Source organism: Taudactylus pleione, unplaced genomic scaffold (genome assembly GCF_031769625.1).
Source record: "Taudactylus pleione unplaced genomic scaffold, aTauple2 ptg000018l, whole genome shotgun sequence".
NCBI classification, from domain to species: domain Eukaryota; kingdom Metazoa; phylum Chordata; class Amphibia; order Anura; family Myobatrachidae; genus Taudactylus; species Taudactylus pleione.
In genome coordinates, this window is record NW_028284420.1 from 1168565 (window position 1) to 1456922 (window position 288358).

At 44.4% G+C, this 288358-nt stretch overlaps 1 protein-coding gene across 1 annotated transcript; it reads right to left on the reverse strand.

The window, feature by feature from the left end:
• Nucleotides 1-23643: 23643 nt before the first annotated feature.
• On the reverse strand, nucleotides 23644-239106 carry CRHR1 (corticotropin releasing hormone receptor 1). Its single transcript, XM_088482502.1, has 13 exons — nucleotides 238466-239106; nucleotides 115264-115345; nucleotides 110509-110628; nucleotides 45236-45321; nucleotides 40364-40470; nucleotides 37963-38083; nucleotides 36976-37129; nucleotides 35235-35295; nucleotides 33882-33954; nucleotides 32036-32121; nucleotides 30224-30359; nucleotides 27878-27919; nucleotides 23644-24484 (listed from the first exon to the last, which is right to left on the reverse strand). The coding sequence occupies exons 1-13, from the start codon at nucleotides 238505-238507 to the stop codon at nucleotides 24344-24346; spliced, it is 1251 nt and encodes a 416-aa protein (XP_088338628.1). The 5' UTR covers nucleotides 238508-239106; the 3' UTR covers nucleotides 23644-24343.
• Nucleotides 239107-288358: the final 49252 nt, after the last annotated feature.

Sequence of the window (288358 nt, forward strand, 5' to 3'; positions counted from 1 at the left end):
TTATATATAAATGTATGTTTACAATATATATACTGTATTAGAGAGGAATGGGGTACAGTGGGGTGCGTACTGCCTGAGATGGTTCTAGGGCTAGCACGAGGCATGAGTAGCTTGTGCTGCCGGCAGGAATGAGAGACAGCTGAGCAGCAATCAGAAGTAGGTGGGCTGCAGCTATCAGAAGGGGGCCGGAAATCTCTGCTGTAGGGTGGCTGCCTAAGGAGCCTGAGAAAGGGCCGTTTCTAGGGGCAGACGAGACCCCTGTGATTGCACGGCTCACAACCCCGCAGCCGTGTCCTGGGCCAGCCCTCGGAGAGAGAGGAGGGCACATCTGCCGCAAGCCCGGCCACTTCCTTGCCCGCTGCCCACCCATTTCCTCATCAGGTCGCGGACTGCCCACCCTTTATAACATTTTTTCTTTGACTGGGCGTGGTGAGTGATGTATCAGCGTCACACCATCTACCTTCGCTGATACAGGATCTGCCCTGCAGGTAAGTGAGAGGGTTGGGCTGGTTCTGGAGAGACAGAAGGGGGGCTGGGCTGGATACAGAAGGGGGGCAGGCTGGCTGAGGACATAGAAGGGGGGCTGCATGGGCACATGGTTGGTTCTATTTCCCCTTCATTATAAGGACCTTGATGTGATGTGGAGTGAGGATGGAAGTGCGGTTGAATGCCCTCACAGTGCTGTTACCTTGCTTCAGGTGGAGCATTTGACCCCAGATAGTGGAAATATGTACCCTTGTGGGCTCGCTTCGCTGCCACGCTTCTGGCTCGGAGGCTGGCTTTGCTCGCCACAGGTTTATATGCCCCCTCTATGTCCATGTGGATAGTAACTGATGATGTCAGGGTCCGTTCGGTGAAGGGCATCTAGATGCTACCCTGGGGACACAGAAGGGGGTTATCTGGCTGGAGACACAGAAGGGGGCTGGCTGGCTGGAGACATAGAAGGCGCAATGTGTATTTTTCTCTGGGAAACAAAGTTATTTCTTCTATGAGGAGCAATGTGATTTTTTTTTCCTGTGGGAATGGGGGGGGGGGGGGAGGAGGAGGACTCATGGTGTGTCTTGGAAATTTTAACAGGAAAACAGCAGTTGTTTTTGCTGTCCCCAATCCTATGGTTATGTTAACGTCATGTATTCCTAAGGAAGTCTTTTCATTTGAGGCCATGCCCCTTAGTGTGAGGCAATGCCCCTTACTGTGAGACCACGCCCTTTTTCCAGGGCTTGGCCAAACTTACTATGCTATGTTTGTTTATTTGTTTTGACTGTTCGCAGGAGCAGCCTAAGCCCCTAGAAACGGACCGCAACGCTGTCACGGGGTATTCCTGGGTGTGGCAAACCTGGTTTGCCGACTATTCTGTCATTAAGAGACTCACCTAAGGGTAAAAGAACCTCACAATTATTTACTATTACATTATTTAATATTGCTAATGCTGGGCATACACTGCCCAAAAAAATGCCTGTCAGACTGACAGACATTTTATCTGGCAGCCTGACACCCTGCAGATATCATGGGCATACACTGTGCGATATCTCACAGTGTATTGGCCCCGATATCTGTGCTCCGCCCCAGGGGAGAAGACATTTCACCATTCCTTCCATGGGAAGGAACAGGGAAATTGTCTTTGGGCCACAGCTGGGCATACACTGCCCTATGCGGCAGACATTTAAAGTATAAAATATCGCATCGGACGGGCATGCTGGACAATCCGGCATGCCCGACCGATATTTTACCCTTGGTCGCCCGCACACACAGTGTACATATCTGGGGGATCCGCTGATATTGGGCGGATTGCCCCGATAGTTGTATAGTGTATGCCCAGCTTACGCAATTACCTGGTTACTAAAATAGGAAATACTACAAAAAAGGAGATACTGTTGTGTGAGGTAGCACCAAACTGAAACATTAGTATAATTTATTGTATTGGTTACCGTGCATAAGGAACAGAACCAGAACAATTACAAGGTATCTTGTCATAGCGATAGACTGAGAGCAGGATATTTGACAGCAATATACAGAGGCTCTGGCATTTACTTCTGCCAATCAGTCACCTCTAGCACTATAACCAATCTAATTAAAAACAACTTGCTTGCATTTATGGGACACACATCCACTAGCAGACTCTGAAACGACTGTGCGATTACGACATTGTAATCGATCAGTTGTTTCACAGTCTGTGCTGTGCCTACACTGAATGATAAGTCGTAAGTGTAGGCGCATCAATCATCCCCTAACATGCTCAACCTGATGTTATCGTCAGGTTGACCAGCATGTTCGGGCGATGATTGAGGTCGGAAACCACTGTCGAGAACGTGCATCACTGGTCGTTTCCGACATTAATGTGCCCGATTCATACCCGATTCATGAGCAATTGAATGATAGCTATATTGTTATCGTTCAATCGTCAAGTGGATGTGCGCCTTTAGGGGAAAGTTTATTTTCTCTGGCTCTGTGATTGACTATAACCTAGCAAGTACACAGAGATTGACTATAACCTAGCAAGTGCACTATGGGGGCTGCTACTGGGGGCACCATTACTGGGGGGGACCTCTACTGGGGGTGGGCCACTACTGGGGACTACAACTGGGGGGGGGCTACTACTGGGGGCACTGTATCGGAAGGGGGAACCTCTACTGGGGACTACTACTGGGGGGGGGATTACTACTGGGGGCACTATATAAGGAGCTTACTACTAGGGGACCACTACTGGGGGCACTAAATAGGGAGGACCACTACAGGGGGCACTGTATAAGAGCACTGGATGGGGGGGATCACTACTGGGGGCCTGCATAAGGGGGACCACTACTGGGGCACTGCATGGGGGGGGACTACTGCTGGGAGCACTATATAAGGGGCTTACTACTAGGGGACCACTACTGGGGGCACTAAATAGGAAGGACCACTACAGGGGGCACTGTATAAGGGCACTGGATAGGGGGGATCACTACTAGGGGCCTGCATAAGGGGACCACTACTGGGGGCACTGCATGGGGGGACGACTACTGCTGGGGGCACTATATATGGGGCTTACTACTAGGGGCACTGCACTGGGGGAACCACTACTGGGGGCATTAAATAGAGAGGACAACTACAGGGGGCACTGTCTAAGGGGCACTGGATAGGGGGGATCACTGCTGGGGGCACTGCATGGGGGGGACTACTGCTGGGGGCACTATATAAAGGGCACTGCATAAGCGGGACCACTACTGGGGATACTTCATAGGGGTGACCACTACATGGGCACTGCATAAGGGGGACCACTACTGGGGGCACTGAATAAGGGGAACTAATGAGGGGCTGCATAAGGGGGACCACTACTGGGGGCATTGAATACTGGGGGTACTGTATAAGGGAAACTAATGGGGGGCTGCATAAGGAGGACCACTACTGGGGGTACTGTATAAGGGGCACTACTATGGGCCTGCATATGAGGGACCACAACTGGGGACATTGCATACTGGGGATACTGTATAAGGGGCACTACAGGGGTTAAGGTGCATATGGAAAGGAATGTTCAGAGTGACGATAAAGGGGTGTGTGACATGTTGATATGCCCCATTTTTAAGTGACCATTTTTTGCCACGCGCACATAGGGGGACTGGCGGCTCCATTTTTAAATTTGCCCTGGGCTCCAAATATCCTAGTTACGCCACTGCTTAATCCTACTGTACATATATCCATATACTATTAAAGCTTGGGTGGAGGCACTTAGCTATAGTAACCTAGTGTCCCTTCATAGAGTAAAGGGGGGTAACAGATGCACCATTGAATGCACCATCAAAGCTTGTACCAGCGGGTTGGTCATAGCAGAAGAGGGGGTGGGCTAGAAAGAATGGATGGTCGGGACAGGGCAGAGTGGGGGACGGAGACTGAAGTGACCCCAGTCCAATAAACTAGTTTATTATGTAATAAGCTAAGGCCATTTGTCTAAAAGTAAGTCAAAGTGCTGGGAGGCACTGCCCCCTGCTGCCCCTCTCAGCTCTCACCGGCTTGGCGGACACACAGCTCCTTCCTAATGAACTGGCACACACATATTCCACCAGGCAGCCACTGCCCCACCCAAGAAAGTAGCTGAACATACTTAAAATAAACTGACGGGACACCAGGGCCGGATTAAGGTTTGTGGGGTCCCCTGGGCAACAACCTTGTGGGGCCCCTATCAATATAATTGTATCAAAAGTATATATATATATATATATTGTGTATATATATATATATATAATATTTGTGCAGGAGAGCTGCATGGGCGGGCAGGCAGACAGGACAGGGAGTAGGTGTGTCTGGATAGGTGTGCAGACACTGCCCTGACACGCCGGGATGTGGGGGAGCACTGAGTGACCGGAGTCTCCATCTTCACACTGCGGCCATCCCGGAGCACGGATTCAGTCAGCAGGGGCATATATATACGCACAAACCACACATGCATATATTTATATACTTACACACATACATATAGGGGAAGCAATCGGGAAGCCGACTGCCTATATACCGGCAGCCGGCTTCCCGACTGTCTTATCCCGGCATGGGTGAAATGCCAGGCGTCTAGATGTAGACGCCCGCATTTCCCCGACGCCGGGAGACTGGCGCCCGGCATCACGATCGTAGTGATGCCGGGCGCCGCGTGCGGACAGCCGCGGGGGGGAGGGTTAGGTTTAGGGCTCCTGGGGGGGACAGGGTTAGGCACCCCCCCGGGAGGGTTAGGCTAGGGGGAGGGAGGGTTAGGGTTAGGCACCCCCGGGGGGGACTTAGGGTTAGGCACCCCCCCGGGGGACTTAGGTTTAGGTAGCGGGGAAGGGGGTGGTTAGGGTTAGGCACTTAGAGGGGGGATTAGGGTTAGGCACTTGGGGGGGAAGTTAGGGTTAGGCACCCCTAAGGAGGGTTAGGGTTAGGGGGGTTAGGTTCGGTTAGTGGATACTTACCTATCCACGATCGGGATTTCCGACCCATTCCACATATAGATACACACACACACACACACAAAAACACATATATACATCACACATTTATGTGGCACACATACATTATACACACACACATACATACAGGGGTCTATTTATCAAGCAGTGAAAAGTGTGGAGAAGTGAACCATTGGAGAAGTTGCCCATAGCAACCAATCAGCTTTAAAGTAGTATTTATCAAGTACAGTCTATAAAATAATAGGTAGGAGCTGATTGGCTGCTATGGGCAACTTCTCCACTGGTCCACTTTGTCGAAGCTGGATGATTGGCTGAGACCAGATCTCAAGTTAATATCGGGCGACTCCATTTTATGTTGCCCCTGATGACGCCATCTTGCATCGTCAGCATGAAACCATTGTGTGCGATGCTAATATGCTATTATTAGTATCGTGCGACTACATTGCTACCGCATATTGTTAAAAGTCCTACCATACCCCATACACACATTAAATCTTATATATAATATACAAGACGCACAGCGCACAGTTGCGCTTTTTATCAAAACACTCTGCACATAAAATGCACCACGTATATTAGCGACTATACGCCAAGACATAGTGGGCGTGCTTATGCCTTGCCGTGCGAGCGGCTGCCTTGACGTCACTTAGCTGAATTTTCATACGCTGGGAGCAAGCAGCCAATCTAGCGAGCAGGTCTGAATCAGGCCCTAACTGCGGGCCGCACTACACTGTGGCGCCCGGGGGACACTGGCGGTGATTGCAGCGGCGCTGTTGGCTGCAGGTGCTATGGGCCTCTGCACCACAGCGGGCCCCGGTGCAAGCCATTGGCTGCACCGCCGCTAGTTCCGCCACTGGGTACTGTAGCAGGGAAACCCAGTTAGGAGCCAATAAAGACAAACATCACTAGCACACTCAGGGCCTGATTCAGACCCGCTAGCGAGCGCTGAGCGCTCGCAAGCGGGTCGATGTTGGCCAAGTGCGCATGCGCACGACGAAGGCGGCTCCGTCATGCGCATGCGCGAGACCCGAATAACGATGGCCAAGCCATCATTATGGGTCTCGCACCAAAGGGGGCGTGCTGTCGATGGTGATTGACAGCACGCCTCCTTTGGTGGGCGTGCCGGATGCGTGGCTGCCCAGACGGAGGCGTTCCTATGGGAACGCCTCCGTCTGGGGCCGGCCCCACTGACATCACTAGCCAAAAGCACTCCAGGGCTTGCGGCAGACGAGACCCTACCACAAGGGTCTCGTCGCAAGCCCGATGGTCGCGATGATCTTGACCATCGCGACCATCTTCCTGGACGCTCGCTATAGCTGTGGGTGGTTACCCACAGCTATGCGAGCGGCCTGGAGGCCGCTCTTAAATTCAGAAGGCCGGCCCTGATTCAGAGCGAGCACTCTGTCAGAGCATCCGGCTCTGAATCAGGGCCTTTATCCCTTGGAGCTGTGGCTCCAGGTAAACACCTTACTTGTGTACGAGCGGGCAAAATGATGGTCGCGATGGTCAAGACCATCGCGACCATCGGGCTTGCGACGAGACCCTTGCGGTAGACAAGACATTTATAAATACTGTTGGAAGGAGTGCGCTCCTGCACTGCCTCCTCCCAGTAGCCTCACAAGGTAGGCTGACTCGGTGGTCACTAGGACCTGCCGGAGTCAGTTAGACAGGCCTGACCTCTGAGATGTGCTGTTAGACCTGTGATATACCCCTGCCATATGCTACTTTTTGTTCTAACTGATTCAATAAATCTAAAAATATAAGCTGTAAAAAGTGTACAACTGCCACCTGCACCAATAACTACGTTACATATTTAACGCCACATGTTCCTTGGCCAAAGTGCATTACACTTTGGTTTAACCTTCTGTCTGGAGAACTACTGCTCCCAGTATGTCCACTAGCATTTCATATTGATAGCTACATTAACTCTAAAGGTGCCTACACACTAGACAATGTGCTCATGATGCGATATTGTGAGCTATTTCCCTTGAACTCTCTCCAGCAGCTCCCCGGCACTCCAGAACTAGATACGGTGCTAAAAAGTGTCCAATCTGACTTAAAGATCTATTGTGCACAAAATCTATCCATTGCACAAAATCGTGTATGAGATTGGCAGATCTTGCCTGCAGTAGGCAAGGTCTGAAGATGCGATGTACTACCAGCGGGTACGCACATCAGCATCATGATTTGGACATATTTTACACGATTTGTCGTTCTGATGCGTCGAAATCGGGTGAACTGAGTAAAATATCGTCTAGTGTGTAGGCACCTCAACAGGTTGTGTCACCCAGTACGTTATCACTGCTTTGTTAATAAATATCACTACGACCCTTTGAAGCCATTAGCTCTGTGCATTTACCCATTTCATATTCTGGTCATGCATAAGGGCTACTCGTAGAGAATCATAACCTCTGAGAAGGAACTATCTCAAGAACCACGCCAGGCATTGACTCATAATCAGCCAAAACCAAATGTACAGTTCCTTCAAAGCTTTGGGCCTGATTCAGATCCGCACGCAATGTAATTATTTACATTGTTTCACTGATTGTTGGTCACTGCACATGCCTGAAAGCCGCATTGCGTATGTGCAGCGATTGTTTTGCAATTACGCACACAAAGAGGAATCACTTGCAAAGTGAGTGACAGGTAGTCAGTGTATGGGGGAGGTAACTGGGAGTGGTTAGATAAACGCAGAAGGCTGATGGCTGCTGGATCTGCGTTCGATGTTTCCTGCCCAGCGGCTGTTGCACCTTTTGCTGCACTCCTCCTTGCTACTTATAGGAACTACTAGCAAGTATTGCAGCTTCCGACCACAGAGGTCTTTGTACTAGTGTTTATTATACAGGGGTGAGTGTATTGGAAGGATTGTCCATTGAGACTATTACACCCATTGGATATACTGTTTCTCGTTCCCTTTGAACATTACTATTGAGCATTACATCTGTTCTATTGCAATACTATAGGGACTGTTTACATCATAAGATGACACGCTGCTGTTAGATATTATGTTTTGCGGAGCCATTTGGCAATGAGAATCATATATCTATTTAATTTGTTATTACATGCTCTTTATATTGTGCAGATATTGTGTTTATTAGGCTAATGCATAAACTGTGTTTTTAATTGAGTTATCAATTGTGGCTATTTGAGGCCTTCTGAAGTCAGTCTCTCTCTCTCTCTCTCTCTCTCGCCCTCCTACGGGCAGAAGGGAGAATGCAAAACTTTACAATGAAGAAGTACTAGCCCAGATATATTATAAATAATAATGTTGTTAAAGAAAAACAATATGGAAGAAACTGAGAAACTGAACCTAAGAGGGATGGAAAATGAAACAGTGAGAGGGAAAAACAAATTCAGGGCCTGATTCAGAGCCGGACGCTCTGACCAGAGCGCTCGCTCTGAATCAGGGCACTCCAACCTAAACTTGGAGTGGCCTCTTGGATGCTCGCATAGCTGTGGGTTACCACCCACAGCTTATGCGAGCGTCCATGATGATGGTCGCGATGGTTAAGACCATCGCGACCATCGGGTTTGCGACGAGACCCTGCGGTAGGGTCTCGGTGACCGCAAGCCCTGGAGTGATTTTGGCGAGCCAAAATCACTCCCACTGACATCACTAGTGATGTCAGTGGGGCCGGACCCAGACGATAGGTGTTCCCATGGGAACGCCTCCGTCTGGCAGCCACGAGAGCGGGTCTGAATCAGGCCCTCAGCTCCTAATCCTAATACATTCCAGGGCAGCATTAACCTTACTGGTGCACACTGGTACTCTGCACACTCCTACTCTAACTGCCTGTAGCGCAGCCCAGAGCTACTAATCTTAATACTGGGCAGCATTAACCTTTCTGGTGCACATTGGAACTCTACAAGCTGCTATGCTAACTGCCTGTAGTGCAGCCCAGAGCTCCTAATCCTAATACGGGGCAGCATTAACCTCACTGGTACACACTGGTACTCTAACTGCCCACAATGTTGCCCAGAGCTCCTCCTAATGCAGGGCAACATTAACCTTTTATTGGTGCACACTTGTGCTGTAACTGCCCACAAAACTGTTTGGTTTGTGCCAATTTCCAAAGGTGCCAGTGTGCCACTATTACTATAAGTGCAGTGAGTCACAGCAGTGTGTAAAAAAAAAAACTATTATTTTTTTCTAAAACTTGTGTGTGTGTTCAGGGCTAGGCAGGTGCACTGTGCTACAATAACGCTCAGTAGGTGCTGTGCACCATGTTACTAATATAAATGCTGTGAGTCAATATGGATCATGACGAGTCAAGCAGAGCAAGAGCAACAACCAAATACTATTGCTGTGGCTGCTGCCAGTCATTATGATACTAGTACTTCAACATCTACTGTACTAAAGCCGGTGCTCAAGGATATAGAGAATTTAAGAAAGGGCACCTGTAATCAAAATAATATTTCACAATGTTAAGAAGAAAACATCACCTCTAATTGAGGGAAAGTTTACTGCCGAAAAACATAAATTGCCAACATGCCATACACCACACGCAGTGTCAAGGAAAGGCTCAGGTCTTGGCCTTTATTTGCGATTGGTGGTTCTAGAACGGCTATCAGTCTGGCATCTTCTTCTGTAACTTCCCATGATGATGCAATACCTTCTCACTCAGAGTCTGGAAGAGGTGTCAAATGTAAAACAGTGCAGAAAAAAATCACCAGGCTGAAGAACAAACTGTGTGTTCAGAAACATCACAAATCACTGAGGAGAGTCTAAGCGCATCCACGTTAGCTATGTGTGAGTCTGACTTTCTGATACTGTATTCGTAAATAAGCCTCCTTCCACCATTTCTCTACCCTCTGCAAATGTGGGAATGAGCAGCACAAGTATAGATGGTGACATAGAAATTAAGGATGCTACTGCGGAAGTGCAACAGTATGAGGGGGATATTTGTGTAGCTGACGCTGATGAGGACATTGATGATGAGGATGTTGTTTGTGTAAGTGAGGCACCAGTGGCAGCAGTTCTTGCCCATGATAAGAAGGCCATTGTCATGCCTGGGCATAAGACCAAAAAATCTACCTCATATGTGAGGAATTATTTTTACCCAATCCTGACAACAATTGTCAAGCCATCTGTAGTGTTTTAAAGCCAAAGTAAGTAGAGGTTGGGACATTAACAATCTAGGAACCTCCACCCTGTTACGTCATTTGCAGCAAGTTCAGGCAAAGTTTTTGTCAAAATCTGCTAAAATAATACCAAGCAGTCTGGCATCAGCTAGCTCCCATCTCTCAGCTAGATCCCAGCACATGCAATCTCCACCTCCAACACCTTCATCATCAATCTCCTTATTAATGATCGGAGGTAGTCCTCTGCATCCACTTTGCTAAGGCTAACTGACTCCTCCCCTATCCAGGATTCCTCAGAAGAATTCTTGAGTGCTAGGCCTGCTGCTGCTGGGGGTGAATCTTCAACCCAGATGGGGACAAAGAAGACTACTAGTAGTTTCAAACAACAATTGACTGTGAAACAATTCTCTGCAAGAGGATGCAAGTATGAAAGCTGCCATCCAGTTGCACAGCGGATCACTGAAACCATGATGGCTATGGAAGTATTAGATCTGAGTTCAACATCTGTCATTAATGCATCTGGTTTTAAAACATAGGTACATAGAATTTGACAGCAGATAAGATCCACTTGGCCCATCTAGTCTGCCCCATTTTTAAACATATTGTTACCTCAACCCTTATTGATCCTTACTTCTTCTGAAGGATATCCTTATGTCTATCCCATGCATGTTTAAATTGCTTTACTGTCTGAGCCTCTACCACCTCTGATGGGAGGCTATTCCACTTGTCCACTACCCTTTCTGTGAACTAATTTTTCCTCAAATTTCCCCTGGACCTACCACCCTCCAGTTTCAGAACATGTGCTCTTGTTTTAATACTTCTCTTTCTTTGAAGAATGTCTCCTTCCTTTACCTTGTTAAAAACACTTTATATATTTGAACGTTTCTATCATGTCCCCCCTTTCCCTTCTCTGCGCCAAACTATACAAAGATTTTTTAGTCTTTCCTTGTACATTATGTGGTGTAGACCTTGCAGCATTTTACTTGCCCTTTTTTGTACATTTTCTAATGTATTAATATCTTTCTGGAGATATGGCCTCTAGAACTGAACACAGTATTCGAGATGAGGACATACCAATGACCTATGCAGTAGTATTATCACTTCTTTCTTTCTGCTACTGATTCCTCTCCCTATGTAGCCAAGCATCTGACTTGCCTTCCTCATTGCTTTGTTAGAATGTTTACTTGCCTTTAAGTCACCTGAAATAGTGACTCCTAGATCCCTTTCCTCTTCAGTAGTTTCCAGTATAGTGCCATTAATACTATATTTAGCCTTTGGATTTTTGAGACCCAAGTGTATGATCTTGCATTTTTTTGGCATTAAACTGTAGTTGCCACATTCTTGACCATTTCTCTAGTCTACCTAGATCATCAATCATTTGTTTTACCCCTCCTGGTGTGTCTACCCTGTTGCATACCTTTGTGTCATCTGCAAAAAGGCATAGTTTCCCTTCAATACCATTTGCAATGTCACAAATAAAGATATTAAAAAGTACTGGTCCAAGTACAGATCCCTGAGGTGCTCTACTGGTAACATTTCCCTCTTGAGACTGCACTCCATTTACTACAACTCTCTGTTTCCTATCCTGCAGCCATGATTTTATCATTCAACTATCTTTGTATCCAATCCCATGCTTTCCAGTTTATTTAACAGTCACCGATGTGGAACAGTGTCAAAAGCCTTACTAAAGTCTAGATAAGCTATATCTATGGCCCCCTCTTTATCTATTTCCTTAGTCACCCAGTCAAAAAAGTCAATAAGATTTGTTTGACATGATCTCCCCACAGTAAATCCATGCTGTTTGGGGTCCTGCAAACTGCTGGATTTGAGATAATCTATGACTCTTTATTTTAAGAGTGTTTCCATCAATATCCCTACTACTGATGTAAGGCTCACTGGTCGGTAGTTGCTTGCCTCTTCCTTGCTTCCACTTTTGTGCAGTGGGACATTTGCTCTTTTCCAGTCCTCTGGAATTTCTTCCTGTAGCTAGTGCCTGGTTGACTAATTCTGTTAATGGTGTTACCAGCACCCCTTTAAGCTTTTTTAGTATCCTTGGATATTACCCATCTGGCCCCATTGATTTATCCACTTTCAGTTTGGAGAGTTCTGTTAGGATCTTCTCCTCTGTAAATGTGCTTGTTCCTACCTCATTTTTCTGATTACACCTGCAACTTAACTGTGGCCCCTTACCCTCTCTTTCAGTAGTGAATACTGAACAAAAATTATTATTAAGATGATCAGCTATTACATTGTCTCCCTCAACAAGACTCCCTCTTTTTGTCTTTAGTCTTTTTATTCCACGTTTTGTTTTTCTCCTTTCGCTTATATACTTAAAAAATTTTTTTGCATCCTTTACCCACTGACAATGCCATTTTCTCCTCAGCCTTTGCCTTGGCACATCTGATTACTTTCTTAGCCTCCTTCTGTTTTACAAGATACTCCTCTTTGTCTTCATTATTTTGCCTCTGCTGGTATTTCCTAAAGGCCATTTTTTTTGCTTTCACAATACTTGCTACCTCTTTACCAAAACACACTGGCTTCTTTTTCCTTGTAGTTTCCCTAACCCTTTTGATACAAAGGTCTGTTGCCTTTAATATTGCACTTTTTACATTTTCCCACCTCACCTGCACTCCTTTCACGTTCCTCCACTCAAAAATTCGCTTACAAATCTTCCCATCCCTGCAAAATCAGCCTTCCAAAAATCTAACACCTTTGTATTTGTATGGGGTGAGTCAGTATCTGTCTTTATTCTGAACCATACTGTTTGATGATCACTGGATCCCAGGTTTTCACCCACTTTCACATCAAATATTCTGTCTCCATCTGTAAGCATTAAGTCTAATATTGTATCTTTCCGAGTGGGCTCCCTCACCAATTACTGGAGGGAGGCTCCCTGCAATGAATTCATGATGTCCCTACTTCTAGTGGAACTTGCCACAGACACCTCCCAGTTTATATCGGGTAGATTAAAATCTCCCATGATTATAACCTCTCCTTTTAATGCCATTTTAGTGATGTCCTGCAATAGTTTATTGTCCAGTTCCTCTTCCTGACCTGGTGGTCTGTAGATTACCCCAATACGAAGAATCACTTTCTCCCCTGTTTCTATAGTCACCCAAAGGGACTCGTTTTTTTTTTTCAATACTATGTATTAATGTAGTATTTCTGCTTTCCTTGCCATACATTGCTACTCCTCCTATTCTTCCCATTCTGTCCTTCCTAAATAAAGTATGTCCCGGTAAAGCTATGTCCCAGTCATGATTTTCATTGCATGATGACTCCGTAATAGCCACAATTTCCAGATCATCCCTTGTCATTATTGCAATTAGTTCAGGGATTTTATTTCCTAAGCTCCTAGCATTTGCACATTGCTCTTAGAGTTTTATTTGTTTGCTTATTTCTCCTGTTCCTAGGTATGCTCATCTCTCTGCCTATGTTTATATGGTTTTGTTCTAAATTATCTTCTGTTGCTGTGGATATGCTTCCTGTTCCATTTGCCAGCAGAAATAATACCTCTTGGTTGGGGGAGCAGATTTATTTTTCTTGTTTGGTTCATTGTCCCCCTCTTCTAGTTTAAATAGTTCTTGGTGAAACTTTCAAACTGTTCACTCAGTATTCTAGTTCCTTTTGAAGATGGGTGCAGGCCATCATATTTGTATAAGCCTCTATCTTGCCAGATGGCATGGCTATGGACTGTTAATCCAAATCCTCATAACATCACTTCTGTAACCAAACATTGAAGTTTCTGATACAATGATTTCTATCTCCCCCTCTGTGTACTGGCAATACTTCTGAAAAAGTTACAGTGGTTGCCACCTGCTTTAGAGCAGTCCCTAACTTCCTAAATTCATCTTTTACTGCCATGACTTCAGCATTGGCCAGGTCATTTGTCCCTAGGTGGACAATGACATCCACCTCTCCATCTTTTCTTGCTGCCTTCACAATTCTCAGCATGTGCTCTTTGGGGCTAATTCAGACCCGCTCGCGAGCGCTGAGCACTCGCAAGCGGGTCGATGTTGGCCAAGTGCGCATGCGCATGACGGTGGCGGCTCCGTCGTGCATTCACGAGACCCGAATAACGACGGCCAATCCGTCGTTATGGGTCTCGCACCAAAGGGGGCGTGCTGTCGATGGTGAGTGACAGCACGCCCCCTTCGGTGGGTGTACCGGGGGGCGTGGCTGTCCAGAAGGAGGCATTCCCATGGGAACGCCTACCGTCTGGGGCCGGCCCCACTGACATCACAAGTGATGTCAGTGGGTGTGTTTTTTTCGGCTCTGATAGAGCTAAAAGCACTCCAGGGCTTGCGGCAATGAGACCCTACCACAAGGGTCTCATCGCAAGCCCGATAGTTGCGATGGTCTTGACCATCGCGACCATCTTCCTGGCCGCTTGCTATAGCTGTGGGTGGTCACCCACAGCTATGCGGGTGGCCAGAAGGCCACTCTTAAATTCAGAAGGCCGGCCCTGATTCAGAGCGCGCGCTCTGTCACAGCGTCTGGCTCTGGATCAGGGCCTTTATCCCTTGGAGCTGTGGTTCCAGTTAAACACCTTACTTGTCTCTCTACTCCTCTAATAATGGAATCTCCAAAGAGAAGTGTAGTCCTTTTTGAAGATGTCATTTTCCTGTTGCTATTCCTTTTTCTATAGTCAGTGGAAGAGCCCATATCTTCCTGTTCTGTATTGCCTATATTAGCTGTACCTTCCAGCCCTGCAAGAGCAGTATATGAGTTTTGCAGTGTCACAGCTTGTGGGAGGTGTCTGTGTCCCTCTGGAAATCTCTGCCTTTCAGAGCCCACAGTAGTCCAGGCAGTATGTCTTCTGTGGGCTCTCTGAGGCAGTGGTGGCCTCAAGGACACAGACATCCTACATATCTCAGCATGCAGTTCTGCTATCTCCTCCTGCAGCAGAGAAATTTGCTTACAGATTGGGCTGCAGCTGAGTCTCCATTATTCTTCCTGCAAAACAAATGCATTACATCCCCTGCACTGGGATTGTCTCAGATGTAAGTGTTATCGGAAATATGTTACTGATTGTGTATAATAACTCACCTTTTTCTGTATTCTAACTCACAATTCACTTAAGTATTCAAGCTTCACTTTAGTCTGCAAGCTTCTCTCAATGAACAAGCTCTAATGAGTCTGAACACTGTTTATATAGTCTCTCAGGCTGCTATTAGATTCAGCCCCTCCTCCTAGTGTCACTTCACATTAGATTCAGCCCCTCCTCCTAGTTTCACTTCACACCTAGTAAGAATGCACAACACAGATGCAGACACAACCAAATTCACACTCCAATGTCTCCCTCAAATTATATCCTTATATAAATAGGCAAAGAATACTCACCTGCTTCTGATTCAAACTCACCATTCACTTAAGTATTCAAGCTTTACTTTAGTCTGCAAGCTTCTCTCAATGAGACAAGTAATTGGGGTCCTGTGTCCCTGCTAACAAATTCCACCTTGGTTCCACGACAACGTCTCCTCCTACAGTTTCTCCTGCAAATACTGCTGCCAGGAAAAAACTGAGCTTTCCCAAGAGACCTACTGGTGATGAGGATGAGTCAACTCAGCACACCAGAGTGACACAACATTTTGACATCTGGTCAGGTCTAAAAGAATTGCCCAAAATTAGTGACACTTCTACCATAACTGAATCTGATATGGTAACCATCTATAGAACGGTGGAGGATTATTTTAATGACAGTGTACAAATTAGCATGTCAAACAATCCCTTTGACTATTGGAAGAAAAAAAAAGCAATTTGGAGTTCCCTGTACCAACTTACTATGCTTCACTCAAGCTGCGCTCCCTCCAGTATGTACTCTGAAAGTGTTTAGCACCGCCGGGAACCTTCTGAGCGATCAGCTTAGGAGGCTACATCCTCAACATGTGAAAAAGATGATGTTCATAAAACTGAACTACAAATTCGATGAGGAAGACCTTTCATGACAATTATGTCAAAGTACAGAGACTTTTGTAATGGTGGATTCCAGTGGGGATGAGTTAATATTGTATGATGATGATGATGATGATGTTAACACTGATGAGGGTGAGAATGATAATGATGTCATCTTCCCACTCTAATGATCATTAACAAAACTGTTAGCTACCTCAAGGCCTTTGGTAGCTTGTTTTGTGGGGCCCCAAACAAACCAAGCACTTCAGCCACAAAAGTGGCAGTCCCTGTCGCTGAAGTGCTTGGTTTGTTAAACTGTGCATATCCTTTTAAATATACAACATAAGGGAGGGTGAGAGGGCCCAAGGACAATTCCATCCTGCAACACTTTTCTTTTCTGCCAGTGCTGTATGGCAATGTTTCATAGATGTGCTATATTCTTTTAAACTGCTGTGTGTTTGTGCTGCTGCTTTGTCGCTTAGTAGCTAGCCAGCTCCCTGCAGCCTTTGGCAAATATTGGTGAACAATATTGTGAGTTGATCAAAATTGCATGGAATGGAATGTTATTGATGTTAATAATACTGTATGAACAAAAACATGCCCAAGTTACAGTCTTTAGCATTTAAAAAAAAAATACAGGTCCAAAACGGGATGCAGTCAGGAAGCCGAAAGTCGAAATGCCGACCTCCGGCTTCCCAACTGTTAAATCCCAGCATTAGACCTACACCGGAAGCCTAACGCCCGGCATACCAAACGAAGGCAAGCCGGGCGCGGACAGCTGCGGGGGAGGAGGGTTAGATTTTAGGGCTCTCGGGGGGACTTAGGGGTAGGCACCCCTCCAGGAGGGTTAGGTTTAGGCTAGGGAAAGGGGGGTTAGGGTTAGGCAACCCGGGGGGAGGTTAGGGTTAGGCACACCCCCAGGAGACTTAGGTTTAGGCTGTGGGGAAGGGGGGGTTAGGTTTAAGCACTTAGAGGGGGGTTAGGGTTAGGTACTAGCGGGGGAGGTTAGGGTTAGCCACCCCTAAGGGAGGGTTATGGTTAGCGTAGAGGGTAGGATTAGGGGTACTTACCAAAATCAGCTGTCGGGATCTTCACCCCTGCCGAGCTTCCGCTGTCGGGATTTGAACCGGCCGGCGGTATTACATACTGATTCCTCCAAAACACGAGGGTGGTTTTTTTTTTGCAAAACCAAAACACGAAAATGAATACAGATCCAAAACCAGGGGTCAATGCACATCTCTAATGTATGTAATACCTTTTTATGTAAATAAATCTTGCTTTTTTTAGTGTTATAAGCTTTAGTCCATCAAATATTTTCTGACAGATTTTTATGGTAATGTTTTGTTACTTAATACCATGTACTTCAAATGTTAAACCAGCGAGTAGTTTCATATTGTATTTTGTAAAATTAATATTTATTACTGCTGTTTGAATCTGGAGTTGGGATTAGTTAGGATGACGTTTCTTCTCTCTTGAGTCCCCTGTGGGGTGTTCTGTGCTGACCTTGTAATTTTGAACTACACATTAGAGTCAATTCCCTCCCTCCCTGTGCTGACTGTACAGCTATATCTCTACACTGCACCATCTCTGATGATGGGGCGATTATTGCATGTTCTGAAAGAAAGTATACTAATTTTTTTACCTAGCTCAGATGATATTTGCAGCCCAGGTGGGCGGTAATTGGGCCCTGCATGAACCACCATTTTCCTTTTGAAGGTCACTTGTGGACTGGTTGCTTAGATACAATGATGATAGAATTAGGGGTGAGGGATAAGGTTTTTTCCCATTTAGTAATGTGAGAGCTGGGTTCCTTGCCTGCAGTATTAATGAATCATATAAGTGACACTTTTTTCATATCAGGTCTGTCCTGAGTACATGAAAATGACAACATGACAAAGTACAAGGGGAGTTGGGTAGCCCCTAAGCTTCCTATACTGCGAAGAGACATCAGGATACAAGTGTCAAAAGCCAAAACGCTACTGTGCTAAAGGCCAGAATTTTTTTTCAACACTTATTTGTATTTTACTAGTAAACATTCCTGCACCAATAATTCCAGTGGGAATGTTCAGTTAAAAGTGCTGTTGTAATAAAAAGCCAAACAAAGGAAAAACCATTGAACTATAATCATATTTTTGGAGTATTTTTATCGGAATGGGTATGAAATACCGCATGGCCGGCGGTTCGATTCCCGTCAGCGGCAGCCCGACATGAGCAGAGTTCGAAGCAGCGGAAGCCCGACAGCGCTGGAAATCCCGATCGTGGATAGGTGAGTATCTACTAACCTAACCCCCCTAACCCTAACCCTCCTTAGGGGTGCCTAACCCTAACTTCCCCCCAAGTGCCTAACCCTAATCCCCCCTCTAAGTGCCTAACCCTAACCACCCCCTTTCCCACTGCCTAAACCTAAGTCCCCCGGGGGGGTGCCTACCCCTAAGTCCCCCCCGGGGGTGCCTAACCCTAACCCTCCCTCCCCCTAGCCTAACCCTAACCCTCCCGGGGGAATGCCTGACCCTAAGTCCCTCCCGGGAGCCCTAAACCTAACCCTCCCCCCCGCGGCTGTCCGCTCGCGGCGCCCGGCATCACTACGATCCGGATGCCGGTCTCCCGGCGTCGGGGAAATGCGGGCGTCTACATCTAGACGCCCGGCATTTCACCCTTGCCGGGCTATGACAGTCGGGAAGCCGGCTGCAGGTATTTAGGCAGTCGGCTTCCCGATTGCTTCCCTTTTTATCTGGGTATATCACTTCTAACCACAATTTTCATATTCAATGACCATTTGCAACATGTGACGTGACACTGAATGCAAACTTTTGGCGATAGAAGTAGAGATTTTGGGTTTGTGCCCCTGCAATTACACTGCATTTTTCCTTAACACACTGCATCCAGCCAATATGAACTGACATCTGCATATAATCATCATAATCCCTTTCAATAAATATTCAGGTCTCATATATGTTCATGCATACAGACCAAGAACAAATAAATATTCAGAAACATTACCTGTACCTGGAGATCACGGACATCTGGCAATTACACATACAGTAATAATGTATATTTGTATTCTTTGATAACTTCCACCTAATAGCAGCCCCCATGTTTAGTAGAAGTAAAAACCTTTTCTTAACTTCATGTATAACTTGTGGATGAATGATGTACATTACATTATATTAGACTTTATACACCAGTTTATTACAAGGATTCCATACACTATGCCATACCACTATTATGGATTCCAAAGCTTGTTCTGTGTGAACCCCCTAGAACCAAGGCTAGCATGGTCTTCTGCCAATAACAGCCACCCGTTGTTCCCTTAGATCTATAAATGATCACCGGTACTTAGGTCTTAATACTCAGGGTAGTAGCGGTTCACACGAATATACTATGGGATCTGGTGGTGAGAGGAACAGCAGGAACTGATACAGTGTTTCGGCTTGGGAGCCGATGAAGCGACTTGGGAGTTGGTGGTGCAGCTAAGAGCTGGGACTACAAGTTTGGGTTCAAATGGTGCGGCTTTGAGAGCTGATAGCTGGAGTTGGTGTATTAGAGATATGGCTTAGAGAGCCGATGGTGGGGCTAGGGAGCCGGTGCACAAGTTTGTGTAGTTGTGATGCGGCTTTGAGAGCTGATGGTGTGGCCTGAGAGCCGGTACACAAGTTTGCGTACTTGCGATGCAGCTTTGAGAGATTCGACGGTGTGGTTTGAGAGCCGATACACAAGTTTGCGTACTTCAGAGCCGATGGTGTGGTTTTGAGAGCCGGTACACAAGTTTGCGTACTTGAGAGTCGATGTACTTTAGATGCGGCTTTGAGAGCCGCCAATACACAAGTTTGTGTACTTGTGATTCGGCTTTGAGAGCCGATGGTGTGGCCTGAGAGCCGGTACACAAGTTTGCGTACTTGTGATGCAGCTTTGAGAGATTCGATGGTGTGGCTTGAGAGCCGGTACACAAGTTTGTGTACTTGTGAAGCGGCTTTGAGAGCCGGTACACAAGTTTGTGTACTTGTGATGCGGCTTTAAGAGCCTATGGTGTGGCTTTGGAAATAGTGGTAGCACGGAAGCTGCTGGTGTGGCTGGGAAGCCGATGTAGTGGCTGGTGAGCCGGTGGCAGCACGGAGGCTGCTGGTGTGGTTAGGGAGTCGACAGAGAGGCTGATGAGCCAATGGCAGCATGGAAGCTGCTGGTGTGGCTAGGAAGCCAATGGAGTGGCTAGTGAGCTGGTGGCATCACGGAAGCTTCTGGTGCAGCTAGGGAGCCGATGGAGAGGCTGGTGAGCCGGTGGCAGCATGGAAGATGCTGGTGCGGCTAGGGATTCAATGGAAAGGTTGATGAGCCAGAGGCAGCACGGAAGCTGGAGAACCGGAATACACTACCACGAGGAGACACAGAATGCTGACCATGCAGCTGAGCCGAGAGAACCTACAGGAACGCTATAGTCGGCGAGGTAGCAAAAGGCCAGCATGCACAAATAGCAGGAGGAACCAATCATGCCATGCTGTGGATAACATGTGACCTCCTGAGGTGTGCAGATCGCCTAGCAACTGAGGGAACAGGAACAACCGTGTCATGAGAAGGCAAACTGCTAGTTTCCATCACTCAGGACCTTTGTTCTAGCTTCTGAGAATGTTAGGACACTTACCTCTGGTTCACTCAACAATGTAAGAGTCTTTTTAGATGAGGGCAATTGGGTTGCAGTCAGGCTGCCTAGCCTTTTGTAAGTGGGAGATGTAACAAACCCATTTGGCATGATCACATCCTCAACTTTGCAAGATCATGAGCCCTTTTTGGGTGTGTTCGCTGCCGCAAAGTCTTGATTTGCAGAAGGATAATCTTGGAAGTTATGGTACAGTATGCATAGTGTCGTAACTAGGGGGGTCGAGTGGGGCATGTGCCCTGGGCACTGTGATAGGCCCAGCAGAGGGGGGCACTGCCGACAAGGGCATCATGTCTGTGTCCATAAAATACACATGTGGAAACTTGACTAGCCCGCAAAAATTTAAAAATTCCCTAAAAAAAGGGGTGAGAGGTTATAGAGCTAAATTTACTAAGCACTAGTATATACATTTGTCTGTCCAGAGCGGTACCCTGTCCAGGTCAGCCTTGTCACTCCTAGCTATATACAGTAAATATCCCATGTGTAGCTTTTCAGCTCCTTATTCACATGTTATGATGGTGTGCTGAGAGACGACATGGGGGGGAGATGATGGTGTGACTGAGAGACGACGCGGGGGGGAGATGATGGTCTGCTGAGAGACAACGCGGTGGGGAGGTGATGTGAAGTTGAGTGATGCTAGTGGCAGGAAGTTACACGGGCACGAGTCTGGTTGAATCGCTGTTGTATGATGATGACCTTGTTAATACTCCTACACAAACAGGCATCTTACGGACGATGTGACATACATGAATTCTTCAGAGGTTCCGCATTGTGAGAAACCACCACAAAGGTAAGGTGCATATGGAATGGAAAGGAATGTTCCATGAGTAATGAGAAATGGTGGGCGTGTCATGTTGGCATGGCCCACTTTCAGTGACCACACCCCTTCTGGTATGTGACCACGCCCATTTTTGCCGTGCGCCCCCGGAGGTCAAATATATTTTGCTAGGTGTGTGTGTGTGTGGGGGGGGGGGTGTCAGCCGATCTTATACTTGCCCTGGACTCCGAAGACACTTAGTCACGCCTGATAGAATCTTTCCTGAATTTACAATTTTTACATAGATTAATTTTAGTTTAATGCATAGTATGGTATATATTGCGGCAAGAGCAAACTTTTGCTCCTTTTGATGCGCAGAGTGTTGTGGTCACACCAAATATTGATTTGATTCAGATTTCTCTTCTGTTCATTCACTTTGCATTTTGTTAATTGAAAAAAACTATGAACACTTCTATTTTTTAAAGCATTCTTACTTTGCAGCATTTTTTCCACACCTGGCTACAACTTTTGCATTGTACTGCACAATAAAATAATAATAGAACTGAAAATAAAGACATTCCTGATGTAACTGTATTATCTTGCCTTATTTAAAACCTAAATGAGACTCCAAGGAACAGTTACTATTCGGGAAAATCAATGTTTTGAGGTCATAATTTTACTATAAATGTTGCATAAAGCACCTACAGACATGAAAAAGTGGAATTAGGACATATAACTGTGTACATGGTAGACAATAAGTATAATAAAGCTTGGAAAAATAAAACACATCAAATATACGTCACTAAAATATGTTTATATATTATAGTGGATTGACACCATTACTTCTGTATTACACTCTCTGTATTTCAGAAGGAGCTGCGTCAGTGGACAATTTCCCTTACAATTTTAAGAATTTATTTGAGTACTGTGACTTTATATTAAGACAGTCTTGATTGTAGTGCAACACAATAACACTTTTATATATATGCAGTAAAAAAAAACATATAGCATGTGGCTATGTGGGTTGCAGAACCAGTCCACAGTGGCACTTTTTCCTCTGACCCAGTCAGGCATTATATGTCCAACATTAGAACATTCACTTATAGAATCTATTTATACAAAGTTGTGAGTGATGTTTTTTCAAAATTCTGATTTGAAGGTTTTACAAAGACACATTTCTCAGTTGGTACATTAATTAGAAGTGAACTAATACTTCATTGCGTCCATCTGATACAGGGGCCTATTCATCATCGAAGGCCGTATGGGCTTCGATGATGAAGTTTTGAACTCGCAGCGAAGGATACTTAAGTATCTAACTCGCAGAGGGGGAAACATGACACCGGAGCAATTCATCATTGCTTCGGTGTGGGGATAACTGCTCCGAATAGCAGTTGTCCCCGTGGTTAGTATCGCAGCTACTTCTGTAGCTGAGTTACTTACCTCCTCCCCGTCATCCCGGCTAAACATGCGTGACCACGGGTCACGCATGCGCAAAGCATGGAGGAGGCGGTGGGATCCGCACGGATCCCTCTTCGCATCTCCAGAACTCCTTCCCATAGGAAGGAGCGGGGATCCGAGAACAAGCGCCGTCTGAAGATGGCGCATGTTCTCAGAAGTTTGCTGAATAGCCCGGTGAGTTAAATAAGCGGAAACTAGCGTTCATGATGAATGGCCCAGTAAGTTACCGGACCATTTCTTGTTTGATGAATAGGCCCCTGAGTCTCCTTGCAAACTGTAACTACATTAGGCAACAAAACAGGGGAGTAACAGGAAGATGGATACTGTCACTTTAGAATTTCCACACTGTCTTTAAAGGTTAAAATAATAATAACAATTCCTGTCATATGTTTAACTGTATTCTATATACTGTACACATTCTAGTAGATTATATATAGCACTTATCTGTCCTGGAGCTTCTGCATTTTTGTGGATTGCGTCTTCTACAACTGACCCCTCCTCCATGTCACAGTGCCATCATCATCATCATCATCGGGTTTGAACTGAGAAGCACAAATAGATTTTCGTGCTCTAATGACATTGGCAAGATGGTATAATAGAAGGAGTCACCCCTCTCAAGATGCCTGAAGCTCCCAAACAGGTATGTGATATATGCACCCAGTGTATATACAGTAGAGAATGAATAACAGTGGGATAGGGATAATATTTGCAAAGCAGGCCTATAGGCTTACCCCTGGTACCCTTAGACAAAGAAAGTCAGCAAAAGTGGAGTTATCCTTGAACTAAATCCAGCAATGTTTTGGCAATTTGCATTTATATGATAACGTGAATAAATCATTCCTGTACCCTCTGCCCTGTATTTCCATTCTAGTTGCCCCCCCCCCCCTCAACATTGTTCATATATTTGTATTCCAAAGTAGAGTTTCATTGTCCTAGTGATTCACACTGATCTATTTTTGCTTTGAAGGCTGTTCCTCGATTCCATTCATGTATTTGGTCCTCATGATACATAATTACTTGGTACAATGTCTGCTGCTGAGGTGTGTATGGCCTACAAAGGAATACTTCCCCTTCTGCACAGCACTGTAATAGGTTATGCTTTGTGCTCATACATAACAGAGAATTGGTATTTGTCAAAAAGCATCAAAATCATCTTTGCTTTCGTGCAATGGTTAAGCCGGGTGCTGGTATTTTTCCCATTGTGAGGCACAGAGCATGGGCTGTATGGCCTGAACACATTTCTCAGCAATCGTTTGGTTGTGGCTGGTGTAATATCAGTGCAGTTCATGGATTGTGCTATGTGCAATGTTCAGTCAATTAGTTTCTCTGCTAAAGTAGATTACTCTCTGACTCTTTTCTAGTTCTTTCATATCTAACAGTACCAATATTGCCCTAGGGGTGTGGGTATTGTTTGCTCCCTTCCACCTCCTTATGATTGTCAAGGTACGACTTGAAGGACACAAGGAATGTGGCCTCCTGAGTTCTGTTCAGTTTATGACCATGCCGGAGGCTCCACCCACTGCAGCCTGTTGTTCCAGGGTTGGAAAGCTCAAGATGGACAGGTTGTGCAATTCTCCAAAATGTGGGTCAGATGGCTGATGATTGCTTGATGCTGTGAAAGCTGACCCGTGTGGGTGATGTGGGGATGGACATTGCTCGAGCTACACGGGCGCGGATTGAGTGCTTGTCCTGCCAGCGATGCCACCGCTTTCTGACTGCAGAGCGAACCTGTGTGAAGACGATGTTTAATTTGGACAGGATCTTGAGTTCACACAGATATCAGACTATTCTTTTAGCACATTCTAATTGCTGTAATTGTTGTTTATAGTTTTAATTACCAGTGACATAAAACCCCCATCATTTTTAGTATAGAAAATAGTAGTAATAAATGATGACTAACTACCACACATGACATTTGATAATCCCACGCATAGTGACATATTGTACTATGAATATAAATTAAAAGGAGCAGGTACTCTGGTTTTAGTCTAAATCTGTTATAGATTATGTCATTTCACCCCATTAACTTGTTGGGAGAGGACGAAGATTAAAAATAAAATATTGGGGAATATGTTGAAGACTAACGCTGCTCCTCACCTCTATGGGGGGAATTCCACTAGATGGTGCCCAAAGGAGCAATTCAATTGTTGCTCCGTTCTGGCGCACAGCCCACGGCGCTGACATTTCTACTTGAACACCCCCCCCGAGCTGGTGAGCAGAAATTACCGAAAAGTAACCCGTTTGAACGCTTAAATGGGACTTTTCACATTCGCCACAAAATTCAGGCTAATGCTGCTCCTTACCTCCATGAGGGAAATTCAAGTGTGTTGAGCGCTCAAGACGGGTTGCTAACTAGTCTATCTTATAAAGCTGGTGCGCAAGTGCAACTTAGACCTAATGTGTATGGCATGCACCAGTGTACTGTAAACCTGTGCACCTGGCCACACGCTATCGGCCGGTGTGCACGGTGCATGGTAGGTGACACGTGGGGGAAGTGAGAGGCACTTATGACCCGTCCAATGATGGGTCACAAATACAAGTTCAATGATGTAAAAAGTGATGGAAGTACAGTATAAGGGAAATACATGAATAGTATAGGGGATGAGCATACCTAGGACAGGAAACCTAGGCAGGAGAGGTGCAGATCTGGTATGAAAAGAAAGACCTGGTAATGTTAGAAGATGTATAGAAGATCCCCACCAATTCAGGAAACACTATTTCTCCACTGCCTATCCATACAACAGCCATATTGTTTTAATGGAAATGAAGGTGTAATTAACCATGTCACCACGTAGTCTACCTCACCCCTTTTCGCTCTCCAATTCTCTCACTCCTGCTTTTAACTCCCCTAAAGGCACACATCTACTAGACGATTAAATAGAGCAATTGAACGGTAACGATATCGTTATCGTTCATAATCGATTGAAAATTGTTTACAGATCATTTTAAAAAAAGTCGTAAACGACCAGCGATGTGCGCTCTCGCTGGTCATTTAGACATCTATCATTGTACAAATATGTTGTATAACCTGACGATAACGTCAGGTTGAGCATGTTAGCAGATGATTGATGTGCCTACACTGAACGACTGCTCGTCCAGTGTAGGCACATCACAGACTGACAAACAACTGCAAGTATACAATGTCGTAATCGTGCAGTCATGTTGAGGTCTTTAGTGGATGTGTGCCTTTACACTGGCTCACTCCTTGTGTCTTCCATTTGTCTCACCCTTCCATGTAGACTATAAGCTCCATGAGCAGGGCCTTCCTCACTCATGTTTTCATCACCTACTTCTCTTGCTCTCCTGCTACACATCTTCCTTGGGCTCTTTTCCCCTGGACCCCAATAATGTTTTTGTTTTTTCAGACAACTAGATCCGTCATTTGCGCCCATGCTGACAGCAACAGGTTTCAGCTGACGCTGTACTTTTTAACTGCACACATTGCATCAGTGGCTGTGTGGAGATTTGTAGTGCAGTTTGTACTGTACTGTTTTACCCTGTATTGTCTTACTGTTTTGCTTTCTGTACGGTGCTGCGGAACACTTATGGCGCCCTTTAAATAAAATGTAGTAATAATAATAGTTTGTAAAGACCAAGAACTTGATTTGTCACTAACAATTTGTAGACAGCAAAACTTAAATGTCTGTATTGCATTGAACCGCAGTGATACAGTATGAAGTACTGCTGTTATTTATCAACATTCAACCTCCGTGGCAATTTTCCGGGAAAATGGGCACGGTGCTCAGAGTCAGAGTCTAGTGCCCAGAGTCTACCAGTACGACGATGCGCACAGTATGCAGCCGGCCGCCGGAGATAGTGGAGGGGGCCCCGGACAGTGACTGCACACAGGTCCCCATCTCTCTTGAAACGCCCCTGTACTCAACCCTGATGCTATGTGGTAAGAAAGGTTATCGTTCCTGCGATTTGCTCATGAGTATTCACTGGAAGCACAATGCTCCAGCTTGGTCAATGCTTTTCAGTTATCCTCCTATGCATGCATCCCCACAGTCCATAGGACACAATGCGTCACTAGGACTGGTGGCAGCAATATTATTGGAGGCATACATCTGGGCCTAGCAGATATCCACCTTCGTAGGGGCCAATGTGATTTAAGTGTCACCTATAAGTTTAGACCCCATACCCCAAAATGTTTATAAAAATAGGTGTTTTATATATATCTTGAGATGGAGTTATGATTTTAATAAAACTGCAATAAGCTGATGTTACCGCTGGTTAATAAATTGGCAGCAGATCACAATAACTATATCAGAGTGTGGGGAAGCGATATTACATGAAAACTAAGGGACTGCAAGAGAAATCATAGCTTTTTCTACAGAAACTCTAATGATAACGCAGACAAAGCTGTGAAAACAGGAGAAAAAGGGGGTATTATCACAGCATAATGTATAGACCCACAAGTTACTAAACAAGTAAATAAACACTCTAACTCAGAGGTTCTCCAACTTGGTCTTCAGGACCCCACAGAGGTCACGTTTTCCAGGTCACCCAGCAGGTGCACAGGTGTATTCATTACTCACTGACACATTTTAAAAGTTCCACAGTTGGTGCTAATTATATCACTTGTGATTGTATGAGGAGACCTGAAAAATATGCACTGTTTGGGGTCCTGAAGACCGAGTTTGAGAACCTGTGCTCTAACCCACAGGTTCTTAAACTCGGTCCTCAGGACCCCACACAGTGCATGTTTTCCAGGTCTCTTCACAGAATTAAAAGTGAAATAATTAGCTCCACCTGTGGATCTTTTAAAATGTGTCCGTGAGTAATGAGTACACATGTGCACCTGCTGGGTGACCTGGAAAATGTGACCTGTGTGGGGTCCTGAGGACCGAGTTTGAGAACCTCTACACTAACCAATCCTAAAATAGACATGTGCATGAGAGCTTTGAGAGTTGATGCACAGTTTTCCCTGGACAGTTCCTTTCTCTGTCACAAGAGAAGTTTGAACATAGGTGCCTGATACTCCTGGATTCAAAAACATGAATAGCAATATACACCTATAACTATTTTAACTTAATATCATTTGGGTATCTTTAATTTGCTTTAAAAAAAAGGTGAATAAACATTAGTTAAAAATCTTTACAATGTAACAGATAAACTCACCTCACTGTTTAGGAAGCAGTAGAAGACTGAAACAAAAAATCCCTGAGGATATAACGAACACAAACCGTATTAGTGATTCAAGGGTGAAAAGCCAGAAATCCCACACACCTAAGATATGTCTTACATATGTCACAAATAAATGTCATGCAAGGGTGCACTGATAGCTAACTATATTCATAGATAATTGTCTACCAGATAATTATTAACAGTTACTTATATAGATGAATGTCTACCAGAAATGGCTGCACAAATAGCTATCGTCCCCCTGGTGGTGCCTAACCCTAACCCCCCCTGTATGCAGCCCAGCCCAGCCCTAACCTCCCCCTCCTGCAGCCTAACCCTAACTCCCCCTGTGGTGCCTAAATCTAACTCTCCCCAACCCCCGCGACTAACAGCTAACCCGCACCACTATACTTACAATCGGGATGTCGGCGGCAGCGTTTCCACTTGTTTTGAGAATCTGGCGCCGTTCTTCTGCCCATGGTTCGGGATTTCGGCAGCCGACATCCCGGCTGTAGGTTTATTAACTACATCCCACGTTAAACAGCCCTTCTGGTTGCACCATGCCGTGGCATGTATCGGTAGTCATAGTCATGCAGCTTTTTCCCTTACAGTGCGTCTTATTCGCAAAGCAATGTGAATAGGACACACAAGCAGCTATAGTGTAGTACTGGCTGGTAGACATTCGACTATTGGTGTAGTAACAAATGGCAGACATTTAGCTATTTGTGCAGTGACTTTTGATACACGTTCAGCTATTAGTGCAGATCATTTTAGTAAACATTCAACTATTAGTGCAGCCACTTCAGGTAGATATTCAGGAACTAATTCAGAGACACACACTATTCAGCTGCACTGCATGCTTGTAAATAGACATTTGGTGAAATACAGATGGAGATACTTATCTACCAACCAGTACTGCACTAATAGCTGAATGTCTGTCAAAGGTGGCTGCACTAATAGCTGGATGTTTGCTAGAATGGGCTACATTAATAGCTAAATGTCTGCCATTTGTTACTACACCAATAGCTGAATGTCTACCAGCCGGTACTACACTAATAGCTGAATGTCTACCAGCCGGTACTACACTAATAGCTGAATGTCTACCAACCGGTACTGTACTAATAGCTGAATATCTACCAGTCCATACTGCACTAATAGCTGAATGTGTGTCAAAGGTGGCTACACAATTAACTGAATGTCTACAAGAAAGATGGCACTAATAGCTGAATGTCTAATATAAGAGACTGCACTAATAGCTGATATCTATCAGAAATGGCTCAACTAATAGTTTAATAACTACTAGAAGATCTTGTACAGTACTTATACCTGAATGTCTATTAGAGGTGACTGCCTTATAGCTGAATGTCTACTAGAGGTGGCTGCACTTATATCTGAATGTCTAGCAGATGTCACTGCACAAATTAGCTGTAGGTCTAGTAAAAGTCATTGAACTAATAGCTTAATGCCTACAAACAGGGACTGTACTAATAGCTGAATGTCTAGCAGATGTCACTGCACAAATTAGCTGTAGGTCTAGTAAAAGTCATTGAACTAATAGCTTAATGCCTACAAACAGGGACTGTACTAATAGCTGAATGTCTAGCAGATGTCACTGCACAAATTAGCTGAAATTAGAGGTGGTTGCACTAATAGCTAAATGTCTACCAGAGGAAATTCACTAATAGCTGAACATCTACCAGTAGTTTATACACTAATAGCTGTATGTGTATCAGAACTGGCTGCAGTAATAGCTAGATGTGTATCAGAATTAGCTGCACTAATACTGTAGCTGGATGTGTATCAGAATTAGCTACACTAATAGCTGGATGTGTATCGGAATTGGCTGCACTAATAGCTGGATGTGTACCAGAATAATGCACTAATAGCTGGATGTGTATCAGAACTGGCTGCAGTAATAGCTGGATGTGTATCAGAACTGGCTGCACTAATAGCTGGATGTGTATCAGAACTGGCTGCACTAATAGCTGGATGTGTATCAGAATTGGCTGCACTAATAGCTGGATGTGTATCAGAACTGGCTGCACTAATAGCTGGATGTGTATCAGAATTGGTTGCACTAATAGCCGGATGTGTATCGGAATTGGCTGCACTAATAGCTGCATGTGTATCAGAGCTGTCTGCACTAATAGCTGGATATCTACCAATGGTGGGAGCACTAATAGTTGATTTTCTGGTAGAAGTGGATGCACTGATGTGTGAATGTAATTAAGGTTCTAATGTTTGCATCTGGTGTAGGCAACCATGCCTTCCTATTATCGACCTTTTACAATAAGACTATAACAATATCAAGGACAAACGTTTCTTTTCCACATTGTTCCTTACCTGGAAAGACTGCAAGAAAGAATTAAAATAGATAAACACAATTCTTGAGACTTCATCCTCTCCCGGAGTCACAAAGAAAAGCATGTAGGTAATTCCCAAGAGAGGCAGAAGAACGAGAGTTGCCTTAACTGCTTTCCTGGAGGAGAGATAGAAATGATATGGAAACACAAGCTGGCAGCGGATAGTTCTATCACTTATCGACTCTCACTTAATGTCAGGGCAACTCCCTGAAATAAAGGTGAACTCCCTGACTCCTGGAGAGTCTAGCAATCTCCAAAATGCAATATAATGATGACAACACCACTCTATACCCACCATGGAACATACATTGGGGAGAATCATAAGGAGGTATGCTACAGGAAAATAACTGCCACCAGGTGCGTAACTAGACCTAGGGGGGCCCCACAGAAAAGGTTTCACGGGCCCCCTTACGTCCCCAGCCCCCTTTCTTGGTCCACGGCCCTCCCCTCCGCACTCCCCTCTCCTCTACTTACCTGCTCAGTGGTCGCGCTGCGCAGGGCAGACACATCTCCTCTTCCGGTCGGCTCCATCTCTCCTCACTGACTGATGCTGGGAGGAGGCAGCCATGCCTCTTCCCAAGATCAGTCAATGAGGAGAGTCAGAGGCAGAGCCAAGGGGGAGGGCTCGACTACGGCGGGAGGGGGCTGCGACCATGGAGCAGGTAAGTCGAGGAGAGTGGGGCGGGGGGGTATGTGGAAGGAGGGCCGCGGACCAAGGCCCGGGTCGGTCCGGGCCCCATAGCAGCCACACCCCCTGCACCTATGGTTGTTACGCCACTGGCTGCCACTTTCCAGCACATTGAGCAGCTGGGTCCCCGAGGATGTGTGATGAATTACAAGGGATGTATAAGGAATTTCATGAACCCGGTGGACGGGAAAAAGTTAGATGGGGGGGTCATTTAAGATGCTAGAAAATAGTAGTGTGCATAGATATTAATGCATAGTCTCCCCTATGGTAAAACATCAGAAGGAGCAGTACACACCCTCTACAGCACTGCACACATACTGTAGATGTTGCTTTCACAAGCATCCGGAAATACTTTTTCAAAAGTAGGCAACAGGGCCATAACTATGGTGGTGCAACATGCGCCACAGCACAGGGCACTGGTGGGCAGTGGGCCCTATTCAGTGGCGCCTGTCAATTCTCGGTTTATAATCATTCGCACTTTAGCTTCCTCTTCTCTGATCCTCAGTATCTTCTGGCAGCCGCTATCTCCTCTGTGGCTGACTCTCCCTCCATGTGGCCACCTCAACAAGCACCCATCCTTTATTTAACGTACACATTCTAAAATACTGTCCTACCCAGGACTCAAACCCGCCTCTGATATTTGCTGCATATACACTACAAGTAGCATTCTTTCTATACCTTCAGCCGGTGATCTACGCTGCCGGCTCCATGCTTGTGCAAGGCTGTTTTGATGAACAAATCCTGCTGTAGGTGCGGTGCTCTCCTACATCTAGAGCTGGTGAGTTATACTGCATAATTATTGTGTATCATCACTGAAGCCATTGGATTCACACAGTATCTGGCACCAACACCGGGATAAATCAGATTTGTTGTGTGCCTTCCCCATGAACCCAAGCCCATTTTTTGGGTGCACACCATATGCCCTATTTGAAAAATAGGGTGGGAGGGGGACACCAATGCTCTTTCTGGCCCGGGGCACCAAAAAGTCTACTTACGGCTCAGGCAGGCAAGTATGTATGGGATTTGTAAACAATTAAGAGTATGATGAATAAAATGGGACATAAATCATATAAACAAAGAAAGATTAGGATTACAGTAATTTACCTGTACTGAATGGTCTCTGAAGTAGTTGATGCACGTAGCTTTGTCATCAGAATTCGTACAATGTTAAATAAAAATATAAAGTTTATCTGCAAAAAAAAATGTTATACACTGAAATCTGTGATTGTCTCTAAATCAGGAGCACAGTGCCAGAGAACTTTTGGTGTTCTATACATTATTACAGTAACAGCTGTTTATGAAGTGTGGATGAATAGGATACCTTCCCCCATAGAAAATACCTGTCCTTGAAGGCCACTCTCAGGGCCTGATTCAGCGTGCACTGCTGAACGCAGATTCCCGATGTGTGGGGTATAGAAGAGGACCCTGAGGTGATGATTGGCAAGTGATAACATTGACCAGGTGCCATGTTTCTCTAGGACAGTCGCTGTGTTTGTAGCCTTGTTCCTGTGTTTCTGTAGTGTCAGCATATTGAGCACACTAAAGACTTTGCTCAATATTTTTTTTTGGTGAATGATCTAGAAAATTACCTAGAAGTTGTCTCATATAACCTTATTTAAAATATCAAGCTCTTCTGCACTTTTCTGTTATTGAGGCATATAATGTGTTTTTAGGGTACTCTGTGGCATATAATGTGATTTTAGGGCGGCAGTGTGGCATATAATGTTATTTGGGAGCACTTTGTGGCATATAATTTGATTTGGGGCACAGTGCGGAATGGAAGCCCAAAAAATATTGGCTGTACCGGGCTCCAAGATTTCTGTTGCCGGCTCTGCAGATATGGTAATGCAGCAGGAGGCATCACGCCTCCTGTGCATTACTTATCCGTGCTGCGTTGTCCAATGCAGCATCGGATAAACTGCACAACATTGGCCGGCTAAGTCGACCAATGGGGTAACGCAGCCGGGCGCCGCAGTTTAGAGGAAGAGGCCAGGAAATCTCCGTCAGCCGATGGAGATTCTGGACTCTTCTCTCCCACCAACGGCGGTGACACGCCTCCGTTTTGGGTAACAGACTATCATACACTAAATTGGTGTCCAGCTCATCATGGCCATGTCTGAGAAAATCCTGCACCACCTTCCCGCTGACCCGCATGTTCATCAGGCACCCAAACTCCATGGTGCCAACCACGGTGAGCTGGGGACCCGGCGGGGGCGGTACTGTGGGCGTAGAGCGAGATATGAGAGTAGAGGAGAGGCACCGACACTAGACAGAGGACCTTGGGAGCACTGAGTGGGGCGGCGTGACCTGTCATGTCACGGGGCCGCCGCATCCCTGTTTAAAATTCACAGGCCAGCACTGTATGTCCGAGCAGAATCTACTAAACTCACTGTGGAGATCACCAGGTTCCAGCGGTGGGCACGGTGTAGGCGAGGTACTGTAGCTGGCAGTTTCTTTTACTGGGGAGGATTGTGCTGGGCCCCTCAGAAGATTGGGGCCTGGTACATGTTTTCCCCTAGTCCCCCCTGCCGCCAGGCCTCCATATCTGCAAGGATCGCAATTGCAAAGGGGCCTGTGTGCAGCTGTGCAGTTGCGATCCTTGCTGAATCAGGCCCTCAGTTTTAACTTCATATTACCATAGTTAAATGGGATTTGGTAGCGTCTATTGAAAAATGCATATATAGCTAAGGACAGGTAAGGAGGATGTAGACAGTGTGGGTAATGTATCACAGTAGTGGGTATACATTGGGGATGAAGCAGAATCTGGTGGCTTAGTGTAATCTAAGAAATAGATCAGGGAATTATCTTCAAGAGATCCCTTTAAAATGTTTGACCTTCATAATTTCTGTTTAGTTCTCGGATTGCATTAAAGCTATTTGCAGCACCAAAATAATGGACGGCTGTTTGTCTATTCCAATTTAGTAATAATGACTGCAGCTTGTGTCCTTACCAGCAGCACAAGGATGACAGGACCTTGATAGATAAAATCTGTGTACACTCCTGCCTTCTTCCCAAACCAGCATCTGGAGATATACAGTAAGAACACATGAATAAAATGCACTCCACTCTCAGGTACATTCAGACTCTCATCCAGCCTCCCAGTCTTTAAGCGTCTCATCTCATAGAAACCTACAGCTCTTCCTCCTAAATCTCCAACCCCACTCCCCTACCTCTGTGTCCCCCCTATGCCCCTATGTGATCACTTGGGGACTTTACAATAATGCCGTTTATTCCATTCCCTTTGCACAGCACTTTGGAACACTTGTGACACGATAAATACAAAAGATAATAATAATAGTTATACTCTAGGCCTGATGCAGAAGTGGATGCTAATGCCACCGCGGTTTCGTTTTTTTGCGAAGTTGCAGCGGCAGTAATATGCAAATCCTAGTTTCAGCCTTCCACTGTTGTACTACTGTTCATCGGACAGTGCAAGCCCTAAGACGCCCTCTTTCAATGCCCATGGACAGTGCAAATCCGTCGGTAGTTCCAAACACTCCACCATCGGTGCACCAACTTGTCCACCATCGACACTTCCACCAGCCTATGGCCTCTGAGGCTGCAACTCTGCATTTGGAAACGCAGCCATGTTCACTGACACGCCCATGACACTCCCATAAAATGCCCGTTATATTATTTTGCACACACTTTAGACTACCTCCCAGACCACCCGGTAACACTCCTGGTTTTTCCACACCGGTTCTGATGCCTACAACTCAGCAGGGACGTTAGGGGAGTTGTGGCCACACCCTATTAGAAAGAATTAAAAGAAAACCCTATTTGCTTACTGGAGAAGGAGGCACTGTGAGCCCCTCAGCCCAGCGCAAATCCAGGGGGTTACAGTCAATGTAATCGCTCCGTCCACAGGCAGAGAAAAGGAGACTGCTGCTGCTCAACAGCAGCAGTCTCCCTGGTCTCCCACTGCAGTCTAGCACACAGCAGCGTGTGCTGGGCTGCTGACAGGTAAGAGGGAGGGGGGGGTGGTGTCGGTCCCGGGTCCTTGCTGGGCCCCTCCAACAAGCCCTGGTAATTAATTAGTACCTACCCCCTCCCCTCTCGGCACCCCTGCACCTCAGTACACTTAAAGGAACTAGGGGTTTCCAGGACTTTTCGCACAAGCGCATTAGAAAATGTGGTCAGTCAATAAAAATATACTGCACCAATTTCTTGCTATTCTCAAAATTCAATCTCCTTTGCTCTTTGCCTTCATGGCCTCTGTTTACTTCCACATGCTCTTCTGTCTGACATTATGCTTCATTGTTCTCCCCTTCCCCTCCATTTCATCTCTATCACTGCATCTTACTTCTCATTGTCATAGTAAAGCTTGCCAATGGCCCAGGCCACAATGATGGGGAACGGGATACCTGCAAAGACAAAGATAAAGCAATCATTCCCACAGGGCAGGAGTATCTCTTACAATAAGTATAGGTACGTTACTGTAGAACAGGGGTGGGGAACCTTTTTTCTGCTGAGGGCCATTTTGATATACAGTATATAACATTATTTGCGGGCCCGGTGCAGGCCATGCTCCCTCCATGTGATGTCATACCGGGGTGGGGCCACAATTGCCGGTGATTAGAGCAATGTCCTTGAGCATCCTGAGGGCAGCGGTGTGACCATCTGAAGCATCCTAAGAACGCTCTTGGTGGCACTGCTGCATAGATTCTGGCTGCAGGGTGCCATTCTAGGCACCCTGCTAGCCAGATGAGGCTAGCAGAGAAAAGCTCCGAGGGCCAGACCAAATGACTCTGCGGGCCTTATACGGCCCCCGGGCCTGAGGTTCCCCATCCCTGCTGTACAATAACAGGATACTGTACATTCAGGCTTCCTTTGCAATGGCTAGTTCTATTAACTCTCATTTTCCCAACAGGCACATTTCTATAATTGCAGAGCTAATGAACATTATACAGGTTGAGTTTCCCATATCCAAAATGCTTGGGAACATTGGTATTTTGGATATCGGAATATTCCGTATTTTGGAATAATTGCATACCATATTGAAATGTCTTAGGTATAGGGCCCAAATCTAAACACAGAATGCATTTATGTATTATATATATATACTCCTTATACACACAGCCTGAAGGTCATTTTATACAATATTTTCAATAATTTTGTGGCTCAAACAAAGTTTGTGTAGATACATGAAATTTATTTATATGTCATATACAGCATATACACACAGCCTATAGGTCATTTTATACTTTACTATTAATAATATTGTGCCTTAATCAAAGTTTGTGTACATTGAACCATCAAAAATCAAAGGTTTCACTATCTCAGTCATGCTAAAAATATTCCATATTTCGGAATATTCCGTAGTTCGCAATATTTGGATATGGGATACTCAACCTGTAAATGTAGTATCAAAACAAAGCTTAAATCTTGCTCAATTTTTTGTATATTTAAATTTTTATAATTTGTTGAGATGTACTGTAATTAGTTATGATCAAACTATGGTTTCATTATATATATATAACATTTATTATTTCTGTTACTACTCATGTCCCCTACTGAATATTTTAAGTATATAACAAATAAATAAAAAGCTTTTTTGACGGATATACAATCAGAAAAAAATATTTGTATTGTCTTTCAAACATTGAAGGAATATACTATGGAATAAATTTGTATAATGCCATTGGTAACTGATGTCTACAAATAGTGGAGGCATTTATTTTGCATACTGAACCAACATCAAGAGGCATATTTATCAAATAATATTTGCAGGGTATTCCAAAACATCAGAGGTTAATTTGGGGGCTGCTAAAATGGCAAACTTACAAAGCTTGCATGGCCTCGGGCTACATTCGGCCAAAGTTGCCGGGAAGAGGGTGCCCAGCACTCGAGCAGTAGCACAGCCAGTTTCCGATCACTTTACTTTTACATATTGCCGCAAAGAAAGGCCTCCTATCAGAGTCCCTGTCCCAGGATGTGAACTGTGGTAAGTACCTTAGAGCCTTAATTTCTTATTGATGCAGTATGCCTATGTGAGTAGGTAGCACTTTTAATGCCATGAATTCCAGAGTAATATAGTGACTTACACCAGCCAATACAGATGAACATCCACTTGCGTAGTTTGTCTGTGGAATATGTTAGAACAATGGCCGTGTGCAGATAGCAGCCCTCACCGAACATCCAGAAAAAATTGGTGACGTAGAAATAATTATGAGCTATAGTGACCAAACGGCACCAAACCTGAGGGAAGAAGAAGGAGAAATGAAATAGCAGGACATCAGCATGTGACCCTGGATGAATTAAAAACTCCACTTCTTTGTCAACCTTTATATCACCAGTAGACTATGCTCTGGGCATGGCGAATCAATGTACTCTTAATTAGTAGTATATGTACACTACTCCTAGACATCCATCTTATGCCCATGCTTCATTATTATTATTTGGAAAAATAAGCAGAAAGATAAATAGTAAATGAAAACAGCATAAATCCCTTTTCATGCTGTCCCCTGAACAGTGCCATCTTAGGCACATTGCTAGTTTTCGTGTAATTATTACAGCTGTCCTTCTCAATGTTGCTAGTTTCCCCTCTAGTAGATGAAAAGTCCTGTGTTCCATCCTATGTGTATTTCCAGGTAATGACAAATCTTTGTATTATGTGTTATTACAACCCACAACCATAAGATAAGTTATCACAACGTCATCCTGCAGCTGCTGGCGCTCTGTGACTCTGCAGGTTTAGGATGTACAGTATTGGGAAAGGGATCCTGCTCCCGCCACCTTTGTATAAAATTGATATACAGTACACACAGCAAATTGCTGACTCAGATGCAGAGAATGCTGAAAGACTCACAGCAGCATTACAATGATATTGCTGTGCCAGGCTGCACCATGGTGAAGAAAAAAAAGAAACCTAGGTTAGTTTATCATCATAAACCATCCAGACAGTAAGCTGAGAAGTCTGGGTGGAACACAGTCAGGGAAGACAGTGAGGAGAGCACTCCTATCACTGCAGTACAATAAAGATGTAAAATTCATAGGGGTATTATTAGGTCGCTAAGGCCAGGATTACATACCACATTACTGTCATGGGCCTCATGGCTGAGCGTGAGCTGCATCACAAACCAGGTGACATTTCGAAGAATAAACGCTGTAATGAGGTTCCAGTGAATTATGTTGCGCAGGCAACGGATGCTCCTGAATAGAAAGAGTTGACATGTAAGTTCTTGGGCCAAGAGAAGGCTACGGGGGAAATGTAATTGTCTGTGACTTGCAGGTTTGCAAGTTGCATGCTATTACATTTCCACCCATGTCGTAAAATGTATTTTATGTACAATAATTATGTGTGAAAGGATCATTGGTCCTTGATTGTGCTCACCCATTGGAACATGTCAAAGTCATGATTGAATCAGTATGTTTGAAGTACCTAGATATAAACTATCTATTATCCTAGGTGTTCCCCAAGCTTCTACCTCAGATACTTCTGTTACTGTCCACTCTTGATTTAGCCCTGGATTCTCCTTATGTTTTAAATTTTAACACTATCTGCTGGGATCTGTGATTAGTAGATAAACGAGGCTAGATCAGGTCTACTGCAGAGTGAATTAAGCTTTGTATTGCTAGTAGGTAAGTGGGAGGACACTGAGTTTAGGTTAGCTCTTTTAGGGGCCCATTTATCAACAATCATATTTTGCAATGCGATCTGGGCACATTGCTAGCGCCTATGATCACATTGCAAGATGTGATCTTAGCGCTGACATGTATCAAATAGTTCCCCCCCAGGGGCAGGGGCTCCGAAACGAGCCTGTCCCTGCGAGGTGCTCGGAATGAAGAGACCGTCTCTTCACTCCTGTGCCAGGCTCCTGCATTATGTGTGGTCGACAGACCATTCATCTGCGGCGGCCAATGCCGTGGAGGGTTCCTCCAGTACCATCTAATGGTTAGTTTTGCGATGTGTAGCTCATGGGCTACAGCAGCACAACACCATCTTCAGATGGCGTTAGCTCCGGGGGCCAAGCTCCAGAATGCTTAGCAGTCCAGAGCTTGGTAGATCTGACAGCATCACATCCCCATAGTAACATATGGGCGTTTGCGTCTGCTGTCGGAAATGGAGGGACAGCAGCAGAAGCAGATATCAGAGATACTCCATAATATAACGAAATATTTGCGGATATCCCCCGAAAACAAGTTTTTTATGGGGAATATGCCACAAATAGTTAATGACAAATGGGCCCCATACCCATGCAACATTTTTTTTAGTCAACTTGTGTGCACCTGTTTTATTATTATTCTTGACAATAAATAAATATTTATTCCATAAATGCTCATAATTTTTGATATATAGGTGATGCGCTGGAATTCTTTCTATTTTCGTATATGTTCTTTAGGGTAGGAAGACCCTCTTAATTCCATTAGCAGGAAACCTAAATCCGCGACCATTTTCCATCAATTAGCACAGCCACTATACTACTTTTTAGCCTAAACTCTTTGCCAGTAATCTGTACAACTTCTTGGGGTGCGAGCAGTCAGGTGTTTGCCCTGGCGACCACAAGTGATAGGATTTCCTTTAAAGGGCATAATAGGCTACCTAGTGAGGCATAGTGGACCCACATGGCAACATTTAAGAACCATTAAATCAACCTGTATTCCTTCACCAGTGAGCACAGTGGGATAGAGGCTAAGGCAATTCCACACCCTTATAGCAATAAGCCTGGTCCCTATAATTGACAGTAACTGGGCAGTGGAAGGTTAGGTTATGCAAACTCTGGGGAAGTATGACACACACTTGAATAGCCGCAACATCTGTCCAATCACGTGCTCCAAAGACCTCATGTCCTTTAAATTTCTATTGCGGTTTCTTAACCAGGGCGATTAACTAAAGTTTAAGTAATCATAATGTCATAATTTTGATATAAATGACTCTCATACACTGATTAAATACTGTGATCAATTTGAGCTCAGTCTATTTTCTCTCTTTTTCTAATACATACAACATAGAAATAAAATTCTAATGTAACAAAACCATTTATGTTGAGTCAAGTGTGTATTGAAGCAGGGACGCCATCCTGGGGGGGACTGCTGGTACTACATGTTGTGTGGATGCGGGGGCTGGCTAAGGCTGGAGAGTGGAGACGAGAGGCAGAGCAGGGCTGGAGAGACAGAAGGGGACTGACTGGGGTTAAGAAGACACCCCAGGGCTGGAGAGACAGTAGGGGTGCTGGCTAGGGAGACAGAGGGGGTGCTGTAGGTACAGAAGAGCGCTGGCTGAAACTGGAGAGGCACTGTAGGGCTGAAGTTGCAGAAACATAGGAGCGGGGGGTGGGGCTGCCTGTTTTGTCAGTCCTGGGCCAAACATTTTCTGATGGCAGCCTGATTGAAAGTAACACAGGTAACAGAAAAAAAGGAATATTAAAAATACAAGCTACCAGAATGTCAAATAAATTGCTTTAGTTTCCCTTCCCTCAAAAATGTCCTTACCTTAACCTTAAGAAGAGAGTGAATGCCATCAGAAGAGCACACAAAGAAATGGAGTGTCCAAGGTAGTTAATCACGATGGCAATGTGGTAATGAACTTTGCTCTTTTTCTAAAAGGGAGAAAGATCAGTAAAATGTATTCATAGATATTGTGAAAAAGTTACAGAGTCCCGGACTGCTTCAAGGTTACATAACAGCCATATGCTAAATAAATAGTTAATGCAAGTTTTCTTGACATTCCACCCAATTTACAACCCTGAGGCTAAGCTGCTTATAATATACAATATAGTATAAAACTTGGCCTAAAGCTGGGTACACACCTGAACGACTTGTAATTGGAACAATCTTTTACCCGATTTCCCTTGAGGCTACAATAAACGATATTGAGCGCACACTGTACAATCTTGCATACGACCAAATGATCCATCATATAGATCGTATACGCTATATATCGTTGTTTCCGTATACACTACAATGATCACTGGCTAATTTTTATAAAATAAAATGTAATCCTAATCGGAACGACATATCTGGTCGTACAGTTGGCCGTACACACTACACGATAGACACCAAGTCGCATATATTATTTCGTCTGATTGGCCATGCATCACCGCCAACTAGAAGATCTTGTATGCGGCCCGTGGGAGCGTGCAATTGTGCGTACACACTATACGATGTAGGTAATTGGTCGTTCCAATATGGCAAATCGTCCCATATATGGTTCAGGTGTATACCCAAGCTTAACAGGTCGATAACAGTTCTCTAATCAGTAGATCAATAAAATTGTTCTTTCCTGAATGAGAACAATATAGGAGGACCAATTATGTAGGTAACACATTTTAAATAGATTTTTTTTTAGCGAAGAGAGAAGAAGAATTTATGTACCGGATGAATAAATACTTCCGGAATATCAATGTCTGTTCTGTACAGGCTGAAGCAGGATGTAACATTCTGTCTTCTGAGCTGTATTTGTGTTTATTAGGTGATATGATCTGTATATGACAAGTCAGGATTTTCCGTGTTCTTAGTTTGTGATAAAAGAGCATTTATGGATGAAATAAATGCTTAGAGACATCTATAACACACATTGCTGGTCTCCTTTCCTGAGGCAAAGCCATCAGTACAGTAAATCAACCATAAATTGCCATTTTAGCAGAGGACAACAGATAGAAAATATAGCTGCATGCATTAACACTGCAAGTTTTTATGACAATGACAGAGGGATATTGCCTTAGTTTTAAGGACATATCTTGTTAAAGTGTACCTGTCATCTCCACACAATGATACATTATACTGATATATGAACAGACAACATATAGCTAAACATAAAGTTTAGTTATGTTTACAATAAGCGAATTACATACAGCTTCTTCTTAAGTTACTTTTGTACAGGAAACATGAAGCCTATATATGCACATATGTATAGGACAGTGCCGTCACATAGCCAGAAGTCCCTCTGTTGTAAAGGACAGCTCTTACCAGGAGAGCTGTCCTTAGCAATTTTGTAGTTACCTACCAGTGTTATTATCGCTGATACAGTATGGGAACCAATAAAGGGCGGTATGTACGGCATCGCGGATTCGATGCTTAGTACATCCCGCACTTAGAGGTAAATTTACTAAAATGAGAGTTTTAGAAGTGGAGATGTTGCCCATAGCAATCAATCAGATTCTAGCTATTATCTTCTAGAAGGCGCTAGTTAAATGTTAAGTAGAATCTGACTGGCTGCCCTGGGCAACATCTCCACTTCTAAAAACTCTCACTTTAGTAAATTATCCCCTTAGGGGCATATTCAATTAGACGCGAAAAGTCCCGTACTTTTCGCATGCCGGATTTTTCACCGACATCGCTGGTTTTCCATGCGAAAAAGTATTGCGCACGTCCCTGCTTATCCCCGTGTATTCAATTAGAAATCGGCGAAACGCAAACAGGCGAAGAGTGCTGTCAGATTTGGGGAAATCAGCCTGACACCCCCCAAAAGATGCAATAACATTGGGGATCATGGTAGATGCCACCGAATAGCCCTACTGAAGCTATATGGAGTACTAAAATGCTCTCAGTAGCTGCTAAATAGCATCTTTGCACAAGTGGTAAAGAATAGCATTTAGCAGGTTTTTTTTGGTGAAGATAACTAGTCCCAGCAAATTTGGGGTACATGAAAATGGGTGCAAGCATGGTTAAAAATCGCAAATGTGTGGTTTTAAATAACGTGAAAAACGCACCTTCAGCAAACACCTGCAATAAAAACAAAACCTCCTCCATAGTTGCAGACCCCCCAAAGTCTATTTCGCTAGTTTTTAAGTTTGTACCCCAACTTTGTACTTTTTCGCCCCCTTTTTCAAAGTCAGTTTTTGGGGTGTTCTTTTAATTCTTTTAGGATTTTTTTGACACAGTTTACCTTTGGGGACCTGTCCTAAAGGTGCAGGGTGGTTTCCCCATCTTTGTACCCCAAAACTACAATACTGCACTTTTTTTCGACAGCTATTCATAGGCGAAACTTTTCCGCCGAGTACATTGCATTGCGTTTTCGCACCGGCAAAAAGTCGCCACAATTGAATACGGGGATAAGTTTCCGCTGGCGAAATGACATCACCGGCAAAACTTTTTAGCAGAAAGCGGCTTTTCGCCGCTAATTGAATACGGCCCTTATTCTCCAATAGGAGCCCACGTCAGCGAAGGCTAAAAAGTAATAATTTACACAATCACTTTACTTCTGGGTTTTCGCCCAGCGGAGCTACTCTCTGAAACAAATGTGGAAACGTAGCCCAAATGGCAGCGTTAGCTAAAGGGACCTAGCTCTGAAAAGCTTTGCTTGGGCATTTTCGCAGTCACCATAGAGACTGCTTTTGCAAGCGTAAAGAAGAGGACCTCAGTAGATTTCTCCATCACCACTTGTTAAATTGTTTTGATGCTCAAACATGCAGCAAACTTCCAGAAGCAGTACATTTTAGAGGACTGAACTGTATTTTTGGACTTAATAAGTTGGCCCAGAGTAGGACAGAGGCTCATTTCATATGTAGCTTGTCATGTTACATGTGTCAATCACCATACCTGCTCACAAATTTGGGACAAAATACGACACTTCCCAATCAGCCTGAAACCACTATTTATCTGCCCAGAACAATGTATCACAGTGTGTTAATGTGGATCCAGTGTGCCACTAGTGGTTGACACTGGTTAACCTGAGGTGCGTAGTTTAACACAGTGTTTCTCTGCCCCGTTCCTCAGGACCCCAAACAGTTTATATTTTCCAGACCAACTAACAGGTGCACAGGTGTATTATCAACTGTCACATTACCAAAACATAAACTGCTTGGGGTCCTGAAGACCAAGTTTGAGAACCTGTAACTAGGGGTGCACAGGGCTCTGTGGACGGCACTGCCTGGAACAGCACCCTGTAGCCAGTTTTGCTGCGGTAGTGTCACCCATAGCATCCTTTGGACACTACAGGCAGACCCTCTGCTGTGATTACAGCTGCCTGCAGCATCTTCATGACTCTCGGGCAATACTACAATTCTGGGTGTCGGTGGCCCTGCCCCCTATGTGCGACGTTGTGACATCATGCGCAAAGGGGCCAGGGCTATCACAAAGTGATCAGAACCCTTGTTATGGCACTGTTGAGAACCACTGGTAATGGATGACAAGATTTCACCATAGACCCTTACAAGGACGTAATAGGCTTTGGTCATGACCAATAGGGGAACCACACTAGCCATCCCATCAGCTGATAGTGCATGAATAAATTATAAGAAGACAGGACACAAAAGTAGTGATAGACAGACCATGGGCCAGGGCAGGTTTGTACTACATGCCAGAATACAAACTTAAGCTTGGGGTCAAAAAATAAGAATAGTAAAAATATAGAAATGGTCCATACAGGCCACCTCGTCCTCAGCAATAAATAAGCTAACTAGACCTCTCATTGTGTAAATGTTTTCAATTTGTAAATATATAAATAATCAATAGTATGGCCTTGGTATAGATTATTTTTCCACATAGTCCCCACAATTGTCTAAGCATTTGTTCCAATTGTACACCAAAGCATCTATCCCGGCATAGAAGAAATCAGTGTCAAGTGCCTGAAGCCAGGACATGATGGCTTGCTGAACTTCACTGTCGGTTGCGAATCGCCTTCCACCCAGGTGCTTCTCCAATAGTTCAAAGAGTTGGAAATCACTCTGTGCCAGGTCAGGACTGCAGGGAGGATGGTCCACTACCTTCCAATGGTAGCGCCATAGCAGTTCACACGTGTGGTTGGCTGAGTGTGGCCGTTATCAAAGGCAGTGCACAAAACCCATTTCCGTGACATGATATTATCACCGTACACCTCCACAAGTTGCAGATGCATTTCATCTGCTGATGTGCCCGGCCGTTATACGAAGAAATCTGATCACACTACACACCTCAATGTTTGTCTATGTTTCCACCAGCTCTGCCATCTTACAACGGATGTTGAGACAGTCTGGTGACCGTGAGGAGAAGCAGTGGTCTATCTGCTCTGGCCTGACAGGAATTTAGAATGAAACAAAGAACATTACACATGTGATAGGTCTTGTTACCTTACTTATTGGACCACCCTCATATATAGGTTTTTCAAAACTGATGACATTTACTTTTTAATTCTATCTAGAAAAGTGTAAATTGAATTTCTCAGTAGCAATAAATGTTCAGGACTGTTTCTACCACCAAATGTTCCATTCTCCTTTAATTTAAAGACGAAGGTAGAGCACAATAGCGTTTGTGTGAAATCATCTCCTGTTTACACTGCGATTTCAAATTTATGATATCAAATTTTGAAATTTAGATTGTTAGTAGACATGTTGTAGTCATGCTTTGTAGCAACAGCACACTGTGATCTTAGTGGATCTGTCTTACCTCTTGTTTCAGGATTTCCTGACATTGTGTATAATCTCCTCTTCCTGCCCAGCTGCCGTTGAGGTGACATTCTCTGTAGACATTACCTATAGAACCAGACAGCTTCATTATTAGGTACAGTACTGTATGATTAATAACTCAATGTGGCAGTGGTGGGTCAATTATGGAATTGGATGATGTAGAATAGATAATTCTATGTAGTGGCGGGTCTAAAGGGTTCAGTAATGTAGTGTAGACTATAGAAGGGTCAGGGATGTTGTGTACAGATGTGTCCTCACTCATCTTTGCTGCAGTCATGCCAGACTCTTGGCGCGCCTGGTCCCGTGAGACTCTGCTAGCATCAGACCTCTTTTTTTGTGTCTTTTATACAAGTGTCACACACCAGATTAATCAGCACAGTCTCCTAGTGCGATCTAATCACATTGTATTGTGACTTAGGACCTGATTCAGCAAGGAACGCAGTTGCGTATACGCACGTAATCAGTCGATTAATTTGCACTGCACATGCATGATGCTGCGGTCAGAACTGCGTACGCAGAGGCTACACAGACCCATGGCAGAGTGACTGACAGGAAGTGCTGTTAGTGGGTGGTAACAGGGGGTGTCAATAATGTAGTGTAGGGTATAGAGGGGTCAGTGAACTAATCCCAAGTACTTAATACACTATTATTGAAATAAGACGCATGGGGACTGCGGTGTGTTAGCAATTTATCAAACAGTGAAATGCTAATCCTCTTGCAGTTTAGGAGAAAAACACATCAAAATGATTTTCCTTCTCATGCATGTTTAGTACCCATTAAAGGTAAACATTTACCTTATTGACTTGCATAAGCAAATGCTTTTTTATGAGGATGTGCTGCCTCTCAGACCAACACATGCGCAAGGAACAGTAAAACCTACTGCCAGAATCATACCTATGAAAGCTATTTCATGACTGTGCATACATGTCGCTAGCCTACACATCACATGAAGAGTGTATGTTGTAAATTGCAGCAGTACAGTACATCATTCTGTATTGCTAAGTAAGCAGTGATACAAGATGTTACTGTAGGTAATGTTATAAATATGTTTTCTATGATAAATAGATCCCTTAGAGCATTATTTACCATGGTACATTGTTTTGGGGGGGGCGGTGACAGGCAGCATTACAGAAAAAAAGGCTTGTCGGCCCTGTTTTCTGTTCGCGCTGAAGCCATTTGCTGCATCCTTGAATGCAGCTTCACTGGCTTCAGCAGCATGAATTTCCCTGTCATCCTGAGTAACCTGAGAGATACTGAGATAACCGTCCTTGGATGCAGCAAAAGATCACAGAAGTCGGCAGGAGGAGTCTATTTATACAAGACGCCTCCCATGGCATTAGCATATTATCGCACAGCCGCTGCGTACAAAGACACTGCGTCTGTGTGATCTGCGTCAATCTCTGAACTAGGCCCTTATGCTGGGTACACACTGGGCGATATATCGGCCAATATATCGTGCCACCGTCGGCCAGTATGTATAGACGATATGTCTGTGAACGACGTCATTCACAGACATATCGCAGTGGCTGTGCTGCACAGCCAATAAACAGATGTCTGCAGACATATCTGTCCATCGGCAAGTGTGTACGGGCGATCAGCCGATCGCCCGTACACAGGGGTGCAGAGAGGGGGGGGAGCCGCGAGCGGGTACTACTTACCCGGGTCCGGCACCGCTCCCCATCCACAGCAGCCCAGCACACGCTGCTGTGTACTGGGTTGCTCTGGGAGACTGTCAGAGGCTGCTAAAGCAGCAGCCCGAGCAGTCTACTATGCCAAAGGGGGGTAACGATCATGCTGATCGCGCCCCCCTTTGGCTGTGCACCGCGCTGAGGGGCACATAGCGCCCCCCTCCCCAGCGTGCAGCATCGCGTCGGAAATGTTTTGTTTTTTTTCCCCGAAGGGGGAGTGGCCGTGCCTCCCACGATTAGGCCACGCCCCCTACCCGCCCCCAGTCCGGCTCGACCTGCTGCAGCAGCAGATGATGGTCGTTCAGTGTGTATGAACGACCATCATCTGCAGATACATCTGTCACCTTAAGGGTGGATTGCTGATAATTATATATAACTGACTTACACTGCTAATGTGTCACACTTTTCCATAGTGTCCTGGACAACTATCTGTCTTTACATCAAATGTGAGACAGACCCTACAAAATACTGAACACTTTAATCCATTGAGATAAAGGAACTGTGAGATAAAAGGTTTCTCTCACAACAAACAAAATTGTTTTGAGCATCCAATAACAACCTGACGTTCGCTACAAAGGAAGCTGGGATTGCTATAAAAGCATATTTCTTTCAATACAAGTTTAGAAAAAAGTGTACAATACAAAAGCACACCAGTGAATTCATGTTGCTTATCAATAAGGCATTACATTTCATTTTTGAAGGCATTCAAAATCTAGAGCTATGAAGGATCTCATAATGAATCACCCCCACCAGTGTACATGATTGTTCAGCAAACAATGAGATGATAGAATTCCTAGACTGTAAATATTGCCATAGGCAGCCTCAGATATAAAATCCAAACATTGAATATTGTCAGAATGGTTGTTGATACTGAACACTTCTCCTCAAGGCTGTAGACAGAATAGCAGGTTTTATGTAGCAACTAATGATGGTACACTTAAGATTTAAATTCAATTCACCTCTAGCAGAAAATGAACCTGATTAACATTAGAGAGATATAATAGGGGACTTTGTAGAAGTAGCCAGGTCCGCACCTGTTAGGGGACCCAAATCTTACCAGTTTATATTCATGAGCTGAGAAAGTGGAGTGAAAGCGTTATGCAGTCTATTTACTAAGCCTTGGATGGAGATAAAGTTGACGGAGATAAAGTACCAGCCAAACAGCTCCTAACTGTCATTTTCAAACACAACCTGTGACATGGCAGTTAGGAGCTGATTGGCTGATACTTTATCTCCATCCAAGGCTTAGTAAATAGACCCCATCACCAAAGAATGGAACAATAAATAGTGGAGCAAACCACATCACAAGAAAGAGTAACAATGGTAGTATTTATCTTAATATGGGTAAGGTCTGCTAAAAACAAAAACAATATATAAATACGCAGAAATTATATAGCACAATGGTAAATTGTATGCCTAATAATAATAATAAAAAACACTAAAGTAGAACATGCAGGTAAAGGACCCTTGTAGTTATAGGATGCGGAAGAGACAATTCGGTATTTGATTGTTTTATCGCTCGTGGACCTGATACACAGATGTACGCTAATGCTTTCGCAGCTGCGATCGCTTATGCTGTGTGAAAAAATATGCTAATGCTACAGTAGGCTGGAAATGTATTGAGACTCCCACCGAGGCCAATGCAGCTGCCATCGCAGAACATTCGATAATCTGAATAGCCCTATGGTCATGCAGAGTGGCCGACTGAACTGAGATGTCAGAACTACTTTATCTGTGTACAGGATCGCAGTTGTAGGCTGAGCCCCTGAAATCACGACACGCTGTGTTTCTGCCGCCACTCCCTAATGTCAATCACTTTGTAAAGTAATCCTCACTGCGAGCGGCATCACTAAGGTACCTTGGTGTGTGCGCAGTGAGACCGTGACACATGCGCAGTTGGCCGATAATTGTTCAACTGCGTAAAAATCGTCATTGCGTACATATCTGAATCAGACCCTTAAAGCAAATGGCACATAGTAAATGATGGTTTTGCAGACCTGAAGTTTCAATAATTGTGTGTCTCTCACACACAGAAATTGGATGTGGATGTACGCCGGTATTAGATATGTACGTCCCCAACCAATTTCTTAATGTGAGAGACACAAAATTATTAAAACTCCAGGGGGTAGATTTACTAAAACTTCTAAAAATGAAATGTGGAGGTGTTGCCCATAGCAACCAATCAGATTGTATCCATCAGTTTCTAGGATGCAATAGAGAAATGATAGTAAATCTACCCCCAGGTATGTAAAACCATCATTCACCATGTGCCATTTGACCATCATTCACCATGTGCCATTTGCTGTAAGTCCACAAGCGATTGTTGTATTAGTGTTATAGTGCTACCACCCCCCTTTCTTAGTTCTTGTTTCTCTACACAGGCTCTGCCACCTCCGCTCTGGTGAGCAGCTTGCACCAATCCACCCACAACATTCCATCTAATACTGTATCTAGACAGACTCATCCCAGCACCATACAGAGCAGTGGCGTAACTTCATCCCAGGTGCCCGGAGGCAAGATAAAAGTTGGTGTCAACCCCAATTAAAATGTACCCCCCCAGCACCTATGCCAGCCCCCGCTGCCCCCCCTATGCAGTTCCTTTTATACAATGCCCCCAATAGTGGTCCCCCTATGCAGTGCCCGCCTATGTAGTGCCCCCCAGTAATGGTCCCCCTATGTAGTGCCTCCAGTAGTGGTCCCCCTATGCAGCACCTCCAGTAGTGAGCCCCCAGTAGTGAGCCCCCTGTAGTTGCCTCCAGTAGTGAGCCCCCAGTAGTTGCCCCTGTAGTGAGCCCCCTGTAGTTGCACCCAGTAGTGAGCCCCCAGTAGTTGCACCCAGTAGTGAGCCCCCAGTAGTTGCCCCATGTAGTGAGCCCCCAGTAGTTGCACCCAGTAGTGAGCCCCCAGTAGTTGCACCCAGTAGTGAGCCCACTCTAGTTGCCCCCAGTAGTGATCCCCCTGTAGTTGCCTCCCCCCAGCACGCGCACAAACACACACAAACACACACACAAAGAAAAAAAAACACTTACCTTTATCCCCGCTCCAGTGCTGCTGCCGTCCATCCCCGGCGTCCGCTCCTCAGCACTATGGGAGTGACGTCATGACGTCACCTCCATCGTGCACTACGGGACCTGGAAGACGGAGCTCATTCCTGAGCTCCGTCCCCGGCGTCCGCTACTCGGCACTATGGGAGTGACGTCATGATGTCACTCCCATAGTGCACTGCAGGACCCGGACGGAGGGAGCTCCGTCCTCCGGCTGCCGCCGGGGGTTTGAATAGGTGCCGGGCGCCCGCTGGTAACACACTCATGTATGACACTCCCTGCTGCATTTGTGATCCCAGCACTGCGGCCGAGGTCGCAGGCTGGGATAACTGGTGGACGGCGCCGGGCCGCCAGCCAACTAAGTAAGCCTTGGCTTACTCAGGCTGGCCGGCTTGCGAGGCCAGGAAACTGCGCCCGTGAACGCAGCCCCTGGCCTTGCCATTCCCAAAAAACGGGGCGGACACATCCCAATTTCCGGGAACGCCAGCTGCCCCCGCAGTGCCCTTTAAATGCCCCTTAAGGGGCTGCGTGCGATCACACAGGACCTGTTCTGCACATTCGCAGAATGGGTCCTGCGCACGTGCAGATTCCCAATAATCGTGAATCTGCGTTAAGCCCCATAGCTACTACAGTGCATGGTCTGGCCCCCTTTAAATATAGCTTATACAGATGCAGACAGTATAATGTACCAGATTAAAAACAGCAATGCACTGTAGTAAATACACCATAGTTCTAGGACAGCAGTATAATGTAACATATGTATAATATTTAAGCATATAATGGTGATATATATACCACATTAATGCACTGCACATGTGATAAGGAACCCTGCAATCACAAACTCGTGTTTAAACTTTAAACCTCAATGAGAAATGCATTGGGTCTAGTAAAAACCAAATACCTGCCATTGTAAAAACTTATATCATCTAAGGGCATAGTTGCCGACTTTCTGGCTGCTCCTTCCGGGAGGGAGCAGCCAGATCGGCAGGGCAGCGGGGGGCGTGGCCAAAAAAGGGGCGTGTCCGGACGGGTGCCTGGCATTTGTAGGCGTCACGGGGGCGGGGTCACGCGATCGCGTCACTGGCTGCCCTCGCAGCGGGGTTTAGGTTTAAATTGCGGGGGGATGTCGGGGGATCGGCGGCCGCCGGGAGGCTTGCCTGCCTTTCCGGGGGGGCGGGAGCTGCACCCGATTATCGGGAGGCTCCCGCCCAAATCGGGAGGGTAGGCAACCCTGTTTAAGGGGCCTGATGCAGCAGCGATTGCAAATGCAACCACGTACGCAGATCAAGCGATTGTTAGCCATTGTGCATGCATATAAGCCGCACTACGCATTTGTTGTTGGCAAATGGAGTCTTTGCTACAATTTCTCTTTATTCTTAAAAATTTACTCTTGGGACTAACATGTATTTTATAACAGCCAGAGCTACTCACAGCACTTTTATCTATGTCGGGGGTCGTTCTATCTAGTTAATAATGAAGAAAGGAACTTCTATGATTCTTCTTTAGACTTTTTGGACATGCTTTTAGCAACTTTCAGTCCGTGGTCAGCCAAAACGGGAAGTGTCCGTGTGGGCGCTATAAATCGGAGGACCTTACACACTGTTTTAGGCCTTGAAGAAGAGACTTCCTGTCTCTAAATATGTCGGCTAAGCAGTGAAATTTTGGACTTGTTTATGTTTTTAGGGGACAAGGTGACTTATTTCCACCTCAGTCATCATTTTCCTGTCCGGACCTGCAAAGTGTTTGTTTTAGAGTGGGTTAGTTTTTACCTTTCTCCCATGTGGTTTTAGTACCTCTTGTAGTATCTGGTTGTTTATTTTATTCCTAATAAATGGTACATTTTTTTCTTGTACCACAACTCATGGAAACATTTTTTAAAGACAAAAGAGTCATCATTGGAAGAAAGAAACCTTTATAGGAGTCACAATCAACGTCACAACGTGAGTACTGGTACGCCATTTGCGACTGCAATATTAAGAAGTTAAAGATACCATTACATGCTTTTGATTGCGTGTGACATTGTGACTCTTGGTACGCTCTGAACTGTCATACTTGAAAAATACCTGTATTTGTGTCTACGTCCATTGCGACTGGGTTAACAAGCACTGAAAGATACCATTATATGCTTTTGATTACTAGTTATATTGTGAGTTTTGATATGCACTAAGCCGTCGCTACTTGAAAGATACCTTTAATCGTGTCTACTGTCTGTCCTATTGTGAGATTGGGTACGCCCATTTCAGTGCCCTTCCCTATAGTAGATATACATTTACTATAGATTGTAACTACACCATAGTCCTTTAGTGTACCAACATAGGGGGTCATTCAGACCCACTCGCGAGCGGCAGTCCGCTCGCAAGTGGGTCGATGTTCCCCACTGCGCATGCGCACAACGGAGGGAGCTCCGTCGTGCGCATGCGCGAGACCCGACGAGCGAAGGACTTTCCTTCGCTCGGAGTGTCTCATGAAAGGGGGCGTGCTGTCAATGGTGACTGACAGCACGCCCCTTTGGTGGGCGTGCCTGCCAGACGGAGGCGTTCCCAAGGGAACGCCTACCGTCTGAAGCCGGCCCCACTGACATCACTAGTGATGTCAGTGGGAGTGATTTTGGCTCTGATAGAGCCAAAATCACTCCTGGCCTTGCGGTTGAGAAACCCAACCGCAGGCTTTTACTCGCAGTTCCGATGGTCGCGATGGTCAAGACCATCGCGACCATTTACACGCTCGTATATATGCTGTGGGTGGTGACCCACAGCTATACGAGCGTCCAGGAGGATGCTCCATATTAATGGAGGTGGGCCCTGATTCAGAGCGAGCGCTCTGGTCAGAGCGTCCGGCTCTGAATCAGGGCCATAGTGTGATCAGGTCTTCATTGAATTATCTATTTTTTGTTTTATGTGGTTATCGTGTCTATTTACTATTTTGAGACATGTATAATACTTGTATTTGAAATTTCTGGGCTTCTCAGTCTTAGTGTGTAATGCAGTATTCTCAGCATTCAATTCCAAAGGTGTTCCTTGAACAATAGTAGTTTTCCTCTAACATGGGCCCTCATTCAGAGCCGTTTGCTATTTGCGTTCGTTCGTTCAAAAACAAGGGGTGGCTATTCAAATGATTCGTTCGCACATTGCAGTCTGTTCACACCTCTAAGTCTGAACGAGCGAGCAAAACATACGCTCTTTTATTTCTTAAAAACGCCCCCTGGCCGCTCGCACCATACGTCATGTCCGCTATTTATTAGATTAATCGAGTACATCGAACAGGATATGAACTGCTCGCTATTCTTGTGGTTGGTTTTTTCAACCGCTATTTTGCGAGCAGTTCTGAGTTAAAAAAAAACAAATGACGTGGTCATTGACGCTGCTATGTTAATTATGCACACCCATAAAACGCCCGTTTTGACCTTTAAGCACGCCTGCGTTCGGATCTCCACTCCCCGTTTTCAAGCACCTTCCCCTGTTACCACACACATACGCCTCATTCTGTCACTCAAAATAGCAGGCACTCGCTATATTGCGTACAAACGATTTTCGGCCGCACTGACTGGTTCGCGCATGCGTACTAAAAACCGTACGCATGCGCAGATGTGCGAACATCGCTCGGAACGAGCGTACTGCCGCTAGCGAGTGGCTCTGAATGAGGGCCATTGTCTGTTAACTTGGCTGTGTTTGCTTCCAATGCATCTAGTAGAAAGTCAAACTCAGATGTTAAATTTTGCAGCATTGCAATGCGATCTCCTCGCTATCTACCTGTACTCCTACAAATGTTAGCTGCTATGATATGGACACCATTTTGTCATTGTAATCACTCATACTGGTGCATTCATAAAACTTGGTATTATGTAATATATGCTTCAGATCAATTCTTCTCATTAGACCCTCATCTTTATATGCTGCCTGCAGTGCTGCCCACATGCCTTTTGCCAACATTTTCCCATGTATGATAGAATACACATGTTGCTCTACAATTAAGCCAGTTATACCCATGGCTCTCTCTATATAATCTGGGCTTGGACTGTCACCAGGATCAACTGTAGCTTTCCACAATCTTTCACGCTTTAGTTGCATTTACATTGCAAACTTCCATGTAGTGTAATTCTCTGCACCCTTCAGTTTGATGAACCCTGATATGGGTGTAGCTCTTGTGTGTATAATTTGTTTTGACATGATTATGAAGCTTCAGTGATCTGTGACATTCTGTGCTGGAAACACTCTGTGCTATGTTTACTTTTTGTTTGAAAACACTCTGTGCTGTCTTCAGTCTTTGGCCCTCATTCAGAGCCACTCGCTATTTGCGGTCGTTCGTTCTAAAACAAGGGGTGGCTATTCAAATGAACCGTTCGCTGTTTGCGGTCTGTTCACGCCTCTATGTCTGAACGATCGAACAAAACTTGCGTTCGTTTTTTGGAAAAATACGCCCCCTGGCCGCTCACATCCTACGTCATGTCCGCTATTTATTAGATTAATCGAGTACATCGACAAGGGTATGAACTGCTCGCTATTCTTGGGGTTGGTGTTTGCTACCACAATTTTGCGAGCAGTTCTGACTATAAAATAACCCAGTGACGTGGTCAATGACGCTGCTGTTTTAAATATGCACACCCATAAAACGCCCGTTTTGACCTTTAAGCACGCCTGCGTTCTGATTTCCACTCCCCATTTTCAAGCACCTTCCCCTGTTACCACCCACATACGCCTCTTTCTGTCACTCAAAATAGCAGGCATTCGCTATTTTGCGAGCACATGAATTTCGGCCGCACTGACTGGTTAGCGCATGCGTATAACGATCCGTACGCATGCGCAGTTGGGCTAACATCGCTCGGGACGAACGAGCGGCCGCTTACGAGCGGCTCTGAATCAGGCCCTTTATCTGTACATGTCTAATGGCTTCTGTGTGCTATTGAGCATTCTAAGTGGTTGGGGTTTGTGTGACTGGCACTTGTGTTCCTGGGCCAATAACCTGTTGGAATATGTGTGTACTGTTGCAGATGGTATAGCAGAGTAAATGTACACACCAGCAGATACCCTATAGTCACAGAACAGTCCAGTATGTAACAAGTGGAGGGGTTTATTTAGCAGTAACTTGAAAGTACAGCTGTAGTTTTGTTGCTTTTGTTGCATTACTTAAAACACGCACTCATGACTCCTTACATGCAAGTGTCCTAATATTTTTCCAACAGTTCTGGTGCTGGTATTCATTGAACTCAGGGTCTCATTCAGAGCCGCTCATAAGCGACCGCTCGTTCGCTCCGAGCGATGTTCGCACATCTGCGCATGCGTATGGGTTTTACTACGCATGCACGAACCAGTCAGTGCGGTCGAAAATCGTGTGCTCGCAAAATAGCGAATGCCTGCTAATTTGAGTGACAGGATGAGGCGTTTGTGGGTGGTAACAGGGGAAGGTGCTTGAAAACGGGGAGTGGTGATCCGAACGCAGGCGTGCCAAACGGTCAAAACGGGCGTTTAATGGGAGTGCATAATTAACAAAGCAGCGTCTTCGACCACGTCACTTGGTTGTCTTTTAGCCTGAACTGCTCGCATGATTGCGGTAGAAAAATCCAACCACAAGCACTGCGAGCAGTTCAGACGCCTATCGATGTACTCGATTAATCAAATAAATAGTGGAGATGATGTAGGATGCGAGCAGCCAGGGGGCGTTTTTTCCTAAATAGTGAGCGCATGTTTTGTTCGCTCGTTCAGACATAGAGGCGTCAACAGACCGCAAAGAGCGAGCGCTTAATTTAAATAGCCGGCCCCTTTTTATGAACGAGTGTTCGCAAATAGCGTCCGGCTCTGAATCAGGTCCTAATTCCATATGATCTTATATTTCACTCTCGAGTCCTTATATGGCACTCCTGGGAGCCAATGTAGAGTTGAGGATATGTCTGTTTGTGTATCTTGCTTGCTTTTACACTATACACAAAGAGGAAAGGGGGGTGAACAGTGCTATGAAACTAATGACCATTGATAATGAATAATTAGCACAATCAATGAAATAGACTAAATGAAAAACAAAATAAAACCAATCTCCTAGTGCATAATATGGAAACAGGTATAGAACACATATGAATGGCTCTAAGCGGCTTGATTGAATGAGAAATAGCTATTTATTGCTGCAATTTCATACAAATAAAAGGGGGAATGAAAACATACAATATAAAATATATGGACAAATCATCCAAACATTTGATATCCAATGGCAGTAAAAAATAAAAATGAAAATAATCCAAATGAGGGCTTAGCCGATGCCAATGGGGTGCTAGACGCTAATGAGGAAGCTGTGGGACATTCCACAGGGTAACGCGTCTAGCATCCCATTGGCATTGGCTAAGTCCTCATTTGGATCTCATCTGGACACTTGAACATTTCCTGGTCCCATTCATCTTACTCCAGTCTTTGGTATACTTATACAAGCACGCCATTGCAGCGACACCTGCGTGTTCATCGGGTCGTGAACTGCCTAAACAAGTCTGGTAAATATGTACAAGCTGGATAATATTCTGGATTATTCTATTGAGAGACCAATGACTGAGCTTTTACTTCATGTCGATTGCCAACTTGGAACTAAGATTAACAGTTAAAGCTTATTCTAGCTTTTTTTATTCGCATTATTGCATTGTTTCTACACTCATTTATTATTATTATTTTTATTATTATTTTCATTTTTATTTTTTATTGCCATTGGATAGCAAATGTTTGGATGATTTGTCCATATATTTTATATTTTTATATTGTATGTTTTCATTCCCCCTTTTATTTGTATGAAATTGCAGCAATAAATAGCTATTTCTCATTCAACCAAGCCATATAGAGGTAAGGTCAGTGCTGCTGTAATTCTGTGTGAGGGATCGATGGTAGTCAATGTTTCCGATGTTTGAGGAGGTTTTCAAGGTATTACGGATGTGAGAGAGGGAAAGTGGGCATTCATGTTGTCCTTTCGAGCGCTTTGAGATTACAATTATTAGCATACTTTTGCAGCAGACCTGAGTGCGCGATTGCAGCTGTGATCGCATCAGCGATCCTTGCCGAAAGAGGCCCAATAGCTATAGTACTGCCTGCTGCATCATCCTGTCATGTCTGACTGTTCACTCCTTAAGCGGCATATTTATTAATTATCGGGTTTTAGACACAATAATTATGATTTCTTATAGCCACTATTGGCAGAAATAATACATTATTTACAGCCCGAATGTATAAATAATAATAAAATAACCATGCAGGGACAGTGGCCCCAAAGGATAGCCCCCTTCCCCCCCCCCCCTTGGATGTAGTATTAGCGAAGTCCTCATATTAGCAGTCACTTCACTACTATATCAGGACCCTTGGCTACAGGGACATATTAAGAGAGGAGGGGGCCCATGTGCAGTCCATACATGCCTACCTTCCCGGTTTTCGCGGGAGGCACCCGATTTTTCGGGTAACCCCCCCACCCCCGGAAGGGTAGGCATTTCTCCCGCATTCTGCCCACTTCCTAGTGAAGTGGGCAGAATGAGGAGAATACCCGCGGCGATCGCGGGTCTCTGTGAAGGAGGCGGGGCTTAAACTGTGATTCTGCATGAATCACAGCATTTGACCCCGCCCCCTATGTAAATTTTACCCAATCGCGGCAATTTTACCACGAGGGGCGGGGCTTAATGACGCAAATCATCAAGCCGTGCCCCCTGCTGCTTCTCTTACCCGGGCTTCTCCCGGGAAGAGAGTATTAAAGGTAGGCAACTATGGTGCAGTCTCTGTCCAGACCCTCTCCTCTCTACCCGGCGGCCGGCAGTGCACTGAGCTCAGCAGTAGACTCTGGGCATTAGTCTGTGCCATAGTCTACTGCACATGCGCGGGTCCCTGGGGAAATGACCGTGGCAGCCATTTTCCTGGTGATTTTCCATGCGCAAAAACCTCTGGAAAATGGCAGCGGTGGCCAATTTCCATGTGATTTGTACAGCAGTGCTACCACCTACTCATGGGTGCTGGGTGTGCAGTGTGGGCTCCCCTGGACCTAGGGGCCCGTGGGTACCGCACACCCTGCACCCATTATAGATTCGCCCTTGCCTGGTGAGCTTCTTCCAGGAGAAACCCTCTCCTGGCATAACTTTTAAAAAAATAGCTCATAAACTACAGCGCCTAATGCCATATTCAGATAGTGTTAGCTGCTGGGCCAAACTGAACGCGAGCTTGGCAAATCTGACAGCTTTGCAGCCCTCACAGAAATCTATAGGGGCTGCTGTCAGAAATGGAAGGACTGCAGCACATATCAGAGATTTATACATACAGGTGATACTTAATATTTGTGGTTATCCCCCAAAACAGGTGTTTTTGGAGGATATGCTGCAAATATTATTTGATAAATAGGCCCCTACATGATAACTGCTCTTTGTACACAGTAATTTCCTAACCTATCTGTTTTGTCCTTTTAGTTCATACTCTTGGATTACTTTCTCTCTGACGGGCCTATTCTTCAAAATATAACATGAAGTTCTACCTAATTACCGGAGGAAGTCATCATTCCTCCTCTCCATATGTATCTATTCCGAAAAGCTGTTATTTTTGTGATGACAGCTTTTCGGGAAATAGATACTTTTCCTTCTCTACACTACCTTACCACAGCTGTAATCAGTGCTGCGCATGCGCTATTAAGTTCACAAAAGCGACGCATGCACAGCACTGATTACAGCTGCAGTAACTCTGTGTCCGTCCTCCTCCGCTCCCCTCCCCCACCTACCTTACCGCCTGGACCCCGACAGGCTGCAGCCATGGACCACGACCTCCCACTCGGCTTGCTGAAGATTTATTTTTTATTTATTTTTTTAAAACTTTTTTAAAGTTTTTTTTAAACTTTGTATATATATTTTTTTTAACTTTACTGTGTTCTGACGAAAGAACACAGTCAGAGCAGCAGCTGGAGTCGGAGGAGGGACCAGGGAGCTACTGAGCGAGCCGCCCAGCTGAAAGCAGGTAAGTGTACACCACTATACGCTTCCTGAGAGTGGCGTATAGTAACACCATCAAATTACGAAAATACATAATTTTCGGAATTTGATGAACAGCCTAATTTCTACATACCACACTAATGTATGGGGAGTGTGGAAATTAACGCAGGCAGACTTGAACATGAGATATCAGTGATATCTCCTGTGCTAAGGGGCCTATTCATTAAAGGTAAAAATTCAATGGAGATAATTAGCTTTAGAACTCTCATGGAGTTCTAGCTAATTATAGGTGGAATTCATCATTCCACCTCTCCATAAGTATCTATTCCGAAAAGCTGTCATTTTTGCGATGACAGCTTTTCGGGAAATAGATACTTTTCCGTCTCTACACTACCTTATCGCGTCTGGAAACAGTGCTGCGCATGCGCTGTTACATCTGTAAAACCAGCACTGCAGCACTGCCTACAGATGCGGTAAGTTTCGTACATCCTTAAAAACTTTATTTTAGTGTTGATGAATAGGCCCCTAAGTGTGTTAATGAATACTAAAAAAAACGGTAATTAAGTAAAATGTCCTTAAAACCGTTATTTTAGTGTTGATGAATAGGCCCCTGAGTTACTTACCAGTGGTCCCCCTGAGTGTATTATGCTGGGTAGGCCAGCTTATAAGTACCAGTCTGTTTCTGTTGTGTGATATTATAATTAGAGATGTGCGCCGACCCCCATGTTTTGGTTTTGGATCTGGATCTCCCCTGGTTTTGGATCTGGATTTTTTCTTAAAAAAAAAAAAAAAACTGCTAAAATCACATAAAATTGGCCTTTTTTTGTTCCTACGCTATTAATAACCTCATTAACGTTCATTTACACTTATTTCCAGTCTATTCTGAACACCTCACACCTCACAATATTGTTTTTAGGCCAAAAGGTTGCACCGAGGTAGCTGGATAACTATGCTAAGCGACACAAGTGGGCGGCACAAACATGTGGCCCATCTAGGAATGGCACTGCAGTGGCAGACAGGAAGCCAATCAGCGTTATGGTGCCCATTTGCATGTAGCACGGACCTGGGAGATCCGTGCTACATGCATCTGTGTGATTGACACAGACCTGGGACGGGTCAGTGAGACCCATCTGTGCTGCTGTGTGTTTCAATTACACAGATGCACCCACGGACCAGGAGATCCCTGCTACTTGCATCTGTGTCATTGACACAGAGCACTGACGGGTCCGTGAGACCCGTCTGTGCTGCCGCGGTTAAAAAAAACAAAAAACCTGTGTAAAAAAAAATAAAATAATGGCGTGCCCCCCCTCCAATAAAAAGAGCAACCGGCCCCGGGCATTAGTGACCCAGTGCTGGGTGTGCTTAAATACAGGGGACAAACGATGTAGGGGGTCCCCCATACTTAAGCACAACCAGCACCGGGCTAGTCAGAACCAGCCCTGGTTGCCAAAATATGGGGGACAAACGACGTAGGGGTCCCCCGTATTCTGCGCAACCAGCACTGGGCTCTGATCCGGTAATGGTTCTGTAAATACAGGGGAAAAAATGAGTAGGGTTCCCCTGTATCTTCCAGAACCAGCACCAAACTTTTTCTAGCGAGGGCCTGATGCCACAGCCAGGGGAGCCCTTTCACCAGGCCCCCCAGCCGCAGCATCAACCCTGACCGCTAGTCAGCCCAGGCTGGGGATCCCTGGAGACCCCGCCAATAAAAGTGTCCCCCCTCTCCAGGGCACCCCAGGCCCAGGCTGATAGCACGGGGCTATCCCCGCCATCCCTGGTAGCGGTGGACCCGTCAGTGCTCTGTGTCAATGACACAGATGCAAGTAGCATGGATCTCCTGGTCCATGCATGCATCTGTGTCATTGAAATACACAGCAGCACGGATGGGTCTCACTGACACATCCGTGTTCTGTGTCAATCACAGATGCATGTAGCACGGATCTCCCGGGTCTGTGCTACATGCAAATGGCCACCATAACACTGATTGGCTAAGAGCCGTGACAGACAGCTCTGTCAGCCAATCAGCGCTTTGCCCATTGAAAGCAAAGGCATTTTTAAAAATGGCAGCTCAAGGCAAAACCTTGAGATCCGACACAGAGGATCGAGAGGTTGTGCCTTGATTAGGCAGGAGGAGAGATCCGAGGGGCGCCTCGGATCACCCCGGATCCCCGACATTCGGGTGGGTTCGGTTCTCAGGGAACCGAACCAGCTCATCCCTAATTATAATCAGTTATGCTCATAATAATAATAATGGAAAATATATTGGTGGTCAGAGAGTGGGATGGGAGTCAGAGCACATAGATGGGGAATGGCCGAGGTGGTCGACTGAGAAAGGACAACAGAGGAAGAAATAACAGTCAGTAATTAGTAGGTAAAAGCAGTTAGATAAGGCAGTAATTACAGTAGATAATAAGGCAGTAAATACAGTAGGTAAAGTCTAATGGGTGATAGTTTAGGGGTGTAGAGGGACAAGTTCACAGCAATGAGAGGACTCACCCCAGGAGCCCATCTGGCAGACAGAGAACCCGGAGGAGACATGTGGCCAAGATGGGGTGGGCAGGAGGTCCCGGCACTTCAACAGCCCCAGCCCAAGGAGAAGAGCAGGATGGAGGCAGTAGTGACCATTGAAAACAGCAGAGGTAGTGCACGACCCTAAGGTGAGTACCGGCAGGGTAGCTCAGGTGGGAGGTCCCAGTGAGCCACAGAAGAAGGAGGCAGAATCACATTGGAGTGAAGGAGATCAGAAGCGGAGCAGGAAGGGAGAACTGAGCCATGGTCCCTGTTAGCAGCAGCGGGCGGGGATGAGCGGAGCAGCCGCCGCCAGGGTCTGGATAGCAGCGGAGAGACTCACCAGAGTCAAGAAAATGGAGAGTAGAGTCACGGTACCAGTAGCAGCTGCAATGTTGTTAATTGGGCAGAGACAGTGAGTGCAGGTACTTCTGGGTTCCAGTGGTGATCAGAGAAGGTGAGAGGAGTGGAGAAGCAGTACACGGGTGGGTGTAAAATAGGGAGTCCAGGAGAAGGTGTGTTGGACCCCAGGCACATGCTTGCAAATTGTGAAGAAACTTCAAGGACACTGCAAATTAAGAAGTGCCAGTATGTCATACTGTCTCATACTGGTACACTTCAAGGACTGTTTGAAGAACAATATTAACATTTACAAAAAGTAACTGCTAATATTATAAGAGAACTACAAATACGACCATTTGTTATTCTAATGGTGATTAAATATCAAGCAGAATTAGTCTGGTACGGGGAAATGGATAAGCAAGAGAGGCAGATGCCCTAGGCACAACAAGCTTTGTTCCACCAGTTAATACAATTCATGTTTTTCCTGCTTAGAAATACCAACAAGAGAATTGGTTCAGTAATGTTTGAAACTGGTCACCATCAGCAAGGATCATGTTTCTGGTTTTCCATTCCTTTTTGAAAGAATTTAAGTACACATTGAAAGATAAAATGAAAGCCATATAGCATTGCTAAGTAGCAACAGGGGCATATTAGAATTGTTTCACCATCATCAATTATGTATTCTAGCTTATGTACAGTATAAGGATATATATATATTGTGATAGACGCACTGGTAAAGTGGTTAATGGCAGATATGTTTGGGTTTTTGGTCTATGTGTTTTAAACCCCCAGGAAAAGTCTGTTCTGCTAAACAGATTAGAGTGTCGGCTTTTGGTAAAAGACGGATAATACGTCCTGGAGGTGTGGATGTGAGGGTGAATGGAGGGCTGATTACTACCTGAAGCTGTGGGAGGCTCATATAAGCTGTGTGAGGGTTTAGTTCAGGGTCTCATTTAACTGCGGAGATCAAGCAGGCAGGCTTGTTCAAGAGACACTATGATGTACCATTTGTAAGTACTGTGCATATGCCTATGTTGTGGTGAAGGCAGTAGACTCTGCCTTGGTGAGATAGGGAATCTACTGTCTAGTTAGTGCCCAGACGGGCTAGGATTTATTTTTATTATTTATATTTATATTGCACAATAAAACCTAGCTGCGGCTAGTTTGCACGCAAACCTGGACTGGGGTGCTGATTCCTGGCTGCTGTGTATTTGGAGGTGGCCATCTACCCCAGGTGAGGAACCTCCTACCCCAATCCTCTAACAATATACTGTATATATATATCTCTCAAATTACCGTCCCATCTCCCAGCTAACATGCCCCTCCAAGCTACTTCAGAGACTTGCTTACACCCGCCTCACACAATTTCTTCACTCGCACAACTTATTGGACCCACTTCAGATAGGCCTTCGTTCCCTGATCTGGTCAATGCTACGTCTAAAGGACATTACTCACTTCTTATTCTTCTATGACTTAAAACCCAAAAAGCTAAAGTAGAAGTGTTTCAAGTATCACAAGTTAGGACATAAGTCCTCAGAGTGCAGAGCAAGTGAACCAAGTGGTACTTCATCAGACACCCGTGATAGAAGTAATTAATTAGCATTGAATAAATGGATTCAGGAGCCACAAGGCACTTAAACTGTAACATAAGCTGGTTCAAGTCACTAAAGCCATGTGATTCTGTGAACGTCAGGGGAATAGGAAACAAAGAATCAGAGGCAAAACAGTTGTCACAGACTTAGAAAATGTATTATATGTGCCATATCTAGGAACCAATAATTGCCTACACACCAGAATAGAATGGTGTGAGCGTAAGAGCAGAGAACAATTGTTGAAAGAGCACAAACTATTTTAAGTGATGCACACCATATTGCCCAGGATCCCTTATAAATTCAACTGGTTGTTCCTTGCATCATGTACCTGTTACCATTAACCCTGTGTTGACCTGTACCTGCTTCTACCGGTTAATACACCAAATTCTTGCTTAGCTTTATCTGCCGCGTGGTTTGACCTTGATCGCACAATGCTGATACCTAGGATCTGATAATAAAAAGCTCCTACAGAGTTAGTACTACCTGGTTCCTTTTTCAATACTCTAACAACACTACAAGCCCTTCTATGAATACTGAGAAATAGGAGACGTGCAGACTGACCAAACCGCACACAAGTGACATGGAGGCAGGGATGGACTGGGCCGCTTGGGATTCAGGGAGATCCCTGGTGGGCCCCACTGATTTGTAGTCATGCCCTCTATGGAGGGAGATCAGGGCACATGATGCACTGCAGCTGTCATCATGGCTGTTTTGACTGAGCTGGCCGACAGCTACATCCATGCCACCATGCCCGAAGCGTGGTGAGTGAAGCGAGCATGGGAGGGGACACTTTTGGCCACCAGTTCTGAACCTTGCCCCTCCCCCTTTTGTCGTGGGTCACATGTTTGTGACATCAGAGGTCCTGTACAGCACCTCGTTCTAGACCTAACCTTGCACCCCTGCTCCTAGTCGCAGCATCCATTCTCCCTGTCTGCTGTCCCTTCCCCTCTCAGTCCCATCACTGCTGCTCATAGTCTACTGTTGCTCCCCTTTCCAGTCCCAGCTCTCATCTCCCAGTCTGCTGTCACTTTCCCTCCCAGTCACAACACCCCTGATCTCAGTCCCAGCACACATCTATTGTCCCCTCCCTCCCAGTCCCAGCACTCTTGCTCCCATTCCCATCACCCGTCTCCAGTCTGCTGTCACTTCCTCTCCCAGTAGCAGCATCCCTTCCCCACTCTGCTGTCCTTTCCCCTCCCAATCACAGCAACCCTATTCCTAGTCTGCTGTTCTTTCCCTTTCTAGTCCTGCAACCCATCTCCCAGTCTGCTATTCTTTTCCCTCCTAATCACAGTGGGATCATCGGGCTCCCGAGGTAGGTCTAATGACAGGCATTGGGATTTCGATGTCATTAGTACCTTGCCAGGATTTGACAGTCAGGGAAGCCGGTGGTCGGCATTTTGACCGTCGGCTTCCTGACTGCATCCCGTCACAGCACCCCTGCATCCCGTCACAGCACCCCCTGCTCCCAGTCCCAGCACCCGTTTCCAGTCTGCTGTCATTTCCTCTCCCAGCTGCAGCTTCCCTTCCCCCACTCTGCTGTCCTTACCCCTCCCAATCCCAGCAACCCTACTCCCAGTCTGCTGTTCTTTTCCCTCCTAGTCACAGCACCCCTGCTCCTAAATTACTGTAAGTTACCAACAGATGCCCAGAGGAAAGTTTGGTTGATTTATAGGATAAATGTGTGAACATTCAGCGACATTTTTTTCTTTTGGGCCCTGATCTGCAATCAAGTCATAATCCCAGAAAATTATTTACCATGTTCTGTCATGTGCTAGATTAATAACAGTCACACTCTCCGATGAACACCTTGGAATTCATACTGTATATGGTATATACACAATACAAGCCTCATGTTCTTTAGTGAAGAGGACTTCACTGTACGCAACAGCCATATCTAATCTTGATACAATACGACCAGTGTCTGCTCCAGGTGTGGGGTTGCAGCGGAGTCCAAAATTCAAATAGGGGAGTCACACCAACTGCCAGTGAGTCCCAGCCATCTATGTTTGGCAGCATTTGAAATTACAGTTCATGTGGCTCCCCAATTTGAATTTTGGACTGTGCTGCAGCCCACCTCTGGAGCCGCCACTGAATACGAAAGTCCTTTTATAGAGTAACTTGGTGTTTCATGACACTGTGTCCAGTGCAGCTATTTACATAGGGTTGCTGCCTGGCATGAATTTTAGTATCCTGATCAGTAAAATGGGAATCTACATTAGTAAGACAGATGTAAGAAACTATGGGCCTGATTCAGATTTGTACACTAATGTCACTGCATCTGTATATGCAACTGTGATGCAGCTGCCGGGAGATGTATTGAGACGCTCACCTGCAGCTTTGCAAATCCAAGCTTGTGCCTAAACTGTCACAGCATCTAAGTACAATGACGCAGCATCGGTCACAGATCATTCAATTGTTGCAGTCCTGAGTGAGTCTATGGTCCAGCATAATGGATGTGGTAATTGAGATGCCGGAGCCATATTCCTAACTTACGGGATCGTAGTCTTAGGGTGAGACAGGCAAAGATCGCGATGCGTCTGCATTCCTTGCTGCCAATCCCTGTTACCTCCGCCAAATGCTCCCTGCCTGTCAATCACACTGTGAATAAATACTCGCTGCAAGCGACTAAGGTGATGTACCTTGACGCATGCGAAGTGCGAATGAGATACCTGCACAGACGACTGATAATCACTCAACTGCGAAAACTTCTGCGAAAACTTTAGCGTACAACTCTGAATCAGGCTTTATATAAATTAAAACCAGTTCAGCCAGACACTGCAGATTTTGATGCTATAATAGCAGCAGCTTCCAGGACTATAGCAGTGCATTTTAAGCTTCTACAGGCTCACAAAGAGCTACACTTTGTTTAACTCATCAGCAATTTCAGGCGCATCAGTACATCTCTGTTACTGTCTCGCAGCTCCATTGGGTCCGTTCTACTCAGGCAGAGAAGTGGTAACTGCCAGAATGTAATAACACAAAGTGACTCTGCTTTCTATGCAGGTCTTGCTCTTCCCTCAAGTTAGCTGTCAGCCTTGTTCTTGTCACCTTGTGCAGCCAAGGACCTGCAAGTTCATGTAGAAGAGAGAAGATTGATGTTGTGACATTCCCAGTGCCCACGCTGGCTCCAATAGATTGCAGGCTGCATTAGTAAGGAGTTAGGTGCAGGGGTGTGTGTGGAGGGAGCTACTGTCTTAGGCTGTTTGCAAGTGACCTCTGGAGGACTCTCAACTGCATCCCCCACCCAAATGCTTCACAACGCCCTTGTAACAACAACAACATAATCAATTCTATCTTATGCAGGACAGATTAGCCATCAGTATATCACAGTACCGTTTTTGTTTTTCACTTGTATGGTTATCTCTGATATCCAGAAACCATTTTTCAGTATTGCACACTGATATATTTAATACACTGCAGTGGTGTATATATAAATATAAGCAGATAATTGGTTTTCAACCTGCCTTGGTTTCTCATTACATGCAGACAAATACATTCTACTTGTGGTTGGGAAATTGGGATTAGGAATGAGGAGCATAGCATTCCTCTTTATCATGGAGTGAGAGGGTTTCTTGAAACATACATAATTACCTTTAGAAACAATCCAATATTTTAGATATAATGCATACAAACTTGTATATTATGTTCACATTAATTTACTTCTTCAAACAGCTATATGTATTCCTATAGGCAGTAACATGCATCATACTTTGGGGCCAATTCATCATAACGGACCCCGATAATTAACATCCTAACTCGCCACTGCTGCTGTAGCAATTCATCATTGCTCCGGCGCGGTAACAGCTGATGCGAAATCAGTGGCCCCCGCGAGCGACTTCACTGCTCCTTTTCGGAGCAGTGAATCCTTTCACAGCTCCTGTCGGAACAGTGACGGGAGTGCGCATGCATGACTTACAGGCCACGCATGTGCACAAGAGCCCCGACGTCTGGTGGAAGGAGCCGGTCAGGGGCGGAGGGATCCGAAAGGATCCCTCTTCTCAACCCGGACCTTCTTCCCATAGAGAATAATGGGTTGCGATGCCGGGGCAGGAGCATTCGCCACCCGCAAAGAAGCTTTTCTTGGAGCTTGATGAATACTGATCCCATAATAGCGGGACCATTCTGCAAGAGGAAGGTGAGTAGGAGATATCTGTGATATCTCCTGCTTTATCCTAGTGATGAATGACCCGATAACTTAATTTTCACAACTGTAGGTGAAAATTTGCATTTCTCACCTGCTTTTGTGAAATTTAAGTGATGATGAATAGGCCCCTTAGGGATCTAATTATGAAGCGTAGATAAGCCAAGCCTCCAGAAAAAAATGTGCTCTCTGTGCTTTTCTCCTTTTTTTTGCTCCATCCCCATCAGTAGCGGAATTTGTGAGCGGTGGGCCCAGGTGCAAAACTATGCTTTCTTCCGCCTCACTCCAAGTACATAATATGCCACACTGCAGTATGTGACAAGTAGAGGCAGAGGGAGGCAGGGGGAGATGTACTAAGCTCTGGCAAGTGCTAAATTGGAAAGTGATAAACTACCAGCCACCCAGCTCCTAACTGTCATGTGCTAAGCGAGCCACCGTGCCCAAAGAGTGGCGAGCGAACAGCGGCCTCTACTATGTCTCTGAGTGGGAAGCTGTGTGTGAATTAGAGGCAGTACGCTGCAGTGATCATCGGAGCTGATAGGCGGCAGGACTCCCCTATCGGTCCAACTCAGATGTCAGACTGATGTGGCTGCACACACACAGGCTCAGCGCCACCTCCCTAAGGTAAGGTACAGGTCTCAGGCGATGGGGCCCACACTGCTCCCAGTGCTGGGCCAGTGGTCCGGCATTGAACAAAATGGTCAGATGGTGGTCCAGGAGAAAACTCATTGCTTGTCTGGACAGTACACTAGCTGCACCAGTTGAAGTTCCACCCTGGAAGAAATGCAGGTAGGATGTGATTTAAAACTTTAATATGCTGATTATGTGACTTGCTATAGAAATGTCAGTTAGTAACTGCTGGGTCTATTTACCAAGTAGTGTTAGGAGACAGAGTGAAAAGTGATAGGAAAGTGATAAGGCGCCAGCCAATCAGCTCCCAACTGTCATTTTTCAAACACAGGCTGTGAGATGACAGTTGGGAACTGATTGGCTGGCACCTTCTCTTTCTTATCACTTTTCACTCTGTCTCCTAACACTGCATAGTAAATAGACCCCTGTATCAGTTAATATGCCTACTGACCTTGTAAGGTAAGCTTATTTGAACCTACAGTACATGATAGATAGAGTACAAATAATGGGCCTGATTCACTATGGATCGCTATTATGACCGCAGCTGCGATTATGCACATAGGTCTGTTGCGAAAATATGCTAATGAAAAGCCATCGCACAGCCAGCATAGAGCTGCCCACTACTGCCCACTCTCACTTCTGTAAGACCTCGCAGTGCTGTGCAGGGCCGTAACTAGGGTAGTGCGACTTGTGCCCTGGCACAGGGCACTGCAGGACAAGGGGGCACTGTACGGCCCTATCAATTTTCTGTTTATTATCATTCTCACTTGTACCTTCCTCTTATTTTATCCCCAACATCTCCTGGCCTCCCCTATCTCTTCCCTGGCCCTTTCCCATGAGGTCTTGCCCCTTTTTTGGATGCATTATGGCCCTCATTCAGAGCCGTTCGCTATTTGCGTTCGTTCGTTCAAAAACAAGGGGTGGCTATTCAAATGATCCGTTCGCACATTGCAGTCTGTTCACACCTCTAAGTCTGAACGAGCGAGCAAAACATACGCTCGTTTATTTGTTAAAAACGCCCCCTGGCCGCTCGCACCATACGTCATGTCCGCTATTTATTAGATTAATCGAGTACATCGAACAGGATATGAACTGTTCGCTATTCTTGTGGTTGGTTTTTTCAACCGCTATTTTGCGAGCAGTTCTGAATTAAAAAAAACCAAGTGACGTGGTCAATGACGCTGCTATATTAATTATGCACACCCATAAAACGCCCGTTTTGACCTTTAAGCACGCCTGCGTTCTGATCTCCACTCCCCGTTTTCAAGCACCTTCCCCTGTTACCACCCACATACGCCTCATTCTGTCACTCAAAATAGCAGGCACTCGCTATATTGCGTACAAACGATTTTCGGCCGCACTGACTGGTTCGCGCATGCGTACTAAAAACCGTACGCATGCGCAGATGTGCGAACATCGCTCGGAACGAGCGTACTGCCGCTAGCGAGTGGCTCTGAATGAGGGCCTATGTCCCTATTTGAAAAATAGGGGGGGCACCAATGCTCTTTCTGGTAAAAAGTCTAGTTACAGCTCTGGTGCTGCGTATACATTGGAAACATCAAGAAACATTGGCCCCTCATGCACAATTACAACAGGTCTGATCTTACTCAGAAATTGCTAACCTCATCGCACGCAGTGAGTACTCAAGCTGCGTATGCCGTTGCAGTGGCTAATTTATGCACGCTCCTGTGTAGGAAGGGATGAGGTCATGGGTGGGGGATGGAGGGTTGTGAGGGGGTACGGGGGGAAGATGTGGTGATATGTAGGTGGGTGTTAGCAAAGATGAAAGAAATACTGATAAGTGGTGTGGGATCCAAACCTATTTAATTCAATTGGTAGGAATACTTGGTGCTAATCGTGGTGGTCACCAACGCGTTTTGGCTTGATAAAGGCACGCAAGCCGAAACGCGTTGGAGACCACCACGATTAGCACCAAGTATTCCTACCAATTGAACTACTGCAGTCTATTCTCCACCTAACTTCTACCCGTTCCACCCGGGGCCCACACGCTGACCCCACGGGCTCGTGGGATTGACCAAGCACGTGGACCTCCGCATCACCCCATCACCATCCAGTGACTGTCACAGTTGGTCATCACAGGCACCCGTCCGCCAAACACTCCGCGGGACCGCGGAGGCTGCTAACACTGCCTGGCCAACCATTGGGATCACTACAATTACTACTCCCCACCGTGGACCATTCCCCTCCTACCGGTAGGTAAGCATATCCCCAAAATCAGTGCGGGATGCCACCAACTGCAAGATACCCTGGCTACAACAACATTACCACACCCTGGTTGCTATAAGTCTGTTTGACCATAGGTCCAGCAGGGGGACGTGCAGGAGTGAGGACCGCACGCCAAAGGAGCCCCCTAAAATAGTCCACCCACCCCCCCAACCGTGGGCTACACCGAGACTATCACTACCATCCACTATATTTGAATCCACCAACGGAACAACCTAGGGAGCATTGTATCTACCCAATAAATAGGTTTGGATCCCACACCACTTGTCAGTATTTCTTTCATCTTTGCTAACACCCACCTACATATCACCACATCTTCCCCATGCACCCCTCCCCCCCCTCACACCCCTCCATCCACCATCCCCCACCCACGACCTCATCCCTTCCTACAAAGGAGCGCACGTATACCCATTTTATCTACCGCATCAACCTAGCAGGAATTGGTACTCTTGCCCTACGTTGCAGCACCTAGCCACCCTAGACACCTCCCCGCCACCCCTTTCCCTGACACATAGGACCCCATCCTATCACCATAACTAGAAGCGCAGCCCACCCCTATAAAGTTTGCTAATTTATGCACGCCCATGCGGTGGCATTCAAATATACAGATACGCCTGTGTTTCTCCGACCACTCCCCCATCACCACCCCCAAATGCTGACATCCCGTTCCTCAGTCTGCAATGGCTTTGTATCTGCGTAGGTGATCGCTGTGCGATCGCAATGCTAACTCACGCATGCGCACTGCAGTGCATACACATGCACAGTACCACCGATCTGCGTACGCAGTTCTTATCCGTGATAAATCAAGCCCACTGTACAGTATACCTTACATAAATAGTTAGCAATGGCAAAATGCATGCAGGTGATTTCTCAACTTAATAAACTGACCATGGGGTCTATGTACTAAGCTTTGGAGAGCGATAAAGTGGATTCCGTTAAAGTACTAACCAATCAGCTCATAACTGTCAATTTATAGGCTGTGTTTGAAAAAAGACAGTAAGCAGCTGATTGGTTGGTACTTTATGTCCATTCACTTTATCTCTCTCCAAGGAATAGTACATTGACCACCATGTGACTGGTTACATCATAAATAGCCTTTGTGATGTCACACAGCTTTGGTAGAAAGGTCTCCATTTTGTAGAGAACTGTCAGTTATCAACTGTAACTGCTGACATGACATGTCACAATCTAAGGTATGCTTATTTTAACTTAAATGTTTTATATGAAAATAATGATAGATAGATAGATAGTAAAATGCAAGTAGGGTGTGATTTATTACCGTAATAGGCTGACCATGTGACTTCCTACAAAACTGTCAGTTATCAACTGTATCTGTTAATATGTATACTTACCTTGCAACGTAAGCTTATTTTATCCTAAATGATAGATAGATAGATAGATAGATAGATGGATAGATTATTATATCATTAATAGATAGCAATGGCAAAATGCATGCATGAGTTGATTTTTCACCTCAGTATTCTGATTTTGTGACTTGCTACATCATGAACAGCCTTTGTGATGTCACTCAGCTTGGTAGGAAAATCACCATTTTGTAGAGAACTGTCAGTTAACAACTGAATATGCTGATATGACATGTCACAATGTAAGGTATGCTTATTTTAACAAATAATTTATATTTGAAAATGATATATAGATAGAGAGAGAAATATAGTAATGGTGAAATTCAGGTAGAATGTGATTTATAAAAATAAGCTGACCATTTAGGTTTAGAATTGTTAGTTATCAACTGTATCTGTTAATATGTCTACTGATCTTGTAATGTAAGCTTATTTTAACCTAAATGATACATAGATACAAAGATTATAGATTGATAATAATTACATCATTAATAGATAGCAATGGCAAAATGTATGCAGGATGAGATTCTTCACCTCAGTATTCTGCCTAGGGGGCCTATTCATCAACACTAAAATAACGGTTTTAAGGACATTTTTCTTAATTACCGTTATTTTAGTATTCATTAACACACTTAACACAGGAGATATCACTAATATCTCCTGGTTAAGTCAGCCTGCGTTAATTTCCATGGGGATGTAGAATTTGATGGTGTTACTATACGCCACTCTCAGGTGGCGTATAGCGGCTTACACTTCCTGCTTTCAGCGTGAGCAGGTCCTCCTCGGCTCCCTCCGTCGCTCCCAGGGCCATCTCTACCTATAGGCTAAATGGGCAGTTGCCCAAGTGCCCCAGGATTCGAAGGGCCCCAGGATTCCAAGGGCCCATGGCCGTTAGCTCCCTACCCCCCATCGCATAGCTGCCACTGCTAATAGACCTGCATGGGGAGGAGGCAGAGGCAGATACCGACTCAGGGGGAAAGTAGTGGCGGTGCAGCCGATGTATTGCAACGGGGCCCGCTGTGGTGCAGGGGTCCATAGCCACCACTGCACCCCCGCTAGTGTCCCCCAGGCCCCAAGTGTAGGGCAGACTGCAGTGAGAGCGGTCTGTCCCACAAACTTTACAAACACGCAGCCGCCAGCGGCGGCTGTGTGTTTGTTATAGCAGCCAATCAGAGTCACATAGACTCTCATTGGCTGCTGCGTCATCCACGGAGGAGTCGGCTAGAGCTCACTCATGAGCTCTGCCTTCCGGCTCCCCCCACAGCGGGTGATGGAAGAGACGTCATCCCCATATTGCAGAGCAAGCGCGGGCTCGGAGTGGACAGCGGCGGTCGTCGGGAGGAGCGGGGATCAGGTAAATTGCTTTTTTTTGTGTGTGTGTGTAAGGGAGCATGGGGACTCGCAGAGCATAGGGGGGCGCTACTGGGGGCACTGTATGGGGATGGTGGCCACTACTGGGGGCATTGTATAGGGGGAGGCACTACTAGGGGCACTATATAGGGGGGTCGCTACTGGGGGCACTGTATGGGGAGGGTGGCCGCTACTGGGGGCATTGTATGGGGATGGTGGCCACTACTGGGGGTATTGTATGGGGGGGACTACTACTGGGGGCAATGAATAGGGGGGATTACTACTGGAGGCACTGCACAGGGGGGATTACTACTGGAGGCACTGCACATGGAGGATTACTACTGGGGGCACTGTAAAGGGGGATTACTACTGGGGGCAATGCATAGGGGGGATTACTACTGGGGGCACTGCATAGCAAGGATTAATACTGGGGGCACTGCATAGGGGGACTACTACTGGGGGCAATGCATAGGAGGATTAGTACTGGGGCCACTGCATAGAGGGGACTACTACTGGGGGCACTGTATAGGGGGACTACTACTGGGGGCAATGCATAGGGGGACTACTACTGGGGGCACTGAATAAGGAGGACTACTACTGGGGACACTGCACAGGGGACTACTACTGGGGGCACTGCATAGGGGGATTACTACTGGAGGCAATGCATAGGGGGGACTACTACTGGGGGTACTGCATAGCGGGGATTAATACTGGGGGCACTGCATAGTGGGGATTAATACTGGGGGCACTGCATGGGGGGACTACTACTGGGGGCAATGCATAGGAGGATTAGTACTGGGGCCGCTGCATAGGGGGGACTACAACTGGGGGCAATGCATAGGGGGACTACTACTGGGGGCACTGAATAAGGGGAATTACTACTGGGGCCACTGCATAGGGGAAAGTACTCCTGGGGGCACTGCATAGCGGGGATTAATACTGGGGCCACTTCATAGCGGTGATTGATATTGGGGGCACTGCATAGGGGGACTACTACTGGGGGCAATGCATAGGAGGATTAGTACTGGGGCCACTGCATAGAGGGGACTACTACTGGGGGCAATGTATTGGAGGACTACTACTGGGGGCACTGAGTAAGGGGGACTACTACTGGGGACACTGCATAGGGGACTACCACTGGGGGCACTGCATAGGGGGATTACTACTGGGGGCAATGCATAGGGGAGACTACTACTGGGGGCACCGCATAGCGGGGACTACTACTGGGGGCACTACATAGGGGGGACCACTCCTGGGGGCACTGTATAAGGGGCACTACTGGGGGCACTGCATAGGAAACTTGGTGTACTGTACATGTTCAGACTGTGACTTGTGTTTCTTTCCTGTAAATGACTTCTGTTTTTCTGCCGATAGCCAACAACCCCCCCTCCCCCTCAGCACAGCCTCCACCGATAGCATCCCATCCCCGGCAGAAGATTGTATAATAGGGGCCCCAGTGCATTGCTTTGCCCAGGGGCCTGCACTACTGTTAAGACAGCCCTGGTCACTCCCTGGTCCCTCCTCTGGCTCAAACTGCTGCTCTGTGTTCTCCCGGAATCAGTATGATTTACCGCCGGGAGCCCCTAACCTAACCCTACCCCCCGCAGCTGTCCGCTCCCGGCACCCAGCTTACCTTCGATCGGTAAGCCAAGTGTCGGGCTCCCGACGTAGGTCTAATGACAGGCGTCGGGATTTCGACGCCTGTCATTTGTACTTTGCTGGGATTAAGCAGTCGGGAACCGACCGCCGGCTTCCCGACTGCTTCCCGTTCTCCCCGCAGAACACAGTAAAGTTTAAAAAAAAAACCCCAGTAAAGTTTAAAAAAATAAATAAATCTTCAGCCGGAAGGTCGGGGTCCGCAGCTGCAGCTTGTGAGTCAGTGACAGACGGTCAGGTAGGTGGGAGTGGGGGTGGGGGGGGGGAGACGAGTCAGACGGACATAGAATTACCACAGCTGTAATCAGTGCTGCGCATGCACTGCTTTTGTGAACGTAGTGGCAAATGCGCAGCACTGATTACAGCTGCGGTAAGTTAGAGCAGGCAGGGAAAAGTATCTATTTTCTGAAAAGCTGTCATTTTTCGGAATAGATACTTATGGAGAGAAGGAATGATGAATTCCTCCGGTAATTAGATAGAACTCCATGCAAGTTCTAAACCTAATTACGTCCATCGATTTTTAAGTAATGATGAATAAGCCCCTCTGTGACTTGTTACATAATAAACAGTATTTGTGATGTCACTCAGCTTTGGTAGAAAGGTCTAAACAGAACTGTCAGTTATCAACTGTATCTGCTGATATGACATGTCACAATGTATGGTATGCTTATTTATTTTTATTTTTTTTAACACAATTTTATTAGGAAGGATGACACAAATTAATAATTTACATACATACAATATAATATAAAAAGAAATTGAGGGAAAATCAAATAAAAAATTAGTTACAAAAAAGCGATGTGATGGGAATCGGTATGATAGGAGAGAAATGGAGATCAAAAGAACAATTTGAACACATACAAATTTCAGATTATCATTGTCCCAACAAATTCTTCCATATTTTTATTTTATTAATATATAAAAAAGTATAGAAGAACAGAAAAATAAAGTAAAAACAGATATGGTTGAGAAGAAAAAGTCTAAAATACTATTGTGGGTAACTGTAGAGAGAGTGCGTAAGCGAGAGCCCTCACTGGGTATTACCGACAACCAACAGTGCTGATGAAACAGACAAAATTCAAGACAGGTTACGCAACAGAGACCAGGTTGTATTTTCAAATACTTTCATGATCAGTTCTGACTGGGGCGTATGTAAATAAGCAAGATATGCACTCCATCGATCATGGAATCTAACAACTCCTTTCTCCATGTTCAGCAGTGCAGTGCGTCTATCAAAATACAAAATGGTGAGCAGATCTTGTTTGACCATCTCCAACGAATGTGCCCGCGGAGAGATTCATCTCTGTAGTACAGCTTTCCTAGCCACGGTAACCAGAATAGTAAGAAATGGGAGAGTAGTAGGAGGTTGAGGAGAGATAGGCCAGGAAGTAAAATCAGCTAAAATAAACGCTTCCCAAGAGAAGGGTACTGACATGCCCGTTACCTGTCTGATAAAGGAATGTATTTTATACCAAAACCGTCTAATTTTAGTGCAGTGCCAGACATTATGTGAAAAGGTCCCTGAAGGTGTTCTACATTTAGGACAAACCCCCATTTCAGTGCCTACCATATGTTTCCTTTGAGCTTGGGAGAAATAGGCCCTATTTAGAAACTTTAAATGAATTTCTTGCAGCTTTGCTGAACCTAGATATTTCATTACAGAGGGTAGTACTGTCAAAAGGCGATCTGCAGACTTGAAATCAGGGAAGTCCTTTGTCCAAGATGCCTACAATGTGGACCAAAGGCAATCAACCTTACCAGGTAATAAATCAGAATAAAGAAAGCGTAATTTGAATTTAGTTAAACTAGACAAGGTAAAAAGGGACTGTAGAGGACACTGAGGCATAGGTAATCTATATGTGTAGGGAGGAAGTTTACTATATGTGTAATGTCTAGCTTGCAGATACAGGAAGAATTGGGGATGGGGAATATCATAATTATCTCTTAGCTGTTGAAAAGAATAAATGTTGCCACCTGGATCAAAGATATTGCGAATTGCAGTTATACCTTTCTCTTTCCAGGAGACATAGTGGGAGATGGTGAGTGAAGGGGAAAAATCAGGGTTACCCCATAGCGGCAAATATTTTGTGAAGTAGGGGTCTATATGCATGCGTTTATGTAAAGTGAGCCAAGCTTTATATGTACAGTATCTTTAAATAATAGGTTTCACATTAACCCTCTGGGAATTTTGGAGCGCGGAGGGTGGAGAAGAGCTGCTGGGGAAAAGAGGGAGAACAAAGCCTCCTCTAAATCTAAATTGGTAAAATGGTTTGCACGTAAACATCAGTCGGAGATGTAACGGAAGGACGCAGCCTGAGAGAATGTCTTAATGTCAGGTAGACCAAACCCACCTTTGGGCTTTGGTTGTATCAATTTGTTTCTGGCTATTCTGGGCTTCTTGCCCCTCCACACAAATTTCAAGAAAGCCTTAGTACATTTTATTTCCTCTGAACGATATAGGTATAAAGGGAGCTAGTTTAAGGGGTAAGCTAGTTTAGGAAAAATTATATTCTTAATCACAGTTATTATCTCCAGCAATGACAGAGACAAATTAAACCAGTGATTTAATAATTTTCTCAACAATAGCTGGGAAATTAGCAGCATAAATTTTATCTACAGAAGGGGTAATATAGATACCTAAATATTTAAGCTTAGATATGGTGATATGAAAAGTATCACTCAAAATAGGATGGTGCCGTATCAGATTAGGGCATGTCAGGGGTAGAACTTCTGATTTCATCAAGTATGGCAGGTATAGAGGTGGTGGGGTTAGAGACAAATAAGAGCATGTCATCCGCGAATAGAGAGAGTTTCAACTCCATATCATCTATGCGGATACCACGATAAAGAATGTTATTCCGCAATGAAATAGCGAAAGGCTCCAGTACGAAGGTGAATAGCAACGGGGAAAGAGGACAACCCTGGTGAGTGCCTCTTTGGATTATAAAAGGGTCAGAAATAAAGTTATTCGCCATTATCCTGGATGTAGAAGAGTAGTACAATATCTGGATGAGGACGATCATTTTCCGGGGGAAACAGAATTGTTCTAGTGTTTCAAACAGAGGATCCCACACCATCAGGTAAAACGTCTTTTCCGCATCAAGGGATAGAAGAACATGAAGGGTGTCTTCATGAAAATCATCTAAGTGCTGTAGAACAGAGAGTACCTTGTGGATATTACAAACCGAGTTTCTACCCGAAACAAATCCAGTTTGGTCTTGGTGTACCACTGAAGGAACCACCAGCTTAAATCGGTCTGCTAAGATCTTTGTAAAGATCTTATAATCTACGTTGAGTAGTTGAGTAGCTGAGTAGAGAAATTGGGCTGTAAGAGGCTGGTAGCATGGGATCCCTGCCTGGTTTTGGGAGAAATTTTATAATTGCGTCATTGAAATATGGGGGGAGTGGGTTCCCCTCAAAACTATAATTATAAAATGTAGTAAGGGGAGTAACGAGAGAAGATTGAAGAGGTTTGTAGAATTCACCTGAAAGGCCATCAGGGCCTGGGGATTTGCATGAATATGAAAAGTATATTTATTGCTGCGTACCCTACAATCCCCAGCCTGTTGGACCAGAGCATCATAATGCTCAAAAACAGTTCTGATTGTAAGAGTTGGGGATTGACGTAGTTTTTGATATGCCTCTGTCAGAGCAAATTGAGCTACCCATGTTGCCTCCAACTGGTGCTTATTGTGATGAGAGGTGAAGGAGAGTATATTCCCTTGTAGAACAGTCTTAGCAGTCTGCCTATATAAAGGGGGGTTACTCATATGAGAATCATTAGAGAAGATATAATTATTCCATGACGTTTGTATAGCATCCTTAAATGTAGAAGAGGAAGCTAAATGGGTAGGAAAACGCCAACATCTACAATATAATTACCTGTGGAGACTGAGGAGCTAAGAGTAAACCATATCAGAGAGTGGTCAGTGAGCCCAAGGGTTTCTATGGCTGAGGCCTTAGATTTATAAACACATGAGCTGGAAAGTAGGAGGTAATCAATTCTGTAGAAGGAATTGTGGGGTGAGGAGTAAATGTAAAGTCTTGGTTCTTGGGATGGTAGAGGTGCTATACATCAGTGAGGTGTAATTGGCCAAAAATATACTGAATACCCACCTTACGTTGTGTAAAAGGAGTTTTAGATCTAGACTGTATGTCCATAAAGTGGGAGGCAATAATATTGAAATCACCACCTAAAATGAAATTATACAAGTATCCTGGTAGGGATAGAGTAAAGTAGAAATGGTTATAAAGAAAGATCTGTTGTATACCATTGGGGCATATATGTTGCAAAGAGTATAGGAGGTACCATATAAATCATTAATGATTAAAATATAGCGGCCTTCAGGACCTGACACCTGATGGGTGATAGTGACAGGTAAACTTTTTTGGGCCAAAATAGCCATTCCTCTGGATTTTGAGTTAAATGAGGAAAAGGCTAAAATTTTCTGTTGTAGCATAGTTAACTTAGGATGTTCAGTGGCCATGAGGTGCGTTTCCTGCAAGAAGCAAATGTCTGCTTTCTGTAATTTCAGATAAGTGAGAAGTTTACGTCTCTTGGCCGGAGAATTTATTCTTTGGACATTCCAAGAGCAGAATTTGATGTCAGGCATAAGGGAATTTGAAGTGATAAAATCCAACAGGCATCAGACCAATATGCAATTTAGACACCAGCAGTAGCGACAAGCCAGGGGGGGAATCACAGTACCATATTAGAACTAGTAGATATGTAGACTGTTGGTAAAAGGTAAAAAGAAAAAGAGAAGGAGAGGCAGTGAAAGAAGAAAGAGTAAAAAGGAAAGAGAAATAAAAAAAAAATAGAGGACTGGACCTATTAGAAAACATATGCACAGGTATATCAAGGTTTTTCCATAGCATCCATGTAACATAGGAGCAATCAACATTGTATAAATGAAGCAATAAAAGAATAAAGTGATTTAGCTGCTGAGCAGCCACATTAAAGAACCACATAAGGTGGGATAGGGAGAGGTACTTCCCAGTAACCCTATAGAGAAACAGTGCAGGCAATCGAGAACAAAGAAGACAAATGCTTATTTTAACCTAAATGTTATATTTGGAAATAATGTTATATAGCTAGATAGAACAATTAATGATTAATCAATCTATCTATCTATCTATCTATCTATCTATCTATCTATCATCTATCTATCTATCGATAGATAGTAATGGTGAAATGCACTTAGGTATGATTTATAACCTTAATAGGCTGATCATGTGGCTTACTATAAAACTGTTAGTTATCAGTTGTATCTGTTAATATATGCCTACTGACTGTGGAGTATAAGCTTATTTTATCCTAAATCATAGGCAGATAGATAGAATATAAATATATAACAAAACGATAGCAATGACAAAATGCATGCAGGAGGTGATTTTTCACCTCACTATACTGACCATGTCACTTGTTACATCATAAACAACCTTTGTAATGTTACTCATCTTTGGTAGAAAGGCCACCATTTTGTAAAGAATTGTCAGCTATCAACTGTATACAGTGTTGGACTGGTGCAGGAAGGGCCCACCAGAGAATGCAGTGGTAGGGGCCAGCCACCAGAGGGGGTGTGGCCAGCCACAACAGGGGGACTTGGACTTCCATTAGAGAGCACATGCAAATAATATGGCCCATTTATAAAAGAGGGGACAGTGGTGTGCCAGGATCACCCACTTTTACAGGAGGGCTAATCTTGGTGTAGTTTCCCTAGAAACAAACCAATCCCCGAAATGTATCCATGATCTTGCTACATTACTAGAGAAGGGATGGGGCCCACCGAGGATTTCCCCTGTACCCCTGTGGGCCAGTCCAACTTTGACTGTATATGCTACGATTGGATCCCACTCAGGGGGAAATGTGAATAGAAGTCCCTAGGCTTCTATTCGGTAGTGCCATTTAAAGATGGCATTGATCACGACATACAATCTTGGTGCATATGCGGTAATCGGCCAAACCTTCATTTTCATTTTTCATTTTCAAAGGTTTGACCGCAAAATATGCTTTGATGTATCCCGTCCATAATCTCAATCGACTAATCATGTGACTAGCTATAGATCTGTTAGTTGTCAACTGTATCTGTTAATGTGCCTGACTGTGTCATGTAAGCTTATTCTAACTTAAATGATAGATAGATAAATAGATAGATAAATAAAAAGATAGCATTGGTGAAATGCAAGTAAAGGTGGGTACACATTATACAGATATATCTGCAGATGATGGTTGTTCATACACACTGAACAACCAGCATCTGTGCCTGCCCGCAGGTCCCGGCGGCCAGGGGGCGTGTCCCGGCGGGCGGGGGGCATGTCCCACTCCCCTCCCCACGGCTGCAGCTGTGTGTGTACGGGTGGTCTGCAGACCGCTCGTACACACTTGCCGATGGACAGATATGTCTGTAGACATATCTGTCCATCGACTGTGCAGCACAGCCAATGCGATATGTCGGTACCCAGCTTAAGATGTGATTAATAACCTTACTAGGCTGATCATATCTGCAAAACATGCTTGATGTATCCCGCCCATAATTTCAATCGGCTAATCATGTGAATGGCTATAAAACTGTTAGTTATCAACTGTATCTGTTAATATGTCTACCGATCTTACAATGTAAGCTTATTTTAACCTAAATGAAAGCTACAGATGTGTCCTTTTAAATCAAATATCTGTGTGCTCTGATAAACGAATGTCACATATCAAATTAATCAGCACAGTCTGATTGCATGTCCTAGTCGCATTGCAACTTAGATGCATTTTCAGCAAAAAAAGACGCCCGGCGTTAGCACAGTCAGATGGGACCTGGAGGGCAGGGCCGTCCGCCCGTTACGCAAACTACGCAGCTGCGTAGAGCGCCAGCCAGCAGAGGGTGTTGTGGGCGGCGGTCCCCAGTGCCACAGTCCTTCCCGCACCCTAGGGGTACCACTATTGGGGGGACTGTATGGGGGAGACTATACTGGGGGCACTATATAAGGGGCACTGCACAGGGGGGCCACTACAGGGGGCACTGCATAGGGAGGACTACTTCTGTGGGCACTACATAAGGGGCACTACTGGGGGACTGCATAAGGGGGATCACTCCTGGGGCAAAAGGGGTACTGAACTGGGGGCACTGTATAAGGGGCACTGCATAGGGGGGATCACTGCAAAAGGGGGACCACTCCTGGGGCACAAGGGGTACTGCACAGGGGGAACAACTACTTGGGGCACTGTATAAGGGGCACTGCATAGTGGGGATCACTACTGGGAGCCTGCAGAAGGGTGACCACTACTGGGGCAATGTATAAGGGGCACTACTTGGGGCCTGCATAAGAGGGACCACTACTGGGGGACACTGCATACTGGGGGTATTGTATAAGGGGCACTACTGGGGGGACTGCATTAAGGTGCATATGGAATGGAAAGCACTATTCCCAGAGTGACGAGAAAGGGGTGTGTGTTATGGTTATGGATTTTTCCATGAGACCACGGCTCCTTAATTTGTTTGGGCTCGCGCAACAACATGCCCGAAGGCGCCAAAAAATATACTCGCTTACCAAAAAATTGGGGCTAGGGCCGGCCCTGCTGGAGGGTCACACATCCAAGGCAAGTCGCACTGTGTGGTGTATTGAGGTTAGATGTATGAGGACACATCTGTAGATAGATTATAATACATGCAGGAGGTGATTTTTGACTATGTGACTTGTTACATCATAAACAGGCTTTGCGATGTCACTCAGCTTTGGTAGTAAGGTCACCATTTTGTAGAGAATTGTCAGTTGTCAACTGTTTCTGCTTATATGACATAACACAATGTAAGGGATGCTTATTTTAACCTAATTGTTATATAAAAATAATGATAGATAAAATTGGTGAAATGCAGATAGGATGTGATTTAAACCTCGATAGGCTGATCATATAACTTGTTATAGAACTTAGGGCCTAATTCAGACCCGCTCGCGAGCGCTGAGCGCTCGCAAGCGGGTCGATGTTGCCCAAGTGCGCATGCACACGAGGGAGCCGGCTCCGTCGTGCGGATGCGCGAGACCCGAATAACGACGGCCAAGCCGTCGTTATGGGTCTCGCACCAAAGGGGGCGTGCTGTCAATGGTGATTGACAGCACGTCCCCTTTGGTGGGCGTGCCAGGGGGATGTGATTTAAACCTCGATAGGCTGATCATATAACTTGTTATAGAACTTAGGGCCTAATTCAGACCCGCTCGCGAGCGCTGAGCGCTCGCAAGCGGGTCGATGTTGCCCAAGTGCGCATGCACACGAGGGAGCCGGCTCCGTCGTGCGGATGCGCGAGACCATGGGTCTCGCACCAAAGGGGGCGTGCTGTCAATGGTGATTGACAGCACGTCCCCTTTGGTGGGCGTGCCGGGGAGTGGCTGCCAAGACGGAGGCGTTCCCGTGGGAACGCCTACCGTCTGGGGCCTGCCCCACTGACATCACTAGTGTAGATAGAGCCAAAAGCACTCCAGGGCTTGCGGCAGCGAGACCCTACCACAAGGGTCTCATCGCAAGCTTGATGGTCGCGATGGTCTTGACCATCGCGACCATCATTGTGGCCGCTCGCTATAGCTGTGGGTGGTCACCCACAGCTATGCGAGCGGCCAGGAGGCCGCTCCAAAAAGGAAAAGGGATGGCCCTGATTCAGAGCAAGCGCTCTGTCAGAGCGTCCGACTCTGAATCAGGGCCTTAGTTATCAACTGTATCTGTTGATATGCCTGACTATGTAATGTAAGCTTATTTTAATTTAAATGATAAATAGCTAGCTAGCTAGGGGATGCGGTCATAATACCGACTGCAGGGATTCTGGCGCTCAGGATGCCGGTACCAGCATCCCATTACCTGTCAGAATCCTGGCATCCCGAAAGTAATTACCGGGGTAAGGGAGAGGGTTAGCGTTAAGGTTAGGCACTAGAGGGAGGGTTAGGGTTAGGCACTAAGGGGGGAGGGTTAGGTTTAGGGTGCAGGGAGGGGGAGGTTAGGTTTAGGCATTAAGGGGGAGGTTAGGTTTAGGCACCAGGAAGGGAGGGTACAGGGTAGGGTGGGGGAGGGTTAGGATACTGACCGACAAGTGTTGGTATCCTAACCCTAGCTCGGAGCGCCAACATCCTGTACCCAACCCCTAGCTAGATAGATAGCAATGTTGAAATTAGTTGTGGAACTTGTCATTGGTGGGCCCAGGTAGAAAAAATATGCTTTGGGCCCCTCTTTTCTACCCCACCCCAAGTTAACAAAATGCCTCAGGACAATGGGTGACAGGTAGAGGCAGAAGGAGACAGGGTGAGGCAGTGGGTGACAGGGAGATGCAGTGGGTGACAAGGGGTACAAGCACACAGTACTGCACGATGTGGAGAAAGGTGGTTGTACCTTGGTTTGGGCAGGAACACAGCGGCCTCTGGTCTGTGTGTGAGAGGGGAGCTGTCTGTGAATTAGAGGCAGTATGCGGCAGTGATCATCGGAGCTGATAGGTGGCAGGACTCCCCTATCAGTCCAGCACAGATGGCAGACTGATGTGGCTGCACACACACAGGCTCAGCCCCGCCTCCCTAAGGTAAGAGCAGATCGCTCTGGCCGTGGGGCCCACACTGCTCCCAGTGCTAAGCCATCGGTCCGACATTGATCAAAATGATCAGGAGAAAACTCATTGCTGGTCTGGGCATCAGTGGGCCCCTTAGTCCACAGGGGACCGGTGCAGTGCACCTACTGCACCACTGGTAGTTCTGTCCCCTGGTCCCCATAGACATTCACAAATCTATATGGGCTAATGAATGCATAGTGAGTAATTCTTAGTTGATGTAGCTTATCTTTTATGAATTCACAATGCCTAGTACAGTGTGCTCACACATATGCTCCCATGCAGATTTGAACGTGTAACCAGGAAAAGTACTTTTGTGGAGTATCATACATCAATGTTTTGAGGACAACAAAGCAGCCCCTCATAGGGCCTATGCCCCACAGATGCTGAAATCACATGTGAGTTCAAAGCTTGCTTTTGCGCTCTAGAGAACCAGTTCTGCACTATGTATAAAATGCATTCACTGTGTATACATAAACTAACATCACAGAAAGATCAGAGTGGAAAATACTTGACGACTTTTTAAAGCTCCTCTCCGGGAGAAGACCGGAGAGGCGACGTAGCTGGCCACTTTAGGGGGTGGTGCCGGGCTCCTATGTTATTAGGCCCCTCCCGCTTAATGGCAAACTGCAGCGAGGGGGCGGGGCTAAATTATGTGCTTTTGTGTCATTTAGCCCGCCCCCTCCATACGGAGCCACAATTCCCGGCAATTATCTCCCCATCCTGCCTTCTTCACTAGGAAGTGGGTGGAATGTGGGCGATCCGGACACTCTCCTGGGGGTGCGGGGGGCTACCCGAAAATTCGTGAGCCTCTCTCAACTTCCGGGAGAGTAGTTATGTATGGATTGGAATCATGAACTTTATTTTGTCTCCTCTATGATTTTTTAATCAGCTCATATGCAATAGCCTTTCAGATCAGCCAGAGTCTGGTCATTTCCTGCTCTCTATTCTTTAGGCTTCACCTGATCATGTTCATTTACACCTGTATTTCTCTGCTGACCAATCAAGGTCATTCTTCTCAGAGCTTGGGTGGGATGCATCAAGCATTGCATTTTGCATGCATCCCGCCACTTGTCGCAAGCATAGCAGCTAAAATCACAAAGAGCAGCTTTCCAGATAAGAGCTGTCCTTTGTGATATAAGGTCCATCCCAGGCTGCAGGGGAGCCTGGGAAGGATCCGATTAGATGCCTCTTCAGGAACTATGTGGAAAGAAGCCCATAAGCTTCTATTAGGCATCTCCATCTATTGGGTCCAACCTCTAGAAAGTCTTGCTTTCTGGAACTTTGGTTATAAATAAAACAGCGCTTAATGGATCGAAAATCATAATAATATGTGGCTAGGTTGAAAATAGTTATTTAATAGTATACATATAAAAAGCAAATTCAATAAGATGCTCAATCACAATAATTAAACAATTATATATGGCCATATAATAAAGTAAATTCAATGAAATAAAGAGACCTGTCAAGGGATTATGTAGTGTGCACACTATACCCTAGGGATTTCAAAAGTCTCGCCTTTGTGCATATTCACAATGATTCAGTAGTGTAGTAGAGTAGTGTAGTAGACTGAAGTGTCTGGTATATTATCCAGGGGTAGATGAGAGATGTATTTTACCCTTGGTGGATCTTCAATTAGCAAGGCGTTATCGCAGAAATAGTTTCATCCAAATATTAATAGGCAATCAGGGTAGGTGTCACCAATGGGACTGGTCCGGAATAGAGTCTAAATAGTGCAGGTAGGCAAGGAGATCCCAATAGTATTGGAGATCCCTAATTGAATTGGTTTTTTATATGCATACTATTAAATAACTATTTTGTTGATCCATTAAGCGCTGTTTTTTTTATATCTATGTTATTCCTATAGGAGTTCCACAGCTCCTAATTAACAGCTGCTATTTGGCAAACGCCACTCTCCTTTTCTTTTTGTGGTTACATTATGTGTGCTTTCTGGAACTTGCTGCATATGGGGAATGCGGTCAAACCTTGGGAAACGCAATTTTTGGAGGTTTGACTGCATTTTTGGTGATGCATTCTGCCCCTTGTCTGTACAATATTTTTTTTTTACCTTAGTTGTTTGAACCACTACTGAATTACTGTGTACAGACTCCACGCTTCATTCAGAGATGGACGGTATTTCGCGGCCGCAAGGAAGTGGCTGTGCAATACCCTTCAACTCAAATGCAGCAGGAGGTCTGTAGGAAATAGAGACCTCCTTGCTGCATCTGCGATCCGAGAGTAGCGTTCTGTAGACGCTGCCACGGATCACCATCGGAACCATTGCGACCGTTGGTTGTGATGGTTGCTCTTTTGGCCAGGCTGCATAAGCTGAGACTTGCTCAGCCTGGTAAGTTCCTGGCATCCTAGAAGGCCAAGAAATCTACATCCACTGACTCATACCCTGGCCTCGTCCCTCCCAGAAAACGGCGATGACAAACCCTCGTATCCGGGAATGCTGGCCAGCCATACCCCCGCTCCGCCACCCTAACACCGCTGCATGTCAGTCATGCTGCAGCTTGGGGGGAACTGGGAGTGAGATATCAGGACCCGTTCTGCACATGCGCGGAATGGATGCTGCGCATGTGCAGACCACAAAATATCGGAGGTGTATGCAAACCATTGGGTTTGCATACATCTCTGAATCAGGCCCTCTGGTCCTCTGCCTTGTTATTCTGTTGTTATTTTGTGCTACCTGTTCCTGATCTTAGATTGAAATCTGATTTTAAAGTTTAGCTGCCTACCATGAGCCTCTGCACACCTTTCTTCTTCCTAATGAGACTACCATAGGAACCATCCAAAGCAAAATCCATTTCTCTCTTTCTGGGGTCCTTGGTGATGATGTAACTTGTGTGTTCTAGGATGGAATGCAAAGCAGTCGGTAGAGTTAAAACACAGTAGTTTGCTTTGTTTCAAACAGAAATGTGTATTTTATGACATTTTTTTTCCCACAACTTTAAACAAAAAAGTATATCAAAGTCACATGGGAGGTCAAGGATCAATTATAATAAAGCTATTTCTACGTTGCCCTAGGTATGGGATTGATTTTTATTTATGATGAAGTAAATATAGTCCTTTAAAACAAATCATTGCTAGCAATAACAATGGTAATAGGTAAAGAAGTAAAGAAAATGTAACTGTGCAAAAAAAAAAATGTAACCCATAGCAGCCACGGCTATAGAGAGCAAAGGCAGGCAGGCAGGCAGGCAAGGGTGATGAGGTGGCATGACCAAATCCTTGGGGAGAGGAGGGGGATTTTCTTCCTCCTGCAGAGGTCTCCTTAGACCTATTGATATGAACTATTGGTGTAGAACCTGGGTGATTAGAAGAGGTAGAAAAAGAAGGAGGATTTAACCCCCTATTGTACCTCAGCACACTGAATAATACCTGCAACAATATATGAAGACTATATGGTCATAGAAATTCAGAGATATTAGTTGCATGCATTTGCAAATACATGGGAGGCTGCTGGGCCACGTCACAGCTTCTCTGTTACCAGCAGTCCCTAACACTAAGGGGTTCACGTCGGGGCGCAGTGCACCCCAAAAAACGTCCAGCCCTTTTATGTTTGTTTATTATTCAAGTATTTTTTCACATATATTTTAACCTCTCATTCCACACTTAATGATTACTCACACACAGCTATACTTTACACTGCACTGTCACTCTTTTTCCATTTTCGTGTGATGCCCTGGGGGGGTTCTGGGCTGGACGTTTTTTGCCTTGGTTGCTACGATAGCCGTCATGGACACAGCCATTACAGTTCACATCACCTGACTGCCCTTGACCCAATGGTAGCATGGTGCTGGTCAGCTGACGCTGTCCATCAATAACCTGCTACCTTAGGGTATAAAGCCAGTCTCTGGATAGAAGGAAGTTGCCTGTGCAGCGTTGTCGCTACCCTCTGTTTTGCTGATACCCCATTCCAGGTTCCCTATGTGATCTCCTCGAGAATCAAGTGTCAGCTCCCTGTGCAGCAGTGCGTCCTAACATCTTGCCTGTGTGTGATACAAGTGCCTACTCATTGAGCAACAGAGCATCCTAACACCTTGCCTGTGTGTGTTGTTCTACCATCTGCTGACCAAATTGTGTGTCTTTCACCACTCCTCCAGTGTAAGCTGCTAGTGCCATACTGTGTCCAGACAGTGCCTCAAGCACTTACCCCTTACTCATATGAGTACTAGTTCTCTGTACTTCTTGTAGAAGTATACCTTCAGGGCCACCGGTTATTTGTCGTCTCCTTTCCCACAGTATCAGACACCTGTCCAAAGGGCCGCGACCTGCCAGCTGGGTGCAGCATAAGTACCCATATTCCGCTTGGAGGGGTCACTGGTGAACACCTCCCAGTTGGTTAGACTCCGTGCCTTTGGACAGGTCTCGCCAATGTTGGATACTCGTGGAGGAGGTCATATATCCAGGCCTCATGCCTACGGTTCCTATCTTATCCAGGGACCTCAGCTTCCATCCCCTCTGGGATTCCACTCCACTGAACGTGTGACACAAGCATAGTGTGCCAGGAATAGTGACTGGACTCATAATTACTCTGCAATATTGCAGATTTAATTATTATGCACAATGTAGATATCAGGGGCGCCCTTAGGTTCCCAGAATTCACCCTGGGTGCTGAAAATGAATGTACTTGTCAGCCCTACTGAATCTCCCAACACTTCAGTCATACCTGCCTACCCTCCAGATTCGGCCAGGAGCCTCCCGAAAATCGGGTGCTGCTCTCGCCCCCCCGGAAAGAAAGGCAAGCCTCCCACAACACCTCCGGCCCCCTCCTGCGTGTATAAGAGAAACCCCTGCAGCGATTCATGCTGAATCGTGTTATTTTGGTCCCATCCCCTGCTTCACACTATGAGCAGAGGGGAGTAGTGGGGCTTGTTTAGCAAGCAGCAGAACTGATCAATCATGTGTCTTCTCTATATCATAGTAGGCACCCAGCACACAGCTCAGAGAGGAGGAGCATCTGTAGCTGCCTGATCCACAGTGGAAAGTGTGATAACTGTCAGTGTGTCTGTCTTAGGCAGTATGTATGTCTTGTCAGTGTATTTCCTACTGCTATCTGTGGGGCTGATGCAGCATCGGACGGAACTGCAAAGCTACACACAGGCAACTTTGCAATTCCCCCATTGCTAATATGCAAATGTGGCAAGAAGTGTATGACACCACCTGCTGCATTTGCAATCCCAGCACTGCGACCGAGGTCGCAGGCTGGGATCACCATTGCGACCATTGCTTGCAATGCTGAATTAGCTCTTGTGAGCCTATCTTCTCAGTATGTCTCCTAGTCCTGTCAGAGTGTTTGTCTCATATGTCTGTAAGTCTATCCAGTCTGTTTTCAAGTACAGTGTCAGTGTCTGTCTGATCAGTCTATATTTGTCCTCTCAGTCTGTTTCCCAGTCCTATCTGTGAGCCTGTCCTTTCTCTCAGTGTGTCTCCCAGTCATGTCAGTGTTTGTTTACCCAGTCTCTCTGTAATATTGTCTTGTCAGTCTGTTTTCCAGTCCAGTGTGAAAGTCGGATTATCATGTCAGTCTGTGTTTACCGATGTGTCCACTTACATCTATCATCCATGCGCTACAAGTTGTTACACATAGCTCGTTAGTGCCTTGTGACTCGGTAGTGCAGAGCGTCTTTTCATGCGGTTTTTTACCTTCAATTACTGTATGTCTTATTCGCACAGCGGTGCAAATATAATGCACACGTAGCGTCTGCTGATTAAAATGATATGCAGCATCCCTATATTCTATGTGCAATTGCAGGTGTATCTGCATGCAAAATGCTATGGTACGGTGTCACAGCCAAAAGCACTCCAGGACTTGCAGCAGGTGAGACCCTACCACAAGGGTCTCATCGCAAGCCCGATGGTCGCGATGGTCTTGACCTTCGCGACCATCTTTTTGGCCGCTCGCTATAGCTGTGGGTGGTCACCCACAGCTATGCGAGTGGCCAGGAGGCCGCTCTAAAAAAAGAGAGGGAGGGCACTGATTCAGAGCGAGCGCTCTAAAAGAGCGTCCGGCTCTGAATCAGGCCCAGAGTGTGTCCAGTTGCAGGTGCGCAGTTCACGGGGTCTAGAAGGGGAGGATCAATGGAAGCCACATGACTTGTGCAGCATCCAGGCTGCATTGGGTCAAAACAAATAGCATTTTCTCACACAGAAACCAACCAGCTGCTATCATTTTTTAAACACAGTCTGCAAATGTAAATTGGAAGCTGGTTGGTTAGTACTTTATCTCTCACAATTTCATCTCTCTCCCAGCTTTGATACATAGGCGCCACAATCTGGCAGCTTCTCCCCTACCACATTTGTGAGGCTGCAGGTTGCATGAGGAGAGTGAGAGTTCTAGACTCTAATGCCGGCCATACACGGTGCGATTTAGAAACGTAACGATGTGTTGTACGATATCCCTTGAGATTCTTCCCTTGAAATTCTCCATACGATGTGGTCAAATGGTGTACACGAATGTACATACGAGCATATGATCCCGATATGCATATGTATCACATCCTACATGATAGATCGTAATCTTGCGGTTTTCCGGTAAGACCTACGATCCAGCTATACTACGACGGGGACGCGCATCGGCATCGTAAACATACAAAAACAACACACGATGTGCACGACTGATCGTTGCAAAAATTGCACCATGTATGGGCCGCATTAGCACTGTAAAGGTCGGTACACACTAGGCGACCTCGTTAGCGACGGAAACCGTCAGGGGTTCATACACACTTGTCGATGCCAGCAGTGAAGGAGCGACGGCGGGGGCCATGTTGCATTCAGCACCATGGACTCCGCTGATGATATCGCCCATCAGACCTGAACTAGTTGCATACTTACTGCAGCCTGCAGGCGGTAATTCAAAGCTTCCACCACCTCTGTAGGACCACTTTAAACCCTGCATTTTACCCTTTTAAATACAGTAACTATTAACATACCTTCCAACCGTCCCGATGTTAGCGGGAAAGTCCCACTTTTCAGGGACTGTCCAAGCCACGGGCTACAATGTCCAGCGGGTGGGTCGGAAGGTTGGATGACACGATGAAAGTGTCCACTCAGTGCAAGGAGGAGGCTGGGGGCAGCCCAGAAGCTGCAGGAATGCTGAACTCGCCCCCAGTGTGACGTGAAACGGGGGGCGTTACATGCGGTCACACGCCCAAAATGTTGACCTCCAGGGAGCGTGGCCTAGATGAAACAAGGCCATGTAATCTTTTCGGGCACATTCGGTGAAGGTGTGCGCAGTTTTCCAAAACTGAGAGAACAAATTTTGGGTGGTATGTATTAATATAAATTTTCGAAGATAATACTGTTGAACCGTATTTGTTATTATTGTAAAACAATTCAACTACATAAAAATATCTGCTTTAGGCTTACTGGGCGGGATGCATCAAAGGATATTCTGCCGTCAAACCTCCCAAACTGATGTTTTTGGAGGTTTGGCCGCTTACCGCATATGCACCACTTTCTGGGAATGTACATAACAATTTAATGTAGCTATGTACACTACGCAAACTTGTGTACATCCCACTCTGCATGAGGCCGGTGTCTCTGTCTCATGAGGCATAGTAACATTAACATTTATTCTGTGACTTGACAGGACTTTTGTCACCTTTATTACATGATACTAACCTAAATTTCAAAGCATAGAACACAAAATATAATTTGCAGATGGTAAATGTAATTTATGAAAGTAGGAAATCCATTTCTTAATCTTTGGTGTGCTATCATGCTTCCATCTAAGTATATTTTCAGTTCTTTGACTACATTAAAGTCTTAGTACATCAATAGAGCAGTAGTGGTGGAAGAGCACATTTTAGCTTCTTCTGATGGGCTGAGCTGGGCAAATCAGCGAGCTCCTTGTGGAATGCTGGCTAACTGAAGCAATGTGTCTGATTGGCGGCCAAAATGAAATGTATTTATTTTAAACGAGAGAGGACACTGTAATGAGTTTCAAAGGGCAGAACCCTCACAGTGCAGCAGGTGTCTGCAAAGACTTTTTGGAAGCACAAAACAAATTGAGTCTTTTTCACACACTGAAGTTGCCGTGATTGGCAGCCGTCCAATCACTTTCCTCCATCCAGAGCCACTCAATACCGGAAAGCGAACTTGTGAGTTATTTAGAACACAAATGATGCTCCAAATAGCAGTATTATAACAGACAAAAATTCTGAAAGTGAGAATAGGCATGACTTTAGGGAGATGTTTTTACAATTACTGACACCGTTATAAGCAACCCCAAAACCTACATATGATAAAACAAAGCATAAAATAGCAGACAGCACAGTGCAACTGTTTATATGCTTGCCAGAAAATAAGCTCATTTTGCTAAGAAAAATGCTGTGTCCCTGTATATTACCCAGATTGTAAATAGTCCCCAGTGTCTCTTTAATGCTTCATATTTTAAATATAACATTTATAGTTTAGTCGTCCTCTAGGTCCAAATGACATGCAATGCATAAAGGTTTCTAAAATGTACTAAACCTTGAACCCCTGACTTATAAAAGTATATTATAGAAGAAATAAATATATGCTGTAAATAAAACACATATTTGACAAATTAAATTTGTTAATTATGTACAATGCCCAAATGCTTTTCGCTATAGGTAATATGCAGTGTTTCTCCATCTGTCTCTATAACAAGGAATTATACAGATGAATCTTATTATCAGTGACACTATAGTCTTGCATGACCGAGCTTTTGATTCTTCTATAGCATTTATCTTTATTACTGTGGTCTGTTAGTCACCGGCGCGGCCTTTGATGCCTGCAGCAATCTTCGTTCATTCTGATGGCTGTGTGATTTGTGATGTACCGGCAACAGCTCACTTATCTGAAGCCTGATGGGCCAGTGGCCAGTGAACTACACTTCCCCCCACTCTAGGGTGTCATTAGCTGCAGCTGGGCTGCCCCTGAAACAGAGCAAATGTGAGCGCCATCCAGACAGTCAACTCACAGTGGTGCATTGTTCTGGACTGCACCATCATATAGAAAATAAGTCAGGCTCTAACATGGTCACTCATAAAAATAAACCACACACTTTCTTTATATATTGCAATCTTCTAGCAAAGAACACGCATTCCCACGGTGCATAGAAGACATTATTCTGGAAGCCGGGACTTGTGCTTCCAGTGACAATTTAATTGAAAACAAAAGAAAAAAACGAAAAATAAAAATATTATTCTAATACACTTTTATGAAAAAAATGCTTTATATTTAATCAAGACTTTTTTTTCCTGTGTATCGCCTCTGCTATCATCCTCCTGAGATGGCGATAGAAATGGGAGGACAGCTGGCAGTACAGTACATGTTCCGCAACTGTCTTTGTTACATAGGCATTAACTAGCTTTGCAAGAGGAAGCTATTGCTGAAGGCAACGATGAAGGATGAAGCTGCTGGGCTTATTAACTAGAAAGAAGACCTATGAAAACAGTAGTTTATGATGGATTTGGGATATTCTCCCAATGATGAATAGACCCTTTAGTTTATTATTGCAGTTACCTGGTGGTATAAGAAGGATCTTAAACATCCATTAATTTAAGTCTGTTCATTTCTGGACAATTGAGTCCTTACTATAAACTGCTTCTTTTAGCTTTCAGCCATTCCTGCCACAGAATGCCACTTGTTGAAGCCTGGATTTGTATAATGCTACAAACTGAATTTGCTGCATTAAGGCAGGGCTGCCCAAACATGGACATGCCTTTCATTTCAGTCCTGGGGGTAGATTTACTAAGGAGTGGGTTCTCAAAGCCAACGATGATTGGTGGCTTTGACCAATAGATTTAAAATGGCAAGTTAAATAAATACTAAACCAGGCTTGTTTAGCATTTATTTTCAAACAATGAACCATGAAACCTGCGCTCCTTCCGTCGCAAGAGTCCGAACTCAGGTTCACCACACCATATGATATCCAATACAAAAAATGAGTAAGGCCACCAAGCGCTGGATTCTATTTATGTACTCAAGAAAAAGAAAAAAGTTCTTGGTTGATAAATGCTGATTAACAAAAATGCTTCAAAGTCTTTTAGACCTCTAATACAGTTCTCACCTTAAATAGGTGAAAGGCGTCCCTTGAAAGGTATCTTTATCGACATATATCCTCAATCCTGATTTTATAATCATGGATGGCAGATCCCAATATTCACATGCATAAAAAAGGGAAATCTCTCATAGTGTTTAAAAGTTTAAACAAACAATATTTATTAACAGTTAACATGAATACACAAGACAAGATTACTTCGTACCATATAAAGCCTTCCGAGAAAGGCACACATGTAAAGAGTTTGTGGTGACTGAAAAGCACCCGGGTTTACCACTCATCTCCTCCACGTGAACCTTCACAGGAACTTCTATGGTCTCAAACTGAGCGCACACTTCCACCACCAACGCGTTTCGGACCCAAGTCCTTTGTCAAGGTGTGTAGGAAGTGCGTGCTGGTAGCCATATTTAGACCCCTGCAAGATCATGTGACTGTCCAATTAGGTAAACACGTTTATTGTTCTCAAGTACTTAATAATACCCAAAATCACGATTTAACATAAATATTCAAGTTTGTCCTTCATCCCTGTATCCCTCCTCTATTATTCCCGTATTTCATACTTTTTAAAAATGTTGTATATCCTTAATAGGTCCCTTAATAGAAAACATATGTGTACCTAAAAAACCCGGACAGATGAGCCGGTATTCTTACTGAAACGTCCATATTAAACTGCAAGTTATACTTCTAATACATAACGGGGTTTATGATCAACAATGGCCGCGTCTTCGTCTTCTAATCCAAGACGAGGTTTGAAACGCTGAAAGTATATCCATCCTTTCCGGCTATCTGACAACCGGAAGTTGAGTAGTGCGTCATATCCTCCTTGTTCAGAACGAGGCTTGAAACGCTACAACAGTGTGTGGAATTTCCGGTCCGGATGTTTTATCAGGAACTTCGCTAGCGGTCAATAGAACATCTTTAATTTGTTCAGTCTGAACCGCAGAGACCCCGGAAGTCCGCCATCTTTAATTCGGGAATTTCTTCCATATATTTATATTATGGTTTTCGTTTTAACCCCATCCGAGATGCATAAAAAATAAATCAATATATAAAAAAATTTGTAACAAATTAATAAATAGCAATGCCAATGGTTTTAAAATATTATTTCATACATTTATGAGGTTAATACTTATATACATAGATCGCTATATGGAATCCACAAGTTCCAGAACATTATACCATGTATCAACAAAAAACAACTTTGCTGCTGCCCTATTTTCTAGTAAGGTTCTAAAGAGTATATGGCAAATGCACACCCTGTATAAATCACATAAATCTTCAAAATCCCTTTAAATATAACTTAAAAATGTTTTTCTACATAAAGGAATAATCCTATAGTTCAAAGAAACCACTTTGTCTCAAAGTCTACGTTGAGGCCTAATGGGACCAGCGTACATAATTCAAAAATGGTTTTCATCTCCAATTGTGCTAATTCCCCTTCCACGTCATTATTCCTCCAATTGGGGGTAAGCACCTTAATACCGTAAAAAGATTTTAAGTTGCCAATATCACACTCATGTTCTTGTTTAAAATGTTTTGAGACATTGTGTGTTTCTAAACCTCACTTTATGTTTCTACAGTGTTCACCTAATCTGGTTTTGAGCATTCTGCCCGTTCTCCCAACATATTGTTTATTACATGAGCACTCTAGTAAATATATACAATTTTTGCTGTGACGTGATGAAATCTTTTATGGTGTAATTTGTGTTGGTGGTGGTCGACTTATATTCAGTAATTTTACTAGAAGAGCTTTTACATTGTTTGCACATTATACATGAACCGCACCGAAAGAAACCTTTTGAATGTATCTGTTTTTTACCCTCCGGTTTGGTTACTACAAAGGGTCAATTTCATCGAGTGAGAAGAAATTGTACAAAAATAGAAGACTACCACATTCAATCAAACCTTTTGAAGTCTCAATTTATTTTGAAAGGGTATAGGGAGATTGAGGTTGAAGAAGCTAGATCCTTGTTCCTAGTGGGAACTTTGGACCGAGATAATATTTTAAAAGAAAGAACATTAGAAAACTCAGATAGAAAATTAGCATTTATTACACGATACCATGGACAACATAAGAAGGTGGAAAACATTATCCGCAAACACTGGGAAATTCTAAATCATGACCCTGTTTTACACAGTTTCATAGGAGAAAGGCCACAATCTATATATCGTAAAGCCCAAAATTTAAAAGATCAGTTGGTTAGGAGTGTAGTAACTAAAACGGAGGTTAAAAAACAGATACATTCAAAAGGTTTCTTTCGGTGCGGTTATTTACTAGAGTGCTCATGTAATAAACAATATGTTGAGAGAACGGGCAGAATGCTCAAAACCAGATTAGGTGAACACTGTAGAAACATAAAGAGAGGTTTAGAAACACACAATGTCTCAAAACATTTTAAACAAGAACATGAGTGTGATATTGGCAACTTAAAATCTTTTTGCGGTATTAACGTGCTTACAGCCAATTGGAGGAATAATAACGTGGAAGGGAATTAGCACAATTGGAGATGAAAACCATTTTTGAATTACGTACGCTGGTCCCATTAGGCCTCAACGTAGACTTTGAGACAAAGTGGTTTCTTTGAACTATAGGATTATTCCTTTATGTAGAACAACATTTTTAAGTTATATTTAAAGGGATTTTGAAGATTTATGTGATTTATACAGGGTGTGCATTTGCCTTATACTCTTTAGAACCTTACTAGAAAATAGGGCAGCAGCAAAGTTGTTTTTTGTTGATACATGGTATAATGTTCTGGAACTTGTGGATTCCATATAGCGATCTATGTATATAAGTATTAACCTCATAAATGTATGAAATAATATTTTAAAACCATTGGCATTGCAATTTATTAATTTGGTTACTAATTTTTTTATATATTGATTTACTTTTTATGCATCTCGGATGGGGTTAAAACGAAAACCATAATATAAATATATGGAAAAAATTCCCAAATTAAAGATGGCGGACTTCCGGGGTCTCTGCAGTTCAGACTGAACAAATTAAAGATGTTCTATTGACCGCTAGCGAAGTTCCTGATAAAACATCCGGACCGGAAGTTCCACACACTGTTGTAGCGTTTCAAGCCTCGTTCTGAACAAGGAGGATATGACGCACTATTCAACTTCCGGTTGTCAGATAGCCGGAAAGGATGGATATACTTTCAGCGTTTCAAACCTCGTCTTGGATTAGAAGACGAAGACGCGGCCATTGTTGATCATAAACCCCGTTATGTATAGAAGTATATAGAAGTATAACTTGCAGTTTAATATGGACGTTTCAGTAAGAATACCGGCTCATCTGTCCGGGTTTTTTAGGTACACATATGTTTTCTATTAAGGGACCTATTAAGGATATACAACATTTTTAAAAAGTATGAAATACGGGAATAATAGAGGAGGGATACAGGGATGAAGGACGAACTTGAATATTTTTATGTTAAATCGTGATTTTGGGTATTATTAAGTATTTGAGAACAATAAACGTGTTTACCTTTTGGACAGTCACATGATCTTGCAGGGGTTTAAATATGGCTACCAGCACACACTTCCTACACACCTTGACAAAGGACTTGGGTCCGAAACGCGTTGGTGGAGGAAGTGTGCGCTCAGTTTGAGACCATAGAAGTTCCTGTGAAGGTTCACGTGGAGGAGATGAGTGGTAAACCCGGGTGCTTTTCAGTCACCACAAACTCTTTACATGTGTGCCTTTCTCGGAAGGCTTTATATGGTACGAAGTAATCTTGTCTTGTGTATTCATGTTAACTGTTAATAAATATTGTTTGTTTAAACTTTTAAACACTATGAGAGATTTCCCTTTTTTATGCATGTGAATATTGGGATCTGCCATCCATGATTATAAAATCAGGATTGAGGATATATGTCGATAAAGATACCTTTCAAGGGACGCCTTTCACCTATTTAAGGTGAGAACTGTATTAGAGGTCTAAAAGACTTTGAAGCATTTTTGTTAATCAGCATTTATCAACCAAGAACTTTTTTCTTTTTCTTGAGTACATAAATAGAATTCAGCGCTTGGTGGCCTTACTGATTTTTTGTATTGTTTAGCATTTATACCTATTCCTGTTTTAAAACTGTCTTTAGCAATCTACTGATTAGTAACTGCAGTACAATATTAAATGAGAAGTTTTGGAGTAGAGCATCTGTATGAGATCATAGGAAGTCAATTTTAAAAATCGGAAAATACCATTAAAGTGGCAACAACAATGTCTTGCCTGGAGAACTTACTAAATGTGTAGGGACAATGATATTGTTATGTTGACAAACTCCCCTTATTGGTTTGTCTTGACAAAAAGCTCCCCAACCTTAAAGTGAGGCATCTGAGGTTATTGTAATCAGTAGTGGGGGATCTATGAAGGGTCTGGGTTGTGGGCTGGGCATTGTGCATCTACCGAACGCGATAGGTGAATTATGTCCGTCCATGTGTGGTGAGCATGTAGAACAGGCTCTGGGACTGTCTGCAAAGTAGCTCAACAATGGAGAGAGTGCTAACCTTGATTTCCCTATAATGGTATTGAGATCTTGTAGGGTTAGTTTGTGATGCCAAATTATTCTAGAAACAAAAATGTGTATTGGTGTTCATTTCTCCTGGGGAACACAATGATAGAAAGAAGGGGTATCGAGAAAGAACCCTAAAAATGGTGTCTGGCAAGTTGGGACCAGGAGAGATTTGTGATAATTTATTTAGAATAGAGACAGATGGCTTGATCCAGAGTTGTACAGTATGCTAGGTGGCAGATCAATCGATCAAGATCGGCCTTCTGAGTAACCCTATACTCAGAATAGACGATGGAACTAAGATGCAGCACCAAAAAAACTGCAGAAAAAGGCAGTTACTGCATCCGACACTCCTATAAAATGTTTGCCACACGCCTGCGTTTTTCCAACCACCCCTTCATTATCACCCATAAGCGGCCCATTACTGTCAATCACTCTTCGTCTAAATCCTTACACTGGGACACATATACCTTGTGACTTAGACGCATACACTGTAATAAAATCATCGGTCACCTGTATAAATACCTGAAGTGATCGCGCTGAGCAAGTTATTGAGGTTCTACTCCACTGCTTCTGGGTTTCATCACATATTATAGGGGGTGAGGGCAGGCAGCAGTTGGGACAGTGCTGGAGGCAGGTAGCAGTTGGAGTAGAGGGGGTAAAGGACAAGCAGCAGTTGGGGTGTAGCTGAGGGTAAAGGCAGGGAGATGTTGGGGGCTAGAGACAGGCAGCGCTGTTGGTAGGGAGGGGGCAAGAGTAGTTAGCAGCTGGCACAGTACTGGGGGGCAAGGAGAGGGTTAGGGGCAGGCAGAACTGTGGGTAGGGAGGGGGCAAGGGTAGATAGTAGCTGGCTCACTACTGGTGGGAAAGGAGGGGGTTAGGAGCAGGCAGTACTGGGTGTAGGGAGGGGGCAAGGGTAGATAGCAGCTGGGGCAGCCAAGGAGAATGCCCAATGGAGAGCATGCTGGTGGGCAGGGAGGGAAGGAGGAGGTCTCAGGCAGCTATTGGATGAGACGCTGGCGGCAGCTATTGGTTGAGGAGATGCTGCCATCTGTGATTGGTCGAGGAGACGCTGTCGGCGGCGATTGGTTGAAAAGACGCTGATGCCAATTAATTAGGGAGACGCTGCCGGCGGTGGTTGGCAGCTGCAGAGCATACAACAAACAACGTGTCTTGCAGGAATTGCTCATTTTTTTTTTAATGCTTTATTTAGAAAGCTCATAAAAAAGTGACATAAAAAAACACAAATATAATAAACAGTATACGTGAGTAATTTTTTCAATAAAATAAATAGCAATAAACATGTGAGGGGAGGGGGAGAGCAGAGGGGGTGGGGGGGATTGGGAACAGGACTATCAAAAGAAACAAATATTTTTTTATTTTTTTTTATAAGTGAATACTGGACAGAAAGTGTTATAAAGATAGAAAGAAAAACATGCCAATTGGAAAACAGGAGAAAAGAATATTCAGTCAATTAGGGAGGTTTGCATAGAGAAGTCGGAGTAGGAAGATCAAACTCAACCACAGCGCATGAGTCACACATGGATAATGAGCGCAGGGAGCAGAGGTAGTGAAGTGTTGTCATATGAGAGCCATGGAGCCAAAACTTGAGAAAATATATGGCCTCTATCATGAAGATAATAGGTAATATTTTCCATTTCCGCTATATGTCGTTTTTGTGATTTTAGGGCAGAGAGAGTCGGTGGAAGAGGGTTTTTCCAATTACGGGCAATCAAACTTCTAGCAGCAACTAGAATATGGGACAACAGCTTAACAGAACAGTTGCTGAGATTAGGAGAGGGGTAACTTAAAAGGAAAGTCCATGGGTCTTTTGGGATCGGTTCTCCAAAGACCGTATTCAGGAGAGTATGAACAGAGGTCCAGAAAGGCTCAAGAGCCGGGCAGGTCTACCAGATATGGAGTAAGGTACCTCGGAGGCCACAGTATCTCCAGCAGAGAGGTGAAGCAGAAAGGAACATATGGGAGAGCCGTACTGGGGTATAGTACCAACGGTAATACAATTTATAAGAAGTTTCTTTAAGACGGGTAGAGATAGAGGTTTTAGCAATTGCCAGTCTCATGTCGTCCCAAGCCTCTTCATCAGGTGGAGGGCCAAGATCTATCGCCCATGAGGATTCATGGTGATTATTAGTAGGCAGAGCAGCATCAATAAGGATACCGTATATTTGAGAGATCATCCCTTTGGACATAGGGTAATATTTACAGAGCCGTTCGAAGGGAGCCTAAAAAATGCCGTATTTGTAAGTATTCAAAGGGATTTAAAGATTGAGTTGGACATTGCAGTTGTAGGTCTGAGAGAGAGAGCCAGAGCCCTTGTGAACAAAAATCAGCAGGAAATTTGAAGGATGCTGCTTTCCATGATATCATGTGGGTCTCATGTAAACCTGGGGGGAAATTGGGGTTACACCATATAGGGGTAAGAGGAGATATAAGAGTGGTAATATTAAATTTAAGTGAATATAAGACCCATATATGGAGGAGGAATTTGAGTGTTGGAGGAAGGTTAGAGGGAGGAGGACGGTGTTTCTTTTGTAGGCCCCATATGGAAGAAAGGTCTGGGGAATTGATATAGCTAGATTCAATATCAAGCCAGGAGGACGTTCCATGGGGGGAATAGGAGGACACTATTTGGGAAAGATGTGAGGCTAAATAAATAAAATGTGAGGCTAAATAGCTTAAAATCCGGAAGACCTCTACCCCCTTTGGAAATAGGTTTTTTAAGGATAGATGAAGATAACCGAGGTGACTTACCATTCCAGATGAAACGGTTAACTGATTTCTGAAGATTTTGAAGGAAGGTAAGGGGTACCGCCAGTGGGAGGGTTTGGAAAAGGTAGAGCCATTTGGGGAGGATATTCATTTTTACTGCGATGATCCTGCCCAGCCACGAGAGTATAAGCCGTTTCCAGGAAGTCAGATCCGCTTGTAATTTTGCAAAAAGTAGGGGAAAATTTTCCTGATATAAAAGATCATAACGGGATGTCAAGAAGACCCCAAGGTATTTATTTTTTTTATGTTGCCACTTAAAACTGTAGGAGGATTTAAGGGTCTCAACATCCTGGTGGGGGATGTGGAGGGGCATGGCCTCAGATTTTGAAAAATTTATTTTATATCCAGAGAGGGCACCATAATGGTCTAATAATTTGTAAAGGTTGGGTAAAGATATCCGGGGCTGAGTGAGGGTAAGTAGGATATCATCAATGAAGAGGGCGATTTTGGAAGATGAATTCCCGACCTACACTCCGTGAATGCTAGGGTTTAGTCGGACGAGGGTGGCCAGGGTCTCTATCACTAGGGTAAAGATCAGAGGGGACAAAGGGCATCCCTGCCTGGTGCTATTATAGATAAAGTAACGGTTGGAGGGGATTCTGTTGATGGAAACAGTGGCAGAGGGAGTGGAATAGAGGGCCATGACACCAGTCAGGAAGTCTCCCGATATCCCAAACGATCGTAGGGTCTGGGACATAAAGGTCCAGGAGATCCTATCGAATGCTTTTTCAGCATCAAGAGAAAGAACAACAGCTGGAGATCTCCTGGAATTTATGGTATGAATTAAATCTATGGTCCTACGGGTATTATCCCGAGCCTGACGACCCGGCACAAAGCCGACCTGATCATAATGGACCAAGGAGGGAAGGATCTGGTTGAGTCTATTGGTTAAAATTTTAGCATATATTTAAATATCTAGATTGAGAAGGGAGATAGGCCTATAACTAGCACAATTGTGCGGGTCTTTACCCTCCTTAGGTATCACGACAATTCTGGCTTCTAACATATCCGCAGGGAAGGAGCCCCCTTGTAAAACAGTATTAAAGAGGGAGTGCAGGTGGGGAACCAGATGCTCCATTAATTTTTTATAGTATGCAGCTGTAAAGCCGTCAGGTCCAGTGGACTTGCCAGACTTCTGTTGTTTAATAGAAATTATAATTTCCTCTTCTGAGATCTCCTCACTCAAACCCCGGAGTGCTTCCTGAGACAGCTGAGGAAGATAGGCGGTGGAAAGAAATTCTTGGATTGTCGTCTCAGTAGGTGGGATAGAAATAGGGGATGAGGCAGAATGTAGGTTATACAATTTATTGTCAAAATTTTGAAATTCAGACCGAATAGCTGCCGGGTCATGAAGAAGATGATTATTGGAATTTTTAAATTTTTAATCATGAGGATATTTCTATGGGTTCGTGCCGTACAAAGCCTAGATGCCAAAATCTTATCAGCCTTATCTCCTTTTTCATAAAAGGTTTGACGCAGCCATTTTAGATGTTTAGCTGTGTGTTGGGAAAAAAGGAGAGCGAGGGAGTGTTGAACAGCAAGGAGCTCTTTTTGGAGGGAAGGGCTAGGGAACTGTTTATGTTGTGACTCTAGTTGTTGACGACGGGAATAGAAGCTGTGGACAGGGGAGAAGAAAGTATAGTCTCGGGTGAGGGGCTCTCGAACCCACCAGGAATCATAGAGAAGCTGGGACTTCATGAGATCAAGCAGTGCCTTGGAATTACGGAGGTCTGCCCTGCTGGAGGTAGATCTATCTAATAAAGGGTTCAATACTGCATTAAAGTCACCAGATACAATGAGAGAGCCCTGCCGTTTATGAGAGAGCAGGGTGTCTAGTCTAGTAAAAAAATGCTGGTTGGGCTTGGTTAGGGGCATATATGTTAACAATGGTGCAAAGAGTGTTGTTAAGAGTACCCACAAGAATAAGGAAGCGACCCTCTTTATCTTCGTAAGAATTGATCATATCAAAAGTGAGGTGTGGGCAAATAGGATAGCAACTCCTCGCTTCTTCTGCCTAGAGTCACAGGCATGATATGTGGTGGGATAGGATTTAGAGCGAAGTTCTGGATGGAGATTTCGCAGGAAGTGGGTTTCTTGGAGAAATACTAAATCTCCTTTATATAAATTAAGAGTGGTAAAAAGTTTGCTACGCTTTTGTGGGCTATTGAGGCCCTTCACGTTGAAGGAGAGTACCTTAAGACCCATGTGCTATGGTTGAGAAAAAAGCTAGAAAAAAAAAAAACAATTGAAAGCAAAGGTAAGCAAAGGTGACACATCATCAGACATGTAGAAAGGAGGGAGTCGTCCTGTTTGAGAAGGAAGGAAAACCGGTAAGGGAAAAGGAAGGTAGGTCGGCCAAATGGTACAGAGGTCCAAGGCCACGGGTGCTGACAAAGGGGAGGGGAACTATGCACTAATGAAGCACATAGGTCAGCAGATGGGTACAAGACCCTGGGGGGGGGGCGCGGCAGAGATAGGTCGTTTATCCATATGATGTCATAGAGAGGAAAAAATATGCACATATAGAGCCCTCCCACAAGCCCTAAATATAATAAATATATGGAAAGAAAAAAATGCAACATCGTACAAATGGAGTATGGGGAGAAAAAAAAAAACCAGAGAAAACACAGATAAACCAGTATTGTGTAAGAATGGAAAACAATATAAAGAAAAAATGGGAAGAAATAAACGGGAAAAGGAAATACAATAGAAACAGAAATATAAAAAATTAATAAACAAGAAATGGCAATGAATCGAGGGATAAATCATCCCAAAAAACACTGAAATACCAACCTATAAACAGAGTATATATACAGTCAGGTGCATAAATATTGGGACGTTGACAGAATTTTCATAATTTGGCCTCTATTCACCACCACAATGGCTTTGAAATGAAACAAACAAGATGTGGTTTAACTGCAGACTTTCAGATTTAATTTGAGGGTAATTACATCCAAATCAGGTGAACTGTGTAGGAATTACAACGGTTTCTATATGTGCCTCCCACTTTTTAAGGGGCCAAAAGTAATGGGACTGTAAACTCAAAAGCTATTTCATGGACAGGTGTGGGCTATTCCCTCGTTATTTCACTATCAATTAAGCAGGTAAAAGGTCTGGAGTTGATTCTAGGAGTGACATTTGCATTTGGAATCAGTTGCTGTCGACTCTCAATATGAGATCCAAAGAGCTGTCACTATCAGTGAAGCAAGCCATCATTATGCTGAAAAATCAAAACAAACCCATCAGAGAGATAGCAAAAATATTAGGTGTGGCCAAATCAACTGTTTGGAACATTCTTAAAAAGAAAGAAAGCACCGGAGAGCTCAGCAACACCAAAAGACCCGAAAGACCACGGAAAACAACTGTGGTGGATGACAGAAGAATTATTTCCCTGGTGAGGAAAAACCCCTTCACAACAGTTGGCCAAATCAAGAACACTCTCCAGGAGGTAGGTGTATATGTGTCAAAGTCAACAATCAAGAGAAGACTTCACAAGAGTGAATATAGAGGGTTCACCACAAGATGTAAACCATTGGTGAGCCTAGGACACAGGTATAACAGATTAGAGTTTGCCAAACAACATCTAAAAAAGCCATTATAGTTCTGGAACAATATCCTGTGGACAGATGAGACAAAGATCAACTTGTACCAGAGTGATGGGAAGAGAAGAGTATGGAGAAGGAAAGGAACTGCTCATGATCCAAAACATACCACCTCATCAGTGAAGCGGGGTGGTGGTATTGTCATGTCATGGGCATGTATGGCTGCCAATGGAACTAGTTCCCTTGTATTTATTGATGATGTGACTGCTGACAAAAGCAGCAGAATGAATTCTGAAGTGTTTCGGGCAATATTATATGCTCATATTCAGTCAAATGCTTCAGAACTCATTGGACGGCACTTCACAGTGCAGATGGACAATGACCCAAAGCATACTGCAAAAGCAACCAAAGAGTTTTTTAAGGCTAAAAAGTGGAATGTTATGCAATGGCCAAGTCAATCCTCTGACCTGAATCCGATTGAGCATGCATTTCACTTGATGAAGACAAAACTGAAGGGAAAATGCCCCAAGAACAAGCAGGAACTGAAGACATTTGCAGTAGAGGCCTGGCAGAGCATCACCAGGGATGAAACCCAGTGTCTGGTGATGTCTATGCGTACCAGACTTCAGGCTGTAATTGCCTGCAAAGGATTTGCAACAAAGTATTAAAAAGTGAAAGTTAGATTTAGGAGTGTTTAGTTTGTCCCATTATTTCAACTTAAAAACAAAATCTCAGTAAGATTATAATAAATGAACAGCTAAGATAGAAACATATACAGATGGATCTTATATTCATTATAATGGAGCTTCATCAAAACTTAATTACATAAACTTCTAGAAAAATATAAAAAATAGGCTAGATGAGTTCTAGATACATATAATGAGACCAGGGGCGGATTGGGATGGAAAACCAGCCTGGGATATTTAATGGAAGCAGCCCTGAGTGGGGCGGAGTCTGTTGAGGGGGGCGGGATCCCTCAAGGGCCTGATTCTGAGTTGGACACACTTGCGGCTTTCCTTGCCTCTTTGCTGCTGTTGTGTTGGCAAAAACAAACAAATTGGCATTCACAGGGAAAAAAACACACTGGTACCCACAAGAAAAAAATAAAACACATTGGCCACCAACATAAAAAACACATTGGCCCCCACAGGGAAAAAAAACTAAAAAACAAATACACTCCCCCACAGGAAAATAATAACACACTGGCACCCACAAGAAAAAAAATAAACACATTGGCCCCAACAGGAAAACATAATACATAATTGCCCCAGTCCCCCACAAAAGACTGACCTGTCTGCAGTACTTGCTGACATGCTTGGCTCTGCCCCCCCAAGAGCGATGTGTGTTCAGCAGTTTAGATCCTGGTACAAGAGCTGTTGGGCGCTGTAGTTTGTGATCACTGTGGTGCCCAGGCTGGCAGCAGTACCATTGCTTGTAACCTGGGATGGGGGTAGACGGTGTCAGGGCCGGGGAGTAGTGAATGTCCCTGGGTCCGGAGAGGTGGGATGTGGTAGTAGGGCAGGTAGTGTATGTCTCTGGGGCCGGGGAGAGGGTGGGGACGTAAGGAGGAGTTTAGGTCTACGGGATCGAGGGGGGGAAGGTTGTTCAGTATATGTCACCAAGGGCTGGGGGAGTCGGGCAGGTAGTACGTGCTCTCTTATATTACATCATCACTTCAATGGGCATGACAAACAAACTTATATATGTTATATATTATATCTATTATGATGGGGGGGTTCGGCAAGGGGTAATACATGTACCTGAGCAGGGGGGTTATATGGGCGTGACAAGTAAACTTATATTTGTTATATATTACATTTATTGGGGTGGGGGGATCAGGATCGGGCAGGTAGTACATGTATCTGGGTATGGGAATTATATGCGCATGACAAACATTAATTTTACATATTATATTTAATTGGTCGAGGGTGGGTAATACATGTATCTGCGCAGAGGGTTCATATGGGTAAGACAACCATATTTATTTTATATATCATATATTATACTTATTAGGTGGGGGGGCGGGGAAGATCATGATCGGCTGGGTAGTACACATACCTGGGGTGGGGGGTAGCAGTGTATGTCACATTGGCCGGGAGCGGGAGGCAGTTTATGCCTAGGGGGAGTGGGCAGAATATACTCACTCAATGCGATCCGCCACTGCTTCCAGCCGCCGGCACCACCTCCAACAGTTTAACTGCTTGCCGCACAGTGCTGCTGCGTCTGCGCACTGTGTGTAGTGTGATCTCTCTGCAGGTCGGAGGCTGAAGGCGGGCCGCAGGGGGCTGGAGGCGGAGCCGTCAGGTTTGACTGACGGCCACATCTCCGCAAAGGCTTATGGGCGGCAGCTCCGTCAGCCTTCTTTTTTCTTCTAACCTCTGAGCACACTGGCGCACACTGCTGCGCTTGAGCAGAAGGTGTGCAGCTGCACGAACGGAGCGCGGCAGTGGTATGGGGGAGCAGAGGTCCGGGGGAGAGGGGGGGGGTCAATCAATGAAGGGCGTCCGCGGCCACCAAAGGGACCGGCCCAGCGGGAACTGGCCCGGCGTCCCGACGGCCCAATCCGCCCCTGAATGAGACTAATGTAAAATATTCGCAATGGGGGACGTCCTCACAAGTGGAGGGACCCCAGGAATTGCTCAGTTTTAAAAACAAGTCCCTACTTGCCTGTAGCGTGGAAAAATGCTCTAAAGCGCATATTTTGCAATCACAGTATTGCCATAGCGTACAACTCTGAATCAGGCCCAGAGGCATGTCTCTGTGATGTATGAGGGAGCCTGATCTATGTTTGTGAAAAGTAAGTAGTCCATGTAGGCTATGCATTAGACATTTTTTTGATGGAGGTGAGACAGTAGCACCTTCATTATCATGTAAAGGAGTAAAGGGTGTTGGAAAGGCCGAATACCATGGACTGACCATTGGTAAAGCTGAAGTGTAATAGCCTTCTGTGGTTTGGATAAATTTAGATACAGTAGATGGAAAGCATCCTTTAAGTCTATATTTATTTTTTTATGCAATAGCCAATCTGATCTAGAAGAAACGGTATGTGTTGTAAATAGGGATGTGCTGTTCAGTTCTCCAGAAATCTAAAACCTTCTGAAGTTCGTGAATCTGGACAGATCCGAGTCACGGTTCTAATCTCCTGACGAGATCCAGGCAGATCTGAGTCACGGTTCTGATCTTCGTTATTCGAATTTTAAATCAGAATTTTGGGTTTTGGATTGCAAAAATTTTAGCTGTTTTTAAAAACTTTTAACAATTTCAAAAAAAGAAAAAAACCCAGACCCACATCTAGGAAACATATGCAAAATACTCATGTACCTCACACAAGTCTCTGCAAAAACGTTAATGAATGCACTCATTAATTATTGCAATAGTCTCCTTACTGGTCTTGTCCTAAACAGACTTTCACCTCTACAATCTATTTTAACACCAACTGCTAGACTGATCCTCCTGGTAAATCACTCTTCTGCTGCTACTCCGCTCTCCCAGTCCCTATACTTGTTGCCTACATTTTATCAACTCCAATTTAAAATACTTACGCTTACGTATAAGACTATCAACATGCTATCAACAGGCTTCATTTATTTCGCCAACTTAACCCCTCTGCCCTGCACAAAATATGAATGTCTAGTCTACCCTCCTTACCTGCCCCCAGTCCTGGTTCAGGACTTTCCTTGTGCTGGACCCACTGTACTGAAAGCCCACCTTTGCACAAATAGACTTTCCTCTAGCATGCAAACCTTTAAGCATTCCCTATAAACTTACCTATTCAATAAGATCATCAATTAGAAGCTGTTCTACCCAATTAACACCTCTATACACATTTCAAACAATATTTCCATGTGTTCTTTCTCCATATTCAAACAACCCTCAGACCCCAGGCCAACATTGTTGTCCCCTAGAATGGTAGCTCTTACAGGTAGATTCCGTTACTCTTTTTGTTCTCACCCTCCATTATCCTTGTCTTCAGTGTGCTCCCACTCACAATCAGCAATTCTGACCCTGTCCTCTTAGGACACTGGGTCATTGACTGCAATTGTTATTATCGGTCACTCAACCAGTTGTATAGTTATCTCATTGATTGATCTCTTCACCCGTACTGTCTGTATGAATACATTATATTATTTGTGTATTTTATTTTAATTTTCCCTTTACGGCGCTAGATGCACTTTGTGACACTGTATAAATCATCATCATCATCATATGGCTGGGATATATAGCCTACTAAACACGTATTACTCTTGCAATCTGGTTTGGTCAATATGAAATATATAGCACCTTTCCATATGTAATAAACTCCTTCCCCTATAGACTGTAAGCCTGTGTGCAGGGCCCTATTACCTCTTTCCCTATCTGTTATTATCTGGTCTTGTTTTATTATGGTGTTCCCAATTGTGCAGTACAACATAATACATATTAATATATAAATTGGTATCATTAATATAGCTACTGTATACATCTAAGCTTGATCTAACCTGAATTATTATAGTTGAAATATTAATTCAATATGTATTATTAATTAGTAATAGATATTGATCTGTAGAAACACTGGGGGAATTATAAAAATAAATCAGTGGATAATTGCAGCTGTTGACGCTGATTCTGAGTTGGATGGAAAGTGGCTGTGTTTGCATGAACCTGCAGAAGCCTCATTTACTACCTTCTGCTATTGTGAGTTTCCATAGGGCTAATGCTAGGATTCGTACTGCTTCAAGCAGGAAGCCACATTGCCCAATGTTTTATCATACAAAGTTGCAGCCGTCAAAATTTGTGTGGGCGTTTGCACCTGACCGATGATGGGTGCAAGAGATCTATGAAACAAGCTTTCTTTCCCCATAAACACGCCTCAGTATAGCATGGAAGTATTGCTACACACCCATGACATTCCCACAACTCTCCCATGATACTCCCACAACACTTCCATGACACTCCCATGACTATCCCAAGAACCAAAACAGTTCTGTGCAATTGCATGGTCGCCAGCCAGATCCCATCTGGAAAACAGCCATTTCACACAAAGAGAAATCTGGCCAAGATCCGTCTGACTCACCCAGAGATACAAAATGTGTAAATTAATTTCTGCGTATGTGCGGCATGCTAAAACTCAGCAGTGAAAGAAGTTGTGTCTGAATCAGAAACAGGCGCATAACCACCATATACGCTATTTAATATCTGTCTTTGACTTCTGCATACATTATAATTATACCTGATAATCCTCCAGTCTTCTGTGCCCTTCTATGCTACTGTATATATCTCAGTACTCAAGGTAAGAATGTAATATTATGTCACATAATTACTGGTGTAATGGTTTACCTGTTGTATTGTACTGTACACCCTGAAAGTACTCAGGGCAAGGTCTGGCCACCAGTTGCCCAGCTGATGTGTGAGGCCAACATGTCCCGATCATATCAATGGAGACATTGCAGAGAAGACCTGTAGAAATGCAATAGTAGTTACAATTACAACCATCAAAAACAAAACATATATATTTCTACAACTGATTATACAATATTAAGGATATTGGTAGTTGAGAGTTCCAGCAAATTCAGTTCTTGATGTAAGTTACAGTTCAGGGCTGCACCAGACGCAGCCACTAACTCGGAACCCTGGAGCTACACATACCCTACCCCAGCCATGCATGCATTACTTACTTGCCTATCTTCTGGCAATGAGGAAGGAGGTGTGTGGGCGTGGCATGGCCAAGTGGGAGGTGCAGCTTGCATCATGGTCCCTCCCCTGCTATACAACGCCATGATTATTGGCATTGTAAAGCAGGAGGCCAGGCCATGATGATGAGAGGGAGCTCTGAGAGAGTAGGTAACTATGCATTAATGTTCAGCACCCACCTAGGATCTCTTTGATTTGCCTTTGATTCTGTCACAGAGATAGCCATCTCACTGTTGGTCAGGCTTCTGTTTCAAAGAACTTATGGTGCGTACACACGTAGCGATCAGCCAGCCATACGATATCGCTGGCTGATCGTTATGCACCCTTGGTGGTGTGCTGAATGATCGATATCGATCATCCAGCACACCACCAACTCACCATCGACTATAGCGACCTGCGATCAGCGATCGCGGGTCCCTATAGTAAACTGCTTGATATCGATATCGTCCATACGTGGCCGAGCATTGCTGGTCGTAGGTGAGTTGGTAGAGACCGAAAAATGCACGATAAGAACGATAACGATATTATCGATATTGTTATCGTTCAAATCGTACATTTTTATTGCTACGTGTGTACGCACCATTAGACCCCAAATATCAGGTAGCATGACACAAAATTAAGAACATTTTAAGTTTTCAGAGACACTTTGTGGATTTTACATCTAAGCACATCATAGTTGGTGCTGTGGGAGATATATTGTGGCTATAACCCTCAACATGACATGATCACTAAACATGGTTCCAATATAATTTTATAGTATTTTCAGGTCCCTTCAATAAATAGTAGCAATTAATATAAGAAAAAACAAAGCGGGATTACATCCATCATCCAAGTAGTCAAGACTGGACTAGAAATAAAACGCAGCTCTAGAGAACAATTCATGCTGGAAAACATTTGTGTGCATTCACCAAGCAGAACATACAGTATTTTTCATTTATGGGTGGCATTGAATTGCGCCTATTCTTTGGCGTTGTCCACAAATAGGGGTGTATTGGAAATTTAGCAACAGATTCATAGTTGAACATAAATCAGCGGCAATTACAGTTGGACTGCATGCGCAGAACTAAGGGCCTGATTCTGAGGTGGGTAAAAAGCAAAAAAGATCAAGTAACTTTGCGCCTTGGTAAAATAATGTTGCACTGCAGGAGGGGCAGATTTACAATGTGCAGAGAGATTCAGATTGGGGAGGGATGTGTCCAAACTGAAACTATATTGCAGCGTAAGACTAAAAATAAAGCCATCCAGCATTTGTGGGCTACATGTAACAGCAGCCGGAATTTACCAAGTATGCAGAAAAATGTATGTCCTTGCTCTGTCTTGCTTTTTCCCCAACTCAGAATAAGGGGTCTATTTACTAAGCTGTGTTAGGAGATAAAGTGAACGGTGATAAGGTACCAGCCAATCAGCTCCTAACTGCCATTTTTCAAACACAGCCTGTGACATGACAGATAGGAGATGATTGGCTGGTACCTTATCACCGTTCACTTGATCTCCTAGCATAGCTTAGTAAATAGACCCCTAAGGCCCGTATGCTGAGTTGTACACACCTATACAACTGCAAGATACTCATTAGAATTAGAGCTCTATTTATTAACATTATTTTTACTAAAATAAAGTTTTCATACTCTTTTCACATTATTTTAGTTTCACCTAAAGTTACTACAGGGCAATTGGAGTAGAATTCGTAAAATTCTACTCCAACCCCTAAGTATCACTTATTTTTAGTAAGCAGATCGCATTTCCCATAATTGTAATGGGACATGTGATCCGACCAAAGTTACTAAAAATAAATTGTAAAAAAATACCGGAGAAAGCCCTGTGATAATAACGCCACCTGGAGGTGGCGTTATCCAGGGTTTCCCCTGGTTACCGGACTCCTGCCCTGCTCTAACGGGGAGAGCAGAGCCCAGAGCCGGACCCCAGTAATCAGCTGTGTGGTCTAAACAGACCACATGCTGATACAGTGTAAAAAAAAAAGTTAAAAAAAAAAAGTAATAAAAAATTAACATACCTGACTCCAGGGACCGGTGGTAGGGGCTCCGGTGATGTATACTCCCTCCGGTCAGCTGGTCTCCCATGCTGCACTGCGGCCCGGTCATCAGGTGATCGGGTCCCAGTGCAGTATGGGATATCACCTGACCGGAGGACATGGAAGACATCAGCGGAGCCCGGATCATGCAGGTACGTGTAATTAAGGGAGAGGGGGGGTCCGCGATTGTGGGGGTGGGGCTTAACAATGGGGGCAGAGCTTAGTGCCAGGGGTAGCAGCGGCGGCCGGCGCATGCGCGGGAAACTAGTCACGGTATTTTTTTCCGAAAATACTGTGACTAGTGTGCGGATGGGATTCGCAGGGACAGAGCTTTCTCGCAAGCTCTGTCCCTGCAAGGGATTTGTAGTAAATCCCTGTGATATTGCCTGAATTCGCAATGCGAATTCAGTCAGTAATTTCACACTACAATCTGCATTACAAATGCGGATTGTAGTAAATAGAGCCCTTAATGTGGCAATCAGTTTAAAGGCTTTCTGCATTAAATCCAATGACTATCTCGGCAAAGTTGAGCTGGCTCCTTTTAATCTTGGGCTATTACATTTGGCTCTATGTCTGTTGCAGGAGTTCCATCAACTCGATATTGCCTGCAGTTCCATTTACACACCCCGACAGCCCTTCATTAATCTGAGACTATGGGCAAAATTTACAAAGCTACGGGTTCTAAACCCCGGCGGTTTAGTAGCAGTTTGACGGTGATTTCTAAATGACACCAAAAACACTGACTAGTAATTTTAGCTGTAGACTTGTTCTATTCGATTCTAAAATGTGTTTTGACGGCGGTTTTTCAGCAGTTTTGAAGCGGTTTTGGCCTTAGTAAATCTGCGGATAGCAAAACCACTGCCAACCCACCACGGTTTAGAACCCGCCGGTTAGTAAATTTTATCCTATGTGCGCATGCTTTCCGTTTCCTCAATCAAATCACACCCATTCCAATGGAGATGTGGTTCGCTTGTACGGTTCAGAATCGCTCATACAAAGGTAAAGTACGCTCATTTCAGAGCATGCGCAGTGTTAACAATTGCAAGATCCATACAGCTAATAGACTTGCATACAACTCTGCATTAACCTCTTAAAGTAACCCTGGAAAAAAATCTGAAAGTGGCCTCATATAGGCTGTACTGAATTATCCGTAGGTGGGGACTGCACAAATGAGGTGGAATAATAACACCATTAGCCCTTGCCAAAAATAAGGTGGTAAATTAGTCCAATGCAATATGGTGGGTGGAGTCACAGAGAGTTACTAATGTTATATGTACAAACAATACAGAAACCATCTTAGTGACCACCATACAACCAAGAGTGCATCCTAGTGACCGCCTTACAAGACAGATATCATCCTAGTTATCCAAAACACAATCCACTTTGCGCAGTTTGCAGAGCTGTGTGACTCTCAATATGCTTTTAGTTCTGCATGGATAGCGAATGCACCAGTGTTATATCTAGAGAAAAAAGGGGTTTATGCGCAAGTTTGACATCAGGCGAAAACAGGTATTAGCCTGGTTTATGCCAGGAGTTGTTGATTACATTGTTAGTAGTAAATACTAATGTTACAATACCTAATTCAAACACACTATAGTACTTTAATGAAGTACTGTAATGGCGCACATCCACTAGCAGAAATCATAATCTTACTGTCTTCCCTGAGTCATGACATCGTAATCGTACAGTCGTTCCCCATCCCATGCAATGCCTACACTGAATGATATGTCGTTCAGTGTAGGCACCCTCCATCATCCCCGAGCATGGTCAACCTGTCGTTATCGGCAGATTGACCGGCATGTTCGGGCGATGATTGATGTCGGAAACAACCAGCTGGAGTGCGCATTGCTGGTCGTTTCTGACATTTTAGTGCCTGATTCATGCACGATTAATGGACGACTGAACGATAATGATGTCGTTATCGTTCAGTCGTCCATTAATATCTGCTAGTGGATGTGCGCCATAAGTCCCATTTACCAGATACAGCACAATTAAACAGACTCAAATGCAAAATAAAAGCATTAATTAAGTTCATGTATATACTACATACAAGATCTCCTTTGCCTTTCCCTTTAAAAAATCAAATGTGAATCGATTTCTTGCCTGCGGACCTATTGCATATAGTGCAATTTGCGCCAAAAATACATTACAGTATACCATTAATTTAACACTTTAGATGTCTCTTGTAGGTTGTTAGATAACAAGTGAATTTACTTCCACAACAAAGAATACCATTCTGAGCAGGTACTTAGTCATACGCCACCTAAATCCAGCACTGATTAGACACTTAGGTCCAGCTCTACAATAACGGGAAAAATATAATAGTGGTGACCGCAGATGTTATTCATCTCTATCCACATCTTATGACTCACCTGTAATGTTTGAATTAATCTGGAGATTTTCACACTGGTCCTGGATAGAGGTTAGAGCAAGACTGACCCCTGCTGTGATGACCTTTAAGAAAGGAGAGAAGATATACTGTGACAATGGGCGGCAATATATGACATTGCATTTAGCTCATAAATTTTCAGTTTAGAACACAAATAGACATCCTTTGGCTCTCTAGAAACTATGGAGCTACATGCCCCAGGAACAATTACCAGTTTACGTTGTAAACGTCTGTGACACCGCTTTGTGGTCTTAAGGTGTACTTTTCACAATATTCCTATAGGAAGTACATGGGTGATTGGAACACATGACATTTAAATTCCTATGTAACTCTTCATAGCGTGACAGTAGGCTGGCGATCGCTATGTCTCTTATCAGATTCATACAGGATTCTGTCTAACTGGCCCTTTATATGTCACTGTGTTGCCTTCCACATTATGTTTGTCTGAGGTAAAATGTCACAGTGCAATCTGTTCCAGGACTGTATGACAGTGAGTGGTTAGGTGGCCCTTTCTGTGGGATTCAAATCATCATTGCATTACACAGATGTGACATGCATCTCTCTGCCTCCATTAAGTCTCATTTGTTTGGTCTAATTAGACTCAGACAGGGACAGCAGAACGTCTGCGTCCTTCTAATCATTTAAATCAGTGGAGGAAATGCATGGACAGCAACCTCTAAGCAGCACATACAGTGCTGGGAAAACCCACATGCCACATAGAGTATAGCATTTAACAGAAGAGGTATACACTCAGCCAGCTAACACATGATCGTTGTTCCATCCTCTCAGCCGTCTGTTTCATTTTTTGGGTGGATTATGAACAAACATAGGTTTTAATGATCTCAGGGGAAGCGTCTGGCCCTCTGCCAGGCGTCAAACATCATGACTTATAGAACTCTATTGAAGCAGATGTCACCCGTCAGGTTTTAAACAGTAGCCAGGATAGGCAAATGATAAATTACATGAACAGCAAAGCTAAAAACTGTCCCTATACAAGATAGTGGCATCATGAAAGAAGGAAAATTCTTACTTTTACAAATTAGGGGATCTATGTACTAAGCCATGGAAAGAGATAAAATGGACGGATATAAAGTAAAAGCCAATCAGCTCCTAACTGTCACTTTTCAAACCCAGCTGGTAAAGTGACAGTTAGGTGCTGATTAGTTGGCACTTTCTCTACATCAACTTTATCTCTCTGCAAGGTTAGTACATAAGGGTCTAGAATACTTTACTTGAGTTAACATAAGTATAGCACACAACTCAAATACACAATATCCTCCAACATTTTCTTTGCTAATTGTGTCTATTACATGGTAAAATATATGCTGGGCATAGCTATGAGCAGGCTATGAGAAAATGTAGGTAACCGTATAAGGTACTTCTATGCCAGCTCCCTGTAATTTTTTCAGGATGCTGCATCAATGGTTTTTCGCACTAAGGGTGGGATGTACAAAGCATCGCATCCATGATGCCGTATATGACGTCCATTATCGGGTACATACAGGCTACTATAATGCTGGTATGTACCTAGAAGATCGCAAAGGGCAGCTCTCCTGGTAAGGGCTGTCCTTTGTGAAAGAGGGACTTCCGGGTTTCCCCCCAAATGTGCAGAAGGATGCACGCACCGCGGGGGGAGCTGGGAGGGATTCAAAGGGATTCATCTCAGAGGGCAACCAGAAAAGAAGCCCATAGGCTTCTATTGGGTAACGCCATCTAAAGATGGCATTACCCACCGAGACACAGCCATGCATTGCGGTACTTAGTACATATGAGAAATGCGGTAAAACCTGTCAGAGTTCATTGGCCATCCCTTACCGTCCCGCCGGCTTCCTCTGACTTCCCGGGCAGTCGGGCGGCTGGTGTGGCGACGTGGGAGGTGCTGAGCATTCTCCCTGATGCTGGTGTCTCGGGCGGCCTGGTGCGCGGGGATCGGAGTTCCTGTCATGGGCGCCGCCATGACACTTCCTTCTCTGACTATCCTTCCTTCCCTGACAGTCTGGCCGGTCAGCTGACGCTGTGGACCAATCAGTGGGCTTCCAGGGGTATATATCCAGCTCCTGTGTTGCCTGAACAACCATTGTCGCTGCTAGTGTTACTAGTGGTCTCTCGTTCCAGGTTCCCTTGCTTCCAGTGATCTATTCCTGTGTGCAGCTATATCATCCATCTCACCAGTGCTTTACCATCTCAGCCTGTGTGCAGCTATTTAATTCATCTCATCAGTGCTTTACCATCTCAGCCTGTGTGCAGCTATTTCATTCATCTCATCAGTGCTTTACCATCTCAGCCTGTGTACAGCTATATCATTCATCTCATCAGTGCTTTACCGTCTCAGCCTATGAGCAGCTATATTATTCATCTCATCAGTGCTTTACCATCTCAGCCTGTGTACAGCTATATCATTCATCTCAGCAGTGCTTTACCACCTCAGCCTGTGTGCAGCTATATCATTCATCTCTTCAGTGCGTTACCACCGCCGCCTGTGTGCAGTATACTATCCATTTCACCAGTGCTTTACCATCACAGCCTGAGTGTAGTTATACGTACCCACCTCTCCAGCATCATAATCTCTGGCTGGCTCCAGTACCACTACCCACCTCATTACTGGACTCTGTGGTCCCTACCTACGTGTTACAGTATTGCACCGTGGTGCACTCTTTCTAACCGGCAACCCGGTAGAGTGTGTCCGCAGTACACACTTCCTTGTACCTCAAGTACAGTGTCCCTACGTGCCCCTTACTGGCACAGACCCTTTGGGCCACGAGTGTTCATCTCTCCTTTTTCCCGCAGGCTTTGGTCACCTAGTCAAAGGACCGCGACCTGCTTACGAGGTGCAGCTCAAGCCCATATCCCGATTGGTGGGGTCACTGGCGAACACCATCTCATGGGTTAGATTCCGCACCTTTGACTAGGTCTCGCCAACGACCAAGACCCGTGGATGCGGAGGTCGTACATTCAGGCCCTTCGCCTCCGTTTCCTCCCGCAACCTCAGGCCCCAGCTTCCAGAAAATCGTCTCTCAGCGTGACAGTTTGTTCAGGCCAAATGGAAGCTACAGGCTCCCCAGGTACTGGGAATCTCCAGGAGCTAACGACTCGCATGGATAACCAAGAGGCGGCACAGCAGCATGTGGCCCAGTACCTACAGGAATTATCTGGTCAGCTCCTGTCTATTCAGAACACTCTGGCAGCTATGTCTCATGCTCCACCTTCTGTCGCTCCTACGGTTTCTCCTGTATTATCTTCGGGGGTCGTTCCTCAAAAATCCCGTTTGCACTTGGCTACTCCCGAGAGGTTCGATGGTACTCCTCAATGATGTCGTGGTTTCATAAACCAGTGTGAGATCCAGTTCGAATGCCTACCCCAGAATTTCCCTACCTCCTGGTCTAAGGTGGCCTATGTAATTTCATTACTAACCGGGGAAGCTCTGGATTGGGTCTCCCCCTTGTGGGAACGAGCAGATCCGCTCGTATCTAGATATGAAGAGTTCGTGGCAGCTTTCAAAAGGATCTTCGATGAACCCGGGAGATCTGTCTCTGCTTCTTCAGATTTGCTTCGTGTCCGTCAGGGTACCTGGTCCGTCGGGCAATATGTAGTACAATTTCAAACCCTGGCGTCCGAACTAAAATGGAATGAGGAAGCACTTAAGGCAGCCTTCCTACATGGCTTATCTGAGAGGATGAAGGATGAATTGGCATCTAGGGATTTACCTCCCACATTCTCGGATGTTATATCCCTCTGTATAAAAATTGACTTTCACCATAGAGAGCGGTGGGGAAATTGGGGGCGTGGAGATCATCCTCGGGATCGCCCATCCTTGGGAGGTCATTCCTCTCCTTCCTTCTCTAGCAGTGAGGAGCCGATGCAATTTAACAGATCAAGGTTAAGTACCGCCTAACGGAACCGTCGTTTTCAAAATAAATTGTGCTTGTATTGTGCTGCTCCGGAGCACACATTAAGGAATTTTCCTGTATTGACGAGAAACGCGAAACCCTAATTGATGTTGGGAGCATGCAATTGGGGGTTATTTCTGACTCCTCCCAAACAAATGACAGTTTATTGCCTGTGTCGCTCTCCTACCAGTCCAGGACAAGGATGGTTAAAGCCCTTGTAGATTCTGGGGCTGCCGGCAGTTTTATTTCTAAGTCACTGGTTCAGACCCTAGGCATTCTGGTGGTTCCATTGCCAAACAGATTCTGCTCTCTGGTGTAGATGGCAAGACCTTGCTAGGGAGATCCATTTCCTCAAAAACCCTGCCAGTGTTCCTCCGGATTGGATGTCTGCACCAGGAGACTATTGAATTTTTTGTTATTCCTGACTCAGCCTATGAACTAGTTTTAGGCCTTCCCTGGCTACAAAAGCACAATCCTACATTTGAGTGGTCCAGTATGCAGATTTTATCGTGGGGTCCAAGTTGTCTCCATGGATGTCTCATTCAAGTACTCCCTGTCCGCACTAACGCGGTGTCCTCCAGTGGAAATATAAGCTTCCCCCCGTCTGACAAGCCCAAGTGTTCCTCTGTCCCCGGTCTACCAGCAGCTTATCAAGATTTTGCCGATGTATTTTGCAAACAGGCTGCGGATAAACTTCCACCTCATCGTTCCTGGGACTGTGGTATTGAGCTCCTGCCAGGGAAGAACCCTCCTCGGGGTCGAACCTGCCTATTATCAGTTCATGAAACAGCCGCTATGGCGGCATATATAAAGGAGAATCTAGCTAAGGGGTTTATCCGGCCCTCCACTTCTCCAGTAGGGGCGGGGTTTTTTTTTGTTAGGAAGAAGGACGGCGGGCTTCGGCCTTGTTTTGACTACCGGGGTCTCAACCAGATTACTGTAAAGAATAGATATCCTCTGCCTCTGATTCCGGAGCTTTTTGATAAAGTTCGCGGGGCCTCTTTGTTCACCAAACTTGATCTGAGGGGTGCGTATAATTTAATACGTATTAAAGCTGGAGATGAGTGGAAGACCGCTTTTAACACCAGAGACGGCCACTTCGAATATCTCATAATGCCCTTCGGACTCTGCAACGCCCCAGCGATATTTCAGGGTTATGTGAACGAGATCTTCCGGGATGTCCTCTACAGTTTTGTTATAGTCTATTTGGATGATATTCTAATTTTTTCCAAAAATTTGCAAGATAATCGCCAGCATGTCCAAGAAGTCTTGTCACCCCTCCGGAAGCATCATCTTTATGGAAAAATATCCAAGTGCCTTTTCGAACAAACCTCGGTACCCTTCCTAGGGCACATAATTTCTGGAAAGACCCTCCGGATGGATCCGGAGAAGTTAAAAGCCATTTCTGACTGGCCGTTACCAATCCTTGAAGGCTACTCAACGCTTCTAGGGTTTTTCAAATTATTACCGGCGGTTTATACCAAATTTCTCCACACTGGTGTCTCCTATCACAAATCTCACAAAGAAGGGTGCCAGTCCCATTCGCTGGCCAGAAACTGCCATCCAAGCCTTCCAAAAATTAAAAGAAGCTTTCTCCACTGCACCTATCCTGTGCCAACCCCAATTGGACAAACCGTTCACAGTTGAGGTAGATGCTTCTTCAGTAGGGGTAGGGGCAGTACTGTCTCAAATCTCAAGTGATGGAAAGTACCATCCCTGTGGGTATTTTTCTTGTAAGTTTTCCATTGCCGAAAAGAACTACGGAATTGGCGACCAGGAACTACTAGCAATGCGGTTAGCTTTAATGGAATGGCGGCATTTGTTGGAAGGAGCCAACTTTCCAGTTACCGTGATCACAGATCATAAAAACTTAATCTACCTCCAAACGGCTCACCATTTATATATACCCCTGCCTGCTAGGCAGGCCCGTTGGTCCTTGTTCTTTTCAAGATTTAATTTAAAACTTCAATTTCGTCCTGGCAGTCTAAACAGAAAAGCTGACGCCCTCTCACGGTCTTTCTTGTCCAGCACTCAGGAAGAGGATCATCAACGTTCCCGACCAATTTTAGATCCTGTAGTCTTCGCCTCTACTCAAATGTTGACTCCTCCCCCGGGGAAAATTTTTGTGACCCCAGAACTACGGGGAAAATTACTAACTTGGGCTCATAGCTCTCTGTTTGCTGGCCATTCTGGTATCCTCAAGACTTACAAGTTCCTTCAGCGTTCCTATTGGTGGCCCACAATGAAAGGGGATATTCGAGAATTTATTCTTTCATGTGTAAAATGCGCTCAGCATAAGACTACCTGCAAGAAGGCAGCAGGTCTCCTGCGACCCCTGTCCATTCCTAATACTCCTTGGACCCATATATCCATGGATTTAATCTCTGAACTACCATGCTCCCAAGGATACAATACCATATTGGTAGTGGTGGATCGCTTTTCTAAGATGGCACGCTTTATTCCATTGATGGGTCTCCCTTCTGCTCCTCAGTTGGCAAGAGTCTTTGTTAAGGAAATATTCAGGTTGCATGGACTTCCTAAAGAGATAATTTCCGACCGCAGAGTTCAATTCGTAGCTAAATTTTGGAGAGCTTTATGTAGCACTTGTGGAACCAAGTTAAAATTTTCTTCAGCCTACCATCCACAAACTAATGGGCAAACCGAAAGAGTTAACCAAGAGCTGGAGACTTTCATAAGACTCTTCGTTTCCTCCTCACAAGATAACTGGCTGGATCTATTACCTTGGGCAGAATTTCACACAACTTCAAATATCACACTTCCTCCAAAGCCACTCCTTTTTTTACGGTGTTTGGGAGACATCCTCGAGTCCCAGATTTTCAAAATTTGCCTACAGTAGAGGTTCCTGCAGTTTTTGAATTGGTGGAGTCTTTCGCAACCGTTTGGAAGAGGGTTCATTCCTCTCTGAAGCAGTCGTCCAAGAACTACAAAAAATTTGCGGATAGACGACGTGTCGCTGTTCCACTGCTGAGAGTTGGAGATAAAGTCTGGGTATCCTCCAGGAACATCCGATTGAAAGTACCCAGTATGAAGCTAGCTCCACGCTTCATTGGTCCTTACCGTGTTCGCAAGGTCATCAACCCAGTCGCGTATAAGTTGGAACTCCCTCCTCAAATAAGAATATCCAATACCTTTCATATTTCTTTGCTGCGTCCCCTAGTGCTGAATCGTTTTCAAACTTCTGCTCCCAAGTTACCTCAAGTGCAAACTTCTCAAGGTACAGAGTTCGAGGTAGGGAGGATTTTGGACTCTCGATTTACCAAATCTAACAACCTCCAATATCTCATTGACTGGAAAGGGTACGGTCCGGAAGAAAGGGCATGGATCAGAGCCACAGACATTCACGCGCCTCAAATGGTTCGAGCCTTCCATATTAGATTTCCTGGTAAACCTGGTGGGTGTCCGGTGTCCACCCTGAAAGGGGGGATACTGTCAGAGTTCAGCCGGGGATCAGCCGTCCCTTACCGTCCCGCCGGTTTCCTCTGACTTCCCGGGCAGTCGGGTGGCTGGTGCGGCGATGTGGGAGGTGCTGAGCATTCTCCCTGATGCTAGTGTCTCAGGCGGCCTGGTGCGCGAGGATCGGAGTTCCTGTCATGGGCGCCGCCATGACACTTCCTTCTCTGACTATCCTTCCTTCCCTGACAGTCTGGCCGGTCAGCTGACGCTGTGGACCAATCAGTGGGCTTCCAGGGGTATATATCCAGCTCCTGTGTATCAGGTAGTTGCCTGAACAACCATTGTCGCTGCTAGTGTTACTAGTGGTCTCTCGTTCCAGGTTCCCTTGCTTCCAGTGATCTATTCCTGTGTGCAGCTATATCATCCATCTCACCAGTGCTTTACCATCTCAGCCTGTGTGCAGATATTTCATTAATCTCATCAGTGCTTTACCATCTCAGCCTGTGTGCAGCTATTTCATTCATCTCATCAGTGCTTTACAATTTCAGCCTGTGTGCAGCTATACCATTCATCTCATCAGTGCTTTACCATCTCAGCCTGTGTGCAGCTATATCATTCATCTCATCAGTGCGTTACCACCTCGCCGGTGTGCAGTATACCTCCATTCCACCAGTGCGTTACCACCGCCGCCTGTGTGCAGTATACTATCCATTTCACCAGTGCTTTACCATCACAGCCTGAGTGTAGTTATACGTACCCACCTCTCCAGCATCATAATCTCTGGCTGAATTCAGTACCACTACCCACCTCGTTACTGGACTCTGTGGTCCCTACCTACATGTTACAGTATTGCACCGTGGTGCACTCTTTCTAACCGGCAACCCGGTAGAGTGTGTCCGCAGTACACACTTCCTTGTACCTCAAGTACAGTGTCCCTACGTGCCCCTTACTGGCACAGACCCTTTGGGCCACGAGTGTTCATCTCTCCTTTTTCCCGCAGGCTTTGGTCACCTAGTCAAAGGACCGCGACCTGCTTACGAGGTGCAGCTCAAGCCCATATCCCGATTGGTGGGGTCACTGGCGAACACCATCTCGTGGGTTAGATTCCGCACCTTTGACTAGGTCTCGCCAATGACCAAGACCCGTGGATGCGGAGGTCGTACACTCAGGCCCCTCGCCTCCGTTTCCTCCCGCAACCTCAGGCCTCAGCTTCCAGAAAACTACCTCCCAGCGTGACAAAAACCCCCGAAAACTGCATTTCTGTCCTTAGTACATCCCGCCCTAATTGACCACTCTTTCTTCCACACCCACATCTAAGCTATCATGTATTGTGAGACATGATTATTGCACATGCATAAGATATAGAGGTAAGCTCTGGGAAAATATCTTTGGATTATTAGGCAACAAAGAAGGGCAATCTACCGGATACTTACATCAGTTTTAGGACTACCCTACAGGAAATTCATGTAATTGCAGCCCTGCATCAACTCCAAAATGCTGCAATTTGCGACATCACTTGGTGAATCTATGATTTGGTTTGTGCTTGTTGGCCACAAAGTAATAAATTAACCACAGCTCACTTTGAGACAGAAGAACAGTGGACCTCATTCAGACCTGCTCGCAAGCGGGTCGATGTTTAGGCCCTCCACACATGCAGCGGCCGCACTGCGCGTGCGCAAGCCCCAGAGCGAGAGAGAAATTCTCTCACTCCGGAGCTCACTACAAAAGGGGCGGCTGTCGATGTTGATCTACAGCTTGCCCCGTTTTGTAGGCGTGGCGGGGGGGGGTGTTTCACAAACGCCTGCCATTTTGCGGGCGGCCGCACTGACATCAGCAGTGATGTCAGTGGGAGAACTTCCTGCTCGATCAGAGCAGGAAGCTCCCTGGGGCTTGCGGTTGCCGAGACCCAACCTTGGGGTCTCGTCGCAAACCCCGATGGTCGCGATGGTCTTGACCAGCGCGACCATCTACCTGGTCGGTCGCTAAAGCTGTGGGTGGTAACCCACAGCTTAGCTAGCGACCAGGAGGCCGCACTTGAAAACACAAGCGGCCGCCCACATTCAGAGCGCCCGCTTGCATTTTGCATCCTCTTTGCCTGCTGAATTGCATCTGCCACTTATATTAGTGGTCTGTATTTCATCTGTGGTGATGAAATTAACATCTTCACCTACTTTTGTAGAAATTAGGTAATGGTGCCATTCATTACAAAGGTTGCAGAAAATTAGGGGTGTGCACCGGCCACTTTTCGTGTTTTGGTTTTGGATCTGGATCTTTCTTCGTGTTTTGGATCTGGATTGGTTTTGACAAAACCACCCTTCCATGTTTTGGGTTCTGGATCTGTATTTTTTATTAAAAAAGCATAAAAACAGCTAAAATCACAGAATTTGTGGGGTTTTCTGCTCCTATGCTATTATTAACCTCAATAACATTAATTTCCAGTCATTTCCAGTCTATTCTGAACACCTCACAATATTGTTTTTAGTCCAAAAGGTTGCACCAAGGTAGCTGGATGACTATGCTAAGCGACACGAGTGGGCGGCACAAACACGTGGCCCATCTAGGAGTGACACTGCAGTGGCAGACAGGATGGCAGTTTGAAAAACTAGGCCCCAAACAGTACATAATGCAAAGAAAAAAAGAGGCACAAGATGGAATTGTCCTTGGGCCCTCCCACTCACCCTTGTGTTGTATAAACAGGACATGCACACTTTAACAAACCAATCATTTCAGTACCAGGGTCTGCCAAATGACTGTGGCTGAAATGATTGGTTCGTTTGGGCCCCCACAAAACAAGCTGGCAATTAATCTGTCCCTGCACAAACTGGCTCTACGGAGGCAAGATGTCGTCCTCATCCTCCTCATCCACCGATTCTTCACCCTCTTCACTGTTGTGTACATCCTCATCCTCACAGAGTATTAATTCGTCCCCGCTGGAATCCACCACCACAGGTCCCTCTGTACGTTCTGGAGGTTGGTCTCCCTGGAAGAGTTGATAATTCATTTTTATGAACATCATCTTCTCCACATTTTGTGAAAAGCAACCTCCTACACCTTTCGCTGACAAGGTTCCCGGCTGCACTAAACACTCTTTCGCAGTACACACTGGAGGGGGGGCAACTCAGGTAAAATAGAGCCAGTTTGTACAGGGGCTTCCAAATTGCCTCTTTCTCCTGCCACTGCAGGTACGGACTGTCTGACATCCCTACTTGGATGCTGTCACCAATGTAATCCTCCACCATTCTGTCAGCGGTGACAGTATCATATTCAGTGACAGTAGACATGTCATAAATTGTTGACACGTCCTTCAGTCCAGACCAGATGTCCAAACCGGCCCTTGACTTATGACACAGGCGCACGCTTGGCGCTGCTACTGTGTTGATGCACTTCCGGCTACAGCGCACACAAGTCACAAACACAGAAAAAAAAATGTTTTTTCTTTTTTGGAGCACTTTGGGGGTTACACCACCCTTTAACAGACTTATGGGACACAGGCGCACGCTTGGCGCTGCTCCTTTGTTGATGCACGTGCGGCTACTGCGCATACATTTCGCACACAAACAGCAAAAAAAGAAGAATTTTTTATTTTTTGTGGAGCGCACTTTGGGGGTTACACCACCCTTTAACAGACACGGGACACAGGCGCACGCTTGGTGCTGCTCCTTTGTTGATGCACGTGCGGCTACTGCGCATACATTTCGCACACAAACAGCAAAAAAAGAAGATTTTTTTATTTTTTGTGGAGCGCACTGTGGGGGTTACACCACCTTTTAACAGACAGATGCACGCTTGGCGCTGCTGCTTTGAGGATGCACGTACAGTGCAGACAAATCACAAACACAGAAGAAAATGTTTTATTTTTTTGGAGTGCACATTGGGTTTACACCACCCTTTAACGGACAGATGTACGCTTGGCGCTGCTGCTTTGAGGATGCACGTACAGTGCACACAATTCACAAACACAGAAAAATAATTTTTTTGGGAGTGCACTTTGGGGGTTACACCACCCTTTAACGGACGAGCCAGCTGGCCGGACACAGGTGCACGCTTGGCGCTACTTTGTTGATGCACGTGCGGCTACTGCGCACACAATTCACAAACACCCGAAAAAAATATATATTTTTTTGCACTTGAGGGGAGCACCCCTGATGGACAGAGCACCCCCTGGACAACACTACAGCACCCCTTTAGGACTGGGACACTGCACAACACAGCCCAGCCAGCCCCTATAGACTTTGGAGTGGACACAGCCCCTATGGACAACTGACTGCACAACACAGCCCAGCCAGCTCCTATGGACAACAAACTGCACAACACAGCCCAGCCAGGCCATATGGACAACAAACTGCACAACACAGCCCAGCCAGCCCCTATGGACTTTGGAGGAGTGGACACAGCCCCTATGGACAACAGCAGCACAGCGCAGCAATACATTACACAGCCCAGCCAGCCCTAACTCCCACCCTCCCTCTTCACTGTCCACAGCCGAGTGAGAAAATGGCACCGACGCGGGTACCTTTTATATAATACAAAACCCGCAAGATCCGGAAGGCGGGATGATGACGTTTTGCCTCGATTTCAGATCCGAGCCAGGCGGGAAAAGTCGAGCCTGACTCGGATACAACTCGGATCGGGGGGGTTCGGATTTCAGAAATCCGAAACCACCCACCCCTACCAGAAAATATCACAAATATCTTGTTTCCCTTTCATTGTAAATGTGGAACACCATCCCCATTCCATAGTATAAGGATCTAAATTCAACAAGCTCAGAAAATCCAACATTTTTGGAACGTGCCTGAGGGAACTGATGCCATCTTCAGATAGTGACAATTCCTGTACCCCATCCCATTTTTATCAGAAGGAGGCCTGGATGGCAAAAATGGATCCCTCCACAACCCATCGGGTATCTCTGTACACATGCATGAACCCAGTTCACGCATGCGCACTAACACTGCCGAGTCAGACTTGGCAGTATTAAATTTTACTGCTATGGAAGTAGTGCTGATAGAGATGGCATGGACAGCTGATTCTTGGATCAGCTGACCCCGCACCGGAGCAATATAGAATTGCTCTGGTATTTTAGTGTCCACCGCTGCAACTTGCAGTGAGTTGGATACTAAATTAGCACTGCCACTGTGCAATGCTTACAGAATAGATCCCTGTATTACATGGAATAATGACTGTAAATGACAGGGATGTTAGAAATCACAGAGGCGTTCTGTAACCATATGAAACCACGAGCATGCAGACAGGAAAAACCCACCTTCGTTTCTTGGCAACACACAGGGGTGGTCTTATAAAGATGCAGAATGAGACAGCTGTCTCATGCAGCAATTATGAGAAAAACATAATGCAGCAAATCAAATATATTAGCTACATGACAAGCCAAAATGTTTGGTTGCTACATTGCTGGTAGATCTAATAACAATGGAAATGTCAATATTTGCTATTTGTAATTGTACGCCACACTAATGCAAATGTTTATTAGTTTGTGTCAAGGATGAGAAGGTAGCTATTTCTGTTGCTATCTCAGGCAGCAGAATGGTTAGGCACAACCCCCATGATACAACCCATTGGGCAATCTGACAATACAGTGTCAGGATGAATGATGGACCTTTCTAAACCTTTTTAACTTGCAAACACAGGGACTAGTAATGAATACATTTCTCTTCTTCCTTCTCAGCTTGAGTGATAGTTCTGTCATCTGCCCAATACAGATAGATAGTCGGAGAGCAGGGCATGTGCAGTGCTGGAGAGGGGAAAGAGAGTGTGACAGAACTGGAAGACAAGACTATGATATGAAAGAAAGAATGAGGGTAGAACATGGGTGATACATGGACAGGAGATTGGGCAGATAATGTCAGGTAAAGAGAAGAGCGTAAGATAAGGCAATATATGTATAAGAGTGTCTGGTACAGAGTACAAAGAGAGGAATTCAGGAGGGAAGGTACTGTATGGAGCAGTGGAATATGATGAATAAATACAGAGAATGTCATAAACAGGGGTGAAGTATACACCATATACATCAGTGATTCCCAACCTCGGTCCTCAAGGCACACCAACTGTCCTGGTTTTAGTTCTATCCATGATTGAGCACAGATGGTTAAATCAAAATAACTGAGTAACTAATTAAGTCACTTGTGCTCAAGTATGGCTATCCCTAAAACCTGGACTGTTAGTGTGCCTTGAGGACTGTGGTTGGGAACCCCTGATATACATCATATAACCATAGAAACACAAACACATACACCAGCCATGGTTACAGTTTAAGAGAAAAGGGAAGGGTGAAGGTAGCGCTAGTATTTTCAGATCCTATAGGTTATCGCTTTGAGAGGACAGAAATAAGGGACTCACCCTCCTGATAGATGTGATTTATAAAAGAAAAAACCTCTAGCGCCTCCTATGGATACTGAATGAATAAGTGAAGCAGTGATTATATAGTACAGGTTTATTAATAAATATGCTAGCTGTTATAAAAACTCACTGACTCACAACATGTAACAAATAACATGGAACTGTATGACATACAAACATATAGAAATAGAGAAATAAAATAAATAAGATTAAAATATGGGATGCAGACACGCTAAATTAGCGGATTATTCTGGTCCATAGAAGTGGTTCAATCAGGATCAATATCCAGGAAGTTTCCTTTGGTGGGGAAATGTCTTAATTACAGCACATTTATAGTCCAAAGAGTAAATCCAAGCAAAGGGCGATCAGTTGAAATATCCGGTTACGGCCCGCCGACCGGAAGTACACGTAGCACGGCTGGGCAGAGAGTGATGACCAAGCAGGTATATAAGGCGGCAGAAGTGAGACCCACATACCATCCTGAGGAAGCCTAATGACAGGTGAAACGCGTTGATGACAGTGGAGGGGGACCTGGACGTTATCACTGCAGTGTATCAGGTACCCTATAGTTTGCCGGCAAACTTTTCAACTGATCGCCCTTTGCTTGGATTTACTCTTTGGACTATAAATGTGCTGTAATTAAGACATTTCCCCACCAAAGGAAACTTCCTGGATATTGATCCTGATTGAACCACTTCTAGGGACCAGAATAATCCGCTAATTTAGCGTGTCTGCATCCCATATTTTAATCTTATTTATTTTATTTCTTTATTTCTATATGTTTGTATGTCATACAGTTCCATGTTATTTGTTACATGTTGTGAGTCAGTGAGTTTTTATAACAGCTAGCATATTTATTAATAAACCTGTACTATATAATCACTGCTTCACTTATTCATTCAGTATCCATAGGAGGCGCTAGAGGTTTTTTCTTTTATAAATCACATGGTTACAGTTTGCCTTATCTTTAGATTTGCGAATTTGTAAAACTGCTACAAAATCTTCCTATTACAGTTTATACACTATGAGCTCAATGCAGAGTGTTACAACAATTTCCTAAGCAGAAATAGCGTGATTTCACGCTACATGCCCAGTACAGTGCGATATCCCCATGAAGATTTGTGTGGTTTTGCCGCTTACGCCTGCTTGGCAGTGGTGGATATAGGAGTCATACTTCCCCTTGCACAACATTGTCAACCCCCCCCCCCCCCATCACGTCACTGTCCCCATCATGTCGAGGCCGGGGACTGATGCCTCCAGAGTGCCAAAGCAGTCCAGGCAGTAACCACCCCCCCCCCCCATGCCACTACCTGTTGAACCAGAATTTGCTGCTCATTGCCCCCCCCCCAAAAAGGACGTAATGGAGAAAAAAAAAACACCTTTCCCCATCAGGCCAGTGGCCTAGCAGGACTCTCATACAGGTGAGCCTGCCGTGCCACCGCCCACCAAGTGGCACCCCTAGGCACGTGCCTAGTGGGAAATCCACCACTTCTGCTTGCACCTCGATAGGCGAATCAGGTATGTTATAATAGACTCACCACAGTAAGTGCATGTTTGGCCAATAGCTGTGTTTAAAAAATGATAGGAGCTGATTGGTTGGTAATCGATTTTTTACAATTTTATCTCTCTCCCAGTTTTGATAAATACCTCCCACATACACCTGAGAAAGCTGTAGTGTTTGCCATTTGTCAAATGAAAAAAGGTAAAATGCCACTCAGGGACTGATTTAGAGGTGGACGCAGTTGCAGCCATGACTATATTTTTTGGTGCAGCTGTGATTGCCTCTTTATGCTAAGATGCGGTCGATGGTCTGCCTACTGAGACGTCTACCGGCTGTGGCACTAATCGGTCACTGCGTGTATTAATCGGAGATTGCACTATCCATATGGAGGCACAGAGTCTTTATCTGTACATGACTGTAGACGCAGTCGTGACCGTTACACGTCTGCGACATGCTCGCGTCCGGCTAGCTACCCCACTGTTATGCTGATCGAAATTGCTTCTCTTTGCGTGCAATTTCGATCTGCAGCTTAAAGCGGTAACCATCAGGACGCATGCGCAGTGCGAATCGGACAAATGCGCAGACTGAAAACATTGGTAGCTTGCATGCGGCATCTACATTAAGTGCACCTCTGCTGTGAATCAGGCCACTGTGTCTTAATAGTCACCTCAGGGACCCACATCGAGCGCTGGCAACAGTCAGTGGCTTTTTACCTGTGAAGATGCCAGCTGCTAGGCCTCCATGTCAGTAATGGGTTAGAGCAGTGGTTCTCATCCTAAACCCTCAAGTATCCCTACAGGTCATGTTTTGAGGAATTCTGTCTGTCGAAGTAGGTGGGATAATTACAGACCCAGCAGAATAGATTAACTTACCTCCACATGATTAAAGAGATCCACAATTATGACCTGTTGGTGGCACTTTGAGGACTGGAATTATAAATCACTGATTAGTGTAGTGCCTGGCTCTAGAGGTTACAGGGGCCAAGTGAAGTATATAGGGCATTGTATAACGGCCCTGACTGCATCCAATATCTGCAGAATACTACATGCCTGCTATAAATACATAAAAAGGGATAATTTATGATTTCCAAAAAACATAAGAATAAGCAGAATAATAATTTTAAAGATAGCTTGAATATGAAACCCTTTGCAGCTAATATGAGAAGCCCAAAAAATGTGAAAAAAATGTGAATAAAAGTAAAAACACCAAAAAGTTGTCATCCACGCAAGACAAGATGCTATCAAATTTGAAAACAGACTCCCCCTAAATGGACAGTAACTGTGTCTTTTCAGTGCAAATGTGCATGCAGCAGTGACAGAGAGCACAATTATATACTGTATGTTGTATATAAACAATTCACTCATATTAATATCATGATTTATTCATATCTTTTTTTTTTTAATAATGTTAGTTTCTCCCTACTCTTGGCAATGTACATTCCCAGCTCTGCTCGAGGACATGCTCTGGTAGGCTCTATATAAAAACTGACAAGAGAACTGACAGCTTCCTTCTTTCATTGTTGATAAAACTATGAACAAAAGCAAATATTACAAAGGCCCCTGGCACCACTCGTACTTCATGCTTTCTCTAATACAAATAATAAATAGAATCAATTTCTTGCATTCTGCTATGAAAAACATCATAAATATGGATAGTATATACAATCTATTCAAAGTGTTTTGGAGAATATAAAAATGAATCTTAAGACCTTTCCAGGCAGCTTTTTTTCTGAAGCAGATATAAGTGTTAGCAATGAGTGGGGGTTAGAACTGGTATAAAAACTAACGTAGCACTGCTTTAATTATGTACATGCTAATGCCTCCTGTCATACAGGTGGTGAAAACATGTCCGGGAGACTTCAGAATTTTGGGGTGTTCTTCTGAACTCTGGCCCTGATTCAGAGCCGGGCGCTCTGACAGAGCGCTCGCTCTGAATCAGGGCCAGCCCTCTGTTAGTTTTGAGCGGCCTTGTGGTAGGGTCTCGTCTGCCGCAAGCCCTAGAGTGCTTTCAGCTCTATCAGAGCCGAGAGCACTCCCACTGAGATCACTTGTGATGTCAGTGGTGACCGGCCCCAGACGGTAGGCGTTCCCATGGGAACACCTCCGTCTGGCTAGCCACGCCCCTGGCACGCCCACCAAAGGGGGCGTGCTGTCACTCACCATCGACAGCACGCCCCGTTTGTAGCGAGACCCATAGCGACGGCTTGGCCGTCGCTATCCGGGTCTCGCGCATGCGCACGACGGACCTGGCTCCCTCGTGCGCATGCGCACTGGGCCAACATCGACCCGCTCTTGAGAGCTCAGCGCTCGCGAGCGGGTCTGAATCAGGCCCTCTGTGAAGACCAGACCATTTTTCCACATAATTCTCGCTAACCAGAAGTCTTGATAGAGCTGTTGCTGCAAACTGTGCCAGCGGGAGCGGGGGAATTAGGGCTATGATTATGCCAATCCTGCTGCCACCCATCCTGTACTTGCCCCCTGGAACTCCTGGAAAGGAGGTCTCCAGCCTGTGAGAATTTTCATGTGGCGCCTATCACTGTCTTCCCGAAAGCTCTGGACAGGTCAGTGAAGGAATCATCAGTCACCCAATTTTTGACCTCCACTCTAAATATCTTACCTCACCCTATATATATTTCTCCCCTCTTGTTTTGGATCCTTCACTACAGATTCTTGTCATCTGTAGCTGCAGACTTGTCCTTATTCTCTAACTCGCAAGGACAGTGTTCTGGCACAGGCTTTGTTCAGCATTGTCTAGTTAATGGGTCTGCCTTATACATCGACCTTTCTCAATTATATATGAAACCAAAATTTACAACACTTTTGAACAGAAAGTTGTTGCCTTGGTTAGGAGCTGCTTAATATTTATCACCCTTTTCTGAGGCCCCCTTATCATATTTCCTTTACCTTCCATTATAAAATGTCTTTATATCCTTTATATACTTGGCTTTATTTTTTATCTCTCTTTTTAAGTTAATGTCTATTTGCCATAGGATAGAATTACTGTTGTTATTGATTTACTGCAAGTGGTTATAGAACTGTTCTCTCATAAGACTCTTTGGACGCGTTTCCATTGGCACCGGGGCCATGTACAGTCGGACAGTCTGAGCAACCAAAGAGATACTCTTCTGTCCAATAGTGCAGCTAATGTTCACTCTGTGCGACTATTTGCACACTGCAGCAGAATAGAGCTGCAGCCGTTAGGTGTATCAGTAGACAGCCCAACGGCTGCAGCATTACCATAAATTCACAGTCGCTACTGCATTAGCGTCCGCCTCTGAATCACCTCTTACACATGTGACTCGAGGTATTTGCTGACCTATTTTTGCATTTCCCAGATCTAAGCAAATCTAGTTTGCAGATTTTGATCCTTCGGAACAGAGACAGGTAAAAAATGACCAAATTAATATATAAACATTGTTATTATAACAAATTAGATATAAAAAAAGGGTTGCCAACCAAATGCTACTGAATAATACTCCGTAAGCTTAGATGCTGAATTGAGTTATAAATCTATAAATATGTGAAGACATGTACCTTAGTCCTAAAGCACCAGGGGGTGAGGGGGACAAAGATGAGAGACAAAGGGATGAGGAGGACAGAGATGAGAGATGGGGAGACAGGAGTGAGTGGGACAGACATGAGAGACATTGGAAGAGGCTAGGTGACAAAGATGAGAGATGGGAAGGGGGGATGAGGAGACAGATGACAGAGAGGGAGAGGTGGGGTGGGGGTGACAGAGATGAGAGATGGGTTGAGAGGAAAGATAAGAAACAAGGAGATAGAGATGGCTGTGAGGGGGACAGAGATGAGATACAGGAAGACGGGGTGAGATGGACAGAAATGAGAGATGGGGGAGGGGTTCATACATAAGGCACAGGCAGATGTGAGGGTGAGGTTCCCTGCAATGCTGGTGCACGATAACTAGCGACCCGTCGAATGACCGGTCCAGAATACTAGTATTTTCAATTAATTTTGAAGTGGCGTGTGGTTCCATCAACTATGTTGTGAACTTTGGATGGTATGGGTGTTAATAATAATAATAATTATTATTATTAACATTTATTTCTATAAAACTATTATATTCTACTGATTCTACTGCTATTTACAATTAGGTACAAACACTAACAAAAACAGATTGGGTATTAACATGTTCTTTTTGAGAAATTGCCATCAAATAGGCGTTTTAGAGTGTTGCGCACTCGCACAAAGCGTTTGCACAATAGTTTGTTTCCTGCAGCCATGCGTATGTTAAACGGTTAGCTTAAATAGTTATATGGTGTTGTATTACAGTGTAATTTTGCTGCCTGTCTTACTATATGGTATGTGTTATGTTGTTTTTTCGTTGGCATCACTTGTGCTGTCAATGACAAATAAAGAAGAATTTATTTATGAACAGCCAGCGAGATTAGAGGGCCCTGCTTGCAAGCAATGTATAGGAATAACCACAGAGACATATTAGGGGTCTTAATTAAGGTACTAATTAAGTCAGCTGTGCTCAACCCTGGATATCTCTAAAACCTAAACTGTTGGGGAGCCTTGAGGACCGCTTTTGGGAACTTCTAAGCAGATAATTATGGGAACTTGGTAGACAACTACTATATATGACCTGGGTCCGAGGGCCCCATAGCAAAGGAACCCCCTGCACCCACTATAGCTACACCCATGCCCATATATATTCCTAAAAGCACTAACGGTCTCTGAAAGGGAAATAGTATATTTGTACCAGACATAAGGGCATATTTATTAAATGTTGGATTTTATTAAATAATGATAATTTGCTGCAATAAGAAATTAGGTTTCACTCAAATATATTAAAAACCACATGCAGGGACAGGAGTTTCAAAAGCAGCCCCCCACTGTGATGTGTTAGAACTTAGAAGTGAAATGATCGCTAATGCAATCACTTCACTTCTTCTTCATGACCATGCAGTGCTACTGCGGTCATTTCTGTGACATGTAGCTCATCTGAAGATGGCGTGAGCTGCCGGAGCTTCGTAAATCTGACAGCCCAGCATCTGCTTCTGCTGTCGGAAATAGAGGGACTATGACATATATCTGAAATTTCTGCTGCAGTCCCTCCATGTTACATTCGCGGCAAACTTAATATTTGCGGATACCGTTTTCAGGGGACATCCCACAAACAGTATTTGACAAATAAGTCTAGATGATAAATAATACAATGATAATAATTCTTCGTACTCAAGAAAATATTAAAAAAATCTAGATGGTATTTCCTGCACTTCTCTTTAATTACCTGCTTTCAAATTCATTTTCATTTTTAATTTTCTCCAGTGTTAATATCCACACTTAGGAGGGAATGTAATAGGGTCTGATTTTGTTAATATTGTGATTTTCAGGTGCTTTAGGCAAGATTGTAGTTGCTATATGTATTAGAATCTGAGTACAGGCTATGTATACCCCATCATTTTCAGTGCCCGGGCAACAAGGACCCGCTGGCACCTGTAGTCCACCTGTAAAAAAATACTGAAATGATGACAGGTCTTGGACGCCACATAACATTTTTTTTATTTAACAATTACTCCTTCAAACATCCTCATTTACCAATGTATTACTCACTCATTCAATAGTGGTGACTCCTCTTCAGGCTATGTAGGCATTCCACAAGTCTTGACAAAATAAAAACCACTTAGGATGATGTGACTGCTTGTCCTGGTGCCCCAGAAACAATAAAAGGTCACTCACAGACACTCTCCATAGGACCTAATGGGCTTGCACTGATTGTTCAGAGTGTGAGAACTGCCACAAATTAACCGATCAACACTGCCCCATTCATAATGATCAAAGGAGTATGCACAGAATCCAATCCACCTACGGACTTACAGCCATTGCAAGACAACAATAAATTGTTCAACGCGGATTATCCTTCATCAAAGGTGGAGTATATATCTACCGTATATATAGTAGTGTACCCTATATTTAGTCATATTGATCTCTTATGGGATAAATTTGAGGAGCTATACCATTTCAGAGCATGAACATACAGGTTATAGAAGCGAAGACACCACCAATACAGGCAACAACCACCTACTGTAATTGCTTTTTACTTTTCAGATTTTCTCATAAAATAGTGTTTCAATCTCTTCTTTTGTCTACTATATCTTGTGAAAATGAGGAGACACTGGATCATCCTCTATTTCATATGACAAATGTATGTAATGCTTATTGTCCTATGCATTGGCATGCTAATGGATATTGATCACACATTGCTTGCGCCTTGAGGACCAGTTGATACTCAGGGGGAAATGTATAAAACCCTGCAAAAAGTGTAGAAGTGGACAGTTTGCCTATAGCAACCAATCAGCTTCTCCCTATCATTGTATCAAGTTTACTGTACTTGCTAGTGAGAATCTGATTGATTGCTTTGGGAAATTTCTGCACTTCTCTTTTTAGAGAGTTTGATTCATACATATTGATACATACAATCATTTCTCACACAGCTGTTTTGGTAATGGGTCTTCCAGGCTCATTTACAGGTCTTAAACGTACAGAATCTCTTCTGCCATCTGCTTAACTTACGTAATACAAAACCTTCTTTTGTGGATCTCCTGTACGATAATAAGGCACATCATCATGGATAGCGCTAATGGATTACCCATCATCAGCGAATAATGTAACTCTCGCAATTTTACCCTTAACTCTTTCCACTTTGTAACCTTATTATATGATTTTGAAGTTGATTATCTATTTTTCTGGTACTTCCTTAGTTTCATGCTCAGCCATGATCTTCCAAAATGCCTCACATCTCGAATATGCTGCCAAGACCCTGAAATCTTTTATAACATCATTTTCAAAGCAATCAAAGCAAATAATAAGTGAAATATCCAATTCAGTCCTCATGTGGAATTAATCCTTCATGACCTGCATCTTACGGTGGAAATTTGATTACTTTGGACTGAGAATAGATGTACGTTACTTATTAATTAAGAAATTTTACTTTGCAAGAAATAGGTTCAGCTAAATCTATTAGCAAGTAAAAGCTCTTCCATTTTTACAAATCCCTGAGTCTGGAATGTGTTTGGTTTATGCCCCATACTGCAATATATTCTTACCAAAAAGCACTTACTGTACGATGGATTCCATCAAGTACAGTAATAAAGCAAAGCAGTAATAACCTCAGTAGAACGAATAGGTATAGATTATAATTAAATAAACCTTAGTGGTCTTGTTCTAATGCCGCCCTCACACAGAAATAACAATCTTTAGCAAACACTTGACGTGTTCTCATGATGAGGCCTCATTATTTTGAACACAGACAAGCATCCAGCACTGATTCCAAATGGATTATTTTCTCCAGCTTATTCTACCTGCATTGCGATGGGCGAGATAATACCATGTTTTAAGGTGTCAGAGTGAAACTGTAGGAGATACGTTGCGAAAGTGAGAGAGGGGGATGCATGTGTAGGCAAAGAATAAAACGGGTCTAAGTCACTAACTACGTCAACTGCAACTGGGTTTAAAAAAACTTTTTGCCTACAGGCAAACCATAGACTGGCTTATTTAATAAACCGACACTTGTACAAATTCAATATTATGACTGTTTTGAGTTTTTCACACAAAAGTCCTATTAAAGGCAGTATTATTTCAATCTTTTACTGGGAATGAATGGGTTTGTCCTCTTGAAATGTCCCTGAGCTGCGGAAGACATCACATTTTGTGTAATAATTATCGGATTACTGGGTATACTGTGCATGCTGATTTTATTTTGCGGTCATGTGCTTTAAAGGTTGCAATCTCATCCTATAATAGCTGTTTTATAACCAAACTCGCAAATATTACATGTAACATCTGTGAATTTAAGTATAGAAACGACATATTTAAGGCAAAAACATTTCTATTTATTTATATATACTTTGTCTGTGGACCGTAGTTGCACAATGCCCATAATAAGGCAGCCACTGGCTAAAATGGGTATTCAATTCTAAAACCTAATAACTAAAGGAAAATTTAACTAAAATTACCTTCTAGATGATATGAGTTACATTCAGTGTTTTCCGTGGATCATATAACATGGGATACTTTTATTACTGCAAAGCAACTACAATGTTACCCATCTGGCATAAGATTTAAACTTTGAAGTCGCAGTATTTGTAACTATATAAAGCTTAGTGGTCTTGTTATAATGCCACCCTCACACAGAAATATATTTAGTAATATATGTGACGCGAGTATTGGCATGGGAGCAGCTAGGGCGTACAGGTGCGGCATTAGCCTTGAGTGACAGATGTACAGGGGCACCAGTGGAGGGAGCCAAAGTTGCAGCTGCATCAGCAGCTGCGATCCTGGAGAGTAGGGGAAGGAGGCCAGACAGCATGCAGTTACCTCCTCCCAGGGGCCTTGCTCTGCAGCAATAGGCTGCTCAGCCACAGTCTCTGCATGGCCCCTACCTCTCCGCATTGACAGCAGCAGCAGTGGTGGGACCTGCCTGACAGGCAGCTGCTTGATGATGAGTCTTGATCACCAACAGGTTAGGGCAGGGATGGGGAACCTAAGGCCCGGGGGCCGTATAAGGCCCCCGGAATCATTTGGTATGGCCCTCAGAGCTTTTTTCTGCTAGCCTCAACTGGCTAGCAGGTACCTATAATGGCACCCTGCAGCCAGAATCTATGCAGCAGTGCTGCCTGGAGCGTCCTTAGGACGCTTCAGACGGTCACATTGCTCCCCTTACAGCTCCCCGGAGCATACTCTGGATGCTCCGGGCATTGCTGTACTCACCGGCGATTGTGGTATCACCCTCGTGTAACATCACACGGAGGGGGCGTGGCCTGCACTGGGCCAGCAAATAATGTTATATATATCAAAATGGCCCTCGGCAGAAAAAAGGTTCCCCACCCCTGGGTTAGGGTATGGGAGGATGGTGCATAGATCATAGAAGGTAATAAGAGGCTAAGGGGTTACTGCTTTAATGGGATTAATTAAGATCAAGTTTTTTTTTTCATTATTTGATACTGGGGATGGGAGGATGATTACCGCAATACAAATTGAGAGATATCTGCTGCTGTCCCACGACACAGCAGTCTCCATAAATTTCTGCAATGTTCCCATATGCAGCAAGCTCCAGAAGAGGCTCCCGAGAGGCAACAACATCTATCCCCCTTCTGTTCTAACCTGGTGGAAAGGTTTCCCTCTCTATTCACATAAATCACTCAGACTAATGTAAGGTGCTATCATCAGCTCTCTACTTATATGGTGTCTTATAGTAATGTGCTTCGTCCAGTCATAATGTTTAGTGCTAGAAGACGGGATACAGTAAAAATGCAGCCGTCTGACTAAATACCGGCATCTAAATGCCGGCGTCTAAATACCATTGCAGGGCTAAAGACAGGAGTCGAAATCTCGTCGCCCGTCTATATCCCGACGCCCGAATCTATATCCCGAATGATGGTAAGCCAGGCAGTCTTTGCGCTTAGGGATAGGTTTAGGGACCCCCGGGGGGGACTTAGGGTTAGGCACCGCCTCGGGAGGGTTAGGTTTAGGGTGCAGAGAGGGGGGGTTAGGTTTAGGCACCTCTGGGGGGAGGTTAGGGCTAGACACCACCCCGGTAGGGTTAGGTTTAGGGTGTGGGGAGGGGGGGTTGGGTTTAGGCACCAGCGGGGGGGGAGGTTAGGGTTAGTAACCACCGGGGGAGGTTAGGGTTAGGCACTCCTAAGGGAGGGTTAGGGTAAGGGGGGGAGAGGGGAGGGTTAGGGTACTTACCAGCCCCAGTCGGGATCTTCAGCGTTCGGGCTTGCGGCATCGGGATTAAGTCAGACAGCTTTCCGGTCATCGGCATTTCATACCCAACCCCTAGAAGACAAGTCAGTTGCACCCTTATTGCCAAATGCTATGCTATAATTTACGTTAAGAAGACTTAGTTCACACACAAAGCCTGATTCAGAGATGGACGCTAATGAAGCAGCTGCCACAAATTTGTATGCAGCGACTGTGTGAAAATATGCAAATTTCGCAGCCACCGGGATTTGTATTGAGGTGACCACCAGTGGCTTTGCAAATGCAAGCGATTGCTTGCAAAGACCTAGCATTGGTCACAGATCAATTATTGAATGTCTGAGTAACACTATGTTACTAAGGGCGGAATTCAATTGATTCGAGCCCCTATCACACCCGACAGAGCTATTCAATTCTTGCTCCTGTCGGGCACGATCATCTGCCAGCGCTACATTTCAGCTCGCAGCCCCTGGGGCACTAGAATGCCTATTGCTAAAGCTGAGGTCAATCACAGTCAAGCATCTTCTGTAACCTCACCTCTAGATGTATCCCCTTAAAAACAGGCAAATCAGTGCACAAAAAGAACACTAAGGCTGAAGAACAAACTGTTTTTACAAACTTTACAAATCCTTGAGGAGAGTCTAATGCTGGGTACACACTGGCAGGGTCTAAGGGGGTCATTCAGACCCGGGCGTTAGCGCCGAAGCGCTCGGACCGGGTCGATGGCCCCCCACAGAGCATGCGCACGCCGGCGCCGTCGTGCGCATGCGTGAGACCCGCTATGACCGACAGCGCCGGTCGTAGCGGGTCTCGATCCAAAGGGGGCGAGCTGTCGATGTTGATTGACAGCTCGCCCCGTTTGGAAGGCGGGCCGGGAGGGTGGCAGCCCAAACGGAGGTGTTCCCATGGGAACGCCTACCGTTTGGGGGCGGCCCCACTGACATCTCTAGTGATGTCAGTGGAGAGCTTCTGGCTCAGACAGAGCCGAAAGCTCTCCGGGGCTTACGACAAGGGAGACCCTACCGTAGGGTCTCGTCGTAAGCCCCGATGGCATCACCTTAGGTGGTCGTAAGGCTGTGGGTGTTAACCCACAGCCTTACCACCGCAAAGGAGGACATCTTGAAAATTCAAGACGTCCTCCTCTCATTCAGACCGACCGCACGCTCTGTGCGACCGGCTCTGAATGAGGTCCAAAATCCCGGCGGCTGAAGCCTGACAAGGAATTTAAGATAGGCGTCAAAATAACGACGCCTATCTTAATCCCGATGCCAAAACTCACAGGTAAGTCCGGGGCATCATTAGTGTTAGCAGTGGGGGGAGGAGTTAGGTTTAGGATACATAGGGTTAGCGTTAGATTTTTTTTTGGGGGGGGGAGGTTAGTGTTAGGCACCCCTAGGTGGAAGGGTTAGGCACCACTGGGGGGTTAGGGTTAGTCACTAAGGGGGGAGGGTTAGGTTTAGGCACGTAGGGGGGAGGGTTAGGTTTAGGCACTAACTGGAAGGGTTAGAGTGCAGGGTGGGGAGGGTTAGGCTACAAGAAAGGAGGATTAGGGGGAGAAGGGGGAGGGTAAGTATACTTATCTGACCCCTGTGGGGATACTAACCATCGGGATGCCACTGTCGGTATTGTGACAGGAGGTTTGCTGACAGCCGGCATTACATACCGATTTCCACTGGCAGATATATTTGCCGAATAATATATCAGGTGCCCGTCGGCCAGTGTGTACCTACGCGCCCGACAGGAGCTATTCAATTGTTGCTCCTGTCGGGCGCAATCAGCTGCCAGTGCACCATTTTAGCTCGCCCCTGGGGGTGCGAGCAGAAATGAGTGAAAAGTGACCTGTTTGGGTGCTCCCAAACGGCACTTTTCGCCATTGCGCCCAGCACTTTGGTTGGGGTAGCCATTTTACGTGGCTAAACCTGACCTCTATGAGCACCCCGCAATGTCCTGTCACTTTAGATGGGAGATCGGGCGCACTAAAACAATTGAAATCCGCCCAGTGTGTACCCAGCTTTAGGAGCATATTTATCATAATTTTTTTTACTATAATAATGTGAAAATGGGTGTTTTCACACCATTTTTGCATTATTTTAGTATCACTGATATGTATGAAAGGGCTTTTGGAGGAGAATTTGCAAAATTCTCCTCCAAATTCTTACATTCAAATTTTTTTAGTAAGCAGATCGCATTGCACGTACGTGTATTGGGACATTTGATCTGATCAAATGTACTAATTGCAAAATGTAAAATAATACCAGAGGGAGCCTTGGGAAAATAACGCTGTCTACAGATGGCATAGAGAGGCTCTCTCCATGCAGCTGATGCCAGAAGTGTGCTTTGTATACTATAGTATATCAGTATAATGATTGCTCTGGTGTCAGTCCTGTGAGCTCAGGGGCAGCCTCAGAGTAGGACGCTCTCCTCCTGGCTGCTGTGCAAGACCGCTGTAATGCCAGTGCAGGCACATAAACATTCTCTGGATATGTAGGCTTTTGCATTTGTGCAAACTACATGAGAAGTGCGGGGAGGGGATTTGCAGAGATAGAGCTTTCTCTTACTAGCATTACAATTGGGTGAATTTTGAACATGTACCATGTTTTGCACAAACAATATACTTGGTGGTTCAGAATTTCTGAGAAACTGACAGGTGTTTGCAAGACATGCTGACTGCGGGCCGAAAAATATATGGGCATTTTCGGCATTCAGCAACTGCATGTAGATGATTGCAGTGGTAACAAAAGTATAGTTTTCCATGCCGGAATTGCACCCTTTATATGCTCCCACTGATTGGAGGAACAGAAACAAGCCATCCAATCATACATATGAGATAGGGAGAGGGAGGGCATGTTACCTTAGTCCAGCATGATGGTGAATACTCTCTATTTTATACAAGCTACTGAAACCATTTGAAGTGTGTTCAGACACTGCCAGCCTGAGTCAGGTCATACCCTTAATTAATATACTGAAGAAGGAGATTAAATTGATTTCACTAAGTACTTAGGACTAGTAGATCAAGTTCTTTTTTTGCTTCACTAGTACCAAAGGGTTTGCAACATCTTGCAATTAGATCAGTACATTTAAGCAACCATGCTTGATCCGTGGTTTAGGTGCATGTAATGTCTTTCTTTCCAACTGACACTAAAGAGATGCAAAGAGCTCCTTGCGAGCAAGTTGTCAGCTTAAGTGGCACAGGACAAGACGACATCACAGCATTTCAGTTTCTCCAAATACTGCTGCCAGGAAAAACTGACCTTTTCTAAGAGAGATGCTGGTGATGATAATGAGTCAACCAGTGTACCAGAGTGAAACATTTTGATATCTTGTCAGGCTTAAAATAATTGCCCACAATTATTGACACTTCTACAACCACCCAATCTGATATCAATCTGATACAGTAAACATCAATAGAATGGTGGAGGATTATTTTATTTATAATATACAAGTTAACATCTCACACAGTCCATTTGAATACTTGGAGGAATAAAAGGCAGTTTAGAGCCCCTTGTACAAACTACAGGCAGCTTTGGTTTATTTAAGTTACCCACCCTCCAGTGTGTACTCAAAAAGTGTTTAGCTGGAAACCTTGTGAACTATTGGAGTAGGAAGCTGCTTCCAAAAAATGTGAAAAAACTGAAGTTCATAAAAATGAACTACAAATTCTATGAGGAAAACCTTTGCTGCCAATTACAACAAAGTGTACAGACTTCTGTAATTGTGGATTCCAGTGGGAATGAGCTAAAATTATGTGGTTATGATATTAGCAGTGATGATGGTGATGATGAGGATGATAATGACATCTTACAACTGTGACAATCATTAACAACACTGTCAGCCTCCTTAAGTCTATTGGTAGCTTAGTTTGTAGGGGCCCTAACACACCAAGCAGTTCAGCCACAAAAGTAGCAGTTCCTGTAGCTGATGTGCTTGGTTTGTAAAACTGTGCATGCCTTTTTCAATATACAACATAATGGTGGGATGGTCCAAGGACAATTCAATCATCCACCACCTTTCATTATGGGCTTTGCCATGATTCTGTTTTTGACAGACAGCGTAGTTTACTGCACTAGGGCATTCATGGTCTTTTGTATCTTGCAATGTCATCCATCACCAGCTTTTTACAGCTTCTGCACAGATAGAGAGTTGTATAATTATCGACTTCAACTAGGCCTGTGATTTGCTGTTTTGATTCAGTTTCCATTTTAAAAATGTCATTGGAATTTTGGAAGCTTGTTTTTTAATAGTTTACTACTAGAAAATTATACTCTGGTGTAAGATTTTGCAGCATCACCATTGCTATCTCCTCGTCATCTACTTGGCAAGCATACTGAAGTTAATTGCTGAAAGGTAGAAAGCATCCTATCTATATATCATTGCAGGCACTTAGCTTAGTGTCATACAGAATGTAGTGTTCCTGCTAGACTGCGGGAAAGGCAGGGTGCTGAAGGTGCGGGCATGGGGTTTCTGCGCGCATGCTCCTTGAAAGGGCTTGCCCAGCACTTACAGAGGTGTTGAGTTTCCCCCAAGCTCTCCCATCATTGTGAATAGATGCTGTTTTGCCCCTTTAAAATTGGGTAAGGCGGTGCCCCCCTAAAACAGCCTAGCAGGAACAGTAAGAATGTGTCTCTGGTTGATTAGTCTCATTAAGAATTTGTCCTTCGTAAGATGTTTGTAGTGATATTCACATATCTTTTGCGGTCACTTTCCCCTAAATAATGGAACATGTGCTACTTTATGAGCTATGATCACCATGGCCTTGGGTAATCACTGGGTTCACTAGTAACTTACCATAATTTTTACCACTTTAACTGCATCTGCATGGTGAACTTCCATGTAGCATAATTCTTGCATTAGTAGTGAACATTTTTAAACACAGTATGAATAAAGGTTTTATCTGTAGTCCCTCAAATCCTTTTATCCCGTGCTGTTAGTGACAGCTGCATTCTTGGTATCGTTATTCATCACTTGCTGGCAGCTTGGGAGCATGAAGGCTTGTGCCCATAACTTATTGGCATAACCTATAGCTGTTGATATAGGTGGCAGCGGTGAATGTGTAAAGGATGTCAGTCTACACGTTGAATAGCTTAACCAGGTAGAACATTGGGGTGTAAGACAACACAGGGTTAATGCAGCACACATCCTTCCAGAAGCAGAGGTACTGTAATTTGCGGAGTCTGGGCTTAGCACGAGGTAATATGTATGCAGTGGTGGCAGTGGCACTTGTAGTTCACAAGCAATGGTGACACAATAGTAAGTGGTGGTGGAACAGTGGTAAGAATTGGCACTTTCGGGTCTGTAAAGCTCAGTGATAGACAGGACACTCATGGTCATGTCCTCCTATGGAGGATAGAGGAAGAAGAATACCTGGTAAGCTGGGCGTGCGCACTAGGCACATTGTTTCATAGATTGCACCTGCCCAATGGGGTGCACCTCCTTTCCTATAGGAAAGGACCGAAGAGGCAGCGTGATTACTCACTTCCAACAATCAAGTCACAGATCTCTCATCTCATAGACATACTATGTCTATAGCCCTGATATCTTCCAAATATTTGGACATCTCACCTAACGATACACAGGAAAAATGGCTCATTTTATGAGCTATATCCTTACATCCCTGCAAAAGTCAGGTCAGTTTCATGACATTTTCATCTATTAATAAAATATCTCTGTGAGCAACGGGAAGACCTGGGTTAACAAGGGGTGGCTCTAGAGATTAGGGCATTGATAGAAATTGTGAAAGCAGCAGATGTTCAAACGATTAAGAGGAATAATGTGAATTTGTGGCGGGCAGCTGTAGCGAGGGCCTCCCAAGTGTAGAGCTCATGGATATGAAACACCACTAACATATCACATCTCTCTATTATTAGTGGTATTTATAGAAGCAAAGTAATTAGCCCCTTTACCATATGACAGCTCATGCTAAAAGTTCCTTATCAAGCTCTGCATTATCACAAGTAATCATGGAACTCGGGGTTCTTAGGTCAAAAGAGTGGAGATCCCAAAGAAACAGTGTAAATCCTGACTATTTTTTTCTTGCACAGTGTACAATTTCCTCTGGATAAAATGCTGAGCATGTTGGAAGTTGTAGTTCAAGAACAGACTATCACAGCTCTATTACAGGTTATGAGAAGGTCACAAGCAATATATTGCCCTGTGCAGGGTCCATCAATGTCATTCTATGTAGTATGTTGAGCTTTATAGTAAATAACCTGCATGTGTTATTAATTCTTTGGCTGTATTTACTGACTTTGCAAACTGCCATAACCAGTGCTGTAAAAGGGCTTAAATATACCCTGTGTTGGCCCTGCCCCCTTAGCGGTGACCCTGGCTGCTGTGTGCTGTTCCAGGCACCCTGCTACCCAGAAGCAAAGGCCGTGGGGCGACTACAGGGCCAACACTAGTCGTACACACCTAGTTACCGCCCTGGCCATAGCAACAGTAATAGGCAGTGACGGCTCCAGAGGTTGGGCTGCAGCACAGTCCAAAATTCAAACAGGGGGCCACACCAACTGCCCTTTCAAATGTTGCTAAACATCACTGGCAGTTGGTGTGGCCCCCTATTTGAATTTTGGACTCTGCTGCAGCCCTACCTCTAGAGCCGCCACTGGTAATAGGGCATAGTAACCCACAAATTTCCGGGAGACTCAAAAATTTGGGGGGGTTCTTCTTTGTTGGTTTATTGTAATATGCATAAGGTTGTGTTCATATGCCATTTGCCGCTAGGGGGTTTAAGCAGAAATGCACCCAAAAAGACTCTATAAGGAAAACATATGCACCACTTTCATGCCAGGAGAGAACAGTAACATCAGGGGAGGAGCTAAGAAAGATAAAGGGGAGGAGCTTCACCCCCAATGTTTGGCATAGAGTTTGGGAATTATGAAATTTGAGGTCATAGTTCAAATCCAGTTGGTCACCTTAATCCAAAACAAGCTCAAAACAAAAGGCATTGATGAAAGCCCTCTAAACGTAAAATGCATCTGTAAAATGTTTTTGGAAAGTTTATATTAAGAAAATTAAAGTGTTTAATGCTCCCCACTGTAGATTAACAGCAGAAGAGCACATTTGAAACTAAAGACTATTCTATTATAGCCTGGGGTAGAGGTTCCCAAACGCGGGCTCCCCAACAGTTCATGTTTTAGAGATATCCATGGTTAAGCACAGGTGGTTAAATCAAATTGACTGAGGTACTAATTAAATCACCTGTGCTCAACAATGGATATCTCTAAAACCTGAAATGTTGGGGAGCCTTGAGGACCATGATTGAGAACCTCTGGCCCTAGGAAAAGGAAAATGTATGCTTATTTTCTCAGCTTGAAATCTAGCGGAATTGTAACTGTGCTTGTCTGTGTATCACATTTGTTCTGGGTGATGCATTATAAATGCACTGCTTTGTTGTTTGTGGAGTGTTTGGTAGAGGGTGTTGCAGAAGAATCAGAGTGTTCTAGAAATAAAGTATTCTTCTGGATAAGTTCAGAGTAAACTAACATACAAGAAGGGTAATTTTCACTCTGTGGGGTCTGTTCATCATCGGCCCTGATGATAAAATATCCACCTCGCCACAGGGGAATCAGCATTGCTCTGGTGCGGGGACAGCTGCTCCGAAAAGTAGCTGTCCCTGCGATCAGTAACACTGCTACTTCTGTAACAGTGTTACTTACCTCCGCAGAAGCCCTGTCGCTGGCTTCTGCGCATGTGTGACCTGAGATTACGCATGCGCAAAGCCGCTGGGGAGGCGGCCACACGGATCCCTCTTCGCATCCCCGGAACCCTTTCCCATAGGAAGAAGCAGTACTCCGACAACAAGCGCCATCTGAAGATGGGGTTTGTTCTCGCAGGCAAACTCCGAAAACTTTAAGTTTACAGAGTTTGCTGAATATTAGGTGGTCCTGTCGGACCCCTAATGTTTCCGCCTCTGTAATTCCCTATTAAGGAATGATGAATGGACCCCTGTGTGTTGTTCTGTATATTTTATATAGTGAGATCCATGTGTGTGTAAATTTGGTGTGGATCCTGCTTTTCTGTATATTTAGTGTGGATTCTGCCTTTTCTATATATCTTATATGGATCTGGCTTTCATCCTTTACTGCTAAGCAAAGGCTGCCTAGAGTCAGTCCTCTGTGTGTACTCCGATTATAGAACTACCTCCCTCTTAAAATAACAGTCTGCTGCAGAGAAGTGAAATACATGATTTTCATAAATAGATATTTTTGTATAAGCAGTCTATGGGGTCTATGTACTAAACCTTGGAGAGAGATAAAGTACCAACCAATCAACTGTCATTTTTCAAACACAGCCTGTAAACTGACAGTTAGAAGCTGATTGGTTGGTACTTTATTTCCATCCACTTTATTTTTCTCCAAGGCTTAGTATATAGACCCCTATGTATTGTAGCTTTGCTTGACTATTAAAGGGGATGTCTTTTTCTAAAAAAATTATTCTAATCCTCACCCCAAGCTTGCCGACATTCTAGCTGTCCCTTCCGGGAGGGAGCAGCCAGATCAGCATAGCAGGGGGTGTGGCCAGACATCTTACTGGAATTAGTAGGCGGAGCAGGGAGCGTGGCCACAGATTCGCATCATTTTGCCCCTGCCCCCGCTACACAATGCAGAGATTACCGGCATTGTGAAGCAGGGGGCGGAGCCAAAATTACGTGATTCAGCATGAATCGCATCATCGGTCACCCCTGCTGTTGGGGTTTCTGTAACCGTAGGGGGGACAGGAGGGATCGCCTGGAGGCTTGTTTGCCATTCCTAGGAGCCAGGAGCGGCACCCAATTTTCGGGAGGCTCCTGGCCGAATCGGGTGGGTAGACAAATATGCCTCACCCCCATTGACTAGGTAACCAGTCAGGGTTTGTGTTTGACCTCTATTAAGAACAAAATTAACATGTCAGTACACCTTAACATTTCCCAATCACTTCATGCTTGCCTACTTTTGAAAAAGCATTTCAGGAACATTGTGAAAGCAGCACCTAAACCTATTTTGTGGAAGAAGGCGTCTACCCCACATACAGACATGCCATAAAATTGAGTGGTTAGTCCAAATGTAAATAAGCCTCAAAGCAGTAGAAATATAGCCACTCATGTAGCTATCAGTGTGTCACCAGGCCATGTTCTTGTAGCACACATCCTCCTTATTTTTCTCCCCACTATTTCCTCCATGTGGGGGAAGAGTGATGGCATAATCACTGTGTTTTGCTAACCCAGCCTGGCCTTAGGGTGATTGCTAGACACTTCAGGGAGTCAGGGAGATTACGTTTATTTCAGGGAGTCTCCTTGACATTCAGGGAGAGTTGGCAAGTTTGGCTCACTTGACAGCCATAACCTGTGCTTGGTGTGCAAATGTGTATCCAGCACTGAGAGAGAAGAGCTAAGTGGACAAGGCAAAGTTGCAGTGTCAGGCAATTTGATGCTGAGGATTAGCATATAATGTATAAAGGTTCAAAGAATCTGAAAAATGTATAAGTGTTCACAATGTGTATTAAAAAAATATGGAATATGGGGAACACTGAAGACAATCAATCCTTATCTCTAGTGTGCCCCTACTCACTCTGCAGCTTTGACTCTATCTGCCCCCCCCCCCCAGGGCACCAAGTCACTGGCTGCTATTATTATTTTCTGTTATTATAGAAATCTCTTTTTCTATTATGCATTTTGTTATTATGCACTATTACCTTTGATCTTATTACATGGCCCGTATGTGTTATTGCACTGTAATTTACCTGTTTGGCGTTACATACATTTGGTGGCGCAATATAAACTAGAAATTTGAGCCGACCCCGTGTTCTGGTTTTGGATCTGTATCTCCTCTTGTTTTGGATCTTGATTGCCCTTGCGTGTTTTTGTTTTTGAATCTGTATTTTTTCTAAAAAAAATCATTAAAAAATTGAAAAGCGAAAATCACATCATTTGGGCCTGTTTTTGTTCATACAGTATTATTAACCTCAATAACATTTATTTCCAGTAATTTCCAATCAATTTTGACCATCTCGCAATATTGATTTTTACATCTGGTTTAGGGACAAAAGGTTACATCCAGCTAGCTGGCTGACTAAGCTAAGCGACAGCAGTGGGCGGCACTAACATGTGGCAGTTCAGCTTCCACCATGAATACAGTATGTTATACAGTGTGGGTTGTATACACCAATAGTGCACTTACTGTGACAGCAGTGTCGGCAGTGCGGGGTGCTGGTGGTGTCCTCAATGCGAGAGTGCCGGTGGTGTCCTCAATGCGAGAGTGCCAGTGGTGTCCTCAATGCGGAAGTGCTGGCAGTGTGGCGGTGTTGGCAGAGTGGGGGTCCTGGCAGTGTCCTGAGTGCATAGCGCCGGCAGTGTCGGCAGAACGGAAGTGCCAGCTGTGTCCTCAGTGCAGGAGTGCTGACAGTGTCAGTTGTGTGGGTGCAGCGGCAGTGCGGGGTCGCTGACGGCGTCCTCAATACGTGGGGCTGTATTGTGGGGATGCTGGCAGTGTCCTTAGTGCAGGGTGCCGGTGGTGTCGGCAAAGCGGGGGTGCCAGTGGTGTCCTCAGTGCATGTGTGCTGACAGTGTCGGCAGTGTAGGTGTGCCGGTGGTGTCCTCAGTGTGGGAGTGGCGGCAGTGTGGGGTTGCTGGTGGTGTCCTCAGTACGTGGGGAGTGCTGGCAGTGTCCTCAATGCAGGGTTTCGGGAAAGCGGGGGTGCCAGCGTGTGTCCTCAGTGCACGTGTGCTGACAGTGCCGGCAATGCAGGGGGTGCCGTTGGTGTCCTTAGTGTGGGGTCGCTGACGGCGTCCTCAATACGTGGGGCTGTAGTGTGGGGATGCTGGCAGTGTCCTTAGTGCAGGGTGCCGGTGGTGTCGGCAAAGCGGGGGTGCCAGTGGTGTCCTCAGTGCATGTGTGCTGACAGTGTCGGCAGTGTAGGAGTGCCGGTGGTGTCCTTAGTGTGGGAGTGCCGGCAGTGTGGGGTTGCTGACGGTGTCCTCAGTATGTGGGGCAGCAGTGCAGGGGTGCTGGCTGTGTCCTCAGTGCAGGGTGTCGGTAAAGCGGGGGTGCCAGCAGTGTCCTCAGTGCACGTGTGCTGACAGTGTCGGCAGTGCAGGCGTGCCAGTGGTGTCCTCAGTGTTGGAGAGCCGGCAGTGTCAGCAGTGTGGGGTCGCTGATGGTGTCTTCACTTGGGGCAGCAGTGCAGGGGTGCTGGCAGTGTCCTCAGTGCAGGGTGCCGGTACTGTTGGCGGAGAGCGGGGGTGCCAGCGGTGTCCTCAGTGTGGGGGTCATGATGGTGTCGGCAGGGCATGGGTCTTGGTGGCAGCGTGGGGTGCCGGCAGTGGGGGATGCTGCCAGTGGGGGGCGGTGTCAGGCAAAGGGGATGGGCGGCATCTTCCTAACTTCTTGTGCCCATATTCAATGGGCTTAATGCTGATTGGCTGAGAGCCGTGACAGACGTCTCTCTCAGACAATGAGCATTGAGCCCGCTCGATGCAAAACTTGGCGGTGTCCTCAGTACATGGGGCAGCAGTGCTGGGTTGCTGGCAGTGTCCTCAGTGCACGTGTGCTGACAGTGTCAGCAGTGTAGGGGTGCCGGTGGTGTCCTCAGTGTGGGAGAGCCGGCAGTGTCAGCAGTGTGGGGTCGCTGACGGTGTCATCACGTGGGGCAGCAGTGCAGTGGTGCTGGCAGTGTCCTCAGTGCAGGGAGCCGGCAGTGTCAGCGGAGAGCGGGGGTGCCAGCGGTGTCCTCAGTGTGGGGGTCCTGATGGTGTTGGCAGTGCATGGGTGCCAGTGGTGTCCTCAATGCAGGGTGCCAGCAGTGTCGGCAGTGGGGGGTGTCGGCAGCAGTGGATGTTGCCAGTGGGGGGCGGTGTCAGGCAAGGGGGATGGGCGGCATCTTCCTAACTTCTTGTGCCCATATTCAATGGGCTTAACACTGATTGGCTGAGAGACGTGACAGACGTCTCTCTCAGCCAATAAGCATAAAGCCCGCTCGATGCAAAACTTGGCGGTGTCCTCAGTACATGGGGCAGCAGTGCCCGCTCGATGCAAAACCTCGCGATCTGACAGCAGGATCGCAAGGTTTTGCCTCGATTAGGGATCTGGGGCAGGCAGGGAGATCCGAGCTGTGTCTCTGATCCCCTCGGATCCCGAAATTCGGGTGGGTCTGATTCCCGGAGAACCAGACCAGCTCATCTCTAATATATATATACGTACCTACTCACCCGGGCGGTGCAGAAGGTTTTTCGCACCCCCGGAAGAGTGGGTGGATCTCCCGCATCCCACCCACTTCCTACTGTCCTACTGAAGTATGCAGGATGAAGAGATAATTACCAGGAACGCAGATTCATAGGTAGAGGGCAGGGATAAAACAACGATTTGCTTCATTTTAAGCCCTCCCCAAGGCCCCACCAATCGCAGCATTTTGCCACAGAGGGATCAGCTGCATCTCTTCATCCGGCTTCTGCAATTTATGTACATGACACTGTGCTAGAAGCATTCTCAGAGCAATTTGCTAAAGTAATAATAAAACTGAGTCTTTATATATAATTTCACATGAGCTTTTAGTGGAAATCAATAGAACGCATTCTACATTTCGTGTTGATTTGAAATTATACTCTTATAATCCATATACTGTATATATATATATATATATATATATATATATATATATATATATATAGTATGTATTTTGTTGAAATATTGTATATCAAAAATATATACTACTTTGTTTATTAAAGAACAGGTCACATTCATAGACCTTATTTTTGTTCTTTGTACATTTTATGGGTAAAATATTAAAAGTTATATTTTACTAAAATCCAGTCACTTCATATTTGACTATAAGTGTGCTCCACAAAGCCTGTCCTTTTTAGCTCCTTTGTAAAACCCCATTGTTTGAATTTCTTCCAGAGGGCAAAGTACTTGTAAGGCTGTCCTCCTGGCATAACATCTAAAAGAGCTAATCTGTCTTTACCTGGACAGCACTGTGGATATGCAACCCCAGGTGGCACTAATAGGTTTAAGAACTGTTATATTACACAGGGGTTTATGTATCAAGCAGTGAAAAGCGTGCAGAAGTGGATCAGTGGAGAAGTTGCCCGTAGCAACCAATCAGCTCCAACCTATTATTTTATAGACTGTATTTAATAAATGCTACTTCAAAGCTCATTGGTTGCTATGGGCAACTTCTCCCCTGGTCCACTTCTCCACGCTATTCACTTCTTGATACATACACCACAAGGTGAGAAGAATCTATTTTGTCTGCAAAAGCTTGAACCACTAGATATAGCTGCGTCCCAAAGAATGAATGGGGTTTTGGGCTATTCTGCACTAGAAGTGTGAGAATCAACATACCGGTAATCATCATATAATAATGTGGTAAAGTCTGTCCCGTCTCTTACATGAATATGCAGTGCAGCCAGATCATGCACCATCCATTCAGCAGCTCCCACTTCTAAAGCGATGGGACAGCACCTAGCCAGAGAAGAAGAGGACCCGCCAGGAATGGAAAATTAATAGTATGCAGCCAATGGAAGAGAGAGATATGGCAGGGCAGGATAGGATGGGGCAAAGCAGCGGACAGACTAAGGTGACCCAGAATATGCTGGGTCCCTATATTACTTAACCATATTAACTGTATCCCTCCTAAACTCCCTTGGATGAGCTCATCATTATGTGCAGCCTCGGTCAGAACATGATATGACATGGATAAGGAGAAAAGAATGAAAAAGGAGGGACGATTCACAGAAAAAGACAGAGAAAAGGACCAGCAGGATAGAAACAAGGCAGAAAGGAAAAACTGTAAGAAAGAGAGATAAGAATAATGGACATATTTATTATTTATCGGTATTAGACTCAATAATTATCTTATTTCCGCTATTCACGGCAATAAGAAATTATACGCCGAGATGTATGAAGAAACTCCTGCAGGGAATGGGTCTCTAGATGAAGCCCCGTCCCTGCGGTGAAGGAATCACATTAGTGATCACTTTTCGGGAGCCATGCGCACTACTACTCATGTACGGTCTGCTGACCACGCAAGAGTAGAATGCCAGGGAGGGATCCTGGTAACTTGCGGTAAGTAGCCCATAGGCTACAATGGCTAGTGCCATCTTCAGATGGTGTTAGCTACTGGGGTCAAGCTATAGAATGCAAAAAACAACCCCCAAACAAACCTACTGTACGGTGGCTGCAGTCTAGTATACATATATGTCAGGGATACTTATAGTCGAAGTAACCCCTGAAAACTGATGTTTTCTGGGGTTATCTCGCATATATTAATTAATAAATAGGCCCCTTAGTGAGAGAAAGGAAAAGAACAAAAAGCAATAAAAGGTAAATTTATAAACCACTGTAAAACAGCATGCACAGTAACTTCCAAAGAGGCAAGAGACCTCTGTCAACTAGGAATCACTATTATAAACTGAGCCCTTAATAGTGATAGCACTACACAAATCAGGCCATAAAAGGGGAACACACCTTACAATTTTAACCCTTGCTCTCATAAATATACTCTGATCGGTATTATATGCCCCTGGTTTATAACAATAGATATGGGATAAGAGTTTTAGCAGTAAATGCTAAAGATGCAGTACACATTTTGTAAATATATATATATATCTCAATTATTTATATTGCACATGCATATTCCGCAGCACTTTACATAGAATATTTGGTCATTCAGTCCCTTCCCCAATAGAGCTTACAATCTACAGGCCTGATTCAGGTTGTACGCTAATGCTACCGGTGCTGTGGGGTGTACGCAGCTGCCGGGAGATGTACTGCCCACCTGTGGCTTTGCAAATCCAAGCATCTGCGTAAAATGTTGCAACATCTACAAATAAAGATGCAGCATCAGTTGCAAAACATTCTATTATCGCAGTCCTGAGTGAGCCTATGGTTCCACAGAATGGCAGTGGGAACTGAAACGCTGGAGCCTTATTTGTTGCATATGAGATTGCAGACACAGGGGGCGGGATGCACTGTCATCAATTATTTGGTCAAACCCGCGAAAATGCAGTTTTCAGGGGTTTGCCCACATTTGCCACATGCAATAAGCTTTGGAAAGCAAAGCTTTCCGCAGCTTGGACCCAGGAGGCCTATCGACTTCTTATCGCAATCGGATCCCTTCCAGCACCACCCGCGGTGCGCGCTTCATATGATGCATGCGCAGAGAGACTTCTGGGCCTTAAACCCAAAATCCTTCTGTTGAAAAGGACAGCTCTTATCGGGAGAGCTGTCCTTTGCGATTTTACTTGCAAATCTTCATGCATAGTGGAGTTATTAACACCGGCTTGCATGCGATGATCCGATTTTCTGGGACTGTCCCGCTCGCGGGCTGCAGTGTCCCGCGGTGGGGGGGAAGTTGGGAGAGTACATACCGCTGCTCTGCATAGCAGAGCAGCGGGTGTGCAGGAGGAGAACAGCATGCGCACGGCATCTGTTCTCTTCTGTACGGAGAGCCTGGGGGCTGCCCAGCATCTCGGAGAGTGCTGGGCACGTCCCCAAAGTGACGGACGGGGGAAGCCACGAGGCTCTGCCCCATTTTCAGTGGCTCCGTCCCCTTTTCCTGAAGCCACGCGCCCTGTCCCTCTTTTCCATTTGGAAATGTTGGGAGGTATGGATGAGTGGTGGGATGATGCATCTCACCCAGGATGTGACACAACCTAGAAATGGTCGCAACAAGCATGCGTTCCTTGCCGCCACTCCGTTACCTCCGCCAAATGCTCCCTGTCAAACACACTGCGAGTAAACATTGGAATACTGTACAACTCTGGCCCTATATTGCCTTTTTGTTATACCATAATTTGCTATACTATATCATACCACCAATCATTCCTGATTGTAATATCGGAACAAAATAAGCCACAACACTGATCTGTGGATAATAGACACCAATCTGCCCATTCTATCCCTATTTAATACAAGGACATATACATTATGGCTGTTGGAAGTTGTCCTAACAATCGGGACTGTTGGCATGCATGTCTTTGCTGCAATGTTTATCCTTTTAGTTTTTACCTTTATTCAGGTCCGGCGACAGAGGGAGACTAGGGACACAGCCATACCGGGCCCCGAGATTCATGGGGCACCAGAGGGACCCATCGACAACCTTTGCTGTAACTGCTGCTGCAGTGATGCAGGGTCCATCACAGGCTCATTGGCGGAACATCCAGCGGTGCAGCCGGTGTATTGCACCGGGGCCCGCGGTACTGAGGGTGCCAGCAGCGGCATTTACAACAGTACTATCAGACTGACTCATTATAGTACATGCCGTGGGCTTTAACAAATGAGGAGGCGGTCCGACACCCTTTCCATCCCACCCCTCGTGTCTCCTACCCTCTTTGCTCCTCCCCTCCGCTTACCTTCTCCTCTCTCTGACACTACAGTTGCCGGGGGCCCTGACGTCACACTCTAGTGATCGTCCCCGGCGCACATGTTCCCAGACCACCTACAGTCAGCCATGCGGGTCCTGGCCATAACCATTACTCATTGCCCTGCAGTGTCGGCCAGGGGAAGAAACCAACTGCAGATAGCGTCTCTGCAGAAGAACTGGGTGAAAGGTCAGTTCCTCACAGTATCCTCCTGATATATATATATATATATATCTCTCTCTCTCTCTCTCTCTCTCTCTCTCTCTCTCTCTCTCTCTCTCTCTCTCTCTCTCTCTCTCCACTTTTCTCGTGCAGCTCTCTGATTAGAAAGTGGAAAGGGCAGGAGGTGTTTAAACCATAGGTGTCTGCTGCAATGGAGGTGTCAAATAATCCTTATTAACAGGTAATAATTCCATGTTTCGAAAGCTGCATACACACACAACGATTTTTTGAATGATTATCGTTAAACAATAATCGTTTGTAAAAATCGTTCACTTTCTGAGCCAAACGATGAACGACTTTCGTTCATGCACGTTCACGTTTGTAGTTTGTAGTTCAGTCAGACTTGTCAACTCAACGATTTTCAGTAAGGGAATATGCAAAAATTGTTTGTAGTTCTAAAAAATCGTTCATTACATTTAAATTAACATAGTAAATGAACAACTTTAGTAAATGATTTTAATTTTTTCAAGGGAGAAAATCGTTCATTAACTAAATTGTTGTGTGTTTATGCAGCTTTTATGGAGCATACACACGGTCAGATTTGTCAGATGAACGATTTGAACGATTTTACCAAAGTTTTGAATGATTGAACGATTTTTGACTGCATTAAAATGAATGGAATCGTCCAAGTCTGACTGCAAACACATCAGATGTCAGATATCGTTATCTGACAAACGGGAACGCGCATTGTTCATCGTCCATCGTTCAGGCATGTCAGATATGTCAGATTTTCCTTCAGATATGAACGACTGAACGATTTTTAAATCGTTATCGTTCAGATCTGAAGGAAAAATCTGACCGTATGTATGCACCATTAGGCTTAGCGCACATCAGAACGATCTGTTCCTGGCCGATCCACCTGCCAACAGGCTGACATATTACATTGTATGTACACACTGCACGATGCAGTGATACAACGGCACGATGTACAATGACATGTTGTGTTTAGCAGCATGGCATTGTACGCGATATCTTCTGATTGACAGTGCATCCCAGCCAACCAGAAGAAATCCTAAACGAGTCGCAGGAGCGCTCAATTGCCGGTACACACTTTTTTTTTTATTATTGATTTTGCAAGTATATGATAATACAGAAAAAGGGGTATAATAAAACAAAAAAAAAGGGGGGGAAAAATAAATAATATTTAATTAGATATATCTAAAGTGTCAGACATGCTCCAAAAACAGATGCTGAAATACCCCTTTTCCACCTAAATTCCGGGTCTGACCCGGAGTTGGAACAAAGTTCCTATCCAGATCAGACCCGGAATTTTGCCGGCGCTGACTCGGGATATTCCCGAGTCAGCTCCGCTCACACCGCAGTCGGGTCTGCATAGACCCGGCTTTTGCAGAGTGAAAGTGGACGCTTGGAGATGACGTCATCTCCAAGCGCCACTGAAGCCGGACCAATCGGCCGGCTAGCAGCGCACTCCAGGTCTTCGTGACCCGGAGTGCGCTGTTCCCATAGCAGGGTTTCACGGGCTACGCCCGTGTTAAACCCTGCTAGTTACCTGGGTTGGATTGCCGGGTCACTTGACCCGGCGATCCAACCCTCTGCCCTTTTACACCAGGGAGCTGCCCGGGTTAACCCTTCAAAAACCCGGGTTTTAGCTCCGGTGTAAGAGGGGTATTAGTTAGCAATGCATTGGCGTTTTCATCATTTGGACAATTATTCCATTAGTTGAACAGTAAGAAATGAGTCGCATCGGCAATATTTAAGTTGCAATTTTCCACAATGGAACATTTATTTTCCTGAGTTATTGTAGAAAAACATTTCCCCTGCAGCAATTTTCTGCTGCCCCAACCATTACTGGAAATATCGAGCAATCTCTCTGGAGATTTGGGGGATTCCACATTCATAAAAATAGCACAGGTATAAATTGCTATTTAACAGCATGAATAGGCTTTGTGTGTCAGACCATTATTGATACAGTTTATTTCTATAAACTGCTGGGCCAAAGCAGTGCCAGCAGCTGTTGATAGTGGATAACTGTAAGAAAATTGCTGATGTTACTCCCTCCAATTAAAAATGAATGGATATTTGCAGGATTATCTCACAAGGAATAATTGCAGAAATGCACGGCCTTCTGCTACTGGGTTGCAAAACCAAACAGGCAATTATAAATTATAATCACATGATCGCACTGCAACTAGTTACTGATGGTTTGGCCCAGCAGCTCCTTCTGATTTGACTCCCTGCTTAAATATTATAATGCAGGCTTTCCTTCCTCTCATGCTGGTGATAGTTGCAGTTATTTGCTTTTCTGATGTGACTCTGCTTGGATTCCAACACGATCTGTTGGATACTGATCTTGCCTAAAATCTGTCCTGATCTCAGCAATGCTATTGTACACTATGGTGCCAGGTCTGCCTCCTTGTCATACTTAACTACTTTTACAAAATGATATCCAGGAGATCCAGGGAAGAGAGTTGAGGAGGGTGGCATCAAGAATCCCATCATATTAGCCCTGCTTCCGAGCATAGTAATGAAGTGATTTACTGAATTGTGCCACAGGGGTTGTAGCAATAATGATGCAATTTCACAGGGAGTGTAGACTAACAAATACACCAGAGTCCTCTTCCTGTATACTGGCAATTGTGCAGACACCTTTTGTATATAATAAAATCTAAGTTTATTTCTCTGCGTGATTTTCCACCGTGATATTTTGTTGTTTACTACAAAGTATAATACCTCTTTTCCACCAAAAACCCGGGTCCGACCTGGGTTTTCAGACATGGTTCCAACCAGGGGCTGGCTGGCAACTTTTAGCTTGGGGGGCAAATGCATGCAGACGGCTCTGGCAGAGGAGTAGCGTGCAGCCAGGATGCCCGAAAGAACGTGCGTGCTACGGCACCCCCCCCTTCCCCCCTCAAGTGTTCTAGGGAGGAGGCGGGTCCATATGGGATTAATGTAAGGTAAAAATAAAGATTAGGGGCAGCCCCCTGTCGTAGTGCCCATATGCAGTGCCACCCTGTGCCACAGGAGGACACCCTTATGCAGGCCTCGAGTAGTGCCCCCAGTAGTGATCCCCCCTATGCAGTGCCCCTTGTGCCCCCAGTAGTAAGCCCCTTATATAGTGCCCCCAGTAGTGGTAACCCTTATGCAGTGCCCCTTAAATAGTGGCCCCAGTTGTAGTCTTCCCCCTATGCAGTACCTCCACTCTTGCCCTTTATATAGAGCCCCCAGTTCTATATAAAGGGCACCCCTCGATGCAGTGCCCTTTATATAGAGCTGGGGGCTCTATATAAAGTTCTCACCCCCTATGTAGTGCCCCTAGTAGTAGTCCCCTCCCCCCTATGCAATGTCCCTAGTAGTAGTCCCCCCCCTTGTAGTGCCCCTAGTAGTAGTCCCCCCCAGTAGTAGTACCCCCCTTGTAGTGCCCCCAGTAGTAGTCCCCCCTTGTAGTGCCCCCAGTAGTAGTAGTCCTGCCCTTGTAGTGCCCCCAGTAGTAGTCTCCCCCCTTGTAGTGCCCCCAGTAGTAGTAGTCCCCTCCCCTTGTAGTGCCCCCAGTAGTAGTATTCCCCACCCTTGTAGTGCCCCCAGTAGTATTCCCCCCCTTGTAGTGCCCCCAGTAGTATTCCCCCCCTTTAGTGCCCCCAGGAGTCCCCCCCTTGTAGTGCCCCCAGTAGTATCCCCCCCCTGTAGTGCCCCCAGTAGTATCCCCCCCCTGTAGTGCCCCCAGTAGTATCTCCCCCCTGTAGTGCCCCCAGTAGTATTCCCCCCCCAGTAGAGACATAATAAAAAAAAACACTTACCTGACACCCGCTCCTGCTCCCACCGCCGAGATGAGCTCCTCCGTCCGCCGCTTTGCATTATGGGAGTGACGCGTCATGGGAGTGACGCATCACTCCCATTACCCACTGCGGGAGCCGGAAGATGTCCGGCTCTGGCAGTGGGAGCAGCAGCCGATGAGAGTCTGGCTGACTCTCATCAGCTGCTAAAGCAAACACACAGCTGCCGGAGCCGGCGGCTGTGTGTTTGTGCTGTGTAGCGCTGACCGAACTCCGTCCGGTCAGCGCTACACACGCGGTGCAGTCTGTGTCCCAGTGACACAGTCTGCACCGCAGCCCGCATGACGCTGCGGCCCGGGGGGCACATGGCACCCTGCCCCCCGGCCCAGCCCGCCGCTGGTTCCAACCCAGGTTAGACATCATGGTACTTCTGTATCTTTGCAGCCACCTGGTTACGCTACTTACGTATCTTCACTATTCAGTGAAGATATGTAAGTAGCATAAACTTGAGGAAATACCATTCGGCCCCTTGCGGGCTCGCTTCGCTCGCCACATGGATTTATTGCCCCTCCAACATCATTCCCTACCATCCAAGTGGGCATGGAGGGGGAGTAAATCCATGTGGCGAGCGAAGCGAGCCACTGTGCCCGCAGCTTGGCGAGTGCAGCGAACCCGCAAGGGGCCGAATAGTATTTCCTGGTTACGCTACTTACGTAGGCCGCAAAGATACGGAAGTACCGGCATCATTTACACAGCACCATCAATCTGGGTTATTCTCAGGTCAGCCCCGTTCACACTGAACCTGAGTCTGCCCTGCTAAACTTGTGAGATCATAAAAAGTGGGAGGTGACTGCTCCACAACCACCAATCAGCTCATTTTAGGCATGACCCAGGTCGGATAACCTGGGTTGCACCGTTACATTGCACCATTACCCAGATCCATCCTGGGTCAGACCCTGGTAGCCACCTGGGTTGGACTGCCGGGTCACTTGATCCGGGTTATTTTTCAGGGACCCTTTTACACTGAGCTGCACCCCAGGTAGACCCAGCAAATAACCCAGGTTTTTGCTCTGGTGTAAAAGGGATATTAGGAACTTTTCAGGTGAGTTTGATGTTTGAAAAATTAATTACACAAAGCAGGAACTGCGCTAATTGTAAGTATGATTATATATGCTTGATTGATTAATAATAGGCTTCTCTTAACCATAACAATATTTAATAAGGCACAAACATATTACATAAATATTGCACACATAAGTATTGAAACAATCGTAGTATTCCACTTGATAAAAATTATCTAGTATATATAGCTGATCTAATTGATATAATTGCAAATTAATTGTAAAATCACTGTCCTAAGTTTCTCTTAGTAAATGCAATTGCTTAGTTCAGTCAATTAATGGGAAACTGATAACTTATGCTCACCGGCCCGCTCCGTAATTATTAGATCACCCACTGATGCTTGCAGCATGCTAGGAGATTGGTACAGGTGTAAAATCAAACTTGTAGCTGTTTGTAGCAGTACCATGTACTCATGGTTGTTAGTCTCCCTGTGTATGTGGAGATCACAGCACACACTTCCTTGGCTTAGGCGCGTAATTGGGGATTGCAGCCCACGGTTCCTGTATAATAGCCACTTGCACTTGTGGCTGCTGGTCTCCCTACATGTGGAATATTACGGCACACGGGTCTATCCATGAAGCAGAGAAGAGCCTGTTTCGCTGAAATCAGGGCTCTTCTCTGCTTCATGCTATTCATGGAGCAAGTTTACAGTGGAGAAGGTTATTACTTCTCCAGCGGCACCCTCGTTCCATGCCTGCATCGTATCACCATACTATTGTACGGTGAGTGCGATTCATGAAGGAATGGAAAGCTCAGCTTTCCGTTCCTCTCCTGTGGTACACATTCGCCATCTGAGGATGGTGTAGTCTATACCGCAAGCCGAACAGATAAGGGAAGTAGCATATTTCCTTGCTGTCTGCCAGTCACCCAGCATCCATTGCAGTAGGTCTGACCTGACCTGCTGCACTCGGAAACCAGGGCATGCGTAGGGAGGAGCATACATATCGGGCTCCCGATATGTCTGACTTCTCACTGCGTACAGGGATCGCGGAGGGGTCGAACAGCGCAGGAAGACGTCGGAGAGGTAAGTGTACATGAATGGCTACTAAACCACTATATATTTTGATCTCCCTCAGTTGGAATTAATTTAATTTAATTTAATTGGTTGCCTCAATCACCACAAAGTAAAATCTAAAGAAACACTGGTTTAAAGAAGCCTTCTAAAAACAATAATACTCAAGATTACATAGAGAATTTCTATACAGAAATTTCAAACCACATATAATATACTTAGTTTAATGTGTTCTTATATATAATATAACTAACTACACCCATTTAGGGTAAAATAGTTTATTTCTTTACTAATTATTTATTAAACGTTTTAAACACATGTCCTTTTGTTATTACAATTTACAGCCATATCTCCATTTTTTATAAAGTTATTCACATTAATTCAATACACTTTGTTTTATTTTATTTTAAGTTCCATATTATGGCGCAGAAAAAGATTTGACAAGATAAAATAAATACAATATATAACTAATATATAAAGAATAGAAATGGAATAAAAACAAATAAATATTATGAGAGAGACAAGATTAATATCCTTAATGATGTATGATCCATCCCTAAACACCTACAGTATCTGTATACTCATATGCTATGAGCTAAATACAGTATATGCGGACTTGTGTGCATAAGACATCAAACTGTTCATGACACTGGGATTTCTCGACTGCCTGAACATGTGGGCTTATATATTGTTCACTGGGATGTAGTCAGGAAGCCGACGGTCTAAATACCGACCGCCGGCTTCCAGACTGTCTAATCACGGCAAAGTACTAATAACAGGCGTCGAAAACCAGATGCCTGTCATTAGACCTACGCCGGGAGAACGACGCCCGTTATACCGAACAAAGGTAAGCCGTGCGCTGGGCGCGGACAGCCGTGGGGGGGAGGGTTAGGTTTTAGGGCTCCCGAGTCGGATCCAAGCAGGCTCGGAGTTTCCCACCTGACTCGGATCTCGAATCCGAGGCAAAACCATAGAGTCGGAAATCTTGCGGTTCGCAAGCTTACGTCTCTATGATCAATATAGTATATAAGGACCACATGGCGGACGCCATTTCACTCTGGCTGTGGAGACTGAACAGGGAGGGTAGGTAGTGTAGGGCTCGGAGAGTGGTGCTGTCCTGTGTCCTGGGCTGGTGCACTGCTGATCCATTCCGGGCTGGTGCTGCTGAGTGCTCATCCATTCTGGGCTGGTGCTCTGCTGTCTGCTGTGTACATCTGGACTGGTGCAGAATACATCTGGGCTGGTGCTACATCCATCTGGGCCCAAGATCTGGACTCCCAAAAAAAAAAAAAAAATTATATATATATATATATATATATATATATATATAGTATAAAAAAAAAGTGTCTTTTAGTGTAATATTTTTCTGTGTGTGCATGTTAGGCTTAACCGCACAAGATCCAGCCAGCAGCGCAAGTTGCAACCTAGTGCTGCCCGCCTCCAGTCATGATCAATTGCTACTCTGGGCCCAAGTTCTGTAGCATAAAAAAAATAAAAATAAATTGTCTTTATTTTTATCTTTAACTTTAACTGTCTCTGTGTGTGCGTGTATCCAGCCAGCAACGCAAGTTGCAACCTAGTGCTGCCTGACTTCAGTGATGATCAATTGCTACTCTGGGCCCAAGTTCTGTAGCATAAAAAAAATAAAAATAAATTGTCTTTGTTTTTATCTTTAACTGTCTGTGTGTGTGCGTGTTAGGCTTAACCGCACAAGATCCAGCCAGCAACGCAAGTTGCAACCTAGTGCTGCCCCACTCCAGTCATGATCAATCGCTGCTCTAGGCCCAAATTCTGGAGCATAAAAAAATAAAAATATATTGTCTTTTTTTTGTACATTTTTTTTGTGTGCGTGTCAGCCACACCTGGCTGTCACTGTCATCTGCGTAGGTGCGCAGGAGTGCTGTGCTCTTGTCTGTCGAGGGGCTGCTGCCCAAAATAAAAAACAACAAATTTTATTGTGTGCGCATCAGCCACACCTGGCTGTTACTGTCATCAGCATAGATGCGCAGGGGTGCTGTGCTCCTGTTTGTCGAGGGGCTACTGCCCAAAATAATAAGTAAACAATTTTTATTGTGTGCATATTAGCCACACCTGTCATCGATGTAGTTGCGCAGGAGTTCTGTGCTGCTGTCTGTCAAAGGGCTGCATGAATATTGCAATGAAAACTTTTTTTTTAAGTTATTGGGTTACAAAAAGTTTTTTTTTAATCTCAAACATAGCAGAAATGTTATCCTAACAGCTTATAAAGTTATATGTTCTAAAAAACTAAAGCCTATATTTATTTACAAACCTATATAGAGTAGACATCCTAAATTCTAATACTGTTCTATTCAAAAACGGAAACAAAAGTCAGGAGAGGCCTCAGAGAACATGAAAAAAGATGCTCTAGGTGCTGAACTTCAAGGGATTTCTCCATCATGTTCTGCAGTGTGGAAAGGTTTCTTTCACATGTTTTCTATAAAGCAATTCAAAGTTACAGCCGTCAAAGTGTCTGGCTATAACACCCACCTTTGCCAGAAATTACCAAAGATTATCACAAGCAAAGAATTAATCTGTCCGGAATCTGTGTGGGAATTCATGGATCGTATTTGGCCTGAATCCACTAAGACATCCCAGTGATTCTGTCACTGTGTTGTGTAGCCGACTTTATTCCTACCTGAATCGCAAACTGAAATATGGAATAGTAAGCACAGACAACATGGAGGCCTTTGTTATACCGCTGCCTGCATGCCAACCAGTACCTCCCAGATCACACCCATTAGGGGGACCAGGTCTTGATAATGACCATCCCCATCTGTTGCTAGGCCTAGATGTCCCCGATGACATTTTTTTTCATCTACAATAGATGATGTGGAGAGATAAGAGCTTCAGATGTTGGAACAGGGGCTCCCACCTATTTGGAACTCTGTTCCTCAGGAAGTGTCTATGCCTGAGCTGATAGGTAGGTAGTCTTTGTCTGTTGGTAAACACCCTTCAGGAGATGGCAACCCAAAATAACATCAACTATAATAATAATAATGTGTCCACTGATAATGATAACCAGCCTGATCCCTTAACAGCCTCCTCTTCCTTATGACACTAATCCAGTCGCCATGGTTGATCAATCAGCCATGTGTGGTCCACCCAATTTTTGGCCTTCTACATATTCACATATCTAAGAAGTGGACAGTGGGATATAAGGATAATCAAATATAAATTTTATACATACATATATATATATATATATATGTATATATATATATATATATATATTAATTGCACACAGACTCCAGGCACTCAAATGGTTCCCAAGGATTACCTGCCCAGGTGCCCTCCGTGATAACAACTCAGCGGTTGTAATAATATATACAGTAATGTGGATGGAATCGGCGGCACTCCGGTTAGACAATAAATATTCACAGTAGCGTTGGTATTACTTCAACATTTCAGTGCTTTATTGCGCCTTCGTCAGGAAACAGCATCATAAACATTACAATACAAATCACTTGCCTATATGCTATCTCGCCATGATTGCTGCACGCCGCTGCCCGTCCTCGAAACTATGTGGACGTTGCGGGAAAGTGACGTCAGCAATGTGCTCCCCATTGCTAGGTAACCCCTTGGTACGTGTAAACAAAATGAATAAAGGAAAGAAAACAATGAGCAAAAAAACATCAAAAAGGAACACTATTCTGTTGAAATCTGTGCTGTCAATATGAGATATATGTAAATACATCTATGTAATACTGTTAAGGTGCCTATCCATTAGGCAACTTGAAAGTCTGAACGTCTAGCGTTCAGACCTTCAGGTCGCCGAGGTGCGGTGCCTGCACTGAACGACGTTCACTGAAAGTCATCCGACCTTCTATCTCTGAACATGTCGAACCTGACGATCGTCGTCAGGTTGACGGACATGTTCAGTAGACAGTCTTGGTCGGAAAGGACCCAGTGTGCACGCGCATCGCTGGTCCTTGGCGGCTATCCATTACACGGCTTTGTGTACGATGCATAAAGTCGTGTAGTGGATAGGCCCTGCTAGATAACACATGCTATGTGCTATCTAGCATTAGTATTTTCAGTCAAATGATCTCCACTATAACGCCACACAGATCAGATATATATATGTGTGTTTGTATATATATATATATATATATATATAATATATACATGTGTGTGTGTACAGGTTCTGGAATAGAGCGACTTGCGTGCTTAAATTACCATATATATATATATATATATATATATATATATATATTCTGATAATTTTATAGCAATTTTCTATATATATATTGTTTGTGTGTTTTTTATGTATTTTATTCTTTATGTGGAAGGATATAATTGTTGTTTGTGATTAAAATTAATTTATACTTTTTAAATGAATTGTTTGCACTTTAAATTACTTACGCACTTTTGCACATGTTTATGAAATCTTGTTGCCATTTAATGGTGTCATTTATTTGGAGATTTTTATTAATGAAATATTATTTGCACTTAGCACTTTAGGTGCGCAGTTCACCCAGCACTTTAAATTATATAATTTTTATATATATATATATATATATATATATATATATATACAGTCAGGTCCATAAATATTGGGACATTGACAGAATTTTCATATTTTGTGCTCTATTCACCACCACAATGGCTTTGAAATGAAACAAACAAGATGTGATTTAACTGCAGACTTTCAGATTTAATTTGAGGGTAGTTACATCCAAATCAGGTGAACGGTGTAGGAATTACAACCGTTTCTATATGTGCCTCCCACTTTTTAAGGGGCCAAAAGTAATGGGACAAACTAAACAATCCTAAATCTAACTTTCACTTTTTAATACTTTGTTGCAAATCCTTTGCAGGCAATCACAGCCTGAAGTCTGGAACGCATAGACATCACCAGACGCTGGGTTTCATCCCTGGTGATGCTCTGCCAGGCCTCTACTGCAAATGTCTTCAGTTCCTGCTTGTTCTTGGGGCATTTTCCCTTCAGTTTTGTCTTCATCAAGTGAAATGCATGCTCAATTGGATTCAGGTCAGGGGATTGACTTGGCCATTGCATAACATTCCACTTGTTAGCCTTAAAAAACTTTTTGGTTGCTTTTGCAGTATGCTTCGGGTCATTGTCCATCTGCACTGTGAAGCGCCGTCCAATGAGTTCTGAAGCATTTCGCTGAATATGAGCAAATAATATTGCCCGAAACACTTCAGAATTCATTCTGCTGCTTTTGTCAGCAGCCACATCATCAATAAATACAAGGGAACCAGTTCCATTGGCAGCCATACATGCCCACGCCATGACACTACCACCACAATGCTTCACTGATGAGGTGGTATGTTTTGGATCATGAGCAGTTCCTTTCCTTCTCCGTACTCTTCTCTTCCCATCACTCTGGTACAAGTTGATCTTTGTCTCATCTGTCCATAGGATGTTGTTCCAGAACTGTAATGGCTTTTTTAGATTTTGTTTGGCAAACTCTAATCTGGTCTTCCTGTTTTTGTGGCTCACCAATGGTTTGCATCTTGTGGTGAACCCTCTATATTCACTCTTGTGAAGTCTTCTCTTGATTGTTGACTTTGACACATATACATCTACCTCCTGGAGAGTGTTCTTGATTTGGCCAACTGTTGTGAAGGGGTTTTTCTTCACCAGGGAAATAATTCTTCTGTCATCCACCACAGTTGTTTTCCGTGGTCTTCCGGGTCTTTTGGTGTTGCTGAGCTCTCCGGTGCATTCTTTCTTTTTAAGAATGTTCCAAACAGTTGATTTGGCCACACCTAATGTTTTTGCTATCTTTCTGATGGGTTTGTTTTGATTTTTCAGCCTAATGATGACTTGCTTCACTGATAGTGACAGCTCTTTAGGTCTCATATTGAAAGTCGACATCAACTGATTCCAAATGCAAATGTCACACCTAGAATCAACTCCAGACCTTTTACCTGCTTAATTGATAATGAAATAATGAGGGAATGGCCCACACCTGTCCATGAAATAGCTTTTTAGTTGATAGTCTCATTACTTTTGGCCCCTTAAAAAGTGGGAGGCACATATTGAAACCATTGTAATTCCTACACCGTTCACCCGATTTGGATGTAATTACCCTCAAATTAAATCTGAAAGTCTGCAGTTAAAGCACATCTTGTTGTTTCATTTCAAAACCATTGTGGTGGTGAATAGAGACCAAAATCAGAAAATTCTGTCAATGTCCCAATATTTATGGACCTGACTGTATATATATATATAGTTATTTAAGCACGTAAGGCGCTCTATTCCAGATCCTGTACTTATTATCTTTTATCTTTATTATCTTTTGTGTATGTAACAGATCACCACTGATAAATTTTTCTTCTGGTTGAGCTGACACCCATATTGTTGGGGGGTGCATGTTAACTGTTCACATTTTAGTTTGGTCAAAGAATACACACGTATGAGTTAGAAGACACACATTGAGGGGAAAAAAATGATTTAGAGGGATCGGCGCTGTAATCTTCTGTTTATATATATATATATAATCAGTATATAAATATACACACAGATATACAGATAGATATATAGATCCATATTATATATATTTATATATATATATATATATATATATGGATCTGTATATCTATTTATCTATCAATATACACGATACAGATATAGGGTAGATGGACTCCCTCTTTATACACACAGCAGCCGTAGAAATAGGACACAGGTCTGGGGTTCTCGTACAAACTGGTCGGCGTCAGTCTTTATTGTGCCAGATAAATATAACCAAACATAAACAAAGTCCTAGCCCGTCTGGGCACTAACTAAACATTAGGTACCCTCACTACCAGAACGGTAGGGCCTACTGCCCTCACCATCAATAACAGCATGTGCACAGTACTCACAGGAATATCACACAGTGTCTCTGGACATGCTAGCCTGCATGCCTGCTTCCCCAGGTGTGAGACACTGCATGAAAACTCTTACACAGCTATATTGAGCCACTTCCAGGTGTATCCCTTAATTAGCCTGCTCACAGGCTGAAAGGCCCTGTGGATGGAGCCCTCCCTTCTCTCTCACATCCAAACCCCCTGGCCCCATTCTCCGGCTTTTACCTAAAGCCGACACTCAGATCTGTTTGTAAAACAGACTCTGCCTGGGGGTTAGGATACATATTACAGGAATCTGGGATACATATACACACCATCCCTAACTTCTCCAGTTATATATATATATATATATATATATATATATATATCTCCAATAAACTGTCATTAACCCACCAGTAGTCCCCATCTCCATGGTCTCAGGCAGGCTGGTCGAGAGGTTTGACTGCATGATTTGGCCCAGCTGTAACATTGCAGTTGTGGCCCGGTGCAGTCATCCAGTAACTGTCATGACATGAGGAGAGAGCCCCGGCGGCCTCGGAATTTCCAATATAACGCCAGCCGCAAGCCAATCACAACTTGCAGACTGGCAACCAATCATGAGAGGCTGCTCCTGATTAAGCCAATCAGGAGCGGCTGTTCCTGGTTGGCTGCCGGTCTGCGGCCGGTGCAATATTGGTAATTTGCGGCTCTCTCCATGTCATGACACTGGATTCTGCCCTAGGCATTTGCTTATAATGCCTATGCCTAGGGCCGACTCTGCAGCCTACAGTTGGTTCACTTTCAGATTTTTTTTCCAGTGCCACTTTAATTTCCCAATTGTGCATGGCCACTTTAGTTTTTGAAACAATGGGCCTGATTCAGCATGGATCGCAACTGCTAAAGCACACGCAGATGGCCTATTGTTGCGTACTGCGCATGCATCGCAGTGTGCGTGCGGAAAGGTATTGCAATTGCACTGCAATCACGGAGACCACAGAGAGCCATCGCACAGTGTTTGACAGGCAGTGAATGTTTGCAGGTGGTGATGGGGTGGTCGGAGAAACGCAGGTGTGCCTGACCGTTTGAACGCCATTACATGGGCGTGCATAAATTAGACACTGCGACGGCATATGCAGCTTGAGTGCTCACTGCGTGCAGAAAGGCTAGCAATTTCTGAGTTAGGTCTGACCTGCTGTAATTGTGCGTGAGGCTCCGCTGTTACTTGATGGTACTGATGTTTTCGCTGGATTGCAAGGTATTCCGAATGTGAGATAGGGTAAATGGGCGTCGGTTTGCGTCACCTTTGCGATTGCATTCATTAGCATATTTTCGCAGCAGACCTGCGTGCAATTACGGAGATACGATCGCAATAGCGATCTGTAATGAATCAGGCCTGATATACGAAAAACATGAAACCAAGATATCTGTATTTATTAGTAATAGGGCTTTTAGGCCCACATTCAGAGCCGGACGCAATTATCGCTCGCTCGTCCTGAAAATAGGGGTGGCTATTCAAATGAACCGTTCGCTGTCTGCGGTCTGTTCACGCCTCTAGGTCCGAACGAGCGAACAAAACTTGCGGTCGTTTTTTGGGAAACTATGCCCCCTGGCCGCTCGCATCCTACGTCATGTACGCTATTTATTAGATTAATCGAGTACATCGAACAGGGTATGAACTGCTCGCTATTCTTGTGGTCGGTTTTTGCTACCACAATTTTGCGAGCAGTTCTGGCTATAAAATAACCCAGTGACGTGCTCAATGACCCTGCTGTTTCAATTATGCACACCCATAAAACGCCCGTTTTGACCTTTAAGCACGCCTGCGATCTGATTTCCACTCCCCGTTTTCAAGCACCTTCCCCTGTTACCACCCACAAACGCCTCATTCTGTCACTCAAATTAGCAGGCATTCGCTATTTTGCGAGCACATGAATTTCGACCGCACTGACTGGTTCGCGCATGCGTATAACGATCCGTACGCATGCACAGTTGGCCAAACATCGCTCGGAGCGAAAGAGCTGCCGCTTACGAGTGGCTCTGAATCAGGCCCTTAATCCTTTAATATATATGCTCCTTGATTTGGTTCAGAAATCATCAGTTTTATTTTTTTCTTGGTCTGTTATCTCCATGGTTTGTGCACGCACAGATTTGTTTCGCTGATGGGTTATCTGTCTGCACTACAAACAGGTGCCATACTAGTCATATTAATAAAGGGTAAAGTTAGATCACATTAAGCAACCACAAAGCAATTTCCTATGTATTGCATATTTACTTGAGTAAGATTGGTGACTTCTATATGATACCTTATCCCAATTTTTGATCTACTGTATTATTCCGCCAGTTTATCAATTTATTAGAGCATTTAAGATCTAAGTATCTTGTTCAGAGGGGTCTACAAACGGGCAGCAATCTGGCTGAACAACCAAATCATTAAGAAATTTGGCAAGACGTGAGGCCAAGTGGCACTGTAAAGCTGGGTACACACTAGACGATATGTCTTCTAAGCTTGCAGGTCAGAGTGACATATCTGGTACATCATCTAGTGTGTACCCATGGTACGCGTACTCCTGAGGGTCGTTAGCAACATCCCCCATCGGTGCTACTGGGGGATGTTGCTAACGATGCCATGCTGCAGAATGCGTCCTCCTCCCGTCGGACCTGGCATCGGCAAGTATGTATAAGCATACCAAGACGTCTGGCTGGGTACACATCGTCTGATGTGTACCCAGCTTAAGGCTTTTCTTCGACAGTCAGATTTAAAATTTACAAGAGAATTGATTCTGAGCAGTTGTATAATAGAATTGAAGGCTGAGAAAATTTGTCTATCCATACACATTAAGTGAAGATTAACTTTAAATAATACATTTTATGGAACAAGAGCAGTAAACGATTTTGTTATAGATAATGAATTATATTTGCATTACTCAGTTTGCCCTTTGGTTATAAAGACATTTGAAAAAAGAAGGGGGTTGATGTGCAGATAATAACTGCCAAGTAGAAATTCATCCTGGAAAATGGGCAGCTTACATATACTGTATAACACAAGTTAACATACATAATGGGGTGCAGATATGTAACGTCATGTAATGCAAGGAATAGATAAAATGTTAGTGAATTTAGAAGAGCAGGGCTGCCAGACCTATGTTAATATGTACCTTGCTGACAGTATTATAAAAATGAAAAGTGATGGAAAACTGTTTTAATTGTTAGACCACAAAGGGGGAGATGTATGAAGGTGTGGAGGTATATCAGTGAACGTTACGTGCGTTGATATGTATCAGTGAACGCTATGTGCGTTGATATCTCTTCTCCCTATGTATTAATGTGGGGTTGGGTATGAACGTTCAGTGGCACTGCCCGTTCCAACAGCTGCAGCTATTGATATCAACAGCTGCAGCTGTCATTCCCCTATCACCACAGCAGGCACAGCACTGTCCCTAACTGCGGTGGTTGCCAGCTCCGGGCTGCACGCAAGATCTCATGATGCTTGCGAGATCTCATGGATGCCTAGTGGAGCAGACTGGGAAGGGAGCCACAGTACATCAGCCAGGGCGTCATAAGAGAGGAGGGGGCCCATGTGCACTCCCCGTGGGGGGGCCCCCTCCTCTCTCCATGGTGGCCGGCAGCCGACTGACGCGGCTGGCCTGCCACCGGAGCATTAGTAGACTCCTGGCACTAGAGTGTGCCCGGAGCCTACTGCGCATGTGCGGAACGTCGGAAAAATGGCTGCAATGGCCATTTTCCGGTGTTCTGAGCAACGCTGGCACCCGACGCAGGACCACGGACAGGTGAGTTTAAAATATTATGGGTGCAGGGTGTGCGGTGCGGGGCCCCCCTGGACCCCCGCACACACTGCACCCATTATAGATACGCCACTGGCATCAGCACTAGGCTGATGCGCTGTGTGCTCAGGTGGGGATCGCCGGAGTGGGGAGTTTTGACTCCCCCACTCCGGCAAATGAGATGTTAATATCCAACTCGCAGCAGGGGAAACGTGACACTGGAGCAATTCATCAAGTCTCCGGTGCGGGGACAACTGCTTCGAAAAGCAGTTGTCCCCGTGGTTAGTATCACCGCTACTTCTGTAGCTCCATTACTTACCTGCTCCCTTTCATCCCGGCTAACACATGCGTGACCTTGGGTCACGCATTCGCAAAGCCGCCGGGAAGGTAGTGTGGAGGTGGTGGAGGGATCCACTCAGATCCCTCTTCGCATCCCCAGAACTCCTTCCCATATGAAGGAGCAGGGCTACGAGAGAAAGCGCCGTCTGAAGATGGCGCTTGTTCTCGGCAGCAAACTCCAAAAACAGTTTTCGGAGTTTGCTGAATACCAAGGGGGTCCTCTCGGACCCCTGATGATGAATGGCCCGGCAACTTAAATATGCGGAAACTAGCATTTCCGCATGGTTACCGGGCCATTTATTGTTTGATTAATAAGGCCCCTCAGTGTCTTCAAAAGTGATAAGAGATAAAAGTGAAAAAGGTGATAGGAGAAGGGCTGACCAGTAAATATAAGAAAGTGGTTTACAAGTGTAATTGGTCTTAAAAGTATTATAATGGGGAACTTATATCTGCACTATAGTGATGTGTGGCAATAATTACACACTTTTACTATTATTTGTTTTTCTTACTTACATGACACTTTCACTGCATTTGTAATTACCATTTGTAGGAAATATTGCAAAGAAGTACAATATAGTAAACATTGGGTCCATGGATGGCTTACTGGAAAATTAATGCATACTGACACACATTTGTACTGTATCTGTGTACAGTATTTCTGTATATCTACTGCTTATGTAGTTTTGTAAATGAAGTATTAAAGGAAAGGGAAATGTGTGGAACAGCCCATGCTTAGTGTGCCAGTTTAGCTGTTGTTGGAAGCTTGTTGTATAGATTGTAGCCAGGGCTTTTGTCTTGCCACCATTCTGTATGGAGTCTAGTCTGGATTTATGCCCAGAAAATGTACAATGATGAATATTTGTACACTGTATTAAAATCTACTTATCACGTGTAGGGTCATGGGACAGAGAGGGACTATGTGGCACGATATTGCTAGAGCCTTTAATTAATTGGGTTGGCAGTATTTTGAAACATTTTAATGTGCTTCTTAATGTAGTACTTTCAATAAAGCTATTGTACAAGCATCCTGTAGCAGAGTTGGAGCATGACATTCGCTATGTCATATTGCCTTGCTGTCCATTAGGCTACTTTCACATGCATGACTTTCAGGCTTACTTAATTAAGTGTCTGCCATGTAAATCTGGTACAGATCAAAAACTGGAAATTTGTACGGCAACGTAAAGCTTTAGTCCATGACTCCATGCTATAATAAATGTGAGTTGTGTTCTATGATTCTATATAATGCATGGCTCCACTTTATACTTCTGAACAGGAAACAACTACTTTTCATGCTATAATAAATATATATGTACATTGTTAAAATTTGGCACTCCAGTTCGTTTGTCTTTTTTATTTAGCACAGAATTGCAGAAAGGCACCTTTATAACCAAACCTGCCCTTAACAGCTTTTAAACTTCCATCTCTACCTATTAATTGTCACAAATACCTTTCCATAGGACTTTTTTGAGTAATCAACCTATGGGTATGTGATTTGAAAAATAATTATAACTGAAAACGTATTGGCAGCTTTTGTTACAATATGAAAGACGTACATACTATAAGAATGACATTGATCACTAACACAATGTCACATGGACAGAGTAGAATGGCTACTCATACCCCTTTCACACTGCCAGAAAATAACCCAGGTTATTGCATAAGAATGTGCAGCAACCCACGTTACTGTGCAGTGTGAAAGGACCAAGTTGAAATAACCCGTGTCGAGCGACCAGGCAGTTCAATCAGGCTCGCAGTGCACTATGAACAGGTAACCCGGGTCGAAGCGCCCTGGGTCCCGTTCATTGCATCTCCAATTCCCAATCTCATCTCCAAGCGCCGGCTCAGCAGTGATGGCGGTGATGTCATATTGCCGAGTCGGGCCGCCAGCCTGAAAGGAGTCTCAGCCAGGTTGCACCCGGGATCGACTTGTGTACAAATCCTGGGTGCGACCCGGCATTTGCGATGTGAAAGGGGTATTGGTTGGTACAGAGAAAGACTCCAATAGCAGAAGCTACAGTAGAAGCTAATATGGTAGGGACAATGAAGCAACCTGGACAATTAAGATGCAGAGGTAGAAGGTTGCTTCAATATTGACAGTGATGATAGACTGCACAGACATTTAGTGGAACAGACAATGGGTGTAGTCAAAACAGTACCAAGTATAGAAGAATATCAGCAGTAGCAAAATGGTCAAGCTATCACGACCCTGGATATTCTGGGATGTTGTTAAACTATCACAAACAAGTGATAGGCTAAATGATGTTTATTAGTAAACTATAATAAATCATGACGAGCAGACTCCAGTCAATATTGGAACTAGCTTCTATAAGGACGGAATCTAAACCAACAAACATGTTCCTGCAAGGCAGTATGGACTTGGCTGCTTTGCTGGCCAGGTCACAGGGGTGTATCTATAATGGGTGCAGGGTGTGCAGGGCACACGGGCCTCTGGATCCAGGGGAGCCCACATTGTAAACCCTTTACCCATATAGGGTAAAGGGTTTACAAACAATAAATGGCCCGGTAACCATGCGGAAACACGAGTTTACGCATATTTAAGTTACCAGGACATTCATCATGAGGGGTCCGATAGGACCCCCTTGGTATTCAGCAACTCCGAAAACTGAAAGTTTTCTGAGTTTGCTGCCAAGAACAAGAGCCATCTTCAGACAGCACTTGCTCTCGTAGCCCCGCTTGCTCTTGTAGCTCCCTCCGCCACCTCCTTACTACCTCCCCGGCGGCTGTGCGCATGTGAGACTTCGGGACGGGGAGGATGTATGTAACGCAGCTACAGAAGTAGCTGCGATACTAACCACGGGGACAACTGCTTTTCAGAGCAGCTGTCCCCTCACCGGAGCAATGATGAATTGCTCCAGTGTAATCTCACCCCCGCTGCGAGTTGGATACTTAAGTATCCCTTTTAGCGAGTTCAATACTTCATCATCAGGGGCCAAACGGCCTTCGAAGATGAATAGGCGCAATAGTCTTATACTTATCTGTCTGTAGTCTCCAGAGTTATGCTCTGGAGCACCGGGCTGGCGCATGCACAGTACTGCTGAGACCCGCGCATGCGCAGTAGATTCTGGCACTAAGCCAGTATCCTCTCTTAAAATGCCCCTGCCAAGTCGTCTGATCATATTGAAGGTTATTGACAAGTAGGATAAACACAAAAATGCAAGATGTTAATTGCAAATGAATAACATGGTACACAGTACACACATACACAAAGCCCTGACTAAACTGCCTAATAGAATCAGAACTACTGTATCTAAGACTTATAATATCTAACCTAAGCTGACTAACCAAAGCCAACCTTGTCTAAGGAATGGGAACTTATCACTACCTACAGTAGTCTAAACTTCCTAATGGAAGCTGACCTAGTCTAACATATAACTACCTAATTTTAAACTGCCTAACACCCAGCTAAACTAGTCTTGTGTGTGTGTGTATGTATATATATATATATATATATATATATATATATACACACACACACACACACAATAGTTAATTAACATACCTCCCAATTGTCCCTTTTTCAGCGGGACTGTTGGAAATGAATTGTGTGCTGATGTTGATATTGCAGAGTTATGAAGGCACACACCAACGGCTGATTCAAGCTATGAACAGAGTGTATGCTGCAAACGGATAGCGGTGCAGGATTGCTGGAACAGCTTTATAACAGATAATAACCAGGTTCTCTATAGGAACTAAGCAGGAGACGTCTGTCTCCCACCATGTCACTCTACACAGTACACAGTAAAATGCAAGATGGCCACTGCACATGATCACGGCGACCATCTTTGGAAAGGGCATGAAGCCTCAATGGGAAACAGGAAAACTGGAGTGTGCAAAGTAGCACACTCCTCTTTCAATAAGGACAGTCCCGCTTTTTGTGGACTGTCCTGCTGTCCCACCTGTGAGTCGCAGTGTAGCACAGAAGTGGGTGAATAATGCACAGGAAAGCCTGGGGGCAGCCCAACATCTCTGGGAGCGCTGGCCATGCCCCTAGAGGGATGAAAACGGGCATGCAGTAAGGCCAAGTCCCCTTCCATGCAAGGCCATGGCCCTTTTTGGATGCAAGAAGTCGTTACTTTGAAATCCTTTATGTTGGGAGGTATGAAATAGGCAATGGACACTGCCAGTAACCGCAGAACAGTATTAACAGCATGCAGATATCACTCTGCAGAGTGGAACAGAACGATGAACAAAATACAATATATAAACACAGAAAAGATCAATCTTATATGTATAACACAACACAGAAGAATAAAGAATAAATGCAGTAAGAAACACTGCTCACAATACAGCAACTGAATCACATGGGGAGTTATAGGCCATCAGAACGGGTTCGGTAAAGGAGGCAGGTTTGAACTTTGCAGGAACCACAAGGATTAAACAGCAATGTTGTCTGGAACATGAAGTGTTGGCAACTGAAGATCAGCAGCATACACGAGGAGCAATGCAACAGCGAGGTCAGAAGGCTGCAGGAGTCATATTTGAAAATCAATCAGGGTATACCAGAGATAAAAACTGACAGTGTCAGTGCACACAAGGAAAGCTCAATCCAAGGTTTGAGACCTGAAGGTAATGCAAGAGAAGTATAGGGCTGAGAGTTGATGGCTAATGCAATCAGAAAGTGAACCTACTGTATCCTGAACTAAGCTAAACAGCTCATCTGAAACCCATGTTAATAAGGATTGTCAGGGCAAAGCGTAACACAAGCACAAAGTATGTCCAAAGGCAGTTTGAAAGGTCTGATACACAAGTGGGCAATGCAGTCTTGAGGGTCAGCCTAGAGCTTGGTCAGTGGCCATGGTCGGGTAAGTAACAACTAAGAATCAGGCAGGAACATGGTCAATATTCCTAGCAGAGGTCTGTTTCACAATGCAAGCAATTTGTATAGGGAGTAGTGACATGGGTAAAGCTAGACTTTCTGTCACTCAATTCAAAAACTTGGCTCGGCAAAGCCCCACATCATATAGTAGTCACCCTTGGCTAACTTGGATACAGCTGTCAATGTTGTAAAGACTGAAATGTGTGTAGAGAGAGGGAAATGCCTGCTGCATTTACATTATTCTGTGGTTCTGGGGTATCTACACTTTTCAATGTAGCATGCAGGCTCAATAATCTGAAGGCTCAAAGGCTAAGTATTGCTGCCTGTGCTCCCATCATAGTTGCCGCCATATACTGCAGCGAGCATCAGTGACCACCATATAATGCAGAGAATATCGCAGTGACTGTTTATATTATATACAGAACTTTGCAATGACCGCCAGATAATACAGAGGGCATCACAGCAGGGCTGTAGAGAGCAGGGCTGGGCCTGGGTACTGTAAGGGGTGTGGTCTAATTGTGGACGCAAGACCACACTCCCTAAAAATAAAAATATTTTTGGTACTGGGTGGGCACATCATGCAGGTGCAGGCAGAGGAGACTACTGTTGCGTTCAGTGTTAGCAGCCTCCCTGGACCCACTGCAGCCCAGAAAACAGCAACATTTGCTGGGCTTGGAAGAGAAGCTGCTGCTGCTCACTGAGAAGAAGGGGGGGTGCTGTGCATCCCTCAACCAGGGGCGATCTACCCATCCTGCTTTTCATGCAGGTGCTGGCAGAGGAGACTGCTGCTGTGTTTAGTGGTAGCAGCCCAGCACACAGCAATGTGTGCTGGGCTGGGGAGAGAGGCTTCTGTCGCTGGTTGTTAATAAGGGGGAGGAGGGGGGGTGGCGTAGGTGTGGGTTGCCAAAAACCAAGGGATTTGGATTAACCACGGCAACACATGGAGAGGGATACCTGCTGACCGTTCGTCAATGAGAGAGGGAATGTATGCGAAACATCTCAACCACATTCACAAGGTGGACCTAGTGGTAATAATTGAGGAAGTGTGATAGTTGGAGACCACCCTCTGAACGATGTCTAGTGAAATGGCAAAGGATCTGTTCCAAAAATAAACCTCCCAATCATTCCCTGTAGGTCCCAGAAAAAAGATAGATAGAGAAACAGGTAGAGCCTGGAAGTAATATAAAACCCTTGGTAGAATGTTTATTTTGACAGTATTAAGGGCCTATTTCAGAACCGCTCGCTAGATGTGTTCGCACGCAGCCAAAGTATGCAAATCCAGCGATCGCACTGCAAGGCATTAGCACGCCCACTATGTCCTGGTGTGCGATCGCGGTGTGTATTTAGACACCCACCAGCCTGTTTTAAGATGCCCACTTTCCCACATCATCTCCAGGAAGTTTATGCAACAATCGGTAACATTGAGTAACATCGGACCTATACACAGAACTTGTGGCTGACCATACCCTACTGCAAGCACTGCGAGTGCTTCAGTGTGTAATTCAGCCATGTTATGTGTATTATGACGCTGCGTCTTAATTATGCACGCCTCTGAAATGGCGTTAAGATGCTCAGATACGCCTGCGTTCGCACCACCACACCCCCATTTTCATCGACCATCCCCTGTCACCACCCATAAACGGCTTGTCCTGTCACTCACTCTAGCTAGCTGGTTATGCGCAGTGAGCGAACGCTTCCCGATCACATAGACTAGTTCACGCACGCGCACTGCGACTTATACGCATGCGCACATTGCAAACATCGGCAGGCTATGTGCGAACGCAGCCTAGCGAGCGTGTCTGAATCAGGTCCTAAGTTCCCTCAGCCAGGACAGCCGCAATGACCACCATTTGTGATAATCAGATCTGCTTTGGTCAACACAGGTAGTAAATTAAGTTGGAACAATTGAGCATTATCATTCATCAGGGTGACCCCAATATAACGGAATTAGGGAGGGGTGCCATTTATAGGGGAACGCTGAACTAGGTGTATAGCTATGGAAATATTTAAGGCTACATATTTTGAAATTAAAAAGGCCACTAAGTATCTGGAATTCCACCATGATAATTGGGAGGGAGATTAAGGGATTAGGGATTGATGCTAAAAAATCATTAGCAAATAGGGATAGTTTGTAATCTGTCTCCCCAATCTGAACTCAGCGTTTACTCGAATCGCTCTCGTCTGAGACTCTAAACAAAGGACAAAAAGCAGGGGCAATGGGGGCACCCCCTGCCTAGTACCATTCCGAATAGCAAACGGCTCAGAGAGGGCACCGTTGCCTCAACCCTGTTTGAGGGAGAAAATCCTATGGCTACAATGAGGCCCCAGACCCATATGCTTGAGAACACCAAACAAATAATGCCAATCTACTCTGTTAAAATCCTTCCATGCGTGTGTGGACAACAGGACCACCTGGGAATTTCCTGCCTTTACATGGTGAATAAGGTCAATCATTTTGGTTGTGTTATCCTTGAAACCAGCGGGACAGTCCTGTTTTCCTGGGACTGTCCCGCTGTCCCACCCACCGGCATCAGTGTCCCGCGGTAGGGGAGTAGTTGAGGCGAGCACAAACCGCTGATAAGCAGGAGGAGAACAGATGTCGTGCACATGTGCATGGCATCTGTTCACTTGTTTACGGATGGCCTGGGGGCTGCCAGCATCTCGGAGAGTGCTGAGCACACCCCTATAGTGATGTAAACGGGGGAAGTCGCGAGGCCGTTATCCATAGGCTCCACCCCTTTTACCAAAGCCCCACCCCCTTTTCGGGCACTCAGGATATCTAAATGTTGGGCGGTATGGATAAGCAGATATATGTTCTTGATTGTAGCAGCTTTAGGGCTCTATTCATGTACAAAATGAAATAGCTATGGAATTATTACTGTATATCGCATTATATTGATGCAATATATAGTAATTTTTTTGTAGCCATTCAGGAAGACTTACCTTATCGGCGACGCCCTCTGATAAGCAGCCTCTCTGTGATCCTGGAAAGCAATGAGTATTGTGAGTCTGGTAACTCTTCTTCACAGCGTGTACCTACATCACTGGGTGGATACTGGACACAAGGGGTGGAGCGACAGTGATAGAGCCTCTCTCACTACTGAGGTATGCTTCAGCTTATCTCACCTTCTCCAGATGGCGAAAGAGAAGTGAAACAGAAACACAATGTTTCCGTTCTTCTCTGAATAGCTCTCCTCATACAATTGTATGGGTACGCAATATTAATACTGATCAGAGAAACTGCTGAAGAAAGATTCAATCTCTTCATGTAAATTCCTTCATTGAATAGATTGAAGAAGTGAAAAGCCCTTTCATTAGTTAAACAGGGCTTTTCACTTCTTCATGAATAAAACCCTTATTTATTCATTTTAGGTTTTTGACTAACGGGACTATTTCCTGTTGTTCAGCTATTCAGAAAAGTATGACAGTCATGGTCGTTTTAAGGGCCACATGGGCCTGGGGGCTGAACATTTTCAAGGGCCTATACTGAGAAGGGGAGGAGCTATAACCAGTGCTGTGTGGGTTTGACCAGAGTCAAGTGTGTGTGTGTGTGTTTACACCCTATACACTATCAGCCCCAATGTCTCCCTAATACATAGAAATAGGAAAAAAATTATACTTCTGTGAAAAAACTAGAAACTGGCTAGGCAGCTGGTTATCATCATGCTGATGATGGGTCTAATATTATATGGAGGTTTGGAGCTGTAGCTTCATCTGCCCTGCTGTTAATCTGGCTCTGACCATTTTGTAGAGAACTGTTAGTTATCAATTGTATCTGCTGACATGACATGTCACAATGTAAGGTATGCTTACTTTAACCTAAATGTGATATATATGTAGATAGATAGATAGATAGATAGATAGATAGATAGATAGATAGATAGCAATGGTAAAATGCAGGTAGGATTTAATTACATTTTTTATAGGCTGATCATGTGACTTGCTTTAGAACTGTCACTTATCAATTTGATCAGTTAATATGTCTGCTGACCTTGTAGTATAAGCTTATTTTAAGCAGATAGATAAATAGATAGCAATGGCGAAATGCATGGATAATGTGTTTTTTCACCTCAGTATGCTGACCATGTGACTTGCTTACATCATAAACAGCCATTGTTATGTCACTCAGCTTTGGTAGAAAGGTCACCTTTTGTAGAGAACTGTCAGTTATCAACTGTATCTGCTGATATTACATGTCACAATGTAAGGTATGCTTACTTTAACCTAAATGTTATATATGTAGATAGATAGATAGATAGATAGATAGATAGATAGATAGATAGATAGATAGATAGATAGATAGCAAGGGTGAAATGCAGGTAGGATGTGACTTATAACTTTAATAGGTTGAGCACGTCACTTGCTATAGATCTGTCAGTTATCAACTGTATCTGTTAATGTCTGTTGACCATGTTCTGTAAGCTTATTGTAACTTAAATGATAGAATATAAATACATTTTAAATAGACAGATAGCAATGGCATGCAGGAGGTGATTTTTCACGTTAGTATACTGACCATGTTACTTGTTACATCATAAACAGCCTTTGTGATGTCACACAGCTTTGGTAGAAACGTCTCCATTTTGTAGAGAGCTGTCAGTTATCAACAGTGTCTGCTGACATGACATGTCACAATGTAAGGTATAGTTATTTTAGCCTAAATGTTATATATTAAACTAATGATAGATAGAAAGATAGATAGAAAGATAAATAAAAAGATAGCATTGGTGAAATGCAGTTAGGGTGTGATATGTGATTTACTAACTCAATAGGCTAATCATATGACTTTCTATAAAACTGTTAGTTATTAACTGCATTTGTGAATATACCTACTGACTTTGTAGTTTAAGCTTATTTTAACCTAAATGATAGATAGATAGATAGATAGATAGATAGATAGATAGATAGATAGATAGATAGCAATGGCAAAGGCATGCAGAAGGTTAATTCTTACCTCAGTATACTGACTTTAAACAGCCTTTGTGATGTCACTCAGCTTTGGTAGAAAGGTCACCATTTTGTAGAGAGTTGTCAGCTATTATCTGTATCTGCTGATATGACATGTCACAATGTAAGGTATGCTTATTTTAACCTATATTTTATATATGAAAATAATGTTAGATAGATAGCATTTGTGAAATGCAGATAGGATGTGATGTATAACCTTAATATGTGACTTGCTATAGAACTCTGTTATCAACTGTACGGTATAAGTTAATATGCCTACTGACCTTGCAATGTAAGCTTATATTAACCTACAGTAAATGATAGATTATAAATAGATAGAAATGACCAAATGCATACAGGAAGTGATTTTTCACCTGACATACTGACCATGTGACCTGTTACATCATGAAACAGCCTTTGTGGTGTTACTCAGCTTTGGTAGAATGCTAACCACTTTTAGGGCTGAATTAAGGGCCACATGGGCCTGTGGGCTGTAAATTTTCAAGGGGCTATGCTGAGAAGGGGAGGAGCTATAACCAGTGCTGTGTGGGTGTGACCCGAGCCAAGTGTGTGTGTACACCCCATACACTACCAGCCCCACTATCTCCCTAATACATGACAATAGAGAAAAAAATATAATTTTATGAGAAAACTAGAAAAACAATTTCAATACTTAATTTATGGCTGATTAGCTAGGCAGCTGGTCATCATCATGCTGATGATGGGCCTATTTTTATGTGGTGGCCTGGAGCTGTAACTCCATCCGCCCCATTGTTAATCTGGCCCTGATATCAATCCCTTTGTTTTTTTAAGTGTATGGGGAACATTAGTAAACAAATGTACAACATGCAGCCTCCTGGAAAACAGGAAGTTCATTGCATGTTTGTGTTAGAAAAGTAATATGCGACATATGATGAAGGGCACCATTATTATCTGGAGATCTACAACTATTCTTCCAATGCTTCCTTTTTAACTGTTCATTAAATGCTCTTTTTTTAACCAGTTAACTCATGATTTTTTTCCCCAGAAAATCGCTCAGAAATAGTTTTTTTTTAAGTTATTTAATATAGTTTAAAAATTATTTTAATATATTTAAATATTTTATTTAAAAAATATATATCTAGGGGACCATGTTTTGCAACTCCCCATCCTCCCGTGTCCATAGGCTCCCATTATAAAATGACTGCCCATACCCTGTAGGCAATAGACCCCCCAGGGGTCATAAAACCAAATAATAATACCCCCCACACCTCATTAATAGTAAAAGAAAATCCCTGTTTTCTAAACCAACCATCCCCCCTGTAAAAATACCCTTTTTCTTTGCCCCCCTCCTCCCCTGTGACCAGTATAAAATATTATTTTTTATATTACTCCGCCTCCAGAGTTATATTTCTCTTCATTAGCATCCCCCAACCCCCATTGATGTTAGATCCCCTCCTGGATACTGCCCCAGCCCCCATGGGCATACACGCCCCCCTTCCTCATAAGCAGAGCGCAATGGAACGAGTGTCAGCGGGGACTGATCAGAGATTAGCCAAATAGTGCTTGGAGGGGAACTAAGTACCCCTCCTTGCATTGTGATCCCTGGCACATGAGCCCCAGAGTGGCATTCGCACGGCATTCTGGGGCACGATTATGGAAGTGATGCCGGCGGTCATAGACAGAGCTGCTGCTGCTAATATGTATCACAATGTAATGGTTCAAAAAGTACAAAAATCGTCTCAGCTCCTGAATGAAAACTGCCTCAGCAGCAAAGGGGTTATTTATGCAGGATGGGCTAAAGTTCTAAAAATTGTATCTTTATTGTTTGCTTTGGGATGACTCTGCCCAGCTCACTAAAATGACCAGGAATCTGGATTTCTCTCCAGTTTGCTGAATACTAAAAATTAAGCTGGATCAAAATCTGCAAAAAAATGTTGGACAGAACTCTGCATTCATTGCAAAACAAATATTTAAACTGCTAACAAGTATTTACATGCTATAGTAGGTGTACTTTAGCATCTTTGTGGAGTAAAGGCGGGTATCCACTTATAGATATACAAACGAGAGCATGATTGCGACATTGCAGTCGTGCTCTCGTTTGTATATCTAGTGATGTGCCTAGACTGAACGTTCACTCGTTCAGTCCAGGCGCATCCCTCATCCCCGCACATGCTGAACCTGACGAGATCGTCGAGTTAACCAGCATGTACGGGCGATGTCGGAAGCGACCAGCGAGCACGCGCATTGCTGGTCGCTTCCGACCAAAACCTACCCGATGCATGCGGGATGCATGCGCGATTTGCAAGTGATTGCACGATAACGGCGTCGTTATCGTGCAATCACTTTGTTAAATCACTAAGTGGATACCCCCCTTTAGTGTTGCTGAGATATTTAGGTTTTCCGGGCCTCGGAGGTGGAGTGTGACCTCCCTCTCCTCTGTGCCTTATATCAACCACACCCACAATAATCCTTTTGAGAAAGTCACGTGGGCATGACGAAACACGTTAAGGACTCCACACTGTATTCATCTCATCGAGCACTACGTGGCTTTATAGTTTGCATTTACCCGGTCAGGACTACTTAGCCACCAACAGGAGGACCACTCCCTACAGGCTCCGAGGACACTTGGATAGAGGGTCCAAGTAACAACGGCAACAGAAGCGTGAGTAATCATATGGCTCCTGCCAATTTCGCTGGACGGCTTGTTTCCTTACACTGCGGCTGTTCATTTGGAAGTTGTTTCATGTACCTAACCGTGGATGGGACGTTTATATATACATGTGGGATTATACAAATTGGAACATTAAATCCACCTGCTATCAACTGGTTGGAATACTACCTATAGGAATTTTAAGTACTCAGTAAACTTTTGTATTCACAGTCTGCTTTTCAGCTCATTGCATGTTTTCCGGATCACCTTGGCCACTCTCCGTAATTTTATATTGCAGCAGTGTCTGCGTGTTACCACAATGAATTATCTTTATGAAAATATTTTTTTCTCAATCCGGAACTTTGCTGCTACATATTGCAACATTGTGATTACATTGCGTCTACATATTGCTACAGTGAACTTTTTTTTATGGGATTGTATATTATTTCCATATAACAGTAGGATTCTTAGTCCATTTTTGCTGGTACACATTATAATAGTGTTGTTTGTATTGATTATTTTTATTTAAGTGTCTCCTCTTCTATATAGGATTCATATTATTGGTGTTAATTGTGCACATTTACTGAAATTTTCATATATACCTTTTTATTAAATAATGGGACTACGTTATATATGTTTATTTAATTTTATACTGTTGAGGTATATTCGTCTTGTCTATTCTATAAGATTTTAAGCGCAGATCATATATATTTTGTCCACCACAGTAGTTCTGCCACTGAATGGTAGGTGTGCCTGGCACTAATGAGCAGTGCCAAAATTAGACTTTTTGGTGCCCTGTGCCAGAGAGAGCATTGGTGCCCCCCCTCCATTTTTGAAATATGGATGTGCAGTGCATCCGGAAAGTATTCACAGCGCTTCACATTTTGTTATGTTACAGCCTTATTCCAAAATGGAATAAATTAATTTTTGTCCTCAAAATTCTACACACAATACCCCATAATAACGTATAAAAAGTTTTTTTAAAATTTTTGCAAAATTACGGGAAAAAAACTAAGAAATGACATGTACATAAGTATTCACAGCCTTTGCCATGAAGCTCAAAATTGAGCTCAGGTGCATTCTGTTTTCACTGATCATCCTTGAGATGTTCCTACAGCTTAATTGGAGTCTACCTGTGGTAAATTCAGTTGTTTGGACATGATTTTGAAAGGCATACACCTGTCTATATAAGGTCCCACACTTGACAGTGCATGTCAGAGCACAAACCAAGCATGAAGTCCATGGAATTGTCTGTAGACCACCGCGACAGTATTGTCTTGAGGCACAAATCTGGGGAAGGGTACAGAAAAATGTCTGCTGCTTTGAAGGTCATAATGAGCACAGTGGCCTCCATCATCCATAAATGGAAGAAGTTCGGAACCACCAGGACTCTTCCTAGAGTTGGCCGGCCGTCTAAACTGAGCGATCTTGGGAGAAGGGCCCTAGTCAGGGAGGTGACCAAGAACCCGATGGTCACTCTGTCAGAGCTACAGCATTCCGCTGTGGAGAGAGGAGAACCTTCCAGAAGGACAACCATCTCTGCAGCAATCCACCAATCAGGCCTGTATGGTAGAGTGGCCAGATGGAAGCCACTCCTTAGTAAAAAGCACATGGCAGCCCACCTGGAGTTTGCCAAAATGCACCTGAAGCCCTCTCAGACCTTGAGAAACATAATTCTCTGGTATAATGACACTCAGATTGAACTCTTTGGCGTCAATGCCAGGCGTTATGTTTGGAGGAAACCAGGCACCGCTCATCACCAGACCAATACCATCCCTACAGTGAAGCATGGTGGTGGCAGCATCATGCTGTGGGGATGTTTTTCAGCAGCAGGAACTGGGAGACTAGTCAGGATAGAGGGAAAGATGAATGCAGCAATGTACAGAGACATCCTGGATGAAAACCTGCTCCAGAGCACTCTTGACCGCGACGGTTCACCTTTCAGCAGGACAACGACCCTAAGCACATAGCCAAGATATCAAAGGAGTGGCTTCAGGACAACTCTGTGAATGTCCTTGAGTGGCCAAGCCAAAGCCAAGACTTGAATCCGATTGAAAATCTCTTGAGAGATCTGAAAATGGCTGTGCACCGACGATTCCCATCCAACCTGATGGAGCTTGAGAGGAACTGCCCAAAGATAGGTGTGCCAAGCTTGTGACGTCATGTTCAAAAAGACTTGAGGCTGTAATTGCTGCCAAAGGTGCACCAACAAAGTACTGAGCAAAGGCTGTGAATACTTATGTACATGTGATTTCTTAGTATTAAATTTGCAAAAATCTAAAAAAAACTTTTTAGACATTGTCATTATGGGGTATTGTGTGTAGAATTTTGAGGACAAAAATGAATTTATTCCATTTTGTAATAAGGCTGTAACATAACAAAATGTGGAAAAAGTGAAGCGCTGTGAATACTTTCCGGATGCACTGTAAGACAGTGCACCTGAAAAAGGGCCATGGCCTCAGGGGAAAGGGCCAGGAAAGATACAGGGGAGGCCAGGAGATGCTGGGGATAAAAGAAGAGGAAGCTACAAGTGAGAATGATAGTAAACAGGAAAATTGCCAGGCCCAGACAGCGCCCCCTGCCCAGCAGTGTCCTGTGCTATGGCACTGGTCGCACCACCCTAGTTATAGCCCTGCTACTGAGTAACTGTATGAGACTGACAAAACTTAATTTGTCATCCATCATCAGTACTAACCACTGCCATTGCCCACCCCCAATATCTATAGCAATACTACACATCAGTGCAACAGCAATATTCTGGTGTTTGTTTTCAATTGCTTGTGAGATCACATTTATTATACGTCACATAGCAAAATATTACTAATTTTTTAATACGTCTGTTAAATAGATTTTCTGAAAGCTGACATAATAAATGTTCCCTTATATACTCTGAAGTGGTGAATAAAGTAGAAAGTGTTGCACAGAAGTTAAAACCATCGATTTCATTGATTGGCTTTTTATTTTTCAAGTTAGATTACTGCAATCCAACAGAGGGACATTTACTAAAAGATTAGAGGAAAATCTGACTTTGGATAAGACATTATGGGGCCTATTCATCATTACATAATTATCACTAGTGATAATTATGTTTTGAACTCTGCGAGTTCAAAGAGTGTTTTGGAGGCCTTCATCGTGCCTCATTCATCATGCCTCCCTAACAAAAGTATCACTTCTGAAAAGCTGCTTTTTTTGCGGAGTCACTTTTCCCATTTGTCTGTGCTATCTCCACCGAAGCCTGCAGGTCACACTAGTTTAAGAATAATAAAAGTACATTAAAATGTAACAATTTAACTAGTTGCTTACTGGCAACAATGTTAAAGCTCTGTGTGTGCTTTTGTTTAGCCGCGTTTGTACTGGAAAACAAACTGGCTGGCAAGCTCCCTTACCTACACTCTCCCTGTCACTTTCCTCGGCTGGTGGGTGAAGTCAGTAGTGTATGGGGTCCAGAGTCTGCAGAGTCTCTGATGACCGGGAGCCGGGTGAGCCTGGATGCTGACTGGGAGCAGGCAGAAGCTATACTGACTGGAAGCAGGGGGAAGACTGTAAACTCCTTCCCCTCCATGGCCACCGGTGTTCGTCCCGGAACCCCCACCACCTCGCGGCCACTGTTGCTGGTCTGGTAGTGATGCCACCCCCGGAGCTGCTGCTGGTATATTTAACTTCCCCCCTCCTCCGACTGCTGCCATAGTTCGTCCATCTCCACCCCACACGGCTCCTGCTGCTGGTCTGATAGTGGTGCCCCCCTCCCCGGTGCTGCTGCTGGCATATGTAATCTACAGCCGCTGTGCCCCCCCCCATGTCCACCGCTGCTGGTCTGTTAGTGGTGCCCCCCCCCGACACTGCTGTGGCTCTGCTGCTGGTATATGTAACCTGCCGCCGGTGTGTGTGTCCTCGCGGCCACTGCTGCTGGTCCGTCCGTCCGTCCCCCCATCCCCGGCGCTATCGCTCAAGCCTCCTCTGGCGTCCTGCAGCCCAAGCCCCTTCGGGGAGGGAGCCTGTGACAGCCCGGAGCTGCCGGAGGGAAGTAAACATAGCTAGAGGGATCTGAATAGATCTCTCTGCTGCATAAGCTGCTGTTTAAACAGCAGCTTGTGCATGTTATCAGATGCTGTACGCCAACTCATGGTGGTGAATAGTATTACTCACAAGTTCCGAAAAAAATGCTTTTTCGGAAGATTTACATAATTTCTCTGTGGAAATTATTGGTGGAGAATTGTAAGCTTTCCTGTGATGGAAGCAGGAAGAAACCCCGGTTTTCACTAAATGAATAGTAATAGTTCACTATTTAACTTTTAAAGAAAGCTGCAATAGAAAGTCAGTGGAGATGTGAACCATTCAGTTACTGTACACCATACTCTCAAATGACTAGGGTAGTGATACTGCCCAAATTAGTTCAGAGGATAGCCACAATGGCAGGATCTCTAGCATTGCACCTCATGATGAGGTGACAGGAGCAAGTAGACAGCATAGACAAGGCAGGTGCTGTTAAACCAAGTATGTCTAAATTAGGGGCAGGTTAAGAGCGGGCCCCCTCCTCTCTCTGGTGCAGTAGACTCTGGCATTGTGCCAGAGTCTACTGCGCATATTCAGGTCTCTGGGAACATGGCACCTACACCATGGTCCTTGTGACTTCTCTACTGCATGCGCAAATCTCCATGAAAATGGCCACCGTGCTATTTACCTAGCGATTTGTTCTGCTGTTGCAGCACTGACACGGGACCCTGGAGAGGTAAGTATTAAACATGGGTGCAGGGTGTGCGGTGTGGGCTCATGTGCACTGCACCCCCTACACTTATTATAGATACACCAAAGATCTTAATACTGTAACTGATAGTACAAGTTATTACCAGAGATTGATATAGCCAAGAAGAATTTTATTTTCAAAATAGTACAGAATAAGAAAGAACATGGTCTAATATAGTCCCTGGTTGTTACTAGTCCCAAGGGCTGCTCCATGCAAACCCCCTAGAAACCAGGCTAGCGAAGTCTTCTGCCACTAACAGCCACTTGTTGTTCCCATAGAACTAGACACAATTACCAGTACTTAGATGGCTGCCTGGTCTTAAAACTCGAGGTAGTAGTGGTTTGCATGAATAATCAATGGAATCCAGTGGTGATGTGAGGAACAGAAAGCAAACAGTCAATAGCACGGCAAAGGAGCCGATGATGTGGCTTGAGAGCTGACAGTGCGGCTTAGGAACCGATGGTACGGCTTGAGAGCCGGTTCACAAATTGGTGTACTGGAGATGCGGCGTTGAGAGCCGATGGTGCGACTTATGAGCTGATGATGCAGCTTGAGAGTCGGTACACAAGTTGTTGTACTTGAGTTGCGGCTTTGAGAGCTGATGGTGTGGTTTGAGAGCCGGCACACAATGTGGTGTACTTGAGTTGCGGCTTTGAGAGCCGAAGACAGCAGGGAAGCTGCTGGTGCAGCACGGAAGCTGTTGGTGCGGCTAGGAAGCCAACGCAGTGGCTTGAGAGCTGGTGGCAGCACGGAAGCTGCTGGTGCGGCTGGGAAGCTAATGGTGTGGCTTGGGAGCCGATGGCAGCATGAAAGCTGCTGGTGCGACTGGGAAGCCGAGACAGTGGCTTGAGAGTTGGCGGCAGCACGGAAGCTGCTGGTGCAGCTGGGAAGCCGATACAGTGGCTTGGGAGCCGGTGGCAGCACGGAAGCTGCTGGTGCGGCTGGGAGCCGATGGAGTGACTAGGGAGCCAGTGGCAGCATGGAAGATGCTGGTGCACAATATAGCGAGAAGGCACAGAATGCTGACCATGCAGCTGAGCCAAGAGAATCAAAAGGAACGCTATAGTTAGCAAGGCGGCAAAAGGCCAGCGTGCACAAATAGGAGAAGGAGCCAATCACACCGTGCTGTGAAGAACACGTGACCTCCTGTGACGTGCAGATCCCCTAGCAATTGAGGGAACCCGAAACAACAGCATCAGGAGAAGGTAAACTGCTAGAGGGAGACCAGTCGTGACCGCGACTTGTAACACTGGTCTAGTACACATATAAACACAGTAGCAATTATTAGGCCAAAACGTAGTCTGAAACAGTTCCAAGATCTGATTCTCTTGTAGGCAAACAGTACTGAGAATAACCAGGCAGTATACGGAAATAAACAGCCAATTCGGCAATGGAAGAGGTATACTGAATAGAATCCAGGACAACAGGTAGTCACTGCTGTCATCAGCAAGGAGGCTAATTAATCCTTGCCTTTTAAGCTCTTAGGAACAATCCTGCACAAGAATGTTCAGTCATACTAATTGACAATACAATCATTTGGCCGATGCAGTCTATATACCGGCGCCCCAGTTGCTAAGCAACAGACGGCTGTGATTCATAAATAAATGGTAACAGCTCCCCAAAGTTTACTGCGGGCAAGCTGTATTAGGAACAACTAAAGAGAGTAAATTAAAATTAACAGCCAAGTTGGTAAAGCAGGAAATTCAGTAGCGTAGTAATCAGCAGCTACAGTAGATGAGGAAGACTAGACAATCACCTAGCACTGAGTGCTAGTTCTAGACATCCTTTAGTACTCAGAGAGGCCAGAGCACTGTGCACATAAGTCGTTCTCATTTACAACCTGCAGGCAATGATATAATATGTTTGCAAACCATTACACATTGCTAACCTGTTGTAGTAAGGATACAAATGAGAAATGAATGGCATAATGCCGCAGACCGGCCTAAACTTTCTGACACATGCTTTGCATACAGTCTGAAAATTTATAGCACCAATTAATTCTCTTGAACTTACAGTATTATGCATCATGTTCAGTCAACAAATACTGTATTTTAAAGTTGTTGACTCCTTCTTGTTGTTGTTTGTTATACATGTATTATGGATACAACCCTTTTTAGCTTTCAAATGTACATTTATCCTTAATTCTTCCAGATTCAATAAAACATCATACTAAATTTAAAATTTGAATGAAGTAGGACTTTAGATTCGGGTATCATGTCTAATCAAAATAAACATTTCAAAATACAGTAAGTAATTCCACAACAGAAATTATCAAATGCAAAAGTATTCACACCCTAATTGTAATTGAGCTTAAATATGTACAGGTGAAATAGACTACTTCAAACAGTTTGTTCATTGGTTTCAACTATGCAAGAAATTAGGTGATCACCTGTTCTCAGTTATTTTGTAAGTATCAATCCTACAAAATGGTAGAGACTTTAAAAAAAGGAAACAAGAGCATTTTTAATAAACTAGATATGATTATGGAGAGGTCCAAATCTGGGGAAGTGTACAAGACAACTCATAGATCTTGAATATCAGTGCAGTTTATTATACAGAAGTGAAAGAAATATGGAATTATGGTGTGTACACACGGTACGATACAAATGCACGATATGAACGATAACGATATCGTTTATATCGTTATCATTCAAATCGTTAATTTTTAGGTGCCATTCAAACCTCAAAAGACCAGCGATGCGCGGGCGCGAATGGACGATAACGTGCATGCAGGCCAACCTGGTCGATATCGACTAGGTTACATAGGGACCCGCGATATCGCTTGCCCGTCGTTCGTGAGTTGGTGGTGTGCTGGATGAACGATAACGATCATCCAACACACCGGGAAGGTGCAGGACGAAAAGTCAGCGATATCGTTATCGCTTACTGATTGTACCGTGTGTACGCACCATTATAGCCACTATGGGCGTGTCTATAATGGATACAGGGCCCACACCACACACCATGCACACCCATCCTTACTTGTCCATCTTCCCAAAGCAAAAAGCATTGAGCAAACGGCACAGGTGCCATTTTCCCAGAGATCTGTGCAAATGCACTAGAGCAAACATTGGGAAAATGTTCCCGGAGATCTGAGCAGTAGTCTACTCAGTGCATGCGCCAACATGAGAGGGGAATATTGCTTTATTCCATTTAAATAAATTTTTTTATATGCTGATTAAGAAGAGCTCCACTGCTCTCGCCATTGATACAATCAGGGGTGTATCTAGGGATCCAAGCGCCCCTGGCAATGTAATGGACTGGCGCCCACCCCCCCTATGCAGTGCCTCCAGTAGTAACCCTCCCGTAGCAATCCCCCTATGCTGCATTGCCCCCATTAGTAGCCCCCCCTATACAGTGCCCCCAGTAGTATTCCCCCCTATACAGTGCCACCAGTAGTGGCCACCCCCCTAAATTACCCCCAGTAGTGGCCACCCCTATACAGTGCCCACAGTAATGGCCACCCCCCTAAATTGTCCCCAGTAGTGGCCACCCATATACAGAGCCCCCAGTAGCAGGCACCCCCCCATAAAGTGCCCCAGTAGCGGCCACCCCCTATTTCAGTGACCCCAGTAGTGGCCACCCCTATAGAATGCCCCCAGTAGTGGCCACCCCTATAGAGTGCCCCAGTAGCGGCCACCCCCTATTTCAGTGCCCCCAGTAGCGACCACCCCTATAGAGTGCCCCCAGTAGTGGCCACCCCCTATTTCAGTGCCCCCAGTAGTGGCCATCCCTATAGAGTGCCCCCAGTAGTGGCCACCCTTATAGAGTGCCCCCAGTAGTGGCCACCCCTATAGAGTGCCCCCAGTAGTGGCCACCCCTATAGAGTGCCCCAGTAGCGGCCACCCCCTATTTCAGTGCCCCCAGTAGCGACCACCCCTATAGAGTGCCCCCAGTAGCGGCCACCCCCTATTTCAGTGCCCCCAGTAGTGGCCATCCCTATAGAGTGCCCCCAGTAGTGGCCACCCTTATAGAGTGCCCCCAGTAGTGGCCACCCCTATAGAGTGCCCCCAGTAGTGGCCACCCCCCTAAATTGCCCCCAGTAGTGGCTTCCCCTATAGAGTGCCCCCAGTAGTGGCCACCCCTATACAGAGCCCCCTGTAGTGGGCACCCCCCCATAAATTGTCCCCAGTAGCGGCCACCCCCTTTTTCAGTGCCCCCCCCCTACACACACACACACAAAGAAAAAAAAGAAAAAACTTACCTGGTCCCCGCTCCTGACGCGACCGCCGCTGTCTGCTCAGTCCCGCCCACTCTTCTCCTGCATGGGAGAGACATCATACGTCATGACATCTCTCCCATCACATGCTGCAGAAGGAGCCGGAAGACTTAGTGAGCTATAGCCGGCTCCCTCCGCAGACGACGCAGCAGCTGAGAGTCTGTCTGACTCTCATTAGCTGGCTGCTATTACAAACACACAGCTGCCGCTGGCGGCTGCGTGTTTGTAAACTGTGTAGGGCAGACTGCTATCACTGCGCTCTGCCCTACACTTGTGGGGCCGAGGGACTTGTCCACCCCTTGGCTACTGGTGGCACTGCAGGGTGGCGCCCCCCCTTTGGTCGGCGCCCCTGGCGAGTGCCATCCTGGCCAATGGGTAGATACGCCCCTGGATACAATTATAAAACAAGAAAATAAAAGTTGTCCTGGCTGTATTAGTAAAAGTAGTACACCTGCTTCACCTAATTAAATGAAGTCATTTTTTTTTACTACTGTACATTACCAAAATGCCTGAATGTTGCAGTCTTGAATAAATATTCTGTTTATGTGTTTGTACTTTTTTTTTTTAATGTATTTTGAAATTGCTTTTTGATCTGTGCATAAGCAATATTTAAATATTCTTTTCCCTACAGCTCATAGTATTTGTTTGTGCCTAGATATGAATTGTGCTTAGTGAGCTGTAATGTAATATTTAGAGACCTGCTGATTTTATGTCTGTACATATTTAGAGTGGTTCTAGATTATTTTTGTCTTCTTGGCAGAGGTTATAATATTCACATATTTAATTGCCCTGAATTGTTTCCTGTAAAGGTTTAAAGAGTACTGCTTGACCTCAGGAATAGGCTTGATAGAGTTGATGCTTCAAAGATTCCAATGAAATTAAGTCCAAATACAGCTGCTGCATTTTAATTTCAGAGGGGTAAGATTTTAGACAGAACTGTTTATATAACATTTGCAGTATATAACCTACGTAAGGGATTTTGTGATAATGGCATCAAAGGCAATCTAAATGTACTGCTGTTTCTTTCAAAGCCTTATGTGCCAGGCTTTAACGTGCTGTTTGTTAGAGATGAACAATACCATTAAAAAATACATAGTTTGAGAATCCAAATCAGAGTTGGCTTAAGACCCAATGGTGCTCCAACCAAGATTATGGAATACGAGTATTGGACCCATCCAGTGCCGGACTGGGGCATGAAGGGCCACTGGGGGAAGGCAGTGGTAAGTGCCCATGCTTATAGGATGTGGCCAGCCTCCAGAGGGGTGTGGCCAGCCACCACGAAAACTTGGCTTACCTTTTTAGAGTACATAGGGCCTGATTCAGCAAGGATTGCAGTTGCTTATACGCACGCAATCGGCAGATTATTTCGCACTGCGCATGCATACGCATCTCAGCACGTGAAACACGCTGCGATCGGGACTGCAGTCGCAGTGACCACGCAGACCCATCGCAGAGTGATTTACAGGAAGTGCCATTTGTGGGTGGGGACGGGGGGGGGGTGGTCAGGCAAACGCAGACGTGCCAGTGTGTTTAAATGCCGTTGCATGGGCGTGCATACATTAGCCACTGCGATACCAGATGCAGCGTGAGGTCTCATAGCGTGCGCAGAAGTTAGCAATTCCTGAGTGAGGTCTGACCTGCATTAACTGTGCGTATGGGTCCAATGTTACTCGATGTTACCGATTATTTCGCTATGTTGCCAAACTATACAGATGTTTGTAAGAGGAAGTGGGCGTCCTTATGTTAGGCTGTGATCGCAATGCGAATGCAAACATTTGCATATCACCGCTGATATTAGCAACTGCGGTGCGTGTGTATAAGCAGAATAGCGATCCATGCTGAATCAGGCCCATAGCCTACAAACAATTTGGATACTGCACTGCATGGTCTGTTCCTCCATGTTTCTGCTCTACCATGTAACTGATCCTGCAGGGGCGTATCTACCCATTGGCCAGGATGGCACTCGCCAGGGGCTCCGACCAAAGGGGGGCACCACCCGGCAGTGCCACCAGTAGCCAAGGGGTGGACAAGTCCCTCGGCCCCACAAGTGTAGGGCAGAGCGCAGTGATAGCAGTCTGCCCTACACAGTTTACAAACACGCAGCCGCCAGCGGCAGCTGTGTGTTTGTAATAGCAGCCAGCTAATGAGAGTCAGACAGACTCTCATTTGCTGCTGCATCGTCCGCGGAGGGAGCCGGCTGGTGCTCACTAATGAGCTCCATCTGCAGCATGTGATGGGAGAGACGTCATGACATATGATGTCTCTCCCATGCAGGAGAAGAGCGGGCGGGACTGAGCGGATAGCGGCGGTCGCATCAGGAGCGGGGACCAGGTAAGTTTTTTCTTTTTTTTTCTGTGTGTGTGTGTGTGTAGGGGGGGGGCACTGAAAAAGGGGGTGGCCGCTATTGGGGGCAATTTATGGGGGGGATGCCCACTACAGGGGGCTTTTGTATAGGGGTGGCCACTACTGGGGGCACTCTATAGGGGAGGCCACTACTGGGGGCAATTTAGGGGGGTGGCCACTACTGGGGGCACTCTATAAGGGTGGCCACTACTGGGGGCACTCTATAGGGGTGGCCACTAATGGGGGCACTGAAATAGGGGGTGGCCGCTACTGTGGCACTTTATGGGGGGGGTGTCTGCTACTGGGGGCTCTGTATATGGGTGGCCACTACTGGGGAAATTTAGGGGGTGGCCACTACTGGGGGCACTGTATAGGGGTGGCCACTACTGGGGGTAATTTAGGGGGGTGGCCACTACTGGGGGCACTGTATAGGGGGGACTACTACTGGGGGCACTGTATAGGGGGGGCTACTAATGGGGCAATGCAGCATAGTGGGATTGCTACTGGAGGGTTACTACTGGGGGCACTGCATAGGGGAGGTGGGCACCAGTCTATTACATTGCCAGGGGCACTTGGATCCCTAGATACAGTCAGGTCCATAAATATTGGGACATTGACAGAATTTTCAGATTTTGGCCTCTATTCACCACCACAATGGTTTTGAAATCAAACGAACAAGTTGTGCTTTAACTGCAGACTTTCAGATTTAATTTGAGGGTAATTACATCCAAATCGGGTGAACGGTGTTGGAATTACAACAGTTTCAATATGTGCCTCCATCTTTTTAAGGGGCCAAAAGTAATGGGACTATCAACTCAAAAGCTATTTCATGGACAGGTGTGGGCTATTCCCTCGTAATTTCATTATCAATTAAGCAGGTAAAAGGTCTGGAGTTGATTCTAGGTGTGACATTTGCATTTGTAATAAGTTGCTGTCAACTCTCAATATGAGATCCAAAGAGCTGTCACTATCAGTGAAGAAAGCCATCATTAGGCTGAAAAATCAAAACAAATCCATCAGAGAGATAGCAAAATGGCCAAATCAACTGTTTGGAACATTCTTAAAAAGAAAGAACGCATCGGTTAGCTCAGCAACACCAAAAGACCCGGAAGACCATGGAAAACAACTGTGGTGGATGACAAAAGAATTATTTCCCTGGTGAAGAAAAACCCCTTCTCAACAGTTGGCCAAATCAAGAACACTCTCCAGGAGGTAGATGTATATGTGTCAAAGTCAACAATCAAGAGAAGACTTCACAAGAGTGAATATAGAAGGTTCACCACAAGATGTAAACAATTGGTGAGCCACAAAAATAAGAAGACCAGATTAGAGTTTGCCAAACAACATCTAAAAAGCCATTACAGTTCTGTAACAACATCCTATGGACAGATGAGACAAAGATCAACTTGTACCAGAGTGATGGGAAGAGAAGAGAAGGAAAGGAACTGCTCTTGATCCAAAACATACCACCTCATCAGTGAAGCATGGTGGTGGTAGTGTCATGGCGTGGGCATGTATGGCTGCCAATGGAACTGGTTCCCTTGTATTTATTGATGATGTGACTGCTGATAAAAGCAGCAGACTGAATTCTGAAGTGTTTCGGGCAATATTATATGCTCATATTCAGTCAAATGCTTCAGAACTCATTAGACGGCGCTTCACAGTGCAGATGGACAATGACCCAAAGCATACTGCAAAAGCAACCAAAGACCTTTTTAAGGCTAGAAAGTGGAATGTTATGCAATGGCCAAGTCAATCCCCTGACCTGAATCCGATTGAGCATGCATTTCACTTGATGAAGACAAAACTGAAGGGAAATTGCCCCAAGAACAAGCAGGAACTGAAGACATTTGCAGTAGAGGCCTGGCAGAGCATCACCAGGGATGAAACCCAGCGTCTGGTGATGTCTATGCGTTCCAGACTTCAGGCTGTAATTGCCTGCAAAGGATTTGCAACAAAGTATTAAAAAGTGAAAGTTAGATTTAGGATTGTTTAGTTTGTCCCATTACTTTTGGCCCCTTAAAAAGTGGGAGGCACATATAGAAACCGTTGTAATTCCTACACCGTTCACCTGATTTGGATGTAATTACCCTCAAATTAAATCTGAAAGTCTGCAGTTAAATCACATCTTGTTTGATTCATTTCAAAATCATTGTGGTTGTGTATAGAGGCCAAAATATGAAAATTCTGTCAATGTCCCTATATTTATGGACCTGACTGTACACCCCTGTGATCCTGTAATAGTAACAATGTATAATTCCAGTGCACTGAAACTTGACATTAGAAGAGGAGGTGGGACCCTCAGGTAGTGGGGCCCACCGGGGATTTCCCCTGTACCCCTGTGGGCCAGTCCAACCCTGGACCCATCATTTGCTGGGTCTCTAGCTATTGTGTCTGAGGTTTGTATTCCCTCTCACTTCCCCAACCTTCCCATATTTATCCCCCATTCCTCCCATCTCTCTCACCTGTCTACCCCTATTCTCTCTCTGCATCCCCCATTTCCCACTATTCTCTCTCTTTTCACATATTACATCCCCATCTCTCTAAACTAAACACTTTTTATCAATTTAATTTTTTTTGGAAGTCAACAGTCCCCTCCCTCCCCCATGACCAAAATAGTTTTCCCTTTGATTTCTCTTCTACCACAGTTCTCTCATGGAAGAATGTACTCCCTCACCCAGGATTACAATGTAAGCCTGTTCCCACCAACTCTCCTCACATGGAAGACCCTTCCCCTCCTTTCAATCCCCTCCCCTCCCCGAGTTCTCAAATGGAAGCCTGGACTCTACTTCCCCCTTCCCACTACCTGAGTTCTCTCAGATAAGCATGTCTCCCCGTATTCCTACGGACGCATGTTTTCACTATCTCTCCCCTTCCCTACCTCCTTCCCATTCATTCCTCCTTCCCTATTCTCCTTCCCATCCCCTCCTTCCCATTTACTTTACAAGTTAAACTCATGTTGTGGTGTTAGTCACTTTAATGTCATGGTGCAATGTTAGTATGTCATGTGGGCTGCAGCAGCTTTATTACAGACAGTATTTTGAAACTGCCCATGCAATTTGTGTCACAGTTATGCATATACACTTGTGCCCACCGAGTAGCATTGTTAGCAATTTGCTTCTTGGCCATCCTGTAAGTAATTACTTGTGTAACACACTGGGAATGTGCCTGAACGCTGCAGGAAGTTGGATGCCTATGTCATCCCTAGCACGTGAGAGAGCAGCAAGGGTGCATGTGCGAGAAGGGGAGTTGGTGTGTGCTCATGCCTCCCTCTGAATCTCACTGCCCATGAGATGGACAGACGCCTTAGGAGATTATGGGGCTCATTTCTCAATGATCACATCTCCATGCGATCTGGGCGCGATATTAGTGATCATATCGGCCAAATGTATTAAAAAGTACCCACATGGACGGGTTCCAAAAGAAGCCCCATCCCTGCAATGTGTTGGGGTGAAGTGACCGCGTCAGTGGTCTCTTTCCTTCTGTGCCGAGACTCCAGCGCATGCGCGGTCTACAGACCATGCATGCAGGGCCGGATTAAGGCCCACATGGGCCTGGAGCTGAAAATGTTCAAGGGCCTATACTGAGAAGGGGAAGAGCTGTGATCGGTGCTGTGTGGCTGTGGTCAGAGTCACCTTGGTGTATACACCCCCTAAACTATGACCACAATGTCTCCCTAACTACATAGAAATAGAAAAATTGCATAATTTTGTTTTTTTGGGGGGGGACGGGGGACTAGAAAAACTATTTAAATACTTAAAATTTATGGCCCGTTAGGTAGCTGGTAATCATTCTGTCATGTTGCCTATTTTTATATGGAGGCCTGGAGCTGTAGCTCCATCCGCCCCATTGTTAATCTGGCCCTGCATGCATGCGCCGCGGCTATCTCCCGGTAATTTCCCATAGGCTACAGCGGCACGAGGCCATCTTTAGATGACATTACCTGCAGGGGCCAAGCTCCAGAATGCTTTGCATCCAGGAGCTTGATAAATCTGACAGCATCGCATCTCCCATAGAAACCTATGGGGATTGTGGCTGCTATCGCAAATGGAGGGACCGCTTCAAATATTAGAGATATCTGCTGCTGTCCCTCCATAATACATCTGGGGATACTAATTATTTGTGGTTATCCCCCAGAAACCGGTGTTTTTGGGAAATATGCCACAAATAAATGGGTCCCTATGTAAGATGCCTTCCCTTCTCTGATTGGTCCAGCCAAAATGTTTTTTGATTTTTCTCATGGCATTCCGCCGCATCTTACCACTTTACTAATGTTAATCTTCATGCTCCTAAAAAAACAACCTCTCATCCAAGCAGACTCCAGCAGCTGTGGACTGCATGCCCCACCTTACCATCCAGTTGGGGGTATTGAGAGGCAAGTTATCTTTTGGAATTTTGAAATAATACATTTCCGCCTTACTTCGGTAGTAACACATTTCTCCTTCCACTGTTATATGCCACCCCCTAGCACCATCACTGAAGTAGAACCTCACCAGCCCATCACCTCAGTGTTAGCACTTTCAACCTCATCACATATTAGTACATTACTATGCAGGGACTGGGGAAAGTAAAATATATGAAAAATGAAAAAACAACATTTTTGTTTAGTTTTGCTTATTCTTTATTTATCATTGTTATGTTACATTGGCACTTCGCATCTCTCCATATTCAGAATGAAAACTCTGACTGCTGACAACTACAGTATTAAATAAATATTTTTATATATATTTTTTTTAAATCCTGCTACCATAATGAACTGTAAGAATAATATATAGTATTATGATAAGACGTACAATACTTTATTCCAGTTGTGCCAGGAACAAAGAGGGTGGGAGGACATTGTTCTTTTATTTGTAGCCTACAAATACAAATCATACTGAACATTTTGGCAATGTTACTTTCAACAATACTATCCACCAAATAAAACAAATTGGAAGAATTGACATCAGTATTCAGAAGCTAAGGGGTCTCTTCCATTTACCCTTTATGGGCAGATTCAGTTAACCACGGCTAATTGTCAGGCCGAGCCTAACAATTCATCCCATCGCGGTAAGCTCCTAAGGGTGTACTTAATGCAGATATTTCCTCGCAGCTCCTGAGGCTGCGAGGAAAAATCTGTGTTAAATACACCCTCAGGGATTTAACGAATGGGGAAAACCAGAGATTCCGACACTTAACTCGGAATCTATAGGTTAGAGAGCTTTACCTGTGGGGAAAATACAGAATGATTGAATAAGTCCAGGCATTAAACCTAAACCTTTTCTTCAAATATTTAATCAAGTATTTTTATTTACATTTTTTTTGCGTTACAAAATAAAGTAAAATAAAACATCAAAAACGGAGCATACATAGCAAAGATCATAGTAAAAGCTATGGGATACTACAAACAGGAATTACGAGCACAGTATAAGACACAATAACAGTATAAGACACAATAACAACCAATAAAACATACTTCTAGGGATTAGAGTAAATACGCGACAGGAAAAATTATAAAGAGTATGATAAGTGATCAATAGTTGGTACAGGGCTAGAAATGTGCATTGAACAGTTGCAGAAAACAACATCCAAGGTTTCCTGCGTAGAGATGGAGGCAGAGACATTTCAGCAGAGGTCACCATGCTCAGATTAGGGGGTAAATTTACTAAAGGTCGATTTGGCATTTTGAGTGATTTGAGGTGCGATTTTCATTCTATTTGTATTCGATTTTGCTTTTGGGTATTTACTAAAGGCCAAATCGAATGAAAAATCGAATTTCAAATTGAATTTGTGACAAATCGACCTCATATCGAACATTGGAAAAACATTGGTACTTTTAGATAGCCCAACACACAAAACCCTTATTTACTACCATTCAATTTGAAATCTACCTCAAAATCGGACTTCAAATCGAACTTCAAATCACCAAATGAATAGACCTGCTTCATGCTTTTCGATTTGAGCATGAGCAGGTCGGATTGACACAGATACATGCAGACATCAGTGAGATGCCTGCATGTATCTGACTGTAAAAAGTAGATAAATACTTAAAAGTTTTTTTTTTAAATTACATAAGGTCCCCCCCCCAAAACAGAACCAGCCCCGGACTGTTCAAACCCAGGTCTGGTTGACTAACTACAGGGAAAAAATTGCGTAGGGTCTCCCTCTACTAAGTACAACCAGCACTGGGCTATGGAAATCAGTGCTGGTTCTGGAATTACAGGGAAAAATTTGCGTAGGGTCTCCCTGTAATTCACAGAACCAGCCATGGACCCTTTCTAACGGGGGACTGATGCCACAGCCAGGGGAGCCCTATCACCGGGCCCCCCAGGCGCAGCATCAGCCCTGACCGCTAGTCAGCCCAGGCTGGGGATCCCTGGGGAGTTGGAGACCCCTCCAATAAAGGAGGAAATGGGTGAAGAAAGTGAATATGTGCACACAAAGACCCTTGCAGCTGTTAAGTGATTCTTTAATAGAGGTATCCCCACACCTCCACCAATGTACAACAGCAAGAAAAGAATTGAGAGTCACATAACCTGCGCTTGGTTACAATACACAGTTAGGGGAGACTGCCCCACTGGTTATCCCATCAATCGACAGGGAGCTGAAAAGGGGGTACGGTTGGTAACCAGTCCCTTAATGAACCTGTAGGTATATGCTCATGAGCACAACAGTAAAAAGAAGAGAAAAATGTGCAAATAGTGAAGCACAATTATAACAATTTTAATTAGCACATAACAATACAGAAAATACACAATAGCAGCATCCTAGGATGGATAATCCTCAAAAGGCAGAGGTATGTAATTACCAGAAGGCATGCGGGGCATTAAGGGCCCACTGGGACCTGTAGTTCACCTGTAAAGAAATGTTGAAATAAACACACAAACACCTTACACAGTATAAGTTGAATACATACATACATACATACAGACTCACACAATACTCACCTATATTACCTCGAGTGGTCCCCTTGTCCAGAAGGCATCCATGGGTCTTCTTAAAATAACAACACAAAAAACCCGACCCTCGCACTAAGCAATAATCATCCTAACCAGCATGATTATTCCTTCCCGAATAAAGAGCTCAGACACGGCTTCCTGCTATGAAGGTCCATGTCTGAGCGTTCATTGGATGAGAGAGGTCAGTCCCCACCTCTCAACCATGAACGGCTCCCTCCATATTTAGATTCCTTCCAGAAGGTTCACATTTTATAAAATTTTAGGGGGCACTTTCACATCTGATGCATAAAGCAATTGTGAGAAACTGTTATGTTAACCAGGGACTACCAGGATGAAAAGTTGAATCTGGAGCTTTACCCGCACAGTAAACACTACGGATAATTGAATCTGCTCCTTAGTATCGATGTTTGTCTGTTATCTGCTGTTTATCTGGTCATTTCAATCACACAGCCTGCCCTGACTCTTGAAAAAAAGTTTGACTGCTCCAAGATGGAACATATTACTTTGCATGGGGAAAACAACAGTTGTTAAAGCCAAATGTTAGAAAGTCATTGATGTTAATGGAGAAACATAGCTCTTTCATTCTTTACATTTGGATTTTGTCTATGTTCTTTTTTGGTGTTTAAGCAGTTATTTTTGGTTAATGATTTTTATTCTTTCTTTTTTATTTGGAGAAAATGGTGACCTCGGGCAAGGGACATCAGCAACTACAATTCAGTTTGCACTTCTGAGACATAGCTGATGAGAGATTGGCAGATTATGCTCTGTGGCTGCACTGATTGGAACAGCTGGGAAGCATTCTCTTTATTATAGACAAGTTCTCAGAGCTGAAAAGGGAAAAGTCAGGGCAAGTGGTAGAATGGGTTAAGTCAGAGTTTCCAAAATTCTAATTTTACTGTCCAGGTTTTAAGGATATCCATGATTGAGCACTTAATTAGTACCTCAGTCAATTTGATTTAACCATCTGGACTCAAACATGGATATACTTAAGACTTGGACTGTGATGGCAAAGTTTGGGTATCTCTGAATCATACTTACTGACATTCTGGCAGCCCCCTCCGGGAGGGGGCTGCCAGGTCAGTACAGCAGGGAGGGTGGGGGCGGATTAACTGGCAAGACGGGGGCATGCCAGCGCGATCACGTCATCACGCCCCCGCTTTATAATGCAGATATTAACGGCATTACATAGCAGGGGGCGGGGCTACAATAACGCGATTCAGCATCCCCCCCGATCCACTCACTTTCACGTGCGGGCATGGGAGGTTGCGCAGGTGCGGCAAACAATCTGGGGGACTTGCCTACTCTTGCGGGGTCCTGGGAGCGGCACCTGATTTTCGGGAGGCTCCCGACAGTCCCGGGAGAGTAGGCATGTATGCTCTGGATTAAGTAAATGGTAAAAGGGTCTCTGGTATTAAAATATACTCTTTATTAAGACAATTGTACTTGTGATTGTAATAAAAATGTCTCAATAATATAATAGAATTCAATAGGAAAAAATTAAATTAACTGGGTGTCTGCAAAAATGGTAACTAGTTAATTAAAAGAAACCACAATATTACTGGTCCTTATAAGGAATATTAAAGGGTTCTGAGATCGTATGTTTGTATTCCGGCTCTTGCTGAGTGTAAATAGGCCACATACAGTAGTGTGAAGTTATCTGTAGTTGGATCAGGTGCTTTATTTCAGAGTTTCCCAAACTCCACCACTACAGTCCAGGGGTTTTATTCATGTAGCAGAGAAAAGACCAGTTTTGCGGTAACCCACAGGCGGTTTTCCATGGAGAAATTCATTACTTCTCCAGCTGCACTCCCGCTCCCTGGCTGAATCGCATCACCATACTTTTGTATGGTGAGTGCAATTCATAGAAGAACGGAAGGCTCTGCAGTGTACAAATTACGCCATCTCAGGGTTAGTTGAATACTTCCCTGCTCTCTGCCCGACACCCAGTTCTGATTCTACCTCCTTTCCTAGACCAGCAGCCATTGCTGCAGCTATGGAATGACCTGCTGGTCACAGATTAATTAGGTTTTCATCTCTGTCTCCCCACACAATTTGCATACCGTAATTAACTTTAATGTATCATATATATTTATATAATAAAATAGAGTACATTTTATATATATATATATATATATATATATATATATATATCTGTCATGTAAGGAGACTACATAAATTGATTATTTATTTTACTAGTCTTTGAGTACCACCGCTTGTTTGCATCCATGCCTCCACCCCTTCCGTCTTAGGGATATTATAGTGATTCCGGAGCCGTGGGGTGGAGAGCAGGGGACTCTTCATTACTGCCTCCTCTAGCTGGTCCTTAGGCCATCGGCCCTTCTGGCGTATGCCAGAAGTGCCCGATGGCCAGTCCGGCACAGGTTATAGTACATGTTCCGACGTTTTAGTCTGACAACAGACCTTTGTCAAGGTAGATTAGTGTTGCAAGAAGCCACAGCCATCAGGAATAGATTATTTCTGATGGCTGTGACTTCTTGCAACACTTATCTACCTTGACAATGGTCTGTTGTCAGACTAAAATGTCGGAACATGTGCTACAACACTGGTGGTATGTAACAAATAAAGGATATTTCTATTGCTGCAATGGTGAGTGACCTCCAACCTGCAATTATATATATATATATATATATATATATATAATAAATGTAATCTATTTTTTATATAAATATATATGATTCATTAAAGTTAATTATAGTATGCAATAGTATAGTAGCTGCTGGTCTAGGTAAGGGGGCGAAGTCAGGACAGGGTGCCAGGCAGAAAGAACTTCACACAGACCTGCTTTCCGACACTTCGCAGAGAAGCGCAGGAGAAGAATGGACCGGTGGAGCCCTCATTTATGGATCACATCACAAGAGGTAAGTCTACAAAAATTCCTACTAAAGTTATATATCGCATCGAAGTAATGCAATATATAGTGAAAACTTTACAAACATATACATGAACAGACCCCACAGGTTTTAAGGCTATCCACGCTTGAGCCCAGATGGTTGATTCAAATTGATTGAGGTACTAATTAAGTCACCTATAGATATAATAGTATAGTGCTTGAGTCCCTGTAAAACAAATCTCTTATGTGGATCCACTACAAGAGAAATGAAACCTCAAAGTAAAGCTGCATACACACGTAAAGGTTTTCTGTCCAACCATCCAACTAGTAGATTGGTTGGAATGAAAATCTGGTAAGGTTTGAAAGCAAATGACAATCAGCAATTTGCTTCCAAATGCCGGAAAATGGACAAAAACTGTTGTTTGAACAAATTATTTAGATCAAACATTTACCAAACTTGTCTGGCGCACATTTTCATCTGTTTTCTGGCATTTAGGAGCAAATTGCTGATCAGCATTTACTCCCATACGTTACCAGATTTTCATTCCAACCAATCAACTAGTTGGATGGTTGGACAGAAAATCTTTCCGTGTGTATGCAGCTTAAGTGTCAATAACCATGATATTATATGTGGAACTGAACATCCCAAGACAGTCTGTCGGATGTTTGCGGGATAAATTACCAGATACACCGGCTGTGATTAAATATTCTAGGTCTGACAGTGAATTGGGAAGGCCCCCATGGTGAGTAGGATTGTTCTGCAGCTGCTAGCTGTCATGGCGCTGCTTTCTCTAACCAACGTCGTATGAAAGAGGTGTTGCTTCTGCATGCGGCTATGGATAAACACTGGCAATGTCCCGTGTGTTACTTTAGAGGTTCAGGATACAATCGTGCAACAGGGGGTCCAGCAATTAAAATGTTGTGATCTGTTTCGCTCTTCCAAACGGAGGCTTTATCAAAGAGATAAAGCATGGATATCCTTAAAAGCTGGAATGTAATGGTAGAGCTTTGGAAACTCTGTGTTCCCCATGTTTTGTACCCTTGTGTCTTTGGTTCTTCAAGGAAGAGACATGCTGCAGTTCTGCTGTTGGTGGAGTGTGTATCAATCCTTATCTGTGCCCAATATGTTTCTTCCAGGTAAAGACCAGACTTTTTTAAGGATCAAGGTTAATGAATCCCTTTATTTAATGGTCACTTTATCAACAGAAGTTGACTTGGATGATGCTAAATTATTAATTAGTGAGCTTCCAAGCAGTGACCTTTATTTATTGCTTCAGTTTCGGTATCTTATTATTTTTTAAAGGATATATAATATTGAGTCTATTGTATTCAAACACTTACAAAAAATAAAAATACTAAAAGTGCGATGTATGTATATTATTGATGAAATATACCCATTAGTGGCTGGGAATAATTGTATATAGTGGTTTATGTTTTGCTGACTGGTCTTATTATGACTTCTTAGCATTCATTTGTCACATTTCCAAAAATTTTAATATAAATCAATTGTTGCCCATTCTTTATGGTCCTGTATGGATTTCTTAAACAGTCTATGGGTGATGCACTGTGTGAAGCATGGGAATTTACATTCAAGTATGTTAACTGTTTCTATACCACAATTTTTTTTTTCACTGGTGTCCAAGTCTTAAATATTTCATTGGTAGAAAATATACACCAGAAAAAATTTCCTACAGTAAACTGTTCCCTCTGGAATTTTTGAAAATTCTGGGGGAGATTTATTAACCGCTGAAGTGGCATCAGCGCATGTTATGTGCACTTATACTGCTTTCCCCCCATGTATGACTTGAGGGCTGGAAGGTAAATCTACAAGATAGGTAGGGCTATGTATGAATGGCCACCTCGACAAGCTGGCGATGAATTTTAGCTGCTGATGTGCCCTTTAGATACAGAAATCTGATCACACTACGCATCTCAATGTTTGACCATGTTTCCGCCAGCCTCCCCATCTTACTGATGTTGGAAAAGTATGACTGAAATGAGGCACAGTCTAATGGCCGTGAGGGGAAGCAGAATTTAGAATGAAATAGAGAACATTACACCTGAGAGAGGTTTTGTTACCTTACATATTAAACCACCCTCATATTAGCCAGTTAAGTGGTTAATACACATTGGTTCAGGTCTTTCCATACCTTGGGAATTTAATTCAACATTCAGGATTTGTTTTCTTTTTAACTTTTTTGTCAGTGCGTTGCTACAGTTTCTGTTCTTGGATTTGCAATTTTAGATTATATTTATTTGGGAATAAATTTTTTGATGCTGATGGCTAGTGATGCTTGATAATATCTATATTTAGCTGTTGCTCCAGGCCTTTCTAATAATTAAGCCTGTCTTATTCTGTAAATGAGTCGCATAAATATTTGTTTCTTCCAATGCTGAGCACACTCTGTTTCACTTGCTGATAAAGTGTTATTTATGGCCGTTTTGTTTACTTATTTATTTTAAAGATGGTATTAATGCTTACTAGAAATCATCTCCCTTCTGGGGATATTTTCTCACACAACAAAATGAACAATATATATTGTATTTACTTATTTTGAAATCTTCAGGATTTTAAGATGTGAAACTAGTTCTCTTAGGAAGGTAGCGGCAGGTAATTGATATTGAATCTTAAAAAATGCAGAGCAAATTACAGCAGATATATTTTATGATTTTGGTATGACTGTTTTAAAGGTAGTTTAGGCAAAATATCAGGACTAGCAGAGATTTACTATTAGCATAAATACTGTACATCTCTTTGTACATCCTTTATATCTTGGTTTTGAGAAGAGGTACCAGGATATCAATCCAGTCCACTCCTACTTCTATAAGAGTGTGGGCAAATTCAGAGGGACGGCCCTGATTCAGAGCGAGCGCTCTGTCAGAGCGTCCGGCTCTGAATCATGGCCTCAGGGGGTCATTCAGACCCGCTCGCGAGCGCAGGATGCTCGCAAGCGGGTCGATGTTGCCCCACTGCGCATGCACACGACGGAGGGAGCTCCGTCGTGTGCATACGCGAGACCCGGGTAGCGACGGGCTCTCCGTCGCTCCGGGTCTCGCACCAAAGGGGGCGTGCTGTCGATGTTGATTGACAGCACGCCCCCTTTGGTGGGCGTGCCGGGGGCATGGCTGCCAGATGGAGGCGTTCCCATGGGAACGCCTACCGTCTGAAGCCGGCCCCACTGACATCACTAGTGATGTCAGTGGGAGTGATTTTGGCTCTGATAGAGCCAAAATCACTCCAGGGCTTGCGGCAGCGAGACCCTACCGCAGGGTCTCCATCGCAAGCCCGATGGTCGCGATGGTCTTGACCATCGCGACAATCATCATGGACGCTCGCATAAGCTGTGGGTGGTAACCCACAGCTATGCGAGCGTCCATAAGGCCGCTTCATTTTCATGTAGGAGGGCCCTCATTCAGAGCGAGCGCTCTGGTCAGAGCGTCCGGCTCTGAATCAGGGCCTCAGTCCGATCAGGAGCTCCACAGACTTAGCATCCATATAATTTGTGGAGCAAGTAAAACGCTTTCCAGCGTATTGCTCTGCACAGCACACACACTGTGTCATATATAGTTTTTTATGTATTGTCTAAATGTCGTTTTTCGTTGTATACCGGTATTAGTCCCTTTTTAAATAGCACATTGGCTACAACTGTATTTGGTTTTACTTTCATGTTTTTATAATACAATTCTAATAAATGTGTAATTGTTTATAGAGTCATATCACTCTCAGTGTATTTATTAATTTACATTTATTCATTTACGCACACAGTGCATGTCTTTATATAATATCTATTGCATCATAAGTCTTGTACTAGTACTGTAATTTATTACACTGGGCATACTAGTACTTAACTTGTTATATATCTCACAAACACAGTGTTTGAATTTTTGTACTGCTATTCTATATGATAAGTCCGTTTACAATCTGCTATTAAAGGCTTTTTTATATGTGCTGGGTGTCCCCCTTTTTAACCACTTCTATGCACATGTCTAGTGAGGACTTGTAGTGCCCTCACCCACGCCCAGCTGCTATAATTTAAGTCAGACTATTGCGGATTAGCGCATCCCTTCTCCATACATTATATTGCTCACAGACATATCAGATCAGCCCTGCAGCACAGCCAATGTCTATATATCATGCAGATGTCCAAGGACCTTTTCAGAAAAGCACTGCTAGTCCTGATGGTGTTTCTCAGGCAACAGGGAATTTCAGTTTGGCCTTATCTAAATGACATTCTAGTAAAACAAGACTCTGGAATTGTTCTCTTTTTCTCACAGGAACATACATGGGTCATAAATTCCAACAAATCACCTGGTGCCTCCTCAACAGCTACAGTTTCTGGAAATGTGGAAAGACCTAGGGCTCTACTTATTAACATTATTTTTACTAAAATGTTCACACCCTTTTCATATTATTTTAGTATCACCTAAAGTAACTAAAGGGCAATTGGAGTAGAATTCATAAAATTCTACTCCAACCCCTAAGTATCACTTATTTTTAGTAAGCAGATCGCATTTCCCATAATTGTAATGGGAAATGTGATCCGACCAAAGTTACTAAAAATAAATTGTAAAAAATACCGGGGAAAGCCCTGTGATAATAACGCCACCTGGAGGTGGCGTCATCCAAGGTCTCCCCCGGTTACCGGACTCCTACTCTGCTCTAAAAGGCAGAGCAGAGCCCAGAGCCGGTCCCAGTGACCAGCTGTGTGGTCTAAACAGACCGCAAGCTGATACACTGCAAAAAAAAATATATAAAAAAAAAATCCACTTACCTGACTCCAGGGACCGGTGGTCGGGGCTCCAGTGATGACTACCCTCCGGTCAGCTGGTCTCCCATGCTGCACTGCGGCTCGGTCATCAGGTGATCAGGTCCCAGTGCAGTATGGGATATCAGCTGACCGGAGGCATGGAAGACATCACCGGAGCACCGATGACTGCAGGTAAGTGCTATTAAGGGAGGGGGGGTTGCGGAGGGTCCGCGATCGCAGGGGGCGGGGCTTAGTACAGGGGACGGGGCTTAGCGCCGGGGGTAGCAGCGGTGGCCGGTCGGAGCATGCGTGGGGCACTAGTCACGGTATTTTTTTGTGAAAATATCGTGACTAGAGTGCAGAGGGGATTCTCAGGGACAGAGCTTTCTCGCAAGCTCTGTCCCTGCAAGGGAATTGTAGTAAATCCCTGTGATATTGCCTACACACTACAATTGGCATTACAAATGCGGATTATAGTAAATAGAGCCCCTAGGACCTGATTCAGAGGTCGTTGGAATTAAACCATCACACTTAAGTGCCTAATTTTCTAACTCGGCATATACGTCATCAGAGACGCACTGCACATGCCTCCTGATTATTACTGATGGTTGACGCAGATCAGAATTTCACGGAAATCCATGCAATTCCAATGGGCATTCCTGGGTGGTAACTGGGGGGTTTGGCTAGCTATTGGTGGTGGGCATGTTGGTGTCAGGGACTGTATCGAAAGAAGCAGATCCACTGCCATTGGCGGCCATGTACAGTCAAACATTCTGAGCAACCAAAGGGCAGCTCTAATGTCTGATGGTGTGGTCGATGTCCATTTGATGGTGCGACTATTTGCGCACAGCGGCAAATTAGAGCCGTAGTCAGTGGGCATCTCAGAAGGAAGCCCATAGACTGCATTCTAAATCAGGCCCAGTGAATGACAAAGCAATCAGTGTCATAAGATCCAGCCTTGGCAGAGATCTTCTGTTGGGGAATGTTTCAAGCACTTTGTCTGTTTTCCTCTACCACATGTATTCTCCGATAGGCAAGTTGGCATATGAGGAATTTTCAAGTAGAGGCACTGAAATCTTGGGATTAAAATCCAGTCATTCTAAAAGTGACGCAGAATATCAGAAAGATTCTAGACTGGTGACAGGACTCAACACTAATAGAAAGGGGAGTAGCTTTCTCAGAACCTAAATAGACTGTGCTAATAACAGATCCAAGCTCCATGGACTTGGGAGCTCACCTAATTTACACATCAAAGGAACACAGGGTGTATAGAAGCAAAAGAAAAAGAGACTGCATGCAAACATTTTGGAAGCAAGAGAAGTTCAGTGTACAATACTTGAACTAGGGAAAAAACATCTAAATATCTTTTCAGACAACCAGACTGTGGTAGCATTCATAACAAAGCAAGCACATGATGATCACAATACCAACAATCATATCATGGGTAGATAATCTAAAATCCTTCACGTCAGTTCACAGATAGGACAAGGATGTCAGATTACCTCTGTCTATACCAGATCTAGTAGGAAATCAGGCTTTGTACAAGTATGTGTTTCAGCAAATAATTCAGAATTGTAGATAAATCTGATGGTAACAAGTCAAAATACCACATTGGAAAAATTATACGTCACAGACTCAAAAGCAGAGTGAATAGATGCCCTTACAAAACCTTGGAGATTTGAGCTAGGATATGTGTTCTCTGGGACTGATTTAGACGCTAATGCGATCGTAGCTGAGATCTTGTACGCATAGCAGCTGTGAAAATATGCTAATGTTTGCAAAAATCACCCGAGCATAAAGATGCCCACAGCTGCCTCCTTACCTGGGTGCGACGACGCATACCTGTGTAAATATAGGTAACATTGACTCACCTCTGCGGCCATCTTGCCCTTGCGACAGATGAGACCTGCCACAGCTTCGGGAGATTTTCTGATACGAAGAGCTGTGTATGCAATCGCAGTGTCTAATTTCTGCACACCTGTACTGTCAGGCTCCGGCCCTTAAAAACCACTTTCTTACCTCTCTTGGTGTCTGTCCAGGCTAGCGTTGAGGTCTGCTCGCACTGTACATCACTCATCGATAGCACGGACGTCCGCTCACGCTGCATATCGCTCCTGGCTGGTGCTGAGGTCGGTCTGTGCTGCTCCTGCCCCATCCGCTCAGTGTCCTGTCACTAATCAAGTAGATGGCTCTCCACAGCCCCATGCTCACAGTGTGTCTTCTAAGCATGATGGCACACAAGCTGCAAGCCAGATTTCCCTCCTAAACCACAGTATGGGCGTAGCTACGTTGGACTTTGTCACCTGACGCTCTTCCTCCACTCAGAGCGCTGCTCCCTGACCAGCTGATCACAGCATCCAATCCCTGGGGATCCTCCCCTATAATTACCATTTCCGGTCTGGCCTCTGTTGCCAGTACAATGTCGCTTCTTGCTAAAGGTACAGCTCTGTGCTGAGCTCCCAGGTACAGTCCCAGGGCCTGATTCAGCAAGGATCGCTATTCTGCTAGAACGCACTCACCGCAGTTTCGAATATTACCGGTGAAATGCAAATGTTTGCAATCGCATTGCGATCACAGCTTACCATAGGGACGCCCACTTCCCCTTACACACATCCGTATACTTGGGCAACATAGCAAAATAATCGGTTACATCGAGTAACATCGGACCCATATGCACAGTTAAGGCAGGTCAGACCTCACTCAGGAATTGCTAACTGCAGCACACGCTATGAGCCCTCATGGTGCGTATGATATTGCAGGGGATAATTTATACACGCCCCTGCAGCGGCCTGCGTTCACCCGAACACCTCCCTGTCACCACCCACAAACGGCACGTCCTGTCAATCAAGGTGCTTGAGGTCTGCATAGCCTCTGCAAACGCATTTTCCATTGCAATTCTAATTCGCGTCTGCGCGCTGCAAATTAATCGTCCGATTGCGTGCGTCTTTGCTACTGCAATCCTTTCTGAATCACGCCCCCAGTCCGTTATATCCAGTTCCTATATCTGGTAAACAAGTCTCTTATACCATCTTGCACCCTAGTCTGGTTTTACCACTGAGACTTGTTCTTACAGCCACAATCGGTTCCAGCCGCTAACTCCAACCATCTGTCTCATCCGATGCTTCCAACATTGGACTCATGTCAATTAAGTTCTTCAATTCATCAACATCGGTCCCAACCGATCAAGTTCAACAATTCATCAACATCGGACTCGCATCAATTAAGTTCTTCAATTCTTCAACATCAAATTCAAATCCATCGTTCTTCAATTCATCAACCTCTGTCTCAAACCGATCCTGCTCTCGATCCAGCATTATCATTCTCAATCTGATTCTGCTCATTCATTTAGTATTCTATATCCAATTCCATTCCAACCTGCTGTTCAATAAAGACATTCTATTTCTGTCCTTGCCTTCGAACCCATCATCCACTGCCGTATCTCTACCTCCGCACATCAATACATGAGGAAGTCCTGGCTCAAGCCACCTAAATTCCTTCATGCCTCTCAAATCTCCTCTTCAGCCTTCCACGCCTGTTCCAACCCAAACCAACCCTCAGGCACAGGGGCTGGCTGGCAACTTTTAGACTGGGGGGCCAATGCATGCAGGTGGCCCTGGCAGAGGAGTAGCGTATAGCCAGGGTGCCCGGAACACGTGGGTGTTACGGTGCCCCCCCCCTCAAGTGTTCCAGGGAGGAGGCGGGCCCATATGGAATTAATGTAAAGTAAAATTAAAGATTAGGGACAGCCCCCTGTAGTGGTGCCCATATGCAGTGCCCCCTGTGCCCCAGGAGAGGACCCCCTTATGCAGGCCTCCAGTAGTGCCCCCAGTAGTGATCCTCCTATGCAGTGCTCCTTATACAGTTCCCCCAGTAGTGGTCCCCCCTGTGCAGTGCCCCTTGTGCCCCCAGTAGTAGTAAGCCCGTTATATAGTAACCCCAGTGGTGGTCCCCCCTGTGCAGTGCCCCTTGTGCCCCCAGTAGTAAGCCTGCTATATAGTGCCCCCAGTAGTGGTGCCCCCTGTGCAGTGCCCCTTGTGCCCTGAGTAGTAAGCCCCTTATATAGTGCCCCCAGTAGTGGTACCCCCTATGCAGTGCCCCAGTAGTAGTCCCCCCTTGTAGTGCCCCCAATAGTAGTCCCCCCCTTGTAGTGCCCCCAGTAGTAGTCCCCCCCCTTGTAGTGCCCCCAGTAGTAATCCCCATTGTAGTGCCTCCGTGTAGCCAAGTCTTTATTGACAAAGCCACTTGCACAGGAAAGCCTTTTTATGGTGACTGGCAGCCTTTTTATGGTGACTGGCAGTAGCCCCTTCCCTTGTTGTGCCCCCAGTAGTAATCCCCCTTGTAATGGTCTCCCCCTTGTAGTGCCCCCAGTAGTGCTCTCCCCCTTTTAGTGCCCCCAGTAGTGTTCCCCCCCCTTGTTGTGCCCCCAGTAGTAATCCCCCTTGTAGTACCCAGTAGTGGTCTTCCCCTTTTAGTGCCCCCTGTAGTGCTCTCCCTTTTTTAGTGCCCCCAGTAGTGGTCTCCCCCTTTTAGTGCTCCCAGTAGTGCTCTCTCCCTTGTAGTGCCCCCAGTAGTGCTCTCATCCTTGTAGTGCCCCCAGTAGTGCTGTCCCCTTGTAGTGCTCTCCCCCTTTTAATGCCCCCAGTAGTGCTCTCCCCCTTTTAGTGCCCTCAGTAATGCTCTTCCCCTGTTAGTACACCCAGTAGTGCTCTTCTCCTTATAGTGCCCCCAGTAGTGCTGTCCCCCTTTTAGTGCCCCAAGTAGTGATCTCCCCTTGTAGTGCCCCCAGTAGTGCTCTCCCCCTTGTAGTGCCAAAGTAATAAAAAAAACCAAAAAAACACCTGAATCCCCGCTCCCGCCGCCGTCTTCCGTTCATCCTCCCGGGCCGGGCCGCTCTGCATTATGGGAGAGCCATCATGATGTCATGACGTCTCTCCCATTACCCACTGCAGATGGAGCGGAAGATGGAGCGGCTCCTGCAGTGGGCGCAGCGGCAGTCAGTGAGAGTCTGACAGACTCTCATTGGCTGCCACTCAAAACAAACACACAGCTGCCGGCGCTGGCGGCTGTGTGTTAGTCACTGTGTAGCGCTGACCGAACTCCGTCCGGTCAGCGCTACACGCGCGGTGCAGCTGTGTCACAGAGACACAGACTGCCCATGGCCAGCGGCCCACATGGTGCTGCGGCCCGGGGGGCACATGGCACCCTGCCCCCCGGCCCAGCCCGCCACTGCTCAGGCATGATAGTCACTCACTCCGCAATGGATTCCAAAGTGCATCCGTAATCACAGTGCGATCGCTGCGCACATGCAGTTCGGCTTAGATGCATGTGCAATGGCAAACATTCACTCGATCTGTGTCGAAATCGCTTTAGCATCCATCTCTGAATCAGGCCCTTTAATTGCAAGTGCAATAATGAAGATAGGGAAAGCAGCAATAATTGTAGTGGCCTTGCAAATCATTCCTTATAAGAGGAAAGCATGTGATGTCTCAAAATATATTTGGGGCACATTCACACCTGTCTGACAGGACACAGCCTGCAGCAGCCTATTTACACACTAGTACAGTAGTTAATCGAGATATTGAGCAGCCACAATATCTATAGTACAGGGTCCATATGGATGCAGGTCTCCAACTCTAGATCAATCGTAGGTACATGAATACACTGACTGCTTTCCTTCTCTCTCCATACTACACCATCATGGTCCATCCCCCAATTTAAACCACCTGCCCCTGTCTCCGTCTGAGTGTTTCTTTGTGTTCTGATTTTTTTTTCTTTTTTTGCTCTGATTCTTCACTGTACAGTATATTACTCTTCTGTAAATTGCTCATGTTGCCCACTGTAACCTATGTAGTGCATCCCAGATGACTGCCTAACCTGGTACTTTCAAGTGGGTATCTTGTCATTGTCCATTTTACCCATACATGTCTTTCTTTCATGTACTGTAACCTATGTTATATGCCCAAGATGGCTGCCTCACTTGTTTCTCTGGTGAGTAGGATGAACAATGCATGGATCTGATCATTTTGTAAGGATCATTTATTTTGCTTTAGTATTCTGTAGCTCCCCCATTAAGAGTCATTTTGTCCAGACATTGCCTATTCCACCCATTGTAACCTATGTAGTGCACCCAAAGGTAGTTCTACCTTTGTGGGTAGAATGAATAATTCTTTGAGTTTATGACCCAAATGGTTTTCTGTATTTTCTGCAAATCAAATCCTCTGTTTTCTGTTCATTGTTTGTGTATTTCCTGTAAAGCTAAATATATATTTTATATTCATGGTACAAATTGGGTACGTAACACTGCCAAGTCACATTTCTTGGTGTAAATACAATATATTACTGTTTTCTTTTGGCAGTAACCTGGTGCATATAATACTGTGTTCTCCTGTTGTAAATCTGAACATATGTTACACTTATAGAGCTTAGAGGTCTCTGGCTTCACACAATACATTTTATTTTTCATGATCATTTTATTTCCGCACAAATGCATCCAATTCTACATCAGTCCATGTACTCCCATATACTATATCTTAGGCTCATTTTATCTGTGTTTTAAGACTATAACAGAAAGGGAGAGATTGCTAGTTTTGATTGTATATCTGTAACCAACAAACAACCATTCGAACACTATGAAATCTATGCTAATCCTCACAAGTTGGTGGATACTGGTTGGTGTGTTCCAATAAGATTAAGCAGCAGACTGAAAAAGTGATTACAAATGATTTTTTTAGGGGCCTATTCATCATCACTTAAGTTTTACAAAAGCAGGTGAAAATTAAATGTTTGGGCCATTCATCAAAAAGGTAAAACAGGAGATATCACAGATATCTCCTGCTTACCTTACACTGGCAGAATGGCCCGCTGTCCCCATACACTAGTATCACAGATATCTCCTGCTTACCTTACACTGGCAGAATGGCCCGCTGTCCCCATACACTAGTATCACAGATATCTCCTGCTTACCTTACTCTGGCAGAATGGCCCGCTGTCCCCATACACTAGTATCACAGATATCTCCTGCTTACCTTCCTCTGGCAGAATGGCCCGCTGTCCCCATACACTAGTATGGGGACAGAATTAATCCGAAAATATAATATTTTCGGAGCTTAAGTGCGGGAGCATTCGCCATCTTCAGGGGGGTATACACTCACATGGTGGGGAGGGGGGTTACACACATCGAGGGTCACTCACACACACACTCACAACACTCACACGCACTCAAATACACTGCTGCAGAAGACCTGGCTCGGAAGGTGAGTAATTAAGGACTAATTAAGCTAAATGGAAACTTCCAATAGCTTAATTAGTCCTCAGGGTGGAATGGGCTGCCGCCGTGGTCCCAGGCCAAGTCCCACTGAATTTTCCTAAAATTAATGATTTTAGGAAAAATCAGACTTGCACTGGAGGTGCGAGAAAAAAGAAGCAGTGATTTCTATATAAGCCTCTGATTGCTATAGAGGCCAGCGTTCCCAGTGATGCAGTGCGCGGGTAATATCATGATGTCATCCGCATTGTGAGGAGCCTGCTGGATCCAGTTAGATCCAGGCAGCAGCAGCGACAGCGGGAGCCCTGATGGAGCCAGCGGTGCACAACGTGGTAAGGTAAGTACTGCACAGGGGTGTGGGGGGCCCACTGGGGGCTGTTCTGCACTGAGAGGGGGCACAGCATAAGGGGCACTACTACAGGGGGCACTGCATAATGGGCACTACTACAGGAAGCACTGCATAATGGGCACTACTACAGGAGCCACTGCATAAGGGGCATTTCTACAGGGGGCACAGAATAAGGGTCACTATACAGGAAGCACTGCATAAGGGGCACAATTACAGGGGGCATTGCTACAGGGAGCACTGCATAATGGGCACTAACCTGCTACACGGAGAGTTTACAGATTATAACCTATGTTCCCAATAATCTGGATCTACAGGGGCAAAGAAACTGTGCAACCTGTCTTGAGCCAAGGTGACAGACTGACAGAAGCGGAGAGTAGGGTTGGTGAGGTAGATCTTTCAGGGTGGGATATAATGGGCATTACTGTGTGGCATAATGTGTTGTAACTTTGTAAGGGGCTTTACGATGTGCCATAGGGCTCTATTTACTACAATCCGCATATTGAATGCGGATTGTAGTGTGATATTACCGATTGAATTCGCATTGCGAATTCAGGCAATATCACAGGGATTTACTATAAATCCCTTGCAAGGACAGAGCTTGCGATAAAGCTCTGTCCCTGCGGATCCCATCCGCACTCTAGTCGCGGTATTTTCGGAAAAAATACCGCGACTAAGAGCCCGCGCATGCGCCGACCCACCGTCGCTGCTGCCCCCTACCGATGCTAAGCCCCGCCCCCCGGTGCTAAGCCCCGCCCCCGCGATCGTGGACCCCCCGTGACCCCCCCTCCACCCCCCGTGACCCCCCCTCCCTTCATTACACTTACCTGCATCCTCCTGGCCTCCAGTGATCTTCTCCGGGCTTCCCGATCAGGTGATCTCCCATACTGCACTGGGGCCCGATCACCTGATGACCGAGCCTCAGTGCACTGTGGGAGACCAGCTGACCGGAGTGGAGACATCACCGGAGGCCCGATCACCGGTCCCTGGATTCAGGTAAGTAAAAAAAAAAATGTTTAATTTTTTTTCTTCTTTTTTTACAGTAATCAGCTTGCGGTCTGCTTAGACCACACAGCTGATTACTGGTACCGGCTCCCGGCTCTGCTCTCCCTGTTAGAGCAGAGTGGGAGCCCGGTAACCGGGGGAAGACCCTGGATAACGCCACCTCCAGGTGGCGTTATTATCACAGGGCTTCCCCCGGTATTTTTTTACAATTTATTTTTAGTAACTATGGTCGGATCACATTTCCCATTACAATTATGGGAAATGCGATCTGCTTTACTAAAAATAAGTGATAATTAGGGGTTGGAGTAGAATTTTACTAATTCTACTCCAATTGCCCTATAGTAACTACAGGTGATACTAAAATAATGTGAAAAGGGTGTGAAAACACCCTTTTTCTCTTTATTTTAGTAAAAATAATGTTAATAAATAGAGCCCATAATGTGTTGTAAGGGGCATTACAGTGTAGCATAATGTGTTACACTGCATTATGGTGTGGCATAATGTGTTAAAAGGGCATTATGGTGTGGCATAATGTGTTAAAAGGGCATTATGGTGTGGCATAATGTGTCCACACACACACCTTTTTCATGAGTGCACGTGCCAGAGGCGCGTGCAGAAAAACGTCTTCTTTGGATTTTTTTTGGGTGGGGGCGCCAGAAACTTTTTTGGCAGGGAGGAGCAAAATTTATAGGTTTAGAGCGCCACTTTATCTGGTGCAAAAAGATCTTTATTTTTTATCTTTGCAACTTATAAAAAAGATAGTGACGGGACAGCTGAGTGATACTCATCTGCCACATCTATGCTGACCCAAAGTTGCCCTGAATTTGTGGCTTTACCTACCATTCTCTGCGGATATGTGCATACACGATTCAACTAATCTAACTACTTTACACATTCACAGTGCAAATAAAAGCCCAGATTTGCGCATTCAGTTCCCTTAATGTAGAAAATAAATTTATCAACAGTTTAAATAATCTAGATGAAATTTAAATCTATCACCATCATGAGATGTATTGTGGAACATAATAGGCTTCCCCATGCAAAGAAAAAGGAAAGCCATCACCCAAGGGGGTTGATCTTTAATCCAAAACTATAAAGACTAATTATTTTTAAGGATGACTTGCTGCATTCCGTACAATCCCCACACCATAGTCATTATCTAGATAAGAGAAAAGAAACCTGATACACTTCATGGCAGGCCTTCTAACCTTCAAACAATTGAAAATCCCAGTGATAAGATAAAATAATAGATTTAAAAAAAGATACTCCTTTCTGGAAAAACATATTTGCAAGCCACTATCAGTGCAGAGTTTGTTTGTTCTCCCCATTTTTGCATAAGCTTACCTGGGTGCTCTGGTTTCCTCCCACAATCTAAAAACACACTGGTAGGTTTCTGACAAAAAATGAATCCTAGTGTGTCCATGTTATGAGGAATATAGATTGTAGCCTCCACTGGGGCAGATAATGTTGTGAATAACTGAAATATTCTCTGTAAGCGCTGCTGTATATGTGTGCACTATATAAATAGTGGGTGGGGAGGGGGACCACCACCATCACACCTTTTTCCCACCTAATTTTCAATACCATCCTATGCTGAGAGGCCTTAGGCTGGTTATCATGTTTTGGGGGAAACCAACATATTTTTTCCTTTCATACCATTGTTAACATCAAAGCCGGCACAGATCATACTCTTATTGTGCTGTGTTGAGATCCTATTGATCTGTGCAGTGCTTGAAATCCACAGTCAATCAGTGGATTCTCGTTAGTTTGTCGTCGGATTTGGAGCTGAATAGGGGCTTCAAAGCTAAAGGACATCTACAGTGGATTTCAAAATGACAGTGAAGACCGGTGCTTAATAAATAGCTATGCCCATCGGATTTGAGTTGACAGCAAAACCGACACTTAAGATGGGTAAACACTAGATGATATGTGGTCCGGTCCAGCGGATTGGATGACATATTGTCCACATAGGCTTTTGTGTGTACTGGCTATGTCGCTGACTATGTGTGTCGCCAGCAACATCGCCCCGTCGGACCTGTGTACGCATTTGCCGATGCTGGCACCCCGCTGGGTCCCCTCGCTAACGAAGTCGGTACACACTAGACATCGACCTGATGCATCTGCACATGATAAATGTTGACCTAACATACCACACCCCCACCTTTGCTTTTCCTTCATTTGTGTTTCTTTTATGTATGAGAACTATAAAAACTACAGTTATTGTAATTTCATATTTTTATATAGAAAAAGTCACTTCTAAAAATGTGCTGTGTTGATAAAATTAATCTGTATTCCAGTGTCACATTGGTAAAACTCCTTTCTCCCCCGTCCAGCAGCCGCTCTTAGCTGTTCATATTGCTGCTTTAATAGTGTAGCTTTTAAAGACTCGTGTTTGAATTTGTTTTACAATTTTCTAAATAAATATCAAGCCATTTGTACTACTAAACACAAGCTAAATATGAGAAATAAAAACTGCTATATTGAGTTATAAATGCCATGTTGTTTGCTATGGTTGTGCAGTTGTTTTACCAGTTGCATTTATTTGTCCTGTTTTTTCTGTATACCCACAGTCACAGTTCTTCTGCAGAGGTAATCTACATATTATCTGTATGACACTAGCCTATCCATTACACGTATATAGATTGGGAACTTGGAGGTACCATTATACAAACCTCTCTGGCAATAGACCATTAATAGGGAAGCACAGATTTCATGGTCAAATGGTCAAGAATTAGAAAAGAGGACTTGTCTCTTTCTGTGTTTTCTCGTTTATAGGGGCAGCTAATTAGAAGAAGCCATTCCTTTTTTATTAGGCAGCAAATCCATCACCCTGTAGAATATTCCTTAGAGATTCTGAGTCAGGATAGATAAGCCAAGGTTGGGAGGGGGCAGCGAGGAACGAGAAATACCTGGCTGAACATTTAACCTCTTCTTCGATTTAGAATTTCCGTTTAAACAGTAAATTGCAGTTTTAAGTCTGAATGCAGATGAATAAAGCTCAAGCATTTCCCAGCCAAGATAAAAGAGACAGACTGGGTGAGAGTTGCCAGAATTTTTATTTTTGTAGGGACAGAAAATAAAATGGTCATTGAGAAGGTGCTTACTTGGAATTGGGAAGTGAGGTCTTAATTTAATGTATTTCTGAATGTAATGAAAGAATAATTATTCTGGGTATTTAATATTGTTTGCTTGCATCATGTAAGATGCTATGTTTTTGCCCCCTCCTATTAATGGATCTGAATTAATTAAAGTCCTTCAGCATCCTCTGCCAGCACACCGAAACTCCATCCTCTTTTCATCTCTCCATCCTTTGAAGCTACTTTATACCCTGCTTGTGTACGATTGCTATTGGACTGAGTGTCATCTTCTGCAAGATTACAAAGGTGAGGTGTTTAAAGAGCCAGCACAAAATGCCATATGATTGGTATCTTCTGATTACAGACTGTCTTCTTCCCTATGTCTAGCTCACTCTGACAACGTCTGGCAATAGGACCTCTTGGCAGTGGCTCCATGTCGGTCTATGTCTAAGGGCAGTGCGCTCACTGTGTCCACCATTGTTTTTTATCATCCCTGTCATATTATTATTATAATTGTTGTTCCTGTTCCCTTTCCCCAGGATTACATATTGGCTTAAAAGATAATAATATTTTTATTTCTATAGTGCTTTATTATGAACATAATATAGAGGTTTAGATTCTCCAATAATACATTAATCATGAACAAACAGTAGTACAGAGGTTAATGTTTGCATGATGCATGAAGAATCCAGGTGAAGTAGCCATTTAAGGCGCACTACATAGGATTACACTGGGCAGGATAAACAATTCTTGAAACTGATGATGTGGTACCAAACAGAATTTCATTTAGATGTGGCCACTCTTTATATCCTAGATATCAAGAAAATATACATGATAACTGTCACTAACTTATCATTTACATCTTCCACTTGGCCAAGTGAGCCTCATTGTCTGTTGCTGTCCCCCCTCTGATAGATGTTCTTGTTGTGATTGTATCATACCCGCTTACTCTCCAGGAATGTCCGGCAGACTCCAGAATCTTGGGTGGCTCTCCCGGATGCCCGGAAAAGTGAACAACCGCCACCCGCCCTTGCTGAATTGCATCATTGTGGCTTCACCCCGCTTCACAATGGTGGTAATAGTGACATTATGTAGCGGGGGTGTGATCATGATGATGTGATTGCACCATTAACCCCCATGTGCCACCCTCTTTGCTGCACATAATGTAGGTGACCCTGCAGGGGCACCCAGTAAGTTGGCAAGTATGGGTTGAGTGTCCATGGAGGGTCTGCTTTACTACAAGCCTTGACCAACAGATCAAAGTAGTATTATTTACAACATTTGTGAAAATGATTTCACAAACTGACCAGTGGTACTTGATAATAACCCCTCAAACCTTGAACAGCACTTTTCCCTCTCTAAGGGGTAAATTTACTAAAGTGAAGAAGTGAGTTTTAGAAGATATGTTGCCCATAGCAACCAATCTGATTCTACTTAACATTTAACTAGCACCTTCTAGAAGATAATAGCTAGAATCTGATTGGTTGCTATGGGCAACATCTCTTCTAAAGCTCACTTCTGAAAACTCTCTGAGTAAATTTACCCCTAAGTGTTTGGTGCCAGCACAAAGACAAAGACTAAAGCTAGCAAACTGCAAATATATAAGGGAATTCTTGATTCTCTCCAAGGGGCCTATATATCGCAAACCGCATTTCAGATCAGGTTGTGATGAGAAATTGTTGTCATAATTCGCATTGCAATTAGGGATGTGCGCCGACCCCCGTGTTTTGGTTTTGGATCTGTATCTCCTTCAAGGTTTTGGATCTGGATTTGGTTTTGCAAACCACCTTCAAGGGTTTTGGTTTTGGATCTGGATTTTTTAAATAAAAAATAGATAAAAAGTTTTAAAAACAGCTAAAATTTTGTAATTTATGCAATCCAAAATCCGAATTACGAACCGCAAAAAGATCAGAACTGCCACCCGGATTTACCCGGATCTCCTCAGGAGATTAGAACCGCGATTCGGATTTACCCGGATTCAGGAAATTCAAGTGGATTTCTGGAGAACCGAACTGCACATCTCTAATTGCGATATTAGAAAATATTGCAAAAACTTAATAAAAAAGAAAGTGCCAAGACAAGAAAGCTCTGTCTCGGTGAATAAGCAACACACAGCTTTCCACAGCTTTTCCCATTAGAGATATGGGAAATGTGATCAACATTCTAAAAGTATGCAAATTTTAGGGCATGGTGGAGATTTTTTACCAAACATCCATTATTGTAGTAAAAAAATAGATTAGTTAATAGATTGATAAATATATGTCCCCTAGTAAAAAAGAATTATAATAATGGTTATACGATATATCCTGCAATCTTGGTACTTTTAACCAATCTGCACAACCATCATATAGGGCTCTATTTACTACAATCCGCATATTGAATGCGGATTGTAGTGTGATATTACCGAGTGAATTCGCATTGCGAATTCAGGTAATATCACAGGGATTTACTATAAATCCCTTGCAGGGACAGAGCTTGCGATAAAGCACTCTAGTCGCGGTATTTTTGGAAAAAATACCGCGACTAAGAGCACGCGCATGCGCCGACCCACTGTCACTGCTACCCCCCCACCGACGCTAAGCCCCGCCCCCCGCGATCGCGGACCCCCGCGACCCCCCCTCCCTTCATTACACTTACCTGCATCCTCCTGGCCTCCGGTGGTCTTCTCCGGGCTTCCCGATCAGGTGATCTCCCATACTGCACTGGGGCCCGATCACCTGATGACCGGGCCCCAGTGCACTGTGGGAGACCAGCTGACCGGAGAGGAGCCATCACCGGAGGCCCGATCACCGGTCCCTGGATTCAGGTAAGTGAAAAAAAGAATGTTTAATTTTTTTTTTATTTTTTTTACAGCAATCAGCTTGCGGTCTCTTTAGACCACATAGCTGATTACTGGTACCGGCTCCCGCCTCTGCTCTCCCCGTTAGAGCAGAGTGGGAGCCCGGTAACCGGGGGAGACCCTGGATAACGCCACCTCCAGGTGGCGTTATTATCACAGGGCTTCCCCCGGTATTTTTTTACAATTTATTTTTAGTAACTTGCACACAGATCACATTTCCCATTACAATTATGGGAAATGCGATCTGCTTTACTAAAAATAAGTGATACTGGGGGTTGGAGTAGAATTTTACTAATTCTACTCCAATTGCCCTGTAATAAATACAGGTGAAACTAAAATAATGTGAAAAGGGTGTGAAAACACCCTTTTTCACTTTATTTTAGTAAAAATAATGTTAATAAATAGAGCCCATAGTGTGTACCCCCAATTCATTGTTTACACCCATCGTTCATTGCATTGTCCTATTGGATGTAATGCACGTCCAACGGGATGATTCCGTGGATGATGTGGTGGTGTTACATGCAGCATGTAACAATAAATTGCGTTGTCGTGTAGTGTGTACGGAGATGTGATATATTGTTACATCACGTCGCCTCGTCGCTGGGTCACACTGTCATTCAGGTGTGTACCCAGCTTAAGTGAAGATGCGACCCCCCCAACCTCCCAACTTTTCTGACTGGCGTGACAAGATGTTGTTGCTCTCAAAAAAAGGATGTACGATCAAACCCAGTATAAATATGTAGGACAGGTGTAGGAGCTCCTTAAAAAGTAAAAAAAACCCTTCACGATATTTCATTAACCACTTAACTGGATAATTTTTTTCAGATCATGCTACACTTCATTGTAATGCTAATTGCAATTAAACTGTTGAAACAGGGCATGCTGGCATGTGTAGTACCACAGCAGCATACTATAATTGCCGTGGCCACTAATCCCATCACAGTAGTTTTGCTGTTAGGGCCTGCTCAAACTGTGGCAGGGCATGCTGGCATGTGTAATTTCACAGCAGCATACATTAATTGCCGTGGCTGCTAATGCCCTTTATAGTAATGCCAAATAAATGACAAGAACAGTAGCGCTAATCCCCTGCTTAGTTGCGCTAAATAAATGAAAAACAAAGCATGTACACCTGTTTATATTTTGGCAGGTGACCTGTATGTGCAGTGACCAGTATGTGCAGTGACCAGTATGTGCAGTGACCTGTACGTGCAGTGACCAGTATGTGCAGTGACCAGTATGTGCAGTGACCAGTATGTGCAGTGACCAGTATGTGCAGTGATCTGTATGTGCAGTGACCAGTATGTGCAGTGACCTGTATGTGCAGTGATCTGTATGTGCAGTGACCAGTATGTGCAGTGACCTGTATGTCGACATTTTGACTTTATTTTGATTTGGTCTAAATGTCGCAGGGACTGCACGTCCTTGCAACATTTAGAAGCAGAGCCTCACCTGTCACAATGATAAACATAATACAAAGAAGATATTTATAACACAGCTTCTGTGTCATATAGATCTGCTTTGCATTATTCTAATCATTAGTAAAAATCAGTCAGGAGGCATTGAGAGCACTGACAATAGAAAAGCGGCTGAAGCACGGGGCGGGGCCATACCATAGACTGTAAAAGCCCATTGAAAAAATAGAGCAAGGCAGCACCTACTGTATACAAGTGTCTCATTGACAGGGACCTGCCTTCAGTCCTCATAAAAGAATGACCCTGTTAGCCAGGCAGATGTGATTGCACACCGGTTCCAATTCAAGATGGCTGTTGCAAGCCAATCACGGCTCGCCACATCATTACCCCGCCCCCTAAGGCTGGCTTATATAAGCCAGCACGAGGCAGCGGCTGGCAGTCCGCCAACGGGGAAGGAGCGTTCTGTCACCGAAGACAGAAGAACCCGGAAGCCCTGGGGAAGTGGCGGCCATGTAAAAGATCTCCAGGTGAAGATGCTGTATAATAAACTTTTATTAAAACGTTAAGACCCGTATTCAATTTGAGGCGACAAGTCCAGACTTTCCGCCTGCTGGACTTTTCGCCTCCTTCACCTGTTTTCCAGGTGGAAAAGTATCGCGCTTGTGCCCGATTATCCCCGTATTCATTTACTATGTACGCGAAAACGGGACCCAACGAAACTGGAAGCGGGCGAAAAAACCAGGGAATTTTCGGGAAATCATCTTGGTACCCCCTAAATATGTCCAGACATGGGGGATCACTATGGGTACCACCGTTTTTGCCTGCTGAAGGAAGTCGGGTTTTTAAATAGCCGCAGCAGGTGCATAAATGTGGCTTGAAGAAAGTGATGAAGAAGAGCATTTTTTAGCAATTTTGGGGGGGAAAAATAACTATGGCCATTAAATTTGGGGTACATGAAAATGGGTGCAAGCATATTTTTAAGTCCCTAAAATGATTTAATAAAATTCTTCAAAAATTCACTTGCCGCTACTACCCGCAATGAAGAAAACACCTGCCGCATACTTTGGAACCCCCCTGGAATCTATTTTGCTACTTTAGGATTTGGTTCCCCATTTTTTTTTTTTTAACCCCAAAATTCAAGTACATTTTTTGGGGTGTTCCCGATTTTTATTTATTTTTTGACACACTGTTTTTAGGGGACATTCCCAGGGGTGCAGGCTATTTTTTGAAGCCTGCACCCCTAAATCCCAATTCTGCACTTTTTTACGCCAGCTAAAGGCTAGAGAAAACTTATCCCTGTTTTCTTCCAAAGACTTTTCGCACCGGCGAAAAGTCTTTGTAATTGAATACGGGGATAATTACAATAGGCGAAAATGACGTGTTTTCGCCTGAAATTGAATACGGGCCTGTGTCTTGTATTTATTTTAATATTTCCTTTATAGGCGGACTACAGGTGCCAGTGGGCCCTAATGTTGGGGCAAGAGCTCCTGAAGACGAAAGACACTGGAAGGGCCAGCGGCCCCTTAATGTCCAAGCATGTAGGCACTTGTGGTTCTCCAAGTGCCGGCATGCTGGGGCAGGTTTGCAGGGACCCAGGGCCGGATTATAGGCAGGGTGGACAGGGCAGCCATTTAGGGGCCCCCACACATTGGGGGTCCCTACACATTGCCCCTACCCTGCCCACTCTGCCACCTCCCTGGCTAGGCTGGCTCCCATCAGCATTGCTGACTCTACTACAACTGCAATGCCCCCCTGCCCTTACTCACCTTCCAGTCCGGTGTCTGTTTCCACCTGCCTGGGTGGATGTGCTCGGCACTCTGCTTGCTCGTCTGGTTTCCTGCATCCATCCCATGCTGCTGCTGCTCCTCAGTGACCAGCCACAGACAGCAGCTCCGGAAGGAGGAAGATAGTGGCCCAGGGCAGGATACTCACCAGTCAACGGCTTCCGGGGTCTGGACAGGTAACGCATCGGTGCCCAGTTCCTGGCGCTCTCCCGTGTGTGCACACTCTGCCCTCCCCTGCCCATTGCAATGACAGCAGCTGGCTGCCCAGAGACCACCCTCCCTGCTGGCCGTACTGCCCCCCAGTGTATGCCTCATGTGTCCTATCATGCAGGTGCATAGTAGTGGTGGAGAAGGTCAGTGGTGTTACTGTAACTTTGTTGCCCTGCGGCCCCCACAAGTCTTGATACGACCCTGCTGGGACCTGTATGCTGGTGTAATATCATACAATGAACCCCGCACCCACCGCCACCAGAGGATCCCTACTTTCTGAGGAATTCCAACTCTGGGCTTACTAGTTTAGGGGTGGTTAATGTGATGGCAGGGGAACCCCACACTGAGTGTACCCCCTACTATGGCATTATCCCTCTGGCTGGTTCGGCCTGGTGTTGGTTACTGTTAAATAGGAGGAAGGAACCCTATGCTGTTTGTTTGGGGTTTTTTAGGGGGGATTGCTAATCAGCTAGTGCCACCCCAGCCATTAACCTCACCGCACGTCACATTTGATGTTAACACGCAAAGTATAGACATGACTATATTTTGAATGCAGGATAAACCACTGTATGTGCAGTTAACTATATTGTTTCTCGCATCTTCTAACTGCAATACTAACTTGATATAAATGTAATATATGTATAAATGCCAATATTTGTGATTAAACACGTCCGTTATAAATGAAAGTCATTACGTTTTCTTGTTTTGGTTGCAATCATTTTTTTGTTGTCAGCACAAAAATTTCCACACACCTGCCCTACCTCCTGGCTGCTGTGGAGGGTGGGGAAAGCGTGGGGAGAGGGAGGGGAAGCTTACCTGATGTTGTTCGTGACCAAAATGTAACAGGTGGTAGATAGTATAGACTTTGTTCTAAATGTAAATTGCTATCGAAGGTCAGTTTGTTATTTTATTGTAATAAAATAAGTTAAACACTATTTTCATGTTCCTGCTACCGTATAATTTAACATGTATTCGGCCTGCTGCATGCTCTGGCAGCAATACAATTGTGTTTTTGTACGAAAAATACAAAACGTGGTCATTGCCACAACCAATATGATGCAGTCAAGATCAGCATACCGAACTCAAATCCTCCAATGTTTGGGGGTATATGTACATCACTACTTGTTCAAATTGTATGTTTAACATTGCTTTTATCGTATTGTGTTATCCAAGTACGTATGTATTTTATCTCCATTGTACAATTATAAAATATTGTCAAATGGGGATGCACACTGCTAATATTTGCCTTTTGCTTGTGTACAGTAGTTTGATTCCTCCTGGCCATTGTGTTTATGCGTAGGCAGCAGGCATGCTACTGTCTCCTATTTTAGCCAATATATTGGAGACTTGGGGAGGTCTTTAGACAGTCCCTAATAGGTAGAAGGAGGTGGAATGCTCTGATTGGTCAGAGGTGCAAACAGCCGTTCTCTGACTAATAATTTATTCATATGGCAGTGATCAGGAGTGAACTGGTAGAAGTGATGGGAAAGGAACCTGTAAGGGATAGTTGAGCTGTATGAATATGTTTTTCTGTTTTTCCCGTGAAGCCTACATGGAATAAAAAGGACAACAACCCTAAGGATCTGAGGGGCCTTTTCATCAACACTAGAATAACGGTTTTAAGGACATTACCCCTAGTTACCGTTATTTTAGTATTCATTAACACACTTAACACAGGAGATATCACTGATATCTCCTGGTTAAGTCCGTCTGCGTTAATTTGCACACTCCTCATACATTAGTGTGGGGATGTAGAAATTAAGCTATTCATCAAATTCCGAAAATTATGTATTTTTGGAATGTGATGGTGTTACTATACACCACTCTCAAGTGGCGTATAGCGGGTGATACTTACCTGCTTTCAGCTGGGCAGGTCCTCCTCGGATCCCTCCGTCACTCCCTCGTCCCTCCTCAGGCTCCAGCTGCTGCTCGACCGTGTTCTCCCGGCAGAACACAGTAAAGTTGAAATTTTTTTATTTTTTTTTAACTTTACTGTTTTCTCCTCTTCAGACGGGAGGTCAGGGTCCGCGGCTGCAGCGGCCAGGTAGGTGGGGGACAGATAGGTGAGCGGAGGGTAGGAGAGGGGGAAACAGAATTACTGCAGCTGTAGGCAGCGTTGCGCATACGCCAATTTTGTGAACGGCGCATGCGCAGCACTGATTACAGCTGCGGTAAGGTAGAGTAGATAGAGAAAAGTATCTATTACCTGAAAAGCTGTCATTGCAAAAATTACAGCTTTTCGGAATAGATACTGATAGAGAGGAGGAAAGATGAATTCCTCCGGTAATTAGGTAGAACTCCATGCGAGTTCTAAATCTAATTACCTCCATCGATTTTTAGTTAAGATGAACAGGCCCCTGAGTGAGTAATAAAATGGTTGATGAGCAACAATAAATTTCATGCCATTAACATATTACTAATAAACCCACACCCACTGCACCATGACGCTGGGGAATAGCCCTAGTGCAGAAAGGTTGGAGCTTATTCTTCCTAGGGGATGGAGGGAGAAATCCATGGTTTTGCACCCCAATTCCCCTAGGGATACCAGCTCCGTGCTGACCAGCCTAGGCCTGGTTGGCACTCTGGAGAGGGGGACCGTATGAGCTCTGTCCCCTTGATTTCTCCACTACCAGCGTAGGTTTAACAGTCTACTGATGGATAGTAACTTTTGTGGGGACCCCACTCAATATTTTATTTGTTATTTATTTTTAACAAAATAATATATGGAATATATGGATCCATACAGCAATTCTAAACTGCTGTCTTCTGTGGTATTCTTTGTCAAGGGCTTATATCGGTTCCAACTATACCGACAGAGGTGTGTGCATTTTAAAACTGATGTACAGTACAGTACATTGACAGCAGCCTACAAACCCCTATTAGAACCGATGAATAGTAAATACTGTGGTTTGGCCCCGCAAACTGCTAGTGATGTCCATTGGTTTTAAAACAAGGCATAAGCCCACAGTTAGTGAATTTTGGCCAACATCTTATATTTGTATGTGGACGCTATGCGAGACACCTTTCTGCTCTTTGCCCAGAATTAAATAAGAGTGCCTTAGTTTGGCCAGATCCACCCATCAGATACACAAATAGTTACATCCCTCACAGATCCCACTTTGTCTTGATAATCTGTGTGCTCCAGGGGTCAGTTGTGGAGAAATATCACAAAATGCCATTTGCATTGCAGACTTGCGGGGGTTTTTTGTTTACATGTTTGTAAACCAATATTACATTTACAGTTGCAAATTGTGATACAAATGAGGGGATTTTGAGGTTAAAACTGTTCTCCTAAAAGAGGGGCAGATAACTGTGATGAAAAAGATCCTAATGCCGCGTATCCATGAGCGATATCATGTAGTCTGTCCCTGGCAGTGGTGTACACAATGTCCTTAACAACATTGAACACACACACTGAACAATATCATTCACAATATCGTTCAGTGACGGCACCCTCCCTCATTCCCGAACCTGCACAACCTGACAATATCGTCAGGTTGGACAGCAGGTTCGGGCGATGAGCGTCGTTGTCAACGACCAGCGGGAGCGCGCATCGCTGGTTGTTTGACGGCATATCCACTGGACGATATAATGAACTATTGAATGATATCGTTATCATTCAATCATTCATGATATCATCCAGTGGATACGTGGCATTAGATAACTACTTCAGCACTACTGTATGTGCTACTTGTGTGTAGATGAGTTAAGGCAAATTATAAAACTATGTGTGGGCTGGTAGATTCTTGGAGCATGTGTTTTCTATAATTAAGTTGCAAACATGTCCTCAGCAGACAGCTAAAAGATTTTCCCAGCAGCTATACATAATTCTTCAGACAAGCCTGTAATGTTCTTTACCTGTATGGGGTCCTGATGGAGAGTCATTTTGTGTACGACTTCCAGCAGCTGGGACTTTTCAAAAACATGTACGTGCTCACTGTCTGCTTGAGTTCTGTTTCCATGTGCTCAATGGGGAGACATAAGCTAAGGATTAGAGAGTCAATATAGCCTACTGACTCTATTCATGCAGAGAGGAGTGAGGCAGGCTTGATGCATGCAAAGGATTAACAAAACTCCTTGCTCTTATTGCAGGCTCTGTGCAATTCAGTGATGTAGACACGTAGAAATGAGCAGTACCAAATTTATGCTTGGTTAGAATATGCTGTTTATTTAGACTATTGCAGCCTTTAAAACTTGGGGGGGTGGAGCTTAGAATTTGCATTTAAGCCAGGTACATACTTGTCTATATATTGTTCGTTTGAGCGACAGACAGTATATCATGAATGCATCCGTGGGTGTGTACACCCGATATGTCTGTGAACTACGTTGTTCATAGATATATCAGGTTGGCCCTGCAGCACAGACGATGCCGATATATCTTGCAGATATATCAGTGCATCTGCAAGTGTGTAGAGGTGACCCGCTGACTGCTTGTACACTGGCTACAGAACCTGCCGACACTGACATCACAACTGGGTAGGCAAATGTACAGTAAACAGAAAATAAAGCAAATTATCAGCGCTAAATAAACTATTAAAAATGGACGGTCTTAGCTCCTAATTAAATCACTTTTACTTATATCTAAAATATCATGTTAAGAACATGTTCATTATCTATGCCTATATCATAGAAATTTTCTACACCCACCCAGTTGTGATGTCAGGCCAGACATAGAGTATTGAGCCGGCCAATTGGTAAGTGTGTATAGCTTACTATTGGCCGCTCAGACGACGGATCGGTCTTCTGACCGATGAGTCGTTAGTGTGTACCCAGTATAAGATAAGGTTAGTAAATATAAGTTCTACTGTCCCAACTAGAATTTTCTACTATAATGGAAAGTGAAAGAGGTTTTCCTTGAGATTACCTTAATTTCTTTGATTATACACACCCTCTTGCAACTTTTAGTAAATACATTGTCATTCATTATTTGAGTTTTAGGTATGACTTTATTAGGGGTATTCAATATGTGAGCAAAAAGTCCGTGCTGGACTTTTCGCTCCACATCAGAGATTTTCCAGGGATAAAGTATCGGGCGCGCGCCCGCTTTATCCCCGTATTCAATATAAAAGCTACGAAAACGGGAGCCTGCGAAGTGGGATCTGCGAAAAAATATGACATTTTCCTGGAATAAATTGTAGGACCCCCCCAAAAGCTGTAAAAACATGGGGGATCACTATGGGTACCCCCGTTTTAGCCTGCAAATGAAAGTCGGGGTTTTAAATAGCCAGAGCAGGTGTTTTTTTCCCGACATTGAAGAAGTGTTACAGAAGAGCACTTAGGTTATTTTTTTCATTTTTTTAGTGGTCCCATCAAATTTGGGGTACATGAAAATGGGTACTTGCATATTTTTAAGTCCCTAAAGTCTTTATTTAAAAATTCTGCAAATATGCACCTGCCGCTAATAACCTATTCTAGAAAACACCTGCCACATATTTGCAGAATAGCCCTGAACCTATTTTCCCATTTTTTTTTCACCCCAAATGTAAAATAATTTTTTTGGGGTGTCCCTATTTTTTTTTTAAACTTTTTTTGACACAGTTTATTTTAAAATGACATTCCCAGGGATGCAGGCTATTTTTTTTAAGCCTGCACCCCTAAACCCCAATTCTGCACTTTTTTTCGCCACCTATTCAGTGGTGAAAAGTTATCCCCGTTTTTTTCAAAGACTTTTCGAACCTGCGAAAAGTCTTTGAAATTGAATACGGTGTAAAACCAAAACCAGCAAAAATGACGTCATCAGTGCGAAATTATCGCAAAAACTGACTTTTCGCTCCAAATTGAATTGCCCTGTATGTCTTTTGGCCAAGGTATTTTTTTTTTTAATCTTGATATAGAACATGGTACAGATTTATCAAAGGGCTAAAAGCCATAATGCCATTATAGTTGGGAGTTTTGCTGGGTGATAAAGGTGGGAGTCACCCAGTGAAATGCATCAGTGGTGGAGCACCCACTAACTCTGATAAGATACACCTGGATTTCCATTTATACCTTTGTGGCTCCATTTCCTGAATCAGACTCCGTGGACTACACAAACCCCGTTTTGGGCATCTACTAAGTGACAGGTGGATTTCTATAGTCGATTTCAAGACATCCATTGGGACTACACAGTTTCACCACTCCAAGGGACACTATAGAGCGTGATTGCTGTTCCGCCAAAAAACTGGACCCCTGTACATCGTGAGTTGGTTAGAGACTAATGAAATTGGAATTCATTTTTTCCACTGTCATTATGAAGGAGTCATAGAGGAATAAGCCACAGACAGTTATAACCATTGCATACTATAACCTCAGAGCAGGGCTAGTATATCCATCGACTGGCCTTTACATGTTTTTAATGTGAATTAATGTGATAATTATATATTTATATATATGTATATTATATTTATATATATATATGTATTTTAGTGTATAATTTTTTATATATTAAATTTATTTATTGATTATACTTCATCTGGTTACAATACATCATTCACTTGTATTCACCTCATATTAGTGCTGTATCATACTATCTTTTTAGCATGTGCAGAATGTGTCTGCGAGCCAGCACGTAAACTGGCAGCAGACTGTCAGTGATTGACAGTCTGCTGCCATTTGGGGGCGGCAACAGCCTCCGTTACACAATATGGAGGAGTGTTGCCGCTGTTGGGGAGGGAAGAGGCCATGATCTCCGTCGGCTGCCGGGAGGATTCCTGGCCTCTTTCTCACAGCTGCGACGGCTGGCTGCGTGACCCGATGGGTCACCTTAGCCGGCCAATGGTCCGCAGAGTATCCGTTCGACAGCGCAGCTTGGATACATAATGCCTCCTGCTGCATTACCATATCAGCACAGATGGCATAGCTAAGCTGCTTGCAAGAAGCTAAGCTATTCCGTCTGAAGCTGAATCAGGCCACTGAACGCATTTGGACGCAACAGCCGTGGATTTTAGTGGGCGCTCCTGGGAGGTAAAATGAGGGTGGTTAGGCAGACGTGGCTGTGTCACTGACAGCGACCGCAGCACAAGACACAGCTGCTTCTGCATCCTCCTAAGGATCTATATATCTATCTCATACATGCCTACCCTCCCGGTTTTCGCGGGAGTCTCCCGATTTTTTGAGTAACCCCCCGCACCTCCGGAAGGGTAGGCACTTCTCCCACATTCTGCCCACTTCCTAGTGAAGTGGGCAGAATGGGGAGAATTTCCGCGGTGATCGCGGGTTCCCATGTAGGGGGCGGGGCTCAATGCGATTCTCCATGAATCACATCATTAAGCACAACCCCCTATTTAAATTTAAGCCAATCGCGGCAATTTGCCATGATAGGGTGGGGCTTAATGACGTGACACGTCAGGACCCGCCTCCGTCACAGCCCACCTGCTTGTCCTCCCCAGGCTTCTCCCGGGGAGGACAAGCAAAAGGTAGGCAAGTATGATCTATCTATGATATGTTCAGTATCCTAACACGGGATGCCGGTGCTTAGAATATTAGCGCCGGAATCTCAACACCTGTCAGAATCCCGGCGCCGGCATCCTGACTGCCGGCATCACGAAGGTAAGTAGCGGGGTTGGGGGAAGGGTTAGGGTTAGGCACTTGTGGGGGATGATATTCTGGCACCTAAACTAATATCCTACTAAACAATACACTGCATATGCTTCAAATTATTCCTATACAATAGTGACATCTATAGAAAACATACAACATATAAAGTTAAAATTGAAAACACTCCGCTATTAGCTGTGGGTGACAGCTGGCTCTCAGTAGGTCACTTGGTGATGCAGTGTGGAAATCTGAGATATTTGGGAGGGAAGAGAGCACCTACTAGTGGAGTATATTAAGTTTGAAATATCCCAAAAAGTTCTTGCTTATCCTGCACAATATTATAAAATACACACATGCACTTGATTTTAGCGGCCATGTTCAGACAGCCATTCTGCTCCTCCATAGGGCTGATGCAATGTTCGATGGTGCGACTGATGTCTGACCAATAGTATGGCTTAATATGCACAGCAGCGGATTAGTGCCGCAGCCGGTGGTCATCTCTGTACGAATATCATAAACCACGGCATTAGCATAAAGACGCAGTCGCGCTGTATAAAAAAGATGCAGTTGCGCTGTATAAAAAGACGCAGTCATGTTGTATAAAAAGCCGCTTACGCGCTGTATAAAAAGACATATGCGCTTTATAAAAGACGCAGTAACGCTGTATAAAAGATGTGGTCGCGCTGTATACAAAACGCAGTCGTGCTATATAAAAAGACGCAGTCGTGCTGTATAAAAAGACGCAGTCGCGCTGTATAAAAAGACGCAGTCGCAGCTGCATTAGCGTCCAGCTCTGAATTAGGCCCACGATGTACAATAACTTGGGATAAATAAATGAGTTGCGTGTAGGTAAACACATTCTGAGCAATCAGTGTTGGTCTATTTTATATCTAGCTCATTATGCTGAATGTCCTTTGGCTGGCATACCCTTAGTCTTCTTAACCAATATGGTGCACACATCTCATAAAAACTAGTGATCAAAGAGCAAAAAACAAAAGTTTAGTGCAAGGGTTCTTAGGCTTGTAGAATTAACGTATATCCAAATATCTCCAGAAAGAATGTGATAACGATTCATGCAGCAATACATGTTTTACATGAAATCATCTAATTCTCAGATGTATTTAAATTTTCCTGTCTATGTTTATGGTCTAGTGCCTTATGTATATAGCCATCCAGCTCACACACAAAAATACAGTAGCTTTATAGAAAATACATTACGTAAGTAAATATAATTCTTACCTGCACCAAAAGGAGACATGGAGTATTGGCTGGCATCGTCATGTCATTAAGAGATTAATGGGGTTGACCAACTGCAAAAATGAAATCAGGGGAGTGCTGCTCCACGATGCTGGAACCTTTCTGACCGTTGAAAGTGCAATAAAAAATGCCAGTGAGATTCCGACTGATGCGATGCGAAGTGTTAAATAGAGGCAAGAGCAGAGTACTTGTCACCCATAGGAACAGGAGATGTGCACTGGTCCCAAATAGAGGATTGTACAGTATAATAGAAGCAGGTGGATGAGGCTTGGGTAGAGGAGGGATTAGGGTTTAAGAAGTAGGGTGGAATAGACACCAGATATGTGGAGAGCAGGAGGATAAGGCATTAGAAGGGGGCAGGTGATTGCTGGGAAGGTCAGCTGTTGAAAGCCCAGGTGTCTCTTCTACCTTTTCTTTCCTTTCACTTAACTACATACTGTTTATGAATGTTTCTTTTTATCTGGCTTTCTCTCAGTCTTAATCTGTGATTTGAGCTTTATTCTCTAGGCTTCTAATTAATGTCTCCCTTTCCTCTTTTGCTCTTTTCTATGTCTTCTATTCTTTTCTTGCTTCTGTTGCATTCAATAGAACCTGTCTTTTCCCACATCTGTTCTTCTCTCATATCTTTCATGCATCTCTCTACCTCTGCCTTTCTCTCTGCACTCCTTTCCTCTCCCCCCTCCTCTTTTCCTGCCTCTCCCTCCCTCTGTTTCCTTCTCTATCAAGGTACGATCCCACTGTTCATCCCTCTTCTTCCCGTTTCTTCATTCACTAATCACAGCTCCAGCAATTCTCTTCACCCGATGGAAAATTAAAACCTAGAAGAAAGAGAAATTTCTAAAACTTCTAATAGCTTTTAAATTCCATGAGTATTAGTGGATGAGTGCAGTCCTGTTATATCATGCTGCAGGCTAGGTGACCATCCTGTTCTGCTTAGTACAGGCTAATGTATGGTATCACATTATGACCAAAGATTTTATAACACTTGTGCTTATTGCACAAGATGCTGTGCCTCAATGAAGTTACACTAGTATATTTATATCCAAATTGACACGCACTTGACATTTTACGGCTATACAGTTAATAAACCAGATAATACATGGCTACAATTTTCCTTATCTAAAGTCAAGTTTGCCTACTTATATCTGGTAATCATTGTGTTTTATTGTTTTAAACCTGGCTTTACAAGGACTGAGAAGGGGACACCAATGTGGGGAGATGTTGTTATTTGTATTTAACAGTTGCTTGATTAAGATGTTACATGAAGTTTGGATTTAAGATAAGATACTTCAGTAACGAACAATGGGCCCGATTCAGAGCCGCTTGCTAGATGTGATCGCTCGCACGATGTGTATGCAAATTGCGTAAGCAACGCATTAGCACACCCAGTATTTCTTAGAGAGCGATCACATTGTGTATGCAGACACCCACCAGCCTGTTTTAAGATGCCCACTTTTGCCCGTCATGTCCAGGAAGTGTATGCAATCATTGGTACATCGGGTAACATCGGATGCTATCGCAGTGCTTGAGGTTGACCATACCCTGCCGCAACCACTGCGAGCACTTCAGTGTAAAAACAAGCCAGGTGACGTGTACTATGATGCTGTCTTATAATTATGCACACCTCCAAAATGCTGTTGAGATGCTCAGACACGCCTGCGTTTGCACCTCCACTCCCTGTTTTTAATGGCAATGGCTTCCCCTGTCACTCACTCTGCTGGGCTGTCTATGCGCAGCGAGCGAATGCATTGTGAACTTTCGCTAAGGTATGCACATGCGCACTGCGATGCATGCACACAATGCATACACACTGTATACCATCGGCAGCAGCGAGAGTATGAGTCTTAGCGAGCGGGTCTGAATCAGGCCCATAAACCACATGTGACCTGCATTTGTGTACTAAATATTGTAGGCTTCTCCAGCAATAGAACCCTTAATAAAAACAATAAGGTCCACACTGGACTCGGCCTGATTCACTATGGATCGCTATTCTGCGTATACGCATGCACCGCAGTTGCTAATATCAGCAGTGCTATTTAAATGTTTGCATTCCCATTGTGATCGCATCCTGACATAAGGACACCCACTTCCCCTTACTCACATCCGAATACTAGGGGAACATAGTGAAACAATCGGTAACATCGGACCCATATGCACACTTGCACAAGCCCAGACCTTACTCAGAAATGACTACCAGTCACGCACGCTATCAGTGCTTTGGCTGCTTATAGCCACGCAGTGGATAATTTATGCACGCCCCGGCGTTGAAACTCACTTGCACGCCTGCGTTCATCCGACCACCCCCCCATCACCACCCACAAATGGCACTTCTTGTCAATCACTGTGCTCTGGGTCTGCGTAGCCTCAGCAGTCGCAATTCCCATCGCAATTGCTAGTTTGCGCACTGCGATGCATGTGCAGAGCACAAACATCGACCGATTGCGTGCGTATTAGCATCTGCGTTCCTTGCTGAATCAGGCCCTCAGACATTGTTTATTACTAAATGTCAATGTATAGCCCATGTTACATCACACAAGTCATGCCTGTGATGCTCAAATCTTATTATTTTCTCTACTGCCTGTCTGTCTCTCCCACATTAATAATGTAGATGGAATTGACCTGCCTTAAATATCTCCATTTCGTAGGTTACATTAAGTAACCACATTTACTGGCTTCTCCAGTTTCCATTTGAGAGTCTTACAATACATTCTATTTGGGAAGGAATCTCAAGCTGGCCACAGACATAGCGATGTGCTCAGATCAGCTGATGTGTACGATTTCCCTTGAAACTCTCCCCAGCAGCTCTGCACACGATCTCCACACAATCTGCACACGATTTGGTGTCCAATCTTCTTACGATCTCTCCTGCATCCAGACTTTCACAGTGCATCGCCTCCTAGATTGTCAGATCTGCCCTACTGCACAGCAGATCTGACGATGCGATGTGCGACCAGCGGGGACGCGCATCGCATCGTGATCGTGAGTGGGGACTCACGATTTACTCACAATTTGGCCATATTTTACACGATCTGTCGTTGCAATGCGTCGAAATCAGCCAGATCAAGTAAAATATCGCTATGTGTTTGACCAGCTTCAGAATTCAGTGTAGTACAGTGTGTGCTTAAATCTGTGTCCTTGGCCCTTGCTCACCCAGTGTCACAGGGTCATAAGGTCTTGTGGCAAATTATTTAGTGTAAGACCATTGCTTCATGTAATATCTCTCCTGGACTCTAATAACTATTGTTCTAAGAGCTGGATTTAATGGGTTTGAGTGTAACAGTACATTAATAGCTACTCCCTAATTAAACTCCTGTCCAGCAGTCACTTCTGCTTGTCCAGCTAGGCCACTGTAAACCTTTTGCCTTTCTGCCTATCCATCCATCCTACAGTATGCGTCTGCGTGCACTGGCCAAATTTTGACTAGTGCAGAAGAACACCATGAAGTAAAATGGTTGTAGTGGATTGTTCTCCACTTCAACCTGCAGAAAGATATTGCTGTAAGGATTTGTTGTCAGAAGCATTTGTGAATAGGAGTAGCTAAGTGGAATAAGATTGTCTATGTCAGATATTCATCATGCTAATTAAAGCTATTGGTATACAGTATGTCTGTACTTGAAGACCTTGTAGAAGAAAACTGCCATTCAGTGTAACTGGTAACAAATTCATTCATCAAGTTTATCATTACGTATAAAAAGGAAAAAGTTATTTTTGGGTTGTGTTTGTTGCAGAACAAATGGGCTCAATCCTAAAACCTAAAATGGTGACAAATATAATGCTGCATTAATGACATGCTTACCTAGTAATCATTGACACTGTGTATATACTATATACCATGAAATGAGTAACTACACATTTATAGCTGCATGTGTGATAGCCAGTGTTAAGAAAGAGCAGTCTTGAGCACAGAATGACATGGGTTTGGACTGTGAGTGTTCCTCCCCCCTTAATGTGAAAAATTCTCACCCTCTTGATGACAGTAATGTCCTGATTTTCGGGGTGAATTTCCCCCAGCTCATCTGCAGGTTGTCAATATTTTCTTCATAGCCCCTGGCGTCCCTTCCTGAGATTACACAGCCAAACGTCCCCGCACTGCAGAGGGAAAGCGGTAGTGTGACAGTCAGCAAGGCAGGGACATCAGCTGTTTGCTCTCCTAACCCGAAGGGGGGCCACGTCTCATATGAGGGAATCCCTTCACCTCCTCCAAAATGAGCAGAACAGTGCCTCTCCCCCCCTTTTTCTCCCACTCATATTCATGCTGGATACAGTCCAACTCTCCTCACCCCTCCCTGTAACTGCTCTTCTGCTTGTTCAATTCCACTTTGCTGTATAAATTAGATGCACCTATTTCTTCTCTCTCCCCCTCCTCACCTAGCACCCCCTATTTCTGCATTCCATGTGCCTCCCTCCTCTCTCTCTCCCACACACATTATGTATCATACACACAGTACATCTCACTCTGCACATCCCTGTCACTACTGCGCTCTCCTTTTCCTCTACTTCTCCACCTGCATTGAAACTTTCATTTATATCGCCCCCATTTTTTCCATTATTTCTGTATATTACACTTCACATTCTGAGGGGTCTATGTAATAAACTGAAAAATGGCTTTTCTAAAGCATTTTAGCTGGAAGAAGACAAAGATTTGTTACAATTTTTTTGTCTATTTGTTTCTCCGTTCTTATCATGCATCCCTCTTAGATATCACTCTTGCTCAGCCCTTTTAAAACCTATCTATCTATCTATCTATCTATCTATCTACAGTCAGGTGCATAAATATTGGGACATTGACAGAATTTTCATATTTTGGCCTCTATTCACCACCACAATGGCTCTGAAATGAAATAAACAAGATGTGCTTTAACTGCAGACTTTCAGATTTAATTTGAGGGTAATTACATCCAAATCAGATGAACGGTGTAGGAATTACAACGGTTTCTATATGTGCCTAACCTCTTTTTAAGGGGCCAAAAGTAATGGGACTATCAACTCAAAAGCTATTTCATGGACAGGTGTGGGCTATTCCCTCGTTATTTCATTATCAATTAAGCAGGTAAAAGGTCTGGAGTTGATTCTAGGTGTGACATTTGCATTTGGAATCAGTTGCTGTCGACTCTCAATATGAGATCCAAAGAGCTGTCACTATCAGTGAAGCAAGCAATCATTAGGCTGAAAAATCAAAACAAACCCATCAGAGAGATAGCAAAAACATTAGGTGTGGCCAAATCAACTGTTTGGAACATTCTTAAAAAGAAAGAACGCACCGGAGAGCTCAGCAACACCAAAAGACCAGGAAGACCACGGAAAACAACTGTGGTGGATGACAGAAGAATTATTTCCCTGGTGAAGAAACACCCCTTCTCAACACTTGGCCAAATCAAGAACACTCTCCAGGAGGTAGGTGTATATGTGTCAAAGTCAACAATCAAGAGAAGACTTCACAAGAGTGAATATAGAGGGTTCACCACTAGATGTAAACCATTGGTGAGCCACAAAAACAGGAAGACCATATTAGAGTTTGCCAAACAACATCTAAAAAAGCCATTACAGTTCTGGAACAACATCCTATGGACAGATGAGACAAAGATCAACTTGTACCAGAGTGATGGAAAGAGAAGATTATGGAGAAGGAAAGGAACTGCTCATGATCCAAAACATACCACCTCATCAGTGAAGCATGGTGGTGGTAGTGTCATGGTGTTGGCATGTATGGCTGCCAATGGAACTGGATCCCTTGTATTTATTGATTATGTGACTGCTGACAAAAGCAGTAGAATTAATTCTGAAGTGTTTCGGACAATATTATATGCTCATATTCAGTCAAATGCTTCAGAACTCATTGGACGGCGCTTCACAGTACAGATGGACAATGACCCGAAGCATACTGCAAAAGCAACCAAAGAGTTTTTTAAGGCTAAAAAGTGGAATGTTATGCAATGGCCAAGTCAATCCCCTGACCTGAATCCGATTGAGCATGCATTTCACTTGATGAAGACAAAACTGAAGGGAAAATGCCCCAAGAACAAGCAGGAACTGAAGACATTTGCAGTAGAAGCCTGACAGAGCATCACCAGGGATGAACCCCAGCGTCTGGTGATATCTATGCATTCCAGACTTCAGGCTGTAATTGCCTGCAAAGGATTTGCAACAAAGTATTAAAAAGTAAAAGTTAGATTCAGGATTGTTTAGTTTGTCCCATTACTTTTGGCCCCTTAAACAGTGGGAGGCACATATAGAAACCGTTGTAATTCCTACACCGTTCACCTGATTTGGATGTAATTACCCTCAAATTAAATCTGAAAGTCTGCAGTTAAAGCACATCTTGTTTGTTTCATTTCAAAGCCATTGTGGTGGTGAATAGAGGCCAAAATATGAAAATTCTGTCAATGTCCCAATATTTATGCACCTGACTCTATCTATCTATCTATCTATCTATCTATCTATCTATCTATCTATCTATCTATCTATCTAATATTTATCACACACACATGTGTGTACACATGTGTGTGTGTATATATTTGAGATGTGTGCCGGCCCCCGTGTTTTGGATCTGGATCTCCATTGGTTTTGGATTTTTTTCCTTGGTGTTTTGTTTTTACGGTTTTGGTTTTGGATCTGGATTTTTTCTTAAAATATCATAAAAACAGCTAAAATTACATAAAATGTTGCTGTTTTTTAACCTACAGTATATTTAACCTCAATAACATTTATTTCCAGTAATTTCCAATCAATTTTGACCACCTCACAATATTATTTTTTTCATCTAGTTAATGCCAAAAGGTTGCATCCAGTTAGCTGGCTGATTAAGCTAAGTGACACAGTGGGCGGCACTAACATGTGGCAGTTCAGCTTCCAACACAGATACTGGGCCTGATTCAGACCCGCTCGCGAGCGCTGAGCGCTCGCAAGCGGGTCGATGTTGGCCAAGTGCGCATGCCGTCGTTATGGGTCTTGCACCAAAGGGGGAGTGCTGTCGTGGCTGCCCAGACGGAGGCGTTCCCATGGGAACGCCTACCGTCTGGGGCCGGCCCCACTGACATCACTAGTGATAGAGCCAAAAGCACTCCAGGGCTTGCGGCAGACGAGACCCTACCACAAGGGTCTCGTCGCAAGCCCGATGGTCGTGATGGTCTTGACCATCGAGACCATCATTTTGGCCGCTCGCTATAGCTGTGAGTGGTCACCCACAGCTATGCGAGCGGCCAGGAGGCTGCTCTTAAATTCAGAAGGCCGGCCCTGATTCAGAGCGAGCGCTCTGTCAGAGCGTCCGGCTGTGAATCAGGGCCACAGTGTGTTACAGTGTGGGTTGGATACACCAATAGTGCACTTACTGTGACAGCAGTGCATGGTGCTGGCGGTGTCCTCAATGAGGAAGTGATGGCAAAGCAGGGGTACCAGCGGTGTCCTCAGTGCATGTGTGCTGACAGTGTCAGCAGTGCAGGGCTTCCAGTGGTGTCCTCAGTGTGGTAGTGTCGGCAGTGCGGGGGTTGCTGACGGTCAGTGGCGGTTCTAGGGCCGAGTTAACAGGGCCGTCGCCCGGAGCGCCAGCCCCTAGAGCGCGCCACTGAGTCCCCAGGTGAAAATAAAAAATCCCTAGCCGCAGCAGGGAGGCTCCATTTGCCGGGCGCCCGCTGATATTTGTTATCAGCGGGCACCCGGCTCCCTCCCTGCAGCCGAAAGCCGGAGCTCACTCCTGAGCTCCGGCTCCCACAGAGAGCACTATGGGAGGGACGTCATGACCTCTCTCCCATAGGTCCCTGGTGGAGCCGCTGTTGGACCGGACTGCAGCGGACGGCAGGAGTGGGGCTTAAGGTAAGTATTGTGTTTGTTTTTTAATTGTATTTATTTTTTCAGAAGCACCAGCACTGGGGGCATGGCCATAGGGGGGATTACTATAGGGGGCATTACTACTGGGGGCATGGCTATAGGGGGTCATTACTACTGGGGGCACGACTATAGGGTGGCATTACTACTGGGGGCATTACAACAGTTGACACTACTAATGGGGGCATTACTACTGGAGGCACTACTATAGGGGGCATTACTACAGTGGACCCTACTAATGGGGGCATTAATATAGGGGGCATTACTACAGTGGACACTGCTAATGGGAGCATTAACATAGGAGGCATTACTACTGGAGGCACTACTTTAGGCAGCATTACTAATGGGGGCATTACTACTGGAGGAACTACTAATGGTGGCATTACTACTGGGGGCATTACTACTGGAGGAACCACTAATGGGGCATTACAACTGTGGGCACTACTATAGGGGGCATTACTACTTTGGGCACTACTATAGGGGGCATTCCTACTGTGGGCACTACTATAGGGGGCATTACAATTGTGGGGACTAATATAGGGGGCATTACTACTGTGGGCACTACTATTGGGGGCATTACCAATGGGAGCACTACTATAGGGGACATTACCAATGGGGGTACTACTACTGGGGGCATTAGCACTGTGGGCACTACTAATAAGGGCACTGCAATGGGGGTACCTCTTGGGGGGCCATTGTGTAAGGGGCACCACTGCTGTGGGCATTGTATAAGGGGCACTACTACTGTGGGCATTGTATTAGGGGCACTACTACTGTGGGCCTTGTGTATAAGGGGCACTAAATTGGGCATTGTGTAAAAGGGGCACCACTGTGTGTCATAACATGAATAAAGGACTACTGTGTGGCGTAATTTGAATTGGGGATAATGTTTTATAAAGGGAATTACTGCGTGTGGCACAATGTATTATACAGGGCATTACTGCGTGTGGCATAATGTGTTCTAAAGGGCATTACTGTGTGTGGCATAATGTGTTATACAGGGCATTACTGCTTGTGGTATAATGTGTTATACAGGGCATTACTGCATGTGGCATAACGTGTTATAAAGGGCATTACTGCATGTGGCGTAATGTGTTATAAAGGGCATTACTGCATGTGGCGTAATGTGTTATAAAGGGCATTACTGCATGTGGTGTAATGTGTTATAAAGGGCATTACTGCATGTGGCATAATGTGTTATACAGGGCATTACTGCGTGTGTCAATGTGTTATACAGGGCATTACTGCATGTGGCATAACGTGTTATAAAGGGCATTACTGTGTGTGACATAATGTGTTATACAGGGCATTACTGCATGTGGCATAACGTGTTCTAAAGGGCATTAGTTCATGTGGCATAATGTGTTATAAAGTGCATTACTGTGTAAGACTAAGGAGCATTACTGCACATGGCAATTATTCGCCACGAGGGGAGAGCTTGGGGGAAGCCCAGCTCCTTCGTAAGTGCTGGGCATGCCCCACAGTGTGATGAATTGGGGGGCGTTCTGCCTTTCCGGAAGCGCGCTCACAGAGAGGGAGGAGGGCGCACAACTGGGAACTTTCACTCATAGCTCCACAATGTCTAGAACCGGCCCTACTGATGGTGTCCTCAGTACATAGGATGGGAGTGCTGCGGTGCTGGCAGTGTGCTCAGTGAAGGGTACCGGCGATGTCAGCAGTGCGGGCGTGCCAGTGGTGTCTTTAGTGCAGGTTTGCTGGCTGTGTCAGCAGTGCAGGGGTTGCTGACAGTGGGCCTGATTCAGACCTGCTCGCGAGTGCTCCGTCGCTACGGGTCTCGCACCAAAGCGGGGCAGTTGTCTATTGTGATTGACAGCTTGCCCCGTTTTGGAGGCGGGCAGGGGGAGTGGCTGGCCAAACGGAGGCGTTCCCGAAGGAACGCCTGCTGTTTGGGGGCGGCCCCACTTACGTCACGAGTGATGTCAGTGGGTGAGCTTCCAGCTCTATTAGAGCCGAAGCTCACTGGGGCTTGCGGGAACAAGACCCTACCACAAGGGTCTCGTCGCAAGCCGCGATGGTCGTGACCATCGCCACCATCACCTGGCCGCTCGCTAAAGCTGTGAGTGGTCACCCACAGCTTAGCGAGTGGCCAGGAAGCCATCTTTAAAAAAAAACAGGGACGCCCTGATTCAGAGCAGCGTGTCCTCAGTGAAGGGTACTGGCGATGTCGGCAGTGTGGGAGTGTCAGCGGCGTCTTCAGTGCAGGTTTGCTGACTGTGTCAGTAGTGCAGGGGTGTTCTCAATGCAGGGTGCCGGCGATGTCAGCAGAGCGGGGGTGCCAGCGGTGTCCTCAGTGCAGGTTTGCTGACTGTGTCGGCAGTGCAGGGGTGTTCTCAATGCAGGGTGCCGGTGGTGTCAGCAGAGTGGGGGTGCCAGCGCTGACCTCAGTGCATATGTGCTGATAGTGTCGGCAGTGCAGGGGTGCTGGTGGTGTCCTCAATGTGGGAGTGTTGGCAGTGTGGAGGTCGCTGACCGTGTCCTTACTACGCGGGTCAGCAGTGCAGGGGTTCCGGCAGTGTCAGCAGCTGTGGTGTCGGCAGCGGAGGATGCTGCCAGCGGGGGTGCCGGCGTTGTCGGCAGCAGAGGGTGCCGACACTGTCAGGCAGCGAGGCATCTTCTTTTGCTTCCTGTGTGAATATTAAATGGGCTTAACGACGGCTCTCTCAGCCAATCAGTGTTAAGCCCGCTCAATACAAAACCTCGCGACCCGACAGCGGGATCGCAAGGTTTTGCCTTGGGTGAGGGATCCGGGGCAGGCAGAGAGATCCGAGTTTGGCTCGGATCGCCCCGGATCCCCGAAATTCGGGTGGGTTCGGTACTCTGAGAACCGAACCCGCTCATCCCTAAAATATATGTAAATATGTATATATATGATATGTGTATAAATATTAGGGATGTACGCCGACCCCCGTGTTTTGTTTTCGGTTTTGGATCTGTATCTCCTTCGTGTTTTGGATCTGGATCTGGTTTTGCAAAACCATCCTTGCATGTTTTGGTTTTGGATCTGGATCTTTTTTAAAAAAAATGATAAAAACAGGTAAAACCACATAATTTTGGCCTGTTATTGTTCCTACAGTATTATTAACATTAATAACATTTATTCCCAGTCATTTGCAGTCAATTTTGACCACCTCACAGCTCACAATATTGATTTTTTCATCTAGGTTAGGCCTAGGGCCAAAATGTTGCATCCAGCTAGCTGGTTGACTAAACTAAGCGACAGCACTGGGCGGCCTAACATGTGGCCATTTTTTAAAAATAAAAGGGGCATACAGGAGATGCTGAGTGTGGCCATTACAATTTCTGGACATTCAGAAACAATCAAATTCAAAATGTCAGGCAGCAATGCCCCAAACAGCACATAATACACATGCACACACAGAAAAAAAAATACACCTTTTATTTTTTTTGTCCAGAACTTTGGGCCCAGAGCCCTGCCCGAGGCAGCAGCGATTGACGACACAGGCAGCACTAGGTTGCTGTTGTCTGATAATAAGTGCGGCTAATGCACACACACACACAGAAAATAAAATACACTTTTATTATTTATTTATTTATTGGTCCAGAACTTGGGGCCCAGAGCCCTGACCGAGGCAGCAGCGATTGACGACACAGCCAGCACTAGGTTGCTGCTGTCTGATAATAAGTATGGCTAATGCACACTCACACACAGAAAAAAAAATACACTTTTATTATTTTTATTTTTTTGTTCAGAACTTGGGGCGCAGAGCACCCCTGACCGAGGCAGCGGCGATCGACGACACAGGCAGAACGGTACCAGCGCAGATGGACACAGCAGACAGCACTAGCCCAGATGGACACAGCACCAGCCCAGATGGACACAAAAGAATTAAAACAATATATAACCATCTATTTCCCATAAGAATATGCTTTATATCAACATTTTTTTTTTCCTGTGAGTATCCCCAACTAGCACCATCCTGAGATGACATTAGCAATATAAAGTACAGCTACAGTAGCATAGCAGAACGCAGGGCCGTAGCTAGGGTAGTGCGGCAGGTGCCAACGCACAGAGCACCACAGGTCAGGGGGCGCTGTTTGGGCTTGTCAAATTCCTGTTTATTATCATTCTCACTTATAACTTTCTCTTATTTCATTCCCTGGCCCTTCCCCATGAGGAAATTCCCCTTTTTTGTGTGCATTATGTCCCATTGAAAAATGAGGGGGCGCTAATGCTCTTTCTGGCACAGGGCACCAAAAAGTCTAGCTACGGCTCTGGCAGAACGTTCCCGGTGAAGCCTATTGCTTGTGATAACTGGAGATAGCCTTCACTATTATTGCAGCTTTGATGAATAGGCATAAACTCTAAATCCTGCAAAACCGTACCATTTCTGCTGGATTTAGGGATTTATGCCTTTGATAAATCAACACCTAAAATTTTTTCTGCTCTGTATAATGAATTGAGCCACTTATTGGCTCCTTTGCAAATATTAACACAAGAATATCTATTTATAAACCTTCAGCCTAGACTTAATTTATTGCTATTAGTTCAGTCTTTTTAAAACTTGAATCCATCCCCTAAATATATATTTCTATACGTATCTTTTGCACCAGGGAGAGAGCTGGTGCAAGTGTTTACTTATGATCATAATGAGTATTAAGCAAAGCATACATATAGGGCCCGATTCAGAGATTTACGTTGATATTTTCGCATACTGAGCAATTGTTTGCAAATGCACATGCACGAAAGCCACACTGCGCACGTGCAGAAATTGCATTGTGATTACTCTCGCACATAGGAACCACTTGCAAAGTGAGTGACAGGTAGTCAACGTTTTGGGGTGGGAACAGGGAGGTGGTTAAAAAAACGCAGGCGTGTCTTAGCCATTGCGATCTCCTTTGCAGCATGAGACCTCTCTGCGTGTCAGGAGAGCTGTAGCATTTGCGACTAGTCAGACTTGACTTACATGCTATGTGACTGCCCAATGTGCATCGATAGTACCAATGTTTACGATGTTGCACATCGTCAGACGGATATAAGAAGGCAGCTGTGGGCGCCCCTATGCTCAGCTATGCTTGGAAGGCATTAGCATATGTTAGCAGCTGCAATACGTTAGAGATCGCCATTGCATTTGCATTAGTGTACATCGCTGAATCAAGCCCAAAGTCCACTGTGCATTTGAATATAGGCATTGAATTATGTGCACACAAAGCACAAGCAATTACATAATTACAGACCATTTCTTTTCAACTGCATTAACCTGTTTAAGTGAATATTTGCATAACTTAGTAAAAGTAGAAAATAAATTCAAACAAAAAATGCAAGTCAACATCCACTAGGGCGTCCTTATCTGTGTTGACATCCAGTGCGGGGAGGCTTGTAGTGCGCGCCCACGAAGCTGCACACCCGGAAAAAAAGGGGATGGGGCCTCACAGGTAGGGGTGGGGCCTCGCGGGAGTCCTGGAGGTGCAGACCGCCCCCAGAGGCCACTCTGTGTGCAGTACCGACTCCCTCACTGTGTCAGGAGCCAAGTGCTGCACGTAGTGCTACAGTGCAGCAGCCAGCTCCTGTCACTGAGGAGGAGTCGGCACTTTGGTGTCACCCCTCGGCGGGTGATACCCGTGTGTGACCTATACCCCCCTTGTGACTCCACTGACATCCACCTAAAACCAACCTCAATTTGCCCAGTCATTCCAACTTTCCTGGTTAGCTATATGTTACATCTTCCTGATTGGCTCTCAGTCGCTTCCTAGCTACCTGAACTCTGGCTGCTAAGTTCAGCTACTCACCTGTTGGAATGTCTCATTACCTGACTGTTCTGTCTCCGCCTCCCTGCGCTGATTGGATCTTCTTCCTTTTTTACCTCTGCTAGTTCTCTGCTCTGGTGCCGGCTATAGCGTTTATTTTTGGCTTCCAGTTCTAGTGAGAAGTTCATCCTCCTGTGTGTTCCAGCTCCTTGTGTCCCAGCGTCTGAGTACTCCCTGCAAGTTACATCTAGCAGTGGTTGCCGCTTCCCAGCGTCTGTATGGATTCTATGCATGTAACATCAGAGCAGTGCCTGCCACACCTCAGCGTCTGTGTGGATATCCTGCAAGTACATCATAGTAGTGTCAAATTTGCTCTTCAGTACCGTGTGAAGCTTTTGTGTATTCATTCCAGCAGTCTCAGCAGCTCCTTTGTGTCTGTGTGGCCAATCAGCTAAATTACACCCAGCTGTCTGCACTGCAATTAGTGTTTATGTGCACTATCTGCAATTTATAATACCTCAGTTTAGTAGCAATTAGTTGTCTGCATGTTCAAACAGCAATTATTATTTACAGCAGTTTCTGATATAGCCAAGTGCATACCAGCTCTCAAGGCTGCAACTAACCAAGTGAATTCCAGCTCTCAAGGCTGCAACTTGCCAAGTGCATTCCAGCTATCAAGGCTGCAACTTGCCAAGTGTATACCAGCTCTCAAGGCTGCAAATTGCCAAGTGCATACCAGCTCTCAAGGCTACAACTTGCCAAGTGCATATCAGATCTCCAGGCTGCAACTTGCCAAGTGCATATTAGCTCCCAAGGCTGCAACTAGCCAAGTGCATACCAGATCTCAAGGCTGCAATTTGCCAAGTGCATACCAGCTCTCAAGGCTACAACTAGCCAAGTACATACCAGCTTTCCAGGCTGCAACTTGCCAAGTGCATTTCAGTTCTCAAGGTTGCAACCGGTCAAGCATATATAAGCTTTAAGGCCACATTCCTGTCAGGAGCCATCTATCCTCACAACACCTTATCAATCGACTCTTTATCAATTGACTCTTCAAGAATCTTTTATCAATCGACTCTTAATCATTTGACTTAGCTAGCTCCACAATAAATCAACTCACTATACTATATTGAGCTCCATTTTCCTGGTAATGGTTTCACTGTGAATCTTCCCAGATATTCATAACACTATGCCACTTTTGAGGGTCTACAAATCTGGAATATATGGATACCTTTTGGGGGAAGAGCCATCAGGAGCTTGCAAATACTACTAGTTGTCAGACTGTTGACTCTTTGTCTGACAATATTAGCAGATCAATACTTTGGAAGCTGTCAGCTTGCAGTGGCTTTTCCCTTATGGGAATGAGCAAATAAAGCAACGCTCAAGAGTTTGGTCTACGGGGAGGGGCTTGGACGGTACTAAGGGTTATACAGACAGATGCTTGTCCACCACAAGCCTCATTGGGTGCCTTACATGACACACAAGACCTATGCAGCTGTCCAGATCATTTGGCGAACCAGCATATTTGCATATAGGGCTGCATTGGGGCACTCACTAGGAGCTTGCAAGAAAAAAAAATCACTGAGATGTCAAATCTATATAGTATAGCCAATCTGATTGGCAAATGCATTATTGCTTCTAAAGATAGGATTTCTGTCCCAGCACTGTTATTTATGTTATGTGAGGCTGAACTTCCACTCTCGCCATCTCTATATTTGTTAAACCACTCTACATCAGATCTGCATCCTTGATAAACATACAGTGCATCTCCCATGTTGCTCTCCAACATGTCAGATCATACTTTCCCCAAGCCTCCACATTTTGCAGTACTCTTAAGCTGCGTACACACTAGGTCGACGGGTTGGCCATTTGGCCAACCTATCTGACGATTGGAAAGTGTATACACACTTACCAATCATCTACCTTATGTGCCAGGCTTGACATCTCAACTGGGTGGGCATTTAAATTGCCCGCCCAGTTGAGCCTGCAATCACTGCCGGGTCCCTGCTGCATTTGTACGGACGATTGGTGAGTCATCCGTACACACCAGCAGATGACCAATATATCTTTCAGATATATTGGCCATCTCCTGTGCTGCACAGCAGATAGGTTATGTCTGTCAACGACGTCGATCACAGACATATCCGCTGTACACCCCTGGCGATGCACTATAGATATATCGTCTGTCCAATAGAACGACTGATATATCTATCAGTGTGTACATATCTTTACATTGGTTCTACCTGATTTCTATCTTAACCTCAGCTATGAGTCACACTTGCTCTAAATTGTTAGCTGTCTCTGATCGTGGCCCTTCATGCCCGTTGTCTTAATGTAATTAGAAACTAGTAAATGAATCAATGTGCTGTTTGTTCAGCAGAGTCTTACTGCGTCTGTGTATCAGAAACATTGTGTATATGCATGGGAATGTCTATATTGGGTGCAGAGTGTGTGGTGCACATGGGTCCAGGGGTGCCCACACAGCATACACTGCATATATAGTTTATACTTCTATACCTGTTATACTTCTATAAACAGGTCCAAGTTACATGATGGTGAGCGGGTTCGGTTTTACTCGGTTCTTATCGCCACTTTACCGCAATTTCGGCTCGATTTCATTCGCTATCCAAAACACGTGTTCGGCGATAGCCAATAAAAAGATCCGAGTAAAACCGAACCCGCTCACCCCTAGATTTTAGCTGTTTTTATAAATTTTTTAAGATATCCGAATCCGAACCAAAACACTTGAGGGTGGTTTTGGCAAAACTAAAACCAAAACACGGGGGATCCGCGCACATTTCTAATTTGAGCAACCTTGACGGCCAGAGACACCTGTTTTGTTAAGTGCTTTTTTTTTACATTCTAGTGAACTCTCGGCTTATTATATATGATGATTTGTATTGAGAACACAGAAAAAGAAGTCTGAATGGTGAGATGCATTAAGTCATGTTTGAAAATCAAGGTTTTCTGGAAATTTTCCATAGAGTTTTTCTTTAATTTATACAGTGGTAAGTAACTCGCCAAAAACAATGCAGAAAACCGGCAATTTCAGTAAATTGCACTCCATTACATTTCTTCTTAGAGAGTAAGTGACATGCTGAGAGCGCTTTCTATATCTGTGCACAATGAGTTTTAACTGTTAATCTTGTATAAGACCTCCATTGGTTTATTGCTAATTTATCTTCTAAACCAACCTTATCTTAGCTTAACATTAGACTTAAACTAATAAATAAAGACACGAACACAATACAGCTTGGCTAAAAGGTCACAGCTTTTATTTATCAATTCAATTAATTCACCTAACCGAGGTGGCCAAGAGACGCTGCAATCTCAGTTCCAGCCTTCTAGATGCTAACAAATCGTGGGCCAACTGAAACGTCCCCCCTATAGACACACTTACATTGCGAAGGAGTCACTTCCCACCTGGGCACAGACCGAATGCTTCCGTACAAAAAGTGCCCCGGTCCGCCCGCACAGAGAAGGACAAACTTGCCATGTACATCGAAGGCTAGCGCCCTCACAACGTTTTCTTGCGCCACATAAAGCCACTGAGATGCAGCGTTTTCCTGAAAATGCTTTGCCTCCCCTAAAGGGAAAAGAAAAGTTAATGTGACAAAACAACAGTAGCAAAGGCTTTGGGTGGCATGGTGGGCTCCAGAATGAAAAAGAGGCTGTGTTCAGGAAAAACTCCAACTTATATACAGTTTCCCAAAAACACACCTCCAATCAACCCATTGGTCAAACAACAAACCAGCTGACCAACACCTAAACTAGTCTGCCTAGCAACAAGGCTATCAAGCCAGCCAATCAACAAAATACCCAGGATTCTTATCTATTCTCAAGCCTATTCAGCTTTCGCCTGCCATAAGACCTTCTCAACCAAGACCGAGCGCGGGCATATTTCTTTTCTGTTTTGTTTCAAAATTTTGCCTTATGCTATCATGGCAGCTTTCAATTATGGCAATTATGGCTATAAGAAGCCTAGTTGGGTGTGGCTAAAAGCCAGCTCCTGTATAGATGTGTCCCTCTGTATCTAGGAGGTGAGTACATTTAACTGCAATGTAATGATGTGCTAGGCAAATATGCTAGTGTTAGGGACCTGCAGAAAAATGGGGTCCCTTGATGCTGGGCTGCAGGCTTAAATGCTTTGATCAAATCATGACAAAATCCCCTTTGTTTTATTTGCTGCACACACATAAATTTGCAGTATATTATTGTTAGCACCGATAGCAAAAGTTTTTCTAATCTGTGCCCAACAGCCAAACCTGCTCATCTCCTGTTTCCTCCACTGACAGGAAGAAAAACCTTGACCGGGAGCAACCGCACCAAAACCAAGCCACATAAGCATACAAAATTGAAAAACATAGCAACTAACTAGCAGGAATGCAAAAAGGAGGAAAAAGGTAATCCGAGTGAAAAAGAAAAACTAAAAAACCTCCTGTCAACACAAATTGGGCCAGATCTAGGTTCCCGGGAGGAATTAAAAAATCTCTTCACACACCCACTTATCGAATGCTAGCCATTCGAAAACTGGTTGGTAAACAAAGTTTTCCGGTTGACACAGGGAGCACTACCAAAACTCGAACCCACCAATCCCTTGAATGTAAGCAATAGACACCCATGCCAAAGCTGCGCCAGTCGCGGCCCCAACCCCAAAAAATGAGTTACATGACAAGCACCATCTAAACCCAACTCAGCTAAACTTCACTTAAGAACAACAGTAAACTAAAATGAAGAGAGGAGTCAAATTGGCATGTACTAATCACTGGGCCCCATCTGAAGGGCGACACCCCATGTACAAGGAACGGTTGCACAGAGCAAATAGACTGATCCCCAGCCTCGGTAAGGTAAGCCATATGCCCCTTCCCAATTGGTCGGCCAGGAAAACCTAACCCCACGCAACATGACCGAAACCCTGAACACAGTGTATTTAAATAAACCTGAGGAAAACAAAGTCTTGCTGGACACTACAATAGCATTGATCCGAACAACTCCAAATTGCAACTGAAAAGCCAAACTGAAAAGTGCAACTCCTAAATCGATAGAAGCCACCTTGTCATAATCCAAGCAACCTCCCCTAAAGCTGCAAGTCAATTGGTCTGTGGAAGCCAGCACCGACGGGAAACCCTTACTACAAAGGGCCTCAGATAGCAGGAAAGATTATGAAGGGCCATGAAGACCCTTCAACTTACAAAAGAAGTAGATTCCCATCAGCGCTGCGACCACAAAAGCCTTAAAGTGACCACACTGGTAATACCCTTATGCAAATGACAAAAGCATGTCTCTTAAAGACCTAACCCCTTGAGAGACCTGCGCGCAGAAGGCCTGCCAGTCCCGCCAGGCCACTAAATAAGTCTGCAGAGTTGCTGGCGCAAGTGCCCTCCATGCCGGCCTGATAATCCGCCATACAAAGGGCAAGGGAACCCCACTGCAGAAATCGCTGGAGCCAGTATCTGAAAAACGGGCAAAATTAAAGCAAGCCAAAGCATGCGCAAATTGCAACATATACACCGGGCATATGACAGACTCGCAAAACCAAATGCCTCAACAGTCGTAAAGCTGGAGGAGAGGGAACCATCTGATTGCTAATGGCATGCACAGCCCCCAAAAAAAACCCTGCCGATTACTTAAACGACCATTCCATAGGTCAAACAGCACGACAATCAGAAACAATTCTAACAACAAAAAAGGGGCAATGTGTCCTTCTGCATGTCATTCCAGCGGCCAGGATGCTACATATCAGTCACCATCAAACAAGGGTCAAATGTAATAGGTAGTCTGTTTTGGTAAATTGCGAGTTTGGTGCTAAACTCGCAATTTTTCACAACTCTCCAATGTAATAGGGTGTCTGTTCACTAAAACTCGCATTTTTCAGAGGTACTAAAACTCTCCATTCTCAAACTATAAATCCAGATGTTTTCACATTGAAAACAATCAACTCGCCCAATGTAATAGAGTGTCTGTTTCAGACTTGCAAAAAAAAGTTTACCAAAAGTCCCCAAATAATAGACCTGCTTCAGGCTAGCGAGTACATCCTGAGCAGGTCAGATTAACACAGAAACATGCACATATCCATGAGATATGTACATGTTTCTGTGTGTACTTATGTTAAATGTTTTTAAATAAAAAAAAAAACCGTGCACCCCCTCCCCAAAAGCATAACCAGCCCCGGGCTTTATAAAGCCTGTTCTGGTTCTAAAAATACAGGGGCCAAAATGCGTAGGGGGCCCCTGTATATTAAGAACCAGCACAGGGCTTTGTTGAGCTGGTTCTGGAAAATCAGGGGACAAAACGAGTAGGGGTTCCATGAAAATTCCAGAACCAGCACCGAACTCTTTCTAGCGGGGGGATAATGCCACAGCCAGGGAAAACCTTTCACCGGTTTCCCTGGCCAAAGCATTACCCCTGACCAGTAGTCAGTCTAGGCAGGGGATCCCTGGGGAGTTGGGTACCCCCCCCAATAAAGGGGTACCCCTCTCCAGGGCACCCCAGGCCTAGACTTATAGCCCGGGGCTATCCCCGGCACCCTAGGGCGGTGGGTGCCGGGTTGATAGTGTAAAGTGTAAAATTAAGTTTTCAATATTGTCTTTATTTGTAGAACCACAAGTAGCTCAAGCCTCCCCTGCATGCTGGTATTTGGAGAACCACAAATACCAGCATGCGGGGCATTACGGGCCCGCTGGCACTTGTAGTTCCACAACTAAAGAAATACGTAAATAAACAAACATCGCGACATTGTATCAGTGATGTAACCATAAGATTAACCTCAATTAATCTTGCGGCTACGATGTAGCGGTTCCCACAATAGAAATCCCCATAGACGTCTGTGGAACACACAGGCTGGCCGCATTCAGCTAATCAGGGAGCTGCTCAGACGGAGATGCTCCCTGATTGGCTGGCGGCCCCTTCACGGACGGGGCACACGTGTGCCCCGGTCATTTACGCGGAGCAAAGCTATGTGTACACACATACCTTTGCTCAGTCCGTATGGTTCGTTTTTTTTTCCATTTTTTTATTTTAACCCCTGGATTGCCTACTCGGACATGTAGACGTGATCTACGCATAGGAGAGATGAGTATGGATTTTTTTTTCAGGTACACCCCTATGGATTACTTCGGATACTAGGTGAGTATGTGTGAGTGTGCATGTATGTTTTATTAAAATTATACTTTCACGGTGTATGTTTGTTTATTTACGTATTTCTTTAGTTGTGGAACTACAAGTGCCAGCGGGCCCGTAATGCCCCGCATGCTGGTATTTGTGGTTCTCCAAATACCAGCATGCAGGGGAGGCTTGCTGGTACTTGTGGTTCTACAAATAAAGACAATATTGAAAACTTAATTTTACACTTTACACTATCAACCCGGCACGCACCGCCCTAGGGTGCCGGGGATAGCCCCGGGCTATCAGTCTAGGCCTGGGGTGCCCTGGAGAGGGGTATCCCTTTATTGGGGGGGTACCCAACTCCTCAGGGATCCCCGGCCTGGACTGACTAGCGGTCAGGGGTAATGCTTTGGCCGAGGAAACCGGTGAAAGGTTTTCCCTGGCTGTGGCATTATCCCCCCGCTAGACAGAGTTCGGTGCTGGTTCTGGAATTTTCAGGGGACCCCTACTCGTTTTGTCCCCTGATTTTCCAGAACCAGGACCAGCTCTACAAAGCCCTGTGCTGGTTCTTAATATACAGGGGCCCCCTACGCATTTTGGCCCCTGTATTTTTAGAACCAGAACAGGCTTTATAAAGCTCGGGGCTGGTTATGCTTTTGGGGAGGGGGTGCACATTTTTTTTTTTTTTTTACACACACACAGAAGCCATCACGGATCTCACTGATCTGTGATGGCTTCTCTAAAACTCGCACCTTTTAATGCTACTCGCATTAAAAGGTGACAGTTTATATAGTCCTAAACTCGCAAATGCAGTAGCCTCGAACTGAAAAGTTTGCAGGCTATTGAATTTGCGAGTTTCAGTACAAACTCGCACTTTCTAAAAGTGCGAGAGAGTGCGAGTTTGTACTGTTACTAAAACAGACTACCTATTACATTTCGCCCCAAGAATCTGACAAGCCAGCTAACTTGCCAAAAGCTGTAATGTAGTAATAACGACCGGATCTGAAGGCAAATGTGGTCGCCACTAAATTGAACTAGGGACCTGGACCAAGTGCGGAGGTCATCCTCAATCTAAGAAGACAACCGCACGTGGCGATGAGGCCTGCTCGCACCGGATATAGCCCCTACAATCTGCATGCCAACAACCTGCCCAGAGGGATGAAATGACAAGCACAATTAAATTAACCTAGTGACAACTGCACAGTGCGCAGCTTAACCCTATAAGCCGACAAACCACCAGCAAAGGATACAAGAAATCGACCATTATTCCTGCGGCAAATGACAACTACTAGCCACCACGTCTTACTAAATGCCCAATAAAACAAGCATGAATCAAAACACTCAGTCTTATTATGCGCTACAGGAACATCCGAAATCCGACACAAAGCTTGGGCGGAAAAGAGGAGGTCAGCAAAGACATCGCTTTCGCCCGGCCCTATAAAGAGAAAGTCGTATAAATAATGTGCAACACTGGTGCAGCAGTGCCAGCGTAAATGCACAAGTGTAAAAGGAATTGAATTTCTCAAAATAGGCGCATGAGACCACAGAGCCAATGTGTAAACATTTATCAACAAATAAACCATGTCCCGAACAAACAATGTGTAAACATTTATCAACAAATAAACCATGTCCAGAACAAACCCATGCATCCAGGTGTAAAGGCAACAACCGGAATACCTATACAATATCTAGCCTAGTCAACAAAATGCCTGAACAAAAACTATGAATCAGCCACAAGGCCTAACAAATGACTGATAAACCAAAACCAAATGCCAAAAGATGGAGAAACCACCATGCAGGCTGATTCAGGAAAAGCAGTAGTAACCGAATTTCCATGGGGTAAGATAAATGCTAAATAAGACACCCTTAACCTGTAAAACCTATGGAAACTCCCTGGCAAAAGGCAAATTTTTGGGGCGCCCTAACATAAGTGGTCAGCCAATGGGAAGACTAAAACCAACCAGGAAACCTTGCAACCGAAAGGCAGCATAAACTTTGACAGGATACAAATATAACCACTTGGCAAGATCTGCTACACCAATGGGAGAATCAGCCTAACCAGTGCCCTTAACAGTGTACCCACGTTCAGCTGACCCACCCCCACATACATGTTGGCAATCCCTGGTCGGGTGAACCCAACAAATACAACAGGAGTGGCAAAAAACAACATGACGCGCCCCACATGCACTTATGGTCTTCAAAAGCCAAATACTTTCCTTTCGCCACTCCCGGCCCACCCGGTCTCGCAAGAAAGGGGTTCTGGGAGGCTGCATCCAAACCAAGGAAGGCCGTCGCTGCTGAGAAACCTACAGTCACATTTAAACATCGTTAACTACCAGCGGCATCACCAAATAGACCTACAGCTTGCGCCTGTACCACAAGCCATAATCTTTCATGCGAGCCCTTTAGACCGCATGAACATATCATGAACCAAACAAGTATATATGAAAGTACATTCATATGTTTCTCAGCATGTGTCTCCAAATAACAAAATTCAGTATGCCGTTAAGCCACAAATTAAAACAACAATAAGCCCCATCCCCAATGCCCCCACTTCCATAGTGTGCGCCAAACCCTGCTTCATCTCGTCGGTGAACAAAATTACCCATGCAAATCTCATCCTTAACGCTCATGCACAAAAGCCTAAAGCTGACCACACACTAGACCAACTTACATCCAACCATCCAACTAGTTGATTGGTTGGAATGAAAATCTGGTAAGGGATGAAAGCAAATGACAATCAGCAGTTTGCTCCCAAATGCCGGAAAATGGACAAAAACATTTGTTGAACAAATTGTTTAAACATTTAACAAATTTGTCTGAACGACCATTTTCATCTGTTTTCTAGCATTTAGGAGCAAATTGCTGATCATCATTTACTCCCATACCTTACCAGATTTTCATTCCAACCAATCAACTAGTTGGATGGTTGGATGAAAGTTGGTTTAGTGTGTGGCCAGCTTAAGAATCGCGGTGTAGGCACAAAGGAAGTCTATGCGGGCATCCAGGGGAACCAGATGAGTAAGAGCTAAACCTGGAGTCAGACAAGGGAAGAAAAACAATACTCACCAACACCACTCGACCTGGGAACCGCACTGTCTGAAACTTCAAGCGGAGGAGCCAACGGACCGACATCCAAGGCCACCTTGATACGCACTGGAAACAGTAACCGCATGAGCCACCGTGACATCTGTAGAATTCACAGCTAGTGACGGCAAACCTGAAACTAAAGGAGAATGATGAGTAGCCAGAAAGGGAGCAGGGGACAGGAAGGTGGGGGATGGGGAGCGGTGGCAAAACCCAAAGGAAACGGCGAGGGACAAGACCAAGCCTGCAGACGAGAAACTGAAAACAGGGGAAAAGGTAAAGGGGTGAAAGGAACAGGAGGAGGAGGGACCAAGGCCAGGGAGTGGGAGGGTCACTGGGGGAATGGTTGTGGGGGTGGAAGCATGGACTGCCAGGAAGCCGAGCTAGTATAGGTAGGAGGGGTACAAAAACCATAGGGGGATATGTAGGTAAGTGGGAAATGAAGGGTAGGCGGGGAAGGGCATGCCACCAAAACAAAGGGCTGCACAGGGGGGGCAAACCAGAGCTCATGAAGCCCGGGGAATATGACAAAAAGGTCACCTGAGCAGAGCCACGCAGAGTGGCAGGAGAAAATGATGCAGGCAGCAAGGGGACTTGTGGGACAGAGGGAGGGACCAGGCCCTTAGAGACTCCAAACAGGGAAGCAGGAACCTTGGGGGCCCAGAAGCAGGAGGGTATGAACTAAAGCCAGCAGCCTGGCAGGATCCCACTGTGAAAATGGCTGCCGGCTCCGTCGCGCGAATGTGGAACCGGCGCACCTGGGGTGTTCACTAAGAACATCCTCAACCAAGAAGAAACCTGGCCGCAGCGCTAGCGGCTGAGGGGGCGGAGCTGAAGCCACCTAGCATAGCCGAACTATCAGGCACTACAGAGTGCCCAGCGGGAGCCACGAGAGCAGCCACTCCCGCTGGTGCAGCAGGTTTGGCTGGGGATGCAGGGCTAGGCATAAACAATGAGCCAGGGGAACAAGTGAATGCCAGGCGGGGAGGGGGGAGACACCACCCGCACTCACAAGCTCGTGCAGCACTGATATCAGCGGCGTGGGGGAGTGAGGTGTGGACCGGGCCTGCAGGGACAGGACATAAAATATTGCTAAAAGGAAAAAAATGAAAATTCAAAATAGCGCTGGAAAAACAAAAAAAGGAATGAGAAAGATAGTAAAGAAAATGGAGAGAAATAGAACAAAGAGAGAGGGGCAGATTGAAACGTGTAGAAGTGAGGCAGGATTACATGATACTTATCAACTGGAGGACTCCAGAATGAAAAAGAGGCTGTGTTCAGGAAAAACTCTAACTTACTGTATATACAGTTTCTCATAAACACACCTCCAATCAACTTATTGGTCAAACAATAAACCAGCTGACCAAAACCTAAAGTAATCTACCTAGCAACAAGGCTGTCAAGCCAGCCAATCAGCAAAAAACCCAGGATTCTTATCTAGTCTCAAGCCTATTCAGCTTTCACCTGCCATTCTATCTCTTTACATCTGCCGTTTCCCTACCACACTACAGTCCATTAGGGGAAGCAGTCTCTATAAACAGAAAATGCTTGACATTTTATCTTGGTTTTTGAAATTGCTCCTTTGAGAATTGGCCTTTTAGGCACCTCCTCTTTTTACTTCCCGAATCAACAGTTTTTACCATATTTAACGGTTTTGAAAAAACCCGGTTTTTACATTGCACAAAAATTGTATTTTGTGTAATGCAGCAGCTAAAAACCAAACAATAAACCATTGTAGAAGTACCGTATATACTCGAGTATAAGCCGAGTTTTTCAGCACAAAAAATGTGCTGAAAAAGTACCCCCTCGGCTTATACTCGAGTGAAGTGTAGCGCTGACCGGACGGAGTTCGGTCAGCGCTACACACAGCCGCCGGAGCCGGCAGCTGTGTGTTTGCTGTAATCAGCAGCCGCTGAGAGTCTGTCAGACTCTCAGCGGCTGATGCTGCTCCCACTGCGGGAGCCATCGATGGGAGACACGTCGTCATGACGACGTCTCTCCCATGCAAAGCGGCCGGAGGAGCGGACAGCGGCGGGACCAGAAGCGGGAGTTTCAGGTAAGTGTTTATTTTTTTTTTTATTCTTACCACGTCTCTCTCTACTAGGGGGGGGGGACTACAGGGGGCACTACCAGGGGGCGATTACTACAGGGGGCACTACCAGGGGGCGATTACTACAGGGGACATTATCAGGGGGCGATTACTACAGGGGGCACTAAAAGGGGGGATTACCACTGGGGGAACTACCAGGGGGGGATTACTACAGGGGGCACTACCAGGGGGGGATTACTACAGGGGGCACTAACGGGGGATTACCACTGGGGGAACTACCAGGGGAGGATTACTACAGGGGGCACTAACAGTGGGGGATTACTACAGGGGGCACTAAAAGGGATTACCACTGGGGGTACTACCAGGAGGGATTACTACTGGGGGCACAACCAGGGGGAATTACTACTGGGGGCACTACCAGCTGCTGCCATTTCCCACACTAGGCTTATACTCGAGTCAATAAGTTTTCCCAGTTTTTGGGGTAAAAGTAGGTACCTCGGCTTATATTCGGGTCGGCTTATACTCGAGTATATACGGTAGTTATTTCACTTTAAGATATTGTGTTTTGCAAGTACAGTATGTGCAGTTATTCTAATACTCATTGTTTAGTGTGTGTTGATGCACGTGTATATGTATAGCATATTCCATGTCATAAGTCCTGTATAACATATATATGCATGACTTAATTCTTTATGTACACATGATTCTCTGTGATATTAATTACAATTTAAACCCATTTGAACCTATTTTACTGAACCCTTTGCTTGATGCTACTCGGTAAAATCTAATTATTATAATGTGTGCTCTTAATCTCAATCATCCTGCAAAGACCTAAGGATCTACTTAGCTGCACAGTATAATACATTGCTTTTTGCAGAAACATAAAATAAAATAGAAATAAATAGAGCAATGTTTTTTAAAATAAACAAAAAAACAAAATTTGACAAATGGGCTCAAACACACACAAAAAATCCCAAAATGTGGTTTAGTACCTAAAAATTAACATTCTATTTTGCAGCATAGCTTAATGATTTGGAATGCTTTTCTCAGATGTTTATCAATCCTGAGTTTCTCTTGGAGCCCTGGTGAAAACCCAGCTCCTAAGCAAGTGGTTTTCTTATACCCCTTTTCCACCAAAATCCCGGGGCTGACCCGGGATTTTTACCTGGCATTTTCCAGGTCATACCCAGTTTCCACTGCACCCTCATCCTGGGTTTTGCCCAGCAAAACCTGTGGATGTCATTAAAAATGGCCTTTATTCATGTCATTTTAATTACATCCTTTATTATTATTTTTTATTATTATTATTATTATTATTGTATTTATTTAATTAAATAATTTTTATTATTTTATTTATTATTGTTTTATTAATATTTATTCAATTTAATTACATTTGTAATGACATCCTTTATTTAGGTGTCTCCTATGGTCTTTGGGTGATTAAATCAGCAGCCAGCGCCCTGGAAGGACCAATCAGCAGCTTATGCAATTACCTGGGTCAAAAAACCTGGGTAAGAGCTGTTTCCACTGCAGTGTTACTGGATTTTACCCGCTAAAAACCCTTGGGTCAGTAGACCAGAGATTTTTTCCTTGGAGCCATTTCCACTGAACCGCGTCCTTGGTAGACATGGGTTTTTTAGGCAGTTGAAACGGGGTGTTAGTCTCACTGGCAGCCTAATGCAGCTGGCGAGAATTTCCTGCAGTTTATCTTGATCCCGTATGCAAGAAATATTGCTCTGGCGTCTGTTTCCAAAGCCATTCTGTAGGACCATAGGCATATTTAGGACTGTGATAATTGATTCATTGACCGATGATTTGCAAAGCTGCTGGTGAGCATCTCAATACATATCCCAGCGTCTACAAAATTTGATTTTTTTTGCATAGTAGCTGCGGACAAATTCGCAGCAGCAGCATTAGTGTACAAATGAATCAGGCCCATTAACGGAAATAGGCTTCTATGGGAACTGCTATGGGGACTGCTGTGGAAATCGAAAATAAAGGGAATGAAGAAGATCTCACTTTAATACATATGGGGAAAACGTAATTCATTTGTAAATTTTCCACCTATAGGGATTAATAAATCCTTATGACGTAATATATTTTAAAGGCAAAAGAAGTAAAGTAAATCAAAATCTGTAAACATGACTTGATGGAGGGTGGAATTCTTGAGTCTGCAGAGAAAGTCGCACACATAACATGCTGGATCCATTGCAGCAGTTAAATATCTCTGAAATCAATTATAAAATGTTGGTAACTATTCCTTAACGAGAACTCCAGTTGGCCACCCTTATTGCCACAGCTTGTAGATCAAATGTAATCGGTTTCTAAGAACAACTGACAAGCAAACTACTATTAAATTAAATTTGTCTGAAACAATTAGTGCAGGTTTGCAGACTGTACAGTATGTTTATTACCTTTCTGAGAAAAAGAAAAAATGTCCTTCTTATCTGTTTTGTTTCTGCCTTTGGAAAATACCAGTTAGGTTAGGAGCCCTATCTTTTGCCCTTGCTGGCATGTCACTGAGGTGATGTTCTAGTCATTAACTTGTGTCATTCATAAGTGTTGTGCACTGTGCTTTCAAAATAATTTTGGCCTATTTAGCCAAGTGCATTTATAAGGATGATTTATTTATTTTTTAATCTCTTTAATATATAAAAAGAGAACAAATTGATACTTATCTGTACCAGTGAAGGCAAACTTACTGCGTCTCCTGACCAGTCCTTGCTGATATCAGGGGCGTCTCAAGGGGCAGTCTGGCAGGGCTATTGCCCGGGATGCTGAAGCCTGAGGGCACAACCGCAGTCACCACATCGGCACCATCTGGTCAGACGATGGCCGCTGCCGCCATACTTACAAGGTGAAGCGGGCGTCCTTATGTTAGGCAGGTACGCAACAGCATTCATTAGCATATTTTTACAGCTGACCTGCGTGCGTAATCGCAGCTGCGATCACTATAGCAATCCGTAATGAACCAGGCCTGTAGTTCCTTAAAATGAACACATCCCCCCCCCCCCGCCCGTGGCTGCCCGCACCCACCCATTGGTTGCCCACTTACTGAGCCAAATTGGGCAGTCCAGGGGGCCTATGACGCGTCATCGTAGCCGTTTACAGTGCCTGTAATATTTTCTCTTTACTGCGGGGGCTGGGCCACGATGAAGTGATTGAGCCACCACGCCCCCCCCTGCACCGCCCACCTGCTGTGAGGAGAGAGCCGATCTAAAAGTCGGTAAGTATGGAGTGGAGACAGGAGTAGGTGTCTGTGAAGTGTGACTGCAGGCATCATTGTAACTTGTCACTGTTGTCAGTGTATGTGTGTTTGGCACACGCACTGTACACTCACACTGTAGTGCAAACAAACAGGCTAGCCACCATCTGTGTTACTGAATGCTGTTGAGATTGTTTTTTGTTTCTTAAAGTGAACCTGCACTTTTTTTTCTGCAAATACTTATTGTTTATCTGTCCAAAAAAATACTCTACTGTGTTTGAGGCTGCTGCACCCCAAGAAGACCTCTATGTTTTGAGATTTTTTTTCCCTGGCTATATATAAAATAAATTGCAAAAAAATGAAAATATATTTTTTCTTATTTAAAACAAAAAGAAAACTGCAGTCTTTTCTAAATGAATTTGCATAGTGTGTTATCCTTCCAGTGTAAGCAGGTGTGTGTGTGGTGGTGTCCCACCCTTAATCTGCACCCCAAAACAATTCTCACAAAGACCTATTTCTTCAAGTGATTGTACTGCACACAATTGCCAGTGGGCCTGATTCATTACCGATTGCAACTGCGATTATGCACGCAGACGGCCTATTATTGCGTTCTGCGCATGCATCACAGTGCGCGTGTGCAAAGGTCTTACTGCGATTGGATCGCAGTGACTACACAGACCCTTCGCAGAGTGATTGACAGGAAGTGAGCATTTGGGGGGGTGGTCGGCGAAACGCAGGTGTTCCAGTGCGTTTGAATGCCGTTCGAGGGGCGTGCATATATTATCCACTGCGATGTCATATGCAGCTTGGGCTTTCACTGCGTGCGATGAGGTTAGCAATTTCTGAGTAAGGTCAGACCTTGTGCAAGAGTGCGTGAGGCTCTGATGGTACTCGATTTTACCGATGGTTTTGCAGACCTGCTAAGTATTACTGATGTGTGTAAGGTGAAGTGGGCGTCCGTATGTTAGACTGCGACGGCATTGCGATAGCAATCATTAGCATATTTTCGCAGTGAGTCTGCGTGCATAATCGCAGTTGCGATCCGTATTGAATCAGGCCAGTAATGAATCAGGTGTGCCTAAGCCTCTGGGAGGCTCAGGCGCACCCCGGCCTAGATGCAGCGACGTGACATCACAAGTCACGCACGCCGCGTAGCCCGTCCGCCCGCTCTGCAAGCCAGCCAGCCCGCTCTCCCTCCCGTCTGCATACCCTCACACTGCTGACAGCTTTGCACTGTGTGAGGGACAGCTAGGTATGTGGGAGCCAGTGTAAAGTTTTGTTTTTGATGGGGATCAATGTGGTTGATATTTTTCTGTGAGGGGAGCCAATGTTTTTTTTTTGTGGGGAGCAATGTGGTTTATATTTATTCCGTGTGGCCAGCCAATGTGATTGTTTTTCCTGAGGGGAGCAATGTGTTTTTTTTTGTTTCTGTGGGGGCCAGCCAATGTTGTTGTTTTTTTTGTGGGGGCCAATGTATGTGCATTTTATTCCTGTGGTGGCCAATGCATGTGTGTTTTATTTCTCTGGGACCAATGTATGTGCATTTTATTCATGTAGTGGCCAATGCATGTGTGTTTTATTTCTCTGGGACCAATGTATGTGCATTTTATTCATGTGGTGGCTAATGCATGTGTGTTTTATTTCTCTGGGACCAATGTATGTGCATTTTATTCATGTGGTGGCCAATGCATGTGTGTTTTATTTCTCTGGGACCAATGTATGTGCATTTTATTCCTGTGGTGGCCAATGCATGTGTGTTTTATTTCTCTGGGACCAATGTATGTGCATTTTATTCATGTGGTGGCCAATGCATGTGTGTTTTATTTCTCTGGGACCAATGTATGTGCATTTTATTCATGTGGTGGCCAATGCATGTGTGTTTTATTTCTCTGGGACCAATGTATGTGCATTTTATTCATGTGGTGGCCAATGCATGTGTGTTTTATTTCTCTGGGACCAATGTATGTGCATTTTATTCCTGTGGTGGCCAATGCATGTGTGTTTTATTTCTCTGGGACCAATGTATGTGCATTTTATTCATGTGGTGGCCAATGCATGTGTGTTTTATTTCTCTGGGACCAATGTATGTGCATTTTATTCCTGTGGTGGCCAATGCATGTGTGTTTTATTTCTCTGGGGCCAACGTATGTGCATTTTATTCCTGTGGGAGCCAATAACTGCGTGTTTTATTTCTCTGGGGCCAATGTAGTGTGTTTTATTCCTGTGGAGGCCAATGCATCTGTGTTTTATTTCTCAATATGTATGTTTAATCGTAGGTCGCGCACGCCACATCACCAGATGGTGTGACATTGCAATTTTAAAATCTTGCGTAGTGTGCCTCGAGTTGAAAAAGGCTGAAAATCACTGGGCTAAAGGCAGATTGAGAAATGGCACCAATGGCACCAACTGTGGATTTGATTGACCCTGATGGTTATCCCAGGAATAATCCTTGTTCTCTTTGTACTCGGTGATATATCACTTTTTCTTAAGTGATACAAATATCTAATAGCCAGTGATGGTAAGCGATACAGTCAAATAATTTCAACCTTGCAAAGTTATTCTAGGATAATGCACAGCCAGAAAACACGTTGTCACCTTTGGCGCCTTAGTATCTGATGTCTGACCTCCAGCAAATGATTGACTGCTGGTACAGAATTTGTTGCAAGCAGGATATGGAGTTGAATCCTCATGAATTCAAAGATAACATTCATTTTTGTCTGGTAGAATTATACTGGTGATAATTATTCTACAAAAAGCAAATATAGCTTTTAACAATTTAAGATATCTGTTACATAGATATTAATGATTTAAAATAATCTCAATTATTTTATTTTATTTTTTAAACAAAAAATAAATTATACGAAACATATTATTTTCTTACTGATTTTATAATGTGGTTTTCTTGCAAAATTAACAGTGTCCATATTAATATTTGTAATGATCAGAAAATTTTTATATCATCCTGTCCCTGCAAATTCAAAATATTCATAGTCACAAATAGGACAATTGCTTTACTTTTGGGTTATTATGCTACACTACTGAATTTGCAGGGGCAATCCTATTTAATACTCTCCCATAAACTATGGCAAATGCCATTTCGATGGCAAATGCCGTTATGGCCCAGGCTCAGAACATTACAGATAGCAGTTTGTTAAACTAATATATACAGCTACCCATATTGTAACATATTGGGGATTGGTCAGACATCAAGAATTGGGACATTACATCAGTTATGTCCAATTTCTAATAAGGTGACTAACAAGAACATTCCGGGGAGCTAGAAGATGTGCAAATATCATGAAAATAGGGACTCATAGGCAATTAACCAAGAAAATATATACCATAAATCAGTATGTGTTATGTAATTAGCACGTGCTTACCAGATTTTCATTCAAATATTCTTTGAATTACTTCTTCATTATTTAACAAGCTGGGGGGGGGGTATTTATCAATTAATATTTACAGGATATCCCCTTGAAAAGACCTACAATTATTAAGTATCCCCTGACAGTATCTAGGGGGTACCGCAGCAGATATCAGAGATAGCAGGAGTCTCCAATTTTGACTTGCAAAGCAGCCCCCAAAATTTTCTTTATGGGCTGCTTTATTGTGGAATTAACCAAGTACTGGAATGTAAAGCATTCTGGAATGCCATCTTTAGAAAGAGTTTTCCATTGTAGCATATAGGCTGCATATCACAGAAATTACAGAGACCGTATCCATATGTTATCTCCTTGGCAAAGACCGTCCACACATGTGTCGTAAGGTAAGCAAGCCATGAATACACAGTTGTGCCGAGGGATCCTGAAGAAGAAGGTATGTGATAGCATAGCAAACACATCCCTTCTTACGCACCCCAGGAACCTTTTGGAGCCTATGCGGGTAATTTTTTAAAGAGTTCCCACAATCTATAATTTCATATTGCTGCAATATAAAAATTTATTTCTCAGGTCTAAAACCCAATAATTAATAAATACTGTATGCCCATAGTTCAGAGGTTCCCAAACGCGGTCCTCAAGGCTCCCCAATAGTTCAGGTTTTAGAGATATCCATGATTGAGCACAGGTGAATAAATCAAATTGACTGAGGTATTAATTAAGTCACCTGTGCTCATGCATGGCTACCCTTAAAACCTGGACTGTTAGGGTGCTTTGAGGACTGAGGCTTGATTTATCACTGATCGCAACTGCGACAGCGTACGCAGATTGGCCGATGATGCGTACTGCATCGGATTAGCATTGCGATCACTTACGCAGATACAGAGCCATCACAGAGTGAATGACAGGATGTATGCGTTTGGAGGTGGCGTTGGAGTGGTTGGAGAAAGGCAGGTGTGCTTGCCTGTGTGAATGCCATTTCCTGGGTGTGCATAAATTAGCCACTGCGATGGCATATGCAGCTTGAGTACTCACTGCATGTGACGACAGTTGCAATTTCTGAGTCAGGTCAGACCTGCTGTAATTGTGAGTGGGGAGCCGATGTAACTCGATGTCTATGCAGGACTGCAAGGTATTATGGATATGAGATAGCGGTAGTGAGTGGTAGTGGGTGTCTCTATGCTGGCTGTGCGGCATCGTAATAAAGACCCTTTGGTATTTGTAGGCCCAGTGTATTGACAAATAAGAAAATGGGCACCGTGGCACCGCAGTGAGACGCAGAACGAGATTGAGGAGATTGAGGTTACCATCAAGTCTCTTAAAAATTCCTCTACCCTCGGCCAGGATGGATACCCGGAAATATATTATAAGAAATTTCAAAAGCATTTTATACTTACATTGACTGACCTGCTCAATGCAATTCTGAGAGTATCTAGATTTGACTTGGCCACCACCAGGGAGATCAATGTTATTCCAAAACCAGGCTGAGATCCAGCTATTTATAACAGCTATTGCCTGATCTCCCTACTTATCATACACTTTAAACTCTTTGTAAAACATTTAGTGAACAAACCTGGGAATGTCATCACCTCCCTCACCCTTACGCATAAAGCTTTATCCTACTTCTGCTTTGATGGTGATTTCCTCAGGGGTATAACTGTGCTTTACTTGAATCCCATGGCCGCAGTCTTAACTAACAGTTTTACTTCACCACCTTTTAATATAACCAACGGGACTCAACAGAGATACCCCCTCTCTCCGCTCTTATTCACGTTAATAATGGAGCCATTTGCCACAAAAATTCGGGGTAATCCATATATTTATGGGATAGAGGTTGGATTACTTGATCTTAAAATTGCCTTATACTGTATGTGGACAACGACCTCTTTACTGTGACCAACACCCTCATCTCCCTTCCAAGCCTTGAAAAGGAAATAGACTTGTTTGGTGCAGTTTCCAATTTCAAAGTCAACTCCAGGAAAACTGAAATGTTAGATATCAATCTCCCACCTCTTCTCAAATTACAACTTCTTACATCCTTTAAATTGCAATAGCTAGAGAGCACCTCAGGTACTTGGAAGTCTCCTTGACAAGACGATATGAGCAACTTATCTTGGCCAATTATCCAATGCTATTTAAGGCTATTATTGCTGACTTTCATAAATGGAATTCGCTGTTCATTACATGGACAGATAGGACAAACAAAGTTTAAATGAATGCTCTGCCACGGCTGCTTTATGTATTCCAAGGTTTCCCTATAGCAGTACCCTCCCGGGCCCTTCTTTCTCTGCGATGCCACTTCTGTACATTCATCTGGGTGAGGAGACTTCACTCTCTTTTTAAACATGCAAAGGAAGGAGGCCTCAGTATTTCTAACCTCCAGTATTATTATGCCACTGACATCACCCAATGTGTACTCTGGCGCTCCCCTCCTGCCATTAGACTCTGGGTCTCCATTGAATCTTTAACCAAATCTATATCAAACATACTGTGGATCCCCCTACATGCCAGGTCCCTTGAATTGTAACGAGTCCCTACAGTAGCCTTTCTGCTTCAGTTGTGGGACAGACTCATTAGAATATTTGCTCTCAACTCTGACTCTCCAGCCCCTGATACTGCTGTGGGCTGACCCTGCATTCCCTCTTGGCTTCAAACACATCCAATTCTCTCCCTGAATTTTGTTAAATTCGTCAATAAACCTTTTAATATATTCCTTCCTATAAACCTCTAAGATTCACCTGCCTAGAACCTCTAAGACAAAACCCTGCCTAAAACCTCTAAACAACGCTAATTGCGTACGCAGTTTAACCGCAAATAAGGACAGGAGTGGAATCTGTGTTTCCAACGCACAAGTATTATTCAGGTAAAAGTACAGTCAGTTACACGCAATCTATACATACACAAGTTAGGCGTAAAAGGAAATAATACAGACCCAAGTACGGTTATACATACGCTGCGCCTCTGGACCCAGAGATAGACTTCTGACTAGATATCCTCAGTTCACCCAAAATTCAGCATGAACTGCCAAACCAGTGTTCGGACACATGTATTTATTCCCCCCCAGACTGAAACAGGACAAAGGGGGAACTTCCTGCTGATCTCATTGGTTCCCAGAGGAGAAGCATATGTAACGACACATTTAACAGGTTGTTTCAAATAGACTTTCCCTGCCTCTAACAGCCGGAGTCTTTCTGGTAACGCCTCCTGTAACATTCCATCAACTAAACATTTTGTTGCTTGTAAGTTCTGCGATCCGTAACTTGAGTTTGCATGATGCGATCTCTCCACCAATAACACCGGGATTCTGTAAAAAGCGTACGCATCAGAACGAAACCAAACACACCTTGCTTATCATGTATAATACCTTAGATATCAAAAACCTCTATTTCTTAGCATTTAAACTAACTTAACCAACTTGAATCATACAATTTGATGCTAATGGAACCTTGTGTGCGAATATGTAGTGTGTGAGTATTCGGGGTTTGATATAAGGACGCTAGTTATTAATGGGTGAGATTTAAGTGCATAATCTCTCATACACGAAGTGAACATCCAGCAGTGTGGATGGCTGAGGGTTGTAGTTCTACATGCCCTCTGTCAGCAGGCCCCCACCTGTTGTGTGTTCAAAGGAAAACAAAACCTCTTTTGTTCTCACAGACTCTTGTGTGAAATGCAAATGTATTACCACCTTAAGCTGTGGAATTTTGGGGCCATCCTGTCTAGGATTCAGACAAATCCAATTGTGTAGATATTATATTACAATTGCCACAACTATACTTTATCTGCATCCAGGGATTCCCAATTTGTATGTAAAAATACCCATTGTCTCTTATTTACTTTTACTCAGAAAGCTTGTTTTTCCAGTTGCCCTTGGTAGGTTAACAAAAACATTGCCATCTGTTCTTAGCTCCTGAGTTATAACTTGAATTGACACTGACCACAAAAATGGTGTCTTGCGATCTCATTTCCAAAATGGAGTCTTGCGGCCATTCGCAAGATGGCGTCGCCACGATTAAATTTTAAACTGAACTTGTCTCGGCCAATTGTTCAGCTTCGACAGTCCACCCTTTGATAGCAAACAACATGCTATCACAATCTGCTATAAAAATTTATTTTGGGCTTACATTCACATATTATTTAGTGTTATCATGGGATGGCACAAGGTGGTTCTTAATCCATCAACAATGTGTCTCTAGGCGGGGGCATAAAACTACTATTATACGCACACCGCGGATCTTGGGAGATCATGTGACAGATGTGGGGATGCACCAGTCTTATAACAGTAGTTTTGAAGGGGATTTTGAGACTTTACATTGTCTGGGTGTTCTATAAATAACATTTCAATAATATCTTCTATGCATGTCTAAATATTATACATTTAAATGATGGTACTTCCTAGCTCAGGGTTGTAGTGCAGTTCTGTATCTACCTCGGTATACATATTATCATTTCTGACCACCATCATAGTTTCATCCCTTCGTGTCACTCTGTTTTCACATTTTCCACACTTCAACACAATAGGAACACACCGGACGCATATGCCAATTACTATGATGACAATCAAGAATTTGCCTACGCTGGCGACCACTTCTTGGACCCACTCTCCTAGACCCGAGAACCATTTCACTGGGTTCAGCCATGACACCCATCCTTCTATCTTTTCCCCTGCTTCAGCCACTGATGCGTTATGGTTTTTACGAAATTCCCACTTTAGCTGCAGAATCTCATCCATCTTCTGGTCTATTACCTCCTTAGGGTCGCTGGTATCATTGGTGACATAAGTGCAACACTTTACTCCAAATTGGGTGGCTAACGTTACGCAATACCCTCCAGTAACAGCAGTTAAATAATTCAACACTAGCCTGTGTTGCACTAGTTCTTTCTTGTACGCTTGCAATTCTCTCCCTGTGTACCTGAATGTGTCATCGTACATCTCAGTGATATTATCTATTAATTTAGCAAGTTCCTGGATATATCTAAAATTTATTGTACCCCTAGCAATTCTGGTGGGATCCCGGGCGACTAAAACTTGGAAGCCAGTTGTCTCACTGATTAACTGAGCAGCTTTATGCATATCACCAGGTATCATATTTCTCTTGCCTCTGTGTTCATATTGTGTGTGAAGATATGGTGACGGTGTGTTTTTATGTATTCCCAACATTTCAACATGTGTGAGGGTCATAACTTCTGGGACAACTCTTCCCAGATAACACAAACCTTCGGAACTCGGGGAGAGCCATTTATACGCTTTTCTTCCACATATAAAATATACATTATCAGGGAGAATATAAGGAATGGTATGCATCATTATCATTAAACACATTTCTCTTGCAAACAATCCTATCTCAGGCTCTTCCATCTGGTATACGCAAGTATCTGGTTGTATTATTTTAGCACAATAACCATCTGGTACTTTACCAACCATTTCTTTGGTGGAACTCAATGTATACCGGTACCTAAAATATTTCCCACTTGATTTAATTGAGCGTAGCAGATCATAGTTTATGGACTCATTATCAGCTCTTTGTGAGAAGGTCATCGTCTGATTATTCTCCGTCACTTCCCAACCTCCGGGTTTATTGGGGTTGGTTATGTTTAAACACAAAAGTGATTTATCTACTTGAAATTGATAGAGTTTGAAATGAGGCGGTTTGGATGAGAGGAATTTTCCATCCAATGTTTTCCCCTTTTGTAATTCTAAAATTTCCGTGATATTCAGCGGAAATGGCACCAACCCTACATTATGCTGTCCCTGTGGCACATGTGAACACACCCAGCAATCGGTTTGATTTAACACTTTGCCTACCATGCTGTGATAATCCTCTAAAGGATACCCTCCCCAGTACGGGTTATATTTAGGTTGGCACCGTTGAATACAGTTCTCATCAACTAGGGACCCACAAAACTCACAAATACAGGAATCTTCAGACGATAACCCTTCACACCTTCCCCCAGTATCCGGAATGACAGCTCTCTTAACAATAACAGTACTAAGATTGGTCAGACACTCCCCTGATTGGCATTGCACTCCTCCTGACTCCACTCCATCAGCTCCGCCATCAGCTCACATCTCCTTTATCGGTCCCCCAATAACAGACACTGAGTATCCCCAAACAGATCATCATGACAAAAACTCTGGAAAGAAAAAGAACTAGGATGACCACAGCAGACCACTCCATTGCTGGAAGCACTGATCTACACATTTCTTTAGCTCAGATATCTCACCGTCACCTTTTTAATCCTTCCGGCACAAGCTCGCAATCGAAAGGTCCACGTTATCGGCCTTGTCTCTGCGCCTTGTATCTCCACCAGTTGGTTAACCTCCCTATAGTGAGTGGAATGGACCCACGTATCTTCCCCGGCCACCCTTTGAGGATGCTGTATCGTCAGATACGGACCTTTCCACCGATCAGTCAAACAACCTGAGCTAAAAAAAATTTGGATCATAACAAATTCTTCCAGATTTTGACATCATGACAGTTTGCATTAGACATGTTAGTTAATAACACTTTCAATTTCGGTTATTCTCATTCATCTTCGTGAGACCCTGCACAGTAACCTCATTATCATATTTTCACATGAGGCTGCCTGTTTGGACAGTATCTCAAAGGGGGGGCAAATAAAGGAAAAGACAATCTGGGATAATCTCAGTGTTGTTACCCATCATCTTACACATGTTCTTGGAAACGTCACCTATAAAATAAGTCCCCCTATCATTTTTAATAATCCTAGGTATATTATCTGCATACAGGTTCCTGAAATTAAATCTTGTTATCAATAGCTACTGCTCTAAATAATGCATGTGCCACTGGGTTGGATAGTATTCCGAGTAGTCGACCTCAGCCTGGCATGGCTGCCGTTTATCCTTAGCAACCTTGTGTCCTATGAGTGGGAGATAAAGCAAAACAGTTTAATATCATTTAAACATGCAACAATAAATCGTCCACATTTTTCATTAGAACAGATCCATTGATAGGTTGAAAAGATTGTAAACAGTCATATAAGGCCTGGGAGAAGATACTGGGATTACCTATGAACCCATGGGAAACTCGTGTTCCTGTGTGGTGTTCTTCACTTTGCAGTACTTACTTATGTGTCCCACTTGGTGACAGTTAAAACATAATTTTGAACGGGGTGGATGAAAAGATTGTTGAGGGATTTGAGCAAGAGGAAAAGGTGGTGGGTATGGGTAAGGATAGGGAGGGTAAGGATATTGTGGGGGATATGAGTATGGGACCTGTGGTTGTGTATGATATGTGGGGTAAGGATGTGTTTGCTGTGGTGTGGGATTGGTGAGGACGTGAAATTGTTCAGGTGCAGGTGTGTGTGTGGGTGCAGGTGTGTCGGTTGGCTGTGATGTTAACGTCATTCTCTCCAGAGCTTGTATTCTGACAGCCATTAATTTTTTGCTCTGGGTCTCCCTCTTTTTTTGAGATGTTTTTGTCATGTTCTATGGCAGACTCTATGAGGTTATCTATTGTAAGTCCCCGCCAGCCAGGCTGTGAGGTCTGAACCCGAGTCTTTAAATCGTCTTTCAGACCGTCCATGAGTACCGTGACTATCATTCCCCTGTGGTGAGTGCTATCTTTAATATCTTCTATCCCAGTGTACTGGGTGATACCCTGCAGAGCCCGGTCGCAATATTCTTCTGCAGTTTCACTCTCTTTTTGTTTGATTGTGAAGATTTTGTTCCAGTTAACTACTACTGGAAAATATACACCCAATTGACTCACAATGCGGGAAATGTTACCTTGGTTTACTTGGTCTGTTAAGGGAACGTCGTCATCCAATACACAGTCCGTGATAAATTTTGTCACGTCGGTATTGTGTGGCAGGCAGGCCCTTAACACCACACGCCAATCTTTATTAGTGGGCTCATGAGAACTACCCAAATTTCTCAAAAATCTTTGACATTTGGCTAGTTCCTTTTTGGGATTGGGGAAATCATTTATGATGGAATTCAGTTCTGCTCTTGTCCATGGACAATGCATTACGACTTCCCTCGTGGGCACTACACCGTTTGCATCTGCATTTCCATTTGGAACAGTTATTGTCCGAATGGGATGCAGACCGGCAGCGTTGCTACCTCTGACCTGGTTACCTGGCTGGGGGTTTAATCTGCTGCTGCTACGTATGGTATTAACAACTACCTCAATGGGTGCCGAGTGTATTAACACTTCCCTTGCTGTTACCGATGGAGATGGCGGCACCACCCGTGATTGTGGTGATGCAGCATCTATCATTTGCACAGCATGGGAAATGGCAGACATTACAATAGGCTCATCTTCTACATCATAAACATTTTCTTTATGGTTACTTAAGAGGGGGTACAAATTACTTGTTACATTTTTAATGGTATTTTTGGTAACTGTACTTGCACCTCCATCCACATAAGGTGGGGGAGGTGAGCGTGAACTGCTGGCAATACTCTCCACAACGCTACTTTGCCGCCCGTGCGCGCCAATTTGCGGCTCGCCCGTATTGCAACTCAGCGTCGCGGATGTATTTTCTGGCAATGCGTTCACAACGCTAGTTTGCGTCGTTTGCACATTTTTAAGCCAAGCATCCCCTTCATGCTGCCATATTTTTAAACATTCAAAATACTTAATCTTTTACTCATACTGATGTGATCCTGGACATTATCTAACACATTTTTGTCAAAACTACCAATTCTGGGAAACGGTCTAACGCTCTTTCTCGTCATATTAAACCATATATAGTATGCATAATACGACGGGCTGATCCACTCCATTAGCAGCACATCACTGCTTAACATTTCTACCGTTTGCGTGGCTCCCATTTTGAGACAACTCCTACGCTTTTCAATAAAAATTTAAACTGGTGAAAGACAATCAAGATACTTTCACTTACCTGTGAACGATTTAAGTCGGCGGCGCCCACACACCTGGATAAGATTTTGTAAGGCCACTTCCACACCTAGAGAAGTTTTGAAACAGGCAACTTCCAGACCCGGATAAGCTTTAGTAAGGTAACTTCCAAACCTATGAGAGTTTGTATGTCGGGCACTCTCACGCACCTCTATGCAACAAAGACAACATGTACACCTGCTACTGTGTTTAGAACGGTAAAGCTGCTTACCGAGCAACTAGGCTAACCCTTGCACCTAGCCCTTAAGGATCATACGGTACCCTTAACTTTAGGGAATAAATTACCCCTACCAACAATAGACACACTGTTACACACTTTTTCTCTGCGCAGAAAATAAACGTTTAACCCAGATATTGGTAGATAGAAAAAAATGTAAACCTCAATGGCTTTGTTCAAACACGTGGCAGCAGAACCGGAAATGCGTATACGCTTATTGTGCGACCGGCCGCATACACAATTATGCGACTACCACACAAGCGTATAATTACTTTATAACTGCGTACGCAAAAATGCGTCTCAACCGCATACTCAATACTGCGGCACCCCTCTAAAGGTAAGGTTCTATCAACAGAGAAAAAAAAAACTTTTTTTTTTTTTCTCTCTTGTCCCTGGATTCTGATCAGCGCTTCCTCTACACAATAACCGGCAGTACGCTCTCAGCAACACTGTGGTAATGAAAGACTAATGCGTCTCCCAAAAGGCGCCTAAACCCTTTTGCTGAGAGAGGACTGACCGAGTGTTATCGTGTATCAGATAGTGTGATAAACCGATGAGCCCCCACTGTTAAATACGTCAATAAACCTTTTAATATATTCCTTCCTATAAACCTCTAAGATTCACCTGCCAAGGACCTCTAAGACAAAACCCTGCCTAAAACCTCTAAACAGAATGCTAATTGCATACGCAGTTTAACCGCAAATAAGGACAGGAGTGGAATCTGTGTTTCCAACGCACAAGTATTATTCAGGTAAAAGTACAGTCAGTTACACGCAATCTATACATACACAAGTTAGGCGTAAAAGGAAATAATACAGACCCAAGTACGGTTATACATACGCTGCACCTCTGGACCCAGAGATAGACTTCTGACTAGATATCCTCAGTTCACCCAAAATTCAGCATGAACTGTCAAACCAGTGTTCGGACACATGTATTTATTCCCCCCCAGACTGAAACAGGACAAAGGGGGAACTTCCTGCTGATCTCATTGGTTCCCAGAGGAGAAGCATATGTAACGACACATTTAACAGGTTGTTTCAAATAGACTTTCCCTGCCTCTAACAGCCGGAGTCTTTCTGGTAACGCCTCCTGTAACATTCCATCAACTAAACATTTTGTTGCTTGTAAGTTCTGCGATCCGTAACTTGAGTTTGCACGATGCGATCTCTCCACCAATAACACCGGGATTCTGTAAAAAGCGTACGCATCAGAATGAAACCAAACACACCTTGCTTATCATGTATAATACCTTAGATATCAAAAACCTCTATTTCTTAGCATTTAAACTAACTTAACCAACTTGAATCATACAATTTGATGCTAATGGAACCTTGTGTGCGAATATGTAGTGTGTGAGTATTCGGGGTTTGATATAAGGACGCTAGTTATTAATGGGTGAGATTTAAGTGCATAATCTCTCATACACAAAGTGAACATCCAGCAGTGTGGATGGCTGAGGGTTGTAGTTCTACATGCCCTCTGTCAGCAGGCCCCCACCTGTTGTGTGTTCAAAGGAAAACAAAACCTCTTTTGTTCTCACAGACTCTTGTGTGAAATGCAAATGTATTACCACCTTAAGCTGTGAAATTTTGGGGCCATCCTGTCTAGGATTCAGACAAATCCAATTGTGTAGATATTATATTACAATTGCCACAACTATACTTTATCTGCATCCAGGGATTCCCAATTTGTATGTAAAAATACCCATTGTCTCTTCTTATTTACTTTTACTCAGAAAGCTTGTTTTTCCAGTTGCCCTTGGTAGGTTAACAAAAACATTGCCATCTGTTCTTAGCTCCTGAGTTATAACTTGAATTGACACTGACCACAAAAATGGTGTCTTGCGATCTCATTTCCAAAATGGAGTCTTGCGGCCATTCGCAAGATGGCGTCGCCGCAATTAAATTTTAAACTGAACTTGTCTCAGCCAATTATTCAGCTTCGACAATTTAACAAGGTCTCATCTCCTTTGTTGATTTGACCCCCCCCCTTCAAACTTTTCCAATTTTGCCAATGTGCAGGAGAAATACCTAATTCCTACAGTACCACAGGGTTCTTCCAATTCCTACAGATATGTCACCTGTTCCATACCGCTGCTCTCATCGTACAACATTGCAGTATTTTTGCTGGCTCAGATCCCTTCCAAGGGGCTACTATGCTTTATCTACCATCTCTTGTTGACTGCTCACCACCTGAAAAAGACCCACATAAAATGGTCTGGGAGAAAGACTAGGGGGAGACCCTTGAGCTTGAGATTTGGTCCCATATCTGCTCCAATGTAGTTACGTCTTCCTCCTGTGTATATATTTGTGAAATCTGCTCCAATTTAGTCACATCTTCCTCCTGTGTATATATTTGTGAAATCTGCTCCAATGTAGTCACATCTTCCTCCTGTGTATATATTTGTGAAATCTGCTCCAATGTAGTCACGTCTTCCTCCTGTGTATATATTTGTGAAACCTGCTCCAATGTAGTTACGTCTTCCTCCTGTGTATATATTTGTGAAATCTGCTCCAATGTAGTCACGTCTTCCTCCTGTGTATATTTGTGAAATCTGCTCCAATGTAGTTACGTCTTCCTCCTATGTATATATATATATTTTTGTGAAATCTGCTCCAATGTAGTCACGTCTTCCTCCTAGGTATATATTTGTGAAATCTGCTCCAATGTAGTCACGTCTTCCTCCTGTGTATATATTTGTGAAATCTGCTCCAATGTAGTCACGTCTTCCTCCTGTGTATATATTTGTGAAACCTGCTCCAATGTAGTCACGTCTTCCTCCTGTGTATATATTTGTGAAATCTGCTCCAATGTAGTTACGTCTTTCTCCTGTGTATATATTTGTGAAATCTGCTCCAATGTAGTCACATCTTCCTCCTGTGTATATATTTGTGAAATCTGCTCCAATGTAGTCACGTCTTCCTCCTGTGTATATATTTGTGAAATCTGCTCCAATGTAGTCACATCTTCCTCCTGTGTATATATTTGTGAAATCTGCTCCAATGTAGTCACGTCTTACTCCTGTGTATATTTGTGAAATCTGCTCCAATGTAGTTACGTCTTCCTCCTATGTATATATATATATATATTTGTGAAATCTGCTCCAATGTAGTCACGTCTTCCTCCTAGGTATATATTTGTGAAACCTGCTCCAATGTAGTCACATCTTCCTCCTGTGTATATATTTGTGAAATCTGCTCCAATGTAGTCACGTCTTCCTCCTGTGTATATATTTGTGAAATCTGCTCCAATGTAGTCACGTCTTCCTCCTGTGTATATATTTGTGAAATCTGTTCCAATGTAGTCACGTCTTCCTCCTGTGTATATATTTGTGAAATCTGCTCCAATGTAGTCACGTCTTCCTCCTGTGTATATATTTGTGAAATCTGCTCCAATGTAGTCACGTCTTCCTCCTGTGTATATATTTGTGAAATCTGCTCCAATGTAGTCACGTCTTACTCCTGTGTATATATTTGTGAAATCTGCTCCAATGTAGTCACGTCTTCCTCCTGTGTATATATTTGTGAAATCTGCTCCAATGTAGTCACGTCTTCCTCCTGTGTATATATTTGTGAAATCTGCTCCAATGTAGTTACGTCTTACTCCTGTGTATATATTTGTGAAATCTGCTCCAATGTAGTTACGTCTTCCTCCTGTGTATATATTTGTGAAATCTGCTCCAATGTAGTTACGTCTTACTCCTGTGTATATATTTGTGAAATCTGCTCCAATGTAGTTACGTCTTACTCCTGTGTATATATTTGTGAAATCTGCTCCAACGTAGTTACGTCTTACTCCTGTGTATATATTTGTGAAATCTGCTCCAATGTAGTTACGTTTTACTCCTGTGTATATATTTGTGAAATCTGCTCCAATGTAGTCACGTCTTCCTCCTAGGTATATATTTGTGAAATCTGCTCCAATGTAGTCACGTCTTCCTCCTGTGTATATATTTGTGAAATCTGCTCCAATGTAGTCACGTCTTACTCCTGTGTATATATTTGTGAAATCTGCTCCAATGTAGTTACGTCTTACTCCTGTGTATATATTTGTGAAATCTGCTCCAATGTAGTCACATCTTCCTCCTGTGTATATATTTGTGAAATCTGCTCCAATGTAATTACGTCTTCCTCCTGTGTATATATTTGTGAAATCTGCTCCAATGTAGTTACGTCTTCCTACTATGTATATATTTGTGAAAACTCTGATATTCCTCCTATGGTATCAGCTCCCCAATCAACTTCATAAAATCTACCCAGAAGTGTTGCCTCTATGCTGGCGTGTAGATGGGAGGGCATCCTGTTTTACATTTTTTGTAATTGTCCAAAAATAATACAGCATTGGAGAAAAGTACATCATCATATCTCGTGTATAACCCAGGTTCATGTTTCTCACAGCCCTTATTTTAGCCTGCCCCAGCCATTTCCAAGCATACTCAACATCTGATTTGCAATGTGCCATGTTGCATATTCTGAATGTAACTTGCTGTAAGATTTCCTAAGCTTGGAAGCACCTGGTCCCCCCCACCCCCACCCCACACACACCTTTGGCTCTGTTGTTGAGACCTAATGGTGTGTTCATAAAATGCAGTATATGTTTTGTATAATCTCTAACACATCACAGAAATTTTCTGCAATCTGTACGCCCTGGTTGGATCAACACAGAGTTTCCTGTTCATTTTCTCATGGTATCTGAGTGGGTTTACTTATTTAGGGCTCATTGACCAGAGTCTGGCCCCTCATCTTTGGATAATTGCAACTATTCATCATCTATGCTTGTGGTTACTTTAAAACGCACTAAGCTTTCAGAACTGTTTTTATGCCCAGAAACGTACAAAAAACACAGTGTGACTACTACAGGAAAATAATTTTATGTCTAATTTAAGTTATTTGTTTTGTGTGTGATAATGGGCTCTATTTACTACAATCCGCATATTGAATGCGGATTGTAGTGTGATATTACCGAGTGAATTCGCATTGCATTCAGGCAATATCACAGGGATTTACTATAAATCCCTTGCAGGGACAAAGCTTGCGATAAAGCTCTGTCCCTGCGGATCCCATCCGCACTCTAGTCGCTGTATTTTTGGAAAAATACCGCGACTAAGAGCCCGCGCATGCGCCGACCGACCACCGCTACTACCCCCCCACCGACGCTAAGCCCCGCCCCCTGCGATCGCGGCCCCCCCTCCCCCCCCCCTGCGACCCCCCCTCCCTTCATTACACTTACCTGCATCCTCCTGGCCTCCGGTGATCTTCTCCGGGCTTCCCGATCAGGTGATCTCCCATACTGCACTGGGACCCGATCACCTGATGACCGGGCCCCAGTGCACTATGGGAGACCAGCTGACCAGAGAGGAGCCATCACCGGAGGCTCGATCACCGGTCCCTGGATTCAGGTAAGGAAAAAAAAAATGTTAAATTTTTTTTTCTTTTTTTTACAGTAATCAGCTTGCGGTCTACTTAGACCACATAGCTGATTACTGATACCGGCTCCCGCCTCTGCTCTCTCCGTTAGAGCAGAGTGGGAGCCCGGTAACCGGGGGAGACCCTGGATAACGCCACCTCCAGGTGGCGTTATTATCACAGGGCTTCCCCCAGTATTTTTTTACAATTTATTTTTAGTAACTTGCACACAGATCACATTTCCCATTACAATTATGGGAAATGCGATCTGCTTTACTAAAAATAAGTGATACTGGGGGTTGGAGTAGAATTTTACTAATTCTACTCCAATTGCCCTGTAATAACTACAGGTGAAACTAAAATAATGTGAAAAGGGTGTGAAAACACCCTTTTTCACTTTATTTTAGTAAAAATAATGTTAATAAATAGAGCCCAAAGTGTAAGGATGTGTTGATCAGTGTGTTGAGCATGTGTGTGTTCAGACTCATTTGTATCTCTCTCTCTGTGGGGCCTATTCATCATACCTAAACTTTCTCTGGAGGTACCGTAATTAGGTTTAGATCTGGCATAGAGTTCTACCTAATTACAGGAGGAATTCAGCATTCCTCCTCCCCATAACTATCTATTTCGAAAAGCTTTCATTTTTGCGATGACAGCTTTTCATGAAATAGATAGTTTTCCCTCTCTACACTAATTTACTGCAGCTGGAATCCGTGCTGCGCATGCGCTGTTACATTCGTTAACCCAGCACATGCACAGCACTACCTACAGCTGCAGTAATTGCGTGTGTTCCCCCCTCCCCCCTCCGCTCACCTGCCCCCCCCGCTAACCTTCCCCCCATCCCCGCACTTATCTGCTCGCGCAGCAGCCTCAGGCTCCGTCTGCTATGCTGTCATGTGTTCACCCCAGCAGAACTCAGTAGTTTAGAAAATAGAAAAAAAAGTTTTTTTGTTTTTTTTCTAAACTTTATTGTGTTCTGCTGGGGAGAACACATGACAGCATAGCAGACGGAACCAGAGGAGAGTCCAGAGCGATGAAGGAAGACGCCGGGGCACATGCCCAGCTGAAAGCAGGTAAGTGTTACCTACCATACGCCACCTTACAGTGGCGTATGGTAACACCATCAAATTCCGATAATACGTCATTTTCGGAATTTGATGAATAGTCCAATTTCCATATCCCCATACTAATGTATGGGGAGTGTGGAAATTAACTTAGGGGGAATTAGCAAGGAGATATCAGTGATACCTCCTGTGCTAAGTGTGTTCATGGATACTAAAATGACGATAATTAAGGAAAGTGTCCTTAAAAACTTTATTTTCGTGTTGATGAATAGGCCCCTCTCTCTCTCTCACTATATATATATATATATGTATATATATATATATATATATATATAAAAAACCTTTAAAGAAAGGGGTGCACTCACCAGTCTTGTAAAAAAGTCCTTTATTCCAACATTTAAAAGTAAATACGGGATCAACATTTCGGTCCCAACCATGGACCTTTGTCAAGACGTCTTGACAAAGGTCCATGGTTGGGACCGAAACGTTGATCCTGTATTTACTTTTAAATGTTGGAATAAAGGACTTTTTTACAAGACTGGTGAGTGCACCCCTTTCTTTAAAGGTTATACAAAGGACCTGAAGGTCCCTTTTGGGCGGCTACCCCAGCACTTTTGGACTACAAAAACGTGAGTGTGGACATACCTTGACTATATATATATATTCTGTACAGCATTGGATGTGGAAGGTTTAGGTTTATGAACCATTCATATTTTACAAAAGGGAGTTGAGCAGTGATGATTTTAGTAAAGCAAATGACAGAAAAATATATTGCACCAAGCTGCTGTATAGGACCTGGCCATGGTGCTGAAACAGCAAGAGAGCATTGAAAACTGAGGCAAGCCAAAATGAAGCAAGTCACAGTAAAAACTGTTGTGCTGTAGGAGTCTCTTTGAGATGATGAGAGCAATCAGATATAGCAATGTGCCATGTTGCTTAGCTGCCTAGAGCCTCTGAGGCAGACAAAGTGAGAGACAGCCTCCAATGAACCCATGAAGATGCCCTGATGCAGACACAGTAGCCAGGAAGGAGCCAGGGGAGGCATAGCTATCAGGAATTTTAAGACAAATAAACAACCATCGGAACACCATCAAATGATTCCTATTCGATGGTGGCAAACTTTGGACTGCCACTATCAAATGGTAAAAACACTACCATCGGAACGAAAATATTAATGGTTAGCAACCATCCCTACACTGAACTTGCAGGCGGACACCAGGACACCACTTTTCCACCGTAAAGTGACCTTCTCCAGTGTGATGTTCCTGATCAGCCACACGCCCTCATGAAACAGGAGGCACCTCCAAATGAAGTCAGCTCTATTCTTGGACAGGGTGTCGAAGCCGGATAATTGGCTGAGACAGAATCGGTTTAAAATTAAATCTACACAACGCCATTTTGCGAATGGCAATGAGACGCCATTTTGCGACTGGCCACGCAGCACCATTTTAGTGAATCTCGCCCATTATAAGTGCATACGGCGATGCTAGTATTTAGCATCGTACGATTCCCACGCAATAGAAAGAAGTTAAAAGTCCTCATCCTATAAATAAAGACAGTCACTAAAATATATAAAATGATTAACCCTGCAAAACACGTACCATTGTGTACTCCACAAACACGTAGTCGCACAACGCTAACTAGCGTCTTTTCTCAATTCTCCAATACTTACACACTGCACACTTACATAAAAAGGTTCCCTAACATTAAAGTGTAATATTCAAGGTTTATTCAGTATTATTAATGTTGTGAAATCTAATCTGATATCTAAGGTTTAGTACATGTTAAGCAGACCGTGTTTGGTGTTGTATTGATCCACTGTGTCTTTGCAGATTTCCGGTACCATCGGTGAGAAGATCGTAACATGTGTCTGCAAACTATGGACCATAGAGAGTTAAACATTAAAATGTACTCTGTAATGTAGCCA

Excerpts from the sequence above, each read along its gene's own strand:
- CRHR1 (XM_088482502.1), bottom strand. The coding sequence starts at position 238,507 with ATGACGATGCCAGCCAATACTCCATGTCTCCTTTTGGTGCAG. Across the intron at positions 33,955-35,234 it reads CTTTACTATGACAATGAGAA|ATGCTGGTTTGGGAAGAAGG; the intron begins GTAAGATGCAGT and ends GTATATCTCCAG. Across the intron at positions 27,920-30,223 it reads CTTTCTTGCAGTCTTTCCAG|GGATTTTTTGTTTCAGTCTT; the intron begins GTAAGGAACAAT and ends TTATATCCTCAG.